The sequence below is a fragment of the Cetorhinus maximus genome, chromosome 8 (assembly GCF_964194155.1).
Source record: "Cetorhinus maximus chromosome 8, sCetMax3.hap1.1, whole genome shotgun sequence".
In the NCBI taxonomy this organism is placed as follows: Eukaryota; Metazoa; Chordata; class Chondrichthyes; order Lamniformes; family Cetorhinidae; genus Cetorhinus; species Cetorhinus maximus.
This window is the reverse complement of record NC_135886.1, coordinates 4,713,417-4,934,604: the sequence shown is the minus strand read 5'-3', so window position 1 is coordinate 4,934,604 and position 221,188 is coordinate 4,713,417. Positions and strand designations below refer to the sequence as shown.

Below are 221,188 nucleotides of genomic sequence, written 5' to 3'. Positions count from 1 at the left end.
CATACTGACCAGGGGGGTCTTGATGAATTTGTGCACATTCGTCATCCTTCATTTCAATTTCCATCTCAAACTACCTTGCCTCTAATCCCCTCTCTCCAGCATAAATGATGCAACTATGAAAAACTGTTTCCATTATAGGTTCCGATATAAATCCCTCTATCCATGTGCATAGCCATTCCCCCTCACCCCAATCTTGCCATCTCTCCTAGCCTCTGTACACCTAAGCTCTCAAACACAGTGTCATCTGACCACTTTCCTGTATCCCTCATCACCTACACCCCACTCGCTCCTTCGAGCACCACTTTCTTCTGAATCTGCCCCTCAGAAGAACTCTGCCGAAAGTCAGTTACAATCGTACCTTTAACTTATCAACTACAATGTTTCAGTCGTTATCATTCATTCACAGAATGTGGCCATTGCTGGCCAGCACTTATTTCCAATCCATCATTGCCCTTGAGAAGATGGTGGTGAACTGCCTTCTGTAATACAACAGAGTAACCTGCTAGTCCATTTCTGAGGACAGTTACAAGTCAACCATGTTGCTATGGGTCTGATGTCACATGTAGGCCAAACCAGTAAGGATGGCAGATTTCCTCCCCTTGTCATGAAGCTATTAATGTATATAATGTTATTGGAAATTATTTTTTTTAAATAGAGGGTTAGTCTGTGGGTACATCTTAATTGGATTACAGCCAGCTAGTCTGGATACTTTGATGTATACTAGTTTTTAGATATAAGAGAGGTAGAGCACATTTGCATTTTGTTGAACAGAGCATTCAAGAAGCGGAGTGAAATCAGGCATCTAGCTAGCAGAGACCAAGCAACGTTTATATTATGAATAAACTTGATACTATGAAAGGGGTTTTATTGTTAGAAGAGGTGGAGTTCAAAGGGGCTGGTGATAGAATAAGAATTCTCATTCTATGAGATGTGTGGGGTATAACCAGTAGCACTTTTGTGTGTGCAGGGCAGAGGCAATGTAACATCAAAGCCTGTAAGCCTACCACTGTGTCTGCAAAGGAACCCAGGTGAAAGGAACCTCATTTTGGATTTATACGGTGAAAATGCTTTGCCTGGTGTTTGGTTAAGTCTATGGGTTGCTGTTGCCTTAATGGAGAACAGTTTGGGAATTTGTTAAAAGTTATGAAAGAAGTAATTTGTAGCCATGCGTATATATTTAACCTGTGTAAATTAATAAATGTCTCATGTATTTTGATATAAAACCTCTCGAACTGATGGTCTGATTCCTGAATGTAAAGCTGCATCTCAAACAAACCACTTAAAACTATAGGTAATGACAGTTGTTTAAAGTTTCCATCTGGGACTTTTTTTTAAATAATTCAGCTTTACCAACTGCTGTGTCATAACAACCCTAAAAGATATTAGTGAACCAGGTGGGTTGAGGGGGAGGAAAAAAAACTATTCAGTCCAATAACTACTGAACTTTTTAAATCAGATTTGTTAAATTAGATAGATACATGGATGGGAGAGGTCTGGAGGGTTATGGACTAGGTGCAGGTCAATGGGACTAGCGGAATAATATTTCGGCACAGACTAGAAGGGCCGAATGGCCTGTTTTCTGTGCTGTAGTGTTCTATGGTTCTAAATAATTTGGAAGTCCTTTTGCATTAAAGAGAAAAAGGCTCTTTCTTGTAAGTAGCATTTATATACACTGTAAATGTTATAGCCAGAAACTTGCACAACACTACCATCTACTGGGCAAGTGAACAGTGACAACTCTTGTCAAAGTTCAATTTTAAGAAGGCGGATGGACTATTGTCATCTTAGAAAATGCAAATACCAAAAGGCAGGAATAACCAGGGCAGTAATAAAATCACAAATATAATCTACAAGTTTTCAACCAAAATGAATGGAGTTTTGCTGGAACTAATTTCCAAGAAACTGTTAAGCTGGAAGGCTGATCTGAAGAATGAAACATGTTACTGCCTCCCACAGTATACAATAAATGTTTCAGAAGGGTACAAGTTACCCTGAATTACAGCCAGTGGATGGTACTTGGCATCCACTTCGAGTGGAGTTTTTCTCCGTCCCATTAAACTCTCCTCCTGTGCTTCTTCCCTTGAAGAATTAGGTTAACCATACAAGTGTCAATAACAATTTGAGCAGATCACTTCCCCATGGACCGCACACAAAAGGATCTCATTCATTATATTTTTAAAAAGCATGAAAATGATACCAAAGACTAGATATGCAATATTTTAACCATTCATTTCAACTTTTATTAAAGTTTGCAAAAACCTTCGTACATTATGTTTCAGTGGTCCGCGGAATGTCAAATTCCTTCATTATTTCTTGTTCCCCCATTTGGCCACCTTATTATTGAATGGGCCCTTCATAAAACGGTCGGATTTGACGTACGCAGCAATCTTCTCCAAAGCCTGCAAATTTTTTTAAAAGACACAAACATTTGGACATTTGAGAACACAATCACGCCAGATTAAAAATGCAAAATTAAAAGCACAAAGAGTGAAAACGAGAAAGAGCCAAGTGGTCTGTTTCCTTATTTATTTTTTTTAAAAAAGACCCTCCTTGCACTCAACAGCATATAAAGGCAAGAATTCTGTTTCCAGAAAATTGGTGCAACCCTAAAATCTAATTCTATCTCCTTCCTCGAGTAAACCTGACCTCTGCTTAACATTTCGGCGGTTGCACAGCTAAGGCTAGGATAGGAACTCCGTAGGCTACGCAGTACATTTCATAAAATTCACCTTCCATTGTTACCCTGATTATCACAGATCAACAGTTCAATAAAATCCTCTCATTGTCACATTTTTTTTCTGCACTTAAAAACTGCAAGTTCAAAATTCAGAAAGCTACTGGAAAGAAATCTTTAACTGCAAAATAAAAGTTAGTGTATGTTAATTGTTTCAATTATAAAATCATTGCTGAAAAGGGACATGTTGCCAAAGCTTTTCCTCTTGAAGTATTGAATGTTTTAAAATCAGTTTTGTTAAATTGTACTTTTTACATTAGTTTGCCTGTTAAATTTGCTGATAGTTTGAATAAGATCCATGTAAATCTTTTTGTTTGCAGCCAAATGTCTTTTTTTTATATATATGTGGAGATGAGATGACCAGAACTGCTTATTAGTTTCATACAACCATGAAAAAAAGGACCACCTGGCACTCATCAGGACAAATGCCAGAATGCCAAATTTCAAACCATTACAACAGTTTTTACTACAGGAGAAAAGGGTGCTGATCGGTTGGCAAGTCAACTCTGCTTGGCCGTGGGATTACCATGGAGAAAGCAACAGGGAACTATAGGCTCCCCAAGCTCCTGGGTAATTCAATAAAGGTGCAATGCTTGAACATATTCCTTTTGTTGCAGAGAACAGGTCTCCATGTATTGTTATGATCCCAGCTGCTGTAAATACTGGACAAGTCAGATCCCAGAGTGAAACCTGGCTTGATAGATTCTAACTTATTTTTAAGAAACCGTGGAGGAAAGTTACTGAACAAATTCACAGGAGTCTGCTGATGAACTTTTAATACAAAGAATAAAATATTTATTAAAACAAGAAAACAACTATTTTATACCAGACAAAAAGGTTGGAAAGATCTCAATATAAACACAAGATAGCAATTCAAATTCCCACTATTCCTTTACTCCAATATCTTTACAGGCACAGTGAAGAGTTACCACTGGCTTGACATAAAAGCTTCTCACTTGGGATTGGTACAGTTGCAAACTGTTTTCTTACAGTGAATTCTTGAGCATTCACTCGGTTCTTCTCAACCAACTATTTTCTCTCCCCGAGATGCCCAAAAATTACACTATAAACTTGGCTTCTTCAATTGCAGAGCAAACAAATGGGTTCCCTGAACTCAGACTTCCAGTAGTGCCTCGGCTAAACTGATCACTTAACTAAGTCCCATATCTGATTATTCTGTTAACTACTGTCCCACTAGCCTCTCAGTTTTTCTTAGAGAGCTTAAAAGCCCTGTCTTCTATCTCCGACATACTCTGAACTCTCTCCTGTCTCTTTGGTGTCTGTCTCACTGGATCAGTATAGCTAGGCAACAGTAAAGCCTTTCTACTTTTCTTTTTTCAGAATCACTGAACTTTCAACCCCTTTTAACCCATCTCTTTCACTTAAGGGGCTGCAAGACCTCATTAAAAAAATATATACACAAACAAACCCAAAAGACCTGAAACCTTTTAGTCACATGTCTATCCAGACTCCCAGGCACCAAGGTTCATAAACAAAACCTAAGTGAAACTGAAACCATTTTTATCTTTCTTAACACACATATATAAATTCAACTTAAAATTATACATTGTTCATAACAGTATGAATGTATGTCGCTTCTAGCAAACGTAAATGAGCCAAGTTACGAGCTTGAGTGACTATCTTAAATTGGTTGTGTGTCACTATTAGCACACTCAGGATTGTTCAGCAAGTGCTGCCTAATCGCAGAATCTTGTCTAACAGTAGACGTTTCGTTTTGAGTTTTGTAAGCGCAGGCTGGTTGAGTACAATCTGTATTCTGCCTATAATGGACAACCGAAGGAATATGCTGTTTGATTCGATCAGCCAATTGCTGGGCTTATATACCTAGCATTATACCAGCACCAACATTGCCCAATTGTGTAATTATAGAATTACAGTACAAACAGGCCATCCAACCTAACTGGTCTATGCCAGTGTTTATGCTTCACACAAGGCTTCTCACACATGTTCTTATCTGACCCCATCAGCATATCATCCTAGTACTTGCTCCCTCAAGTGCTTACCTTTATTTTAAATTCATTCACGGGATGTGGGCGTCTCTGGCTGGGCCAGCATTTATTGCCTGTCCCTAGTTGCCCTTGAGAAGGTGGTGGTGAGCTGTCTTCCTGAACCGCTGCAGTCCATGCGGTGTAGGTACACCCACAGTGCTGTTAGGGAGGGAGTTCCAGGATTTTGACCAAGTGACAGTGACGAAACAGTGATTATAGTTCCAAGTCAGGATGGTGCCTGACTTGAGAGGAATTTGTGGGTGATGGTGTCCCCATGCATCTGCTGCCTTCGTCCTTCTAGGTGGCAGAGGTCATAGGTTTGGAAGATGCTTCCCTTTAACGGCATCCATGTTGTTATTTGCCTCAACAATCCCCTGTGGTAGCAAGTTCCACATTCTAACCACTCTTTGGGTGAAGAAGTTTCTCCCAATTTTATATTTAAGGCCCCTACATTTGGACTCCCCACAAGTCTACCCTATCAAACTACTTCATAACATTTTTTAAAAGACCTATATTAGGTCATCCCTCAAACTTCTTTTTCAGAAAAGGAGCCCCAGCCAGTTAAACCTTTCCTGATAAAAGTTTGAGTAAGATCCTGGTACTATTTGTTTTTTTTTGGCATCCATGTCCATTTTTTAATATACATGGAGATGAGATGACCAGAACTGTACATTGGTATTTCCTTTGAAAAAAGGACCACCTGGTCTGTTGACCCCTTCCTGTACTGGCGTGGGACAACTTCTGCATGCCATTCTCTCCCACAACAAATACTGAAACCTTCGTGTCTACCAGGTTCAGCTCGGTCGGACAGTCCCATCCAGTTGGATAATTCAATTCAGGTCACCTTGCTGGGCATTTGTCTTTAAGCTCTACTCAGTGAGTTTTAATTACATAACAATCAAGCCTTTCCCTAATAACTTGCTTTCAGTCACGCTTCTTACCTCAAAATGCGCAACAAAATCCTTCAGGTTTTGAAACTCATCCAAGCACTTGGGTTCAAACACACGATGCTCGTCAAAGAGTTCATACATTAGAAAATCTACAAAAGTGATCTGGTAGGAGAAGGTTAAAAAAAAAAATCAAGATAAAAGCAAAATACTGCGGATGCTGGAAATCTGAAACAAAATATCTGGAAAAACTCAGCAGGTCTGACAGCATCTGCAGAGAGGAATATAGTTAATGTTTCGAGTCCATATGACTCTTCATCAAAACGTTAACTGTATTTCTCTCCGCAAATGCTGTCAGACCTGCTGAGTTTTTCCAGCTATTTTTATTTTAAACAAACATGTTATTTTAAAAATTGTTCTCTCCAAAGCTTGGTTTGAGACTCTGAATTAATTCAGGTGGATAGAGAGAGAAGCTCATCCTTAGTTATCCAACATAAATTCGTAGCACCCTCAATTCATCAGTTATGCAGCTCTGCTGAATCCCATATAGTCTAAATTTGTTTCCTGATCCAAAGCTGCACCTTTTATTTGTTTTGTTTTATTTCATTCCCAGGATGTGGACAAGGCCAGCATTTGTTACCCATCCCTTATTGCGTCTGAGAGGATGTTGGTGAGCCACCTTCTGATACTGCTGCAGTCCATGTGGCAATGATACACTCACACAGTGATATTAGACGGGGGGGTGGGGGGGAGAAATTTCTTTAGAACATTCAAGCTTTGGAGTCTGCAGTTGTTTCAACATAAGGAGCGCTAGCAAACCAACATTTATCCATTGAGAGTAGGGAATAGCCCAACCTCTTGTTAGAGTTATATTCTACAACCACTGAAAAGATGTGTGCTTTGTTACAACAGAAATGTTAGAGCACCCACCACTTTCATTTAGGAATTAACACAACCACACACCATTTGTGTAAACTGATTTGTGGTGGATTACACTTTTACAATAGGATCAATTTAACACAGGCAAGTTTCAGTTTAAATCCAAACTGCAGCACACAAGCCCTTTTGGTGAATTATTATGCAGATTCCTCGGCAGGGTGGTAAAGAGAAAGAGGGTGAAGTCCAGTCAAGGGCCTGTAGGTCACAGGATCTGTTTTTGTCAAGTATCCAAGGGCCCAGAGGGTTATCTTAGGCTGCTAACTGATGTCCAGGTGGGACACAGGTTCCTCAAAGTGTTACAGAAGATCCAGATCCTTATACCAGTTAAATGACAGCATGCCCAGCTCAGAGTGGATATTCAAACAGCCAGAGAACATGCAGAGTTGTGCAACACTGCAGTAGAAGCAAACTCCTCACATAACAAGGGTGGTCACTGGCAATCTTTTTTTATTATCTACATTAGGAAATGCACTGAACGCAAATCAATTGTCCTCCCTCAATAGCTTTAGTGTAAGTGCAGGGAGGGAGGGCAGAAAACAAGCTCACAACCCACTCTCTATAGCATGTTACTGAAGCAAATGCTGTGTGCTGCCCAGTCAAACGGCATGTTAAGAAACAAATGTTGTTCCATTTTAGATGGTGAAGGACAGAACTGGAGCCTATACTTTACACACTTGCAAGCTTTTATTTAATGAAACGCACATTATAACTTACACTTGCAAACCCAACAACCACTGTTTCAGTCTGTTCCTATGCACAGGAACACAAGTGAATCCCCAGTTACTATCCACCACCTGAATACCATTGAACACTCAATTAATATACAATTTACAAAGTTCAGTTCAGCGATACGATGTTTTTAAAGAGTGCTGGACCATCCCTGCAGTAAGCAAGCGAGGAACACTGGGAATTACAGCAGAGTTGTGAAACCCAGACACAAAACTGACAAGGAGAGGGGGTGTGGGAAGTAAAAAAAGGCGAGATTTGAACAAGTCTGTGGGTAATGTTTTAACCAAGGTGCACTGAACCCTTGTGTATTTTTAAACCTGGGAGTAAATGCCACAAGATATTAATTGGATTTGATTCAACAACATGTTGCAAATGCAGTTGTGAGGTGAGAGTCTTTAAATGTACTGCACTGTAACCTCTCCAGTCCGGAATGCTTAGGACCAAGTCAATTTGGGGTTTTGGAATTTTCTGGATTATGGAATGATGTTAGAATGTCTAACCATAAGTGTGTAAAACACACTGTAGATGTAAATAATTAGCTGAAATATAAAACAGTGCTAACACATTATAAAGCAGTAATAAAAATGGCCTTACTCCTCCAAATACTGTACTTTGCATGTTTCTGCCCCCAAAGTACTGGAATAAAATTATGCCAATAACTTTACTTGATACCTTGGGAACTGCTCAAAATATTACTGATAACTGGTGTTTGCCAAACAATGGATGTCCAGACTGGAGAGGTTAGTGCGCTAAAATTACAGATAGACACTGCTACTTAGTCTTGGCCGGAAGTTTCCAGCCCCTCACGCCAGCGGCATCTTCCGGTCCGGTCCGGCCGATGTGAATGGGGATTTCAATGGCTCGCTGGTCCCTCCACAGGGGAGTCCACCACAACTTTGAGGGGGGGGCGGGGGCGGGGGCTGGAAAATTCCAGCCCTTGTTCCATTGAGGCTTCATCCTTTCTCTTCAACACACCCAGGAAAAATAAAATAAAATAAAATAAAAGCTGGTCCCAACATACTTAGTGCAGTGACCCCTTGGAAACAAACTCACCTTGTCACCTGCAAACCAAGGCTTTTTCCCCAGAAAATCAGAAAACTGCTTCAACAAGTTTGGCAGGCCTTTCAGATAGTCAGCCTTCAGATTTTCCTGCAGCAAAATCAGACAAAAAAAATGGTTACATCCTCAAATCCTGTGAGCCAGGTTATACTCTGAACACTTGAGTGTGCACTTGAACAAGATCTTTCAGGCATTGATAATCTTGGCAAATACTAAAAAGTTTTAGGAATCGCATCGTAGACAAGGTCAAGATACAAGAGTCTAAACCTAACAGTGAAATGCATTTCCCTGGAATCAGCAATATTCAAGCTTAATGACGGTGTTCCAGCATAAAAAGGTTGGAAAGTCCTTTTTGTTTAAAATTCTATTTTTGCAGAGTCACCCACCCCAAGATGCAGTTTCATAAAAATCATGCTAGACCAAATTACAACTCGCGAAGCAGTTAATTAATTACTGCAAATGAATCTGCAGCATCCCACAACTCAAATACTGCAGCATTTAACACACAGCAGAGAGTTTCTTTTCGTTAGCCAACACAGTTCAGCCAATCACCGAGGATACACTCACAAAGCAGGGCCAGATTCAGGGACAAACTTTAGTTTAAAGCCCATTGGGGAACTGAATGGATTGGAGTATATTGAATAAGGGAACACTAGAACAGGGACCATTAAAGTTCGTCAATCTGAGCAGCACAGCCCACTTGTAAGAAATTCTATTTCAGCAAGCTAATCAGCTACTCAAATCGTGGCTGCCTTGATCTCCCCCCATTCAATACGTGTCTCAGTTCCACCTCACCAAATTTTCTTCATTGTTAGAATTAATCCTTTGCTTTTTTTACTCCAGTCTGTGTTTTTTCAGAGTAAAGGTGAACAAAGTAATTTTCCAATGCCAACATTTTGCCGCATTCTTGGCCGAGTTAGATAGATTTTTCGTCGACGAGGGAGTCCAGGGTTATGGGGGGCAGACAGGAAAGTAGAGTTGAGGCCACAGTCAGATCAGCCACGATTTTACTGAATGGGAGAGCAGGATCGAGGGGCCCAATGGCCTACTCCTGCTCCTGTTTTTAGCGCATTCAATAGAGTTTGGACTTCGAAGTTTCCTCCCCAAATCAGAGTTAAGCCTGGTGCAGCTCTCTATTGATTCTGAACAGCTGGTTTACTCCACTCCTTTATAGTGTGCGGAATTGGTGAATCAAAAATGCCGGTTAACGGAGAGTTCCATTCACCAGTGGAATACAGCGCAAAATTTGTAGCATGAACTAATATTCAAGTACAGGATTCTCTTCAATTCTAAATATAAATAGTCGTTTGGGAGTATAGAACTTGAGGATTACTGAAAAAAAGAGAGACTTTTTTGTCAAAACTTTTCGTCTCACTCATCAGGACAATTCGCAAGGAAATGCCAATGTCAGGGAAACAACTAATTTATACTGTATGAGATAAACTGCTGAATGGTTGGCAAGTGGACTCTGATTGGTAGAGATGTTGCCAGGGAGAGTGCACTAGTTGATAGTGACTGACAGTTAACTGCCAAGCATTGTTTGCAATTTAAACCAGGCAGCTTGACTCTGATTGGTCAAGACATTGCCCTGGGGAATGATACAGCAAATGACTGTCACTTCTTTTGTTTAGCTGAAACAGGCGCAATGTGCGTACATGTTCTTTCTGTCTGCAAAGAACTGGGCCGTGTATTAATATATGTAGCTTCAGGTACAGGCAAATGCGCCACCTGCCAACCAATCAGCATTCCCTTCTCATACAGTATAAATATGTTGCTTCTCCTGACATTGCTATTTTCTTTCAAATTGTCCTGATGAGTGTAAGACAAAAAACTTTGGCAAAAAGTCATTTTTTCCAACAATACGTAAATATAAACAAAGAAGTGGGGGGTGGATTCTGTACTTTTACATGAATCTTAACCAGATTTATAATTATGAAGCTATGTAATAAAATAGCCTGATGTACACTTAATTTTGCTGTTATAAGCTAACTCAAAAGAGACAACTTCTATAAAATAGATGTTGCAATTCGACTATTACACACTGGTCATCGTGGAACTAGGTAAACGAGGGAGATGTGTTATACTGCAGTTTGAGATTCATTGAAATCTGAATATTCTCCTCTTAAATCTCCCTTTTAAATAAGCAAATGTGAACTGGAGTGGCTCTGAATCACTCCTGAATCTCTATTGCAATGGTCTCATCAAGTCAGTGAAAGGGCTGAACATTCTACAATGTAACCAATGTATTATTCTGCTACTAATGTGCGGCAGTGACCCTTTTAAGAATGTAAAAGTCCAACTTGTAAAACCAATGGGCAAGTTCATATGGAGCAACCAAGAGAGAGTCAATATTCTGGATCCAGTATCTGGTGTTGCTGTAGTCTTTCCCACAGTTTAAGAATGATAGGGAATTTCTATGCATCATACACCACATCTGAAGGGTTGACCACAAAGTGTGCAACTGCAAAGTTTTAAATGCTAGTGAGTCTCCTGTGGAATTCACTGTTAACTGAAAGAAATGATCAGCCTTTTAAATTGTGGTTCTGCAGCATTGGATGACCAGTTGATGGAAGATCACCACCTGAAGAATAAAGTTTCTCTCTCTCCACAGATGCTGCCAAACCTGCTGATCATACCCGCATTTTCTGCTTTTAAGTTGCATCACCACCTCTGCAGCAGGAGTTTGTGCACTGTTTGTGGTTAACAGCACCACCATGTGGCAGGACTGTTAATAGCCAGTGTTATCATGGCTGTATCGCCTATTCATTTCAAACACACAACAGCTTGTACTCATAGCGCTTTTTAAAAGCAGGAAAGGTTGCCATTAATAAATGTTATCAAACAAAATTCAACACCGAGCGACATCAGGAGATACGGGGGGGTGATGGTGTCGTGGTATTGTCGCTGGACTAGTGTTTCCAGAGACCCAGGGTAATGCTCTGGGGACCCGGGTTTGAATCCCACCAGGGCAGATGGTAAAATTTGAATTGAATAAAAATCTGGAATTAAAAGTCCAATGATGACCATGAAACCATTGTCGATTGTTGTAAAAACCCACCTGGCTCCTCTTTAGGGAAGGAAATCTGCTGTCCTTACCTGGTCTGGCCTACATGTGACTCCAGACCCACAGCAATGTGATTAACTCTTAAATGCTCTCTGAACAAGGGCAATTAGGGATGGGCAGGAAATGCTGCCCTAGCCAGTGACACCCACATCCCATGAATAAATAAAATAAATATATGAGGACAAGTGACCAAATGATTGGTTGAAGAGTAGGTTTTAAAAGAGAGGAAAGTGAAGAGGCTCAGGGAGGGGGGGGGATGTCTCCTGGGTGACCAAAAGGGGCGGGTTGTACACAGGACGCGTGCGGCTGATGCTCTCTCTGCCCCCCTCCATCCCGCAAGCATTTGGCAGCGCCGCACAACGAACTCTCCCACCGGTGGGCTGCTCCCACAGCCCAGACAGGAGACACCCCAGCGGCTCCCATGCCGGAACATTCCATCATCTATTCCCCGAGAGTTGGTCACCCTGATGACAGCAAACTACAACAACAACAACGTGTATTTATGCGACACCTTTAACAAAATGAAATGCCTCCAGGCACTTCACAGGAAGCATTAGAAAAACAAAATTTGACACCGAGCCACATTAGGGAAGGAGAGGGCAGACGACCAAAAGCTTGGTCAAACTGGTAGGTTTTAAGAAGAGTCGTAAAAGGACAAAAAAACAAAAAGAGTTGAGGGGTTTAGGGAGGGGCTTCCTGAGCCTCGGGCCTTGGCAGCTAAAGACACAATCCTCAAGTGATTAAAACTTGGGGATGGACACAACTCCAAAGTTAGAGCAAGGTAGGGCTGGAGGAGGTTAGAGACCGGGAGGGGCTAGGCCCTAGAGGGGGTTTGAAAACAAGGATGAGAATTTTAAAAACCAATTACTATCAACAGCATCCAATATCCATTCACACTAAAGGAGAAGTTGAAAACTTTAAATCAACTCGGATTTGAACTATTTTCCCGGTCTTTCGGAAAAGCCCTGGAGCGAAATCATTTCTTGTGTCTTAATGGCTTCATTGAAGTTTTTAATTGGAGGCCTCAGCCTCTCACAAAAGCCATGACTCAGGGAACAGTATAAAACGATGAATGGAAAAGCCAGAGTGGAGAGAAACTCTTTGACAACAGTGAAGCTGAGCGTACGGAGAAACACCTAACGATCCATTGTCATATCCAACTCTCAGAAATCACCTAAATCTCTACCTCAGTACCTGGTCACACAATGGACATTCAGCAGCTTTTGTGCTGAGATGGATATAGACATGGTCAACAGAAAGTACAGAGTTATTATTTTGGGAGCTAATGGGTCAGCATTTGCTGTCAAAATAAACGGTGAGGTTAAAGTGCCCAGTTATTTTTGTGTAAATGGTACAGCAACTTCAGGTCAGAAGCAGATGTGTAGTTAAATGCCAACGTCTGAAAGTTGATGCTAGAATCGTGTCACTTCACCATTAAGGCATATTGCTGTCTGCCTCACTACTGAATATCATGGAAGCTGCCATACTTTGGTCAGAAGAATAAAAAGGCGACTTATTATTTAAATGGAGAGAAACTTCAGAATGCTTCAGTGCAGAGGGATCTGGGTGTCCTCATGTATGAATCGCTGAAAGCTGGTATCCAGGTACAGCAGATAATAAGGAAGGCAAATGAAATTTTGGCATTCATTACTAAAGGAATAGAGTATAAAGATAGGGAAGTGTTGTTACAAGGCATTGGTGAGACCGCACCTGGAGTACTGTGCACAGTTTTGGTCCCCTTACTTGAGGAAGGATGTAGTTGCACTGGAGGCGGTTCAGAGGAGGTTCACTAGATTGATTCCAGAGATGCGGGGCTTGTCTTATGAGGAGAGATTGAGCAGTTTAGGCCAATACTCGCCTGTCGAGAGCAGGAGTATCAGGGGAATGGAAGCCTCACCCACTTTTGAGGCAGGTTGGTTTAAAAGTTCAGCCACATTTAGAAGCCAGGGAGAAGAGTAAGCGTGTAAGGTAAGTGGGTCGGGTTGCAGTGGTCAGTGTGTGTTGGAGGGGGCTGGACAGGTAGGGGTCAGTACTATAGTTACCCAGGAGTTAGAAGTTGTTTTAATTCTTCTAACTTTTCCTATCACTGTACGATTTAAATCGGAGTATCAGATGGTTCCCAGTGCAGGATAATTGCCCGTCGGAAGTTTGAACTTCTGGGCAATTGCTGGGCAATCCTTACCTGGGGACTTCCCAGCACATCTTTGGGGTAATTCCCACATACGACATCCCAGAGATCGGAAGTTATGGGCCACTGCTATTTAACACTGTAAAGACCTACAACAGTGTCACCTACAGGTGTAACTGGTACTGCAAAGGTTCAGCAGTGTCCCACTGTGGTTCTGCTACAAACCCAGAACTATTTCCCAGTGTTAACAAATCCCAGAGCTATCACCAAGTCCAGCTAAAAGTTAATCCCCCACTCCAGTACTGTGAATTACCAGATATCATAGCAATCGATCACACGGCAAGTGGTATTGATCCTGAGAACAGTGGAAATCCCAGCTTCTCATTTGAAAATGGAATATACAAATTCACAGAACCATACAGGTCATCATTCAACCCACATTGCGAATCCTTTCCAAGAGCTATCCAATTAATCCCACTCCCCTCCCCTTCCTGTATAGTCATGCAAATTTTAAATCTAAATTAGTAGCCCCTATAAAAGGGGAAATGTTCAGTGGCAGGAGCGGAAGTGAGAGTGATTTCCACTGGAGGATGGGATAGCCAGCCACATGCAATCTTGCACTGTTCAGCTCATTAAATATGCATCTGTGAGGAGCTTGACAAATATCTCGGCAGGTGCTGGCAAGAGGTCCCCCGAACCTGTCCTTACCTCATGGGGTCAAAGGTCCAGGCGCCATATTAAAAGGGCACCTGGAGAACCTGCACTCTCCCTTCCGCCATTGCCCGGTCACTACTCCACCCTTCCCCGCTAACCCTCCCTTGATCATCCTCCATGCAACCTGCACGCCCACCACCTGGACTTGAGCAGGAGCTGGTATTTACAGACGCTCCCCAAAGAGGACAATGCAGCGGCAACTCTCTGTTAAGCATGGAAAGAATTCAACCTTGCCAGGTGGACACCACTTATATGCAACTGTAACTGTGAATGTTCCAATTTCTCACTGGCAGGGAACTTAATATGGAGGGGGGAGCTTAATTCTGGTAAGGTGGCCTTTCACTAATTTTATTTTTTTATTCATTCATGGGATGTGGGCTTCGCTGGCTAGGCCAGCATTTATTGCCCATCCCTAATTGCCCTTGAGAAGGTGGTGGTGAGCTGCCTTCTTGAACCACTGCAGTCCCTGTGGTGTAGGTACACCCACAGCGCTGTTAAGAAGGGAATTCCAGGATTTTGACCCAGCAACAGTGAAGGAACGGCGGTATATTTCCAAGTCAGGATGGTGAGTGACTTGGAGGGGAACTTCTAGGTGTTGGTTTTCCCATCTGTCTGCTGACCTTGTCCTTCTAGATGGTAGTGGTTGTGGGTTTGGAAGGTGCTGTCGAAGGAGCCTTGGTGAATTCCTGCAGTGCATCTTGTAGATGGTACACACATTGCTGCTACTGTGTGTCGGTGGTGGAGGGAGTGAACATTTGTGGATGCGGTGCCAATCAAGCGGGGCTGCTTTGTCCTGGATGGTGTCAAGCTTCTTGAGTGTTGTGGGAGCTGCACTCATCCAGGCAAGTGGAGAGTATTTCATCACACTCCTGACTTGTGCCTTGTAGATGGTGGACAGGCTTTTGTGAGTCAGGAGGTGGGTTACTCATCGCACAATTCCAGGCCTCTGAACTGCTCTTGTAGCCACGGTATCTATATGGCTAGTCCAGTTCAGTTTCTGGTCAATGGTAACCCTTAGAATGTCGATAGTGGGGGATTCAGTGATGGTAATGCCATTGAACATCAAGGGGCGATGGTTGGATTCTCTCTTGTTGGAGATGGTCATTGCCTGACACTTGTGTGGCGTGAATGTTACTTGCCACTTGTCAGCTCAAGTCTGGATATTGTCCAGGTCTTGCTGCATTTGGACATGGACTGCTTCAGTGTCTGAGGAGTCGCGAATGGTGCTGAACATTGTGCAATCATCAGGGAACATCCCCACTTCTGACCTTATGATGGAAGGAAGGTCATTGATGAAGCAGCTGAAGATGGTCGAGCCGAAGACACTACCCTGAGGAACTCCTGCAGTGATGTCCTGGAGCTGAGATGACTGACCTCCAACAACCACAACCATCTTCCTTTGTGCTAGGTATGACTCCAACCAGTGGAGAGTTTTCCCCGATTCCCATTGATTCCAGTTTTGCTAGGGCTCCTAGATGCCCCACTCAGTCAAATGTTGTCTTGATGTCAAGGGCAGTCACTCTCACCTCACCTCAGGAGTTCAGCTCTTTTGTCCATGTTTGAACCAAGGCTGTAATGAGCTGAGAGGACCTGGCAAAACCCAAACTGAGCATTAGTGAGCAGGTTACTGCTAAGCAAGTGCCGCTTGATATCACTGTTGATGACCCCTTCCATTACTTTACTGATGATGGAGAGTAGACTGATGGGGCTGTAATTGGCCGGGTTGGATTTGTCCTGCTTTGTGTGTACAGGACATACCTGGGCAATTTTCCACACAGCCAGGTGGATGACAGTGTTGTAGCTGTACTGGAACAGCTTGGCTAGGGATGCAGCAAGTTCTGGAGCACAAGTCTTCAGTACAATTGCTGGAATATTGTCAGGGCCCATAGCCTTTGCAGTATCCAGTGCCTTCAGCTATTTCTTGATATCACATTGAGTGAATTGAATTGGCTGAAGACTGGCATCTGTGATACTGGGGACCTCCGAGGAGGCGGAGATGGATCATCCACTTGGCACTTCTGGCTGAAGATTGTCGCAAATGCTTCAACCTTATCTTTTGCACTGATGTGCTGGGCTCCTCCATCATTGAGGATGGGGATATTTGTGGATCCTCCTCCTCCAGTGAGTTGTTTAATTGTCCACCACCATTCATGGCTGGATGTGGCAGGACTGCAGAGCTTAGATCTGATCCATTGGATGTGGAATTGCTTAGCTCTGTCTATCACTTGCTGCTTATGCTATTTGGCACACAAGTAATCCTGTGTTATAGCTTCACCAGGTTGACACCTCATTTTTAGGTATGCCTGGTTCTGCTCCTGGCATGCCCTCCTGTACTTTTTATTGAACCAGGGTTGATCCCCTGGCTTGATGGCAATGGTAGAGTGGGGGATATGCCAGGCCATGAGGTTACAGATTGTGGTCGAGTACAATTCTCCTGCTGCTGATGGCCCACAGTGCCTCATGGTTGCCCAGTCTGGAGTTGCTAGATCTGTTCAAATCTATCCCATTTAGCACGGTGGTAGTGCCACACAACACGATAGAGGGTATCCTCAATATGAAGTTGGGAGTTCGTCTTCGCAATGACTGTGCAGTGGTCACTCCTACCGATACTGCCATGGACAGATGCATCTGCAGCAGGCAGGTTGGTGAGAATGAGGTCAAGTATGTTTTTCCCTCTTGTTGGTTCCCTCATCACCTGCCGCAGACTCAGTCTAGCAGTTATGTCCTTTAGGCCTCGGCCAATGCGGTCAGTAGTGGTGCTACAAAGCCATTCTTGGTGATGGACATTGAAGTCCCCCATCCAGAATACATTATGTGCCCTTGCCACCCTCAGCGCTTCCTCCAAGTGGTGTTCAACATGGAGGAGCACTGATTCATCAGCTGAGGGAGGGCGGGACATGGTAATCAACAGGAGGTTTCCTTGCCCATGTTTGACCTGATGCTATGAGACTTCATGGGGTCCAGAGTCAATGTTGAAGAGGGCAACTCCTTCCCGACTGTATACCACTGTGCCGCCACCTCTGCTGGGTCTGCCCTGTCGGTGGGACAGGACATACCAGGGATGGTGATGGTGGTGTCCGGGACATTATCCCTGAGGTATGATTCTGTGAGAATAACTATGTCAGGCTGTTGCTTGACTAATCTGCGAGACAGCTCTCCCAATTTTGGCACAAGCCCCCAGATGTTAGTAAGGAGGACTTGGCAGGGTCGACAGTGCTGAGATTGCCGTTGTCGTTTCCAGTAGGTCAATGCCGGGTGGTCCGTCCAGTTTCATTCCTTTTAATGAGCATGCATGACATGCTAATGCGCACAAACGGACTTTCTGACATGGTTCCCCGGGAAGCTTGTCCCACCCTTAAAGGTCCCAAGAACATAACTGTAAAGTGCGTCCCGCCGTCAAGAAACTGATTTTTGACCTCACCCCAAATTAAGATCCCCACGTCGGCCAAGCTCCCCACTGCTCGCAGGACCGGAAGGTTCCGCTTTATGGTTCTGAATATATCTCTCAATCGTACTTTCAAAATTAGGGGACGCCTGCAATAGTTGATCCCCTTGAGAATGTTAAGTGATTTTTAGACTGAGCAAAAGGTAAAGATGAAACTATTCTCTCCCCCGCTTGCCCGGCTGCATTAATTTCAAATCTCTCCACAAGGTGAAGTGAGGCGATCTGAGTTAATCTATGAACCAGAGACCACAGCCCCCTCTGCTGGCAGAAAATTACTGAGCAAAATGATTTTTGCTCAGTGACCTCTGGCATGTTAGAGGAGTAGCCGGCAACTGGCATAACTCCTATATTTAAGAAGGGGGACAAAACATGTCCAGGGAATTATAGACTACTCAGCTTAACATCAATGATAGGAAAAATAATGAAATCTTTCCTCAAGGAGAGAAAGGGAGAACATGTAGAAATAGGAAATATTATAATGAATATAGGTATAGATTTCATAAGGGGAAATCTTGCTTGACCAACCTCTCCGAATTACTTTTGAGGGGTAACAGAGAGAGTGGACAATGGTAATGCAGTAGATCTAATTTATCTGGATTTTCAAAAGGCCTCAATAAAAGGTGCCCCATAATCGACTAATGAATGAAAATGGTATGAGAATGTGGATTCGGGGACGAGTGGCAGAGGGAATTGTAGGCTGGCTTCAGGACAGAAAGCAGAGAGAGTGGGAGAAAAGGATAGTTATTCAGAGTGACAGAAAATGGGAAATGGTGTTCCACAAGGATCAGTGATAGGGCCACCGCTGTTCACAATTTACATTAGCGAGTTGGATTTGAAATGAAAAATGCAATTTCTAAATTTGTGGATGACACCAAATTGGTTGGGGGGGAGGGAAATAGTCAATACTGAGGAGGACATTAATAACCTTTCAGAATGGGCAAATAATTTGAAGTTTCACCTAGATACGTGTAAGGTAGTACACTTTGGTAGGAAGAATAGGGAGGTCACTTATTACTTGGAAGATATGAATCTAGGTGGGGTACGGGTATAAAAGGACCTTGGAGTACAAACACAGGAGTCATCAAACTTGCGCCACAGGTTAATAAAACCATAAAATAGCAAACCAAGCACTGGGTTTTATTTCTAGAGAGATAGAATTGAAAAGTCGGAAAGTTATGCTTAACCTGTATTGAACTCTGGGTCAGACCACACTGAGCGTGCAGTCCTGGTCGCCATATTATAGAAAGAGTATAAAGGGACTGGAGAGGGTGAAGAGAAGATTTACAAGGATGATGCCAGAAATGAGTAGATATCCATGTCACGAAAGGATTGACAAGGTGGGTCTCTTTTCTCTTGGAAGAAAAAGGCTGAGGGGTGATCGAATAGAGATTTTAAAATTCTGAAAGGCTTTGATAGAGTAGATACAAAGAGAGAATGTTTACTCTTCTGGGAAAAAACATAACTAGAGGCCAACAGTAAAAGATAGTCACCAAAAAATCCAATAGGGAGTTCAGTAGAAATTTCTTCATCCAAAAAGTGGTCAGAATGTGGAACTCTCTACCACTGGGAGCTGTCGAAGTGAATAGTAGAGATGTATTTAAAGGGGAAACTAGAGATGCTTTTGAGTGAGAAGGGAAGAAAGGTTTTGATGCTCGCTTTAGATGAGAAAAGATGGGAGGAGCTCAAGTGGAATATAAATAGCGGTATGGGCAGGTTCAGCCAAAATGGTCTGATTTTGTGCCGTATATCCATGTAATCAACGACTACATCAGCACAGCATAGTTTGAAATAAATGGATTCAACAGAACAGTTCATCCTCGATTCCCCACCTTGTACCGCTAAACCAAAAAATATTAAAATTTAGCAATCAAACGTAGCCAGTTACAAAACTCACAAAATCAGGGTTATAGGCAATCCGCACCAGGCCCATGCGGAAATCCATCGCCTGGTTCTCCAACATATCGACACGGACCTTCTCATCATCGGTCTCACCCGCTACAAGAATGAATTCAAACACAAATTTATCCAAGTCAAGGTAGAAAATCACAGGACACTGCAGCAGATATTCTGGTGCACAATCAAACACTTTTCAGAATACAGTAATTCCACACCCTGTGACTCCATCAACGTTGCTTTGCATTAACGTCACAAGGTAATAGGGAACCTTCAAAGTCACGACATTCATTCTGATTTCACTTGCGTCTGAGCATTGATAATCACCTGACTTCCAGGTGCTCCACAAATAGCAGGAATGAAATTTTGAGTGTGTCGGGGCAGGCAAAGGAAAGGAAAAACAATTCTTATTCCACAGAAGACAGCATTCTACACAAAATTAAAATTATGAAGAGAACAGACTCTGGAACAGTTCCTACAGATTGGAGGGTAGCTAATGTTTAAAAAGGGAGGTAGAGAGAAAAAACAGGGAATTATAGACCAGACAGCCTGAAGTCAGTAGTGGAGAAAATTCTAGAGTCCATCATAAAATATTTAATAGCTGAGCACATGGAAAACAGTGGCAGAATCGGACAGAGTCAGCATGGATTTATAAAAGGGAAATCATGCTTGACAAATCTACTGGAATTTTTCAAGGATGTAACTGGTAGAGTTGATGAGGGGGAGCCAGTGGATGTAGATTATTTGAACTTTCAGAAGGCTTTCGTCAAAGTCCCACATAAGAGATTGGCGTGTAAAATTAAAGTGTATGGGATTGGGGGTAGTGTATTGAGATGGATAGAAAACTGGTTGGCAGACAGGAAACAAAGAGTAGGAATAAACGGGTCTTTTTCCAAATGGCAGGAGGTGACTAGTGGGGTACCGCAGGGATCGGTGCTGAGACCCCAGCTATTCACAATATATATTAATGATTTAGATGAGGGAATTAAATGTGATACCTCCAAATTTGCAGATGACACAAAGCTGGGTGGGAGGGTGAGCTGTGAGGAGGATGCAAAGATGCTTCAGTGTGATTTGGACAAGCTGAGTGAGTGGGCAAATGCATGGCAGATGCAGTATAATGTGGATAAATGTGAGGTTATCCATTTTGGTAGCAAAAACAGGAAGGCAGATTATTATCTGAATGGCTATAAATTGAGAGAGGGGAATGTGCAACGAGACCTGGATGTCCTTGTACACCAGTCGCTGAAGGTAAGCATGCAGGTGCAGCAGGCGGTAAAGAAAGCAAATGGTATGTTGGCCTTCATAGCGAGAGGATTCAAGTACTGGAGCAGGGATGTCTTGCTGCAATTATACAGGGCCTTGGTGAGACCACACCTGGAATATAGTGTGCAATTTTGGTCTCCTTATCTGAGAAAGGATGTTCTTACTATTGAGGGAGTGCAGCGAAGGTTTACCAGCTGATTCCTGGGATGGCAGGACTGACATATGAGGAGAGATTGAGTCGGTTAGGATTATATTCGCTGGAGTTCAGAAGAATGAGGGGGGATCTCATAGAAACCTATAAAATTCTAACAGGACTAGACAGGGTAGATGCAGGAAGGATGTTCCCGATGGTGGGGGGTGTCCAGAACCAGGGGTCACAGTCGGAGGATACGGGGTAGACCATTTAGGACTGAGATGAGGAGAAATTTCTTCACCCAGAGAGTGGTGAGCCTGGGGAATTCACTACCACAGAAAGTAGTTGAGACCAAAACATTGTGTGTTTTCAAGAAGGAGTTAGATATAGCTCTTGGGGCGAAAGGGATCAAAGGATATGGGGAGAAAGCGGGAGCAGGCTATTGAGTTGGATGATCAGCCATGATCATAATGAATGGCGGAGCAGGCTCGAAGGGACAAATGGCCTACTCCTGCTCCTAGTTTCTATGTTTCTAGAACATTAGCGTTTTAACTAAGTTTGCTTCAACAACAGATTATTTGGGAAGAATGCCATTTTATTTCAAGTAGTATTATCCATTTGTCAAGATAGAATCTCAAGTGACTTGGCCTGGGGTGACTACAGTATTACCTTCTTGCTTAAACAAGTTTTAGAAGCACACCGAAGCAAACAGTCAAGATATAATCTCACCTAGTAGCAGCTGGGGAGGGGGAATATTATAAAATATTTGTATTCCTGTTACTGTAGTTCTCCACCATTGCTTCACTTGACAAATTAAAAATGGACTAAAAGAACAAAATTTACCTGTGAAAGTCACTACAGAATATTCCAGAAGGCAGAAAATCATCTGGCATTAATTTAAATTTACACAGTAATTCTTCTATATTTAGGAGATTACTGTATTTTATAAGTTATTTCAGCTAGGAATGCACAGTAGTGTACAGTACTTCAAATAGTACATTGTTTTTTCCAGGCAAGCGATGTCCGAAGGAACCTAACTCCAGCTTTAACATTGATTCCTATGGGAACCTATGATTCACCTAAAGTCGTTTCACTTAAAGTTACAATTTCAGAGAACCTAACTAGGATGTTAAGTGAGGAATTACTATAGTCTTTGCATTGGGAGGGTTGAGAGAGAATTATTCAAATGCTAATTCATGAATTTCTTGGTTCTATGCCAGTCATCCAAATGATATTTGTTCAGAATGCCAGACAAGCTTTTCTTTTAAAAAACAAAAATGTAATTATTAGCCATTGCACTCACACAGACACACTCAGGCCTGAGTAGAAGGGGGAAAGAGGCCCAACCAGGCTGAACCTGCTGGCTGCAGCACATGAGGCTACTGCACAAGTCTTCAAACATTTCACTTTCAAGTGACTGCCGGGAGAAACACTGCCTTAATAAGCACATTTCAGCTGGTGAAAACTGAATTTTGGCCAAAACGTTTCCTACCTCCAATACAGACAGAATGCATAAAAATGTTTGGAGGTTGGGGGTGGGTGGGGAAATTAGATCAAATTTTCTGGGTGACCGCTTTGTGGAACACCTTCGGTCTGTCCGCAAGCACGAGCCAGACCTCCCTGTCGCTTGCCATTTCAACACTCCACCCTGCTCTCATGCCCACACGCCCGTCCTTGGCCTGCTGCATTGTTCCAGTGAAGCTCAACGCAAACTGGAGGAACAGCACCTCATCTTCCGACTAGGCACTTTACAGCCTTCCAGACTGAATATTGAGTTCAACAATTTTAGATCATGAACTCTCTCCTCCATCCCCAACCCCTTTCCGATCCCCCTTTTTTCCAATACTTTATATAGATTTTTCTTTTCCCACCTATTTCCATTATTTTTAAATGTATTTCCATCTATTGTTTTATCTCTACCTTTTAGCCTATTTCGATCCCTTCCCCCCATCCCATCCCCACTAGGGCTATCTGTATCTTGCTCGTCCTGCTTTCTACCCTTAATGTCACCTAATAGCACATTTCTTAGCTAATATCACCACCGTCAACACCTCTTTGTCCTTTTGTCGATGACATCTTTTGGTTATCTCCACCTATCACTGGCCCACTATCCAGCTCTACTTGTCCCCCCCGCCTTAAACTAGCTTATATTTCTATTTTTCCTTAGTTCTGTTGAAGAGTCATACGGACTCGAAATGTTAACTGTGTTCCTCTCCGCAGACGCTGTCAGACCTGCTGAGTTTTTCCTGGTATTTTTATTTTAGATAAAATTTTGTTAGATTCTTTAAAAAAGTGCTCTGTGTGTAACATTTAAATGATTGTGCTGATTTCTTTATCTGTTAGCTATTTAAGAACATAAGAAATAGGAGCAGGAGAGGACCATGTGGTCCATTGAGCCTCGTCCACCATTCATAATGGGGAGGTGATGGCGTAGTGGTATTGTCACTGGACTAGTAATCCAGAGACCCAGGGTAATGTTCTGGGGACCCGGGTTCGAATCCTGCCAAGGCAGATGGCAGAATTTGAATTCAATAAAAATCTGGATCAAAAGTCTAAATGAATTAAAAGTCTAATGAAACGATTGTTGTAAAAACCCATCTGGTTCACTAATATCCTTTAGGTAAGGAAATCTGCTGTCTTTACCTGATCTGGCCTACATGTGACTCCATGGTTGACTCTTAAATTCCTTCTGAACAAGGGCAATTAGGGATGGGCAATAAATGCTGGCAGCAACTCCCGCATCCCATGAATAAATTTTTTTAAAATGTCATCTGGCTGATCCTGGGTTTCAACACCACTTTCCACCTGCTTCCCAAGTCCCTCAATTCCCTGAGGCACCAGAAACTTGTATCTTGCAGATTTAAATATATTCAATTTAAGTTAATTAGCTAACAGAAAAAAACCTAGGGAATTCAGCACCAGAGGCATAAAATAAGTATTGGATAGAATTTCACAATTTGACAGAATCAATTTCTTCCAATTTACATTTTTACATCATGATTCCAATATTGATTGCACAGAAACGAGCGTATAAACTCTAGTCAGTCAACCTATACTAATTGCTAATGAATTAATAAGAGTGAGATTTTTTTTTTAAACCTACATTCAAAATAAAAAGGAACTGTGCGAGTCAAATGGATTGGAAGCAAATAGTACAAGCCACATCTTGAAGGAGGAACATATGCCCGCATCCTGCAAGATTACTGGTACAAGAAATTAAGCTGAATCTTGACAAGTTGCTAAAGAAAGAGGCATATTTTTGTGACAGCTGGGCAGAAGAAACTTACCAAGCTTGTGTTTCCTCGCAATATAGCGCATTATGGCATTGCTCTGAGTAATTTTAACATCCCCATCAAGCAAATAAGGGAGCTGGAAAAAAAAAGGTTTCACATCATCATAGGTTAGAACAGTGGTGCAGTCAACTAGCCACAGGACAGAAAGGTCTAAGCTATTATAATCAGCATTTTATTTAGGGCGTACACTTGGGGATCTTTTGGCTGGTTTTGTTCGTTTAAAAAAAAATCTATACACTAATCCATATTACAGTGCCTCCAAAATCCAATTTGAATGAAGTATCAAACAACAATCGATTATTGTATTCATGAATGCTGTCACTGGAAAGCTGCCTGGAAAGTTCATTACCATTAGCAGATGCTATCCAGCAGATCCCACTCTGAATTAAAACATTATTCATAAAAAGGTTATCACCGAGCCATTTAAGACGTTTCTGAAAATTTGTTGACACCTTCCGCCGCTCACTGATTTGAAGTGCCAGTGAACAAGGTACAAGTAGCTGGTACGCTACTTTCAATGCATACAGCATTCACTGACATTTCAAATCCTTCGGCAGTGAGACAGGGTCAGTGCATTTTAAACGCAAAGGCTATCTGTAACCAATGATTCCTTGCAAGAAAGCGAGAGGATAGAAAAACCAGAAATTCTAAATCCATTAGCGTTATGAGAGCCTGAGAACTAAGTAACATCCATTCCAGGAAGATAGAAACACGTGATAAAGAAATAATAATGTACGATGTTCAAAAAAAAAACAAACTGCATTAACTTCTATTTTTTTTTTTAAAAACGATGGTTCAAGTAACGTTTATGCAAGAATGAGTGAAAAAGGGTGTTCTGTAGAGACCAACGACTCAACAGCTGGAACATTCATAAATAAAAAAGTTTTTAAAAATTACAATTCTCCCCAGTGGGGGGAAAACTTTTAAGATCTGGGATTTGTGTCAACACTTACATTTGGGAAATCCAGTCCAAGCTTCGGCTTTACATCAAACCAGCAGCTTTTGTCATAATTTGGAGCTTGAAAAAGTTAACACATTTAGAAAACGTAAGATTTTGTTAATGTATTGCACTATCGAAGTTACTCAATATATCAGCCGGGAGAATGTTCAACTTCCAAAACCCAGAGAAAAATACTTCAGCTATAATTCTGGAACCAATATCACAATTCATGTTTAAAGTGCATCAGAAAGCAAGAAATGGTATTCAAAAATATTCCCCAATCCCTCTTCTCCTCTCCCACATACTTGAAAAGAGGCAAGTTGGGCATGAATACTGGTAACATGTTGCACATTACTGTTACAGCAACATATTAACATTTTTATGGCATCAAAGGTCATTTTAAAATGTCATGACAATCAGATTCTATATCAATGTTGCAAAGTGACTCACAGTTCAGGAAGCCCACGCAAAACATTCCGAATGTGTTAGCCAACTAGCTAGTTCTGCTTTCTGAGGGCATTTGCACAACAAGGATTGAATCCTGAACCCGAAAATGGGTGCCACTAACTTCAAAAAAACAAAACAATCCTTTTTTATATTTGTTCATGGGATTATGGGCATCACTGGCAAGGCCAGCATATATTACCCATCCCTTACTGCCATTGAGAAGGTGGCGGTGAGCTGCTTTCCTGAACCATTGGATGCACTCACACATGGTACACATAAAGTCAGCATGCAGGTACAGCAAGCAATTAGGAAGGCAAATTCAATGTTGGTTTTTATTACAAGGAGACTCTAGGACTATAGAATAAGGAAAACTTTATACAATTGTATAAGGCTTTGGTAAGACCACACCTGGGGTACTGTGCTCAGTTATGGTCTCCATATCTAAGGAGGGATATATTTGCCTAGGAGGCAGTAAAGCGAAGGTTCACTAGATTGGTTCCTGGGATGAGTGTTGTCCTATGATAAGAGGCTGAGTAAATTGGGCCGATATTCTCTGGAGTTGAGAAAAATGGGAGGTGATCTCACTGATACATACAAGATTCTGAAGGGTCCAGACAAGACTTGGCACTGGTCTTCTGGAGGGGAATCTAGAATATGGGGGCAGTGTCAGGATAAGAGGTTGATCATTTAAGATGGAAATGGGGAGACATTTCTTCACTCAAAGGGTTGTGACTCTTTGGAATTTTCTACTCCAGAGCCTTGTGGCTACTCCATTGTTGAATATTTTAAGGCTGAGATAGACAGACTTTTGGTCTCTCATGGAATTGAGGGATATGGGGAGCAGGCAGGAAAGTGGAGTTGAGGCAAAAGATCAGCCATGGTTGTGTTGAATGGCAGAGCAGACTTGAGTGGCATTCCATTGAAGAATGAAATTGGATTAGAAATGTTAACTATTTCTCTCCCCACAGTTGCTGCCAGACCTGCTGAGTTTTTCCAGCACTTTCTGTTTTTATTTGAGTGGCTTATGGTCTACTCCTGCTCCAATATTATGTTCTTTGTAAGGCACGGATGTTCTTTGCCACTTATCAGCCAAAGCCTGAATGCTGTACCCTGACTGAGTGAGTTCAGTGATGGACAAGAGTGATCTCTCTTACACTGTATCAAAACCTGCAAGAACAGTCAGCATTTGCCAAATCTTACAAAGGACAGCCAAAGTACAAAAGCAATTCAAGTAGAACAGTTGGGACGTGGCAGAGACTGGCAGCTGAGGAGACCTTGAGCAATCGCACATCACAACACATCACATCCCATCTTAATTACCAGGGAGCAGACATTTCACATTATAACTGCACAGAACAGAGACACAATTACCTTCTCCGCATGAATAGAACTTCTCTTCATACTCTGTTCCAGTATATTCCAAAAGCAAGCGGATTGGCTGTGCCAACTACACAACAAAGACTCAAATCAGACAGTGTGCAAAACATTCATCTCATTTGTATATTCAAGTCAATCAACAACAAAAGAAAATGTGAGAGATCTACCATGCATTCTTAAAGACATTGCTGTCTAAAAGTATTTGTAATCTGTCAAGACATATTCTGCACACAACTGCTTTGAGCAAATCCAAACTTGTTCTTGTGACACATGTGAAGACAAGTGAAGAGGTTTTGAAATTGTTGCTGCAGCACTGGATACAGTTTCAAATCAAGTAGTTTCTTGCATCTGTATTTGTGACTGTGAAGATTTAAGCAGACTATATTTGTGGCGTCAAATGAACTTATTGCATTTCTGGAGCCTCTCCAGATCCATTTTAGCAATAGGCACACTGAGCTTTCAGGTGGGGGAAAAACCAATCTCTTTCACAGGGCAAAGTCTTTAAAAAAAAGTCTCAATTTACCAGTAACTTTCACACCTGGCCAGATATCAGGATCCTGAAACATATGGCAGAACCGCAGGTCAAGTGGGTGACAGAGAAAGGCATAATTCGGATAGGTGTCAGCAATTATGGCTTTACACAGGACAAACCTGTACATGTTACTGGGAGGGAGAGATCTACACATCTTAAAACAAAAAAATGGCATATTTTACAGTTGATTTGGAAAAAGCAAAAAAAAAATGAACGTTGTTGAACCAAAACCTACAGTTCCAGGTATTTATTTGGACTCAAGATGCCCCTAACCAGAATAAAAGCAAAACACCACAGATGCTGGAAACACGAAATAAAAACAAAAAAGTGCTGGAAATGCTCAGCAAGTCTGGCAGCATCTGTGGACAGAGTTAATGTTTTGAGTAAAATATGGCTTCTTCAGGAGTTATATCAGACTCGAAATGTCAACTGTTTCTCTCTCTCCACAGATGTTGTCGGACCTGCTTAATATTTCTAGCACTTCCTGTTTTATGCCTCTAAATCAGCATTGGCATAGTTTAAAGTATGAATGGAAACAATGGGTGTATCTTGATCCACAGGATAAAAGTCATGGAAGAGACAGTCCCTATGTAAAAATGGCTAGTCACTGAAGAATTGTCCCAGGGAGAGACAGACATATATATCCAGTAATTACAAATGGCAAAAAAAAAGCAGAATAATCCATCCTCTTAAGATTTCACAGCCATTATTACTAGGCCTGTAAAGTTTTGGACATTATTTTAGAAAGCGAATTTAAATAGCATATGCAGGGTCAAGATGGAACTTTGGTTCAGGACTTGGTGATCAAAAAGTTGCAAGTTTATATCCTGCTGAATCCTCGCTGTTGGCACCACACGAGATTTTTCCTACATAAATTGCAAACTAGGCTAATGCCTTGCAAACAATGTAGAAACATTGTAACACGAGGCACACAGAATACTGCATCTCCATCCAAAAAGTTACAAGTTTAAAATAAGAGCACCCAGTTCACTGCCAACAGAGATGGCAATGATAATATTCACAGCAAAACCTGGTTCTGCAAAGCAAAAAAAAAAATAAGCCACCAGCCTTCACAAAACAAAAACAGAAACATTAAAACAGCAAAAAAAAAAGCTGATAACCTTAAAAATGAAAATAAAATATCCCTACGGCTAACAATAAGCAGTGGAGATCCAAATACTTGGAAGCGAATCTAGAAGTGAAAGTGACTAGCGGGAAGCACGTGAAATGACAGTAAAGATCTGCAAGAGGAAAAGATGTTGAATAAATCGGAGCAAATAGGAACTTTAGCACGAACAGATTGGTTTTCTTCGTCCATAACTATCTTGCGAAGAACTCGGTCAATATCATCCTTTCGGAATATCGCTTTTTGCTGCATAACTTTCTAAAACCTGTTCCAATGAATCTCATATTCTCATAGTCCCTGCTCTATAGTCCCTGCATATTTGAGCCTAGGAATTGTAAAACTTCAATGCATTTTGCAGAATTCGTACCCAAAACAATAATTAAACGTTCTTTTCCGGACCTTATGTTGGCAGCAGCATTTTCCGGGTTTTTGTTGTACAGGGAGTGGGAATTCCCGAGCGGGGAGGGGGAATTCCCTTGTCAAACCGGCTCAGGTTTGCTGCTAAATTCCTAACGTCGCCACCGGATGAAAGTAGCGGAGAGTTCAGATGGACAGAGAGAGAGAGAGAGAGGAGAGGAGACAAAACCCACACAAAATTAAAAAAAGCGGATTGGAACCAGATTGGTGCAAATTCTGGAAAACCGTGCAATTCACTGCAGGAGAGGGGGGAAAAAAGAGAGGAAATCTTGAATCGATAATAAGACACAAAAGCCAAGTTTGGCGCGGCAAACTAACAGAAACTGCGCTTCCTTATTGTAAATCTGAACGAAGGCCCCAGCTCAAAGCTGTAGGCAACACTCCTGCTCACACAGAAAACACCAGCGCCCTCCCGGGAAGGGGTAATTGGGGAGCCCCCCTGCCCGGCTTGCTCTCTCCTTACCCCGCGGATGTCCCAGTAGCCCAGTGTCATCACCATGATTTGCAACCGCAGCTTCCCAAGCACCAGCACAATTGCAGCAAGACTCTGAAACTGAACCTCGCCCCTGCTCCCAGCCTTATATATATATCCGCCTCGCACTGCTGGGCCAGTTATATTTTGCCTGGAGTTTATCGATGGTTCTGGTTTCGTCGGTAGCTTGATTTGCATTATTTAGATTTTTTATTAAAAAAACGGGTTAAAAGAAAAAGGACAGTGTGTTTAAACAAAATTTGTCCTGTTCAATTGTGCATCCATTTCTTCTTTCATCCCCATACAAGACACTCCAAATCTGTAGAAGGGTCACATAGACTGGAAACGTTAACTCTTATTTCCCTGAGTTTTTCCAGTATTTTCTGTTTTTTTACTCCAAATCACAGTCTTCATTGCTCTTTCCTTCCACATTCCCACACTGAGCAACTATTTATCCTTTGGTAAATGCATTCTTTGCTCTGATTCCCTTTGTCAGTAACCATTTTCTGACAACATAGGAACAGAGGACCATTTAGCCCCTCAATCCTGCTCGGCTATTCAATAAGATCATGGCTGATGTCTCAACTGCACTTTCCTGTCTGCACCACCCCACCCCATGACTCCCTTCTCTATATAAAAAAAATTCTAGCTCAGCCTTCAATAGATTCAGTGACCCAGGCTCCAATGTTTCCTGGGGAAGAGAATTCCACAGACTAACAACCCAGTGAAAAAAAATCCTCATCTCAGTCTTAGATGGTGGACCTCTTATTCTTAAACTTTGACCCCTAGTTCTAGTCTCTCCCACAAGTGGAAACAGCCTCGCGGTACCTATCCCACTAAGTCCTCTCAGGATCTTATATATTTCAATAAGATCGCCTCTCGTTCTTCTAAACCCCAACAGGTACAGGCCCAACCTGTTCAACCTTTCTTCATAGGATAACCCCTTCATCCCAGGAATGAGTCAAGTGAAACTTCTCTGAACTGCCTCTAATGCAATTATATCTTTTTTTTTCAAATAAGGAGGCCAAAACTGTACACAGTATTCCAGATGTGGTCTCGCCAGTGCTCTGTATAGCTGCAGTAAAACTTCTGTAGTTTTATGTTCCATGCCCCTTGCAATAAACACCAACATTCCATTTACCTTCCTAATCACTTGCTGTACCTTCATACTAACTTTTTATGATTCGTGTATCAAGCCACTCAGATCCCTCTGCACCACCGAGTTCTACAATCCCTCTCCATTTAAATAATATACTACTTCTCTATTCTTCTTGCCAAAGTGGACAAGTTCACATTTTCCCACATTATACTCATCTGCCAAATTTTTGTCCACTCACTTAACCAGTCTATATGACAAGATGCTTCCCAGATACTTAAATTGTGATACCTGTTCCAGCTGTTGACAGTTACCTTGACTTCTATTTTTCCACCATTATTTCTTCCAACCTTCATATTGTTTGTCTTTTCTTTAACATTACTTTTCATTTCATAGAATGAATGAATTGGTGAAAGCCTATGATTAGTTACGAAATGTGGTTCTGGGTGAGTTGGGGAGGGAGGGGTCAGTTGGGGAGAACACAAGAGCAATTGAAGAAGTTCTCAGGATAGGGGAGGAAGAAAGATCGTGGGTGAATATCGTCAAGAAAAGACAACAAGGTTGGATTGGCCATATGCTAAGGCATGAGAACTTGCTCAAGGAGGTGACTGAAGGAAGCTTAGAGGGATGTAGACCAAGAGGAAGAAAGAGAATGATGATGTTGGACAACTTGAAATTAAAAGTGGGAGGTTCCTATGAACAACAGGAGAGGAAAGTGCAAAACCTTGTGATTTGCTGAAACGAGCAGAGGAGCTGCCCTTCAGCTATCACAACTACTAGTGTTTCCTATGCTCTTGGGTAAATTCTGCTGGCCTCTGTTTTTGTATGAGATTTGCGTTGCGTTTTATAACTTGCATTATACATACAAATTATATTTGTGTGGATTGGCACTTCGTCACGTGAAAACATCTCAAAGGGATTTACAATAAATTGTTTTTGGGTGCAGTGACTATTGCTGATATGGACAATGCTGATCCCGTTGGCAATAGTGGAGCCTGGCTTTTGGACAATCACTCCCTCCTTTACTCTGGCATTCAGCTCTTGCTTTGAGATCAGGATTAGGGCAGAGATGCAGAATGAGCTGTTATCCAACTCCCACAATTGCACCAACGACAATAACACCTGTCAGACTGAGCACAAACTTAAGAGACAAAATTTACGGGATGCCTCATAAATATGGATACACATAATTATGTCATGACTGACAGTGACACATTGAGAACATTTGCAGTACATTTTCAACTGAAGAAAATATTAACTTGTATGAGTATTTTTGAAATTTAAAACAATTAAAACAATTTTGTGATCCTATATTGATATTGCATTGAGGTTATTTGAGGGCTCCTGACTCTTACTTCCTCAGATCCCTATCCATTGAAATAACAAACGTTAAGTTATTCAGCTCAGTTCGTAGCACTGTTGCTTCTAAGCAAGAAGCTTGTGGGTTCAAGTTCCACTCCCTGGGACTTATGCACAAATCTAGGCTGTTACTTCAGTGCACTACTGAGGGAATGCTGCACTGTGAGAGGTGCTGCCTTTCAGGATATGATGTTAAACCAAGTCCCTGTTTGATCTCTCAGGTGGATCCAAAAGATCCCACAGCACTATTTTGAAGGGGAGCAGGGAAAATAGCCTGGTGAATATTTATTCCTCAATCAACAGATTATTTTCATCATCATATTTATGGCAGCATTTATGGCTGCCATATTTCCTACAATGACTAATTTTAAAAAGCACTTCATTAGTTGTAAAGCACTTTGGGATGTTCTGGGATTGTAAAAAGTGCTATAGAATTGCAACACTTTCAAATACAACACAGTGAATTGATAAGATGGGAATTGTGTTCAATTTTTACTGCGAGTTAAAATAGGTTGACTTTAAACTGTGTGTCATTATGATTGATACTTGTTAGGTTTGGCTGAAAGCAAAAGTCCCTTTAAGTTGAAAGCAAAATACTGCAGATGCTGGAAATCTGAAACAAAATCAAAAATTGCTGGAAAAACTCAACAGGTCTGACAACATCTGTGGAGAGAAAGACAGAGTTAACGTTGAAAGTGATAGTGGGGTTTGGATTGTTACTTTGTGCATATGTGTGTGTGTGAATTGGAGACAACTGGTCTGGAGGCTTTGAGTTATCAAAAAGAAGCTAGGTTTGAAATGCTAAATACGTAAACATGGCTGAAGTTTTAGAATGTGAGTTGTGAGGAAAATTTGCATTTTTAGATAAATTAGGTTGGTTTGAATTTCAAAGAGATGGTAGGATGTTACACCTAGCCAGAAGAAGCTAAGTCAAACAGTGTGTTTATTTTTCCCAAAGGTTACTGATAATATAAATCTTTCATTATACTAATTTTATGAGAAAAGTAAAGTTGCAGAAAACATATGGGAACAATGGAATTTGCATTAAAAAAGGGAAAACAGGTATAAAGGGGAGACGTCTGTGTAAGAGGAGAAGGAATTCTAATATCTATCGAGTGTGAAAAGCCTCCAGCCTCTGTGCATCAAGTTGCTGTCTACAGGAACCAAAGCTGAGAAAACTCACTTTGAATATCACTGCCCAGGGTATTGTGTTGCTTTGCCTGGGTCTGGTTAAATCTATTTGTTTTTACTATTGCCTTAACAGCGGTGTAACTTGAAGCCAGATTAATTAGGGGTTTTAGGAGTTAATATAGTAGTAATTTGCAGACCTATGTATGTGCTTGAACTTGAATTTTTTTCTTTGGTTAATAACTGGTTAATTTAGTTTTCTAAAAAACCTCTGAAGTCATGGTAGTCTTATTACTTTTGCATCTCGAAACAAAATACAAATTGCAAAACAGTTGTGACTAGGTGATCAAGTTTCCCTCATGGAGTTGAACCGCCTGGTATACATCATCTGCCACATCATAACAGAAATCACTGTCGATTGTCGTAAAAATCCATCTGGTTCGCTAATGTCCTTTAGGGAAGGAAATCTGCCATTCTTACCTGGTCTGGCCTACATGTTAGTCCAGAACTACAGCAATGTGGTTGACTCTTAACTGCCCCTCTGAACTGGCCCAGCAAGCCATCAGTTAAAGGACAATTAGGGATGGGCAACAAATGCTGGCCTTGCCAGGGACGCCCACATCCCATGAAAAGAATAAAAGAAGAAAATATTCAACAGGTGAAGTAAAGATACTGGCTATGTATTTCATAGTACACTGGGAGTGCAATGGTAACTGCAGTTCTCAGTAGTGGAGCACACATTGGAGTAGAACCTGTTTTCTAGACCATGGAAATTCTCAGTGACAACAATGGGTGCATCTTCTGTCCCCCACCCTTCAGTAATGTAGCTATCTAATTGGAGGGAAATGGCAGGTGCTGGTTTGGGGGACAATGTCGTAGTAGAAAACGGATAACATTGGAATCATGCGTTAACAAGTTAACCTTAATTAACACACAACCTTCTGTACTCAAAAGAATTTTTGCTGACTTAGGGAGAGGCATCCTTGAGCAGTTCAGTTTGGGCGAGATAAGATAGAAAGCGACTTGGGATAAATCCTCCCTTATGCTTTTAACAGATTTGTAAAACTGGAGACAGTAACAATTCTAAGAGTTAACTTCATTTATTCTTACTTCAAAACATTTATTAAACATTTCAGCTAGACTTGTATACATTTGTCCAAAATTATCTGTGCAGGGAACCTCTAGGGGTAATTTGTCAGAATGGTTTATCCAAGCTTATTCATATGCCTTAACTTGCTGGAAGGCAAAGTTCCTATTGAGTCAAATATTGTACCTTTTTTTTCCAGTCTTCTACTTTCTGTTCGATACAACACTATTAGATATTTTATGACGCCCAGTTATTTAAACGTATTGCCAGATAGGGATTAGGGACCTATATCTTTTCAAACTTCCTATCATTGCCTTTACTGAGCCATAGGTTTGTGCTACAAACCTTTATATGCTCTATAGCAACCTCTCGGCTTTTTAATATTACAGCAATCTCCTCTCTTACATTACCCCTGGTGTAATAGCAGGAATGGTAGCAGAGTTATGTTACTGGATTAATAAGATATAGAACGAATAAACTACGAGACAACCCAGTCCCCTACAAGCTCATAAGTAGTATGTAAATGATTGAAAATTCAATGAATTAAACCTGACAATACATGATTATGGACTTTAATACAAAATGCAGAGTGCAGTAAATATTTCATTTCTATTCTGCAAATTAAGGAGACCTGCATCTTACAAATGTATTGTAATTATTTGTATGCTAAAATGTTCATGTTTGTGCAATCCTATTATTTCATACTTTATTTTAATTTTAATAACTGTCTATAACTGTTATGAATTATGATTACTTGTTTTGTTTGTGTCAGCATCACAATTCGGCACCTGCCACCATGATGATTTTTCAGTAAACAAATTATTCACCTATCGAATGCTCCAGAGACATAAATTTAAATCCCATCATGGCAGCTGGGGAATTTAAATTCAATTAATTTTAAAAGCTTATATATTTTAATCCTGACAATCATTTTAGCTCAATATTACCCAACTAACTTGTGTATTTAATAGTCTTTATGTGCCTATCTTGCGTAAAAGCCATTTAAAAACATATCTACTTTTGTACAAGCAGGAGTCTCAGACTGCTATGACAGCTTATAATTAATCCACAATAAAAACTAAGGAAGGAATGAACAATTGAGTAGATTAGACTGAGTCTAAAATGTATAATTTTAATCATGTAAGTGCTAACACAATTAACCGAAAGTAAAGTTACTTCAAAAAACACTGAGGGAAGTTGTGATGAAACCTTATAAAACATTGATTCAGCCTCAACTGGAAAATTGATGTGAAGGATTTAAAGGGTGTGAACAAAAGATTTATGGGAATGGTTCCAGGGATGAGGAATAGATTGGACAATCTGGCATTGTTCGCCTTAGAGGAGAGGAGGTTCAGATGAGATTTAGTAGACATCATTAAGAGTCTAGTCAGAGAAGATAGAGAGAAATGGTTCCCATTGGGGGTGAGAACAGAGGACACTGATTTAAAGTGATTGACAAAAGAATCAAAAGGTGAAATGAAGAAAAACTTTTTAATGCAAAAAGCGGCTAGGATCTTGAATGCACTGCCTGAAAGAGTGGCAGAGGCAGATTTAATTGCGGCTTTGAAAAGGAAATTGGACAAGCACCTAAAGGGAAAAAAATCTGAAGGGCTACGCAATAGGGGGTGCGGGGATGGAGAGCTAATTGGCTAAATTGCTCTTGCAGAGAGTCGGCATGGACTTGACAGGCCGAATGGCCTCCCACTGTGGCCTCCCACTGTTCTGCAATCAATCAATGATTTCATTCTATGGATCTCAGCCCAGCTGGATGCTTGCAGCCTTGAGAATTATAGATAAGAATATAACCATAGCAACTGCTTCAGGTTCACCCCTTAAAATTGTCAAGAAGGCAGAAGTCTGTCAAGTCATACCAGATTGTTTGTTAGTGAGAATAAAGGTTAGGGCACCCTAAGGCAGAATTTTTAGCTCAGTGCATGGCCGTGCACCCAACCCACTCAAGTGTTAAATAAAACGCGTTGTCAGCCGAGCGTGCCGACGTCTATGTGCACTCTTGCAACATTTCGCTAGGCGGGCATGCGGTGGAGACGGAGGCATGCCCACCTTTAATTAAATGGCCAGTTAAGGCCCTTGAGGCACCAATTGTCTCCGACTTTACGTAGCCTGTGCGGTTTTTAGGCCATCACACGGGCAAGGCGGGCAGGCCACAGTTAGCAAAACCTCATTCACAGGTGGGATAAGAGGGGTCATTGGCCTTGTCAATGCGATTAGTGAGGAATGCAGGGTATCATTTGCTGCTGGTTGCTTCTGTGAACAGGACAGCTTCGTCTCACTTCAGAGCTGCATTCAGAGAATTGAGAGGCTTCAGTTCAGGACTCATTGTTTTCCAGGCTACCGGAGGATTCACACCACGTGGGCCCTTCCAGGTATCAGACAGCCTTCCCTTACCCTGGTAATGGGGATTGTGGTCTCCGCTGGAGGCACATCCTCTGAGGAGGAAGAGAGGGGCAGAAGGGGGAGGAGGCCAGGTGTCCCTATGCAGCTTCCAGGCGAGGGACCTGTGGGAGGAGAGGCGCAGGCACAAGGGGCGCAGGGCCAACAGGAAGTCCAAGGTATAAGGGGCCACAGAAGATGTCACCATCCTGCTGCCAGGGTTTACAGGCAGTGATGCAGCTACCTCAATATGTCTGAGGTGCAATGCCAAAGGAGGCTCCGTCTCCCAAGGGAGACAGTGACCTCCATTTGTCAGAGGATTGGCCCTGAGATCAGCTCCAACTGTGTGGGTGGACATCCCATGCCAGTGGCGCTGAAGGTCACAATGGCCCTCAACTTATATGCCTCCAGCTCTTTCCAGGGGTCAGTGGGGGGATCTGTGTGGAGTCTCCCAATCAGCTGTACACAGCTGTGCAAAGCTAGTGACAGAAGCTCTGTTCAGGCGTGCTTTGACTTTCATTCATTACTATATGGACAAGGCCAGCCAGGCACAGCGAGCCAGAGGTTTTGCAGTGATTGCTGGCTTCCCCTGCGTCCAGGGTGCTATAGACTGTACACATGTGGCCATCAAGGCGCCAGCGGGTGAGCCGAGTGCCTCCGTCAACAGGAAGGAATTCTATTCCATGAACGTGCATTTCCAGCATTTTCTGCTTTTATATTGAAACTCTCCTCTTCCTCTCTCAATGACAGGAATGATGTGATTGATTTGCAGAAGAGGGAATAAGCCAAGTATGGATGCATGAGGGTCCTTTCTGGAAATTGGCTTTTTACGCACTTACCTGAAGCTGGCACTGACCTGCTGGCTTTGCCTTTATCAACTTCCAAGTTGGAATGCCTCCCCAGCAACTCCACTTCCTGCTCCTTAGACTGGGTTAAGCTTCCTTATTTCTAGATGGACTGTGTCTCCTGGCCACATATACCAATTATTCCCGGAACAGGATTGGCATTAAAGGCAAGCACCTGAAGGATATCTCCAAGAGATCAGAAGACAGCTGATGTGTGTAGACCTGTGTTAAAAGGACCCTGTAACAGGAGAGGGTGGAGTTGTATGGAGATGTATGGAAGAAATGCATGTTGGGGGATTCTCCAAATGCAAGTTACAGGTAAAACATTGCACACGTTGATGTCATTACAGTTAAGAAGCCAGGCAATCATTGGAGAAAGTCCCAAGATGCCCAAGTGAAAAAAGGACCTTACCTGCCCTTATCAGAGCAGCAACAATTTCTTCCCCTCCCCAATGTATTTTTCCAATTTTACAGAGGAGCTGGATTTCTGATTTGCCAATATTATACAGATAAGATAACCCTATGAATCTCAGCAGGAATAGCAGCACATCACCCACTGATGCTTGCATGTTCTAAAAGTCTTCTCAAAGAGGTGCTTTCAAACAAACACTGTTGGCTCCATCCCAAATTCTGGGTCATAGAAATGTGCATAAAGTAGGCGGCTGTCCATTTTGCATCTATTTTAAAATTCTCATCCTTTATTTCAAATCTATTAATGGCTTCGCCCCTCCTCATCTCTGTAAGCTATCCATCCCTACAACCCTTAGATCTCTGTGCTCCTCCAATCCTGGCCTCCTGCTCATACCTGATTTTAATCGCTCTACCGTTCGTGGTCATGCCTTTAGATTCCTGATCTCCAGTCTCTGGAATTCCTTTCTTAAGTCTCCCTTTCGTCCTTTCTGAAAGGCAGCCTCTAGAACCTCTTTGACCAAGCTTTTGGTCATCAGTCCTAATATCAACTTTGGCTCAATGTCAAATTTTGTTTGATGATGCTACTGTGGAGCACCTTGAGACTCTTTACTATGTTTAAGGCACTGTATATATATGTAAGTTGTTGACAGTGGAATGTCAGATGAACATCTTGACTCAATATTAAGTGGAGCAGCTGTGCCAATAAAGGTATCCTCAAAACTGCCGAGACTTTTCCAGCTGACACATTGTATACCCATTAACCAATGTTTCTTTTTAAAAAAGGAACACAGGATATGAAAAAATTCCATTGGCTTTGATTTATTGAATAAACAGAACTTTGATGCGTTATTTCAATGCAAATTACATCCTTCTCATATTTTAGTTTGTCCAAGAGCAGGTATCATTTCTAACATTAACTTATGAGTATAAAATTGCAGGCAGAGCTTGAACTCAGGTAATATACGTACGTGTGTATACACACACGGAACAGCATAATGGATTTTTTTTTTACCCCAATGTAGTTTGGATGTAATCATCTTTGCCAGCTCCTAAAAATTAACTAAATTAAAATCATTAACTAACATTGTTACAAGTTCTGATGAAAGATCATCAACCAGAGACATTAACTGCCTCCTTATCCACAGATGCTGCCTGACCCGCTCAGTACTTAACAGCATTTTCACTTTTGTAATCATTATTCATTGGCGGATGCGAATTGTGATTAACGCTGAAACTATATGCGATAATAGGCCAGAGTCAAATGTTATTTTGGAAGTTTAAGATTGCCAATTCATTAGGGTTATGTAAATGTATGTCATCCATACATGGGAACAGGCTGCGTGTCAAACTCAATTTTATAATGTTCGCAAGAACATTTACTATAGGACACCAAGTATCAAAATATAAAGGATGGAAGTAATTTACATTGAACTAATTCCTCAGTGTCCTTTTCAAATGATGTGTCTAAACATGTTTTCCGTTGAATACACCATCAACCACCCAGCAAAGCAGCAGGAATTGCATTGAATCAGATTTAGTTTCCTGGTCACAAAAACTTTACTCCCATTATAATGTTCACACAGGAATAATGGAGTTAGAAAATCACCTTTAATTTGGCTCAATGTTGTAACAATGTTAGTTAATGCTTTTAATTTAGTTAATTTTTAGGAGCTGGCAAAGATGATTGCATCCAAACTACTTTGGGGTAAAAAAAAATCCATTATGCTGTTCCATAAGACCATAAGACATAGGAGCAGAAATTAGGCCATTCGGCCCATCAAGTCTGCTCTGCCATTCAATCATGGCTGATAAGTTTCTCAACCCCATTCTCCCGCCTTCTCCCCATAACCTTTGATCTCCTTACCAATCAAGAACCTATCTCTATCTCCATCTTAAATACACTCAATGACCTGGCCTCCACAGCCTTCTGTGACAATGAATTCCATAGATTCACCACTCTCTGGCTAAAGAAGTTTCTCATCTCTCTTCTAAAAGGTCTTCCCTTTACTCTGAGGCTGTGCCCTCGGGTCCTAGTCTCTCCTACTAATGGAAACATCTTCCCCACGTCCACTCTATCCAGGCCTTTCAGTATTCTGTAAGTTTCAATCAGATCCCCCCTCATCCTTCTAAACTCCATCGAGTATAGACCCAGAGTCCTTAAACGTTCCTCATTCCTGGGATCATTCTCGTGAACCTCCTCTGGACCCTCTCCAGGGCCAGCACATCCTTCCTGAGATACGGGCCCCAAAATTGCTCACAATATTCTAAATGTGGTCTGACCAGAGCCTTATAAAGCCTCAGCAGCACATCCCTGCTTTTATATTCTAGTCCTCTTGAAATAAATGCCAACATTGCATTTGCCTTCCTAACTACCGACTCAACCTGCAAGTTAACCTTAAGAGAATCCTGGACTAGGACTCCCAAGTCCCTTTGCACTTCAGATTTCTGAATTATCTCCCCATTTAGAAAATAGTCTATGCCTCTATTCTTCCTACCAAAGTGCATGACCTCACACTTCCCCACGTTGTATTCCATCTGCCACTTCTTTGCCCATTCTCCTAACCTGTCCAAATCCTTCTGCAGCCTCCCCGCCTCCTCAATACTACCTTTCCCTCCACCTATCTTTGTATCATCTGCAAACATAGCCAGGATGCCCTCAGTTCCTTCATCTAGATCATTAACGTATAAAGTGAAAAGTTGTGGTCCCAACACTGACCCCTGCGGAACTCCACTAGTCACCGGCCGCCATCCTGAGAAGGACCCCCTTATCCCCACTCTCTGCCTCCTGCCAGACAGCCAATCTTCTATCCATGCTAGTACCTTGCCTCTAACACCATGGGCTCTTATCTTACTGAGCAGCCTCCTGTCCGGCACCTTGTCAAAGGCCTTCTGGAAGTCCAAGTAGATAACATCCATTGGCTCTCCTTTGTCTAACCTACTCGTTACCCCCTCAAAGAATTCTAACGGATTTGTCAGATTTGTTCCGTGTGTGTATGTGTATACACGTATGTATATTGCCTGAGTTCAAGCTCTGCCTGCAATTTTATACTCATGAGTTAATGTTAGAAACAATACCTGCTGTTGGACAAACTAAAATTTAATTTTTCCACAGAACTTGGCAGTATTGAGCCAATTTAGAAAAGGTACTCGTGTGCAACTAATCCAACTTTACAAAAATATAAAAAAATACAAAACAGTTGTATCTAAAAAGGGCCATTCACAATTTTGCAATGACCCAGAGAGCCTCACAGCCAATGAAGTACTTTAAAATAAAAAGTATAGTCACTGTTGTAATGTAGGAAATGCAGTGGCCAGTTCACTGCTGGTGAATCACTCTTCTGCCATTTTAAATAGATCAAAAATAACAAGAGGTTTTGTGATAAATGCACCCAAGATCCAATGGATAGGTAACTCTCACTCTGTTGTATAATTATCCTTCACACTGCATAACGCCAGAACTTTTGAACAATTCTTTAATGCAATACTTCAGCATAATTACATTTTCAGCAGTCTCAATTAACAGAATTAACAAGCAGTCGCATTACAGTGCAAAACTGGCATTAACATACCCAAACAACAGATGGTATCCAGCAGATCAGACAAATTACTGAATCCTTATTTACCATATTATTACAGAGCAGCCAAATACTGTCAAAATAAATACAGGCCTGTATTTTTTTTTATTCATTCATGAATATGGGCATTTCTGGCAAAGTTGCCCATCCCTACTTGCCCCGAGAATATGGCAGTTGTGGTTTTTCTTGGTGACCTGCTGAGCCAATCCTGTTGGAATTACACATAGGCCAGATAAGGTTAAGAAAAGCAGGTTTTCTTCCCGAAAAAAACATTAGACAATTGGGTTTTTCCTTTACACAAGTTTTTGTTTAAACTGAATTCAATCAATCGGTTGTAGAATTTGAACTCAGTTCCTGGATTACAAATCCATAAACAACAGCACCACACTATTCAAATATCTTAAAGTCTTACATTTTCAGGCTAATGTTCTGACAGTCATTTGTTTAGGTCTGCTTCTATGCAAAATGGTTACCAAAATTCAACATTTCAATCGGAGGTCAACATAGTTTTTCCATTGTTTCATATGTACCTGGTTTAAAATCTGGTAATTCATACATTTGTTTTTGCAGACAGATCACAGTAACAACACATACAGCCATGCACACATGTTAAACTTTAGGTCCATAGCAGTGGATTTATGCCAATTTCATGTCACCATTTTCTGGCTGCAAGCATGAAATTCTAGTATGTAATGCACTGGTCAGTCGGAGGGGGGGAAACCTATGCTGGTTGCACATTTACAAGTTCATCACAATTTATACCATAATTATATTTTTGTGAACAGATTTCAAAGACCACCAAAACCTTTCCAGGTGCATTCCTACATTTTTTAGGCGAGTTTGGCTTGATGATATGGGAAATTGGAATTTTTAAAATTTGCCTTCCATTCACATTTGGTCTGAATAGTTTTTGCGTGTAAAATCAGCATTTTTGTCAAGCTAATGATCAACATCGAGGAACAAGAAAAAAAAGCAAAATACACAGTCGTCTTTGAACCAACCATAAAAAGCAGCAAAAAAAAGGCCAGAGCACACTGATGTATGTTAGTCTTGGCTAGAACAACTATCACACAGCATAATTCTTTCAGGTGTGAGTTAGCATTCTTTGTGCAGTGAAGTACAATGTGCTGTGCTATTTGTATGGAACAGTAAACAACAAAAATTAAAAATGAGGCCAGTACTTTGTAATAAAAAAAACCATAAGATACTTAACAACAAGTATTTAACCAGCATGAGCGTTGGTATTTAAACAAGTATTCAAGTCTCTTAACAGTATGATAGAATCTATGAGTAATTCTGAAGAAGTATTAAAAACTGCTGGCAATACCTGTGACCCAAAAATCACACCAACATTACAAATTACTTTTGGATAGAAATCCAACAAAAGCAGTTTTAACAATTGGGTAACAGGTAAAGTGCCACAAAAATATTACCTGAGTTGTACCATGAGTTGCGGCATGGAACACACAGTGCAGCAAAAACAAATAAAGGACTTCATCTCCCCTCTTAACTGCTCAAGGCTTCCATTACAGCCTATGACAATTCTCATAATACTCAGTATATAATGATTTACTGTAATACTCCCAATAGTGGAGAATGCAGTTGTGTGCAATTTAAGTAGCACTGCATACCAAGTACTTTCTATCTCAGAGACTTCACACAACTGCTGCCACTATCATAGCTTCAAAGAGGGAACAATGACTTACAAACTGCAAATAATTTGATTCAGAATTTCTTTCAGCGTTCCCTTGACAAAACACCTTCGTAGAAAGGCAAATCAGAAATAGAATGCTGGCACAAATATCCCAGCAACAGTGTAACCCTGTAGTGGTAATGTCATTGCTAAACTCACCTACTACAAGTAGTGCTCCACAAAAATTGCCATAATCTGCTGATGAGCCCCATTCTTGTGGGCAGTTACAAAGCCTTCTCACATTATCATAACCAACAGGAAATGTGGCAAGGAAGAACCAAGACTCAACTCAGCAAACCTGAGAATATAAGCTTTACAAAATAGTGGGAAACTAACTGCTTTCTTCTGTGCTAAAACCATTTCAAGTTTGACATTTATCACAGTCAGAAACAAAACCTTAAACCTGGTCCTTAGTGTACAAAACAGCATTTTGCTGGAACTGTAGTTCCACTCCATAAGCAAGTACCTCTCCTTGCTAAATGCAGGAAATGCACGGGTTAGGGCAGAATGTCAGTTTCACCTACTGCACAATATCATTCTCAGATGACTTCAATGCCGAGTAAAATCGGATGAGGTTTAGAATCACCATTACACCTGAACCCATGGATTTTCCGATGGGCGGGATGTCTTAAGATTGCCCGAGAGAGTCAGGAACCAGGAATCGTTTTAAAAATCAGACTCCGAATTCCAAATGAATCCAACCAATCGCAATTCAGAAAGGGATTTTAAATGCTATGGATTATTTAAGGAATACAAATATATGAGTAAACTACAGTGTGAATAGTACAAGCCAGGTGTGTTGTTCAAACACATGATTTATATTCTGATCTAGTGTTTTAATAATAGCATTTTCACATACCAGTTAGGAGGAGTAGGCCACTTGGCCCCTTGAGCCTGCTCCGCCATTCCATAAGATCATGGCTGATCTGATTTTAATCTCAACTTCACATTCTTGCCTACTCCCAATAACCTTTCACCCCCTTGTTTATCAATTTCATACCTAAGAGAAACACTATGCAAAAGCATCACTACTGCCTCTATGTAATTCACAGTGGAGTATAAATTATGGCTTATCTCCAGTGCAGCTAGTGATGCTTATAAAAACTGTAGCAGCCATCTCTGATACTAAGCTGGTCTTCAGGTAAACAGTAAAGGAATAAGATGTTTACAAAGCAATGAAAAACTGAAGACCAATGTCAAACACAACACAGCAGATGATAAAGACTTAACTAAAATTAGTATTTATAAAGTCTTGATAAAAATTCTAAACTCTTCAAGTTAACCTATCAAATTAATTATAGCAAAATTTTAAAAACTGACCATTGATTTCATCAAAAGCGACAGCTTCCCCTGCTCTGTCGACTATCACAATAATTACACACTTCTGCTATTATCTTTTTTAAACTAGGCATAATATATTTTATGAAAAAAAGTTATTTCTATTATCATTCTTTTTCAAGTCCTCAACATCTTGAAGTGCTTCACAACCAGCTTTCAAGTGGAGTCACTTATTTTGTAAGCAAATGTCACAGGCGATTGTGCACAGTGAAATGCTATAAGATGTTTTTCGTGAGTTTGAAATGTTGGCCCGTGTACAAGGAGAATTTCCTGCTCCCCTTTGAATGTTTGCATGGGCTTTTATGCTCACCTAAACAGGTGGGTGCCCTTGGTTTCATGTCTCATCCAGAAGGTGGCACTTCCAATAATGCAGCACTTCAGCAATACTGCATTAAATGGTCAGCCTAAATAATGTGCCTAACTCGTGGAATGGGATTTTCTGACTCAGAAGAGTGCTACTAACTGAGTCAGGCTGAACTTATAATAATAGTAACATTTATCATAGAGTTCTGGGACTTTTGAGCCTTGAATTTCAACAAGGGATGCAATAACTGATTGAGGTTGAAAAGTGTGTTGATAGACAGTAGATTTACTCCTTAACTTTAGATCAACTGATATGAACAAACATAGCTGGCAAACCTTAAAGGTTGTTTAAGAACATCCCATTGCCCAAATCCTGTCAAACAGGTCTTCTTTCCATGTTAACCAGTCTCCACCAGCATGCTGATGCTTCTCATCTCAAATAGGAGCGACATAAGTAACTTAAATAAAATTTTAACATCTAGAGAAATACAATCACATATTATGTATAACTCAGTTTGCGGCAAAAATTTAATTTTGAACATGTAAAATTCTCTTGGCAAACTTACAGGGCTTCAGTCTGTACACACTAATTTTTCAACGCAAGTCTATTAATTTAGTTTGTTTGAAACAAATAAATTGTCTTGAAGCATTAATTATATTTATAGTGCCTGGATGACTACCTCTACATTTTGATTAAATAACAGCAGTTAGAAGGTACTCTGATTGCATATATTTAAATGCAGCAAAACAGAGGTGCCAAAAACTGATGTGGTCTGTGTTAATTATGGTCAATACTTTAATTTATTTGTAAATTCACGGTACAGCAGACACTCCTTGTCCGTAAACCCGTTGTCACAAATTTTGGTCACGCATTGTCGACGACATTTCCGTTTCAATTTTGCTATGTCAAATATATTTGTAAACTCTGGTCACAAGGCGGTTCTGTGGAGAGACTTCTGCAGTCTCTATCCCTGTCCTCTGTATATTATAGAAACACAATCAACTGGCTACAGGGAACACCACGGGTAGTTAACTAGCTTGGATGTTTTTTTAAATGAACAAAACTAACATTAAGATATCTACCAATTTACCCAAACTTTTGAAAAGTCTGGATTAAAGGATTTGCTGATATGGGACATCCAATTATGATGAATTTCACAAACAGCATGGAACAATGCACACTGAAGATAAATTAACTCTCCAAATTATCCGTGGCATTGCACAGAACTGTGAAACACAAAAGTGTAAAGCTGCATTAAGTTAAATAAAATAATTTTCCACTCTCTTCTCTCACCATTCCTCGCAAATTACTCCTGTTCTCCAGTGCTCATCTCCCTTTTTCTTTCTGAAAGCATTGGCTCTCTTATCGAGGTACAGTTCCACCAGGTAGCGGGTGTTCTCTGTTACCAGGTTAAGTGGTCATTATTTATGCTTCAACGTTGGGTGTTTGGAGCAATTTGACTGTGGCAGATGACTGGAGAAATGGAGAGGGCGCTGGAGGAAAATCAGTCACTCTTCAGATTAATCCTCTCCTCACTCAAGAGCCACACAAATAGGCTGCCAGTAGGGGTCACTGTGTAACCATCGGGAAAAAGAGCTCGCTTTCTGAATTCAGGGATGCTGCAGCTATAATGCTTATTGTTGCTCCATCTCTGCACACTTGGGATTGAATTTGGAACATTTCTAGTCTGTTTTGCTCATAAAGGACTTTCTCAGCCATAGGAAGATTTTTTAAAAGTTCTTTCACATGGGATGTCAGCATCTCTGGCTAGGCCAACATTTGTTACCCAATAATGAAATGGAACTTATGATATTGCGCAATTTTTTCCACCCTCGTTTTTTTTTCTGAACCAGTAAAGTCAACTTTCCTCAAAGCAATATATTGGCTGTACATACCTGACAATCTCATTATGTGGGATTGTCAGACAAATAGGTCAATGTACAAAATAACAGTTTTAATTTACTCCCTATTCTAGAGGAGTCTTTGTGCTCTATAATATAGGCCTGACTTCCTTCAGAGCTGAATTTGTTGTGTTTGGACTCTGGATGCCAAGTACTGACTGGAACAACCAAAGTATTAGTCTTTTGGCACAGCTGCTTATATCTGCCTGTAGCAGGAACCTACAATTACACCAAAGAATGAGACAAGGAGTTACATTTCTCAGATTATACACATCAAACTGTTCAACTAATAAAGTCTTGACCAAACATGATCGGATCCAAATCAGAGTACATTGACTGGAATATCTAGAAAAACTAGAGATAGAAATAGAAACTAAATGCTGGAAATCTGATATGTAAACAAAAAAAAAAGTTCCAATAGAGTTACAGTCAAAATAATAGCCATTTCAAATGTTAACCATTTTGTCATGCATTAATCTGGTTTTAATCTAGAAAAGATAACTTGAATAACCTGTTCTTAAAAACATGATGAGTGCTACATTTAAAGCATATTATACTATATTAGTAATACAGTGAATCAGCTCTTCTCGCCATTTTTAATTCTTCCATTTTATTGCAAAACTAGCAGATCTCTTGATGAACACTCACCATTTTCTAACTAGAGGAGTCTTCTCAAGAAAGTACAATGGGGAACTGTGACATTTGAAAGATGTATATTATCATCTTTAATATAGTAATAGATATGATTGCATATAAAGGATTTAAATAATCAGCTAATCAGCTACAATGGGAACTTCCAGCAGTAAAAATTATTTTAGGGCCTGCATGAGATGACCTGTAGTACGATAGGCAACACTTTTTTTTTAAAGAGCTTGTAAATAATATAAAATGTATAGAACTAAAATTCTAGTCAGTTGAGCAGTGATTGGTATTTACCCTTAAAAATGAACAGCACTGGCTGAACAAGTTCCAGCTTAAAAGGACATCATAACTTCCCCATCTGTTTTTCAAATGTGTGTAATTTGGGTTGAGAAAGTATCATTACATTGGTCTCCAAAACATGCAAACATTGAACCATGGATGCATCCAGGCTTTTACAAGAAATCACTCCTAGTATTTAAAAATCAGGATTAAAATTAGGTTTGGGCTTGTGATTTGTTACTTACCAGCAAGGCTATCGGAGGCAATGCTGAGATGAGGTATACCCACGCAAGAAGTCAGTGAGAATTAAGAAGGAAAATAAAATCTCTTGTTAATTTAACTTGTCCTTCCCTCTTAAAAGGTTGGTTATAGGGCACTTTAGCAGAAACTGCAGCAGGCTATCTGAGATTCAACAATTGGGAATGATGTGGGGCACCTGAAGAGGGTAGTTAAGCTATTTCATTTTTTTTAAAAATGCATCAATTTGGACACAGGACAAATTAATCTTAAAATGTTTAGACAATATTCAAAGGCTCTGTATAAATCCAATCAGTGTAGAGCAACTGCTGACTTAGTTCAAATGCACAAAATATGTTTACGAATAACAGGATGTTATAGCGCAGACAGGTCAGTGGAGCCATCAAGTCCTTGCCGATGCTTTTCCTCACCCCATATGAGTCACCTAATCTATTCCCACCATTATTCTACTAAACTACAGCATGGTTAATGTCTGTTGTACTGAAGTACAAGTTACTTTGTGATAAATGCTGGGGGAGCTCTGCAACAATCCGTGAAGACTCTTGTTTCTGACCTTTAATGACTTACAAAGATCCAGACTCATTAATCATGAACCAGTACTATAACATCACTGTCAGATAACTGATTGGGTTATTGATTGTACTCTGAATAATGCTGGACCCACATTGTATACTGTGCTTAATGTTGCAATAATCTCTTGATGGTTGTCCTTTAGTAATACTCAGAAATTCCACACGTCCCCAAACATAGATCTGACTATTTTGCTTTCAAGTAATAAGTTGCATTATATATGCACTGATGTGAAACTTCTTATTCCCACTATTTTACAACTAGCAAGTGCAGTTAGTTAACATTACAAGGCTGCAACAGACAAGAACTTTAGACAATAATGTAAATCACATCACTGAAGCTCAGCTTGGTTATAAAATTCCATTATCCCACGCCAAAATAGTCTCAGTATCCTAACATTATTTACTATTTTTTTTACAATAAATTACATTTGTAAAAGCTGGTTTTATACCAACAAAACACAGTTCATAGGTGTGAAACATTCCTCATGTGATAGCATTCAGACAAACATGCAAACACTGAGGCAATTATTTCATTGTCTTTTAGGCAGTTTGAGGATATCTATTAAGGGTACCTGTAATAGAGGCAATAGAAGATTTATGTGATTGGCATAAGGATGTAAATAATATTGAAGGATTCTGATGTCCTGTACCACAAGAGCAAAGCAAAGCATCCATCCAATAAGACTTCAGGTAGGTATCTTGCCTTCAACAGTAACAATTGTCTTTCTGGCCCTAATGATTTGTTGCATGCTGGGTTTCACCTTCAGTTTAGTCATAAGACTGAATTTTACTAGCACACAAAATGCAGCCTTGTGAAAGAATGGAACTGTACGTTTTATGAGGTATGCACTACATAGTATATATGCCATTTGCACCAAACCTACATGTAGCCAAAGCAAATGTTAAACAAGCTTCATTGAAACAGCTAGATTTTAATGCAAATGGCAATTACAGAAAGGTTAATCCACTGCTTTTTTCCACTTAGAAAAGCAAGATATTCCTCCTGAAAAGTTTCTGGCTCTGGACTTTAAACAATTAGTCCTTCAGTACCAGTGAGTTGAACAGCAAACATGAACATGGGGTGTCCATGCACAATTGCTATCTGAGCTTCATTTTCACAAGTAGCTGAAAAAAAATTACCATCCAAAAAAAGGCCACAAGCAACTTTTACAAAGGTGTTCTTTTGGCATCAGGGGTTTAGCTTTTCACTGTCAAATGCAACACGGTCATGATATGTATTCTGAGGTACTGTAGGTAGATATGGGGGTCATTAAGCATAATGTGCACATCAGCATTTAACAGCAAATTACAGAGGCATGATGGCAGTATTTTACCATGTAGCAATAAGACACTGATTCTCAGCCACTGTTCCTCATGCTTCAGTCAATAATCATCAATTGTATGTGCGGCAAAGATGTTAAGCTAACCTAGTGTAAATAAACCTACATCTTCTGGAATGAAGTTGATTGCATCTACCTTTGCAAGGCTACCAGGAAGCAGAACACTCAGCTCAAATGCTGAGCAAATGTACAAACAGCAGTTTGATCAAAGAAGCTTCATCAGCAATACTAGGCAACTTTCCAGCAGATTTAAAACAGCCTACAGATTGCTCGACTTAATATACAAATGAATTAATAAATATATAAAATTGGGCTCAACATTTTTTTTGTGTAAGGTGCATTATTTAACACAAATACCACAAATCACCTAATTCTGTCAACACTATCACATGCAATATATTTAGGGCAATTGGTTTAGAACTCTATGGGTTTAGAGAACTTGGAATACATTAAGGTAATGGATGTATGAGGCCACAGGCTGACCAGCTCCATGTTAATGTGGTCCTGGACTAGTTACTGTTACCCACGCCTGATTTACAAATCAAATTTAGATTTATTTTATTGGTGGGCCATGAGGGGAAGGCTTCAAGATGAGGTCAAATTCCAAGTACAACTTAAAGAACGTTTCAAGTCCTCAGGATGTCCCAAATGCTTTATAACTTGGAGATTGCTTCTGAAGTTTAATCATTGTTATTTTGTAGGCAAATGAAATAGCCAAATTGCTTTTTGTGGAATCTTGCCATGCTCAATGAAATAAATTACCAGTTAATCTGTTTTTGGTGAAGTTGGGTGATGGTTAAATGTTGATCAAGATATGGGGAGAACTACCCTGCTCTTCTTATATGTCGATCTGTTAATGAACAGAAATTAAAATCAGTTTAATGTCTCATTTGAAAAACGGCACCTCTGACAGTGCAGCATTCCTTCAGCCCTGCAGCGGAGGGCCATTCTAAATAATATGCTCTTAAGCCCTGGAGTGGGATTTGAACCCACAATCTTCTGTCTTAAGCCCAAGAGCACTAACACTTAACCAAGCCTGAAATTACCATCAGGTTGCTGACAGGAAGGAAAAAAAGGATTGCTCAGAGTGCTCATGTGGACCCCTATTCAACAGCAAACATATATAATGCGGATGTTCACTGAACTTCTATCAGATAATCAAACCTATTCAATTTCTAAACATCCTAGTCACATCATGCCTATGGAAGTAACATGCTAACTGGCCATGTCTTTTTTTTTTAAATGCAATAATGGAAAAATTGAAACAGCGCCTGAATTTTAATGGTCACTAACATGGGTGGCTACAAAGGCATGTTTTACTGTACAACCATAGCACCTCTTGGAATGCAGGGAGGTAGAACTTTTGAGGAGAAGCCAAATGAAGGACATGGTCACAGTCATGTGATAAGTAATATGGCGTATGTGCTACTTCCTCACCCTGGACAACTCTGATATTCAGGCTAAAAGATCATCAAAAGGAACAGGCAACTAGATTTAAATAACTGACACATTATTGTAAAACAAGTACAATGAAAGGTAAAATCTTGTGTGTGCACTAAAGGGTAAGGTTTTCAATTTGTTTCCATTTCAGATGCTCCTAGTAATAATAATGTGTATTAATGATATAGTGAGGGTAAACACTGCCAGACATTCTAGCATTCTACAGGTGTCCAGTTTACAATGGTTTTAACAGCTCTGGCCTCCCATGCGAAGGCCTTCATTCACTTAATGTAAAAGTGGCTTATCGTGATTCAGATACTGGCGTCATGTTGATGGAATTATTCTCCAACTGTTCCGCAGTGATCAATGCCTGTGTAATCAAGTTCAGCTCTTCACACAGCGTTTCATAACGGTAGCCAACCCGAATATCCGGAACATTAGTGCGACGGATATCATTGCCCTCAACACTCTCCTTTTGATAGTTTGGTCCCAACCAGTAACCTTTCACCTGAAATGTGAAAAAAGCAGGCGTTGTTTAAAAAAGGAATTATGTAAAAACAGCATTCAAAAGAAATGAAAACAACCAATTTACACAATTTGAATCTTTAATAAAACTGCTTCACTATTTTGCAGACTGGAATTAAGGTCACAGGCTTTGTCCCTTGTTTGGGCAGGATTATTTGATCTCAGATGGAATGGTGGTAGGATCGTTTTGATTGACATGTATCTTGGTTGGGTGGGAAGAAAAATCACAAAAAAAAACCACAAGATTTTCACCCAGGAAAACTATCCAGTGCTGGTTGCACACTGTCAATGTTGGGTCAGTGTTCAACTCTGACAATCGCTAAAGTCAAATAGCTTGCCAACACTCATCGGATGGAATTAAGGCCCCCCTTCCCCACCCTGCTACCAACGAGGCAAATACCAAGTGGGGGCCGCTTAACGGCCTCATCCTATCACTGCCGGTATTCAACCAGTGGCGGGCAGGATTCTCGCCATCCGGGGAGGCTGTCCAGTAAACCCCCATCAGGTTTGCCTCCAGCCTTCTACGATGGGGGAATCCCTCTTTCACGGACATTATGTGTCTGATTGCGGGACCCAGCAACAGGAAGGGGGCGCCCCTCAGGATATCACTCCCCTGCTCTTGTTGACAAACACCACCCCATGCCACTCTTCCAAGCTAGGCACCCCCCCAACCCCGCCCACACTCACCTCCGTCTGGGGATCCATGGCTGATCCCACCTCAGGCCCGAGTGTAATACCGGCAGTGGTCACCATTCTATGGAGCAGGAGTGGGATTTCTGCCCTACTGGGCCCTTAACCTGGATAGCATCGGGCCTCCATTCGATTATGTGCCTGATTGCCTCATAATTGCCCTGGGCCTCTTGGAGAGAAGAAGCATGGGGTTCTCACCGGTTCTACAACTGGTGGAGAAGACCCCTGTTGCACTCATTAAATTCCGCCCATCGTCTGGGTTCACACAAGCAGCAGGGTCATTTGTGTTGAGCTACTGTAGCCATGTGGGACTGTATCCAGGTTGAGCCAGTTCTCACATGAGTTGACGGCCTAGGCTCATCCTGTGGGCTGAGATTGGTATGTTCCCAAAAGTGGGACAGTGATGGTCCTAAGCACTGTAATGAGCTGCAAACCTCCTTCTAAACTGCCTCCCACGAGAAAAAACACCCTCTGACTATCCAAACAACATTTCCTATTCTCTACCAATCATATTTTGGATACTTTTTGCATTGGCATAAGTATTTCAAGTGGGGAAAGAAAAGAATTCTTTAAACAGGCAACACCACTTGGCCCCATGTTAGCCTACTCAGCCCAAAATTTGACCTATCAAGTGCACATTGCTGTTACAACTGTGATTATTTTTTAGGCAGTTAGAACAAAATAAAAGCTGCAAATTTGAATGTTCATATCGATCAAACACCGCATTCGAACTAACCATGTAAACCAAGCCTTTGGGCAAATTCAGAGCTGGTTATTAGGATATGGTCTTGTCAAAGCTGAAATTTCAGTTACAAATACGTCAGCAAAAATAGTCGATGAGACCTAAACTGTCACAAGTGTTCCATATTTAAAATACTTTAAAAATAAGATCTGAAGCCATAAAAGCAACAAACTTCATCATTCTAAACTTTTGGTTCCTCTAACGTTGAATCTTGCAGTCAAATATTTTGAAAACCCTGCAATGTTTCCCAATAATTATCAAGTTCTTCACAAACCAAACACCCACTGTTTGGCCATAAATTTCAACAAGTCTGAGGCTTGCGGAACAAAAACTGTTGCAACCAGTTTTAGAATAGTGAGAAAGAATGCAACTGCTTTACAGGAACAGAGTTTTCATGGTACAGAGCTTTTGAGTTTAGGTATTAATAGTCACTCAGGCTCAATTCTAACGTCTGCAACTTCAGTCAGATCCACGTCAACTTTAAGGGACAACCATTTTCAGAAAATGGTTATCTGGGAAGGAAGGAGTCAGGAAAAAAGGTTTTGCTCTATGGAAATATCTAACTAAAACCAGGCACTCAAAAAACCTAATTTTGTGTTTCATAAAAACCTAGGGCAGGATATTGAGGTCGGGGCCCGCTCGCTGATGTGTAAAATGACGCCGGGCGGAACTCCCAACCTCACCCTGCGTCATTTCGATTTTCAGGTCAGCGGGGGCGCAGCCGAATCAGCTGTGTGCCCGCCGACCTGTCAACGGCCTATTGAGTCCATTTAAAAACTAATTGAAGTAGTTAAAGGGCCTGCCCGTCCAACCTTAAGGTTGGCGAGTAGACCTGGAACCCTGGCGGGTTTCAGAAATAGCATAAAACCTCATCCACGGACGGGATGAGGTTTCATGTAGGTTTTTAAAAATTTAATAAAAGTTTAATTAAAAGTGATGGACATGTTCCAACTCATAGAACCATAGAAAAGTTACAGCACAGAAGGAGGCCATTCAGCCCATCTTGTCCATGCCAGCCTGAGGACACCCAGGTGCTCTTTCTAATCACACCTTCCTGCACCCGGCCCATAGCCCTGCAGCTTACAGCACTTAAGGTGCAGATCCAGGTACTTTTTAAAAGAGTTTAAAGTTTCTGCCTCTACCACCAACTTGGGCAGCGAATTCCAGACACCCACTACCCTCTGCGTAAAAAAGTTCTTCCTCATGTCCCCCCTACACTTTCTGCCACTTATCTTGAACCTATGTCCCCTGGTTCTAGAATTCTCCACCAAGGCAAACAACTTTATCCTGTCCACTCTATCTATTCCCCTCATAATTTTGTACACCTCAATCAAGTCACCTCTCAGCCTTCTTTGTTCTAAGGAAAATAACCCCAACCTACTCAATCTCTCCTCGTAGCTACACTTTTCTAACCCTGGCAACATGTGACAGTGTCACATGAGGGGACAGGTCAGGGAGATTTTATTTTTCTATATTTCACATTTTTGAATCTGGCTCCGATCTCCCTGAGGCAGCACTTAGCCTCGGGAAGATGAGTGCTGTCGTGCGCATGCATGAAAGAGCACACTCTCGGCTCAGGGAATCTCCCCCGTCCGCATAGGGAGCACATAGCGCTTCCTGGCGGACGTCACGCTGAGCAGGTCTTAATTGGCCTGCCCACTTAAAATGGCGGCCGATCAGGGGCACCGATTGGAGGCACGCCCGCACACGCCCGCACACGCCCGCTCCTTAACTTCCCCCCCCAGCGGGGGGAAAATTCTTCCCCTAAAGCTCTATTCCTCCCTCCTGTCGCCACATGGCTGAGTCTGCTGAGCTAGAGACACTGATTGAGGCTCTCAAATGTTTTTACCAGCAGGACCAAAGGAAACATCAGAATTCAAGCCATGATCCTTGCCTCCGATCCCTGTATCCTTTCACTCCTCCAACCCACCCCTTCCCCTTTTCAGGTCCATGCCACGGCAAACAGTGACGGCTCCTAAATGTGCATCATTCTGTCATGGTGACATCAGCTACAATGACCCATTGGGGTGTCACAATGTAACTTACATCATTCACTTTGTATTTTTGGTGAAACTTTTTTTTTGAACAAACACTGTTATTCTTTTATGCACCAATATCATTTCCACCCTTTCCCCTAAAGGTGCAATACCTGACCCTTTACCTCCTCCTTCCTCATCATCCAAGGCCCCAAACACTCCTTTCAGGTGAAGCAGTACTTCAGTTGCACCTCCTTCAATTTGTTCTGCTGTATTCGCTGCTCCCAATGCGGTCTCCTCTATACTGGGGAGGCCATACGCAGACTGGGTGACCGCTTTGCGCAACACCTTCACTCAGTTCACAAGCATAACCCAGTCCTTCCTGTCGCTTGCTATTTCAACACACCACCCTGCTCTCATGCCCACATGTCCGTCCTTGGACTGCTGCAATGCTCTAGTGAAGCCCAACGCAAACTGGAGGAACAGCACCTCATCTTCCAGTTAGGCACTTTACAACCTTCTGGACTTAACATTGTGTTCAACAACTTCAGACCATGAATCCCCTCCTCCATTCCTACCCCCTTTTTAATCCTATTTTTACATTTTTTTTTATTTGTTCATTTATTTTTTATCCTTCCTCCTACACCCCGCCCTCCCACAGGACCATCTGTCATTTGTTTTGATGTTTTGCTTTCAGGGTGCTGACCCTTGTCCTGATATTAACAAATTCTTCTACTTTACCTTTATGCCACTAGCAGCACCTTCTTTAGTCTTTAACACTACCATTAACACTCTGAACCCTTCAGCTCAAAACACTTTGGTCTAATAATATTTCTGTACATTATAATCCTCAGTCACTTAACATGGCCATTATGGCCAGGAATAATCAACATCAGCATTGAGGTTGACTCTTTCCTTTTGCCCTGCTTATTTTTTCCTCTACATCAGATTTTTATTTTAAAATTAATTGCATTCAAGGTTTTTCAAAATGCATATCTTGACTTTCCAACTTAATGCATTCTTTCTCTCCTTAAAGGAAACATACATGGTGTAAGTGAACAAGACTTTGTGAATTCAACAGTTTCTTGCAGGAAGCCATTATCAATTGGAATTTCTGTGAAGCACTGAATTACTTCCTGAGGAAATTACGAAGTGAATCCAGAAGACATCTGGCATTTAAAACAGAGAGGTAAATAAACTGAAGATTGGAACATCAGTTAACATAACCATGTTATCATAGAAGGTAAATCAGTGGTATTTTAAAATGATTTTTAATTCCCAATGATTAGGCTGTACTGAATGGTGCACTAAAGGAACAATTTCATTAGAGTCACTTTGTGGGTGGATTACCAGATGCAAAAAGATCAGTTAAAACAAACGTATTGCAAAGTAAGCAGTTCCGATATGGAAGCAAATACATTATAATTTGCCTATTTTCACTGCACAATATAGTAGGAGTGTCCAAGATAATGGTGTGCTGCCTATATGCGGAATAGCTCTTTAGAATGTGAAGACATACATGTTGTATTTAAAATTTAAAACAACCCAAGTTAGATTGCAGGGTGAAGTGGTGCATTTTCTCTCTATTGTGACTCCCCATATAAGCCTCATCCCACCTGCCTATTTGAATGACAACTAGCATTGACTGGCCAAGGTCAGAGGGACAGATGGTCTAGAAGTCCTCAAACTCAGCATTACAACAACAAGCACATTGTGAAAGTACTTCTCTGTAGTTCAGTTGGGTCACTGTTTCCCCCCGCCCCTCCTCCTCCCCCCATCTCTAATTTCTCTCCTGTCCCACTTCGAGTGGGAAGTAACTAGTGTCTGAATCTGCAAATATTTAACATCGTCTGGGACAAGAGGAATATTACAGTCCCAAACCTCTTGTGGGATGGCAGGAGCACTTGAGGGAACTGGAGGACCTTTGTTTAATTCAATGGTCTTGTTCATGAAACAAGTGACTGACTGCTGAGCTCCAGTTCTTGGGTTAGCAATCACTGTTTCCAGCATCTAATTGCTGAATGGGGTTCAGTGACTTGTAAAACATTGTGGTATCTTATATACAGGAAAAGCTAGAAATGTAGAGCACTTCCACCAGCATTGGAACAAAAAGGCAGGTCCCTGTCAATTATATTTATACACAAAGACTAACATTGTGTTTTTATTTCAGAATTCAAGCATTTGGAAGTTATTAACAAAGATCTGGGCATATTTCTTGTTAACCCAAATTCCCTTACTTGGAAACAGGTGTTCTCACCTTAATAACAAGAAGGTCTCCAGGTGAAAGCAGCATTAGGTTAGTCTATTGCTCTTTCAACAATTCCAACAATACTTGGCCAAACTCCAGAACTATACCATTCAGTTCTGCAATTAATTGCAGAGACTGACTTTTCCCAGAACAATAAACTAAAAATGTGATTAGTCATTAATATTCGCATTCCCTCATCTGTTCCTTAGGGTCTCCACACAATTCCATCCCTGACAGGTCAGGAAGTTATCATCTATCAAGTCTCAGTCTGCAGCCAGCCACTAGGGTACCTTAGCCATTCTTCTCTCCACAATTCTCTGTCCAACAAGGCATCACAGCACCAACAACCAGTGCCACCTATGGACTGCATCCCAATCTTCCTGATGTGACTAAAGCAGACAGGAGAACTTGCATTTATATAGTGCCTTTCACAAGCTCACAACATCCCATGGAACTTTACAACCAATGTAGGAAACATGGCAGCCAATTTGTACAAAATTTCCCACACAAAGCCACGTGATAATGATTAGATAATCTGATTTAGTGATGTTGGCTGAGGGATAAATATTGGCTAGGACACTGGGGAAGAACTCCCCTTCTCCTCTTTAAAACAGTGCCATGTGATCTTTTATGCCTCCCACCTCAATACTGCATTGATGTGTTAGCCTAGATTTTGTGCTCAAGTCTGTGAGGTGGAATTTGAACCTACAAGCTTCTGCCTCAGAGGTGAGAGTGCTACCCACTGAGCCATGTCTGCCACCTGATTCAGCAGAGCTAAATTACTTCCACAAAATCCTAACAAATTTGAATCCAGCATACTATGCCAGTTACCTTGTGAGAGAAGCCGCTCATTAATACACTGTTCCGTGCCAGCTCGCACATATCACAGGAGCTCAGCTTCCACACTTGGGCAGCAATGCTGTACTCTTCCATCAGTGGCTCCTGGGGAAAACATGAAAAGATTAAGATCAGAAGTAGTTCAGCAAATTTCAAATCTACAAACAGATCAAAAATCGCCAAAAAGGCACGATGTGTCAGCCTTCTGTACATGTATTTCTAAAACTGACTCCTGTATTACAATGGCAGGACTGAAGACCAATTACAGAAGGGGCAAATCCTTTTAAGTTGTTCTACTCACACCACATCAGGGCAGCTTGCAGACCGGTTCCAGGCACAATTAATGTGCATATTACAAAATGTTGAATTTCAGGATTTACATCAAGACTGACATACATGTACATTACTGAGGAATAGATTTGGGTCACTTACAATGGGTCAATTCAGAGTGGATGTAGATATTAAATGAACCTTAAACCAAATACAAGCAAAGCAATTTTCTAAAACTGAATTTAAACTGACTTGGTTTAATTCCAAATATTTACAATGGAAGTTGGATGAAACTAAACTGAAGCTTCTCAGTGACAATAGTCCATGGTGTAAGCGGGGCTTAATAACTGTAATTTCTAAACTAAAAACACTCAACAGTTCCAGACCCATGCAACTCACAGGAGCTTAGATCTTCTGATAACAAGCTGATGGAAACAAAATGACAGGTCAGTCAAAACTCATTTGGTTGGAGTAAATGCATGACCTATTTTCCCAGATCTCAGGCTTTTAAAAATAGACACACTTCCATAGCTTTAAATGGCTTTGTGATCTGTCTCATGCTTTTAATTACAACTTTTAACCCTGACATTTCTTTAATGCTAATGACCATGATCATTTGGTTCTAGTCAAACTTTGTTCTAGTTAATTTGTGGGGAGGCAGTGGCATAGTGGTAATGTCATTAGACTAATAATGCTCTGGGGACGCGGGTTCAAATCGCACCATGGCAGCTAGTGGAATTTAAATTCAATTGATAAATCTGGGATTAAAAGCTAGTATCAGTAATGGTGACCATGAAACCATTGCCAATTGTTGCAAAAAACATCTGGTTTACTAATGCTCTTTAGGGAAGGAAATGTGGTTATGCCCTGTCCCACGGGCAGGACAGACCCGCCAGAAGTGGTGGCACAGTGGTATACAGTCAGGAGAGAGTTGGTCTGGGGCTCCTTAATATTGATTCCAGACCCAATGAAATCTCATGACATCAGGTCAAAAATGGACAAGGAAACCTCCTGTTGATTACCGCCCCTGCACCGACCCCTCAGCTGATGAATCAGTACTCCTCCATGTTCAACACTAATTGGAGGAAGCACTGAGGGTGGCAAGGGGACAGAATTTATTCTGGGTGGGGGACTTCAATCTCCATCACCAAGAGTGGCTCGGTAGCACCACTACTTACCGAGCTGGCTGAGTCCTAAAGGACATGGCTGTTAGACTGGGTCCGCAGCAGGTGGTAAAGTGAACCAACAAGGGAAAAACTGACTTGGCCTCATTCTCACAAATCTACCTGCCACAGATATAGTCCATAACAGTATCGGTAAGAATAACCACCGGAAAGTACTTGTGGAAATGAAGTCCTGCCTTCACATTCAGGATACACTCCATCACGCTGCGTGGCATTACCACTGTGCTAAATGGGATAGACTTCGAACAGATCTAGCAACTCCAAACTGGGCATCCATGATGCACTGTGGGCCACCAGCAGCAGAATTGTATTCAACCACAATCTGTAACCTCATGGCACGGCATTTCCCCCACACTACCATTAACCTGGGGAAATCAACCCTGGTTCAATGAAGAGTGCAGGAGAGTATGCCAGGAGCAGAACCAGGCATATCTGAAAATGAAGTGACAACTTGGTGAAGCTACAACACAGGAAGACTTGCATGCCTAACAGTGGAAGCAACATGCAATAGACAGGGCTAAACTATCTCGCAACCAACAATCAGTCTGCATTCCTGTCACATCCAGTCGTGAATTGAGGTGGACGATAAAACATCTCACCAGAGGAGGCGGCTCCACAAATATCCCCACATCCTCAATGATGAGGAAGCCCAGCACATCAGTGCGAAAGACAAAACTGAAGCATTTGCAACCATCTTCAGCCAGAAGCGTCGAGTGGATCATTCATTTTGGCTTCCTCTGGAGGCCCCCAGCATCACACATGCCAGTCTTTAGCGAATTGGATTCACTCCATGTGATATCAAGAAATGGCTAAAGGCATTGGATACTGCAAAGGCTATGGGCCCTGACAACATTCCGGCAAAAGCACTGAAGACTTGTGCTCCAGAACCTGCTGCGCCCCTAGCCAAGGCGTTCCAGTGCAGCTACAACACTGGTATCTACCTAGCAATGTGGAAAATTGTCCAGCTATGTCCTGTACACAAAAAGCAGGAGAAATTCAACCCGGCCAATTACCGCCCCATCAGTCTACTCTCCATCATCAGCAAAGTAATAGAAAGCATCATTGACAGTGGTATCAAGGGCAATTAGTCAGCAATAACCTGCTCACTGATGCTCAGTTTGGGTTCTGCCAGGGCCACTCAGCTCCTGACCTCATTACAGCCTTGGTACAAACGTTGTCAAAAGAGCTGAACTCAAAAGGTGAGGTGAGAGTGGCTACCCTTGACACCAAGGCAGCATCTGACTGAGCATGACATCAAGGGACCCTAACAAAACTGAAGTCAATGCGAATCGGGGGAAAATTCTTCACTAGTTGGAGTCATACCCAGCACAAAGGAAGATGGCTGTGGTTGTTGGAGACCAATCATCTCACTTCCAGGACACCACTGCAAGAGCTCCTCAGGGTAGTGTCTTAGGCCCAACCATCTTCAGCTGCTTCATCAATAACCTTCCCTCCATCACAAGGTCAGAAGTGGGGATATTCGCTGACTGCACAATGTTCAGCACCATTCGCAACTCCTGAGATACGGAAGCAGTCTTTGTCCATATGCAGCAAGACCTGGACAACGTTCAGGCTTGGGCTGATAAGTAGCAAGTAACATTCATGCAATACAAGTACCAGGCAATGACCATCTGCAACAAGAGAGGATTTAACATCGCCCCATGACATTCAAGGCATTACCATCACTGAACCCCCACCATGAACAACCTGTTGACCAGAAACTGAACTGGACCAGCCATATAAATATTGTGGCCACAAAAGCAGGTCAGAGGCTGGAAATTCTGCGGTGAGTAACTCACCTCTTTAATCCCCAAAGCCTGTCCATCGTCTACAAGGCTCAAGTTTGGAGTGTGATGGAATACTTTCCACTTGCCTAGATAGGTGCAGCTCCAACAATACTCAAGAAGCTTGGCACCATCCAAGACAAAGAAGCCCACTTGAGTGGCACCCCATTCACCACTTTCAACATTCACTCCCTCCACCGCCAATACACAGTGGCAGCAGTGTGTACCATGTAAAAGATGCACTGCAGCAACTCACCAAGGCTTCCTCAACAGCACCTTCCAAACCCGTGACCTCTACCAGCAAGAAGGACAAGGGCAGCAGATGCATGAGAACACTGCCGCCTTCAAGCTCCCCTCCAAGCCACACACCATCCCGCCTCGGAACTATATCGCCATTCCTTCACTGTCGCTGGGTCAAAATCCTGGAATTTCCTTCCTAATAGCACTGTGGGTGTACCTTCATCACATGGCCTGTAACAGTTTAAGGCGGCGGCTCACCATCACCTTCTCAAGGGCAATTAGGGGATGGGCAATAAATACTGCTCTTGCCAGGATTGCCCACATCCCATACAAGAATTTTAATAAAAGCTAAGGACCAGTTGCTGACTATTGCGCATAAAGAATTTTGTAGTTTCTATTTCCAATTGGTTGCCTTACCTTGGTAAAGTGAAATTGCAGAGGATCATCAGTAGAGAGAGACACCATCAGACCTCGGGAGAGATACTCTGGCAGTGGGTTTCTATGATAACTCAGAAAGAGACTATTGTTGCTCAGAGGGGACATCGCAATTCCAATCTGATCCAGGTAGTAGAGATACTGCAGCACTGGAGCCTACAAATTAGACACAGCAATTAACGTTTCAGAATACACCAACATTTTGAGATCATATTCAACTTTACATTTTCTAAATGAGCACATTTCTTGAAGAATGCCAGCAAAGGAGAATTAAACTCTTCCACTCCGATTATCCTATGTGCACATCAAGCACTTCTCAAGCACAGGGAAGTAACAGAGTAAAAGTCTCCTAACTGTACCTCAATGGTAAAATCACTAATTGTTCCATTCCCCAACCATCCATTTGTAAGGTCTCACTGAAGGGGAATGCCAATCAATGGCAAACTGCAGTCAGTTTTGTGCTGTGGACCTAAGCTAATTAGCAAAAGTACCCTTTATAGCCAGCTGAGACACAGTGTTCATCCCTTATGTCTCAATTCAAATCTATATCCTGCAGAAGCTACAATATCTTAAACAACTGTCACCATTTCCTTTCGTCCAATATGTTTCAAATCAGAAGAGTGGCAATTTTGTGATTTTGCATATTGCAGCACAGAATGAAAACAGAGTTAAAATTATGCTGTATATATTAATAATGAACAAGTTCAACACATTTTAGGAAATTCATCTATCCCTTATTTTGTAGGACATTTAAAATAAATAACTAAGGCATCAGATAAAGGATTGCTTATAGTGCATTGTGCAAGATCAGCTCATGTTTTACTTTGCTAAGTACTGAAACACCATTGTTGCATCAGAAGGGAGGAGGTGGTGAGAGGAGTGCCAGAGGAAATAAACCCAAGGAAAGTAAGCTATTTAATGCAACTTCTGGACAATATGATTTTGGAAGTTTTTTTCCAAAATTTCAATACATTGACCAGAAATTGGACAGATGTGTTTTTTTTTCTAGTTCATCCAATTCTCTCCCCAGTCCTCCTCTCCTGGGGGTGTTGATTGTGTTGTGCTAAAATGGTCAATTTTAAAAGCCAAGAACCCTGATAACAACTGAGCTCAGACAGAACGTCATCAGTCTTTCCAAAAGAGGACATCATATGAGCTTCATCTTATCCTTATCCAGGCACTGGGATTAACAGGCCTTAGCCTACTTTTGCCCTCCCTAATTCAGAGGCACTATACAAATCTGTAACACACAGAGAGGCCAGGGACTTGATGCACAGATAAGAACAGCAACAGAAGCATATTTTCAAGTCTTGAACAGTTGCATAACATTAGCATGCTCCAACACATTGCTTTACATAACTTTTGCATCTGGTGAGTTCCTGATCACATGTATACGATATGAGAAGATGCTAGGCATATCACCACATCAAAGTGCATAAGAGGATTCAGCTGTTGATCTATGTTTGTAACTTCTATGATACGTCCGTTAGCTGCACTTAGAAAAGGTATCTTATGTAAAACCAAGCTTTGTAGTTCAAATGTGATGTCTTTTCAAAAGACCTTACAGATAAATCTCAGGTGGTGCTTTTGTTCCTACCTTTCGGAGCAGAAGACCATGGGAAATATTCTGAGAAAGCATGAATCCAGATATGAGATGGTGGATAGGACCAGCCTCTCCACAATGTGGCCGTAAAACAAATGTATTGAATCCCCTCTTCCTGGAAAAGGAAATTACAACAATTATCACAGCTCTGTTCTAATATACTTCCAAAATTCACACATTGAACATATCCCTCATTATTGGCCTTGAAGAGAGTGAGTGCATCATAGATTTACCAGAATGGTGCCTGGACTTCAAGGGTTAAACTACAAAGAACAATTACACAAACAAGGGAATTCAGAAAATTAAGCGATGGCTTGATTGAAGTTTTCAAAGGTTTTAAAGGTATAATACCCCTGGTAATGGTATTAAGGATGCCAGATAGGGTGGAGAGAGAACTATTTCTGGTGGCTGGAGAGTTTATGACTGGGGAAGCACAGTATAAAAGTTAGAGTTAGGCTTTTTGGAAGTAAAATTAGGAAACACTTCCACACACAAGGGGTGGTACAAGTTTGGAACTCTTTCCGCATGAGCAATTAATGCTAGATCAATAGTTAATTTTTCAACTGAGATTGATAAGATTTTTGTTTATCAAAGGTACTAAGGGATATGGAGCAAGGCAGGTAAATGGAATTAGGTCGTAAAACAGCCATGATCTAACTCGAATGGCAAAACAAGTTCAAGGGGCCACATGGCCTACAAGTTCCAAACTTGTACCACCCCTTGTGTGTGGAAGTGTTTCCTAATTTTACTTCCAAAAAGCCTAACTCTAACTTTTATACTGTTCCTAATGTTCCTGGGTGATTCATATGGAGCAAAAACAGCAGCATTGAGTTGTCGGGCTGAAATGGCTCTTTTCTATGACATAAAACTCGATGCAAATCCCCAAACAATGCTGCTGCCCTATTTTTGCCAATTTGCACTGAACACAGCTCTAGCCCAAACTAACACTACTGGAATAGGTGACCGATAACTAAGGAACAATATAACTTTACCAATAAATTTGAGATGCACAATATGAATCTCTACCTCTAAGTGCTTGTAAGATTTGCTTTTTCAAAAAAGATGGCTATCGATTCACTAAGTGGCTATATTTCAAATAATGAAACCAGAGCTGAAAATCAGATCTGCTTTGCTGCATTTGCTTTTATTTTTGTTGACCATAGTGAAGTCAAATTTTGATTTAAGTGAAATTCTACCAAAAGCACAAGTTAAAAAGGAAAATCAAGGGTAATATATGTCTGAAAAGACTTCCCTTTCCATCTACACAAATATCAAAGCATGTTGGTTCATTCTTCAGGGGAAAAAAAATGTACATTTTATGAAAGGTAGATAATTGCGAGAAAATTTCATGGGTCAGTTGGTAGTGAGTGAAGTGAGTTTTTAAGATTATTTTAGAGCTGCAGAGTCAACATGCAAAAGGAGGAAAGATCCTGATCGGGATTCAATGTAACGAGAGTCTGTCAGAGCCAGAAGAGTTACATCCATCACCGAGTTTATTTCTTCTGAGAAACATATTATAAATTGTATGGAGTACTTTAAAGATGATTCCCTTTATCTTTAAGTATCTCAAGAATGTTAAGCTACAAAAGTAATTTGGAATCAAGCCCATACTTGCGGAGATGATTCAAGACCGTCATGTTAGCATACATGTAGTAAAGGTAATAGGCATATGGTGGGTTATCGTCTTCTGTCCAATTCACGGGTAATTGGCAATCTGCATTAAAGATGTGGTGCTCTGGTTTGGACTCATCATCAACACTATCAAAGCCCACAACCTGTAAAAGCAAGACAATCCCATTCATTATGTACATTCTTCCAAGTCATTCTCCTTAAAAGCTAGTAAAGATGATGGCAGCACAGGGAATTCTCCAGCACACTGCAAGACAGCTTTACATCTGTCAATTTATCACTTAATTTTGCTGATCGTGGGCATAGCCACAGGGGAGTGCACCAAGGTAATCTCAGCGCTCCACGATGAGGGGAATTTAGAAATTGTAGTGAGAGCTGCCCTTGGCCACATTGAAACTGTGAATACAGCAGCAGTGGAAGACTTTGAACTCTGTCCATCTGAAAAGGAATAACATACAAGGGCAGAGAAACTAAAAATCCAATATTATAAATTAGGTTTTTTAAAAAAAATCCATTATAACATCTACAGATGAAGGCACACACGGTCCATCCCAAAAATGTTCAACTCATATTCTGCTAAAGGCACAGAATTGCATGTTAATTTCCCCATTGATAGTTAAAGGGGAACAAACTATCCTCAAAGCTGAATCTTCCTTGAACTTTGCTCTCTAATATTTAGCAGCTGTTTATATAACATGAACTAAACATTAGCAGAGCAGCCTGATCAAAGTGACTGACAGCATGCAACACAGATTCAAGTAGCTCATAAGAGAAGTGAGAATTATTTATCAACATTATCAGGACCTGTGGTATGTCTCTCTCTTGTAACAGAATCCTGTATACTTAATTTTTACTAAGCAAATAGAATCAAAATATAAAAAAGGCAGAATTTTGGAACTGTAAAATGTAAAACAATGATAATAATGTTTTGTCTCACAACTCAAACTGAAGCGACAACTTTTTTTTTGGAGAGGATGTCACAGCTTTGTGCTAAGTAGCAAACATAATGCCAATGAGTGAAATCCAGGTTCTGTATTACAATTCTCTGCCTCAGGCATTGTCAAGTAGCACAAGCTGTGGCTTCCATTCTGGAGCCAAGAGCCATTCGCACTATGTCACCCTCCTCCCACTTACATATTCAATATACTCACGTGCTGAAGGAACAGGTGAAGTTCTGGGTGATCGCGGGGATTAATTGTCGCTTCAAAGATGGGAATAAAAATGTTCTCCAACATGTCTTGGAAGTTGCTCAGCTGTTTCTTTGTGCGGAAGACATCACTGAAAGCAATTCAATATGAAGTTGAATAACTCATTCCTATACAAAAACAGAATTACCTGGAAAAACTCAGCAGGTCTGGCAGCATCGGCGGAGAAGAAATCAGTTAACGTTTCGAGCCTTCATGGCCCTTCGGCAGAACAGAAGGTACCACGGCTTTTGAACAGTTCTGCCGAAGGGCCATGAAGGCTCGAAACGTAAACTGATTTCTTCTCCGCCGATGCTGCCAGACCTGCTGAGTTTTTCCAGATAATTCTGTTTTTGTTTTGGATTTCCAGCATCCGCAGTAGCTTTTAGCTTTTTGTTTTTAACTCATTCCTATAGTGATTCTACAGCATCCATTATCTCAACAAATCCTGAAAGGTTTACTTAAGAGTTTTGCATAATCAAATGCTTATTAATGGTTCTAAACTATATTATTAAAAAGTCCCTTGTGCTGAAACATGTACAGCAATTTTTAAAACTGGATGATATCCAAGATCATGTAATAAATAGTTTACACATTATTAGTTTTGAAAACCACAACAGGAATTTGAAATAATAGATCGATTTGCTCTTCAGGGTTCATCTGGTTTGCTTTGCATTAAAGCATGCAGACTGTATTAAATCATTAAACTAATAAGTCCAAACAAAAACAGTGTACACAACTGAGGACAGAGCTGAATATCAGGTATGTCACATAATGCTATTAAAATGTTTTGCGCCACCGCCCATGTCCAATTTCACCCCTATCAGGTTTGGGCATTGCCTTTACTGAAGGGCCTGAATTTTTCCCTCATCGGGCACGTGCGATCAACGGGCCAGGGAGCAGTTGGGAAAGGGGCCTCCGACCACGATTTCACGCTGACTGGCTAATTTATGGCCAGCCAGCGTGAAACGTGCGCCGAGAAGCTCAGCGCTGCCAGGGTGGGGACGGGAAGAGGGCGGACAAAGACCTCACCGCAGGCATGGATGAGCATTGTGCTACATGGACATTTTTTCCAGCTTTTCTATGCTTTATTTTATTATTTGCAGATCTGCAGCTCCTTGAGGCAGCTGCCAGTTCAGAGAAGGCTGGCAGCTGCCTCAAGGAGCTGCAGATCTGCAAATAATAAAATAAAGCTTAGAAAAGCTGGAAAAAATGTCCATGTAGCACAATCAAGCACCAGAAAGCATACCTCATAAAAATGCTGTCCCCAGATACTTATTTTTATTTTATTTCCAAACAGAGATTTCATCCCACCCTTGGATGGAGTTTCATAAAAAACGTAAAGGCCACCTGGCCCACTGGCCCATCTGCCAAACGTAAGGTTAGACAGGCCATGCAAAATCATGTTCAATTGTGCCGTTAAGGGGCTTAATAGTCAGTGGGTGTGATTACAACTGCTGCGCGCGCCCACTGAGTGAAACATCGCACGATTTTATGTCCGATCGGGTAGGGTGCGTGCCCACGGGACGTAAAATTCTGCCCAAGATAAAAGATAGTCTGGAGTTTAAGTAATTGCGGCTTTACAGCACATGATAATACTTACAAAAGCCGTGGTACCTGCACCAGCCAGCACACATTGTTGGAGTAGACTCTGTGTTTCACTGCCCACTTTGCCAGTCGATCCCATTCATCCCGGGAACGACCATATATAGACAAGCGCAGCTCCGCATTCTGGTACTTACTTTCTTCAAGATCTTCCATCACTTCCTATGAGATACAAGAAAAGAATTGGCGACTGTCTTGTGACAATTATAAATATTTTTCAAAGCAGATGGCTTTCATCCCTTTCCTTTTTCTAGAGTATCTAGTATAACCCACCAACCCAGACAATCCACACACAGGCTGCACTGATACTAGTATAAGATGTCATCTTACTGGGTGGCTGCTCTCCCTTAACTTTTCCCTCCCTCCTGTGTCTGACCTCTACCCGAGGCTGTTCTACAGTGGCACAGCTGAAATCAAGGTCAAGCATAGAAGATTATCAAGAAACCTACTCCATGGCACAGCAATTTAGGTGTTATGATGCACTGTACTACTATTGTTGCAGTTTTACCTTTACATCCCTTTCATACAATACGACATAAGGTGTCAAATAGATGAGAAACAGTACACTCCATATCTCAATTGTTTTAAATTCTGATGAAAGGTCATCAACCTGAAAACATTAACTTTGTCTGTTTCTCACTTTACAGATGTTGCCTGACTTTGAGCATTTCCAGCATTTTCTAGTTTTATTTCAAATGTCCAGTTTTTAAAAAAAAAATTTTCCTTTGAATGTGAGTATTGTAGGCAAGGCCAGCTTTTATTGTCCATCCCTAATTGCAGTTCATGCGGTGTAGGTACTCCAACTGCGTTGTTAGGGAGGGATTTTCAGGCACATGACATAGTGCTTCGGCAATCAATAAAATTTCAATTGCACATTTATTGGTTTGTGGTGTTTGAATCAGAGGGCCTTGAAGTTCAGAAAGGGCTGATTTTAATGGTGTTGCCCCACTAGGGGATCCATCCAAAATCAGAGTACCAAGATCTGTTAAACTCAACAACTTAAATTGCATGACATTTAACATGGGCATGGATTTAATCTTCATATGTGGGTCAAAGACTAAATGGTATATAGCTATATGGCCCACAAAGACAAAAGCTTGAACACATTTGCATGACTCAATAAACAAGAGGTTAATCTGACATTGAGCACCCAGGTCTCTTCCAATGCCATTAGATGGCACAGGTGAACTGTTTGTAATGCTCTACCTTCTCTATTTCTTTTGAGAAAGAAATGTCTCACTTCCATGTGGAATTATACTCTCTGATTCCCCAAGCAAGGGCAGTAACTGACTCAAAGAACCAATATTTTGGCCAAGTACATTTATTTTTCTTGTGGGGAGCCCTTTTTCAAAATGGTGCATCATTTTGTGCAAACATGAAGTAGGAGTGGATACAAGTTGAGCATACTTTGTCACTCTTCATTTAGCATGTAAAATTGAAAACACATTTTTTGGAAATTGTCTAAAGAATAATATGCAAGGAATATTAGTGGGTAAACAAGTTATCCTGTCCATCTTCATTTTTTGCTTAAACTACACATTTGTCATTTCACATCATTGACATTTCGGTTAAGCATACACATTGAGATTCGACACCTCCCTGTTCAAAGAGAATATGGAAATAGTTTCCTCGAGATCACTATGGCATTTCAGGTCATTTATGACATTATAGCCGTGTTTTTAATTTCAACAGAAAATATAAGTGGTGGAGCCAAACACATTACACCACACGAGGCAAGGCAATGGTTTGCCATGTGACTATACATGCATTAACTTCCTGATCTCAACCTCTGTCACAAGAAGCACCTCAATGAGAAAAGTTACTCTGTACAGCTGGGGAGAGAGAAAACCAATGGGTTGTCCACATCCATCATAGATAGTGTGCAACATACCTAGATCAAAGGGATGCGGTTAATACTTATATTTAACAAAGGGAAAAAGTATTAAACTAAACATGGAAAAGAAAACATAATCTGCAAAACTTCCACAATCTTTAAAGTCTCTGCAACTCTAACCTTTATAATGTGACCAAAATATTTGCCTTCAATGTAATTATCGGTCTTGATGAAAATCTCACGAAGAATCGATTCACCAATTGGGTTGTACTTAGCATTGAATTTATCAAACCGATGAAAGGTATTTCGATCCTAGAACAGAAAATCAACATTTAGGAAGTCAAAACTCTGACCTTTTAGCAAGGGCACGATATAGATATCAATCACCCGCCCTCCTCCTCATCTGCCTATACAGTTTCCAACTCAACTGCGTGAACTACAAGTCAAATTTGTTCACACTGCACCCCATGGAAGGAAAGAATACAGATAATTAGCAATGGGGTAATCATCACTGATTGTTTCCTGTGGGCAGTTCAGAAGTGCCAAGGAGATTGGCTTGATTTGTCAGCTAAGGAAGTGTGCAGCCTGGCCAAAAACCACAAGCAGATAGCCAAAGAGTTCAGAAGCAAAGAAATTGTCTAAATTTAAGTCTGTGGTGTGGCCCAGTGGAACTTCACCACGAGACAAAAGAACTGACTTTGTCTCTCGGGTTTAATTTCATGGTTTTTTGTGTATGTTCAAGAGATTGCAAAAGATGTTGGGAGAAATTTTAATTCACTCAAACCCATCAACTTGTAGAGTTAAAATTGGGCCCATTATCTCACCAGACTAGAAATACAGTTTATTAGTAATATTGGCTGCTGCACAAAGCAGGATGAGCACCAGTAACATACATAAGAGATGTTTTAACTGTGCTTCACCTAAAGCAGTTAAAAATGGAAAATGGTTAGAACACAAAAAGGTGCAAAGGACACTCGCTGCTGAACCGGAGTTCTTGGATGACACAGAGTATGCGGAAAAACGGTGCTTCACTACATTTGCAAATTTAGGAGGACAGTTGGCAATCCTGAGAGGCAAGTTATTTTTGTCCAAATCAGCAAAGGCTAACCAAGAAATGGAAAACAGAGAATATAGGATATGAAAGTAAACTAGCAAGAAATATAAAAACATTGTAAGAGCTTCTACAAGTTTATAAAAGGAAGAGGTCAGTGAAAGCAAAGATAGGCCCTTTGGAAGCAGAAACAGAAGAAATTACAACGGGGAAATTATAATAAGGAAACGGCAGAGATGTTAAACGAATAATTTGTCCCAATTTTCACAACAGATGACAAAAAAAAACCATACTGGAAACAGTGGGGAACCCCAAGGCCAGAATTTTCAAGTCGGCATGCATGGGTGGGCCCAGCACGCCGATGCATAAAATGACGCATGGTGACGTCGGCCGTGCATACCGATGTCACTGCGTGTCATTCAGATCTTCCGTTCGGCAGGCACACACTAGGCAGCTGCGTGCCCGCTGAAGGTCAAAGGACTGTTGAGACTGAAAAACTAATTAAAGAAATTGTCAACGCTGCCCTTCCAACCTTAAGGTTGGCGGGCAGGCGAAGAGCCCAAGCAGCCTTCGCGTTTTTCAGGAAACCTCATCCATGGGTGGGACGAGGTTTCCTGAAGGTTTTATTAAATGAATAAATATTTTTGGCACCATTCATAAACATGTGCCAGCTCATGTGACACTGTCACATGAAGGGACATGTCTAAATAATTTTTACCTTCCTTTATTTAAATATTTCAATATGAACTTAATCTCCCTGAGGCAGCTCCATGCCCACCCTCAACCGGCCCGCCCGACAGGCAGAAAATTCTGCCCCAAGGGTCTAAAGCCATTAATATTAGTAAAAAGTACAAGGGAAATGCATACAACTATAAGCTGGCAAATTCCCTAGGATATTGTCCATCAGGTCCATGGTTTTAAAAGCTGCAACTGCAGAAATTATGAACACATTCATTTTGATTTTCCATAATTCCTTAGATTATAGAACAGTCCCCACAGGTTAAAATGTAGCAAATGCAGCCATATTATTCAAGAAAATGGGGAGATCAAAAAAAGGAACTTTAGACCAGTTAGTCTAACATTGGTAGAAGCAGGAATGCTAGAATCTGTGATTAGGGACGACAACATGGTAACTTAGAAAATCAGAATTATGATTAGGCAGAGTTAACATGGTTCTAAGAAAGGGAAATTGTGTTTGGCATATCAGAATTTTTTTTTTTTTTTGAGGGTGTACCTAGCAGGGTAGGTAAGGGCAGAACCAGTGGCTGTAATATATTTGTATTTTCAAAAGGTATTGAATAAGGTGTCACACAAGAGATTGTTTCACAAGATCAGGGTTCATGATTAGGGGAGTGTGTTAGCAAGGATCGAGGATTCATTAATGGACAGAAAATAAAGTAAGAATAAACAGCCACAAGGATTGGCACTCAGGCCTCAGCTATTTATAAATGGCTGTGTTTGCTGCCAACGTCGTGCATGCACAGTTTTACTCCTTGACATCAATGTGAGCGATGGAGTAGATAGCAGCCAGGAGCAGAGATGCTTATCAAACAGTCATTAAAGACAATAATTTAAAAAGCCACACCTTCTCCGAGTCGGTGGGGCAAAATGGAGCTGGGGATCAGGATGGGAGGGAAGAGAGGCTCCTGATCCACCCGGTGACGGCCACAATTCTGATTACAACCTTCATAACCCACATTTGTAGCTCCGGGATTTCTTCCTAGTGACAGGCCTGGGTTAAAGGGAAGGGGCACTGGAGCAGGAATTCAGAAACTACGGGGAGGCCACGTCCCGACTACCCTCCCACAGTGGGACTGCAAACGTGGGATATGGACGTTGTAATCCAGAATTGCGGCCATCACTGGGTGGATCAGAAGCCTCCGTTCCCTCCCATCCCTATCCCCGGAAACTGCAGGGAAGCTGCGCCCCGGCTGCCTGCCTGCCACAGGGCTCAGAAGCTGGGTGAACAGCTTCAGGACTAAATAAGATCCAAACAGCACTGTCTCTCTTGCAAATTGCATCATCACTTTCTGTACACGCGCAGCCGAGTGTGCATGCACGGGCAAGTGTGCATGTGCAGACGGGTATTGTGTAGCCATCTTGCATTGGCAGCAGACACAATGTTACAAAATAGGTTAATGATTTGGATATGGTACACTTGATCCTTTCATCAATGTTTGCTGAGAGATGGAAAGTAAGCTGTGAGAAGGAAAAAGAGGCTGCACAGGTCAACCGGATGAGTAAGAAGATTGCAGATAGAGGGCTGAATTTTTTGCCCGTCAGGCGGGCGGGCCCGGCCCAATCTCCGGCGGGCGGCGAGCCAATCCCCGCCGGAAAAGCAGGCCGCGCCGCCAATTAAGGCCCGCCCAGCGTGACGTCTGCCAGAAAGCGCTAAGCACTTCCTGTGCGGATGGAGGGGGGGATTCCCCAAATGCGAGAGTGCGCTCTTTCGCACATGCGCACGAAAGAACGCACATCTCCCTGAGGCAAAGTGCTGCCTCAGGGAGATCGCTGAAAGGTTTTCAAACTTTAAAAATAGAAAAATAAAAAAATCATTAACATGTCCCCCTCATATGACAATGTCACACGAGATGGGACATGTTAATAAAATGCACAAAAACTTTAATAAACTTTTTAAAAACCAACATGAAATCTCATCCTGCTGGTGGATGAGGTTTCATGTTTTTTCAGAAGCCCGCCGGGGCTCCTGGCCTGCCCACTAACCTTAAGGTTGGACGGGGAGGTCCTTTAATTGTTTTAGTTATCCTGTCAATGGCCTCAATTGGCCATTGACAGGTTGGCGGGTGGACAGCTGATCGCGCTGTGCCCCCACCTTCCTGAATATTTAAATGGGGCGGGATGACGTCGGGGATTACCCCCAACGTCATCCCGCATCATTTCCGTGTCGGTGAGTGGGCCCCGCCCCCTTCTTGCCGATGGAAAAATTCAGCCTAGAGTATAATATGGAGAAAGTGAAATTGTCCACTTTGGTAAAAAGAATTAAAAAACAGATTATTTTTAAAAGAGAGACTCATAAATGTTGGTATTCAGAAGGATTTGGGGTCCTTGTTCATGAATCACAAAGTTTAATGCAGGTATAGCAAGCAAGTAGGAAAACAAATGATATGTTACTCCAACATCCTTGCAATAAGGGTAAGTCTTGCAGGTTATAGGGCTTTGGTAAGAACACACACCTTGGAGTATTGTGCACAGTTCTGGGTCTCCTTACCTAAAGGAGGATACACATGCCTTAAAGGAGAAGCAGCAAAGCTTTATTAGACTGATTCCTGGCTCAAGAGTATTGTCCTCTGAGAAAGGATCAAGCAGAATGGACCTATATTCTCTGAGTTTAGAAAAATGTGAACTGATTTAATTGAAATGTATAAAATTCTGAGAGGGCTTGACAGGATAGATGCTGAGAGGGTGTTTTTCTGGCTGGAGAACCGACAACTAGGGGTCCTAGTCTCATGATAGGGAGGCGACCATTTAGGTCTGAAATGAGGAGAAATTTCTTCACTTAGAGGGTTGTAAATCTTTAGAAGTCTCTACCCCAAAGGACTGTGACTGTTCAGTCATTGAGTATATTCAAGACTGAGACTGAAGATTTTTGGACATTATGATAATCACGGGATATGGTGATAGGACAGGAAATTGAAGTTGAGGCAGTATATTAGCCATGATCTTATTTAATGGTTCAGCAGGTTTGTGGGGTCAGAAAGCTTACTCACACTCTTATTGTCAGCTGGTAATACTCATTTACTTATCTGTGAAATAGCTCGATTAAAAAACATTTCATACAACAATATTTGTATGAGTTAACTTTAGTTTTTAAACACATTACCCCAAATTCCCAGATTTTTAAAATGATCTCCACTAGTTTTCATCAATTTTAATTAACAATTGGTCGACTTATCAACTTGGAAGTTGTTGGGAAATCTCACTTCCTGTTATTCTTACCCAGTACATCAAAATATCAAGTCACAGAAATAATAATAATGTTATTTTTAGTTACATCTTCTCTGCTGCACCATGTGGTGTTCTGGCACCAAGGGTTTTTATTTAACCCTTGGAATCCATATTCAGTCATCTCCCTATTTCTCTTCCAGGGGCAGAACTTTCTGCTCGTCGGGCGGGCGTGCCCAACCCAAACAAGTGTAAAATGACGCGTGATGGTATCGGGTGAGCGTCCCGACATCATTATGCACTCGCACGACATTTCGGTCGGCAGCGCGCCCTCCAACAATTAAACGGCCTATTAAGGCGATTAAAGTAATAATTAAGTTCAATTTTTTGCTGGCAGGCGAAAAGATCAAGTGGCCTTTCGATTTTTTAGGAAACCTCATCCACAAAAAAAAAAATCCCCTCATGTGACAGTCACAGCAGGGATGTGTTATGAATGAACTTTAAACATTTTAATTTAATTTTTATTTGTTGTTGGAAACCTCATCCACAGGCGGGATGAGGTTTCCCACAACAAATAAAAATTAAGTAAAACTGTTTAAAGTTCATTCATAACATATCCCTGCTGTGACTGTCACTTGAGGGGACATTTTTTAAACATTTTTAAAAGCTTTCCTTTTTATTTTCAAAAATCTTCATCTCTGAGGCAGCTGTGTGCCTCAGGGAGCTTTTCCTGCACGCACCTACGTACACGTGCAAACTTCTGCACTCACCTTCCCCCCACCACACAGGCAGCGCTGAAGCACGCGTGTTAACCTGCGTGGGCCTTAATTGACCTGCCAGCGTGAAATCGCGGTCGTGACCCAATCACGGGTGGCCGTCGGCTACCCGACCTCTCCCACTCACGCCCGCTGAGCCCACCCGATGAGGGCAAAATCCTGGCCCAGGTTTTTCTAAGCGTCTCTGTCTGCTTAAGATAGGAACGTAGGAAATAGGAGCAGTAGGCCATTCGGCCCATCGAACCTGCTCTGCTATTCAAACAGATCATGGCTGATAGTCTACTGCTACACCATTTTTCCTTACTATCCCCATATCCCTTGATGCCATGAGTCTCCAGAAATCTATTGATTTCTGTCTTGAATATGCTCAACGATTGAGCTTCCACAGCCCTCAGGGTAGGGAATTCCAAAGATTCACCCCCCTCTGAGTGAAGAAATCCCTCATTTCAGTCTTAAATGGCCTGCCGCTTATTCTGAAACTGTGACCCCTGGTTCTAGGCTCACCAGCCAGGGGAAACATCCTATCCACATTTACCATCTCGCCTTGTAAGAATTTTGTAAGTTTCAATGAGATCACCTCTAATTCTTCAAAACTCTGGAGAATACAGGCCCGGTCTCCTCAACCTTTCCTCATAATTCAATCCCGCTATCCCAGGATTACCCAAATGAACCTCTGTTGCACTCACTCTATGGCAAGTATATCCTTCCTGAAGTAAGGAGACCAAAACTGTATACAGTACTCCAGGTGCAGTCTCACCAAGGCTCCATACAATTGCAGCAAAACTTCCTTACTCCTAAAATATCAACAAGGATGAGATTTTTTGAATCTCAGCTGCACCCATACATGAAATATAATATTCACCATTATTTTCTTCCCATCACCAGTATTTAATATCCAGAAATAAAGATGGAGAAGTTACCAGGCATTGTGATTTATTAACTTCAGTCCCAACCTCAGTTACCAGTGGGATACAGCATCTTACCAATTGATGTCAGAGTCATGTCCATCCTGTTAACAAGAAAATCTACATATATTACTTAAGCAAAACCTTTATCCCAAATTTATTATTTCAACCTTTATACCCTTCAATGGAACTCTTAAGTAGCATTTATTCCCATCATACTTTGTCATAGGAGGAAATTCCATCAATTTAAAAAGGCGCATAAAATGGCTTCACCTAATATAAGGAGCAACGATAATAGCTCATAGCATTAGCTGTTGCTCACTGTTCACCATAACAAAGGAGGCAGAGTCTGACTGACAGCAGCTTTTACAATGTCAACAATCAGCAGACACTCCAGCAGAACCACTGATCATTCATGCACAAAATAAATGGCAAGTCAGCGTGAGGTATTCATAGAGCTCAATATTTTAGCACTAATTACTTTACAAACAGGGAAGGGAGGCATATCAAAATCATAAGGGCCTGAAGCACATCTATGCCACTGTACAGATAAACATTTTTTTGCCTATACTGAAGAACATTTTCATCTCAATGTCTTCACTGTTTTATTAGATGCCTCTTCTATGATTCCCTTGTGCATTTCTTCATGGTTTGTTAATTCCTTCTCATTTGGTCCCTTGTGTTCCCCTGCGCAATCACTGCTCTCCAAATGTATTAATATCCCTGTTCCAATGCATTTCTCTTTGCAGCAGATATACATGAGAGCATTATGGATTATGTTGCCTTTAGAAATCCCCTGAGTGCCTCTTAAAACTCTTCAGCTATAATTGGAATGACAATCTTGTGGGAACTTGTAACAGAGTTTGACATTATAATGATGGGACCATAGCCCTGGAGGGCAAAATTAGATAATCACGAGTTTTTAAAAAAAGGCAAATTCACACGATAGAGGAGATACTGGGGTTGCTATTAAGTTGGGGGTCAGTTAGCTCAGTTGGCTGGACAGCTGGTTTGTGGTGCAGAGTTACGCCAGCAGTGTGGGTTCAATTCCCGTACCGGCTGAGGTCCACCATGATGGCCCTACCTTTTCAACCTTGCCCCTCACCTGAGGTTAAACTCACCATCAGTCGCCTTTCTCTCTCTAATGAGAGAGCAACCTATGGTCCTCTTGGACTACGGTGACTTTCTTCTTCATTCTATTAAGTTCAGTTGGAAATATCCTTCAAGAAATGTCATATGTCTGACATATTGTATAATACATATATTTTACAGGGCTGAGCTTTTAGTACGGTAGTACCTGACATCAGTGTTCCAACAAACTGTGTCACTGAGCAAAGATTGATTTTTTTTCCTGCCCATGTGCCTCCACTTGGAGAGTCTCCAACCTCAGCTGTGTTAACAGAGACAAATGGAAACAGGGCACTGTCCCTGAAAATCCATCATTAAAAGGCCACTACTATCTCTGTGTAGCTCCTAGCAAGCTCCTGAGTGAGAGAATGTCACAAAATACTTCCAAACCACCTCAGCTGAACGATGCAACAAAACGGTAGCTCAATTTTATTTTGACTATTAGTGCATTTCTAAGGAATAAAAGAAGCACCGAAAATGTGGAATAGCTCATGCATCATGCGCTTTTGGAAATGTACATCAGTTACCCAACTTGAATAGCATCTGCACTAACATCCACTTTGTTCAATCTGAAAATATTGGAAATGGCTAAGAATGCTAGAATAATTAATGGTCAATAAAAATACTGCTCCTACAATAATTAATGAATTACAAATAAGATTTATTTCCTAATATGAAATGTGACTTTTGCAGCAGATTCAGCAAATTGCAAGTTACCTCTCCTTATCCCACAACTGCCTTTTAAGCATCACTTTAAACCTTTAATTTAAAACTCTGTAAACCAGGATCTTTGCAAAATGAGTACATGTCCTCTGCAATGTTAGACAGTCCAGGCAAACTAGAGAGCAAATCTCTTAGCCAGCTAAAGTTATCACGTGCTCAAAAGGTTTAGTCATTTTTAAGAGATTAAAATTACTGATGAGTGAATATGAACAGCCAAGGTTCATGGTAGTCAAGGTTGAAAAGGTTAAAAGACACTGTGTTTAAACAGGGTTAACTAAATAGATGATTTGAAGCCTGGTAGTAGAAGGGAGAAAAAAAACATAATTCTGAGGTTCTGGGAGGAGAGTTGGAGACAGACAGAGATGGCTCACAATTTCAAAATATTGTTAATTTGGGAAGGAAGTGGTTGAGGGATGGCATGTTTGGAGTTCATAAAATGAATTAACTTCATTGACTAGTTTATCAATATTAATACGGTCAAAGGAAAGATAGATTGCAACAGAGGCTGAAGGTTAGGTATCAAAGAAAGATTTTTTTCTTGAATCATGTCTACTGGTACAAGCGAGAACTGCCAGGACATTTGAGAACATGCTTAGATAGCCATGAACATAGCTTGATAGATCATGAGCTTTTATGAAAAAATGCACAATGCCAAACTGTACCAAAGGTTTTACAGATATCTAATGCAATGAGAAATTATTCACCAAAGAATTCAAGGGTAGAGTTCCAGAGATAAGTAAATAACCAGCAGGATTACCAGCACTGCATCCATCTTAAAATCTATACTATGGAGGAAACAACAATCCAAAGCATGCACCACGTCTCCATATTCATCTATCAACTCAAAATATTTCAGCAGGTTATTTTATGTTTCCTTTTTCTTGCTCTCCAGCTTCAGCCATTAGAGACAGCACCACAGCTGGCTTCTATTTGATACCAATTATCTTCAGCCCAAAAGAGCATGGTACACAAACATTTGATGGCACAATAGATTCAAAACTGACAAACAACAATTAACCTTCTCTTTTCTTCCATTACCTGCTACCTTTCCTTATAAACTCAATCACTGTGTGCCGTTTTTCAATTACATCATTCATTTACTCTACCTCATTAAGTACTGCATGCTTACTAACCTCCAATATCTATGAGCACATTTCCAGTGAAAGGAGGCAAACCAAAGTGAACCCCTCTCTGATACAGTATAACCTGCAGCCCTTGTCTTACATGGTTCACGCTACTTTGTGGCAAATCATAGATGCTCCAAAACCTAAACTTACTTAGCCCATGAGCCACAACTCAATCAGCAATGAAGCAGAGTGGGATGAAGAATACAGGAAAAAAATTGGACAAAGTAATAAAAAAACGTGGTCAAGGGACTGCAAATGAAATTAATTCAAAAATGATTATAGCAGTGGGATAGGAAGCAGGAGGAAAGGGAGATGTAAATAGGACAAAGCTTTTTATTCACATCCCATAGATCATATTTATGTAGAAGAGTTAAACGTATAGCAATTACTCACTCTCTGAATAACCAGAACACTCAGCTCACAGATAAAGCATGATTCATCACAGCTTAAGGTGAACATTTAAGCTACCATTTCTACAGATAGGACACTTGGTGTATCCCTGTTGAAAAAAATGTACAAAATATTTGAAAATTCCAAACTACACCTTGTTTTTAAACCAGAAGTGAGTGAATACCCAAGTTCTTATCAGGAATGTTTTACTCATTGAGGTAACTGAACAAACAGGTAATGAAAAAGAAGATAGCGGATATTGATTTATAATATCAGATCATTTCAATTAGAAAAAGATCAACATATATTTGACAGTAAAACTGGAATTTTCATCTTTAAGCTTACAGCAATGAAATTTTGAACACTAAAATTTTGAAGGAGAAGGGAAGTGTAAGAATCAATACTATGAATGTCAAGTACTTACCCTTAGATGTGACACAGGTTTTTTTTTGTGAATACTAATCCCATTAATCCATTAATATAGCTTTTCCACCAAGTCTTGCATTCATCACAAATAGAATGAATACACTAGGTTTTGTAAGCCAAAGGGATCCCATTACTAGAGGTCACTGACAAATAACCTCAGTCTGATTAGTCTTTTCTCAGATCCATCATGGATGCTCTTTATTCCCCCCCAACCTCCCACAGTTCCAGCTGGAATTTTTTCACCTTGGAGGAGTCAATCGTCAGATAAATTTAAAATAAGATGGTTAATATAAAAAAACCAGGAACACATCTAGGGATATGTACTTACTATTCAAAATACTGAGGCTCGAGTCCCTTCTTGTTTCACAAAGAATCCAAATCCTGCCAGAATTTAAAGAAAAGTATGCCATTTACAATCTACATGGGGAATTAGCTTTAAACTACTCACAAGAATTAAAGTTTATCTTAAAGGCTTAGTGGGTAAAATGGATGATATGAAGGTACAAAGGCCTGAAAGACCCAGCTTCACTCCCTGGTCTGAGAGAAGCTGGTTAATTTCAAACGAGAAATTTGTTGCACATTCATTAGTTTCATTACCCCCGAGTTATGGAAGCTAAAATAAAAGACACAACTTTCACTTTAAATGGCTAGCTAGCAAACCCCTGCCACAAAACATACAGGTGTGAATGTCACCTGCAGTTAGGATCAGGCTTAGCCGCGATGCACTCACTATTTAAGCTCATAAATCAAAGGAGACCATTTGTCATGATGTGAGTGATTGGAGAACTGTGCTCAGTTTTAGTTCCCTCAGAACGTGGCTGATGTGGTGACCTTGGAAAAGGTTAAGAGGAAAGCAACAAGATTCCCAGCTTAAAGAGCCTTAATTATTCAGACAGGCATAAAGAGCTGGGTCTATTCACTTAACAGCATCACAAACTTAAGAGATGGCCTAATAGAGGAGTACAAGATAAAAAAAGGATTGCAGTGTATGCCTATGATAAAGTTATTTCAGTTTGACAGGTTGGAAAGGACCAAGGACATGCATTTAAACGATACCAACGTAGAAGGAGGATAGATGCTGGGTTCCCATAGAGGGAGCTGTCCCAGTTTTTGCCTGAGACAGAGGTTCCATCACATAGAAGGTCCAAAGCGCTTACATGATGGCAGGAAGAAAGCTTTGCTGGGGCAGCAAGTGTCTAGTCATGATGGTCCAGGCATCATATGCGAGACAGGCTTGATGGAGCAGCTGGTCCTATCCTGTCCATTATTCACATATGTTTATGAGTCATTCCGCCACTTGGAATGGTACTGTAATGTCTTTGTGCAACCATTCACCAGCAAGTGTCAGTATCTCCAGGAAAAAACATGACAAACACTCTACAAAAACCCTTTGTTTTCAGTAAAATTATTTAATTTTGGAGCAAAATCGTAGTCTGAGAAAGGATCTCTGCCCTTTGCTTTGTGTTACTGATGGAAATTGAAAGATAAAAGAAAGAACATTAACCAAATTACTTATCTCGTGTTCAGACAAAAGAGTTACATCATGCTCCAGGAAAACGCATTTTACTTAACTGCAACACACAGGAAGCTGCTCAGCTCAACTTCAATACCCCAAGCGCTTTATCTTTAGTACAAGCTTAAGCAGGCTACAAAGAAAACAAATTACTGGCACAGCCGCAGCAATTCAACATAAAACTAATTTTTCTGTACCAGGAGAACTGCAAATACTTTGTCTGTTGCTCTTTGTTTTTCCCTCCTCCCTTTTTTTCAATCCAAGTGGGGAATCACAGGGTGAATGCAAGTTTCTATCAAGCCATGGTACATGTTGGTTTACCAATTAAAACACAAAAGAAAAAACTGACTGATCTGGACATAACTGTGAACTAAGGCAAAAGTAGGACTTAGTATTGTTTAAATCCCATTTAAATGTATTACAGAAATGTTGGGACAACTAACTAGAAGCAATGGGTTCTTTGTGACTGATGGGTTAAGGTGCGTCTTACAAAGTACATTCCATGCATACCGCGTGCACATCTAGTGTGTCCACACTGAGATCGTACGCTGTGAGGTTCATGTTCTCAAAGACATCCTTCAGGGTCTGTCCTTTTCCATTTTCCACGTGAATAATTTCATCTGGGTACTTCTTCATTGAACGCTTAATAAAACGAAGCAGGTGTTTCTGGTTCATGCAGGATGATGCATGAATGTGGGTATCAACCTGTTAGATAAGGGAACGGATTACCAACATATAAAACAACAGAAATCCTCATTATTTACAAATTATTTATCTAGCCACTCAGAGGCAGGCTTTTGAATGACAGAGTAAATGGGAGTCTAGCAAATGTTAATTTTAACTACAATAGCTGAAAGTGTTTAGTTAATAAAAGCACACTGATGTTTTTACTGGTAAGTTGAGAATATTGTGATTTTCTATTTCACTAGTTGTCTGGGAATAAGTAGATTGTATTTAAGTACTGTTACCTTCCACAATTTTCTAGAAAGATGTTCAAATTATATTAAACAGTAAATCAGATTGAATATAAAGAAATCCATGCATATATAGACAGGCTAAAGTTTGAAGAGATTTTTCCCCTCTTCCCCACAGATTTTATGGGCAGAATTTTCCGCTTGGCGGGCGGGGGTGATCGGGAATTCTACCACCGCCTGCGATTGGCACCAGACCGCGATTTCACGCTGACGGGCCAACTAAGGCCCATCCAGCATGAAACCCAAGTGGCAGCGCCCAGCGCTCCCCAGCGGTGGGGAGGGGGGGGAGGAGGGAGGGCAGTGGGGAGCAGGGCGAGCGGGCCAAGCGTGAACTTGACACATGCACGCGAGTGAGCACTTCATAATCTCCCTGAGGCACAGAGCTGCCTCATGGAGATGAAGCGATTAAAAGAAGAAAATAAAAATGTAATAAAACATGTTCCCTCATGTGGCTCTGTCACATGAGCAGGGACATGTTTTTAATTCAATTTAAAACTTTTATTTTATTTTTATTTGCTTTTGAAAACCTCATCCCGCCCGTGGATGAGGTTTCCAGAAAAATGCAGCGTCTGCTTTGGACTTTTTGCCTGCCCGCCAGCCATTAGGTTGGACGGGCAGCGGAAAATTTAGCTTAATTGATTATTTAATGGCCTTAACAGGCCTTTTAATTGTTGGCGGGTGCGCTGCTGACTCCAGCGCATGCCCACCGACCGAACTACTGTGCAACTGCGTGTTGATGTCGGCACGCTCAGCCAATGTCAACACACATCATTTCACACTCGAGCGGGTCGAGCGGCGAAAATTTCTACCCTACATTCACACATCAGGAACCATGCAAGTCGTCTCCTGAAATGAACCGGATGTACTTTGTGAGTGACGGTTGCATTGAATTACTGGATCAGGTACAAAGAAAACAGAGACATAAGGAAACTATCTTGTAATCTTACACTCAGTTTTGCAATCCATATGACTTGGCTCAGGTTTTCTTTCTTAAAAAAAAATGGCCGCGACATTATAAAATTTAGAAAGCAACTGAGTTTTCATTGCTCTGAAATTTTATGTTCTCCCTCCCCCAAGCAGTTCATTATCTTAAATTGGTGCACCACAAACATTAGGGTTTTTTTCTATAATGTAGGAACAACAATTTGATTGTTCCTTCATTTAGAACTCTGATACACCTCCCAAGACCCAGTCATCATTCAGCTGGCATTCCTTCAAGGACAGAGGCATTTTGTTGGCCAACAAAGCCAAAACTGTAAAATTAAAAAGGTCGAGAGGTGAGGAAGTAGTGGGAAGGGAAAGCAGGCAATTCAGAAAAAAAACAGCTACTTAAAAATATTTGGGTGGCACTGTGGATTAGCATAAAGTACTGTTGCCCCTGAGTTTAAAACCAGCGCACACAGTTGCAATCAAAAGTTTCTGTCAACTCACTTAGATGTTGGCGTAGTGATAATTTCAATGGACTAACAATCCAGAGGTCCAGGTTAATGTTCTGCAGATACAGGTTCAAATCCCACCATGGTAGCTGGTGGAATTTAAATTCAATTAATTAATTAATCTGGAATTGAAAGCTAGTCTCAGTGATGGTGACCATGAAACTATCATCGATTTTGTAAAAACTCATCGGTTCACCAATGCCCTTTAGGGAAGGAAATCTGCCGTCCTTACCTGCTCTGACCTACATGTGATTTCAGACCCACAGCAACTTGCCCTCTGGGCAATTACAGATGGGCAACAAATACTGGCCTTGGCAGTGATGCCCACATCCCATGAAAGAATAAAGAAAAAAAATCACTAAGCAATCTATATGAAATGAGGCAAGACAGAGCTTCAATTCCATTTTCAACGAGTGTGGGCTTACAGTACAAAATTAACTCTAATTACGCATCAGTTGGAAGTTTTCTTTAAGGAAGGAAATCTGCTGTCTTACCAGGTCTGGCCAATATGTGACTCAAGACCACAGCAATGTGGATAACTCTTAACTGCCCCCTGAAATGGCCTAGCCTGTCATTCAGTTCTATTCAAGACGTTGGGCCACCATCATCTTAAGGGCAATAAAGGTGACACCCATGTGAATGAATTATAACAAAGACCTACTTCTCTACCCTTCACCATCACCACCACCCCCAATCCTTTTAATTTTTGGTACTCAGTTTTATTCTGCCTTTTTCAGGTCACCATTTTGGGGTATGTTGGTCAACAAATGCCTCTGGCCATGGAGGAAAACACAATGTCAGCTGATTGGTGACTGAAATCTTGGTGGATGTATCCAAACTCTGAATGTAAAAGCAATAAAACTGTTTTTCCTACATTGCAGAAAAGAAAACTAATCTTTGAAAGTGTACCAATTTAAGATTATAGTTCCTGGGATAGGAGGAACATTGCAAAATTTCAGAATAATAAAACCTCAGTTGCATTTCATTTCTTTGCATCATACCTGTTTCGTGCACCCAGTGGATGCCTATAATGCAATGTGTTCCATTCCCCAAACATTCTTACGTGTGTTAAGTACAAAAGAACAGAGTGCTATATATTGACCCTATTCCCACAAAAATTCTTCAATGCTACACAAAACATGTTTTGAGATTGGATAGGACAGCTTAATGATGGTGCATTTAACTCTAGAGTATTCTTCCACATCAGTATGGAGTTCATGCTCATTAAGTAGTGCTGAGATAAATGAGTTTATTTCCGTTAAATTCAGTTATTTCTCTTAATAGTCTACTCCTGATAATTCATTCACCTTTAGCAATTAAGAAGTTACTTAAAAATTTTAATAAATTATCATATAGCAACCTGGAAATTAGCAGTAACCAAAGGGAGGGTTTTTAGTACACTGCTTACAGCAAATGGCAAGCATTGGTAGTTTATCATGACAATTAGGCTTTGCTCAAATGTCACATCCAGTTTATTCCAAAGAAATTCTTGTCGTGGTAGTAAAAGATACCAAGAGGGGAGTAGGGTATTGAGAGTGAGTGTAAAAGTTAAAAGTAAGTTCTCAGTTTCCCTACTTTGCGAATATTGTAGAAGTCTCGATGTGGTACTTTCTTCTGAGCAGCCAGCTCCTTCATTTCATTCAGTAAAACATGCATCTGGAACTTAGAACTCAGATACTGCAGCCGTCGATAGCAGAAGGATTTTCTGTTGGGGCAAAAGGAAAATAATTCTGCTAACTACTCATTCACTTCTATAATCTACAAGAATAAAATCAGTTCTGTTAAAGCAATGTATCTGAAATATTTGGTTTCCATTTTAAGTCTTTCATAAAAAATAAAATTGTAACTCGCATTGTAGGGGTAAAGTCTCTTGACTACACAGAAAAGAAAATTGCAATAACCATAATTTTGTCAGTAAAGCAACACAAAATTAATTTTATGTTCTTCATAGATTTTACATTTTTTAAATAATTTATTGGGTTTTTTGAAAAAAAGCTATGAGCAAAGAATAGGGAAGTGGGAATAACTGGATAACTCTACCACAGAGCCGGTATGGGGACGATGGGTCAAATGGCCTCCTTCTATACCGTATCATTCTTTGACTATCTATACCCAAGTAAATTGCAGAGATCAATTTAGTATTTGGTTCTTTCTTCATTGCGCAACATACAAATTTGGTATCTGTGAAAACAGAGTCTGTGCTGCCAGGAAAGAGAAACAACCTGTGTTTATATCACACCCTTAATGTAGTTATAATGTCCCAATGCACTTCACAGCAGCTTTATCGAACAAAATTTGATACTCATTCACATAAGGAGACTGGGAGAAGACGACAGATTTTAAGGAGCAACTTAAAGGTGGAAAGAGGTTATTCCAGAGATTAGGGCTGCAGCAGCCGAAGGCAGAGAAAAATTAAAAGCAGGGAAGCAGAAATGGCCACAGCCATGGGATGAGCAGCAAATGAGCTGATGCACGGGTACAGTTGGGCAATGTTACAGAGATGGAGATTGGGGGCCTTAGTGATGGCACAGATGTGTGGTCAGAAGCTCATCAAGGTCAAACAGAACAGCATGGTTGCAACAGTCTGGTTCAGACAATTGCCAAGGAGAGGAATGCAGCAATGGTTAGCAAAAAAAGTTTGTCGCGGAAGTCCAAAGACAATGGCTTCAGTCTTCCCAATAATTAACTGAAGGATATTTCTGTTCATCCATCACTGAATACTGGAGAAGCAGCTTGACAATTTATAGATAGTCACGGGGCTGGGTCGACAGAGACAGTGAGGTACAGATGGGTGAAAGTGAGGGGGGCGGTCAACAGGGGCAGTGGTGAGGTAGAATGGGTGTTGTCAGAGTACAGATCAATGAATACCAAAGCATTAAAATTCATTTGCACTTACACTGGTCCATTAATTATTAAGGCCATTAAAACATTCATATCCGCAGTGAACTCCTGGAGATCTGGGCAAGGCAGGTCCAGTTCTGTCGACCTAAATAAACCAGATTTAAGATCACACTCCAGGCTTTTTCATTTACAAATAATTTTTTCATATGCATTTTTAAAAGTTAGGACACTATTATGCAATTCCAAGCAGCTGGTTTAAGAGGAATGCTAGTAGATGCCTGTATTACAAACTTTAGCCCTCTTAACCATTGTGGTTTAGTAATCTCAAGAGATGGGGGCGGGATGCCGGGACTCAAGGCCCACAAACTTCCCACCAACATGACCAACAAAGATAAAGTTTGTCCCTTGGCGCTTAGATTTGTATTTCTCCAATCACTATTCCACCATAACTGAGAGGACAGAGCTAAAGGCTGCTATTGATGCGATTCTACTATCAACCGATAGGGGGAGTAATTTCATGATGTTACATAGGACCCCTGTGAATAATCTGCTCTTCCTTGGGATGAAATAAATGACCAGCTTTGTGTAAATGAAGGGAGGAGGAAATCTGCCCCATCAGGGAATCAACTGAAAGGGATCATACTTGGAACCATCTTAGGCATCTCCAAAATGAGAAGGTTGTATACTATGGCTAGATCGCAAATTACCCTCCAGTCCACAAGCATATTCATACTTTCACTGAAACTGGCTAATATCGATATAGCTGTACCTGCACATGGAATGATAAAATGTAAGATACGGATTTTATGCCAATCATTTTCCAAGTGTTTGGTTACCAATTTCAGCTAAAGCACAGGTCTACAGGTGGTGAGAGAAAGGCCTCTTTTAATCCATTTCTTACAGCTTGGTTACAAAGCAGTAGATAGGAAAGCAGACTGCTAGAATACCAAATCAGTCATGGAAATATGCTGTTTCGGGATGATATGATGCATCACTTAATTCCAATTCTTGATGCCTTATTAATGAGGGATGTTGAGAAACTTAAAAGCCAGCAATTATTCCAAACATCTCATGTGCTGCACACCTGTTTATTGCCCTTTATTAGGCCTGCAGTCCAAATAAGTAATGGAGCTTTCACACTTTGTAAGGCTTAGCGATAACACACCCTCCACTTAACAGCTATCAGAAGATAACAACACATTCATCTTCACTTTGTCTCTCCCACCAAGCAAACAGCACTTCATTTCTATTTGATGGAGGACTGAAGCACAAGGACAGCTCGCCGATTTTTAAAATTCATTCCAGGAATGTGGGTGTCGCTGGCAAGGCCAGCATTTGTTGCCCATCCATGTTAGCCCTTGAGAAGGGAGCTGTAATCCTCCTACTTGAACCAATGTAATGTAACAGTTTGATGCAACTGAGAGGCTTGTTACAGCACTTCAGGGCAAAAGAATCATCCAATAGCAAAACACTATCATACTGGAAATCTGAAATAAAAACAGAAAATGTTGGAAATACTCAGCAGGTCGGGCAGCATCTGTGGAGACAGAAACAGGGATAACTACAGATCGATAACCTTTCACCATGAAAGTTTCTGATGGAATGTTAGGAACCTGAAATATTAATTGTTTTTCACTTAAGAGGTGCTGCCTGGCCTGCTGAATATTTCTAGCATTTTCCGTATTTATCAAGAGAGGAACTGGGGTCACATATAGGGCAGGTTAAGTAAGGATAGCGGATTTAATGAACCTATTGGGTTTTTCCACAATCAGACTGTTTCAGTCTAGCAATATTACCATGACACTGCCATACCCTACCATCATGAAGGGATGCAAACTCCAAATTAAAAACTTGAAAGTGTCACAATCCAAGGAAACATGAAAAAAAGCACTCTAAAAGCATCCCACCATCTTGAAGCTATTTTAAATACAATGTTCCTGTTTCTGGTTATGGATCTGAAATATAGGCACTGAAATTTCTGATCGTGGTGATGGTGTGTTACAGTTCACTTGGACTCAGAGTTGCTAGACAACATGTGCTTTTACATGCATGTTGTATTCTGGAGCTATGGACAGTGATGGTAGAGGTGTCAACATTCTTTCAATCACATGGCTGACCAGGAATCTCACCTGCTCTTACTGCCTGCCATTGGTGTTGGAAGGGCTTGTAGCTTGATACTCAACCTGTTTGGCTGCATTATGAATGCACCTTCCTTAGTCATCAAGCCCTGGGTTGGGACTTGAACCCGGAGCTTTTAGTTTAGTGGCACAAGGCCTCCCTGGATGTCAGTAAGGGCACATTAATACTTGGAATTGACCAAACAGCTGAAAATTATCCCAGCCATTCAGTATTTACAAGGATTGAAATAACAACAATAGTGCCCTTAATGTAATGAGAAGTCCCCAGGTGCTTTCACAGAAGCATCTTAGAACAAAGTATGACATTGAACCACATAAGTCAGATGACCAAAAGCTTGGGGCTTAGGCAACTGAAGGCACGGCCGCCAGTGGTGCAGCAATTAAAACCTAGGAATTCACACGAGGCCAGAACTAGAGGAGCACAGGTATCTTGGAAGGTTGTGCGGCTGGAGGAGATTACAGAGGCAGGGAGGGGCAGAGTTGAAAACAAGGGTGGGAATTTTTAAATCAAGATGTTGCTTGACCAGGAGCCAATGCAGGTCAGTGAGTAAAGAGGTGAATGGGGAATGGGACTTGCTGCGAGTTAAGAAAAAGGCAGCCGAGTTTTGGATTACCTCAAGTCTACAGAGGGTAGAAAGTGGGAGACCAGCCAGGAGTGCATTGGAATAATAGGGTATAGAGGTAATGAAAGCATGAATGAGGGGTTCAGTCGCAGATGAGCTGAGAAAGGGGTGAATTTGGGTGATATTACATAGGTGGAAATAGGCAGCATTAGAGGTGGCACAAATAGGAAATCAGAAGCTCATCTCAGGATCAAGTGTGACACCAAGGGTTGTGAACAGACTGGCTTAATCTCAGACAGTTGTCCATGAGAGGGATGGAGTTGGTAACTAGGGAACAGAACTTGGAGCGGAAACTGAAAACAATGGTTTCAGCATTCCCAACATTTAACTGGTGGAAATTTCTACTCATTCAGTACTAGATATCGATAACCAGTCTGATAATTTATACCAGGAACTGATCTATACATATATACAGTTTTTTAAAGGTTGTACGAGATTTGCACGCTTTTTAAAAGATTTTAAGAGTTTTAATTACTTGTCCATAATATTTGATTTAGAGTACACATGGGTGACTCCATCAATCATTTTGCAGCCAAACCCAGTATCCTCAGGCATTATATCTGGGTCACAGTTTTTGTATGGATGCTCCTCAGCAAATGGTGAATGGGTAGATGCATCTGTAAAATAAATCAATAAATAGTAAAAGTCTCAAAATAATTTCTAACTGGCATGTTATACAATACATCACTCAGGGTAATATCTGAACACCCTGAGCACATAAGTGTTGTGCACATGCAGTACAGCAACATAAACACTGATGAGGGGGAGATTTTGTCGGTATGCAAATTTAGCAACTATAATTGTGGTTACGAAGAAAGGATTTATAAGGAAGGGATCGAAAATGGGTTAAAAAGAGGGGGATAAAAAAGGAGGATAAAACAATGAAAAAAACGAATGAAAATAAAATTAAGTGGATAAAATATAAAAATGAAGTTTGAAAAAAGGGATGTAGATAGAGGAGAGAGTTCATGGTCTGAAGTTGTTGAACTCAATGTTAAGTCCGGAAGGCTGTGAAGTGCCTAATCAGAAGATATGGTGCTGTTCCTCCACTTTGCGTTAGGCTTCACTGGAACATTGCTGAGGGCCAAGGATAGACATGTTGGCATGAGAGCAGGATGGTGTGTTGAAATGGCAAGCAACAGGAAGGTCTGGGTCATGTTTGCGGACAGACATTTCCAGCATCTGCAGTATTCTGCTTTTATAATTTCAATACAATTTACAGAATGAGTTTTCCACTATCCACAGTGAACAGTAAAATCAAAAAGCGAAACAACCAACATATTAAGGGAATCTCCATTTATCAACACCTCTCCTAATCGTTAGCAGTTGCATCTAGAATCCCGTCACTGAGATAATTGTACTTTAATGAGGTGTCATTAGGAGGAGCTGTTTGTGATAAACACAAAATGGTACAAGTGGTGGGGCTGTATAGAAAACCCTTGTGTTTAATCCCTGATAAACAAAAAGGTTCCTTCTTCATAAACATAATCCAATCTTCAGTAAATCTCACAACAGTGATATCCCAGGCTGAATTTAATGCCCCTCCCCCCACCCCAAGTCCAGTTCTAAGGGGATGGGGGTGGGGACGGAGGTGTTTGATTGGGCGGAGGGGTGTGGGGTGGGCAAACTACAGCTTCCCCCTGATTAAAGTCCAGGGTGGGAAGGTTCGGGAACTGCCTTCCTGCTTGGATGACAATTGAGGCCCGTAAGTGGATATTAATACCTATTTGAAGGGCCTATCCAGCTCCTGCACATATTCAACCTTTGGCAGGCAAGGGGCTTCCACAAAGGGAAATCCACAACTAAAGCCTCATGGGCTTGATTGCAGCCTACAGAAGGAGGGAAGGGGTCCCTCATTCAAAGGCACACTGCCTGATAGAGGGACCCAGCAGTGGGGAGGGGGGTGCCCACTGAGAGCCATCCCCACCCTTTCCTCCAAATTCCCACACGCACTTCTTGCTGGTCAGCCTTCTCCATAACCCTCATCCCTCCCTCACTTACCTTTCCCCAGAGTTCCCACGATAAATCCTGGTGAAGACCCAAGTGTATTACTGGCAGAAGCTCTACTGGGGGAAGTGTAAATATCCGCCATAGAACCGGTAGGTCCTGGCAGCAAGGCTCATGCTGCCAATTAGGGACTTAATTTATTCAGGGCTCCCTGAAATCGGGTCAGCAAAGGTACCTCCAGCTTTGGTGACAGACATCAGGGCCCCCGCCATCCTCATTAAATGCAAAGAAACTATGGGTGGAATTTAATCAGCAATAGCAAGCAATGTGGCATAAATGTTATAGAATAAAGAATGTTACTTGTATGTGGATTATAATTGGTTTGAAACTTATGTTGTTACATTAATTTGTTGAATCTAGAGGAACATTCTGCATATTAACTGAAATTTGGAGAAGTCCCCTTTACAAGTTTTCTCTACCTACTGCAGAGATTAAAGGGGTGAAATTGATATACAGGAGCAGTGCAAAACAGGTTCGTAGTGAATCAGCAGCCGATATTTCACCATGCCCGATCTTTATTTCATTCATGTTCACAGAACAATAGTTCAAATTTTCTAAGTTAATGGAAAATGAAAACTGGCATGGTGAAAAATTGACAGTCGGTTTGCTAAAAAAAAACCCATTTCGTGGAGCTGGCATAGACAATTTTCACCCCTAAAACTTGTCCTTTCACAGCCTGTCAAGTAATATCACAACTTATGATTCAATGGGTAACATTCACAAAAAGATACCCAGCTTGAACCAACAGCATATGCTGTTTCCCTTCATATTTTCAAAAAGAAGTTCCTGTCTGTTAATCAGACTATTTTTATTTGAAAGCCAACAAAAATTGCCATCTGCCACCTAAAGTTTCCAATATAACTGCCTGCTGCTAACAATGTTATGTCTGGTCTCACCGGGTGAAATGGGGGCTTCCAGCATTTCATCATGCAAGTTTCCTTGACACTGCCTGTCTCCCAGCTGCTCCAGAAATCTCTTAGTTGTCTTACAGAAGCTCTGCAAGGACAGAGCCATGTACTTCTCGCGAACAAACAGGCTTTTGACGACACACTTAGCAGCATCCAGAAGGTCGGTGAAAGGGACCTACAATGAATAACAACGTATTTAGAAACCATAGAATGATTTACTTGTGGGTGATGTTCCCATTAGAAATTAATAATGGCTTAGACTCTAGTAAGAAGAAACTTAAGTAGTACTTAAAAATTAGTGAATCATCAGAGCTTCTTTGACTTCTCAAATTCATATTCCTAAAAGGTTAGAGGGATATCTTAACACAATGCAGAATCTCATTATTTTGCTTATCTTGCTTAAATGATTAACAGTACTGATGATCAGGGGAATATATTTATTATATCTGATATGCTTCAAGTATTTTCTCTATTTTACCTTTCCTTCTCTCACTCTGTACCAGTTATAATCTCCTGAAGAAAACAGGAAGAAACCCTGCTCCTACTTTCCAGCAATCTCACCATGACATTGAAACCTGCCTCCATGAGCCATAGGCACACCACAATTCTTTCTAATATTCTATCTCCTCGTGAGAGAACTGCTCCATGGTGAAATACTATTATCTAGGGTAGAATGTTGGTGCTCCAATGTGCAAGTTCTAGTAGCTTGTTAAGTATAAGATAGGATGTATTTATAATTCATCATACTAATGAATTTACTCTTTCCACTTCATTAAGGGCAGGCCCAGGAGCGGCTGCACAAAGGACCACCACCCACGATCGGAACCCGACCACAATTTCACGCTGGTTGGCTGTTACATGAGATGTGCGCTGATAACCTCAGCGCTGTCAGGGTGTGGGGCAGGAGGGTGAGTACAGAAGTCAGCGCATGCGCACGGGTGCGCTCAGTGAAAGCTCCCTGAAGGCACAGCGCTGCCTCAGGGAGCTGAAGATTTTTCACATTAAAAGTAAAGTTTTCAAAACAAAAGGAAAACATGTACCCTCATGTGACTCTGACACATGAGCAGGGACATGTTGAAAATGAATTCTAAAAATTTTTATTTTATTTTTAATTAACATCGGAAACCTCATCCCACCTGTGGAATGACCTCATAATGAAGGCGCCCCTAGGTAGCAGCAACCATAATATGATTGAATTATACATTCAGTTTGAGGGAGAGAGGAGTGGGTCCAAGGCTATGGGCAGAATTTTCTGCCTGTCGGGCGGGCCCGACCCAATCTCCAGCGGGGTGGGGAGCTGATCCCCGCCGGAGAAGCGGGCCCCGCCACCATTTTACGTGGACGGGCCAATTAAGGCCCACCCAGGGTGACGTCCGGCAGGAAGCGCTATGTGCTCCCTCTGTGGGCGAGGGGATTCCCCAAAAGCGAGATTGCGCTCTTTCGCACATGCGCACAGAAGAGCACACATCTCTGAGGCCAAGTGCTGCCTCAGGGGGGTCGCTTCCACGTTGAAAAATATTAAAAGTAGAAAAAAAAATTCCCTAACATGTCCCCCTCATGTGACAATGTCACATGGGTTGGGACATATTCATAATTTACATAATAACTTTCTAAAAATTTTTGAAACCTTGCATTAAACCTCATCGCACCGCTGGATGAGGTTTCATGTTTTCTCTAGTTGCCGCCGGGGCTCCTGGCCGACTCACCAACCTTAAGGTTGGACATGCAGGTCCTTTAATTGTTTAAATGATCATGTCAATGGCCTGGGGGGGTTCCGCCCAACATCATCCCGCGTCATTTTACGCATCGGTGAGCGGGCCACGCCCCCTGCTCGCCGACGGCAAAATTCTGCCCTATGTTTTTCAAATTAAATAAGAGCAATTATGAGAAATGTAGAGGCAAAGATTTAAGGGGATATTTCAGAATACACAGAATCCACATCTCCAGCATCAATGCTCAAGTTACCATGTACATTTCAGATAGGCTGTACCCTTTCCTTAGTTACCTCCTGCTCTTGTGTACTGATAAAAGATCTTTGGATTTTCTTTGATTTTATTTGTCAATATTTTTTTCATATCGTCTCTTTGATCGGCGCAGGCTTGGAGGGCCGAAGGGCCTGTTCCTGTGCTGTACTTTTCTTTGTTCTTTGCTTTCCTAATTTCCTTTTTTACTTCACCCCTATACTTTCTATACTCCTCTAGGCTTTCTACAGCATTAAGCTTTTTGTGACTGTTATAAGCTTTCTTTTTCTGCTTTATTTTACCCTGTATGCTTCTGGATATCCAGGGGGCTCCAGATTTGGCAGTACCACCTTTTTTCTTGTGGGGACATGCCTACACTGCACCCGTAGAATTTTGCTTTTGAATGCATTCCACTGGTTTGACATGGTTTTCCCGTCTAGTAGCTGTATCCAGTCCACTTGCACCAGTTCACCTCTTAGCTTTGTAAAATTTGTCTTTCCCCAATTTAGAGCTTTTACTCTTGTTCTATCTTTGTTCTTTCCATAATGATGCTAAATCTAGCTGCATTATGTTCCCCCCACTGCTACATCATCCACTTGTCCAGCTTCATTTCCTGAGACTAAATCTAGAATTGTGATCCCTCTCGATGGGCCTGTTACGTGCTGGCTGAAAAAATTCTCTTAAATACAGTTCAAGAATTTTGTGCCCTCTGTGCCCTTCACACTGTTGATATCCCAATTGATAATAGGGTTGTTGAAGTCTCCAACTATTATTGCCCTATTGTTTTTGCACTGAGAAATTTGCCTACATATTTGCTCTTCTAACTCCTTTCCACTATTTGGAGGGTGACAACCCACCCTGTCCTCTGCAGATAATGTATGGCGACGGGAGTGCATTAGGCAACAAGGGAAAAACACCTCAATTATAACAAAGGTGTTGAAATTTTAAAAACTCTTCTTCACTGGCTTGTGACTAATCAAAAAAAAACCATCATGTAGCATGTGACAAATACTTTTCACAATAAACATTTCAACATGCTGGATGGACAATCAAGTGTATCTATTCCAGAAGCTATGCTCATCCATCCATCTCCCAACTACTATATATCAGACTTTAAAGTTCTGCCATACCCCACATTTCTCTTCTCCAGATATGCGAACTCGCTGGAATTCCTGAACAAGCTCATTCTCCTGCTCTTCAGGATACTTCTCTGTTGTGGCATCAATTTGGTCCTTGTAGTATCTAAGGAAAATGTCCAAAAGGCAGGTCATGAAACATTGCAAATATATTGAGTGTCTGACTGGAACACTTGAGTTCACTGCAAAGTTACACCTTGAAGTATTTGCATTTGTTAGCAAAGATTCTTTGCAAGAAGTCATCAAACTAATGCAAATTAGGGGACAACATTATGCAAGAGCTAGGAATTCACAATCTCTGGAATTTGAAGTGTGAAAGTAAGTACAATACCATGCTAAAAATGTATCAATACCTATACAAATTCCAATCTGAATACCAGCTTAGTAAAAGCTTATAATGGGCTCAATGCAACATGTTTTTGCTTGCAAAGAGCTGCTAATTGCTTGTGCAGTTTTAAATTGCAGTGTTAAAAGTTAACTTACAGAATTTCACAATAAATATTTCATCAATTTCATATTCCCAAGGACTTTATGTAAAAAAAACTTTCAAACTACCACTTCAGATTGTGTGAATATTGGTTTGCCTGGCTGAAATATCTTCACATCAGGAATCAACTGCTGTGTGGTTTCCCAAATGGCAAGTGGTGCACAGAATTACTACAGCTCATATTTACTAAACCCAAATGGTCTATATCGGTGATTATATTCCATAAGTTTCTTCCCACGATAATTACCTCTTCCTGCCCTGTCCCATATGCCTCTTATTCCCTCTGCTCTCACGCATGCATCAAGCCAGCCCCTAAAATCAATGCTATCTGCCTCAACCATTCCACATGACAGTGAGTTCCATGTTCTTACTACTCTCTACATAAAGGAATTCCTTCTAAGTTCTTTGTTTTATAGTATCAATTAGTGACTATCTTATACTCATGCTCCCTTATTATGGACTGTACCACAAATGGAAACAGTTTCTCCAAGGCTACCGTTTCAAACTCCTTCATAATTTTAAAGACCTCTATAAAAAACTTATCCTCTTAGTATTTCAGAAAAGAGCGGCAGCCTGCTCAATCTTTCCCAAGCTTCACTGTGTTTATTTTTACTGATTAAAGTTTCACTTTTTCATTCAGCCAGGATCTAATTAGGAGGCAGGATGGACTAGAGGGGCTCAGTGTCCAACTCCTTTCCTATTCTAAACAAGCTTCACAGAATGGGTAGACCTCCCAGTTATGAACTACTCATTAATCAGTACCTCCGAAAAACCAGCACAGCTGTTCAGATCTGATAAAAGCAAAAAACTGCGGATGCTGGAAATCCGAAACAAAAACAAAAATACCAAGAAAAACTCAGCAGGTCTGACAGCATCTGCGGAGAGAAATACAGTTAACGTTTTGAGTCCGTATGACTCTTCACCAGACTCTTTTGGTGAAGAGTCATACGTACTCGAAACATTAATTGTATTCCTCTCCGCAGATGCTGTCAGACCTGCTGAGTTTTTCCAGGTATTTTTGTTTTTGTTTAGATCTGATTGCAGCACAGATCTGTGGCTAGCTGCTACCTGAGCTCATCTTCAAGTCTAAAAAATTTCTTTACATTGACAGCCTAGAAGAATGCAATGCTACCCATCAGTTCCCAATCTGCTTTCAGTCTCACCCTTTCTTATACAATAACTAGTTTTGTCTCTTGTGGACCATTACTGTTACAATGCAGAACTGAACAAAATTTTGACTAAACTCCCAGTTGACATAATACTTCAATCATAGGCCACAGACAAATATTTGCTATAATTGGTTCCATAAGTCATAGTAAAACTGAAGGCCACGTCAAGATTCAAAACATAGTATTCAAAAATACTTTGAAATTCAGAAGAAAATTGAGCAAAGCAAAAAAAAAAATCCAAGACAGGATCTCAATGTTATTAATAACACAATCATTTGAAAGAAATGTTTTAGTTGTATCTGGGTTCTGCAATCTGTCACTGAAGACCTTTGTTAAATGAGAAACAGATCCTGTATTGGGTCAGTGCTATAAAGACAGTGTTCAATGATGGGTCTGGTTGTTCACATTAGTGCATAAATAATTCACTTATTGAAACCTGTGAAAGGGCAAAAAAGAAACAGAAAGCAGAGTTCATCCATGACAGTTCTGTAGATACACGACTGGTACCATGTGGAAGAAGCACTCCTTCAGGGAGTGCGGGAAGACTCACTGTAGATCTGTAGCGCTGTCAATTTTCATGAAGTCCTGTTTGGCTCTGAGTAAAATTTCTGGTTCTAGTCTGAGGACGGCAGGCAGAAGCAAGGCAAAGATACAAGGAAAGAAAGGGGAAATGGAGAAGAGAGAAAACAAGCCAGTTAATCCAGATATTAGCAAACATATTTTCTAACTGCAGTTCATAAACTGTGCCGAATTACAAAGTATTTTAATAATTTAAAGTAGTTTTCGACTCAGCCCCTGCCCCCCACAAACTTTTTAAAGTTTGCACACTGAATATTCTTGAGTATTTGCACAACTGTTCTAATCATTTTAGTTGTTTGTGCAGACCGCAATACAGATTAAAATGGTCGATGATACATGGGGAAGCTTTTTAATCAAAGACAAAAAAAAGATTTTTCTTCAGATTATCAATTCTTAAACAGTTTGATCAAGTCTTAAACTCTGGCAGCCATACAAACAAACAAGTGATGAAAATACGATTTTAAACAAGTGGGTTTTTCAATTCCATATCATTACCATTACTGTGAAAGCACTACCGTTACTGTGAAAACACTGGGAAGCCTTGCAACAGGAATGCATAGCAACAAGGAGTTCAACATGGATACAACTGGCATGAGTCAAGAAAACCCTGGTTCTAAATATAAATCTAAGCATTAAGTTCTGTTAAAATAGGAACTTATATAGCTTAGACTTCAATGCACACACACTGTTAAAATGTGGCCAGTCAATGACATGCTTACTTCTAACACCAATAGTATTACTGGCCACATGCATTAAGCCTAAAAAGCAAGACGAAAACAATATCTAAGTTACAAATAATAGGGTCATGAATGATGGTTCCACAAAGGCTGTGTTATGATTAATGGTCAAGAGGCTTTAGGGTAAATTTTCAATGACACAAAGATAAATGCTTTTTCTGAACCTTTTCTAAGCAGGGCTTTATTTCAATCCTTCTCCAGCAAATTTCCTAACTCTTTTCTCTAATATCAAAACAGCTGCTCACTATTCTTTCTCCATGCCAACATCATCTATACAGCTTTGTGGCACAGCAATACAAGAACAACATTTGGCATTGTCAGTTTTGTCCCTCGAGAGACATAGCATCATGGTTTTCCTTCTGCAGTCAACCTAGCTCCCCTACTGTGAGCTGACAGAATCATCCAGCTGAGAGACATGTTTGAACAACAGGCAGTCTGGAGACTTGAACCCATAACTCTGCCAGGAAGGCTCTAACTTAGCAATACGGGGCCACCTGAAGATGGTCATGTAAAGAAAAAGGGGTTTCCACACAGTGCTGAGGATTGGGCTCCACTCATAATGGCGGTTTATTAGAAAAGACAGCCTGAAAGATGAATACAAAAACGAAGGGAAAGCATGTAGATATGGTATAGATATGGAGAAGAACCTTACGCCTCCAATCACAGTTATCTTATTCTTTGCCCAAGGCATGTTTTCAACACATAAGGCGATTAAATCTTTTCGCCGATTTGGGTTTTCATTTTGTTACACTTGTTGTAGCCAACGTTTACCACTTCGCTGAGTGCACACTTGGTAAGCAAACAGGGAGCAAGTAGGTTCAGTAACATTCAAAATAATGAAGTTATTTTCAACACACATCAGCTTGTGCAATAAATGTCTAAAGGGAAAATATGATTTTTGCTTTCAGTGCTCTCAGCTGGGTCATATTCCCAGTCAAACCTCCGTACTGTTTCTCACACTGAGTTTTTCAACTAGTATTCCCTCGCTAACAAGTGCATCAGTCCTATTATAATCAGTCAGTGCATTTCATCAGAAAAGTCTAAGGGATTATACAAGTAAACCGTCTTGCTATTTGTCGATGTGATGAGATAGGACTTGGTCAGCTTTTTCTTTTCCATTTAGCATTAGTGTGTGGCTGATGATGTGTATTTCACAGTCAAAATGAATAGCCATTACTAAATGAAAACTTCAAAAAGTATTCCACAATCATCTTTGAAAGGCTTGATTTTTATTCAGAGGGTATATGTGAGAATGATCCAAGTCAGTTAGTGAAGCCAAAACCAAGACACAGAGCTTTTCTTTATTGAGTTTATTCATTTGTTCAGTCTCACAGCTATCCTCCCACACAACCCAGTGACCCAGCTATCCCCTATTTATACTCTTTTTAAGAAACAAAATCAACTAATTAAACTAAGAATCAATAAGAGCGAGACAGCCCCTGGTGAGGCACAGCAGCTAAAACAAAATGTAAAAGGGAACTTTCGAAATCAAATCAATCCCCTATTTATATGTACTCAAAGATAATTAATACCAATCACCTGTTTCTCTTAACCTTAACAATATAATTTACATTGAAAAACCTTAACATTGTAATTTAAAAGGCATGTGGAGATCAAACGAAAAATCAAAGTCATTAAAAAGATCCATAAATAAAGGGAAAACGAAAAACAGAATTAATTAGTAGGGCTGTGCCAATTAACTCCAATTGGCTAGCTAGTATAAAGTATAATTATTAACTAATAGGTGTCAAGCAAACTGGTATTAGATGTTATACATATTTCATTCAATTCCTTCATCTCCCAATCCATGTAAGACTTAAGCTGTTATAGAACAACTTGTCAGGAAGAGATATTAATGTATATAATGTTATTGGAATTTTTTTTAAAAATAGAGGTTTAGTCTGTGAGTGTGATAATTGGATTAAAGCCAGCTAGTCTGAGTGTTTTGATATATAGTAGTTTTGAGATATAAACAGAGGTAGAGGGTACATTTGCATTTTGTTGAATAGAGCATTCAAGAGTGGAAGTGAAATCTTGCACCTAGCTAGGAGACACCAAACAATGTTTATATTACTAATAAAATTGGTACTATGAAAGGGGTTTTATTGTTAGAAGAGGTGGAGTTCAAAGGGCCTGGTGATACAATGAGAATTTGCATTCAAAAAGGAGGCTAGGTATAACCTGAGAGGAATTTGTGTGCGCGGGTCAGAGGCATGTAAGATCTAAGCCTACAACTATCTGCAAAGGAACCAAATTGAAAAGGAACTTCATTTCGAATTTATAAGGTAAAAATGCTTTGCCTGGTGTCTACTTAAAGTCTATGGGTTATTCTTGCCTTAGTGGAGATTAATTTGGGAATTTGTTAAAAGTTATGATAGTAGTAATTTGGAGACATGTGTATGTGTTTAATTTGTTGTAAATTAATAAATGTCTCATTTAGTTTGATATAAAACCTCTCGCGAACTGGTGGTCTTATTCCTGAATTTAGAGCTGCAACTCAAAACATATCAATTGAAAATATAGGTTATGACAGTTGTTTAAAGTTTCCTTTGGGATTTTAAATAACTCAGCCTTTACAAACTGCTGTGTCATAACAAACTAAAGACAGGCACAGTACACCATTCCTTCCACTCTGCCCCTATGTGTTTTAATCCCAATCTCTGAACTGTTGCAACATGTACATTTTTCACATGCATGTCCCTAATTATCTTTGAGTTAGTTTGCACAGACAGCAAGACAAATAACTACAAGGTTCTTGCTGTTTATGTTATCCAGTAGAGCAAGCTAATAAAAAAAAGTACGAAACTCGAGTTTAGCAAATCAGCTTACCTCACATCCTGGCTAATTTGGCGTTCCAACCGTTGCCGTCTCTCCTCCAGCTGTTCGATGGGACTCTCTTCTGGAAATTCATAAGGAGCAGTCCTCATGTCACTCTCTGTCAGAGATCGGGTGAACAGTTCCTAAGTAAATAAATATAGAGCAAGGAAGAATTTAAAATAATTCTCTGGTGCTCTACGAGATGCACATGAAACTAGGAGGATAATAATTACTCATGCAGAATATGAATAATTTTAAGAAGGGTGTGGATATGGGCTCACATTGCACACATCAAAAAGGTCATAAAATCGATTTACTGCAGTATTGACTTTGTTGAAATTGGAGCCAACAAACTTAAGTTTAGGGAAAATGCTTTATTCATTTTGAAGCATCAACATTTTTTAGGCATTGATAAACGTAACTATAAGCGTCAAAGCTTGCCCCTGGAGACCAGCATTGAGAAGAACAGGAGAGCTACCAAACTGTGCTAAAGTTTCTCATGATGCTTCATATAACATGTCTGATACACATTGACCTTCGTGCAACAGAAGTTTTTTCTTGAATCGGTTTTTCCTTACACAGGTCTCTGCTTCCAATGGCTCAGAATTTGTTGAAGTGAAATATCTTGTACCATGCACAGTTTGGTAGCTGTTTCTCCTCAACCTTTAAATAAAGGCGGCAATGTTGGAAGTGCGAACCGATAACTATATAGTTGCAAGGTTCCCCCTGCCCATTTTAATGCCACAGTACATGGCTATATTTTCAGTAGCTTAGGCTGTACACTTTGGGATTCTCCCCTTAAACCCCTCTGTCTCTACAACTTCTACTGTCTCTTAGGAAGTGACTGGCAAGGACACAAAGAGATTTAATCATAAAGATGAGTATTTTATATTTGAGACAGTGAAGAACCAGATGGCAATTTCACTGAACCAGGACAGGGGTGATGGGATAGGATACAGAGTTTTGGATGAGCTGAAATTGGTAGTTCTTTGTGATAGAGAGGCAAAAGGATCGGAAACTGAGTTCAGGTTTGTACAGGATGCTGAGGCTGCAAGATAGTGGCTGGGGAGGTGGATGACATGTGTGGCAGTGGTGCAGAGATTGTGGCAGGATCCAAAGATGACAGCTTTCGTTTTTCCAATGTCTACCTTGAGGTAGTTTTAGCTATTAAGATTAACTATCGGGCAAGTAATGCAAAGGTAGAAGGATCAAGAAAGGTGCTGGAGAGGTAGAGCTGGATGTCACCAGTGTCCAACGCCACATTGAGGTTAAAGAGGACACATTGGGGTACTGCACGTCAATAACAGCTACAAAAGGACTTGTGACGGACAAGGGAAATGTTGGTGCTGCAGGCTAGGCAGAAGCCTGGATGAAGGGAATCAAAATGAGGGAGTGAGGTAAAATACGAAGGTGACAAATTCAAAGACTTGAGATGGCGATGAGATGGAGATGTTACTGGGAGAAGGTAGAGGGACCAAAGGAAAGATTCTTTTGGGGAGAGGAATGATGGCAGTCTTTAAGTTGAAAGAACACAGTACAAAGAGAGGAAGCCATTACATATGTCATAAAGCATTAGGCTGAAAGAGAGGAAAAAGAAAGCAGGACCTAGCAGCACTCCACTTAAGTACAGAAGATAGCACTGCATTTATACAATTACTGAACTGTTCCTGCAGGACTGTCTAAATCTCCGTAAACCCATTAGAGACATTGACAGAAGTGGGGTTTTTCAGATGAAATATTAAATGGTGGTCTGGTCTCTTCATTCAGCAAGATCCCTGGTATGATTCAAGGGTAGCAAAGTCTTCTTATGTCCTACGACCATCATTCCCCCTTCAAAATCATGACCAAAAACATAAAAATTGTTAATTTTTCTAATTTGCTGTTCACAGATTAGCTCCTGCATTGGTCGAAGTGACAACAGTGATTCTACATCAAAAACTAATTAATTAAATGCAAACACAACCAGTAAAATACACCTTTTCCAACAAGACAGCCATCTGTTTTGATTCCAGTCGCAAATACAGCTACAACAAATTAGAAACATACTGGCAAGTAATGGCCAGTCTGGTAGATGGTAGTGGGATAAGGCTACTTGAATCAGGGCCAAAAATCGTTTTAAGGATATTTGAAAAAAATACTTCAGTTATAAAATGAGAATGACAAACATAAACTTGTGTTTATAAAGCACTGTTAATATAGTGAGACATTCATGGGCCCTTTGCAGGAGTGTTATCAAACAAAGCTTGATTGAAAGCAATGCAAGGACAAATTAGGGCAGATGGCCAAAAGCTTGGTCAAGCAGGCAGGTTTTCAGGAGACAGAGGGGCAGAAAGGTTTAGAAAAGGGATTCTAGACTTAGGAGCCTTAGCACCTGAAGGCATGGATGCCAATGGTGGCGCAATTAAAATCAGAGATGCACTAAAGGCCAGAATTGGAGGAATGCACTAATCTTGGAGGGATGGAGGCAATTACAAAGACAGGAAGGGCTGGTACCATAGAGGATTTGATAACTAGAATGAGAATTTTAAAATTGAGGCATTGCTTAACTGGGTGTCAATGTAGGGCAGCAGGCACAGGGGAAATAGTAGGGCAGAGCAGAAATCTGATTGGAGGATTCGCACATGGAGGTTCAGAAAAGAAGGGCACAAAACACAAATAATAAATAGGACAGAGTACTCAAACATTAAAATATATTTAAAAATCAGACCTAGCTTTTGCTATTCATAAAATAAAATTCAATGTTAATTAGCTTCTAAATGCCAGAGCATTAGTCCTGAAAACATAAATGAACAAGTGAAGAGGGCACTCAGTAGAGTACATACATCCACCATCCTCTGTCAACTTACCGTTATTACAATTACAGCTCCTCCTTGTAGCTTTTCAACCAGGCCTGCCTGGTTGATGCTCTATAACTACAAAGCTGAAAAAATAAATCTTATTGATAGCTTCCATTGCATGGAGGTGGTTTCAGGCCAGTCCACCTCAAACAACTTGCTCTGAAAACTCTGTGCACATTTTGACAAATTCTCCACAGTAGCTGAGACAATCCACAACATTCTAAAAAAAAGTCAATTTGCCCTATCTCACAATGTTAACAGATCCTTTTTTAAAATTTCCAGGATCAAGATCCGCATCTTCGCCAAAAGCTAATGAGTTTCTCCTTGGTCCATACCTTGCCTACCAAGTTTTGTTGAAATTTGTTCATTAGTTTTTGAAATATATTGTTTACGGACAAACAGATTAACAGAGGTGAAAATATTACCTCTGCCCACCTTCAAGGGCGGAGGCAAAAAGCAGCCTCCAACAAAATCAGAGAAGTTTAGGTTGCTGAAAGGTATCACTCACCTCTGCGATCTCCTTATACTTTCCATCCATGGATGTAGGGAGATGAATAGGAAAAGATTTGAGAGACAGTGGGGTTCCAGGAAGTGACTGAGAACAATGAATTTGCTTCAGAGTCCCTGTCTTGTTGTGCACATCTGTGTAAGAAAATAGAGATTTTGATCAAAGGTTAACAGCAGTGTCTCCCCTCCAAAGAAGGAATTAAAAGGATGTAATTAAAATAATGAATAAAATACATCTTTTCATTTATTCATCACATTCAAATTACCTGGGTAACCACTTCCTTTACCAGATGATTTTAAAATAGCCTCCAATAGTAAAATTTCACATCAGTAGATGACAAGCAATTACCATATATAGGTCCCTTTGGACAAAGTGGTGCATCTTTAAACATTGCCTGTCTTTTGGTTGCACTCTATCTTCTGAATCATAGCTTTGCGGGTTCAAATCCCACTGGACTTGTGCACAAGAAAAATCAACGCTGACACTCCAGTGCAGTACTGAGAGAGGTATGTACTTTCAGAGGTACCTTCTTTTGGATGAAATGATAAACAGAGGCCCTATCTGCCCTCTCAGATGGCATTATTTTGAAAAAGAGCAGGCAAATCATCCCTGGTGTCTTAGCCAATGTTTATCCCTCAGTCAACATCACAAAAACAGATGACTTGATAATTATCACATTGGTGTTTGTGGGAGCTTGCTGTGTGCAAATTGATTGTTGCATTTCATACAATGGTGTCTACAGTTCATTGCCTGTAATGCACTTTGAGTCGTCCGATGGTCATGAAAGGCACAATGTAATTACAAGTCTCTCTTTTTAACTTTAAGAGTGAAAAATATTCACGTATTATCAAGTATTCAAAATGAAATGAAACATTTTTCATCAAACGTGAGCCCAATGATTGACAGAGATAAATTAATAAGACCAAAGTTCTACTGAAGTGATATCAGTAAGTCTAAATGATAAGGGCGTCTTATCTTGCCCTGGAATGCTATCTAACTATTCCTTGCCTCACATGCGCCTGAATCTGAAGTGTCCTACTGTTTTCAGAATTTGGGAGCAGAAAGGGAAATACAGCAGTAGCTAGTAAATAAACATATTCAGGACATTAAATACGATCAGTTGATGAACTATATGAAGAAAAGGACCCAACCAGTATGACAGTAATAGCACCAAAATTGGCCTCATTGCCTCTGTGAAAAATGAAACACAGAAAAGGCAACTGATATGTATTCTGCTGGTATGCACATATCTGTGGAAATGAACACTAGCGACCCTGACTTCCTGATCCGTACTCCATCATCCAAACCATTCCAACATTCATTGTCTGGGCTTATCCTTGTTAAAGGACTGCTGGCTGCTATCCATGGAACTATATCCAGCACAAATGAGCACTCTCAAGAGTAGAGAAGAGGAATTGGGAGGCATGCGACTTTATTTTTAAAAAACATGGCCTACATCTAATTCCTCAATGGGGGCAATAAAATATCATTGGTAAATATTTTCCAAATGGATTTTACTTCACTGCCGATGTTAATCAACCTCCTGCACAGGAGCAGGGACAGAAGCTCGGGAGTAAAACTGTGATACAGTATAAAAACAAAAAGCTAAAAGCTATTACGGATGCTGGAAATGATAATTCTTCCACATTTTACATTAATTCATAACCTTGATTAACCAACAGCATTACAAGTGGAATTGGCGATCAGCTCACCAGCCTATCAATTCTTGCCATTACACATAACCTGCCTTTTTGAGGACTTAATCCCACTTGTGGGTTGCAATTGCTGTCAGCAATATTTGCAACTAATTAGGTTAAATGTATTCTTATGAAACTGCATGCTACTTTAAGACATTCATTAACCAAATGGGTTAATAAATGCATTAAAAGAGATTACAAAGGAATTCATGCTGATATGATCATCACAAATATCAAAGAGTAGCATGAACTCTTTAGATTCACAAGGACTCAAGGAATTCCCAGAGGGTGCAAATTTTATTTACTTGATGTGATAAACACTAAACAAGCAACTTAATCATCTAAAAATGTCTGCTTGTTTTTATATTAGACTTAGCAGAAATCTTCAGCTGCTGTTTGGAGTACACAAAAGCTATAAAATAGTGACTGAAAACTTTACAGCAAGTAGATAGTTTTTCTGCTGTTGAGCATTATTTGTGTTGCAAATTGTCAAGTCTTTCTTTAGTTAAATAATCCTATGAAAAGATAAAGGTTACAAAGCATGCTAACATTTTGAAAGTGTGTAATCTTCCCCCATATATAGCCTTCTGCCCATTGCATTTTATGCACCGATGGGGTATCATATATAGACTCATCACTCATGGTGAATATAAACTGGTTGCAGCAGCTTGGGTTGCAGCCAGGCAGATTCCAGACTAGAATTTTAACCATCTTCCTAAAGAATAGCATTCTGTCCAGATAAGTCTAACACAATAAGAACTCGCCATTCTGAACCATTAAGGTGGAGAAGGTAGATCAGAATTACACCTTGAAAAGGCTTGATGTAGATTTGTCTATTATTTTAAGATGAATAGGACAATTGCCAAAAACCCTGGGGACACAAGTTCCAGCAGCTTCAGCTAAACTTGCACAAGGAAAAACCATTCTTCAATTTCAGAGATGATCAGATAGCTGTATGGTCACAAAAATCCACTGGAGGCTGGAGTCAGGGCAAGGACTAGAGAAAACAGCATAGCCACTGGTCACGACTTTGTCGTGCAAGTGCACTCACAGCATCCCATGTCACTTCAGTTTCAACTGGTGGATAGATTACAGAATACTTTTATTTTGTGGAGGTACTTGAGGCGGAATAGAAACTCTCAAAAGGGAAGGAGATAAATACTTAAAAGGGGAAACATTTGCATGGGCGTGGGGTAAAGGCAGGGGAGGGGTGGGTCTAATTGGATAGCTCTTTCAAAGAACTGGCACAGGCAAGAAGGGCTGAATGGCTTCTTTCTGTGCCATATGATAATGGGTATTTGATGTATTTGAAGACTTATCACCATGTTCAACATTCTCTTAAGCCAAGCTATTGAAAAATTTCCACCCATATAATTCCTGTTTGCCCAGTAGTTTATTCACTCACCAGCATTTTGTCCTCCAACATAATTTATTTTCCGCAGTTAAATGAAAAAATTATTCCCATCAACACTGCAGCCAACTTTTTGAATTGCATTTACATGGGGCTGCAACCGAGAGAAAAAGGTGCTGTGAGGATAGGAAGGCTGCATGCCAACAATAAATACACCAATGTTCTTCTGCTTTCTCTCTCTACAGACCATCTGCCATTATCCTGCTGCAGTGGCACAATTCAGCAGCTGCAATCATTTATTATTGATCTGGCTAGCTATATTTAGCAAGAGAATTCTTGCAAGTCTTCAACAAAGCTACGTGTTTGAGATCTTGCTGCCAACAAAACAAAGTGTCAAGGCACCTGAAGCTGAGTTCAGTTACAGCCTTGAGTAAATATTAAATACTTTATCTTGGAAGTTACAACTAGTACTTACCAGACAAAGTTAATGGACAATTAATGTGCAAAAGCAGCAATTTCATGAAACTCACAGGGAGACGGGGGACGAGCTGTTGCTTTTGGACGGCACAAGTTTTCAGTAGCTTGTAACTCGCAATTCATGGGATATCCCTACCTCACAACAAGTTGCTGGATGATTTCCATCTTAATTATATTGAGAGCCATTAAACTTGCCGTTATACTGACACCAAAATATGGACCATTAATTGGATAAGATTGTTCATAAAAGCTTGTGTCATAAATAGCATTGAAAACATTTTAGATTTGTTAGCAGCTGAGGTACTTGCTAAAAGAAAACCAGGTTAACTGGCACAGTTTTGTGGGAGATGTCTCTTGCAATACATTGTTGATTGTAAAAATGCTGATGAGAAGTCACTGGTCACAATGAAGCACCTGCACCAAGCAAAGGAACCAAAGGCACAGGCTGACACCAGTTCATGCTTTGATAGGCAGGCTAACTCTGTAATCTATGGTCTCGGTACAGAAAGGCTTCTCATAGTTCAAGCAATATTTCACTGGCATTCAAAGCACTTCTTAGACTGCACCCAACATCATCACCACAAATCATCACCAAGGAGATTTTCAAATGGTTTCATCTGTGAGGTGTACAAATGACTCAACTTCAAGTCTGCCAAATTCCCCATTTTGCAAAAGTGCTTAAAAGGGGGAGAGGAAAAAGGTAGAGTGACATTGCCAAACTAGTGTCTGGTGCTATTGTGGCCATCAGGAAAGCAGCTCTGGCGAAGGCTTGGGCTAGGCCCATTCTCTTGCCTGTACAAAGTGTGCCCACCCAGGAAGGAGACAAAAGTGATTGGTACTTTTACAATGGACTCAAAGTATAGCATATGAAAAACATAAAACAATTTTAAAGGTTATCAAGTAACATAAAACAAAAAAATCAAATCACTCAGAGCCGACAAAATTCATCCCTCTCATCTCAGATGTGCTTACAGTATTTATTAATTTTGGCTAGTACAGCAACCAGATGTTTACTATAATTATAGGAAAATTGAAAAAATAGAATACATTGAATGAAATCATAAACTAAATTAAAATGCAATGGGGGTGATGCAGAAAACAGTAAAAAGGCAGCAGTTGTGTTCACGATCTCAATGTATATTTAAACCCAGAACAAAGGGAAATGAGTGGAAGCTACTTTAAGCACAAGCTGTTAATACACCATAGGTGTCAACTGACAACCCTGTTGGTTTCCTTGTCATTTTCTACATCAAAATGCCTCTTATCAAATTGCGATTTCCAAAGTTTGATTTATAACATTTGTTCCTATTAAATAATGGCTCATTATTAATAAAATCTTGGTTTTCTGCGTTAAAATGTAGTTTTAAGATTTTCACTATTAACAGGTTGCAGTCAACCAAAAGGTGCACCATCAAGGAGGTGGGACTGTCGTTAGTTTGCAGGGTGTGGACTGTGTGAATAAAAAAAGCACAGCAAAACATAATAGATTCAATCTTCACAGGGTAGCTTGGATCTCTTCATTACAAAATGAAATTGAGAGTTCTCAAACTTTACATTAAGAGCTCAATCAATTCACCTATATAAGTCTACAACATATCCCTCGAAAACACTGCACCTCTGAATTGTCCCAAGCACAATTCTGCCCCCAGGCCCAGACACAATTCTGTGCAGTCCATGGCAGGACTCTATGTTTCAAGCTGTGACCGAAGCTGCACACTTTCCCTCTACCCTCCCATTCCATACTCTCCGGGTACATTCTAGCCTGAGTTCAACTCTGTTAGTCTGTCTTGGCAGGGTGGGGGGAGAGGGGGGAGAAACAGGTGGAGAGACAATCTACCACAAAATTTTCCCTGCCTCAATGTGATGCCAAATCAGAAACCCTGCTGTGAGTGCTGGCAACAGATTCCATCCAAGTGCTGCCTAAACCATAGACTCACCTCCTTCCTTGACACCAGCCACAGGCTTTCTTCCTCTAGTGCCCCAAAGCATCAGTCCTTTGGATATCAGATACTAACTCAAAATTCCAGATACCATCTCAAATGGCTCTGGACTACTGCTCTTACTCATACAGTCCATACAACTTTCACCACTGGTGGCACTGACAAGATCTACTCTCTCTACCCATGTCTAAGCAAGTCTAAGAGAGTCTGCTGCCTTTCTACTGCGACACCCTGGCACACTAACTCCACTTGGTATACATATCCTAGCCTTTACTGAAATTAAGATATAAAATTACAGTACAGTATGACAGTCATATAGGAGGAGGAAGAAGAGAGGTTGGTTACAAAAAAAATGAGAAAGAAAGCAGAAGAAAGACAGCATGAGTGAAAGAGAGATAGAAAGAGAGTGAAAGAACATGCACACATGAAGGTTTTTAAACTTGTTTGCGGCATATGATACACATAAATATTTTTACATTTATAATATGTTGGCAAGACTGAAAATGTGCATCAATAATTTACTGAAAATTCTAAGTAAAAAGAGCTTTGTCATTGTTAGCAACAAGACAGACTTTCGGCACTATCTTACAAGTGTCATCACTACACGTCACACCTGTCTGGAACTTTCTGTAGAAATTAACTATCGAATGGAAATCAGCTTTAATTTGGGTCAATATATTTCATGTTTCAACATTTATCACTTCTACCCTATAAACAACATCTCGTCTGACTCAGTGCGCAATGTTAGAAAAGATAAACCTGCAAAAGGTAAAAGATGGTAAGAATCGTACACAACTTGATATAGACATCTGAATTGTGTCGTGCAAGGCACAGAGGTTTCCTCTTTGATGCTCGCAGAGTCAATCCCTGACCATAGGCCGACAAAAGTTTCCAGTCTTATTAAAAATAAATGTCCAAAATGCAAGATACTCAGGACAGCTGTGATGCAGATAGTAATTCAATAGCATATACAATGTTGTTGAAACAAGACTGAAGGATTTTCTCGAAGCTTTCAAGGTCAATTTTACAAGATAACTTTTATACTCTCAAAATGGTTTCCTCAATAGGTTAATAAATAAGATAAATCGATTCATTAGCATGGTATTGAAAATACAACATTCAACGCACTCCCTGAAAGAGTGGCATAAGCGGATACTAAGTTAACTTTCAAAAAAAGAACTGAATGTAAACTTGAGGGAAAAGTTTGCTGAGATATGGGGAAAGAGCAGAGAAAGATGCAGGACTAATTGGATTAAGTCTGTCAAAGAGCCAGCACAGGCACAACAGGACGGATGCTCTTCTTGTGTGGTATCCAGAAGTTATGTATCTGCGGGAAGCAAATATTCCCTTTATCAAATTACCACACTAGAATGAGTATGAGTACTTTTGAAACTGATTCTCAAAGTGGTCAGTTCCTCGTACCTTTTGCTTCCTCAAGACAGCCCAGGCGGCACAGTTATGGCTCTCTGTGTCGAGGTTGACAACTTCAGGAACTGAAATAATTGACGAATTGAGAGTTTGAATAATCTGCAATGAATTATGTTGACAAATGGGTGTTGCAGTTAATGTAACCTCCTGCCTAAATTCAAATTGGTTACTCTTCCAAGCTGAACAATAGTAGGGTTGTTTCTTAAATCACTAACAAGCTTCCTCCTATTTATCAAGCATCACAATCAATTTGGGATCATCTCTTTGCGCATTCTTCATTTCTATTAACTCTTTCTCATGCAGAGACTGCCAGATCTCCACTGCATCTGGAAACAATGCCACTCCAAGGCTCAATAGATACAGACTACAGACAAATCAGCTTCTTTCCAAGTGGGAATGTTCTGTCAATCCAGTCAATTTATATGGATTACCAAACTACAGTGTCAGTCAGTACAGATGACGTTTCAAAACAAAGGTATGCAGTAAATACTGTAACCAATACAGTCCAGCAACTTGATCACTTTCCATAGAAATAGGTTACGTTGCCCTGCTAGTCTGGATGACAGATTACCATGAAGATTGGAAAGGAAAGCAAGCAACTATTCAATATTACTCTCCATATATTTCAGAATCTCCCAATACCACATAAAAAAGTACAATATTCAGCAGTACCATATCTATTCATGATTACATTATCTGTTTTACATAAGCGATATCTTCCAACTTTTGATCTTCTGATAAGATTGAGTTTAAAAATTAGAAGAATTGTATTCCAAGTCTGAAAGCAGATTTAGTTAGTAAGATACCTGATCCATTTGATCAAACAAACATTTTCCACATCATGGAAAGCTGCTCCCGTTACAAAACGAGCAGTTTTGAAATATTACTCTAATCTCACCAACAATCTGCTCAGTTTGACAGGATCACAATTTCATCATTTACTTAGCACTTAGCCAATAACTTATAGCTAATAGTTCCATGCAGCAAATCACTGTTCGGCATTGCAGAGATTTAACAGCTAATTTAAAATATAAACTACAATCTCAAAAGTGAATATTCCAAACCCACAACAATGATTCTAAACTTTCAGTGTTTGATCACTAATCTCAGGGATGAAATTAACAAATCATAAAAATACCAGGGCAGGAAAGATATAAGGCTGGAAGGAAGGGGCATGCCATGCAACTGAAAAATTTAAAGTGGCATTGGTAAAATAATAAAAACAATACAGGTTTTCAAATAATGCCTAGGGTGGGAAAAAATACTTCATCAGAAAATGTTAATGCCTCCAGATATCCAAATTAAATTGAGAGCCAACTGTTATGTCTCACTTTTGCCTGTATTTTAAATTGTTAACCTGCTTATATTGTTGTCTCTGCACCTAAAAATGCTCATTTAGCAGCTAATGTGAGTCACAACAAATTAGCAATGTTCCATATGGGGATGGCTTGGCTGCAAGTAAATTATTTTTCTCAAAACAGGTTTACTTATAGGAAGTAAATGTCGATGTGTAAAAAATAAATTTAAAGGCTTAGGGACATTTGCATTCCTAATACACAGTAGCTTTCATACCCAACCATGAAAATTTATCATGTGGACATTAGTAATTTGAAAAGCCATCTATTGTTTAATAAATTATTTAAGCAAGTTGAAATGTTAAAAATGTAATGATCAGTTTGGAACTATAGGCATTCTAAGTGACTGGTGGAAAATTGTACTTTTACTCAAGTCAAAGTTTCGCACAGTTAAATGGGGCACCAAAAAAAAATTGTTATAATCGTAGAAAAATAGCAGTGTAGTTGTAACAAATGTTGGAGAGGAAAAGAAAACCTCTGTCTTCGCATCACAATCTCAAAAACAGTTACAAACATCAAGTTTGTTGTACATTTTACTGCATGCATGGTATAGGCTTTGAGTATACTACATTATCTAACAGATGACTTAACATGACCCAAAGTATATATCAAATATTTGATAGTAAAGTGAAAACATGTAATAGTAATAGAATATCTAGTTTTCTGATTGTATCATATTTGGCTGAATTTCAATGGAACAAATTCCGTCAAATGGTGTCACAAACCCAATTATGTAAACTCTCCAACCTTTTTTTATCTTCCACTTATTCCACTGGTTTCTTCCTCTCCTAAAAAAGCAGCAAGTCAAGAGGTACTTTTCCTAATGTAACAGCACTCCTCACCCAAGTACCCATTCATTACATGTGGCCCCAGTGAATGTTGGCACATCAGTCATTCAAATTGTAGGGCAGCAGGAGAGAAGGGGGTGGGAAAAGAGGAAAAGCAGAGATATCACGAATGAGGAAGACCATTAGGGCCATAGCAGTTCACTCATCCAGAATCACCCTATAATGTCCCTAATTGCAGTCTCTAAAATGTTTCCAAAATGCATTGCATTTTTGTAGTCACCATTCTACCAAGAAGTCCATTTCAAGTGATGATCACTCTCTACGTGAAGAACTACTTCCCACTATCAGTACTAAAGTTACTTTTTAGCTTGAACCTATGTCCTCATTTCCTAATTTCACAACTTAAAAGTGCTATTTCACATTTTGCTTTTATACTGCTCTACGATTACCTCGCAAATATCTCATCTCCTTCCAAGGCTCAAAAGTCTATTATTTTCTCTTAACTCAAACCGCCTGACATCAGGGGTCAACCTTCTGTCTCCTCTCTACGTTGCTTGCAGCCTGAAAACCATGACTAGATTTGTCAGTGATTCAAAACATTTAAAAATGGGAAAGCAGACAACGGCTTTTTTTTTTATTTGCTATATTCTAGCATAATTTCGAGGCCCTTAGTTTTAAAAGTTCTTTACTCCACCTTCTTTGTTGATCTAGCTGTACCTCCTTTTAGGTCTCCACCAATGAATCAGGAATGGACCACCGTGAAAAATAAATGAGCAGTGATGACTCTCTGCATCAAGGTTGACAAACAGGAACTTAAGTATTTGCGGAATTGTGGGTTCAAACAATCTGCAAATAAAACGTGTCTCACAGCAGCAAGAACAGTGCTCAAAACGTTGTCTGATTCAGGCCTCTCGATAGTTGGAGGACTCTCTCTGGCTTATGTTCTACCATTATGTAGTTCAACATTCTACTGGTTTTGTTCGTTGCTGATCTGCATTTGTTGGACGTGCTGTTTAGCAGAGTCTAACAAGATTTGGGTCTCTTTCTGCTTCATTCTTAGCTACTTCCAACACTATTCATAGGAGTAAATGAATGGCTTTGTTTTCCATCCTAAGTGGGATGTTACTTGTCTTGTATTAATTTTTTTCTGCTATTAATCTGCCTTGATAATATTTATTTTGTTTACTCCCTCCAGAGTTTCTGAGCCACTTCTTCAGATTGCACTGCCCCTTTAGTCTGGCATCAGCAGTGAAACTGATGCCCATCACATGCAAATCTTCTGAAGACCATGGTAGTTATTATGCCCATATGACTAGATTGGTCTGTGATTCAAAACATTTAAAAATGGCCCAGTGCACAGAAAGCAGACAGCTGCTTTTTTTTTACTCAACAAGAGCAAAACCATAACAAAGATGCTTTAAATAACACCCATCAGACTGCTGAGCACGGACACGTCCACCGCTATTTATTTTAATGCCCTGAATCTAATCACCCTGTACTCAGAGTAATCCCCAGGATATATACCACTTCTATTTTCTCCATATATCAGTTACAGCCCATGAGTTTGTAAGATATCATCATTAGATTAAAAATATCGACCAGTGTTTGTAGGCTAGAAAAATAAAGATCAGCATAGATCAAAACAGGTTAATTTCCATTTCATGAACTAAAGAAAGGACAACAGTAATCTCAAATTTATAACCAATGTTAGAAAAGTATGAGTTTGAGACTGAAAATGCATCAGAATTCGCACAAAGAGGTAGGCATTGCTGTCAGATCTGCTGAGCCTTTCCAGCATTTTCTGTTTTTATTTAACACACAAACGACAAGCTGTTTTATCTTTCATCTGTCACTTAAGCTGAACAGTACATTCACACAATGGCAGAAACATCACTAAAGTGAATTTTAAAATGATAGTTGCTGTAATATGCAGCAAAGAAAACAATTCCTTCGAAGGTTTCCACACTTACATTACACAGAGCTGGCAGCCAGGTGCTCAAAAGGGGAAGTATCTCATCCCAATAGGTAGCACACTTTCACCAAAAGCAAAATCCTTCAAGCCAATCTTTTCAAGAACCAAGCAATGTGAGAGCTTCCCACAAATAACCTTTAATTGAATGGAAAATGACAAGAAAGATTGACAAGAGTTTCACAATGCTGTAAAAGATGTGTCCCTAAACACAACATGGTGCAAGGGAGAAAAAAATTTATACATCTTCATTTCGTTTGAATACGTGTCAACGTTCCAAGTTGAATTCCCAAGTGGAATTTCACTTTACATAAACCAAGAATAGAAAATGCAGCCACAACCAATTAAAATCACTGTGTGCTGTTGTTACCAAACACACCCCGATCCTTTGTGGTTGAAGTGATTTCAAGATGTATTTTTAAACATTTACACAAAATACCATCCATCAGTTAACATTTTGTACCATTTCCCAGTAATCTAAAGAAATCAGCAAGCTACACAATTTCGAGTTTGAATCTGAATCCCATGTTTTTCTATTTTGCTCCTATCTATCCATTACACTCTACTTTTTATAAATTATGATTCAATTGCACATCGTACAGCACAGAAAGTGAAAACCAAGTGCATGTGAAGTGGGATTAGAGGGCTGTGGATATTTGGAGCAGGGCACGTCAGCATAATGAAGTTTGCATTTTAAAGATTTAAATTCTGTGCCTGTATCTTTATCTATCAGTTGGTTTAATATGTTATTAGCTGATAGCCCATGGTCTTGATTCCCTGCATCAATATCAAGTATAATCTTCAGATGAAGCAGAGGGTTATAAGGTGGGAGATGATTTGCACATAAAATGCAGAAATAATTCAGTCTCCATTTTAAAGTCCTTATTTTTATATAAAGCTTCAATTTGATTATATTTATAGCTAAACAACATAGCTTCAATCAATTTGAAGACAGCATACTTGATTGGAGCATAATAGTTTCTCTCCAGCAGAAAAGTGAGGGACTATACATCAGCCACTGCTATAATTATAAAATGGCAGTAGGTAGTTTCCATTGTAAATGTGGGCACAGGGATTTATAATTGAGAAAAAAATATAACAGTGTGGATGGGAAGATAACAGATGTAAGATTTTCAAATCTATTAACAAATATGTTCACTTTCAAACAGAAAAAAAGTATTTAGAATGCACTGAGGTGTTTCTGTTCTTGTGTCTTATTAAGATCACCTTTCATTCTATGCTTCAAATGTTTTGTCCTGGTACAACGCACAAGCAGACATAGCCTAAGTTTACAGAAGTTTCTTCAATAATAGGGTCTGTGGAAAAGCTGTCAAATTAGTTCAGTAATTAGAGTCTGTGTAACAGTTTAAAATCACCCACTGAAAACCATGAATGTGAGCAGAATTCTCTCTATTTGAATGTGCTGTCAACACATCAAAAGGGACCAACTTGTCCACGAAAATACAGATTATATAAATGCAGAAGGCAAAGATGGGTTACTTACTTAAGCATAACACACTCGATCCTCAGCTAACCAAGGACAGGGCCCAGAGAAAATGGAGGCCAGTGAATTGTGCAGCTTCTCAGCCACTGCCTTCCTTGGCAGCAAATGCAGCAGAGACTGCCATGTAAGAATGGAGCTCTGTGCCACACCAGGCAATACTTAACACAGAGTTGGTCACCATGGCAAAAAAACAATCATCTTGCGAGAGACGGAAGGCTGCCTTCACCACCCAATTCAGTGAATGACTATCAACCTAATAAGTAAAACATCCCGTAAAGGTTGGTAGTTGATAGGAATCAACAAGTTATGCAACTTCTCCTTTGTGTATCCTTCACAGCACCCCAAAATGCTCCAGCCTCAGAGAGCTTGTGGAGGGGCTGAGATATTGAGGATATTCATGGATGGGATATTCACGGATGAGACAGACAAGACAGAGGAGTCAGGGAAGGTTACGGGGAACAGGTAGGAAAGTAGAGCTGAGACTGTGATCTTATTGAATGGTGGAGCAGGTTGAAGGGGCCATATGGCTTATTCCTGCGCCGATTTCTTATATTATTATGCTTCCAACCAAGCCAATAGCAAAACTTAACATACCAAATATTAAATTTCACTGTTCCCACATTCTCTCACTTTAAGCTTATCTGAGAACTGTGCACCATTTTAATTATGAGGCAAGGCAAGCAAAAGAATGCCTAGTCCACTGCACACTGGCATTGTGCAATCAGCCACAAAGAGGTACAGAAGAGCAGCCAGGGCAGACTAACCATTTGATATCCATCTCAGCAGAGAAGCATTTTGTACACATCCTATGTGTGCCTTCATTTTTCTGTCACTCCCCCAACCAACCAAATGAAGAAATTGAACAAAAGCTTTTATTTTACTACTCTGCTTTACGCCACTTCTATTAAAAACTAAGGACCTGCTAAGGATTAACAATTTGCTAATTAAATCTACCAACTCAACATTAGCAATTTGCATCACAGGTAGAGCACAATGCAGAAAATATACTGTCAAATCCAGAGGGAAAATGGGGAGCTTAGTTGCTAGGTGCAAGAAAATAAAGGATAGAATCTACTAAGTTTGGTATAAGCAAGTCACTCACATTTGGTCCGCCTCATAATTTAGGATCTGCACAGATCATTTTCACCTCCCTCCTGCTGTAGTGTTACACCCTATTCAATTAGGAACCTGTTGTTTTCCCCTCTGAAAATGCAATTGAATCAGCTGTCACTGTGCTAGGTGACAGTCAATTTAATTTGTTAACTCAGATATCTGAAGAAATCACTACCAAGATGGCAAAGTGGATAACTACATTGTTTGCTGAGCACTTTAAGCACTGAACTATACAAACTTAAAAAAAGTATACCTAGGCTGCACCAAGTTAGCTTGTCTTAACAGTTGCTACAATTGACCTTAACAGTACTGCAACTTGCAAGTTGGGGAAGAAAGAGTGTCACCCTACTTCTGAGGGCTATAGAGCAATCCTGCTGGAAAGTGTGTAAGGTGAAGACAGAATCAGGCTCAATTGATTAATCCAATGTTTCTTGATCAAAATCACAAAATATTTGGGTTAATATACCAAAACTGTCAATCCAACGGAACCACATCCCAGCAAGACTCAGCACCTTCAAAGGTTACCAAATATGTAACTGCTGCACACAAAGACCATCCTTCCTATCAACTCCTTTCATGATTTACAAACATTGTGATTACCTTTTCCTCCCCACACCCATAAAATTAGATTTTCCTTCACAGCCACTACTACATGATATAACCGTAATTTCAACATTTAATCTACAGTCAGATTTTTAATATTGTAATGATGGCAAAACACTGACACTTTTAGCAACTTCTGGCACCTGCCCATGTGTAGTTAAATATGACAATCCAGAAGTTGCTGTCAATGTTTTCTTGCTCCTGTTCCTCCACAGGGTTCCTTTGAAGTTCCCACAGATGGGTAACTTCTAAAATCATTTGCACCGGCCTGAACTTCACTTTTATTAATTGCATTTAACACACTTTTGAAACCGTTACATCTTGTTAAATGAGGTGTAACTTCGTTTTCAACAAGTACTAAATTCATAATCACTGCTGAAGAATCTCTCTGGCCCTGAAGCCTAATTTTGGGATGGGTGATAAATGCCAGCCTAGCCAACGACACCCGCATCTCATAAACAAATAAAAAAACAATTTTTTGTATTTGTGGAACGTCAAATTTCTTTCTCCATCATGATAAAAAAAATCCACAGGTTTTCAAATTATAAGTTTAAGAAGTTTATGATATTTCAGCTTCTACTTAAATCCATTGTGCATGACCTAACCATATATTTCACTATCCTTTGCTTTTTATCCATTTTACAGATAGTCAGTGGTTTTGACTGCCTGGTTTGCTGTCTGCGAGAATTCTTCAATGTCATTGGCTGCTTCCCCAGCTTAATGACAAGCACTGTTGTTGAATACCAGAATCAAACTTGTGCCAGGAAAAGGGAAATCCATGCCACAGAGACTGCTAGATCTTTTTGGGCAGCTTGCTTTGATGTCAGGAGTGTTGTTGTTTCACTGCTGATCATAAAAATCGGACCTAGGTTTGCATTCAAATATCTATAATATTTAAATGTACACTTAATCATCTTTGCTATTTTAGCACCAGAATGCATCACATCTCTTCATTTAACAAGTTAAAACATTTCCTTACATCTTTCTGTTCAGGACACATTTGTTTGTCCATATTTTTTTCAAACGTTCCAGTCTGAAGGAATCCGACACGGCTGCCTGCCACTCTGGATAGTGCCATGGGAGAACTACTACTCCTAGCAAACCTGGAGTTCTGGCGCAAGCGCAAAGAGCAGCAGGTGATCGGCCGCGCATGCTCGGTTGCCAGATTCCCTTTAACAGCTTACTCAGATAAGGCTGAAAACATGACCATGGGGTTGAATTTTTGGCCGCAAAAAATGACCCTACGTGACAGGGTTAGTCTGACACTGAAGATGCAGCAGAAGGTCGCTAACTCCATGCAGCTAGGATTCAGAGGTCTGTGGGGAGTTGAGGCTCAGGGAAGCCCAGGAGCAGTCGATAGCTCGGTGCTGTTTTGGAACTGGGGCTCAGCGGAGCTCAGGTCATTTGATAGCTCCATGCTGTTTGGGGTGTTGGGGCTCAGAGAAGCCAAGGAATAGTAGTCTGCTAGAGAGCTGGGAGGTGGACTGCAGTTGTTGGTAGCAGTCTGGCTGAGGAGCTGGGTCTGTGTTTAGACATTGGAGTGCAGCTTGGCCAATACATGGGATGCAGTCTCAGAAGTAGATCAGCTTAGCTGAAAAGGAAGATCATGAAGGCTGGATCTGGGAGCAGATCTGAGAGATCTGGAATAGTTTGCCTTTTGGTGAGGATTGTACCCATGGATCGTGGGTACAGTAGAGCTACTGTCGGCTGGGGATCAGACTAGGTCTTTGAAGGACAAGAGCTGAAACTCCTTGTGGGGAAGTCAGAATTTGAAGGATTTTTGTGGCACAGTAATCACTGATATGTGGGTGGATTGTTGACAAAGTTTGTGAATTCTGTATTGGTCATGTCTATCATTTAACATGCAGTTTGTGTTTGACCACAGTTTGCCTGTAAATTCATATTTACCTCATACTCTAACATCCAGGATTAATATAAGATAGATAGCGTTGACTGTTTGCTTTGCTGACTTCTGTATAGTAAAGATTTTTCTGTTTGTTAAAGAACATGGGACTTGTAACTTTATTCTTAGTAAATACCTGAGAATTCACTAAGATAAAAGCAAAAAACTGTGGATGCTGGAAATCCAAAACAAAAATAAAAATACCTGGAAAAACTCAGCAGGTCTGGCAGCATCTGCGGAGTAAATACCTGAGAATTCACATTTTATCTACTTTACAACAAAAGTTACTGGTCCCTAACCAGATTGCAACAAAATTGCGGGTCTCATCTGGGATAGTAACACCAGTTACAGTACTAGTTAAAAATAAGAGATGGATTTTCCTTGTCAGCATTTAGGTAAAGAGTTTGACAAGAGTTTAAACTAACTCGGAAGGGGGATGAGATCCTGAGAGGAGGTTCAGCAGGGGGAGATGCACAGCCAAACTTAGAAGAGAGAGCAAGTGAGTCTGGAAGGCATAGAAATTATAGGTCAGTTAAGGCACAAGGGAGTTTGGCATGGTTGGATGGTATTTATTTTAATGCAAGGAGCCTGACGAATAAGGCAGATGAGCTGAGGGAATGGAAGTATGATGTCATTGCTGTCACAGAGACATGGTTGAGAGAGGGGCAGGATTGGCAGCTCAATATTCCAGGATATAGGGTCTTCAGGCGAGACAGGGAAGGAGGTAAAAGAGGAGGAGGTATTGCAATATTGATCAAGGAAACAATTACAGCAGTAAGGAGGGATGACATCATAGAAGGCTCCTCAAACAAAGCCATATGAATCCTACTTAAAAACAAAAAAGGAAAATCACACCGCTGGGAGTGTACTATAGGCCCCCAAACAGTCAGGGAGAAATAGAAGAGCAGATATGTAGGCAAGTTTCAGAGAAGTGTAAAAATAATAGGGTAGTAATAGCGGGGGATTTCAACTTCCCCAACATTAACTGGGTTAGTCATAGTGTGATAGATTTAGAGGGAGTGGAATTCTTAAAATGCATCCAGGAGAGCTTTTTAAGCCAGTACGTAGAAAGTCCTACAAGAGAGGGGATGGCCCTGGACTTAATTTTAGTGAATAAAGCCGGCCAAGTGGTAGAGGTATCAGTGGGGGAGCATTTTGTAGATAGTGATCATAACTCCATTAGATTCAAGGTTGTTGTGGAAAAGGGTAAGGATGGGCCAGTTCTAAATTGGGGGAAGGCCGATTTTAACATGATCAGATATGATTTGGCCAGAGTGGACTGGGAGCAGCTACTTTTAGGTAAATCTGCGTCAGAGCAGTGGGATTCATTCAAGAAGGTAATAGGGAGAGTACAGGGCCAACATATTCCAGTAAAGATAAAGGGTGGGACCAACAAATCCAGAGAGCCCTAGATGTCGAGAGATATACAGGATTGGATAAAGAGAAAAAGGGATTATGCTAAATACCGAGGGCTCAAAACAGCAGAAGCCCTAGAGCAGTATAGAATGTATAAGGAGGAACTTAAAAAGGAAATTAAAAGAGCAAAAAGGGGGCATGAAAAAACATTGCCAGGTAAAATAAAGGAAAATCCAAAGTTATTTTACAAATACATTAAGAGTAAGAGGATAACTGGGGAAAGAGTAGGGCCCATTAAGGGCCATAGTGGTAATTTGTGTGTGGAGCCAGAAGACGTAGGTAGGGTTCTAAATGAATATTTTGTGTCAGCGTTCACAAGTGAGATGGATGACATGGGTATGGAAATCAGGCAGAAGGACTGTGATATAATTAAAGAAATTAGCTTAGAAAGGGGGGAGGCTCTAAGTGGTCTGGCAGGCTTAAAAGTAGATAAATCTCCAGGCCCAGATGAAATGTATCCCAGGCTGTTGAGTGAGGCAAGGGAGGAGATAGCAGGGGCGCTGGCAATAATTTTCAATACCTCTCTGGCCACAGGAGAGGTGCCAGAGGACTGGAGGACAGCCAAAGAAGGGAAGAAGGGATAAACCAGGGAACTACAGGCCAGTCAGTCTAACCTCAGTGGTGGGGAAACTATTGGAAGCAATTCTGAGGGAAAGAATTAATCTATACTTGGAGAGGCAGGGATTAATCAATGACAGTCAGCGTGGTTTTGTTAAGGGGAGGTCATGTCTGACCAATTTGACTGAATTTTCAAAGAGGTGACGAAGTGTGTAGATGAGAGCAATGCATTTGACGTAGTCTACTTGAGCTTCAGCAAGGCTTTTGATAAGGTCCCGCATGGGAGGCTAATAACGAAGTTAAGAGCCCATGGGATCCAAGGCAATTTGGCTAATTGGATCCAGAATTGGCTGAGTGGCAGGAAGCTGAGGGTGATGGTTGAGAGGTGTTTCTGTTACTGGATGCCTGCATCCAATGGGGTTCCATAGGGATCGGTGTTGGGTCCCTTGCTGTTTGTGGTATATATAAACGATTTAGACTTGAACGTAGGAGGGTTGATCAGTAAGTTCACGGATGACACAAAACTTGGTGGGGTGGTAAATTGTGAGGGGGATAGCCTTAGATTATAGGAGGATATAGACGGGCTGGTCAGATGGGATGATCAGTGGCAAATGGAATTTAATCCGAAGAAGTTTGAGGTGATGCACTTGGGCAGGACAACAAGGCACGGGAATACACGGTGAATGGTAGGACCCTGGGAAGTACTGAGGATCAGAGGGACCTCGGTGTGCATGTCTACCAGTCCCTTAAGGTAGCAGGACAGGTAGATAAGGTGGTTAAGAAGGCATATGGGATACTTGCCTTTATTAGCCAAGTCATAGAATATAAGAGCAGGGAGGCTATGCTGGAACTGCATAAAACGCTGGTTAGGCCACAGCTAGAGTATTGCGTGCAGTTCTAGAATTCGCATTATAGGAAGGATGTAATTTCACTAGGGAGAATGCAGAGGAGATTTACTAGGATGTTGCTTAGGCTGGAGAGTTTTAGTTGTGAGGAGAGATTGGATAGACTATGGTTATTTTCCCTGGAGTAGAGGATATTGCGGGGGGACATGATTGAGGTGTATAAAATTATGAGGGGCATAGATAGGGTAGACAGGAAGGAGGTATTCCCCTTGATGGAGGGATCAATAACCAGGTGTCATAGATTTAAGGTAATGGAGTTAATGGGAAAGGTTACCGTTGACAGAGAAGGCATAAATGGATTCACAAAACAAGAGATGTGGCTTTATGCTGCAAATGCAATCCAGCTCTTGGAATTTTATGCTGCTAAATCTGGCTTCTTATTACAATGATAAATTTGTGGAACCAAAACAAACCTGTATCTACAAGTCTGTCGGCAGGATAAGGAAGCAACTTCAGCAGCGTAAATACTGAGACCTATCTGAAAAGTCCATATGAATATAACAGTAATTATAACAGAATTACACTACTATAGAAAGCAGCTAGGATTGGGTTTCCAGTTAGGGAAGGAATTAATGAATATGATCAGCAGGCACATAGGTGAAGGTAATCTATGAAAAAGGACATGTTTGAGTCCTTTCCTGGTCATAAACATTATGTTCTTATCCTAATAAACCCATGAATTAATAGCATTAACAGATATTCCAGAACTAAAGTGTTTAATACTCTGCTGGCTGCAGCTGCATAATTGAAGCACCATTGATAATTATTACTACATTTCCCATTGTCCTGCCAATAATTACCCTATAATACATGACCCTTGAACACAAATTTTCAAAAATCAAACTGATAAAAGGTTACACACCCAATTATTTAATCCATTCATTTACAGATGCTGAACTGTCTGTGCACCTTCAACAGGTGTTTTACTTTCCAATTTCTAACACTGACAGCTTTTCTTCATCTCCCTTGGGTACTGAATGTTAATATACAGATTAGCTGGGGATGTATTGCAGACCGATATTCTTGAGATTTATCACAGTCCCATCATTATGTTTTGTAATAAGCCCTGTAATTTATACCAACTTTTATTTCTATATTAGAGTTTGTACCTGTGACATGTTGTGTCACTTGGGCTCATAACTGCTGTGGCAAGTGCGACAACTATAACATGCACAAAATCAGCGTGCAACATTCAGGAATCACTTCTGAAAAGGGGATATGGGGAAGGAAGTTGCAGAAATGTGCTGGTCCTCGCTATGTGCAACATTTGCTAACCCAATCAAAGCATTAAAATAAGCTGCGTCTGCAATCATTATTGTGTAACATACACCTTTAGAAACCACCTCAGACGAATCAGCAGAAGCTACCGTTGGTCAAATGTGTTTAAAATCACACAGAGATTTAAAATTTGTTAATATAGCACAAATAAAGATCCATAAACATTTCCATTATCACAGTATTGCTTAATCCCAAATCAGTAACCGCATTTCTAAACTCCAACTCAAAATCAAGGTCCAAAGTAAATGCTTCAACTGACAAAGGGACTCAAAAATTTTAAGTATGCTTGTTGATTTTTACTCTGAAGGTTTTACTGTAGATACACCTTTAAATATATCACCCAAATTTATGGGCGATATATCTTTCTGTATACCTCTCAACAAATCCTAAACTGAAAGAGAAAAATGGAGGAGGGAAAAAGTCAGCTCACTCCAATTATGGATTCATGACAATGAAGGGTTTGTCCTGATGACCAAAAACCATAAGCCAGGCATGCAGGCATGACTGCAAATCTCCTGTCAAACTGGAACTGGCTGTCTTAATTCCAGCCACGTGTTCTCACCAACAGCACAAAAAAGTTAATTCGATGCAACTTCAGGAGCATCAGAACAAGTGATCTACTGTGACTGAATGAATCCAATCCTGCTCATCAAGTCAAAAAAGTATGGAGAAATAAGTGTGCATAATTTAAGACAATATTAAGATTAACTTTTTATGTAAAAAGGAAAGAAAGCACCTATAATTTTTTTCTCCAGATTATTCTCGGATGGAGGGGATTAATACTCACTCAACATGCTTATAATAATCCACTTCCAAACATCTGTAACATTTTAGGAAAGAGACAGACGAATCAGAGCACTGTGAAATGGATGGTCCCTTCTGCACATTCCATGCTTTAGGGACTATATAATCTTCCAGACTGAGCTTCTCAGTTCAACAGTTTCAGATCATAACTGCTATCCCATTTTATTAGACAGGAGATGCTGGGAGTGGTTCTGTTGTCGCCATTTACAGCTTCTCTGGACTCACTTTCTGTTTCTTTACTAGTCCCATACCTCCCCTTAGGGAGATGTTCCTTTTTTTTGTTCCTTCCTCTCCTCCCACTGCAACCCCCACCCCCGCCCGCTTCTTTACCTCTCTCTCTGTAGTTGTTAAAAAAACTACCTCTCTAAATTCTTCCAGTTCTGACAAAAGGTTATTGATCTGAAATGTTAACTGCTTCTCTCCCCATGAATGCTGCTTGGCTGTTTGGGTGTTTCCAGCAGATTCATTTGCTATTTTTTTCCTCCTACTGAATGGTGCAAAAAATAGTTTAGATTGAACATGCTTACTATATACTTTGGAAGAATTAATGTACACACTTGTACTTCAAATTCATTACAATGGCTTGTCTACCACATAGTAACATGGTACATGTGTTTATACAAGAACCACCATATATTCAAATGTTTTAATTTAACGAAAATGCAGGAAACTAACAAAAGATTGCAAATTCACATTGGAAAGGTGCACATTTTTGTACTAACTTTTGTATCACATAATTGCTAATTTGAGAATCCTCCACAAATATCAGAATGTTCCCATTTAACCACCAGTTACTGAAACTTTAGCCAACATAGGTATTGGGTAAATTAGGTAAAAGTGTCGGCAGTCAATTATTTTCACAAAAACAAGTTTGATGCAGCATTTTGAATAGGTTACACCAGCTGACTGCAGAGGGAATGACAGATTCTGCCCTCAGATGCCAGTTTAGAAGCTGTATCTTTGCAAAATGGACTGCCTTTCAGAACTGAGGCACAAATTAAACGGAGAGACTGCAGAACCAAAGATTCTTCTTCAGGCAAGTGGACAACTACAGTAAATGCAACCTTCAAAATAAATCGTGCAATCGCTCCTAAGATCATTGTATAATCTGGCTAAAATGCTGGCAATAGGAAACACCGGTGAATCCAGTTACTTACCTCTATGGTTAATAAATCGCACCACAGGGAAAGGAAGTAGCAGTTCAACTGGAAGAGTATCCTGGTCCCTTTGAGGGGCACAATAAAATTACAATAAAATAGCGTGCCACCTCAGCATGCTGGTATTAATTACCAGCCACTGCAACATAAACCCGGAGATTCATCAATTATTAATTCTAATTAATTTCAGCCACAACAGAAAATTGTAACTTTAAAAAGAACTGCGTCGTGCAATATCCTACTTACCAGGCAATTGAAAGCAGAGGAAGAGAGATGGGGGAGGGGGATTTGCAAGGCGATGCTGTGCTAGATTTTCAACTGACTGGCTCCGACTACCCGGCTTGCGTTGTAATTAATAGCAAATACAGAGACAAAACGGGGCCGCAGAGGTGCATGGGGATGTCTGCAGCAGCCAGAGGGAGAGGTCGCGCTTCCTTCCCTCACTGACCGATCGCGTTTTGTCCGCAGCAAAGCTCATTGAATCGCCTGCAAGCCTCAGCGCCGAAACGTCTTTAAATAGCCCGTTGACAGCAGCAGCCACAACCACTGCCACCGCCAGCTGGGGGAGAGGAGGGGAGGGGTTCACGAATGCAAATCCCTCTCAAGGCAAGCACGAAGCACAAAATAGGTCCTGGATCGGAACAGATCAGGACAAGTTAGTAAAGTTAGTTACTTGATAGAGCACCTTCGGCGATCAACCAACCGAATTGGGTGGTCAGAAATGTCTCTTGCTTCTCACCCCGGCTTCTCAAGCTAAGACTATGTTTTTTCGCCTTCATGGCTGTTTCTGACAGCAGTGCTGATTACATAGTTGAGTGGCAGCAGATCAAAAACAGTCAGGGACAAACACCGAGCCACCTGGTGATATGCTCCCCAGCCCACTGCACAAGTACTTTTCTGTACATTCTCCATCCACTGTTCTCCTCAATCTCCCAACTGCACCATCTTACAATTCTTCACCCATGCCATTTCCAAATGCAACACAGCGTTTTTGTGTCTATAGTGCACCAACTGCAACAAAAGCCAGAATTCATTGTGTCAGTGGCACACTTAAAACATAAATGAGGTGAGCATCCAGGGCCCAATTCTGCATGAATGCCAACACTGCAGGTCAGAAACTTGGAAAACATGTGGCTCACCAACAAATGCCCAGCAGGTACAGCAGTGCGCAAAAGCTTGTGCACCACCATGATGTGAAAGTAACTAGTGCTTATGAGGACTTCATTCAACCTTTTATTTCTGCTATAACCTATGATATTGTAAACGCCAGGGAAGATGTAACATTACTATTTTTTGATTTGCCTCAAAGTTCCTACCATTCATACTTGCTAGTGTTCGCCACCATAGCACTTAGCCCTTCACCTTGGCTTCCTAACAATAATCTATATTTTTCACTGGTTATTTTAAAGCTGCAGTACCCATCAGTTGTTCTGTTGTGATATGTTAAGTTGCATAAAGATTTATGCGGAAGGAAGGGGAATGAACCATCTGTTTTTACTTAATTTTACATTCTTCACAGAGGCATGTGCAACAATGGAGTTGACCAATTTTTACTCAAACAGTGGCCATAAAGAATTAATTGTATTTTAAAACAGAAGGTTTTTTTTTGACAAATGCATAAACATAACCTTTTCTGCTTCCTGACTCGTGGTGACTCGTTGGTGGACCATGGGTGGCAGTGGCCCTCTGATACCTCAAAGTGGTTATTCCTTAGGAATAAGCCTCAACCATGAATGCTGGCAGACAATCAATGTTGGAGGGTAGCTCCGAAATGGATTTCTGATGAGGTGGGAATCCTGGTCATTTTCTCCATTCGCCGAACTAGAATTCTGAGATCAGTTGATTCAGGACCAGGAAGCTGTAACTTTCCTGTCTGTATGCTTTAACTACTCATGGGCTTAACCCATCTGGAAGTATGATGGCTTTTAAATGGCTAGGTGGAATAAGGAGCTCTAGTTTTTCAAGCAGGTATCTTTAGCTTCCACCCACATTCAAGCTCAACATAATTAGGGAGTTAAAGAAAATGGACCTATGGAACTCTACAAATTTTGTTTTCAGCCCATCATTCACACAAACATTAAGTTTTGTTTTTGACCGTTTCTTTTCACAGTTGTATGAAGTGTCTGATTAATTTTCCCGTGAAAACATTCCAGATAGTAGCTGCCTGTCTGCACAGAAATAAGAGTTAATACTCCAAATGCTGCACAAGTTGCAAATTGTACCCTGTTTCTGGTAGTGGGATAGATAGAACAGTCTTGGTATTCTGAACAATTGAGCTTCCACTGGCCCTTAAAAATTTTTTTTTGAAAGGATGCAGTCCACCCAATCCTTGGTTGCCACCAATACATCCTAATCCTGATAACATTGTATTAGTATATTAAATTAACTAATAGGAAACTAATGTCAATTATCACTCTTGAAAATACTGTGTAGACAAATATGCAATTGCACTGTGTGTAAAATTGTACATTTTTAAAAAATGAAATCTTTACCTAGTTATTTGACAAAAGTAGTAGGCTTATGCAATGTCTGAATGTGGTGGTGCAAAATCCCACAATGTTGTAACACTAAAAACAACACGTTGCTGTTTGGATGTTCTGGCAAAGTACCTCTTAATTTTAGTACTGCAATGTTAGTGTGAAAATTATTTTATTGTAGTGGGAAGATATTTCAGATCAGGGAATAAGGGCAGCTGAGAAAAGCCAAAAATAAATCATTGATGTTTTCTGGGAACTTCAGAACCATCAAACACCCAACTTATCTGGCCCTGGGAACTAGATTTTTACTTATCAATATTGATGTTTCATTAAAACTGTTCTCTGCAAAATACTAACACAGAAGTTCATGGTTATGACTGGTTAGAGCTTGGTAATATAGATTGTTAGATCAGAAACTTTGTCCTCAAGGAGAATCTATCAAAATGCAAATCAGAATCATGTCTCAAGGTTAGTATTCCACATAACAAGTTGCAAAATAGTAATGATAGCTTTATATATGTGTAGAAATTATCTTCCAGTAGTTAAAACTAGGAGAATAACAATGGGGAGATGGTGGTATAGTGGTAATGTCACAGGGACTAGTAATCCAGAGACCCAGGCTAATGCTCTGACGACAAAGGTTCAAACCCCGCCATGACAGCTGGTGGAATTTAAATTAAATTAATTAATAACTGGAATTGAAAGCGATTGCTGTAAAACCTCAAAAACTGGTTCACTGATGCCCCTTTAGGGAAGGAAATCAGCCATCCTCACCTGGTCTGGCCTACATGTGACTCCAAATCCACAAGTGATTGACTCTGAAATGCCCTCTGAAATAGGCTAGCAAACCACTCAGTGGGAGTGGGGGTGGGGGTAAAGAAAGGAAACTATCTGCAGAAGACAAACAGAATTTGGGAAAGAACTCAAATCTGTCAAGTTTCCACCCCATTTGTTCAACATCCAAAATCTGATCAACGAGACATGTCTTCCAAACCCCCAACATGTCTCTCATTATGGTACAGCAGGTGGTAAATGCTGAGCTGTTAAAATCCCAGAGGGAACCTTGAAACATGTGCCACAACTATTGTACAATTTGTATTTATTTTGAGATGTGTGCCTTGAATTCAGTAGAATAAGACCACTGAGTCTTATAGGCTTCTTACAAAACTAAATTAAACCTTTATTAATAAAAAAATGATTTTAAGTACAAACATAGGTTTACAAATTACTACTATGATAACCCCTAGCTCCCCCAGTTAATCTAACTCCCAGTTATACCTCCGTTAAGGCAATAGTAAAACACATAGATTTTAAAAGATCCAGGCAATGTAACACAATACCCTGAACAGTGGAATTCAAAGTGAGTTTTCTTCACTTTCAGTTCCTGTAGACAGCAACTTGAGGCTTAGAGGCTTTTCATACCTGTTAGAATGCCTTCTCTTACACATTACCTCATCTCCTTTATACAGGTTTCTCCTTTTTTAATGTAAATCCCATTGTCCCAATATGTCTTTTCGACTCTACTTTTCTAATAATAAAAATCTTTCAAAGTACCAATTTTATCAGTAAGCTTTGAGAAAAAATAAACACGCTGTCTGAAGAAGAGTCATAAGGACTTGAAGCGTTAACTCTTTTTTTTCTCTCTCCACAGATGCTGTTAGACCTGCTGAGTTTTCCCAGCATTTTCTGTTTTTGTTGCACTGTTTGGCTTCTTCTGGCTAAGTGTAACATTTCACCACCTCTTTTGAAATTCAAATTACTCTGGTTTATCTAAAATGCAAATTTTCCCTTTACACTCCACATTCTAAAACTTCAGCCACGTTTACCTACTTAGTATTTCAAATCTAGCTTATCTTCTGATACATTAAAGCCTTCAGACCAGCTGCTTTTAATACACACACACCCCCAACTATTCTTCCTTACAATAAATTCCAATAACATTATAGGTTCCTGACACTCTGCAGCAGTGTGAAAAATATTTTATTATAGTGGAAAAATATTTCAGAGCAGGGAATAAGGGCAGTTGATAAAAGCCCAAAATAAACCTCTGGTACATTTTTGAGGAACTCTGCCCAGATCAGCCATCCTAGTGCTTGCTGAGAGGCCTTCTGAAGCCCCCAAAAGAGGGCGAGGAGCAAAGGTAGAGATCGATTACCTTCTGAATTCTGGAATTTCCTCCCTAAACATCTCTCTTCTCCTTTAAAATGCTTCGTATCCCTCAATTAACATCACAAAAAAAACTAGCCATTGTTATATTGCTGTTTATGGATGTTTGCTGTGTGCAAATTGGCATCCAAGTTTCCTACATTACATCAGTGACTACACTTCTAAAGTACTTCACTGGCTGTAAAGCACTTTGAGACATCTGGTGGTTGTGAAAGGTGTTCTATACATGAAAGTCTTTTTTTAGTGCACTGAAATACAAGTCTAGATTGTGTCAAGACCTAAACTGGGGCTTTTATCCGTATGATTGTCAGAGGCAAGAATTCTACCAGTGAGTCAAGCTGACATTTTAGATGAATCATCTATGAAATGAAACTGGTCTACATATTATGGCAGTGTACATAGAATGATTCTTTCCTGCTTCCATTGTTGCCCAGAATTTGGATGACACCAATGAACCACAGAGAGAAAATGGGATAAGTAAATAATTCTGTGCTAAATAAAAACAATGATATAATTGCACCTAATCTTGGTGCCTGGTCATGCATAAGGAAGCACCAGGGATGATTGAGTGGTTAGTGTTCAAATTTAAAATGTGACATCAGTGATACAGTATGTGATGCAGCAGAAAGAAAAAATGACTAAATGCACCAAATGCTGGTCAACGGAAAAACAAGACAGTAAATTTGACTAAACATCTGACAATCAAAAGTGGAGAAGAAGAATCACACACTTCTTCCAAAGGTCTTGTAGCGCACTGGATAGTGTCCCTGACTCGGAGTCAGAAGCTCCAGGTTCCAGTTTCACTCCAGGACTTGGTGGCCAAAGAAGGTGCATTCATAATACATCCATACAGGTTGAGTATCAACTTGTAAATCCTTCCAACATACGCCAACAGCAGGTAGCAACAGCAGGAGAGATTCTTGGTCAGCCATGTGATGAAAAGAAATTGGAGCCTCTACATCACTATCCATAGCTACAGGCTACAACGTGCATGTAAAAGTATATGTTGCCACAGCAACTCAGACTCCTTGAGGGGCCATGTGGCTCAGTTGGCTGGACGATGGGTGTGAATCAGATTGGTGCCTAGAGCATAGGGTTCAATCCCTGTTCTGGCTGGGATAGATTCGGGACCTGCCCCCTTGCCCTAAGAGGTCGTGGCACTGTGGGTTGCCTATCATCAGGTACAGAACTCAAGAAGATGATTTCTCCCAGATGTACATTTCTAGAGTTGTTGTTTCAGAAACCAGAGCAGAAACATTTTGAAGTGATTAAACAAATCCAACTTATATAGTCATTTATCCTCTTATCAATAACATTCTCCAAGAATGCACACTAGGATATTTAAGAGTGTAAACTTGACCCCATCACCTACAGTTCACCCCAAATTTTAGTCACCAATCAATCCAACACAGTATTTCCACATTAGTCTCTGCTAACTAGGACACTGGAAGTGCAACTTCAATTTACAGCTTGTTACGATCCCCACAGAGACCATAAGATATCTGAATTTCCAGTGACCAACTGGAAAGATCACCCAGCAAGATTTCAAGTTTTAAGATTTTTACTGAAACAAACAATAAACTAAAAGCAACATTGATTAAACAGTAGACAATTTAAACTCTAAGCTACAGAAAAGTTTCCCCATTTAACTTTTAAAACATCCAAAAATCCCCCTCCATGGTTATACTTTACCCTGTCCTTTAAGTGGACACTTCATTCTCCAGGAACCAATCCAAAGCTATGCTCTGCTCCCAACGGCTTGGTTCCTTTCTCCTTTTCCAGCCAAATAGCTTATAATCTCCAAAATGACTTTCAAAGTGAGGGTTACTTCTGGAGATTCCTCCCTCTAGCCAAAGCTAGGCAAATCTTTAATTTAAATCCTTATTACCTTGGTCTCTTCAATCAGAGCATGAGCTCCCACCCACATTCTGCATGGTGAACAACAGAGACTGGCTGCCTCTACCTCTCTGCTCTCTCTCAGATTCTTGCCGACCAATCTATCTTAAGAAACACGTAAGTCGATACAACAATGGTTTGCAATGGACACTTCCACTCTCAAAGCCCATCTCCAGAGCAACATGAACCACATGGCTCTTGTATCCAAGTAGAAATGCTAATTAGCAATCCTCTAGATCCCCAAAGCCATTCTATCTTGGAATTAAAGACAGTTTAAACTATAACCATTTACAAAACCTGACATTCCTATCACCTCCCTGAGAGACTTGGAGACTAATAGCCTATTCATCGTCAGCACAATTACTCTGGTTATTGTTTACAGATGTGAACATCTTGCACCTTCTTCCCAGTAAGGCAACCTGGGCCCCCCTTTAATTTTTAACAACCAAGCCACCCAGCCTTGTATTTTTTTCTGTACTTTAAACCTTTATTAAAGAGATGTGGCTATGCCAGGACACTTTATTCATTCTCTTCACTGCGTAATCTGGCGTTGGGATTAGTGATCTTGTTTGCAAGCTGGGCTGCCCTCTCTACAATTGTCTTGCAGTTTTTGGAGGAGACATTGTGAGCTATCTCAGCACAGTAAAGTCTTGTTGCTCATCATTAGGACTTCCAGCTCCTTGACAGTGTGGATCAGGAACGGGCAGAATTCAGAATAAGTTAAATGACCCCCTTCATTCCTCCATTTTACCCTAAATTAAAGAGACAGCCCCAAAACATAACAATCTTACAAACTTCATACTTGTAACAAGTTAATTATAGAAACCAGTTAATCTTGTGTGGCATTGCTCACAGAGTTATTTAAAATTAATTTCCTGAACTCATCAATTGTGTTAATTCTCTGAATTATTTTTCCCATTATATGTATGTGTTGGGCTACTTTAACCTGTTTGATGCACAATATATTCTAAGTACTAACACAAAAATCAACTGTTTTTTTCTAAACAACTATACAAGAAAGTTACATTCCTAACACCCTAGTTAGCAGAGATGAATGTGAAATGATGACTGATTGCACTTGCATTAATTATTATACATGGCATCCATCACTGTGGCCAGATGGCTGGCAAGTGACCTGTCACCAGATCTCTGCCAATGAATACAAATCATTGGAGCAGCAGTATGACATTGGCTCATATCTACAACTGGCCATTCCACTATGAGAAGGCACCTTACACTCCTGTTGGAATGCTCTCTCTCAGCTTCTTCGGATTCGTACAGCCAGTGATGCCTAGCAATAAATTTTTTGTCCATAAGCACACACCATGCAGGGACTGGAGCAGAAAACAACTTGTAAAAGAAACTAGACTATGCTTTGGAATGCTATGAAATGGTTTGCGACATCTGTAAAATACAATTACATATTTCTGATGTGATTGGATGCAATTAATGAAATTGCAATATCCCCTCAATTTGTGCAAATAACAAACAAGGTTTACCTGGAACTGTACAGTATTTTATATTGTTTGGATGCTTCCTAAAAGTTATATTTTAAGCATATGGGTCAGGCACACCTAATGAACAAAAACAAATTCAAGAACTTAAATGAAGGGTTCTGATGAAGGGTCATATGGATTCGAAACATCAACTGTATGCCTTTCCGCAGATGCTGTCAGACCTGCTGAGTTTTTCCAGGTATTATTGTTTTTGTTCAAGAAATTAAATGATGTCCTGCAATTGTGCAATGTTTCCAGCACATGTGATTCAGAAATAAACTGACACGCTTTCCAGCTGTACATAGGGTCGAGACTGCAAACTCTGTTGAACTGGCAGCTGGTTATAATTTTATGGCCAATTGAAAATCAATGCGTTACAAGACCTTTAGTAATCTCAGGTTGACATCATACAGTTTTTAATGATCCTTGCATGACCAACTCCGCAAAGTGTTTGCTTTATTTTAGTTAAGAGTAGTGGTTTTCAATCTATTCCATGTTAGGACTCCCAACAAAAACTGACGAGAGCTTTACAAGACCTTTACAAATTGTTACAAACTCAAGGACCTCATGTTCTAATTTTTGAAAGCTCATATCAGGTACTCAAAGGAAATCAGTACCATCAAAACTTTCGATCTTTTGGTACTAGTGGCCACTTGTGAGGTCACTCAGTGAATCACTGTTTAATAGGGCAAGAGTGATTTGGTAGAATAGAATCCATGAATACATAATACAATGGATAGTAATTATGGAGCTGAATGGATTGAATGAATCCATTACTAGTATTCATTGGTAGGTGTTGCTAGTGCTAAGAGTATGCACAGAAAAGAAACAAGGGCAGGCTAGGTTTCAAAGAATAAAGTAAGGAAAAAGAAAAAGGATAGGAAGTAGACAGGATGAACAGTGAAGCTATTGTTGGAAATAAAATGTTTGGAAGAGATGCAGTTGGAAGTAAAGATATTAGTTGGTTTGGAATAGTGTGGAAAATAACAAAAGCATAACAGCACAATAATTAGCTAGTGGCTGGAATTGACAATGTCACAGGTTATGTAGGGGAAATGAAAATAAGTAAATGAGTCAGTCTTGTAAATCTCTTATGCAAGAATAGAACTCTTTCCGCTGCAGTTATCTGTATCCCATCACCAGTAATGCACAACTGATGCTTAATCTTTTCTTCAGTAATGAGTTTGGCATTTATGGTCATACACTTCAAACTGTTTTATCTGGTTACCAAGCAGCAGCCTGCCAGTACAGCATCATGGAATTGTACCACACTCTGAACAGCTTTCATCCTACCCAGCCAGTTTTTAAGCTATTGAATAGCCATGAGAAGATTAAAAGAAATGTTTCCGGTGAACCTTTCATACAAAGAAACAATCTTTAGATTACAGATATTCAACTTGTAGACAAACAATTTTCAGCACATGCTGCAGTGGCACACTGTCCTGTACAATATCAATATACAGGATCCTTCTATTCGATTCCCAAATGGCAAAGTTACACAACTTCAGTGGACAAAATGGGCAAGTTGTAGAATTTAGAGCTACAAAACAAAGTTGGGAAGACAAGCTAAGTTTGTACCACTGTCAGCAAAAATAAAATGTACATTTCCACTGTGTCAAAAAGTAGAATTTGTTCCATGTGCCCAAGGTGAGGAATGTCAAAGTTGGACCACTTACCACTTTTTGTATAGCAGCACAGGCAGCTGCAGATCAAACCTCCTTATTCTACCCCAACGTAATGCCTAAATGCAGACTTGAGAGGAGAACCACACTGCCCCCCACCCCCCACCCAGAATTCTATGGTGATATTCTTTTTCTAAAACCAGCCATCTTTGTGGTCCAGGTGACACTGCAATTTAATGCTAATTAGGTGCAGTTTTGTTCTGCCTGCAACAAATTAAGACTTCCAAAATTTGTTTTAATAGGGTCTTTATTTACCTATACTTAAGCAGTAAAGATAACATCTTCATTTCATTCATCGGCACTGGACTTGAACCCAGATTCCAGAGCAAAATACATGTAAACATATGAAATAGGAGAAGTAGGCCATTCAGCCCCACAAGCCTGCTCTGCCATTCAATAAGGTCATGGCTGGCCTGTTTGTGTTTCAAATTCGAGATTCCCATCTACCCCCAATAACTTCTGATTCTCTTGCCTAACAAGAATCTATCTACCTCTGCCTTAAAAATATTCAATGACCCTGCTTCTATCGCCTTCTGAGGCAGAAAGTCCCAGAATTGCACATTCTTCATAAAAAAATTCTCCTCATCTCTGTCCTAAAAGGGCAACCCCTAATTTTAAAAGTGCCCCCTAGTTCTGGACTCACTCACAAGAGGAAACATCCTTTTCATGTCTACCTTGTGGAGACCGTTCAGGATCTTATAGACTTCATTCATGTCACTCCCCCACTCTTCTAAACTCCAGTGGAAACAAGCCCGGTTTGTCCAACCTTTCCTCATAAGACAGCCTGCGCATTCCAGATGTCAATTTAGTAAACCTCCTCTTTCTCCAACACATTTGCATCTTTCCTTAAATAAGGAGATCAAAACTGTACACAGTATTCGAGATGTGGTGTCACCAATCGACAAAGTGCTGCTAAACCAACTCTAAGATTTGTAATCACAGCCAATTTAAAACCCTAAAATGTCAGGATTCAAAAAATTGGAATTGAGGAAGTCACAATACAATTGCAATGAAGTTCTCCAAATAAACCAGAACAATTGGGAGTTATGGAATATTATCTTGTGATGTGCTTACTGCTGCATGTGACCTGCTTGCACAATGCCAACAGCTAATACAGGTGATTACAAACCTTCTAAAGTACACTAAAAAAATGGGGAGAAAAAAAACGTGAGAATAATTGTAAATATTAACCAGATTACTGATGAACATAATGGCAGCTGATTGCTTGCTGCATGTGTACAATTGAAGTGGCAGACCCATATGTGGTAACATATAGATAGTATTTATAAGATTCCTTCGCCTCCGTCGCATCTGTTCTGATGATACTACCTTCAAAAACAGTTCCTCTGACATGTCCTCCTTCTTCCTTAACCGAGGTTTTCCACCCACGGTCGTTGACAGGGCCCTCAACCGTGTCCGGCCCATCTCCCACGCATCCGCCCTCACGCCTTCTCCTTCCTCCCAGAAACATGATAGGGTCCCCCTTGTCCTCACTTATCACCCCACCAGCCTCGCATTCAAAGGATCATCCTCCGCCATTTCCACCAACTCCAGCATGATGCCACCACCAAACACATCTTCCCTTCACCCCCCCGGCAGCATTCCGTAGGGATCGTTCCCTCCGGGACACCCTGGTCCACTCCTCCATCACCCCCTACTCCTCAACCCCCACCTATGGCACCTCCCCATGCCCACGCAGAAGATGCAACACCTGCCCCTTCACTTCCTCTCTCCTCACCATCCAAGGGCCCAAACACTCCTTTCAAGTGAAGCAGCATTTCACTTGCATTTCCTCTAACTTAGTCTACTGCATTCGTTGCTCCCAATGCGGTCTCCTCTACATTGGAGAGACCAAACGCAAACTGGGCGACTGCTTTGCAGAACACCTGCGGTCTGTCCGCAAGAAAGACCCAAACCTCCCTGTCGCTTGCCATTTTAACACTCCACCCTGCTCTCTTGCCCACATGTCTGTCCTTGGCTTGCTGCATTGCTCCAGTGAAGCCCAACGCAAACTGGAGGAACAGCACCTCATCTTCCGACTAGGCACTTTACAGCCTTCCGGGCTGAATATTGAATTCAACAACTTTAGATCTTAAACACCCTCCCCCATCCCCACCCCCATTTCCATTTCTTCCCCCTCCCTTTTGTTTTTTTCCAATAATTTATATAGATTTTTCTTTTCCCACCTATTTCCATTATTTTTAAATCTATAACTATAATACCCTGTCAGTCTTTCCACCCCACCCCCACTAGAGCAGCACTTTGAGTGTCCTGCCATCCATTCTTAATTAGCACATTCTCTTAGATAATATCACCACCTTTAACACCTCCCTGTTCCTTTGTCTGTAACATCTTTTGATTATCTGCTCCTATCACTGCTTGCTTGTCCCTACAACCACCCCGCCCCCCCAACTTCTCTCCCTCCCCCACCCCCCCCAACCTTAAACCAGCTTATATTTCATCTCTCTCCTAACTTCACTCAGTTCTGCTGAAGGGTCATGAGGACTCGAAACGTCAACTCTTTTCTTCTCCGCCGATGCTGCCAGACCTGCTGAGTTTTTCCAGGTAATTCTGTTTTTGTTTTATAAGATTGATGATTGTTACAGCAATGGCATAGCTTTTGCTTCAAGCATAGAAAAAAAATAGGATAAAGGTGTATTGATATAACCATTTAAGCAGTCTACTCTAATACCTTCAGAACCCAGCAGTTGCTTCATGAAACATTAATGATATTATCCTGTTCTCTGTCCTTGCAGTTTTGAAGAAAGCGCCTATGTCATGGAGATATTAATGCGTATAATGTTATTGGAAATTATTTTTAAATTGGATTTATAGTAGGGTCTGTGTGTGTGTGTGGCTTAATTGGATTAAAGCCACCTAGTCTGGGTGCTTTGATGTATAGTACTTTGAGATGTTAATTAGATAAACGTAAAGCTAGAAGGTAAAGAGTATATTTGCATTTGTTGAATAAACCATTCTAAAGGGAGTAAAATCTTGCAACTAGCTAGGAGACACCAAGCACTGTGTTTATATAACTAATAAAATTGATGATATGAAAGGGGTTTTATTGTTAGAGGAGGTGGAGTTCAAAGACCTAGTGATACAATGAGAATTTACATTCAAAGAGAAAGCTAGGTATAAACAGAAAGGAGTTTTGTATGTAAAAGCAAAATACTGCGGATGCTGGAAATCTGAAACACAAAAATTGCTGGAAAAACTCAGCAGGTCTGACAGCATCTGTGGAGAGAAAGACAGAGTTAACGTTCCGAGTGCATATGACTCTTTAATTGTTGCCTTGATGAAGATTTACCGTGCAGTAATTAATTTGGGGATTTGTTTAAAAGTTATTATGGTAGTAATTTGTAGACGTGTGTATGTGCTTAATTTCTTGTTAAATTTATAAATGTTTAACTTAGTTTATATAAAAATCCTCTTGAGGCTTGGTGGTTTTATTTCTGAATTCAGGGCTGCATCTCAAACATACCAATTGAAAATATAGGTTCTGACAGTTGTTCCAGTTTCCCTCTGAGATTTAAACAACTCAGCCTTTACCAACTGCTGTGACATAACAGCCTACATCTGATGGTTGGACTCCTTGGTGCAAAGACTCCTCTGTGTGACTCTCAGAGAACCGTCATTCACTACCAGCAGTACCAATGCCAACCAGCTCAACAAACACAGAAGCAATGACATTGACCGCCAGCTCCAACAGCTGCAACATAGGTAACTGTTGATGGTCCGCTGCCATTGCTATGCCCAACACAGGCTTAACGTTTATGATTGCGAATCTTTTTGTCAAACTTGGGGATCTGCAGTGATTATCTAATTAGCTTCTGTTCATAATATCATCTTCTGCTGAAGTCAATGGTACATATTTAGCTGCTGGAACAATTTGTATAAAATTATCTTCATGTCTTCGTTTTGTAAGCCCAGGTCCAGCTTTTTCAGATTTCTGTTTTATGGACCTGATAAATGAACAGCTACAACGTGTTTTGATGCATTTGAGAACAAAGTATGTTGACTTTTGAAATGTAAGAGTTGTTTAATAATTACCAATGTAATGATGATGTATCTTTTTTGACAGGTAATGGTGTACAGGTGGTACTTTGTTTACTGGGGAAATGTTAGAAGAGGAATAGAAAGATGGAAAAATGCACTTGTCAGTTTCTCAATCTTAAACCAGTTATTTCCAGAAGTGTAAATGATGCCTGCAGAAGCTGCAGCCAAGTTAAATGAAGCTGACAAGAGGCATTGTACCATTATTACGTTTAAAAGGTACATCATATTGCAAATGAAAATATATTTTTGATCAGACATAACTTGTTTTATATAGCCCCTATCAGACTTCAATGTTGATGAAATACTCTTGAAGTGTATTCACTGCCCTAATGTCAGGAAACTTGACAATCAATCCACACACAGCAAGCTCCCACAAACAGCTTTAAGGTGGAATGGTGATCTGTTCAAGAGCAGCTCCTCTATTCATTTCTCCACACCTCATGGACCAGCACTTTCCTCTACAGTTGCTCATAAGAACTTCCCAATTTTCAACTTCAATGAGCAATCAGCAATACAACTAGGGAAAGGTTGGTTTCCCATACGTTTCCTTAAACACATGAGGAAAACAAAGTCCTCTTCCCAGAGGATCCGCTGCCTCTAAGCAGCCATTGTCCCACCTGGTTCTAGCTCTTTCGTCATCACTGCTGAAATTCACTGATTCTGTCATTGGCCATGGCTCGTAACCCTGAGCATGGAAACTTTACCCAGGCTGGGGAGGTGGGGGGGGGGGGGGGGGGGTGGGGAAGAGAGAAGAGGAGGAGGGAGCAACTCGCAGAAGAGAGGCGACAACCAACCTTTGAGGTCTCAAATGACCCTACTAACCAAAGCGATAAGAAAGCTGACCTAATCATATTTTTAGTGATCTTGGTTGAGGGATAAATATTGAGCAGGACACCAGGCTGTAAGAAATAGTTCTTTAATAACATTATAAAATTAGCAGGCATACTATTGTGAAACCCTAGCAGAAGATCATATACTTTCTTTATCTCTCCAGAAAAAAAACACGTTCTTCACAACCAGGGACAGAGGTAAACAAAGGCAATAGCCAAGGAGGATAGTTCTCTCAGAGGTTCTATATTGAGGTTTCCTAGTACAGTCTTTCATGTTGACATTTGTAAGTTGATAGGATGGGGTGTTGTACCATCTTATGTATACAGTACAAGTGTCTGGTAGGAGTTGCAAATGGCATCCAGCATGAGACAAACTGAAAGATCACCTCAGCCAAAGTGATGGACAGGTGGTCAGGAGGGAGAAAGTGTTCCCTTGGGTACCCATCCTTTGGTCATTGACCAGAAGAACTCGAACAACTGATTGACATAGGGTAAACAACCAGTCCCTAGAAATAAAATATATAACAACGCTGAGGGGTTGAGGGGGCAGTCCTCATTAGGTAACCGCCTTCTTCAGACAGAGGAAGGCTGGGTGAAGAGTTTCCTAATACTTTGGCCAGAGAGCAGAAGGCTACTGCCACAAGCTACAGAGGTGAACACTCACTCTTTGTACCATCCATCAATTCCTCCTCAGAACTGCTCTCACCTATCATGGGTCATATGCTTTTTCTGTCCATTTAGCTTATGCATCATATCTAAACTGTTGCTTCTTAATAAACTACTTAATAAATTACTTTAAAATCACCTATGACTTCTACCCTCTTTTTGGATAACCTGAGACTCCCAGAACTAAATCTTATAGGCCTGCAAACTGTACCACATGATCTTTTAAATTTTCGAGGGATCAGACAGGGCCACGGATTAACATCTTATCCAAAAGACAGCACTTCCTATGTACTGCACTGCATTCATTTGACTGGGCCTGAACCCACAATCTTGTGACTCAGAAGAGAGTCTGCCACTACTGAACAAAGGCTGATGCCTTACAAAAAAAGGGGAGGAAGGTGAAGAGATAGGGAGGGAACTCCACAGCGCAGGGCATAGGGGACTAACAGGATGATTTCTAGTGGTGGTGCTGTATTGTCTATTCTATGGTGAAGGAAGGTGGGGGGGGGGGGGCTGTTTAAGGTGGGGTATAATTACAGCCTGATACATTTTAAAATATGTTCACACAGATACAATATTTTTAATAATTAGAAATGTTCATATATAATTTATGTCAAAATACTGAACTGAATCCACAAAGGTGGAACAGAAATAAGTCTGAAATACTGCAATATTCTAGGCAAAAGCAAATCAAATATCATCCAGAGAAGGCAACAGCTGGTGTTCTGCATAAGCAAATAAAAAAATATTTTCAGCGTATTGTTGGATTCAATGCAGACTAATAGATTTTATATATATGGAGTAGCTGGCAAGTACAGAGATATTATTACACACAAAGTGTTAATTAGTAGGCTTCTGCTGAAACAGGCAGCCATTTTGCAGTCTGTTAGCATTACACAAGGTTGATAATGATTCACTAAATTGACAAATTAACGCTTCATAATTCAGCACGGTACTCCTTAATTTGCACACAGTGTCAACTGTGTTCAAAACTGACTACATTTTTCCAAGTGTCTGTATATTACAAAATAGAAATTTGGCCACCCAATGTTATAATATCTTAAACACAAACAGTTGGAAAATGTAGAGCAAAGATTTGGAAAGAAAGTAGAGCAAAGATAATTTCATTACCCAATAGAAGTTCCAGCAAGATTACAACTCCTATCCTTTCCCATAAATACCTTAAATTCCCGTCACTTTAAAAAGGAAAATCAGCACCTAAGTGTTGAGACATGGCAAGGAAAGAGTTAAATTGAAAATATGCAGAAAGGACAGTTGAACTATATGATTATATGTGCAAAACGTCTTTTAGATGAGACATTAAACTGAGGCTTTATTTACCCTCCTAAGTGGGCGCAAAAGATGCCATGGCCACAATTTTGAAGAAAAGCAGTGAGTTCTACAGCAAAATCTATCTACAGAATAATCACCTCTGGATTTCAGAGCACCTTTATAGGTCATGGTTTCCAGATAAAGGTTTAACTGTGAATCATTAATAGACCATTGGTTTTCAAAAGGGAGAGTCTGCAAGATATCTTCTTAACACCACCTCAAATAGCATCATGTTGTTTATTTGTTTCAACTTGCGAATCAGCAAATAGGAGAAAATGATTTCCCATCTGCATTCCCAAATTTGGTGGTGCCACTAGGGAAGCAGTGAAGAAGCAGCAACTGATTCTTGGTAATGATTTGTTTTGTGCAATATAGCCTCAGAGCTACCCCTTCCAGTTGAGGAATGGTACATGGTTTTGTAACATTAAGCAACAAGATCTTGGCTATATCTTGAGTGTTGAATGGAACCAAGCTATTTTCTCAGCAAGGGAGCAAAATGAAGGAAAGCAAGGGACTCCTTATGGACTCCTGGCACTTCCGAGTAGCTTGCTCTACAGTCATTGAGACAGAAGACTGGGAGAAAGTCACCTGCATGCATCTCCATCGAGGAATGGAAACCTTGAGAAATAAGACATTTTATTCAAGGCTGAAGGTCAATGTTGCCCACTTACTTCAATCCTTATAAAATATTCTCAACATTCAAAATCATACAATCACTTTCTTTTTGTGTTGTCTTTATCTCTGGGAAAACAGCATTGACCTGAGACTCCAGAATGTCCTATCAGCAAAAATCTAAACCAATTTAAACTCATCATGCCGGAACTAACAACCTGTTTGCAGAACATAACATCCTGCATCACAAGTTGTGTGGAACACATGTGTGAACCAGATGAAATAACTTTCAACTAATGTCATGACAGGTCCTTCCAGCAATCATGCTGCATCTATTACCAATCAACATTGCTTACAATGAATGTCAGTTATTCACTTTTGCTTTTCTACAGGATCATAAATCTTAATGCTTACATTTTTATATTACATTATGTTGAAGATTTCAAAGTGCTTCACAAAATGAATTACTTTTGAAGTGTGGACATAAGTGTAATTTTAAACTAAAAACCACCCATGAATTAATAAGTTAAATACGGCAAAAGATAATCTATATCAAGTTAAAAGTGTTATTGACCAAGTTGGGAGGAGTGCACAGTTAATTCTAGCCCCGCTCTCCACAAGTTGTAATAATACTTAAAATGTTTAATTCACCCACGAAACTGGCCAATTGTTTACCTATGATACTGTTATTCCCAACATAAAAAAACTCTAACCAGGCTTCTTTCAGTAAACACAAAAAAATTTTTTTTTATTATAAAACAAACTACTTTTTAAGAACAAGTTAATGAACTGGTTCATATACAAAGATAAAAGCAAAAATTCTGTTGAAGGGTCATGAGGACTCGAAACGTCAACTGTGCTCTCCTCCGCCGATGCTGCCAGACCTGCTGAGTTTTTCCAGGTATTTCTGTTTCTGTTTTTGTTTTGGTTCATATACAAGTTGTAGTTGAGAAGCGTAACGATTTTCCATTTTTAAAAAAAACATAGATATCCGAACCCCCATACACAACCACAAAAACAGGACAAAACAAACACAGTCTCCTCTAGAGGCTGGAGTATGGGAACATTTCTTTTAAAAAGGATAAAATCTGAAGATCTCTCGATGCTGTTGATCTAACAGGATTCTGGTCACGATAGGTCTGGAAGTTCTTTCAGGCGGATATGTTGGTTATTCTGTCCTTGATGGCTTTTACTTATCACAACTTTGTGAACTCTCAAAAAAACAGATCAGTTATCCTGTTGAGACGTTTCTGAGGAAAGTTTAAAACAAAGGTAGGGCAGAGAGAGGGGGAAAAAAGAGCCTTTTCCTTGCAGCCTGCTCCTAAAGCGCCCACACACGTTCTCCAACAGTTTTTTTAAAAAGACTAAGATGTTCAAAGAACACTTTACTTAGGCCAGGTGTTTTCAACCAATCAGCCAGAGTCTTTAGCAGTTCTTTGTTAACTTAGATATACAAAGTATCTCTTCCCTCTCCAGGTGTTACCCACCAGACATTTATGTTGACCCATGGTTTCTTGAAGAATGACATAGTCACAGCTCCGAACTAACATTGCAAACTTTTAAAAATAACTCCGGAGGAAGAATGTCCCAAAATTTAATGTCCTTCAAATTTTCCAAAAATGGGTTTCTCACAAAAGTCAATTGGATTCATCAAAAAGCAATAAATTAGGGAGTAACAATTGCTCTACGATTCTATACATTCCTTAATTCCTACAATAGTTACCATTTTTTGGTGGATTTTAGTGCTCTAGTTAACAGCTAAATGAGCTCATACTTTTGAGCACCTGGTGAGCATCAGTATCAAGCAGTTCTACATGTGGCCGACCATGAGTTGTTCTTCCACATAGGCAGCCCATCAGAATTGAGGATGATTTGCTTCCACTCCAGTCAATGGGTTCTGAGATGGCTGATAAGTCTAATACAGGATCTGGAGACTCTGACTCGTGGGGAAGGTGGTGCTTGAAGGATCAGGCAGAGGAGATGCTTGGAGGTTCATGTGCTCTCTCAGGCACTTCAACTTGACTTCCACACACTCCCGATGAAGTCTCTTAGACGTGTTTGGTGCCTTCTCGAATAAACCTCCATTTTGGTCAGTCACGAGTCAGGGACTCTCGAGGTGGCGGGAACGTTTGGTCTCTTCAGGGATGCATTGAGGACAGCTCTAAGTGTTTCCATTGTCCTCCTGGGAGTCTTCTGCCATGACATAGTTCCAAGTGGAACAGCTGCTTCGGGTGTCTGGGGTCAGGCATATGAATGACATGCCCCGCCTTGTGGAGCTGGTTTTGAGTGATTAGCGTCCCATTGCTCGACATGTTGGCTTGGGAGAGGAGGCTGCTGTTGGACTGCCTTTCTTGCCATTGGGTTGGAAGGATTTTGTGAAAGCACTGCTGGTAGGACTTCTCCAGTGCTTTGAGGTTGCTGCTGTATGTTACCATAGTCTTTGAAGCACGAAGGAGCGCAGAGATTGACCGCAGTCTCAGGTTTAAGATTCTGGTCCTCAAATATTCTTTTTCTCAGTCAGCCGAAACTGAGCTGTCACACTGGAAGCGATGAAGAAGTTACACAGTAAAAGTACCACTCAGTTCAACTTCAGAAAAGCAGCTGCAAATACCAAATATTACCACTTTTCCTGCCAGGACCAGCTTGTCAGATTTCCAATTCATAGTCAATTTAAGTGCTGATTTCCTCGACATACAATCTCAACTCTAGGTTGAGATTACTCCAAGCTCATTTCAAGTAGGACTCATTCAGTAGTCAGAATGATAAGGCTTTCACCGTATTACTCTGGGCTGAGTTCACATCCACTGCATTACCTTATTTCCCCACCATCCTCTGATTTTTTTTCTCCTCCTCATTTCACAGAATCACACAGTGCAGAAGAGGCCCTTTGGCCCATCGAGTCTGCACCGACACGTGAAAAACACCTAACCTACCTACCTAATCCCATTTATCAGCACTTGGCCCATAACCTTGAATGTTATGACGTGCCAAGTGCTCATCCAGGTACTTTTTAAAGGATGTGAGGCAACCCGTCTCCACCACCCTCCCAGGCAATGCATTCCAGACCGTCACCACCCTCTGGGTAAAAAAGTTTTTCCTCACATCCCCCCTAAACCTCCTGCCCCTCACCTTGAACTTATGTCCTCACGTGACTGACCCTTCAACGAAGGGGAACAGCTGCTCCCTATCCACCCTGTCCATGCCCCTCAATCTTGTACACGTCGATCAGGTCGCCCCTCAGTCTTCTCTGCTCCAATGAAAACAACCCAAGTCTATCCAACCTCTCTTCATAACTTCAATCAAATCCTTCCTATAATGTGACGACCAGAACTACACACAGTACACCAGCTGTGGCCTCACCAAGGTTCTATACAACTCCAACATGACCTCCCTACTTTTGTAATCTATGCCTTGATTGATAAAGGCAAGTGTCCCATATACCTTTTTCACCACCCCACTAACATGCCCCTCCGCGTTCAGAGATCTATGGACACACACGCCAAGGTCCCTTTGTTCCTCAGAACTTCCAAGTGTCATTGAATACTTTCTTGTCAAATTACTCCTTCCAAAGTGTATCACCTCACATTTTTCAGGGTTAAATTCCATCTGCCACTTATCTGCCCATTTGACCATCCCGTTTATATCTTCCTGTAGCCCAAGACACTCAGCCCACTGTTAACCACCCGGCCAATCTTTGTGTCATTCGCAAACTTACCAATCCTACCTTCCACATTGTCATCTATGTCGTTTATATAAATGAAAAATAATAGGGGACACAGCACAGATCCCTGTGGTACGCCACTGGACACTGGCTTCCAGTCACTAAAGCACCCTTCTGTCATCACCCTCTGTCTCCTACAACTAAGCCAATTTTGAATCCAACTTATCAAATTACCCTGTATCCCATGTGCATTTGCCTTTTTTATAAGTCTCCCATGTGGGACCTTGTCAAAGGCTTTGCTGAAATCCATATAAACTATATCAACTGCACTACCCTCATCTACACACCTGGTCACCTCCTCAAAAAATTCAATCAAATTTGTTAGGCATGACCTCCCTCAGACAAAGCCATGCTGACTATCCCTGATCAAACCCTGCCTCTCCAAGTGGAGATAGATTCTCTCCTTCAGAATTTTCTCTAATAGTTTCCCTACCACTGACGTGAGACTCACTGGCTTGTAGTTCCCTGGCTTATCTCTACAACCCTTCTTAAATAGCGGAACCACATTAGCTGTTCTCCAGTGCTTTGACACCTCTCCTGTGGCCAGAGAGGAATTAAAAATTTGGGTCAGAGCCCCTGCGATCTCCTCCCTTGCCTCCCTCAGCAGTCTGGGACACAAATCATCCAGACCTGGAGACTTGTCCACTTTTAAGCCTGCCAACACCTCCAATACCTTGTCACTCCCTACATCAAGTTGCTTAAGAACCTCGCAGTTTCTCTCCGAGTTCGATACTTTCACCCTCATTCCCTTGGGTGAAGACGGATGTGAAGTATTCATTCAACACTCTAGCGATGTCATCTGGCTCCACCCATAGATTGCCCCCTTGGTCCCTTATGGGCCCTACTCTTTCCCTGGTTATCCTCTTCCCATTGATATACTTATAGAATATCTTTGGATTTTCCCTACTTTTACCAGCCAGAGCTTTCTCATATCTCCTCTTTGCTCTTCTAATTGCTTTCTTAAGCTCCATCCTGCACTTTCTGTACCCCACTAATGCCTCCGCTGATTTGCTTCCCTTGTACCTGCTAAAAGCCTCTCTTTTCCTTCTCATCGTAACCTGAATGTCTCTGGTCATCCATGGTTCTCTGGGCTTGTTACTCCTTCTTATCAACCTAGAGGGAACATGTTGAGCCTGTAACCTCCCCATTTCCTTTCTGAACACCCCCTACTGCTCCTCTGTAGATTTCCCCACAAGTAGCTGTTCCCAGTCTACCTTGGCCAGATCCTGCCTTATTTTACTAAAATCCACTCTCCCCCAGTCCAAAACATTTTTTTGTAAATTGTCTATTTCTTTGCCCATAACAAACTTAAACTGTACCATGTTGTGGTCGCTATCACTAAAATGCTCCCCCACCACCACCTCAGCCACCTGTCCGGGTTCATTCCGCAGAATTAGGTCCAGCACTGCGCCGTCACTTGTTGGACCCTCTACATATTGACCTAAAAAGTTCTCCTGTACACATTTCAAGAAATCCACTCCATCCTAGCCCTTAACACTATGTCTATCCCAATTAATGTTGGGAAAGTTGAAATCATCTAATATAATTACCCTATTGTTATTGTTTTTACACACCTCCAAAAATTGTGCACATATTTGCTCCTCAATTTCCCGCTGACTACCTGGGGGTCTATAATAAACACCTAACAATGTGGCTGCCCCTTTTTTATTCCTAAGCTCTACCCACAAAGCTTCATTCGATGCCTCCTCCAAGATATCATCTCTCCTTACTGCAGTAACTGACTCCTTAACTAATAATGCAATGCCTCCTCCTCTTTTACCCCCTCCCCTGTCTCGCCTGAAGATTCTATATCCTGGGATGTTGAGCTGCCAAATCCTGCCCCTCCCTCAACCACGTCTCAGTGATGGCTACTATATCACAATTCCCCATGTCAATCCACACCCTTAACTCATCCGTTTTCCCTGTAATACTCCTGGCATTAAAGTAGAGGCCATTCAGCCTTGCCTTACTCCCTTGAAGCTTATTGCAGCTGTATTCCCTCTGACTTGATTGTTTTACTGTATTATGATGCGTCCCTATTCTGCTAACATTCTGTGTCCCCTCACCACTGCCGAATTAGTTTAAACTCCTCCCAACAGCACTAGCAAACCCGCCCGCAAGGATGTTAGTCCCACTCTGGTTCAGCTGTAGGCCGTCCCGCTTCTACAGGTCCCACCTTCCCCAGAAATGGTCCCAATGATCCAGGAATCTAAAACCCTCCCTCCTGCACCAACTTTTAAGCCACATATTCATCTGTGCTATTCTCCTATCCCTGAGCTCGCTAGCACGTGGCACTGGGAGTAATCCAGAGATTACAACCCGAGAGGTCTTGCTTTTTAGTCTACTGCCTAACTCCAAATTCTTGATGCAAGACCTCATCTCTCTTTCTACCTATGTCATTGGTACCAACATGTACCATGACCTCTGCCTTATCACCCTCCCCCTTCAGGATGCCCTGTTTGCCAATATTCGCATCTTTCTTGTAAGTGCATTTTGGTTTCCGAGGTAAAAGACACCTACCAGTACAAGTTACTTGAAGAGACCTTAGTGTCGTCAACCTGTTCAACTGCCGGGGAGAGTGGAGAGAGAGAACACAATCAAACTTGACCCTGTCCTTAACTAAAATGCTCGTGTACACTTCCAGTAGTGGTTATTGAGCAAATGTTAAAAAGTGAGTACTTTGGGTGATGCTATCCTCCTTAACTAAAGAGTTTTGTGACTAACTGTAGCATCGTAGCAGATGCCCTGGTTGAGATCAGCTGATTTTCACAGGCGTGGACCAAACTTTGAAGCGTCCTGTACGGTTCAGCTATTCTCTGAATAAGCTCACTGAAAAACTGAAGTAATATATTTTTGCAAATGAACCACAGAAGAAATTTCAAGTCACCGTGACACACATAGCTAGATATGGCTTACCACTTGCAAAATCTGAATTCAAATCAGTTTAATAGGCTCTCATATGAACAAACCATTAAAAATGATGGACAGGTCTATCAAGACAGACGCTGTCTACACACTCTTGGTTATGTATCTGCAAATGGGACATTATTAATTTTATCACATTTCCTTTTTGCTTTTTGTTCTGTGTTCCCAGTAAGTGCAGCTATAGTTTCTGTCCCAATTCAGTGATTCACCTGCAAGCTGGGCAGTAAAAGCAACTCCCCCGACCCCCTCCACAGTATGTATATCTAAATAAAACTATCTCCAGCTATTCTTAAACTCAACAGGTTTAATAAGATTGACTGATCTCAGTTTGAAGCAAACCGAGTTGCAGAATTCCGCAAACTGGTTTTCTCTAGACTTACTTCAGTAGTTTCAGTTCAAAATCACTATTTTTAAAATGCACAAGCTCATTCCAGAATAATTTAAAAGAAAGGGAAAAAAATCCTGTAACCCAAAATATGACACAAACTACCTGTGATCATCACATCAGAAAATCAGCTGGTCACCATTTCAAAGCAACTTTTGATGCTATCAGCATTACCACTAGATCTTCAAACAATATTTTTGCAATTATTACCCACTAGATTCATCCTTAACCAGGATTTTTCGGCCTAATGAGAACTCAAAACTATATTTCTCAATATTAAAAAGAGCAACCCTATTTTGTGAATAGTGATGAAAATTATATTGAAATATGTCACCTTAAAAATGACAAGATTCACCAAAAAAGGTTCAAATACTGTTTGATAATAATGCCCTCAAACTGGGAAATATTTTGTGAATAAACTTTTTAGCGACATTCGCAAAAAAAACATCAATTTATGAAGAAAAGTAATACCGAGGGGAAAAAACCTTCACAAAAATAGAATGAAATTGTGTTCAGACATTATCTTCCTCATCAGCATTTTTCAATGAATGTCTTCTCCAGGAGATTGCACTAGCCGTCATGTTCAGACTATGTTGAATCCTAAGAGGCTGTGCTGCTTTTGTATTTACCAGATGGATACCATTAAGGCATTATGCCAAGAAGAACAGCAAAAGATAAAATTCACATCTAGTATAAAAATACTTCTGACCTTTCAATCAGGGTCAAAGAAGAAGTTTTAAGGTGGACAAATGTTGAAAATTCTAGAAGATGATGAGTCCACACTGTAGCTTTTCCTTTTTCAGATGCCTACAGACCTGTTGTGTTTTTCCACCATTTTCTGTTTTTGTTTCCATCTTAGAGCATTTGTAATTTATCACCTTTGACAAACCTGGAAGTTATCCCATGTCCCAATCAAGTTCTTTCAAAGTCAACAGAACGCCATACTATGCTCTGCTTGCCATTTTAACACTCCACCCTGTTCTCTTGCCCACATGTCTGTCCTTGGCTTGCTGCATTGTTCCAGTGAAGCCCAACGCAAACTGGAGGAACAGCACCTCATCTTCCGACTAGGCACTTTACAGCCTTCTGGGCTGAATATTGAATTCAACAACTTTAGATCTTAAACTGCCCCCCCCCACCCCCCCCCACCCCCCTCCCCACCCCGTTTCTCCCCCCTCCCTTTTTTTTCCAATAATTTATATAGATTCTTCTTTTCCCACCTATTTCCATTATTTTAAAATCTACAACTAAAACTTTGTTAGTCTTTCCACCCCACCCCCACTAGAGCTGTACCTTGAGTGCCCTGTCTTCCATTCTTAATTAGCACCTTTCTTAGACAATATCACCACCTTCAACACCTCTTTGATCCCTTTGTCTGTAACATCTTTTGATTATCTGCTCCTATCACTGCTTGCTTATCTCCACAATCACCACACCCTCAACTTCTCTCTCTCCCCCCGCCCCCCCACCTTAAACCAGCTTATATTTCATCTTTCTCCTAACTATGCTTCAGTTCTGCCGAAGGGTCATGAAGACTCGAAACGTTGACTGATTTCTTCTCCACCGATGCTGCCAGACCTGCTGAGTTTTTCCAGGTAATTCTGTTTTTGTTTTGGATTTCCAGCATCCGCAGTAGCTTTTCGCTTTTTGTTTTTATGCTCTTCAATCATTGCTCTTACTTACTCAAACGGTTTGGAATAGAAATGTGATAGTAATAAGGGACTCTATAATTAGGAGGAATATCCTCTGCAGTGAAGAACAAGAATTCAGAAGGGCATGTTGCCTAACTGTTGCCAGGATTACCTTACAGCGGCTGGAGAGGAACTTGGAAAGGGAGGGGTTAAATCAACCTGTCAAGGTCCATGTTGGAACAAACGAAATAGATAGAAATTGGGAGAAGGTCCTGCTGAAAGATCATCAGGAGTTAGGCTCTAAATTAAAAAGTAGGTCCTCGAGGATAATAATCGCTGAATTATTGCCCAAGCCATGTGCAAACTGGCATAAGAGCAGACAAATAGGAGAATTAACAAGTGGCAAAAGGGCTAGTGTGGGAAAGAGGGGTTCCTTTTCATGGGAAACTGGCACCAATTTTGGAACAGGAAGGAGCTGAAGTGATGGGATAGGTTCCACCTGAACCAGGATGGGATCAGTGTCCTGGTGGAAAGGGTAAATAGGGGAAAAGGCTTTAAGCTAGTAACCAGGTGGAGGGAGGGATCTATGAGAAACGTAAGCAGTCGAAATGTAAACAGAACAAAGCAGGAAAACATAGCAAGAATAAAGTAAGGGAGGATATTTTTGGAACAGATTATGCGTCTAAAAAGACTGTTAACATAATGTGAGAGGAAAATCTTATTAAAAGTGAGTTAAAATTTCTGTACAGCAATGCACACAATATCCATAGTAGTACAGGGGAGCTGGAGGTAGTCATGCTTTGGAGGAAAGAGACACAGTAGGGATTGCTGAAACACGGCTACAGAAAAATCAGACCTAAGAATTAAACATTGTAGGGTAGAACATATTTAGAAAATATACAGGGAGGTGGGGTAGCTGTACTTATTCAGGATAACATAATGGCAGTAGAAAAAAAGGGACACAACTATCAGTGAGACAAAAATAGAATCCATATGGATAAATGTAAAAGGTAATACAGGATCAATCACTCTAATAGGTGTAGTCTACAGGTCATCTAATAGTGGAAGGGTAGTGGAGGAAAAAGGTGCAGACTTATGCAGGAATTGAGTAAAAAACATAGAATAATAATCATGGGGATTTCAACTACCCTGATATTAATTGGACAGAAGAGGGAGGTAAAGGGAATAGAGTTCCTACAATGTGTACAGGACTAATTTCTAACCCAATATGAAAAAGTCCAATATGGGAAGATTTGCTATTGGATCTACTAATGAGGAATGAACCAGAGCAGGTAAGAGAAGTGAAAGTAGGGGAACATCTGGGCAATAGTGACCATAACATAATATGCTTTAAGATTATGCTAGAGAAGGACATAAGTATGATGAAAACCAAGTGGGACTCTGTGGATTAATAAAGACATAAGGGGGCATTTAAGGATAGGAAATAGGCATGCATTAAGGAGACAGCAGGGGAGTGCAGGACAAGAGAAAGTACTAAGCGATTAGGAGAGATGTCATAAAAATAATTAGGAAGACAGAGGAACAATGAAACTAAATTATCAAGGAACATAAAACAAAACAGTAAAATATTCTACTGGTACATCAATAAAAACAGGAAGGCTGCGATGAGAATAGGATCATTACAGGATAAATAGGATAATAACACAAGTAATAATAGAGAGATGGCAGAAATATTAAACAATTATTTTGCTTCAGTATTTACCAGAGAAATAGAACAGGTAGACATGACAGTGAATGATGAGATAAGTGTATTTGAAATAAAGGGAATGTATTAAATGACCTAAATAGGATAAAGCCTCTGGTCCAATGGATTGCATGAACCCACTTTAAAGGAATTTAGGGAAGAGATAGCAGAGGCATTATAACTCATATTTAATAATTTGTTAGAATAAGCTATAGCGTTAGAGGACTGGCAGATTGCTAATGTAATTCCTTTATTTAAAAAGGGAGACAGAACATGTCCAGGGAATTATAGACCACTCAGCTTAACATCAGTACTGGGTAGGAAAAAGAATGAAATCTTTACTAAAGGAGAGAATAGAAGAACATCTAGAAATTAGAATAGTCAGCATGAATTTTAAAAAGGAAAATCTTGCTTCACCAATCTTACTGATTTTTTTGAGGAGGTAACAGAGACAGTAGGTAATGAAACAGTAAATGTAATTTATTTGGGTTTTCAAAAGGTCTTCAATAAGGTATCCTATAAATGGAGTCAGGGACAAGTGGTAGAATAAATTGCTAACTGGTTTCAAGACAGAAAGCAGAGAATGGGGGATAAAAAGATGGGGGCATAGAGTCAATATTGAGGTGGACTGCAACAAATTAGAGGACATTAATAAACTTTAAGAATGGACAAATAATTTTCAAATAAAGTTCAGTACATATAAATGTGAGATAATACATTTTGGTAAGAGGAATAGGGAGGTCACCTATTACTTGGAAGGTGCAAATCTGAGTGGAGTAGAAGGACAAAAGGATCTCAAAGTGCTAATAAACCAACATTAAAAGTCATGCCACTGGTTAGCAAGGCCATAAAAAGAGCAAACCGAGCATTGGGCTTTCTTTCTAGAGGGATAGAATTGAAAAATTGGGAAGTTATGCTAAACTTCTATCGAACCTTGGTTAGACCTCACTTAAAAAAAAGAGTACTGCATGCAATTCTGGTCGCCATATTATAAAAAGGACATAAATATACTGGATAGAAGATTTACAAGGATGAAAGCAGAAATGTATAGGTATTCAGATCAGGAAAGGATTGAAAGACTGGTCTCTTCTTTTGAAAAATAGGCTGACTGGTGACCTAATAGAAGTCTTTAAAATTATGAAAGGTTTTGATAGAGTGGATACAGAGAGAGTGTTTTCTCTTGTGGGGAAGAGCATAATAAGAGGCCACAGGGAGTCATTGAAGTCAATAGTATTGCTGAATTTAAAGGAGAAATTAGACAAGCATTTGAGAGAGATTGGAATAGATGATTACAATGGTAGATTTAGATGAGGAAAGATGAAAGGAGGCTTGAGTGGATCGTAAACACTGGCATGTACCGATCGGGCCAAATGGTCCTTTTACATGCCACATATCCTATGTCATTTCAATCTAATAGAACATTTGAAACAATTTGCAGCATCTCATTCGCTTACACTCCTTTGCAGAATGTCATTTCTTAATAGCTAATCAATTTATGGATGCAGCATTGAAAGCATATTTTACAGGAAGGTCACTGAAAACAAACTACCATAAAACAAACCATTTTATTACACATAATGACAATGATGAACCTGAACAGCTGTCTGTCCAGGGAATAATGATTACAGACACGGAGTTGCTTCATGGGGAAGCAATGATGCTGCATATGAAAACCAGACCATGACAACGATAACTTGGAAACCAGAATATTTACAAAGAAAGATGTAAATTTATTTAGCACCTATCACTTCAGTGCTTTACTGTCCATTAAGTATTTTTGTTACAATATAGGAAACACAGCAGCCAGCTTGCATAGAGCAAGCTCCCACAAACAGGAATGATAATGGCCAGATATAATCTGTTAGTGATATTGGTTCTGGGACAAATATTGGCCAGGAAACTGGAGCAAGCTCCCTTGCTCATCTTTGAAATGGCGCCATGGGATCTTGTAAATCCATCTGAAAGGACTGGCAGGGCCTCGTTTTAAGAGTTCATCTGAAAGGGAGCACCTGCAGCAGAGCAGCACTACACTCCCTCATAAGCATAACTGACTCTCCAGTGCAGTAAGTTTCCGAAGTGAGACTTAAATCCACAACCTTCCTGAGACAGCAGGCGAGATCACTAACATTTAGCCACAGCTGGCAATTCATTTCCAATCCTATAGAAAACAGCACAAATGCCATACACCAGGAAAGCCAGAGGAGAAACAATTCACAAGTATTTCACTGTTTCTTGCAAGACTATTGAATGTTATCCTACTGAAGTAAATAGAGTCCATTGTTTTTCCAGATGGGAGTGAGAACTGATTGTTATGACCAGCAGGATATTAATAAATCTCACATATTATTGTCTAACTTGCAGCCATAACCTCTGCAATAAAGATCAAAAGCAATAAAAAAACAAAAACAGAATTAACTGGAAAAACTCAGCAGGTCTGGCAGCATCGGTGGAGAAGAAAAGAGTTGACGTTTCGAGTCCACATGACCCTTCAACAGAACTGAGTATAGTTAGGAGAGGGGAGAAATATAAGCTGGTTTAAGGTGGGGGGCGGGGGGAGAGAAGTTGAGGGTGGGGTGGTTGTAGGGACAAGCAAGCAGTGATAGGAGCAAATAATCAAAAGATGTCACAGACAAAAGGATCAAAGAGGTGTTGAAGGTGGTGATATTATCTAAGAAAATGTGCTAATTAAGAATGGATGGCAGGACACTCAAGGTACAGCTCTAGTGGGGGTAGGGTGGAAAGACTGACAAGGTATTAGTTGTAGATTTTAAAATAATGGAAATAGGTGGGAAAAGAAAAATCTATATAAATTATTGGAAAAAAACAAAAGGGAGGGGGAAGAAACGGGGTGGGGATGGGGGGAGGGGGAGTTTAAGATCTAAAGTTGTTGAATTCAATATTCAGCCCAGAAGGCTGTAAAGTGCCTAGTCGGAAGATGAGGTGCTGTTCCTCCAGTTTGCGTTGGGCTTCACTGGAACAATGCAGCAAGCCAAGGACAGACATGTGGGCAAGAGAGCAGGGTGGAGTGTTAAAATGGCAAGCGACAGGGAGGTTTGGGTCTTTCTTGCGGACAGACCGCAGGTGTTCTGCAAAGCGGTCGCCCAGTTTGCGTTTGGTCTCTCCAATGTAGAGACCACCGCATTGGGAGCAACGAATGCAGTAGACTAAGTTAGGGAAAATGCAAGTGAAATGCTGCTTCACTTGAAAGGAGTGTTTGGGCCCTTGGACGGTGAGGAGAGAGGAAGTGAAGGGGCAGGTGTTGCATCTTCTGCGTGGGCATGGGGAGGTGCCATAGGTGGGGGTTGAGGAGTAGGGGGTGATGGAGGAGTGGACCAGGGTGTCCCGGAGGGAACAATCCCTACGGAATGCCGCCGGGGGGGGTGAAGGGAAGATGTGTTTGGTGGTGGCATCATGCTGGAGTTGGCGGAAATGGCGGAGGATGATCCTTTGAATGCGGAGGCTGGTGGGGTGATAAGTGAGGACAAGGGGGACCCTATCATGTTTCTGGGAGGGAGGAGAAGGCGTGAGGGCGGATGCACAAAAGCAATAAACCTTGAAGTGCAGAAGCTGTATGTGAAAGATAAACAACCCAGTAGTGATGTAAAAAAAACTGTTGGAAATCTGAAATTAACACAAAATGTTAAAACTGGAGGTTCATCAGCAAAAGAAAAGGTTTTCAAAACCTGAAATATTAACCCATTTAGTCAAATCACAAAAACACACATGGAATAACATCAAGCTGACCCTTAGAGCCAAGCTGATGGTTTATAAAGTCTGTGCTCTCACACCTTGTGGGGTGGCTATGAAACATAGATGACTAACAGGTATCAAGGAAAGGTCAACAAATTCCATCTTCATTCTTATGGACAAAATCACGAAAGCAGTCTTCTGAAAAACAGAACTCCCAAGTTTGTTGGCACTCATCAAACAAAGGCAGCTACATTGGCTCGAGCAGGTCCGCAGGATGGAAGGTAGTCCCATACCCAAGGACTTTCTGGCGACACCTCCTGTGGGCTGACGTGCACCATCACAATGGCCAGTGGTTACAGCAGCTTGGAAACAACCCACAACAACAGTCTGTCCACAAGAAAGACCCAAACCTCCCTGTCGCTTGCCATTTTAACACTCCACCCTGCTCTCTTGCCCACATGTCTGTCCTTGGCTTGCTGCATTGTTCCAGTGAAGCCCAACGCAAACTGGAGGAACAGCACCTCATCTTCCGACTAGGCACTTTACAGCCTTCCGGGCTGAATATTGAATTCAACAACTTTAGATCTTAAACTGCCCCCCTCCCCCCAACCCCGTTTCTTCCCCCTCCCTTTTGTTTTTTTCAATAATTTATATAGATTTTTCTTTTCCCACCTATTTCCATTATTTTAAAATCTACAACTAATACCTTGTCAGTCTTTCCACCCCACCCCCTCTAGAGCTGTACCTTGAGTGTCCTGCCATCCATTCTTAATTAGCACATTTTCTTAGATAATATCACCACCTTCAACACCTCTTTGATCCTTTTGTCTGTGACATCTTTTGATTATCTGCTCCTATCACTGCTTGCTTATCCCCACAACTACCCCACCCTCAACTTCTCTCCCCCCGCTGCCCCCCCCCCCCCCCCCCACCTTAAACCAGCTTATATTTCACCCCTCTCCTAACTAAACTCAGTTCTGCTGACGGGTCATGAGGACTTGAAACATCGACTCTTTTCTTCTCCACTGATGCTGCCAGACCTGCTGAGTTTTTCCAGGTAATTCTGTTTTTGTTTTCCACAACAACACTTTATGTGCAGCACTTGTGACAGGGCCTGCCTCTCAAAGGCGAAACATGGAAAATAGGAGAAGTAGGACATTTGGCCCTTTCAGCCTGCTCCGCCATTCAATATGACCTTGGCTGATCCTCTATCCCAACACCATACTCCCACTCTCTTGATGCCTTTAGAATCCAGAAATCTATTTCCTCCTTAAGTTTACTCAGTGACTTGGCCTCCACAGTCTTCTGTGGTAGAGAATTCCATAGGTTCACCACCCTGAGTGAAGAGGTTTCTCCTCATCTCAGTCCTAAATGGCCTACCACGTATCAAGAGACTGTGACGTCTTGTTCTAGACCCCACCCCAGCCAGAGGAAATATCATGCCTGCATCCAGCTTGTCCATCCGCGTCAGAATTTTACATGTTTCAATGGGGTGCCATCTCATTCTTCTAAACTCCAGTGAATACAAGCCTAGTCGGCCCAAGCTCTCCTCATACGACAATCCTGTCGTCCCAGGAATCAGTCTGGTGAACCTTCGCTGTACTCCCTCTATGGCAAGTACATCCTTTCTTAGGTAAGGAGACCAAAACTGCTCACAATACTCCAGGTGTGGTCTCACAAGGCCCTGTACAGCTGTAGTAAGATATCCTTGCTCCTGTACTCAGGTTTTCTCACAATGAAGGCTAACATATCATTTGCCTTCTTAACTGCTTGCTGCACCTGCGTGCTTGCTTTCGGTGATTGGTGTACAAGGACACCCAGGTCCCTTTGTACATCAACATTTCCCAATCTATCACAATTTAAATACTCCTCTGCCATTCTGTTTTTCCTACATAAGTGAACAACTTCGCACTTATACTGCACCTGTCATGTATTTGCGCATTCACTCAACCTGTCTAAATCGCCTTGAAGCCTCTTAACGCCCTCATCACTCACATTCCCACCAAGTTTTGTGTTGTCAGTAAACTTGAAAATATAGCATTTGGTTCCCTCATCCAAATCATTAATATACATGTGAATAGCTGGGGCCCAAGCACTGATCCCTGCAGTACCCCACTAGTCACCGCCTGCCACTCCAAAAAAGGCCCATTTATTCCTACTCTGTTTCCTGTCTGCTAACCAATGCTCAATCCACGCCAATATATTACCCCCAATCCCATGAGCTTGAATTTTACAAACTAACCTCTTTATCAAAAGGTTTCTGAAAATCCAAATACAGCACAGCCATTGGTTCTTCCTTATCTATTCTGCTTGTTACATCCTTAAAAATCTCCAGTAAGTTTGTCAAACATGATTTCAATTTCATAAATCCATGTTGACTTTGTCTAATCCCATTGATATTTTCTAAGTGTCCTAACTCACATCCTTCATAATAGACTCTAGCATTTTCCCTACTGCTGATGTTAGGCTAACTGGTCTGTAATTCATTTGTTTTCTCCCTCCCTCCTTTTTTAAATAGTAGGGTTACATTTGCCACCCTCCAATCTGCTAGGACTAGAATCTACAGAATTTCGGAAGATGACAACCAATGCATCCACTATTTCCATGGCCACCTCCTTTAGTACCCTGGGGTGTAGATTATTGGGCCTTTGGGGGCTTATCAGCTTTCAGACCCATTAATTTCTCCAGTGCTGTTGTTTTAGTAATACTAATTTCCTTCAATTCCTCCTTCTCACTCGACCCTTGGTTCCCTAGCATTTGTGTCTTCCTCCATGAAGACAGAGCTGAAGTAGTTGTTTAATTGCTCTGCCATTTCCTTATTCTCCATTATAAATTCTCCTATTTCGACTGCAAGACACCTACATTTGTCTTCACTAATCTTTTTCTTTTTACATATTTATTAAAGCTTTTACAGTCCACTTATATGTTCGTTGCAAGTCCACTCTCGTACTCTATTTCTCCCATCTTAATCAAAATCTTGGTCCTTCTTTGCCGAATTCTAAACTGCTCCCAATCCTCAGGCTTACTACTTTTTCTAGCAATTTTATACGATTCCTCTTTGGATCTAATACTGTCTGTAATTTCCTTTGTTAGGCATGGTTGGCCTGTTGTGTTTTTACACCAGAAAGGAATGTATAATTGTTGCAATGCATACATTCGTTCCTTAAATATTAGCCATTGCCTATCCATCGTCATGTCTTTTAATGAAGTTCCCCAATCTATCTTAGCCAACTCACGCCTCATACCTTCGTAGTTTCCTTTCTTTAGATTTAGGACCCTATTTTCAGATCACTTCACTTTCCATCCTAATGAGCAATTCTATCATGTTATGGTCACTGTCCCCTAAAGGACCCCGCACAACAAGGCTATTAATTACCTGGAAAAACTCAGAACAACAGAACTGTCGAAGGGTCGTGAGGACTCGAAACGTCGACTCTTTTCTTCTCCACCGATGCTGCCAGACCTGCTGAGTTTTTCCAGGTAATTCTGTTTTTGTTTTGGATTTCCAGCATCCGCAGTAGTTTTTTGTTTTAAGGCTATTAATTAACCCCTTCTCATTGCCCAATACCAAATCTAGGATAGCCTGTTCCCTAGCCAGTTCCTCGACATACTGGTCTAAAAAAACGTCTCATACACACTCCAAGAATTCATCTGTCATACTACTATTGCTAATTTGGTTTGCCCAGTCTATATGTATATTAAAGTCACCCATGATTACTGTAGCGCCCTTGTTACATGCATCTCTAATGTCCTATTTAATGCTGTCCCCTACCTCTTCACTACTGTTTGGAGGCCTATAGACAACTCCCACTAATGTTTTCTGCCCCTTGTTGGTTCTTAGTTCCAACGAGACTGATTCTACATCTAGATTTTCTGAGCCAATATCCTCTCTCACTGTCACACTGATTTCAACCTTAACCAACAGCGCCACACCACCTCCTTTTCGCCTGTCAGTCCTAAATATCAAGCACTCTTGGACATTCAGTTCCCAACCATGTCTCCGTAATTGCAAGCATATCATATCCGTTTACATCCATTTGCATTGTTAATTTATCTACCTTATTGCAAATGTGCCATGCATTCAGATACAATGCCTTTAGCCTTGTCTTTTTTAACATTTTTACAAATCTTTTTTGTACTATGGCCCTATTTGCTGCTAACCCACTTCCTCTGCCTTCCACTTTTCTGTCTTTAATTCCTATCTTTGTTTGCCTCTCATGTCTCCCCGCTTGGGTTCCCATCCCCCTGCCAGTCTAGTTTAAACCCTCCCCCACAGTACTAGCAAATACCCCTGTGAGGATATTGGTCCTGATCCTGCTGGGGTGCAACCCCAAAATCTGTCCCAATGCCTCAGGAATCTAAATCCCTCCCTCCTACATCATCTCTCCAGCCACGCATTCATCTGGTCTATTCTCCTATTCCTGATCTTGCTAGCACATGGCACTGGGAGTAATCCTGAGATTACTACCTTTGAGCTCCTGTTTGTTAATTTATTTCCTAGCTTCCTATATTCTGCTTTCAGGACCTCATTCTTCTTGTTACTTATGTTGTTGGTACCAATATGGACCACGAGCTCTGGCTGTTCACCCTCCCCCTTCAGAATATCTTACAGCTGCTAAGTGACATCCTTGACCCTGGCACCAGGGAGGCAACATACCATCCTGGTGTCACGTCTGTGACCGCAGAAACATCTATCTGTTCCCCTTATGATAGAATCCCCTATCACTATTGCTCTCCCACTCTTTTTTCCTTCCCTGTGCAGCTGAGCCACTCGGGACGCCATGGACTTGGCTCTTGCTGCATTCCCCCGAGAAACTATCTCCTTCAGCAGTATCCAAAATGGAAAATGGACTGATCCCTTCAGTCATCAGCAAGGATATGCCACATGAAGACACCCCATTTGTTTGCTGTGTGTCCATCATCTTTCATAGATGGAAGGATGCCGACAATCTTAACTTGTTCAACTGCTAACAGACCAGTGTGTAACATCTGAATTTTGTGTTTAAATAAACACATTAACCTTTGAGAAGAAGTTTTCTGTTAAAAGTTGTACTGGGCCTCTTACATTGTGGTGGTAAAGCTGTTTGCTTTTATTCCAAGTGAAATATTCCACCTTTCCTGCATTTTTAAGTTAATGGGGGTGTGGAGATGGAGAAACTACTGCATGGATGAGAGTGAACTGCTGAAAATTAAGCTCAGAGCGAGTTTATGTTGCAAAAGCCAAAACATGGAACAAGGGACACATTCAGCCATTATAAGTCTCTAACATCTTTTCTCCTGAACTGTGACTTCTAGCGACAACACAAGTATAATACCAGGGTGAGCATATTCTTAGTGAAATGGAAATCTACAACCTAAACATTTTCAGTCTTCATTAAGCAAACTGGTGTACCTTGTTACTCTTCTGGGCATTCAATGTTCAGGATTTAAACATTCCTGTCTTGATATGGAGTGCTTTTTAGTCTTACAGTTCTTAAGAGTCATGAACAACAGAATAGCATGTTAAAAGTACATTAAAGGTCACCTTGTATTTTATGTGCCTATTTCAAAATTCCATATTCATTTGCAGTGTAAGTGTTAGCCTTTTAAACCAGGAGAGCATAGTTCAGATTCCAATCTTCTAACAAAAAAAAATCACAACACTATTTTCTCAAAATAGCACCGATAGACAATTTCATTGTCAGCCATGGCTCAGTTGATAGCCCTCTTGCCTCTGAGTCATAAGGTTCTTCGTTCAAGTTCCCCTTAAGGGCTTGAGCAACAAAAATCAAGGCTGACACTCAATGCAGTACTGAGGAAATGCTGTAGTGTCAGAGGTGACGTCTTTCGGATGAGATGTTAAACCATCATCAGCCATTTAATACCTGGAAGAGACATATGACGAAAACAAGCTCGCTCTGACCCCAGAGGTGATCAAGAATTAATTCCAAGAGACAATAAATCTGGAATTGTAAAGCTAGTCTTAGTAATGGTGACCATGAAACCATTGTCAATTGTCATAAAAACCCATCTGGTTGACTCGTGTGCTTTAGGGAAAGAAATCTGCTGTCCTTACCTGATCTGGCCTACACGTGACTCCAGACCCACAGCAATGTGGTTGACTCTTAACTGCCCCCCGAAATGGTGTGGCAAGCCACTTGGCTCAAGGGCAATTAAGGATGGAAACAAATGCTGGCCTTGCCAGCGACGCCCACATCCCATGAAAGAATTTTTTTTTTTTAAATCGCACACAGTGCACACAGTACCATTAGCCACTTTCAGGGATTTTCCCAGCTTTCTTTTGAATATTTGCAGCATTACATGAGCTAGCAGCTTGTTCCAAAGGTCAATGACCCTCTACAAAGAGAAAATCCTTTTGACATCTACCTTGTTCTATGCTTACTAAGCAAAGAGGCCTCATTTTATGCACAGAAGGCAATGTACCAAAGCTTTGCTACCTGCTTTCTGTAGGTAGCTATCATGTATCCAAACAACATTCAAACCACTAGGGCAATCACCCCAATACTTCTGAGACCACTCTCTACAAAAGACAAGAAAACCCTGATTCTGTCAAACCAGACAAACCTGATATATTATTCACCTGATGACCAAAAGTATGTGGTGCTCAACATCAGCTTAAGTAAAGCAAGAACCTCAATGCATTGTGTAAAATAAATGATTTCACAAAGTAGGAACATTCTTTTCCTTCAAAGATCTGGTTACCTGCATCAAGTCTCCAAAGGATCCTGTATATAATTGAAAAAAGGAAAGAGTTGCAAGGGTATGGGGATACAGCTGGCAGTCATGGTGGGCTGACTGGCTACCTTCTGCACTATTTGATCCTTTTCCCACCTTTGGACAGTTAGTTGGATTCCCTTCTTCCAATTATTAAGTACATAAAATTTGTAGGGTTTCATATTCTGTTCATCATACTATAATACTTCAGCAGAAACGCATTTTTGGCCACACAGAACCTTTTAAATTAAAATCGACGCCTTGATCTCTGCTATGTGGTATTCTATCAAAATATTTTACAATACTATACACAAGATCTCTGTTCACCTGAACAATGAAATAATTGTAAACAACTTTCTTGTGCAGTCTATTAAAAATAATTCAGTTGCTGATATTTCAAATCAGTCATATCTTTGGACCCTGCATTGTTAAATCTTTTTACCCTTTGCCCTGGCTTGTATAATATTGAAAATGTTATTGGAGAACCTCACATTAAAAGAAAAGCAAAACCAAAAGCTGGAAATCAGAAATAAGATAACAGAAAATTCTGGAAATACTCAGCAGGTCTGGAAGCATCTGTGGAGAAAGAAACAGAGTTAATGCTTCAAGTCAAAGGCCTTTCTTCAGATACCACTTTGATAAGAACAGAATGAAAAGGGACTACAGAATGCTGGGGTACAGAGGGATCTGGGTACCCTCGGACGTGAGTCACAAAAATGTGAGCATGCAGCACAAGTAATTTGGAAGGTAAATGGAATGATGCCCTTTATTGCTAAGAGGATGGAGTATAAAGGGAAGTCTTGCTTCAGTTGTACAGGTGAGACCACACCTAGTGTCCAGTATTGGTCTCCTTATTTAAGGAGCAATATGCTTGCATTGGAGGCAATTCAGAGAAGGTTCACTGGATTGATTCCTGGGATGTAGGGATTGTCATAAGAGAAAAGGTTGAGCCTATACTCATTGGAGCTTAGAAGAATGAGAAGTGACCTTATTGAAGCGTGCAAGATTCTGAGGGGGCTTGACAGGGTAGATGCTGAGATGAAGTTTCCCCTCGTGCAAGAGGTCAGAATTGGAGCAGCACAGGAGGGCTGGAGGAAGTTAGTGATTTAAAGTATTTTAAAATTCATGTTTATCATTATATTGGACATTTAGGTCTCCAATTTTCCTCTGATTATTGGAACTTAATCAACTAAAATGGCTGTCGTTTTTATTATTTATTTGTTCACAAGATGTGGGGATTGCTGGCTAGGCCAGCATTGATTGCCCATCGCTAATTGCCCTCGAGAAAAAGGTGGTGAGCCGTTTTCTTAACTGCTACAGTCCATGTGGCATCGGTGCATACACAGTGCCATCAGCAAGGGATTTGCAGGATTTTCACCCAGCAGCAGTGAAGGAACAGTGATATAACTCCAAGTCAGGATGGAGTGTGGCTTGGAAGGAAACTTGCAAGTGATGGTATTCCCTTGCATCTGCAGCCCTTGTCTCTCTAGGTGGTAGACTTCATAGTGGTTTGATACAACTGAGTGACTTGTTGGGCCATTTCAGAGGACATTTAAGAATCAACCACATTTAGGCCAGACTAGGTGAGGACTGCAGATTTCCTTCCCCAAAGGACATTAGTGAACCAGGTGGGTTTTTACGACAATTGTTTCATGGTCACCATTATTGAGACTAGCTTTCAATTCCAGGTTTATTAATTGAATTTAAATTCCACCAGCTGCCGTGTTATAATGTGAATTTATACCCCCAGGGCATTAGCCTGGGCCTCTGGATTACTAGTCCAGTGACATTACCACTACGCCACCGCCTCCCCTATATAATATATTCATGTTATAATATACAATAACCAATATTTTGATCTGTTTATAGATATGCTTGGAAAATTAAATTGCTGACACTTAAGAGTTGCATACATATTGACGTTGTATTAGATTATTTAAATAATCATACATATTCACCATTGGCCTGATGCGTTGTTTTACCATGGACTACTTAGATGCGGTCGTGCTGCCAGGGCAATTATAACCTTATTTTTTTCCTTCCTTCCTGGACTGGTGCATGTTGTGGTGCAATTACAGCATGCTGAAACCTTAGCCAAGTAATCATTCCAAACGTGCCCCCGGATTAATGTCAGTAGGCTGTTCATTTATTTGGCCTTCACAGCTGAGCCCAATTCTTCCCACAAAAACACATTTTCCATCAAAGGTTACTGTATAGTGATCAAGGTCAGGAACCCTGGGTAAATACTTCACTCTTAACCCAGATATAGAGGGTGATTTTAGTACTTTTAACACTAGCCTGTTAACTCGGCACAGATTTTAGGATTGAATTCAAAACGTTTCTCATCTGAATTATTAAATATCGTGCTACTTAATACATTGAACCCATTGAGTAATACTTTTATAGCGATTCATTTCCGATGAGAGAAAATTGAGTTGTTAGGACAAACAGAAAAGCTACTTAGAACCAAATTATTGGCTGTTGTGAGAAATCATAATGGTGATAAGTCTGGAAGGTCTTGGAATTTTGTGCAAAGCCGTAAGCCATCTTGTATGGCAGCTGATTAAAAATGGCACAGCAGAAACCTGCAGGCTGCTTATAAACACATTTGCTAATGTCATTTGTAGTACTGTAGGGAATAAAAACTGGCTTGATTGCAATTTGCATATATCAGAACATTGGCAAGAGTCTTCTTACCAGAATGATACATTTGGATCCCTGTATCCTTAGCAATATTTAAGTATTCTTGAGAATAAATTAAGCTAAAATGAGAGATATCATGACAGATCGCAACTCACAAATTGCGAGGCGCTGCCATTAATTTTCACATGTCACTTTTACAAAGCTTTTTAGTCTAAGGAAGCAGTTTGCATCTATAGAATGGAAAATTGGGTTCACAATGCTTCTTTTGTGTGAACAAAAACTACAGCTGACATAAACAAAGTTATCTTTTTGCATCAAATGTTATCTCAAATAGGCAGCATTAGTTGCACATTCATTGCAACTTGTAGCTGCCTGTAGCGAGAAGAATTGTTGCAGATCATTCTAGAAACTGTTATACAAAGTGATTAAGGCAAAAAAATAGTGTGATGAGTAGTCAATTCTCTGCATAGTTGACCATGTAAAAAAACTTAACATAATAGAAGCAGGAATAGGCATCCGATTGTGGCCTCAACTCCACTTTCCTGCCTGCCCCTCTAACCCTTGTTGATCAACAAACTGTCTAATTCAGCCTTGAATATATTCAATGACTCAACCTCCGCAGCCCTCTGGGGTCAGAATTCTAAAGAATAAAAATCTTTGAGAAAAGAAATTGCTCCTCATCTCTGTATTAAATGGGAAGCCCCTTTATCTTGAAACTGTGCCCTCTAGCTCTAAATTCTCTCACAAGGGGGAACATCCTCTCAGAATCTACCCTGTCAAGCCTTCTCAGAATCTTATATGTCTCAACAGGATCAGTTCCCATTCTTCTAAACTCCAATGACTACAGGTCCAACCGACTCAACTTTTCCTCATACGGTAACCTCTTCATCCTAGGAATCAACCTAGTGAACCTTCTCTGAACTCCCTCCAATTTTAACTGCTTCACTATTGGTGGCAGTGCTTTCAGCTGCTTAGGCTCTAAGCTCTGGAATTCCCTTCCTAAACCTCCCTGCCTTTCTCTCTTTCTCCTCTCTCCAAGGCATAACTTAGAGCCTACCTCTTTGACCAAACTTTTGGTCATCTGCCCTAGGGCTGACAAGTGGCAAGTAACATTTGCGCCACACAAGTGTCAGGCAATAACCATCCCAACAAGAGAGAGTCCAACCATCCCCCCTTGATGTTCAATGGCATTACCATCACTGAATCCCCCACTATCAACATCCTGGGATTTCCATTGACTGGAAACTGAACTGGACTAGCCATGCAAATACTGTGGCTACAAGAGCAGGTCTAGGCTAGGAATCGTGCAACGAGTAACTCGCCTCCTGACTCCCCAATGTCTGTCCCACCATCTACAACGTGCAAGTTAGGAATGTGTTGGAATACTCGACACTTGCCTGGATGATTGCAGCTCCCACAACACTCAAGAAGCTTGACACTGTCCAAGACAAAGCAGCGAGCTTGATTGGCACCACATCCACAAACATTCACTCCCTCCACCACCGACGCACAGTAGGAGTGTGTACCATCTACAAGATGCACTGCAGGAATTCACCAAGGCTCCTTCGACAGCACCTTCCAAACCTACGACCACTACCATCTAGAAGAACAAGGGCAGCGGATAGTTGGGAACACCAACACCTGGAGCTTCCCCTCCAAGCCACTCACCATCCTGACTTGGAAATATATCGCCGTTCCTTCACTGTCGCTGGGTCAAAATCCTGGAACTCCCTCCCTAACAGTACTGTGGGTGTACCTACACCACATGGACTGCAGCAGTTCAAGAAGGCAGCTCACCACCACCTTCTCAAAGGCAACTAGGGATGGGCAATACATGCTGGTCCAGCCAGCGAAGCCCACATCCGGTGAATGATTTTTTAAAAATTGGTCTATGTGGCGTAGTGTCAATTTTGTTTGATAATGCTCCTGTTGAAGCACCTTGGGACATTTTACTATTTAAAATGCTATATAAATGCAAATTATTGTTTAAATAAATGTGAACTGGCAACCAGGAATGCATTACACAATGCAAAATCATACAGAATGACCTGAAACGTTAACTGTTTTTCTCTCTACCTGACCTGAGTGTTCCAGAACTTTTGTTATTTCAGATTTTCAGCATATGGAGTATTTTGTTTTGTCATCCAATCTATTGATGGACATCCTATTCATACAACTCTCATTGCCATAATTTTTTTGAAAATCTCCACTTTGTCTTTAATATTTTTCATTAATACAGTGTTCACAAGAAGTAATTTTACGTTCAGCCTTATTCGATCTGTAGATTTAAAAAATCTATTTGTATCTATGGATCATTATTTTTATTAGGTGGCTTGATTAGTGGTGCAACCTTAATTGAGACTGTCGTCTTTAATCCATTTTACTGATCGTCTATTCTATAATATTCACATTGTGAGTGGAATTTTGAAATTCAATGTGCGGAGACGACAATGTTTAAAAGCCTGTCCATTGCTCGACCCCGGCTAAAAACATATCACGGTATTGGGGGGAAAAAAAAGGGTAAACAGGTTTGATGTTCAACTCAACCGACAGCCAAAATTACTGACCTTCCCTGCACCGCCCATTTAATTGCAATAAACTCGCAATCACACAAACAAACACATTAATACAAATAGGAGCACTGCATCCTTAATCGTTGAGCCAATGTCTACATTTTGCGCCTGTGAACAGGCACCACCACCACCACCAGTGGATTGAGGGGCCTGGCAACAAACAGGCTTCCCATTATCTCTATGGACATAAAAATGAATCATGTTGAACTAGGCAGCCCAAAAAAAAAAGTACTTTTAAAAAGGGGAAAGAGAAGTTAGTCAATTCGGGGGAATTTGATGAAGCAGCGATGCAGTTAAGGCAACAAGAAAACGACGACCGCTGATTTTTAAAAAATATATATATTATATTTTCTTTTGCCCTCCCTCCCGAGGGACTCACCTGTGGGCTCAGCGTTTTGGAGGCTGCTCCTGCCGTGGAGTCTGGGTCGCAGCTTCTTGGCTCTGATGGGGATGGGGTCGGACATGTTGTCTCTACCTGGGGAGCCGGATGACTGAGAGGAAGCGCGGCGGCGGTGGCGGCAGCAGCAGCGCGGGGAGGAGGAGGAGGAAGAAGAAGGAGAAGAGGACGAGGACGCCGCTCTTTGACGCGAATGAATCGACCGGACCAGAATGGGGCAGCTTCCCCTCAGATTTCCGCTGCTGGCGCTCGGAGCCGCGCGAGGCGGAGGGGGGGGGGGCTAACGGTCGGTCGCGCGGCGCGGCGCGCTCGAGGCCTAGGCTCGGCCTCTGGAGGGGAGGCCACCGGGCGGCTGCCCCTAGCAACGGGGCCCAGGCCTGCCCGTAGAAACAGCTCATCTCCCAACAAACAGGAATCACTAAATTACTGATCTATAAACACCGGAGGACCAAATAATTTATTTTTTTTAAAAACCTAAACAATATAGGTAGTCGGGGAGAGTCAACCCGCAATGAAAGGCTGACTCTATTCTCCTGACTCTTGTTTGCTGCTGTAATTCTTGAAATACCATATTAAAAATAAACCATCACTCAGTAAACATGTCGTTAGCACCCTAGCACTGCCTGTCATCAGGTTTGGGAACGATAAAAACACTCCTGCTTTGGCAAACATTCCCCTTACCCAAAAATACTTGTCTGTATTGTGTTACCAATAAGTGTGAAGGGAACACAGTTGGCCCTGAACTGTCCAGAAGAATTGTCCTTACCTTTCAAATTATTTAATTGGCTGTTTAATCTACCAGCCAAATAAATGAGTTGATAGAGCTATTAATAATGATAACTATCATTATTATTTGAGAGACTTCTAGAGAGTGACAGCTATGTCCCCATCAAAAAGGTCAATAATTCTTTTGATGTGACTATAGAATAGATGGGGGCGAAATAGGTTGGTAACTCCTCAAAATAGTTCACTGACCGGCTCAAAAGCTCTCTGGGCATGACAATCCCAAGTGTTCATAAAGCTCTAACAATTGTCAAAATAAACAAAAATTGCTCAAATTAATAAAAATGCTAATAAAAAACTGTCCTGATGATAAATTCTCCAACACAAAGTTGCAACGTTGGCATTTTCATTGAGATTATAGAAAGAGGTGCGCATCAATAAAGATCTAATAGTACATATACATGGTTGAGTTAGAGACATAAGTGCCAATCCATCCCAGTGCTGAACACTCAATTTTTATGATAAGATTGAATTTATATGATGTATTTCACATCCTCAAGGTATCCCAAAGTGCTTCATGATCAATAAACTTCTTTTTGAGTACTGTTGCTGTTGTTTTGGGTAAAAATATAGTAGCCATTTTGTGCACAGCAAGATCCTTCACATTAACAAATGAAACAAATTACTACAGAATTTGTTTTGTTCATGTTAGTTGAGAAATAAAATATAATAGCATTACCTGGTTTTGTCTCAAAACAAAGAATGAAGGGCAATAATGTGAAACTTCTGACAGTTAAGAGAACTAATTCTCCAGCACGTTTGACTATTTGTCAGTACTTAGATAAGCTTTGCTCTCAAAAATGTTCACCTTAGGATTTCAAAACTTTAAATATCCAACATTATGACTCAATGCCTATACAATAACCCCAAGAGCATTCATCTGTACAAAAAAGAAAATAACAGCATTGAGAGAAAAATAATTATGTTTGCCATTTTGTGTTGTCAGAACTCAAATTATCTTAATGCAAAATGTTAACTTTTTTCTCTCTTCAGCTACTTGCCGCATAATTCGACTGTTTTCTGTTCTTATCTTAGATTTTCAGCACATAATTTTTGTTTTATCTGTACCTTTCAATATTACTGATTCATAAATGCACTTTTTTTTTTACAAATATTACTTTAAAAATGTGCTTCTGGTATCCAATGAAGTTTTGTATTCAAAACAATTTCATTTCCATGAATTATGATATTGATTAAAAGCTTTTGTTTTATTTCTAAAATAGTTCACCTTGAAATAGCAGGCTTATGGTAATTTACTAATAGCATATACTTCAGTGTTAGCACTAGGATTTCACTGCAGCATAAAATGCTGATCAAATTAAATATTCCAGTGGTCACATTCTGGCTATAATCATGAGGATTTCAGAAAATCACCATGGAAGGCGAGTGTAATTTGTATACAATGTTCACTTGATGTATGCAAACTGTTCAGAGGTATGACAAGTGTAGAACATTTCCTTCCAAATTTTTGTGGTGCTGGAAATGTCTTTGAGTTGTGTAATGCTCAAGATCAAATATTCACAGCACATCAGGTCTGTTACGTGATTTGAGACAAATTATGAGAAGCACACAAGCAGTATATTTGGTTAAATGTGATTCTCCTGTTTACATTGCTGTAAAAAATGACAGGCTGTTCCATGTCTAAGTTTCCTATATATCTGATCAAACAAAAAGGCTTTGTGTTGCACTTGGAAGCTATGACATGATATTGGCTTGTCACTATAGCCCTACCCATCACCATTCTGCAAACAGTGCTTGCCACTAATGAGGTCACACATCATCAGTGATGTGTCTTGTTAAACTGTCCCATGTGTGTTACTATAAGTGTGCTCCATTTAGAATAATGGACCAGGTGAAAGAATCATTGGGTGAAAGCTTAAAAAGTGTTGAGTCACATTACCAATAAACCTTATATCACAAAAGGTTGCAGAAAATACAGTTCAACTATGATTTTCCCCAAGATGTCGCCCTTGATCAGAATTGAAAGTACAATTGTTCAAACAATATTTGCAGGAAAGGCAAGCCTGGAAGTTTGCAAATGCACTGCTGCACTGATTGATTCATAGGTTTAAGAACATAATAAACTGGAGCAGGAGTAGGCCATTTGGCCCCTCAAGCCAGCCCCGCCATTCAATAAGATCATGGCTGATCTGCCCCAGGCCTCAACTGCTCTTTCATGCTAGCTCCTCATAACCCTCAACTCCCCGATATTTCAAAAATCTATCTACCTCCTCTTTAAATACTTTCAGTGATCTAGCCTCCACAATTCTCTGAGGTAGAGAATTCCAGACATTCAGTACCCTCAGAAGAAATTCCTTCACATCTTAGTTTTAAATGAGTGTCCCCTTATTCTGTAACTCTGTCCCCTAGTTCGCAATTCCCCCACTGGTGGAAACATCTTCTCAACATCTACCCTTTCAAGCCTCCTCAGAATCTTGTACGTTTCAATAAGATCACCCGTCATTCTTCTAAACTCTAATGAATAAAGGCCTGACCTGTTTAACCGTTCTTGGTAAGTCAACCCCTTCATCCCAGGAATCAACCTAATTAATCTCTTTTGAACTGCCTCCAATGCCAGTATATCCCTTCTTAAATACGGGGACCAAAACTGTACACAGGTGCGGCCTCACCAACACCCTGTGCATTTGTAACAAGACTTCCCTATTTTTAAACTCCAACTCCCTAGCAATACAGGCCAAAATTCCATTTGCCTTCTTAATTACTTGCTGCACCTGCATGCTAACTTTTTGTGTTTCATGCACAAGAACACCCAGATCCTTCTGTGCTGCACTTTTTTGGAGTCTCTCTCCATTTAAATAATAGGCTGGCTTTTGATTTTTCCTACCAAAGTCATGACTTCACTCTTTGCTACATCAAACTCCACCTACCAAGTTTTTACCCACTCGCTCAACCTGTCTATATCCCCTTGCAGATTCCTTATGTCCTCATCACAACAACCCTCCCACCTATTTTCGTGTCGTCAGCAAATTTGGATACATTACACTCTGCCCCCTCCTCCAAGTCATTAATATTAATAGTAAATAATTGAAGCCCTAAATCTGATCCTTGTGGCACTCTACCAGTTACATCTTTCCAACCTAATAAAGACCCATTAATCCCGACTCTCTGTCTTTTGTGTGTTAACCAATCCTCAATCCATGCTAATATATTACCCCTAATACTGTGAGCTCCTATCTTATGCAATAATCTTTCATGTGGCACCTTATCGAATGCCTTCTGGAAATCCAAATACATTACATCTACCAGTTCCCTTTTATCAACTCTGTTATATCCTCAAAGAACTCTAGCAAATTTGTGAAGCATAATTTCCCTTTCACAAAACAATGCTGACTCTGTTTGATTGTATTAAGCTTTTCTAAATGTCCTGCTATTTCTTCCTTAATAATGGACTCTAGCATTTTCCCAACAACAGATGTTAGGCTGACTGGCATATAGTTTCCTGCTTTTGTCTCCCTCCCTTCTTGAACAGGTTTGTGCCAAGACTCCTCACATAAGGCCTGTAATTGAAATTGGTGAACTTGGGCTGTTTTATTAGATCACCATAGGTTATGAGGAGATCCAACAGAAGTTTTCAAAATTACAGGAAATTTTGATAAATTGAGAAGAACCAGATCACCAAAAGCTTGAAGGGAGACATTAGGACTTTTAAAAACGCAGAGGGTTGTTGGGTAGAGTAGTGGAAGCAGAATCCATAATAGCTTTTAAGAGAGAAGTTGATAAATATTTGAAAATTAAATTTAAAAAAGATCTTGAGGAAGGGCAAGGTTTTGGGACTCATTGAACAGTTCTTTTAGAAAGCTAGAAGATACAATGCACTATCATGGCCTTCTACTGTGCTACAAAATGCTACTATTTTGAGCCAGCAAAAGGAATCAAGCTATTTCCATTTTGTAATGTCTGCTTGGCTCAGCCATTACCTCCAAATTGGAAGACTCTAGCTGCAAGTCCCATTCCCGGACTTGACACCATTGCAGTTTTGAGGGTGTGATGTATTTTCAGTGATGCCATCCTTTGGAAGATATTAAACCGAGACTCCATCTGTTGGTACAGGTCGAGTTATTGGAGAAGATTATGGCGTTGTGATGTCCTGGATGGTATTCCTTCTTCAAGCAGCACCATCCAAACCCAGCCAGTTTATAAATTGGTATCTTACTGGGTAACAAATTGGCTGCCATATTTACTTATACAAGAACAGTCACTGCACTCAAGAAGTATTTCGTTGTATGTGGAGTGCTTCAAGATACTTCTTAGACAGGATGGGATGTGTTAATACAATTCTTTTTCTTTTGCACGATTCTCGTGTAATTCTGCCATTTTAAGATTCGGAAACCAGCCCAGTAAATGGTACATGAAGTGGAGGAGGCAGAGAAAAATAACCCATCTTGTACAAAGACTATAATTTGGAACTGTTAAAATGTCTATCTCACACACACAAAAACCTACACACACTTCTCTTTCCCTCTGAGGTAAATATAGAGCATTATATTGACATTGTTTCTATGGCAATAGATTGAGCCAATCTGAGCAATTATCATAATCTTGCCATGTCCTATTGTGCAACGAGTTAGCTTTTTGATGATTCACCTGCTTCAACTAATAGCAATAACATTTTCTTTAAAAATATATTTTCCCATCCTCACTATTTTTGCCAACTCTACAAACTGGAAGATATAAGTTGGCATTCGTCTTCCCACCAACCACCACCCCAACATACAAAATATTTTGTTTCATGTACTTTTTTTTGGACAGGGTCACAAATTTGTAATGACTGGAGATGTACTGTTCCCTTCAAGCCTATGTAATATTGCCGAATAGATGACAAAACTTTAGTAATAACACTCCATGCTAAAGAGCTGGATTAGATTAGAATTTTTGTGTATACATCAGGTGAAGTTCAACATCTACACAATTAAGCGCATTGTTTCCAAACTATTTTATCCAAAAACAATTTCTGAATTGTAGCATCACACATAGTTTTATTACTTTGCATTTCCCCAGAGATCCAACGATGAATAACACTATTTACCATACTTGTACATTATATAAATAACATTGAAACAATTACTGGACTCAAAATAGAAACGCAAAGGCCTCTAATTAACTGAATTACTAGTCACAGACTGCTTTTACAACTCAAGAGTTCACTGTTCGTGAGTTCACCACTCAAAAGTGTAAAGTGCTGCAAACGAGTTTCTCTATCGAGAAATGACAGCTACTTGCTCCTACAGAAGTCACACATTTTGGTTTAAGAGTGTATGTAACTTGTTATGAATCTGGTCACTTTTAAAAATAAACTTCTCCACTTGTCTGAATGAATCTGCAATCTGTCTCATTCAGTCATCATTAATTTGTCCCCAACATATCTACAGTGCTGACAGCCCAGCAACAATTCTGAGCTGTCCACTCAAATATTATCAATTTATAATGTTAACAACGGAATTAAGTGGTGCCCACTTGTAATTACTTGGCAAATAATAATAAACATTGCAATTTCTCAATCCACCTACCATTTTATTGAAGGACAGTAGCCACAAAATTACTACCTGCCTATTGCGAAAAATTGCAGCATTAATCTTCCTTTGTTAGTCCCTTAAGGAGCACCGAATGCTTCTCACAGGTCAATGCATAATAATGTTTCCAGTTATTGACAGTCACAACTGCACTTATATTCCAGATCACTTCCACTGAAAACATTTCTGCATTTCAAACATGTGCAATTGCTCCAAAGTTGAAAACGTAACTTTAAAGCAACTACACCTATGCAGTTGGTGGAAAGTCACATTTGTGACGCTACCAGTCCAACTAGGATCTTTCACAATGCTGCGTTGCTGGAATTTATAAGTGAGTGACCTTGACCAAACCTAAAATTCTGGAAGATGAACCAGATAGAAAGAAAAAGGCTTGTATTTACATAGCTCCTTTCACAACCTCAGGATATCCCAAAGCACTTAACAATTAAGTATTTCTCAAGTGTAATCACATGCAATGTAGGAAACAGTAGCCAATTTGCTCACAGCAAAGGCCAAAAATAGCACCAAGATAAGTAACTAGGTGAGTGATAAATATTGGCTAGGACAAATTGGGAGAACTCCAATACCGTATGATATTTTACATCTACTTGAGAGGGTAAATGGGGCTTCTGTTACTAAAATGGCACCTCTAATAATGCAGCTCCCCCTTCAGTCCTGCACTACATACTGAAGCATACCAGAAAAAACATAATTCAAAGAAAGTTTTTCAATGGCACTGATATTATCTTATTTTGCTTTTATATACTCTTCCCTCCAGGAGGAAACCTTCTGCAATAAATAGGATTTAACCAACAGTTCATCATTGACCCAAAAGTAGAAGTCCTTGACTTATAAACTTAAAAAGGACAATTATGAGGGCATGAAAGCAGAGCTAGCTAAAATGAACTGGCAAATTAGGTTAAGGGATAGGTCATTAGAGGTGCACTGGCAGAAATTTAAGGGGATATTTCAGAACACACAGAATAGATACATTCCAACAAGAAAAGAAAAACTCCAAGGGAGGACCCACCATCCGTGGTTAACTAAAAAAATTCAAGAGAGTATTCAGCTCGAAGAAAAAGCGTATAAGAGTGCAGAGATGGGTGGCAGGTCAGAAGATTGGACAGAATATAAACAGTAGCAAAGAATGTCTAAAAGATTAATAAGGAGGGAAAATTAGAGTATGAGAGAAAGCTAGCTAGAAATATAAAGACAGATAAAAAAGAATTTTGGGTCTTGGTCCTATAGAAAGTGAGTCTGGGGAATTAGTAATGGAAAATAAGGAGATGGCAGATGAACAGGTATTTTGCATCGGTCTTCACTATAGAGGATACAAGCAACATCCCAGAAATAGCTGTAAATCAAGAAATGGAAGGGAGGGAGGAATTCAAGAAAATTACAATCACCAGGGAAGTGGCACTGAACAAATTGCTGGAGCTGCGGGCTGACAAGTCCGGGGTCCTGATGGACTTCCTCCTAAGGTCTTAAAAGAAGTGGCTAGTGAGATAGTTGATGCATTGGTTTTAATTTTCCAAAACTCCTAGATTTGGGGAAGGTTCCATTAAATTGGAAAAGAGAAAATGTAACTCCTTTATTAAAAAGGGATTGAGACAGAAAGAAGGAAACTACGAGCCAGTTAGCTTAACATTTTGTCATAGGCAAAATGTTAGAAGCTATTATTAAAGACCTTATAGCAGGGCACTTAGAAAAATTCAAGGTAATCAGGCAGAGTCAACATGGTTTTGAGAGAGGGAAATCACGTTTAACCAATTTATTGGAGTTCTTCAAAGAAGTAACGTGCTGTGGATAAAGGGGAACCAGTGGATGTACTGTACTTAGATTTCCAGAAGGCATTTGATAAGGTGCCACATCAAAGGTTATTGTGGAAAATAAAAAATCATAGTATAGTAGGTAACATTTTGGCATGGATAGAAGATTGGCTAGCTAACAGGAAACAGAGTAGGCATAAGTGGGTCATTTTCTAGTTAGCAAGATGTAACGAGTGGTGTGCCACAGTGGTGAGTGCTGGGGCCTCAACTTACAATGTATATAAATGACCTGGATAAAGGCACTGAAGGTATATTACTAAATTTGTTGTGACACAAAGGCAGTTAGGAAAGTGATTTGTGAAGAGGACATAAGAAGGCTACAAAGGGATATAGAAAGTTTAAGTGAGTGGGCAAAGATCTCTCAATGAAGTATAATGTGGGAAAATGAGAAATTGTCCATTTTGGCATGAAAAATAAAAAAAGCATATTATCTGAGTGGTGAGTGATTGCAGAGCTCTGAGATGCAGAGGGATCTGGGTGTCCTAGTGCATACATCAGAAAAGATTAGTACGCAGGTACAGCAAGTAATTAGGAAAGCTAATAGAATGTTATCGTTTATTGTGAGGGGAATTTAATACAAAAGCAGGGAGGTTATGCTTCAGTTGTACAGGGCATTGGTGAGTCCCACCTCTGGAGTACTGTGTACAGTATTGATCACCTTATTTAAGGAAGGATGCAAATGTGTTAGAATCAGTTCAGAGAAGGTTTACTAGCCAATACCTGGAATGGCTGAGTTGTCTTAAGAGGAAAGGTTGGACAGGCTAGGCTTGGACCCACTGGAGTTTAGAAGAGAAAAAGGCGACTTGACTGAAGCATATAAGATTCTGAGGGGTCTTGACAGGGTGGATATGGAAAGGATGTTTCCTATTGTGAAAGAATCTAGAACTAGGGGTCACCATTTAAAAATAAGGGGTCACCCATTTAAGATAGAGATGTGGAGAAATTTTTTCTCTCAGGAGGGCTGAGTGCCTTTGGAATTCACTCCCTCAAAAGGTGGTGGAAGTAGAGTCTTTGAAAATTTTAAGGCCGAGCTAGATAGATTCTTGATAAGGCAGTGAAAGGTTATCGGGTAGACGGGAATGTGGAGGTGAGAGTCAGATCAGCCATAATTTACTGAATGGCAGAACAGGCTTGAGGGGTTGAGTGGCCTACTCCTGTTCCTAGTTCGTATGTTTGTATGTACTTTGACATCTCTCAAAGACAGTGGACAGCATTCAGGTATAAAATGCACAGATCATCACCCTGAAACATTAACTTTGTTTCTAACTGATCTCGAGTGGGGTAGCAGAGTAGTTACCCAGAGAAAGTTAGAAGGATTAAAACTACTTCTATCTCATGGATAACAGTACTACTGACACTCACCCCTAACCCCCAGTAGACACCCCCTCCGCCCCCACCGACTACCACCCCCCTACCACCCAAACCATCCTACCCACTTACCTTGCAAACTTAACTTTTTTCCTGTCAAAGTGCCTGGGCCCTTTAAGCTTACCGGTTTACAGCGGCTAGTGTCGTAAACAGGGGGCAAGGTGGCAATCAGACGGTGACTGCCACTCCACAGAAGTTCTGGGCCAATACCTCCCACATCAGTTTGAGATGACAGCCGAGGAGGCAGATGGTGTCAAAGCTCATAGAATGAATTGGGAAGCAAAAAGAAAGGACAACTTCAGTTTTTCCGACATTAAATTCTGCTTCAGGTACCCAGTTGGGGACTGTAGCAAGTATTTTCAATTAGTGAGTAGAGATGTGGAAGTTGACCCCATTTGTTCGGCGCAATAACACAGAGAAAGCAGATAAATTGTGAAGAGGAGGGGAACTAAATGGGTATACATATGAACATACACATGAACGCACAAATTAGGAACAGGAGTAGGCCACTCGCCCCTCGAGCATGCTCCGCCATTCAATAAGATCACAGGTGTGTGCAAGTTGAAGCTGATATACTGCCTATAGTGTGGCAGGTATGAGCAGAACCAAGTGACAGCAGTGCCAGTGAGCTAAATTGCAAAGGGGAGACATTAAAATGAAGATTGAGTGATCAATAGCAGCAGGGGGGTCAAGTCAGATGAGTATGCACAAACAGATTGTGATTTGTGACTGACTTACGCAATCATAAGCACTGAAGCACTTTCAGGTGCAGTGGAATTTGGATTGGAGGGTCTTGCATTGTGGAGAGTGGAGAGTTGTAGCGTAGTTGCATGACAGCAATCACAGGATTTTGGAAAGAGAAGGTAAATCAGAGATAAGGTTTTTTTTGGAGAAAATGGAGGGACTAAGATTGGACATCTTGAGGTTGGGTGCATGAACGAGATGGGGTTGTTGAAGTACAGCTCGGAGGCCAGGAGATAACAGTGGGTGGTTGGCTTCATGAATAGATGTGCTAAAGGGAAGATGAGGGAAAAATGGCAGGAGGACGAGCTATGAAATAGGTGAGGGACAGCAATCTGTCAGATGAGGCATATTCAAGTTTGCAGATAGCCCTAATGCTAAACACAAAGAAGCCCATGAGCTTTTCACACTTGCAATCCCTAGCCTATGCTCAACACCTTGTGGTTCATTGGGTAGCACTCTCACCTTCCAGTCAGAAGGTTGCGGGTTCAAATCCCATTCCTAGAAACTCTAGCACAAAAATTTAGGCTAATACAGTGCAGTGCTGAGGGAGTGTTTTACTGTCTGAGGTGCCATCCACACTTTAAGGTTAAAAGATCCAATTGCACTATTTCAAAGATCTTAGGAGTTATCCCCAGTATCCCAGCCAATATTTATCCCCCCAATGAACATCACCAAAAAAAGAGTATCTGGTCATTATCATAAAAACAAAAAACTGCGGATGCTGGAAATCCAAAACAAAAACAGAAATACCTGGAAAAACTCAGCAGGTCTGGCAGCATCGGTGGAGAAGAATTTCTGTTTTTGTTCTGGTCATTATCACATTGCTGTTTGTGGGAGAGTGCTGTGCATAAATTATATGCTGTGTATCCTACATTACAACAGCAACAGATTTTCTTAAGTGGCTGTAGAGCACTTTGGGGTGTCCCAAGATTGTGAAAAGCACAATGCAAATACAAGTGTTCTCATTCTCCACGCAACAGCATAACGACACTGTGAGCTCAGCATATGTGGGCATAAATATACATTCCAATGCACCATGTTGTGCTAAAACAACTGAAAACTAGAGAAACTTTTATGCTCAGATATTTACATCACATAAGCAAGACACTGCATTATTCTGGGAGCTACGTGCCCCACAACAGATGCTGATTTATTTATTTTCCATTAATTATGTGAAGCTTGGTGTTCATTCTGTGGAATTGCACTTAGCGCCTTCAAGATAAAGGAGAAAATTGTATTCAATATGTATGACTGTGTTCTTTTTTTGTGGCCCTACTGGGATCTTGCATTTGTAAAATCAGCCATGCAAAGTCCTGTACACACCTACTTGAGAATTTGACAATACCCCTCTGTCTATTGAGAATCATGGAATGTTATAGCACAGAAAAAGGCCATTCAGTCCATTTAGACTGTATCTGTGTTATCTAGATAAAGTCATGGAGATGAAGGCCCTGGAATTATTTGAGAATCGATTAGATATTGTAATAGGGGAAAGGGCAGGTCTTTCTGCTTGGATGAACAAATAGCTCTCCTCAGGTGGAATTATCTTGTGATGGGCAATTTAATCTAATTTTTCACTGCAAGACGCATCAAAATCTGATCCAACTCTCCTGCTCACTCTCCGTGTCCTTGAAATTCCATTTTCCTTCCTTTTTAAAAAAGGTGAGCTATTTATTCATTAGTTCCAGATATTTTATCACAGAATTGTTATGGCACAAAAGGAGGCCATTTGGCCCGTTGTGTTGCGCCAGTCTCTCTGCTTCTTCCTTGGCACCAATTCCAAATAAATGGGCATTTGCACCCTAGTTAGTCAAAAGAGCAATAAGTCTACTTATATGACTGCTGCATTTTCCAGACGTCATCAGCAACCCTGCACACAATCTTTGCACCTCACATACGTACGTAAGGATATGTATTATAACTTAATATATCTTAAAAATTAGCAATGACACCATCTAGTGGCCAGTGTACAGGGCACTTTCCTCCTTGTTTGACCAGAGTGAATGAATTCCACACCACAATTTACATAATTTCATGCTTCACCTATATGGTACATAAATAATTATCATTAATTCAATATCAGGAGAGCTGAGGATATTTTGTCTTATCTTCTGTGAGTAATTGATACTTGCTTTTATTATTTCATGAGTTGTGGGTGTCACTGGCTAGGCCAGCATTTGGTGCCCATTCCCAATTGCCTTTGAGAAGGTGGTGGTGGTGGTGAGCCACCTCTTTGAACCACCGCGATTGTGGTGTGGTTACACCCACAGTGCTGTTAGGGAGGGAGTTTCCAGATTTCAAGGAGGGGGTCGGTGGGGGGGGGGGGGGGGGGAGGCCAAGGAGTGGCTGTGGGGAGGGGGCGGGAGGGAAAGAAAGAGGCAGCTGAGCAGTGGTGGAGCAGGCCGAGGAGTTTGGGGTGGGGGGTGGAGAAGGCCGGGTGGTGGTGGTGGGGGGGTGGGAGAGAGAAGGCTGAGGAGTGGTGGGGTTGGGGGGGGGAGAGAAGGCCCAGGAATAGTTTGGGGGGAGGGAGAAGAGAAGGACGAGGGGTGGTGGGGGGGGGAAAGAGAAGGCCCAGGTGTGGTGGGTAGGTTGGGGGGGGGGGGGGGGGAGAAGAGAAAGATAAGGAGTGAAGGGAGGGGGAGAAAGAGCTAAGGAGTGGGGGGAGGGTGGGGGGGTGAGAAGAGGCTGAGGAGTGGCGGTGGGGGGGGGGGGATGAGAAGAGGCTGAGGACTGAGGGGGGTGAGAAGAGGCTGAGGACTGAGGGGGGGTGAGAAGAGGCTGAGGACTGAGGGGGTGAGAAGAGGCTGAGGACTGAGGGGGGGGTGGGGTGAGAAGAGGCTGAGGAGTGGGGGGGTGGTGAGAAGAGACCGGGGAGAAGGGGGGATTAGAAGAAGCTGAGGACTGAGGGGGGGGTGAGAAGAGGCTGAGGACAGGGGGGGCGGGGGTGAGAAGAGGCTGAGGACAGGGGGGGGTGAGAAGAGGCTGAGGACTGAGGGGGGGTGAGAAGAGGCTGAGGAGGAATGGTTGGGGAAAATGTGAGGGGCTGAGGAGCGTGGGGGAAAGCGTGTGCATATGTTTGTGTGTGAGGGAATGATGGGTTTTGGTTGCAATGGTTCACAGAGACTCTCAGACAACCTGCTCATACTCAGATAAAAACAAAAAGCTAAAAGCTACTGCGGATGCTGGAAATCCAAAACAAAATAAAAACAGAATTACCTGGAAAAACTCAGCAAGTCTGGCAGCATCGGTGGAGAAGAAATCAGTCAACGTTTCGAGCCCTCATGGCCCTTCAGCAGAACTGAAGCATAGTACTCAGGATGTGAACACATTGGAGAGAGTGCAGGAGAGGTTTACGAGAATGGTTTCAGGGATGAGAAACTTCAGCTATGAGGTAAGATTGGAGAAGTTGGGTCTGTTTTCCTTGGAGAGGAGAAGGCTAAAAGGAGACTTGATGAAAGTTTTCAAAATCATAAGGGACGTGGACAGAGTAGATAGGGAGAAACTGTTCCCACTCAAACAGATCGAGAACCAGGGGACACAGTTTTAAAGTGTTCTGCAAAAGAAGCAAATTCAAGGTGAGAAGAAATGTTTTCACACAGCGAGTAGTTAGGGCTTGGCTGCTCATACTCAGGATGTGAACACATTGGAGAGAGTGCAGGAGAGGTTTACGAGAATGGTTTCAGGGATGAGAAACTTCAGCTATGAGGTAAGATTGGAGAAGTTGGGTCTGTTTTCCTTGGAGAGGAGAAGGCTAAAAGGAGACTTGATGAAAGTTTTCAAAATCATAAGGGACGTGGACAGAGTAGATAGGGAGAAACTGTTCCCACTCAAACAGATCGAGAACCAGGGGACACAGTTTTAAAGTGTTCTGCAAAAGAAGCAAATTCAAGGTGAGAAGAAATGTTTTCACACAGCGAGTAGTTAGGGCTTGGAATGCACAGCCTGGAAGTGTGGTGGAGGTAGGTTCAATTTAGGCATTCAAAAGGGCATTGTTCCTATTTAGGTAATCATCCAATACGCACGGTTACGGAGATTGGCACTAAGTTAAAATGGTCAGACAGCCAGTGCAGACACAATGGACCAAATGGCCTCCTTCTACACCATAACAATTCTGAGATTCTGTGATTCATTATTTATAACCTCTTTCAGAATGAATGTGCTTTTGGATTTGGATCAAAGGTGACTGGCGCTCAGAACTCAGCCAGTGCTTTCAGGGAAAAATCATTTAAAAACGTCATTACTGAGATCAAAGATCCCATAAAGCCCATTGTGTTGATTTAAGGACTTTTGAGCAGCGCTGATTTTGATCCAGGCCTGACCAAACATTCTGAAACAGCCATTAAATGAGTCTGAGTCCCACAACTCTTTCTCCGGTACATCGATGATTACTTCGGTGCTGCTTCATGCTCTCGTCGGGACCTGGAAAAATTTATTAATTTTGCTTCCAATCTCCACCCCTCCATCATTTTCACATGGTCCATCTCTGACACTTCCCTTCCCTTCCTTGACCTCTCTGTCTCAATTTCTGGTGATAGACTGTCCACCAATATTCATTACAAGCCTACCGACTCCCACAGCTACCTTGACTCAGTTCCTCACACCCAGCTTCCTGTAAGGACTCCATCCCATTCTCTCAGTTCCTTCGTCTTCGTCGCATCTGTTCTGATGATGCCACTTTCAAAAACAGTTCCTCTAACATGTCTTTCTTCTTCCTTAACTGAGGTTTTCCATCCATGGTGGTTGACAGGGCCCTCAACCGTGTCTGGCCCATCTCCCGCACATCCGCCCTCACACCTTCCTCTCCCTCCCAGAACCATGATAGGGTCCCCCTTGTCCTCACTTATCACCTCACCAGCCTCCGCATTCAAAGGATCATCCTCCTCCATTTCTGCCAACTCCAGCATGATTTTCCCTTCATCCCCCCCAGCGGCATTCCACAGGGATCGTTCCCTCCAGGACACCCTGGTCCACTCCTCCATCACCCCTTACACCTCAACCCCCTCCCATGGCACCTTCCCATGCAACCGCAGAAGGTGCAACACCTGCCCCTTTACTTCCCTCCTCCTCACCATCCAAGGGCCCAAACACTCCTTTCAAGTGAAGCAGCATTTCACTTGCACTTCCCTCAATTTAGTCTACTGCATTCGCTGCTCCCAATGCGGTTTCCTCTACATTGGAGAGACCAAACGCGGACTGGGTGACCGCTTTGTGGAACACCTTTGGTCTGTCCGCAAGCATGAGCCAGACCTCCCTGTCGCTTGCCATTTCAACGCTCCACCCTGCTCTCATGCCCACATGTTCATCCTTGGCCTGCTGCAATGTTCCAGTGAAGCTCAACGCAAACTGGAGGAACAGCACCTCATCTTCCGACTAGGCACTTTACAGCCTTCCGGACTGAATATTGAGTTCAACAACTTTAGATCATGAACTCTCTCCTCCATCCCCAACCCCTTTCCAATCCCCCCTTTTTCCAATAATTTATATAGATTTTTCTTTTCCCACCTATTTCCATTATTTTAAAATGTATTTCCATCCATTGTTTTATCTCCACCTTTTTGCCTATTTCGATCCCTTCCCCCCACCCCACCCCACCCCCACTAGGTCTATCTGTCACTTGCTCGTCCTGCTTTCTACCCTTAATGTCACCTATTAGCACATTTCTTAGATAATATCACCACTTTCAACACCTCTTTGTCCCTTTGTCTGTGACATCTTTTGGCTATCTCCACCTATCACTGGCCCTTTATCCAGCTCTACCTGTCCCACCCCCCTTAAACCAGCTTATATTTCACCTCTTTTCTATTTTTCCTTAGTTCTGATGAAGAGTCATACGGACTCGAAACGTTAACTGTGTTCCTCTCCGCAGATGCTGCCAGACCTGTGAGTTTTTCCAGGTATTTTGGCTTTTGTTTCAGATTTCCAGCATCTGCAGTTTTTTTGCTTTTATTTAAATGAGTCTGAGTACTCCCTGATGAAATCCTCCGTTTTAAAAACAGTCTGAGGATTGCTGTTTTATATGTTTTCCTCACCCAGTGAAACAGCAGTGTTCCCCCGTATCCAAGATCCACTTCTAAATCAGTGCTGTTTACTGAAAGTTTACAAAAGGGTCGAAGCTCCAACTTTGCAAAAAAAAGTCAGCACATAACCGAATGCAGGTGTATCAACACCTGCTTTACATGGGTTTAGGAGTTTCACTCACCTGTAGCCATTGTGAGAACTTCGCTGAACTGCAGCCAGTTGACGGGGGGGGGAAAAAAAACTCCAAGGATTTACCCTCAATTATTTTGCAGCCTCTGTAAACACAACGTTAAAAGGCAATGCTAAGACTTCGCACTCAATGCAGAATTTTTAAAAATGTAGGACATTGAAAAGAAATAACAAAACACCAGGGTGACCCGTTCAACAACTTCTGCAATCTGTACAGTGCTCAGAGAGACAGACTGACGGAAACACAATTCGCTTCTTTCTCTTCCGTTTCCTTCGAAAAGAATCCTTCTGACGCACCCAGGAATATATCAATAAAACATCAACTCGTGATATACAAAAAAAATCCCAGTCCACGCCCCCAGACAACCGACCAACTCAGAGATTGTAATTGTGACCCGAGATCCTTAGGAGAAAAGTTAACAGGAACGTTGTTAAAGGGTTGTAAACATTCTTCACTGCTGACTCAGCAGGTGGAGTGGCCCCTGTCAGCTGTGTCCTTACTGGAAATGTCATACGGACTCGAAACGTTAACTGTGTTCCTCTCTGCAGATGCTGTCAGACCTGCTGAGTTCTTCCAGGTATTTTTGTTTTTGTTTTGCCACATTCAGTGTTGCACTGCATGTGTTGAGTAACACTGTATCAGCCAATCAGTCCACCGGGCGCATGAGAGCAGCAAGAAATACATTCACCCAAGCAATTGGGTTATTTCTAATTCATGGGAGCCAGAAGACATAACGTGGTGGCAGTGAGCTGTGTATAAAAATTCAAACATGCTAAACAAATTTAACGCTGGATTAGATTGAAAAATCATTCTGAATTAGTGCCAGAAAGAGAGAACGACTAGGTGAAATGTGGGAAACAATGTAGGAATAGACACACAACCCACGATGAATTGGGAGGCTAATGATGTAGTAGAGGCATTTGAGAAGTGACTTGTGGTAACTTTGTCATGGTTTCTACAAGGTACCTGGATCTGCACCTGAAGTGCTGTAATCTGCAAGGCTACAGACAAGGTGCTGAAAAGTGAGGTTAATGAGCGGTTAGTTTCATTTTTTCTCTCTTTTTTGGGCCAACACAGAAATGATGGGCTGAATAGCCTCTTTCTGTGCTGTAACTTTTCTATGGTTTCTAAGGTTAAACAAAAATGCAGACTGCCATTCAGTAGCTTTCTAAAAGGTGCTAGTGAAGAGAAAAGGGTCAGCTGCACAGGGGCAGAATTACAATGAAACACACCATGGCCCCAAACTGGTCGTGGGGGGTGGGGGGGTGGGGTTGCAAAATAATGAGTGAGTGCTCAAGCAGAAAGTTGTTGCAACTATGCAATAAAGGCTGGTACTGGGTCTACTGAGACTCTCCCGAGAATATCAGCACCATATGCATCGGCACTGGATATGGGGTCTTCAAAGCCCTGAGTGTCACACAGCTCCCACTGTGTAAAACAGTCCTGAGTGTGTTACGCTGCCCTGTATTAGAATGATCAGTTCTTGCAATAGTCTCACATTGACTCCATTTCAATGAGAAATAGTAACCCTTGCAAAAGCTCCTTTCAAAGCCCAGAACTAGAAACTGCAGGAGGATTTTATTCTTGTGAACAAAACTGCGAAAACAAAACAGCTCAAATCCCCAAGCCTAACTTCAATAAATAACACACAGCAATTTCTATTTTTAAAACAATGAATATCTCTGAGGAACAGTCTGCAAATAATGATACCTTCAAAATTCTTGGCAGGATTTTGTTTTAAACAATGGTCTGAATCGTTGGATTGCTGCATTTTGCCTTTTGCAAGCTGGGCTGACTCATTCTCCCCGCCAACTCTGCACTTACTCACTCCTTAACACCACTTTGGATAGAGGAGAGTTAGCTTTGCTGCCAGCGCCCCCAGCACGGAGCTGCTCTCACACACACACACACAATGCCCCCAACGTGGATTTGCCTCACAAGCAGGTCCCCAGTGCAGAACAAGAGAGCCAGAGTGTTTCCAGTGTGGAGAGAACAACAAATTCCTTGTTCCAGAAGGTGGAGCAACAAGCAGCTTGTTTGACTCGTGTAACATCAGCGGCAGCAATATCAGGCAAAGCTGGGTAATCCCTCTGGTGGTGTGGCCCCAGCTCAGAGTGGCCCCAGCTCAGAGTGGTCCTGTTTACTGTTGCAGCTTTTAACAGGCAAATCATGATCAGATGCTCCTGACTGTGAGACATATGCAACATGACTTGATTATCAATTTACTCAGAGAAGGACCCTTTCCCCCAGCGACTGGAAAAGGGAGGCACCGGGGATTAAAGACAGTCAGCTTATCATATATTCTTTGAAAATCTCATTGCTGGTATTTGCCATGAGAGAGTGTGTGGTGTGTTCAGAATTGTATAATCAGCGAGGATTCGAATACTGTGCTTCTGAAACTGAGGTTATATGATAGTGTGCAGAAGTAGTTACGTGACCGTGAAAAAGCCGATGAAATGATTAATGCCCTGTAGTATTGGATTGTGTCTGGGGGTGGGAGTCCTGTTGGTGGTGGGGGTAGGTGCCAAAAATGAAACTGAGCACAGGGCCCCACTAACTGTAAATCCGCTACTGCAGCTACATCCTTTTGTGGGCAGGAGAGAAAAAGAGTTAAATGTGTTTAGTAGCTGGGTGCTGAGTGAAGATGACAGCAGAAACTGAAAATTTTTAACAAATTCAGCACACCTCTCCAGCCAAAGTCAAATCTTCAGATTTCTGAAATGAATTTAAATGCCCGAGGCAAGAGTCAGGTGAGCCTGTTGACAATTTCACAACAAGATTGAAAAATGCAGCCAGAAAATGTAAATTTAAGGACACATGAAAGGCTGCTAGATCAGCTCATTTTAAGATCTGCACACTTTGATGTAGAAAAAGAATTGATTGGTAAGAGTTTCTCCAGAAGATACATGACGGCCACATAGGAATGGAGAAGCATCAGCTCAGAGCTGTGTGCTGAATAGTCATCTACCATCTACAAAGACATCAAAAGGTTGATGTCTACATGCAACATATGCCAGAAGTACAGAAATACACAGCAGAAAGTGGAGATGATAGCTACTGAAGTACTACCCAGACCATGGCACACTGTGGGAGCTGATTTATTCACACATAATGAAGAATGGTATCGCATAGTTGTAGACTATTACTCAAAGTTCCCTTTTATCTGAAAAGTGAAAGATTTGAGAGCTACAACAACCATCTCAGCAGCACGAGTTCTATTCACTGAACAAGGGATTCCTGAAAGAATAATAAGTGATAAAGGAACCTAATTCACCTTGAGAAAATTTAAGGGATTGGCTGAACAGTACGGGTTGAACATTGCCCAAGGGAACATGGCTTAATAGAAAGACACATCCAGACAGTCAAGAGAACCCTCACGAAATGCAGAGAGAAAACGGAAGACCCAACCTTGCCTTATTGGCACCCTGATCTACATCTCAAGGCTGACACGAAATCACCTGCAGAGCGATCCAAGGTAAGAAAAAATAAGACAACTCTGCCAAGTAAGATACTCCCTCCAAGTGACAAGGAGAAAGTAAGGCAACAGCTCACTGATGCAGGAGTAGAAGGAGGTCAACACTTCACCAAGCATGCCAAATCCCTGCCTGAGTTGTTGAAAGGACAAACTGTACAAGTACAGGATCCAATTACGAAAACATGGAACCCAACAAAAGTTATTGTTGAACCGAGACTCCACATCATATAGATTGAAACTGGTAGGCAAATAAGAAGGAACAGAGTCCATCTTCGACCTGCACCCAAACTGGAAAAGCAGAAATGATCATCAACAACACCAACAACATCACTAACCAGCGAGACAATATCAACAGCATCACCAGCAAGTGACACAACGTTAGTAACGTCAAGCATGCCTCTGACAACATCAGGACTAACACACAACATTGCCTGTGCAGCGTGCCATCTCACCAATGGAGACACAACATCCTACACCTAAGAGATACTGTGAATAATATTTTGAGGGGAAAAAAAAGCAGTTATAACAGACTCTTAAAGTGTTCAGTTAATTTATAAAAGTCAATTGTAAATCTGGTTTATGTTATGATCCTGGTAGAGGTCAGTAACTTAAAAAACAAAAATCCAAAATTCCATTTATTTACTGAAAGAATGAAGCCACAAGATTCCACAGTTTTAAAACAAATTAATTTTACCTCACAAGAGTTAATCAAAGCAACATGACTAACTATACACTTTCCAAAGTAATTACTTTAAAATCAAAGCACAATAAACCACAATCACTTATATTTAAAAACTGGAATCCTCAACTGAACCTTTCCTTTTTCACTTTGACTCCCCTGGGAGTCTTTGGCTACTTATCCAGCTCTTGAAAATTTTCCACATTTTTGGGACCCATTTCCAGGACTGCCTTGTATGGTTTGGGATTTCTTCAGTTCAAGCTTAAATCTCACTCACAATTCCTGCGCAGTGGTTTAAAAATCAGAAATGTGCCTGGTTCCCGAAAGCCCTCTGTCCTGGTCCATAGTTGCTTTGCAGCTCCAGGCAAATCCGTTCTTTGCCTTCTGAACCCAGGGGCTTACAAACAGCAACTTGGCTTCTCCCCAGATCTCCAAACCAGAACCCACTGGAAAAATCCCACAGAAAACCGCTCAGAATTTCAACCAAGGTCCAACCTGATTCATTATCTCTATGGTAACAGAACTGTTGGAATGTGAATGTGGGATGCTGGCACACGAATGTCATATTCCCACACAAATGGGCAGGATTTTCGGGTTGGTGGGCGGGTGCAGGTCAACGAGCCTAGGCTCAGCAGGGGTACAGACCACCAACCGAGATCGGCACCCGACCGCGATTTCACACTGGCTGGCCAATTAATGGCCAGCCAGCATGAAGCGTGCACTGAAATGCTCAGCGCTGCCAGGGTGGGAATGGGAGGAGGGTGGGCGCTGATAAGCGCGGGCATGGACGAGCGCTGAATGAAAGCTCCCTCAAGGCAGAGAGCTGCCTCAGGGAGCTGAAGACTTGAAAACCAATAAGTAAAGTTTGTAAAATCAGGAAAAAAATGTCCACACATTACAATCAGTCACCTGAACATATACATGATAAAAATGCTGTCCATAGGTTTTTTTTATTTATTTAGTAACGGAAACCTCATCCCGCCCTTGGATGAGGTTTCATGAAAAATGCAAAGTCCGCCTGGCCGATTCGCCCACCCTCCAACCATAAGGTTGGAGGGACCACAAAAAAATGGGAGACAATTACATCTTTAATGACATTATTAGGCCTCTTAATTGTCGGCGCTTCCGATTTTTGCACGTGCCCCCTGACCGAAATATCACGCAAGCATGGGATGACGTCGGGACGCTCGCCCGACCTCAGCCTGCGCAATTTTTCATCCAATCGGGTTGGGCGGGCACCCGCACACCGACCTAACAATTCTGCCCATTAGGTGTAAATGTGCCCAGTGACTTTTCCTCTGGTTTCAACAATGAGCTGCTGTCACTCAACTCCCAAGCAGCCAACTGCAGAATAGCACTGACTGTGGTCCACCAATAGTCTTCTGTTTCTACCTGAATTTTGGGACCGTTTCATCCTTCCCCAGCACCCAATTCCTTGTGCACCCCAAACCCAAAGTAACAGCACATAGCCTCTTGCGAGAGATACCCTCATAATCGTAGAACATCCTACCTGTGTCTATGTATCTGCTAATCAGAATATCCAAACCACATATGTTCCATATGCCAGGCTAACCAAAGTACAAAAAAAGGTCATTTCTATTTTTCTATTAACATACAGATGGAAATTTATTTTAAATTATGTATTACATTATTTACTTGTTTTAATTGATTGACTATTGACATCCAGAGTCATGGGGTGAAGTTTAATGCCCTCCCCCTGTGATGAGTTTGGTTGTGGGGAGCATTTAATCAGGTGGGAGAATGGCAGGTGGTGACTCTGCCACCTTGCCACCTCTACGCCGATTAAGTCCATGATGGGAAGGCCTGTGGACAACCTTCCAGCCCTGTCGCCAATTGAGGCCCTTAAGTGGGCAATTAATGCCCACTTAAAGGCTTCATTCCACCACCACTGGTATTAACCCAGCAGCAAGCATGGGGACTCACCATGTGGAGAGCACAGCAAGTAACCCCATGTGGGGTTGCTTGCATGTTTTCGGGGGTGGGATCCCTTGTCCAAAGACACTCAGTGCCTGATTGAGGGAGTCAGCATCAGGAAGTGGAGAGGATGGAGGGTGGGGTGGAGGGGGGTGGAGGGGGACTGTTGAGTGCTATCTCCCCATCCTTGCTGCCAAGCCCCCTACACCCCTCCCTATAATCCCCAGCCCATGAACTCATTCCAGCCAACATACACCTGTGGCCTGGGACCCAGTGACAATACTCAGCCTTGGATGGCTGGTGGCACTGTGGTTCAATATAGCTGCCAGCGTCTGGTTAACCGGTAGCTCTCAGCAGACAGTACTTCTGAAAAATGACCATTTACCATGACTCACTGCTTTCTGTCCTTAAGCCAATTTATTTTCATCTCAGCTGACAGTGATCCTCCTTTAGTTTTTTAACCAACTTTTGTTCTTATGCATCTCTGCGATTTCCCTGCAGATGTTGTCCTTTCTCTCTCTCACTATTTGGAGATCTATAGAATACCTCCAATAGCATGATCATACCTTTCTTGCTTCTCAACTCTAATCAAATTCTATCCTTTCCCACTTCAACAGCATCTTCTCTTTCCCTAATCAGCACTACTACCTCACCTACCTTTTTTCATATGAATATACAAAACAGGAGCAGGAATAAGCAATTTGGTCCCTTGAGCCTGCTCTGCCATTCAATAAGATCATTCCCTACCTTTTCTGAGGGAGGTCCTGTGGCAGCCTCCCTGCCTCTGGGCCAGAAGCTCCAGGTTGAAGTCCTGCTTCAGGACTTGATAGCCATGGAAGTAACAAAAGCAGTGCCTTTGCAAGATCCTCCAAATCCAGTGTCAAGAAAGGCGGTCCAATAGCAGCGTTCCCTTCCAAGCCAACTTGCCCAGCATCGAGGCACTAATCACTCAAAACCAGATCCTCAGGGCGGGACATGTAGTTTGCATGCCTGACATCCAGACTTTCAAAGCAACAGCTGTCCTCAGAACTTGATCACAGCAGGAGACTTCCAAGAGAACAGCAGAAACACTTGGAGATGTTCTCAAAGCATCCCTGAGGAAGTCAAACATCCTCACCAACTCATGGGAGTCCCTGGCTTGTCATTGAACAAAAAGGAGAAGGCTCATCTGGGAAGGCACCAAACACATCAAGAGACTTCATCAGGAACATGCGGAGGCAAAGTCAAAGTGTCATAGGGTGCACACAAACCTCCAAACAACACATCTACCTAACCCTTCACACACCACCTGCCCCACATGTGGCAGAGTCTGCAGATCACGTGTGGGACTTAACGGCCATCTCAAAACCCATCGAACCAGAGTGGAACAAGTCATCCTCGATCCTGATGGACTTCCTAAGGAGGAGGAGAAGAACAGTCCTTACCATTGATCTCATGCTCTGGGCTGCATTCCTTTCGGGTGTTGTCACTCCCAGTAGTCTCCAATGCCGAGTATCAGTTCAAGACTGACACACACACTGAAGATTCTTGCACTTCCTGTCTCTTCCTACTCTTTCAGATGACCATCCATCTACTATCATGAACTGCCTGTGGGGTGATTATCTCCTGAAACGTACATTCTAGGAAACACTCACCCTCCCACAGTGACTTCAGCTTCCCATCAAGCTCAGAAATCCTCAGCTTCAGCTCAAGCAGCTGGAGATGCTTCCAACACACATGGTCTCCCCGAGGCACGTGAAGTTTCTGGAAGTTTCCACATGGCGCAAGAATTGCAAGTAACAGGCCTCAGCTGCCCATCCATGATTTAAATAACCTCTATTCTCTCTTTTAGAATCTAGTTAGAATCTTGTTTAAACTATTAATTTTAATTCATGTCTCTAGACTTGCTCAATGCTAATTGTCTTATTATTAATTCACTTGTTATTATACTTACCCTGCTCATGCTGATGACACTTTGCCATTTTTACCTTACTCCCCAACATGCCCGCTCACTCCACCCTGCTGCTCTGTCCCTGAACTCGTTCAGTAGTAAACATTCATTTTACACGTGAGAAATTGCATAAATGAAAACACTTGCCTGGATTGGTGCACCTCCAACAACAGTCAAGAAGCTCGACACCATCCAGGACAAAGCACCCCATTCACCACTTCCAACATCCACTCCCTTCACCGCCGACACACAATGGCAGCAGTGTGTACCATCTATAAGATGCACTGCCAGGAACTCACCAAGGCTCCTTCGACAGTACCTTCCAAACCTGTGACCTCTACCAACAAGAATGACAAGGGCAGCAGTGCATGGGAACACCAGCGCCTGCAAGTTCCCCTCCAAGCTGCACGCCATCCTGACTTGGAAATATATCGCCGTTCCTTCACTGTTGCTGGGTCAAAATCCTGGAACTCCCTCCTTAACAGCACTGTGGGTGTACCTACCACACATGGACTGCAGTGGTTCAAGAAGGTGGCTCACCACCACCTTCTCAAGGGCAATTAGGGATGAGTAATAAAAAAAATGTTGGCCTAGCCAACGATGTGCTAGTCCCGGGAAAGGATAAAGAAAAAACTTCAGGAAAGTTTGAAATTCTTAACATTGAAGCAAATTGAAGGCAGGTGAGAAAACTGGGTTTTGTCACTTTCATCATTCTGTGGAATGCAGTACAACATCAACAACAGCTGCCCTTTTGGACTAAGCTGTGATTAGAATGTGGAATTTGCACTATGCAAGACCAGGTATATGCCTAAAGCATTGTGCATTTCTGTTCTCAAATAGTTTGCAGTCGCCAGGATGAAAAGCCACTGAAGACAAGAGAAGACAAACTGGAATGATATTTCTACACAAAGTATCCCTAATTGCCCTCGAGAACGTGGTCGTGAGCTGCTTTCTTGAACCGCTGCTGTCCAGGTGCAGTAGGTACACACAAAGTGCTGTTAGGGAGGGGGTTCCAGGACTTTGACCCATCGACAGTAAAGGAACGGCGATATATTTCCAAGTCAGGATGGCAAGTGACTTAGAGGTGACTTCCAGGTGGTGGCGTTCCCATGTATCTGCTGCCCTTGTCCTTCTAGATGGTAGTGGTTGTGGGTTTGGAAAGTGCTGCCTTAGGAGCCTTCAGGAGTTAATGCAGTGCATCTTGTAGATGATACACACTGCTGCTACTGTGCGTCGGTGGTGGAGGGAGTGAATATTTATGGATGGGGTGCCAATCAATTGGGTTGCTTTGTCCTGGATGGTGTCAAACTTGTTGAGTTTAATGGAGCTGCACTCATCCAGGCAAGTGGAGAGTAACCCATCACACCCCTGACTTCTGCCTTGTAGATTGTGGACAGGTTTTGGCAAATCAGGAGGTGAGTTACTCACTGCAGGATTCCTAGCCTCTGACTTGTTCTTGTAGCCACAGTATTTATATAGCTGGTGCAGTTCAGTTTCTGATCAATGTTAATCCCCAGGATATTGTTAGTGGGGGATTCAGTGATGGTAATGCCATTGAATGTCAAGGGGCGATGGTTAGATTCTCTCTTGATGGAGATTATCTTTGCCTGGTATTTGAGTGATGTGAATATTACTTGCTGCTTGTCAGCCCAATCCTGAATATTGTCCAGGTCTTTCTGCATTTGGGCATGGACTACTTCAGTATCTGAGGAGTTGCGAATGGTGCTGAACATTGCGTAATCATCAGCAAACATCCCCACTTCTGATCTTATAATAGAAGGAAGGTCATTGATGGAGCAGCTGAAGATAGTTGGACCGAGGAACTGCAGTGATGTCCTGGAACTGAGACGATTGATCTCCAACAGCCAAAACCATCTTTCTTTGTGCTAGCTATGACTCCAACAGGCGGTGGGTTTTCCCTCTGAATCCCATTGACTCCAGTTTTGCTAGGGCTGCCTGATGCCACAATTAGTCAAATGCTGTCTTGATGTCCAGGGCAGTCACTCTCACCTCACCTCTGGAGTTCAGCTGTTTTGCCCATGTTTGATCCAAGGTTGTAATGAGGTCAGGAGCTGAATGACCCTGATGGAACTCAAAATGAGCATCAGTAAGCAGCTAATTGCTAAGCAAGTGCCACTTGATTGCACTGTTGATGAACCTTTCCATCACTTTACTGATGATCAAGAGTAGCCTGATGGGCTGGTAATTGGCCGGGATGGATTTGTCCTGTTTTTATGTGTAAAGACATATTTGGGCAATTTTCCACATAGCCGGGTAAATGCCAATGTTGTAGCTGTGCTGGAATAGCTTGGCTCGGGATGCAGTAAGTTCTAGAGCCCAAGCCTTCAGTACTGTTGCTGGAATATTGTCAGGGCCTATAGCCTTTGCATTATCCAGTACCTTCAGCCGTTTCTTAATATCATGTGGAGTAAATTGAATAGGTTCAAGATTGGCATCTGTGATGCTGGGGACCTCTGGAGGAGGCCAAGATGGACCTCAGCACTTCTGGCTGAAGATTGTTGCAAATGCTTCAGTCTCATCTTTTGCCCTGATGTGCTGGGCTCCCCTATCATTGAGGATGGACATATTTGTGGAGCTTCATCCTCCAGTGAGTTATTTAATTGTCCACCTCCATTTACAACTGGATGTGGCAGGACTGCAGGGTTTGGATCTGATCCATTGATTGTGGAATCGCTCAGCTCTTGATGCCACAGTTGGTCAAATGCTGTCTTGATGTTGACGGCAATCACTCTCACCTCACCTCTGGAGTTCAGCTGTTTTGCCCATGTTTGACCCAAGGCTGTAATGAGGTCAGGAGCTGAATGACCTTGTCCCTGGGATTGGGAATAATGTATACAGCTTGGGGATGGGGCAGCCCAGGTCACCACTCTGCCACAGTGGCGCAAAACAGCAGATCCTGAGGAATCTCTTGTCCATCATATTCATACGCCATATTTTGAATGCATCACCTGCCAAAAACTGGCTCACAAGTAAATTTAGGGCTTCAAATTTTGGCACCCATTGTTCTTCAGCACCATCTTCTGCTGATTTACTGTTTAAGTCAGAGGCGCATATATACTGGAATGTTATTCCTAGTTTTAAAACATTTATGCAGAAATTCTGTACATCTGCTCTCCACAAAAAATACAGAGAACAAGCAGCTTGTATCTAGTAGGAATTTGTCATTAATATTCAGACCCAGATATAAACCACTTGGCTCTGGCAGAACACATTCCGTGGGGCAACTCATTTGCGAATCATGATAAAGGCTCATAAACTATGAAGTAGATACTTAATGTCAAGTCGATAAGAGGATAAGGGTTGAAGCTAAGGAAAGGCATTTTCAATTTTTATGTATCCTTCATTCACTCTCTCCATTTCAAATCAAGTATGTGGAGAATCAACAATGATCTCAATTATGAAACAGCATTCACAGAGAATGTTCACCCCATAAAGTTGTGGAGCCTGAGTAGGTCTATTAGTTGTTATAATGCTAATGGTACAAGAGGAGGCTTTAAATTATTCAGCAACTTCTCAAACAAAAAAATGCATTGTGCTTTCAAAACAGAAAGACATCATGCTAAACACAGGATCGAAATGGGATTGAAAACACGAGTTGCCCGTTCAAAATTGCAAAGGTCTTTTAATCACATTACAACATAAGACTCATGCTTGGGCTGCAGATATTATCTATCATCTTTCTTGCTTTATCTCGTAGGATCACTATGAGTGCATTGGAATTGCACAAGGCATTTTTCAGGCTGCTGGTAGCAGAAGACTTACGTACAGGTATTAGTTAGAAATAGCACACAGTAAAGACGTATCAAGGCAAGAAGAAAAACCTGAAACAAAATGAAGAAATGTTGCAATTGCACAGCGGGTTGATCAGTATCTGAAAGGGAAAGGTATCAGAGACTTCAGTGAACTGGAAACAATGCAACCATGCTTCCCGTGTCATATAGGGTGATTACACCATTAGCATAACAAATTTATATTTTTTTTTAGAATGATCAATACATCTATTACCAATAGAAGAAGCCAAAAATTGTACTCAAGTACTAACTTCCCTGCTATTATCCAGCAAACCTACAGTTTATAGCAGACAGATGCACAGGTTAACATAAACGGCCACAATTCACAGGCCAGGGAGGAAGGGCTGCATTTAGGTTTATTTTTGCCTACATAACAATGGTTACACTTCAAACTAAATCATTAAATGAGAAATGGTTTTTCCACACCCCGAGGACCTGATAAGCTGTCTAAACCAGGGCTGGGGAACCATTTCCTTAACATGGGCCATTCACACATAGACAAAATCAGTCGCAGGCCACACACACACACAATCAAATTAATTTAATTAGAGAAAATACAGAAACGTTCAACTCACCCGCTGTTTTAATGCGATGGCCGAGTTTGCTTTTCCTTAATGATCGTTGTTATGTCAGCTAACACTGATGATGTTGCTACTTAGAACTGGTTTTCCAAATTCAGGTCTGTTCCTCTGGCGTGCAGATGGTTCTTTGCGATAGAAAGCTTTGGAAAAAAACTGCTCATAGCAGTACGTAGTTACAAACAGGCGATACAACTTTCAGCACGTAACTCCTCAAATTTGGAAATTCATCAGCACCAACATGGACTCCAGCAGAGGTAGGTTATTGAATTTAGCCTTAAGTTTACTGTTGCTTTGCAATTCTATAACTTCATGTTGACGGTTTTCAGGCACATCAACTGCTTCAATATTGAATGGTGTGGCAAAATTGTTTAATTCCAGTTCCTTCATTTTTAGGTCTTGAAATCACTCATAAAATTTCTCAAGTAAGTTTGCACGCTCCCTGGCATACTCCACTGTTGTTGCAGGTTTTTGTTTCTGAAGGGTAGGAAAATGCACGTGCTGCCCTCTTCCAGTTGCATTTGGGACGGCTTTAATTTGGCCTCTAATAATTTCATATTTGAAAGAAGGGGAGTAAGAAGCTGGTTAGGCCCCTTGCGATTTGACATTGAGCTCAGACGGGTACGGCGTAATGAAGACCATGAAAGCCAAGTCACACAATCACTTGTTGTCACTCAGGTTGGTCACAGGTTTTCCCTTCATCTCCATGAAAAGTTTTACTTTGTTCCTCAGTTCATTAAACCTCATCAGCATACTCCCCTTGGCTGAGTCTCCACAATTCGCAATAGTAAACTAAAAATCGCCGTACTCTGATTCAATGTCTTTCAAGAACTCCTTAAACTGGCGATTGATTAATCCTCTACTTTTAATGAAGTTAATGCTTGATATTACTGTCAACATCATGTTCCTCAGTCGCATGAACTGCGCGTACAGATTCTCCTGATGAATGATGCAGTGATGTACAGTCAAGTTACTTGGATCAAGGTTGAGGAGGTTCATTTCTTTCTGGATTAGAGGTACTGTTCCCTTTTGAGATCCAACTAGAACTGGAGCATCATCAGTAGTAAGACCACTTAATTTTTCAAATGAAAACTGAAGCCCATGCGCTGCCGATGTAACCTCCTCAAACGTATCTTCACCTATGGTGGCGTCATGCGTTGCTATTAAAGCAAGCAAGTCCTCTCGAATCTCAAAACCTGCTGTGATTCCACACACAAAAATCACCAGTTGGTCTGTACTTGTTATGTCTGTTGTCTTGTTAATAGCCAGAGAGTAAAACTCAAAATCAGTCTCAGAATCTTTCAGAGACTTTTCAAGGTCATGAGCCATATCATTAATGCGATCTGGCATGGTCCTGCAAGATAAGCTTGCACTCTCAAATAATTTAAGTTTCTCAGGAGCCAGCCAATCTGCAGTCGCAATGATGTACTCATTTATAGACTCTCCTTCTAAAAGCAAAGAAACATAGAAAATAGGAGGAGTAGGACGTTCGGCCCTTTGAGCCTGCCCTGCCATTCAATATGATCATGACTGACCCTCTATGTCAACGCCATACACCTGCTCTCTCCCCATATCCCTCTTGAATGAGGCCTGAACTGTTTTGCAATAAATTCACTCACCACATAGCTGGCTTGCGTAACACTGTCCACCTCCTGTCCCAGTCTTATGAAGATTGCTTGCAATGCGTTCAAATTCTTTTCAAGTGCATTCATTTTGGCCGCTCGCACTTGTCCTCGAAATTCTTCCTATTTGATGTGCTTCGAGCCATAGTGTCTTTCTATGTTGACTTTGTTTCATAACAGAAATCACTTCTGCACGAATCAGCCATTTGGGCTTGCATTTCACCTTCCCAAAAAAAATCGCTTGTCCATGTTTCATGAAAAATACGACAATCCATATCCTCTTCTTTTGTTTGCAGTAGCCATTTTTTTTACAAGTAAACACACAGGGTTGGAATTATGTGCGAACAACTGTGTCATGCCCACAAGATTTGAAAAATAGAATGGTTGCCATGCCAATGCAAACATGCAACCAACCATTCCACCATCAACAAATTTGAATATTATATTGTTAAATATTATTATAATAAGCCAGAGGATCAACCCTGGTTCAATGAAGATTGCAGGAGAGGATGCCAGGAGCAGCACCAGGCATATCTAAAAATGAGGCGTCAACCTGCTGAAGCTACAACACAGGACTACGTGCATGCCAAACAGCATAAGCAGCAAGTGATAGACAGAGCTAAGCGATCCCACAACCAATGGATTAGATCTAAGCTCTGCAGTCCTGCCACATCCAGTCGTGAATCGTGGTGGACAATAAACAACTGACTGGGGGAGGAGGCTCCACAAATATCCCCATCCTCAATGATGGGGGAGCCCAGCACAGCAGTGCAAAAGATAAGGCATTTGCCACAATCTTCAGCCAGAAGTGCCGAGTGGATGATCCATCTCGGCCTCCTCTGGAGGTCCCCAACATCACATATGCCAGTGTTCAGCCAATTCAGTTTACTCCACGTGATATCAAGAAACGGCTGAAGGCACTGGATACTGCAAAGGCTATTGGCCCTGACAATATTCCAGCAATAGTACTGAAGACTTGTGCTCCATTACTTACTGTACCCCTAGCCAAGCTGTTCCCATATAGCTACAACATTGGCATTTACCTGGCAATGTGGAAAATTGCCCAGGTATATCCTGTACACAAAAAGCAGGACAAATCCAACACAGCCAATTACCGCCCCATCAGTCTACTCTGTATCAGTAAAGTGATGGAAGGAGTCATCAACAGTGATATCAAGCGGCACTTGCTTAGCAATAACCTGCTGATGCTCAGTTTGGTTTCCTCAAGGGTCAGTCAGCTTCTGGCCCCATTACAGCCTTGGATCAAACATGGACAAAAGAGCTGAACTCCAGAGGGGAGGTGAGAGTGACTGCCCTTGACATCAAAACAGCATTTGACCAACTGTGGCATCAAGGAGCCCTAGCAAAACTGGAGTTAATGAGATTCAGGGGGAAAACTCCCCGCTGGTTGGAGTCACACCTAGCACAAAGGAAGATAGTTGTGGTTGTTGGAGGTCAATCAACTCAGTTCCAGGACATCACTGCAGGAGGTCCTCAGGGTAGTGTCCTAGGCCCAACCATCTTTAGCTGATTCATCAATGACCTTCCTTCCAACATAAGATTAGAAGTGGGGATGTTCACTGATGATTGCACAATGTTTAGCACCAATTGCGACTCCCCAGATACTGAAGCAGTCCATGTCCAAATGCAGAAAGACCTGGACAATATCCAGGCTTGACCTGACAAGTGGCAAGTAACATTTGCGCCACACAAGTGCCAGGCAATGACCAACTCCAACAAGAGAGAATCTAACCATCGCCCCTTGACATTCAATGGCATTACCATCACTGAATTCCTCACTGTCAGCATCCTGGGATTTGTGATTGACCAGAAACTGAACTAAACTAGCCATATAAATACTTTGGCTACAAGAGGACATCAGAGGCTAGGAATCGTGCAATGAGTAACTCACTTCCTGACTCCCCAAATCCTGTCCACCATTTACCAGGCACAAGTCAGGAGTGTGATGGAATACTCTCCACTTGCTTGGATGAGTGCAGCTCCAACAACACTCAAGAAGCTTGACACCATCCAGGATAAAGCAGCTCACCTGACTGGCCCCCATCCACAAACATTCACTCCCTCCATCACCGATGCACAGTGGCAGCAGTATGCACCATCTACAAGATGTACTGCAGGAACTCACCAAGCCTCCTTGGACAACACCTTCCAAACCCATGACCGCTACCATCCCGAAGGAAAAGGGCAGCAGACACATGGGAACACCAGCATCTGCAAGTTCCCTCCAAGCCACTCACCAACCTGACTTGGAAATATATCGCTGTTCCTTCACTGTTGCCGGATCAAAATCCTGGAACTTGCTTCCTAAAAGCACTGTGGGTGTACCTACAACATATTAACTGAAGCAATTCAAGAAGGCAGCTCACCAGCACCTCCTCAAGGGCAATTAGGGATGGACAATAAATGATGGCCTAGCCTGCAACGCCCACATCTCATGAATGAATAAAAAAAGTTAGCTGAAGCTTTCTTCCAAAGGAAATGTATAACATGATGATAGATGCTATTTTGAAGGCTCTACTGTCATGAGTTTATTGTTTTAGAAATCTTGCTTTGGGCTGGATGAAACTGACCAATGGACTGAATCCAGCCCATGGGCTGTAGCTTCCTCACCCCTGGTTTAAACATTTCCACCTGTATACCTGGTTGGTCTGGAATGGTTGTCTGGTTAAATTTACATTATCTTTCTGAGAGACAGGTTCAAGTTACAAAGGGCTAGTTCTAGCCCACTTTCTTGCACGATGGCAAAAAGCCTGGAGATGCTAAACAAAGGGTGTTTAAGAATTTTGATTTTCCCCCTCTGGAGGAAATGAATGAGCCATTAAAATGTTATCCATGTCAGGGGTGGGGGCAGGTCATTAGCACATTTCAGAGATATTGGAATGTTTGTTGCAAGAGTGGCTTCTATTCATTGCACCCACAAGAGGGTTAGCTAAACTGACAATGTAAGTGCCATAAACTCCTACACCAAGAGAAAGGGGAGAACTTTTCATTGAAGGCGATGCCTTTGATTGGCAACATTTTAGTAGATCCTCAATGCAGAGAGCTGAAGAGGAGATCAGAGATCAAAATCTTGCCTTCCTTTGAGAAAAATGCTGGTTAGTTTGAGAACCTGGGTTAGCTTGGGTGAGGGATGTTGGTTTAATTTCCTAAAGTTAGTTCTAGCCACTGGAGAGATTACTGACTTGTAAAGTGAATTAGGTCCATATGAAAGGGTGAAAATATGTAATTTTATTAGTTTTTGAATATTACAAGGTGTAATAGAAAATTCATTGCATCTTACTGAAAACTGGATTTTATTCATTCACATATTTCAAATAAACTAATTCACTGGATTAAAGTTAACATTTCCTGGAAAATGCTCATCAATCCACAATTTGAAAACTAGGATGATCCTAGTTGCAGCAGGTGCTAGATCACAATAACCTGTATACACAATGAGGGTTCTTTCTTTTATCATCTGCAGGCTACTCTATTGTTTAAAACAAAAATAAAAATACCTGGAAAAACTCAGCAGGTCTGACAGCATCTGCGGAGAGGAACACAGTGAGCGTCAACTCACAGACACTTCCTCCCACCTCCCCCTGGACCATGACCCCACCACAGAACATCAAACCATTGTTTCCAGGACTGTTACTGACCTCATCTCCTCTGGAGATCTTCCTTCCACAGCTTCCAACCTCATAGTCTCCCAATCTTGGACGGCCCGCTTCTACCTCCTACCCAAAATCCACAAACAGGACTGTCCTGGGCAGACCGATCGTGTCAGCCTGTTCCTGCCCCACGGAACTCATTTCTTGCTACCTTGACTCCATTCTTTCTCCCCTTGTCCAGTCCCTTCCCACCTACATCCGTGATTCCTCTGACACCCTACATCATATCAACAATTTCCAGTTCCCTGGCCCCAACAGCCTCCTCTTCACCATGGACATCCAATCCCTCTACACATCCATCCCCCACCGGGATGGTCTGATGGCTCTCCTCGAACAGAGGCCCGAACAATCCCCAACCACCGCTACTCTCCTCCGTCTGGCTGAACTTGTTCTCACACTGAACAATTTCTCCTTAAACTCCTCTCACTTCCTCCAAATAAAAGGTGTGGCTATAGGTACCTGAATGGGCCCCAGTTATGCCTGTCTCTTTATGGGGTATGTGGAACATTCCTTCTTCCAGTCCTACTCCGGCCCCCTCCCACAACTCTTTCTCCAGTACATCGATGATTACTTCGGTGCTGCTTCATGCTCTCGTCTGGATCTGGAAAAATTTATTAATTTTGCTTCCAATTTCCACCCCTCCATCATTTTCCCATGGTCCATCTCTGACACTTCCCTTCCCTTCCTTGACCTCTCTGTCTCAATTTCTGGTGATAGACTGTCCACCAATATTCATTACAAGCCTACCGACTCCCACAGCTACCTCGACTACAGCTCCTCACACCCTGCTTCCTATAAGGACTCCATCCCATTCTCTCAGTTTCTTCACCTCCATCGCATCTGTTCTGATGATGCCACTTTCAAAAACAGTTCCTCTGACATGTCTTCCTTCTTCCTTAACTGAGGTTTTCCACCCACGGTGGTTGACAGGACCCTCAACCGTGTCCGGCCCATCTCCCGTGCATCTGCCCTCACATGTTCCTCTCCCTCCCAGAACCATGATAGGGTCCCCCTTGTCCTCACTTATCACCTCCCCAGCCTCTGCATTCAAAGGATCATCCTCCGCCATTTCCGCCAACTACAGCATGATGCCACCACCAAACACATCTTCCCTTCACCCCCCCGGCGGCATTCCGCAGGGATCGTTCCCTCCGGGACACCCTGGCCCAATCCTCCATCACCCCCTACACCTCAACCCCCTCCCATGGCACCTTCCTATGCTTCTGCAGAAGGTGCAACACCTGCCCCTTTACTTCCCCTCTCCTCACCGTCCAAGGGCCCAAACACTCCTTTCAAGTGAAGCAGCATTTCACTTGCACTTCCCTCAATTTAGTCTACTGCCTTCGTTGCTCCCAATGCGGTTTCCTCTACATTGGAGAGACCAAACGCAGACTGTGTGACCGCTTTGCGGAACACCTTCGGTCTGTCCGCAAGCATGCCCCAGACCTCCCTGTCACTTGCCATTTCAACACTCCACCCTGCTCTCACGCCCACATGTCCGTCCTTGGCCTGCTGCATTGTTCCAGTGAAGCTCAATGCAAACTGGAGGAACAGCACCTCACCTTCCAACTAGGCACTTCCGATCCCCCTTTTTCCAATAATTTATATAGATTTTTCTTTTCCCACCTATTTCCATTATTTTTAAATGTATTTCCATCCATTGTTTTATCTCTACCTTTTAGCCTATTTTGATCCCTTTCCCCCACCCCACCCCCACTAGGGTTATCTGTACCTTGCTCGTCCTTAATGTCACCTATTAGCACATTCCTTAGATAATATCACCACCTTCAACACCTCTTTGTCCTTTTGTCTATGACATCTTTTGGTTATCTCCACCTATCACTGGCCCTCTATCCAGCTCTACTTGTCCCACCCCCCCTTAAACTAGCTTATATTTCACCTCTTTTCTATTTTTCCTTAGTTCTGTTGAAGAGTCATATGGATTCAAAACATTAACTGTGTTCCTCTCTGCAGATGCTGTCAGACCTGCTGAGTTTTTCCAGGTATTTTTATTTTTGTTTTGGATTTCCAGCATCTGCAGTTTTTTGCTTTTATCTTTGTTTTTTGCTTTTACTCTATTGTTTAGCCAGACGTTGGAGAAATATTTTTGCAAGTTTATATGGGCAACGGATCCAGTTATTGATGTGACCAGTGATGGCAGACCCAACAGAATATCTAATTCAGAGCCAAAATTTGCACCAGTGATATATAAAGGCCCCATCTTCCTTTATTAATTAATAAAGGTTCATTCATTTACAGTGACTGCATCGAATGTGATTATACAACATTACTAGGTTGTAGCATTACTTTAGCGATAAACATTCCACCATTACACCGTCTTTCCCCATAAAACCTGCCACTCTGTGTACTTGACTCATTGTAAGGGCAGCCAAAGCCAGTTTAATGAAGATTATCTAAACTTGGCTCAAAAACTTAACTATTTCTGGAACAAGGAAGTCTTGTTGTCTGATTTCAGACATGAATTCATCGTATACGATTGATTATTTTGGGTTTTTTGGCTATATAACTCAGGATTGCCAATTTTTCGAGGATTACACTCCTGTGATGTGTCTTGGGACATTTTACTACAATAAAGGCTGTATAGGTACGAGTAATTATAATTCTTGATTGTCATTCTGGAACAAGGCTATGCCCTGGAGAAGGGCAAGGAGAAATCTAGAACACAAATACTTAACCGAGGAGGGCTAATCTTGGTGAATTGAGGAGAGATCTGGTTCAGGTAATTTGGAGTCAAAGACTGGCAGGCAGAAATGCAAGGGAGCAATTGGCAAACTTTGAAAAGGTGATGATTCTGGTGCAGCCTAGACACATTCCCACAGGTGGAAAGGGAGGGCAATAAAAGCCATAGCTCCCAGGATGACAAGAGAGTTAAGGACAAAGCAGAAAAATGGGGTGTGATACAAGGGAGAACCAGGCTGAATATAAAATGTGCAGAAGACAAGTAAAAAGGGGAATGAAAGGGGGAAATAGAAGGGGCAAAGAGAAAGTATGGAATAGATTGGAGGCCAACATAGGGGATATACAGGCATATTAACAATTAAAAGATTGTCAGAGAGTGGTGTGGCCAATAAGACCAAAATGGAGATTTATTGGTGGAGGTAGAAGCATGGCTGGGTACTGAAGCTACACTTGTTCCCCATAGAGCAGATAAGTCGTAAAGTTGATTTGATAGAAGTATTTATTTATTGAAAGTAGTGTTTATTTATTCTATATAAACTATTGACGATTTTGAAGAGAAACTTTCCAATAGTTGAAGGATCGCTAACCAGAGGGCCCAGATTTAACGTGATCAGGAAAAGAACCACAGACTGCCTGATAGAGTATAGTGAACACAGAGGGTGGTGAATACAGATTCAAAAGTGGCCTTCTAAAGTGAATTGAATAAATATTAGGAGATAAAAAATTGCAGGAAAATGGGGAAAAAAATAGAAGTGGAATAACTGGATCACTCTTCAAAAGAGCCAGCACAGACTCAATGGGCCAAATAGACTCCCTTTGTGCTGTAATTATTCTACCTATTATATTAAATTGAATCCAGCTGCTATTGCACTGTTGTAGTCCCAGAGTGTTATTTGTGATGGTTAGTCCAATAACCACATTGCAATAAAACAACTTGTGAGATATGCTTTTGTGTTGCTACTTATTTCTTAATCTATGATAAAACCAAAAGCTAAATGGCCTACAAAAATAATAATTTACATTGGTTTTATTTTACGTTAAATATAAATGATATAAACCAAGGAAGTGTTAAAATGAAGACAGGAAGTCACTGTACTCATTTGTCAAAAGATTCCTAAAGTGCCTGATGGATTACATCACCAACTGGGGGAGCTGGTATACCCCTCCCAGTTTAGTTGGTAGTTGACAACTTACGACAGGTTTTCTGGGACCTTGTTGTAAACAAATTGACTTACTCTTACCCTATGTTACAACATTACTGAATTTACTGTGAAGTGCTTTGGGCATGAAAACATAGTGGTTATGTTACTGGACTGGGAATGCAAGGAAAGCCAGTTCAAATGTCATCATTCCAGACTGAAAATCTGAATTCAGTTTAAAAAGAAATCTGGAAGTAAAAAAAACTGACATCAGTAAAAGTGACCATAAAGCTGTCGATTTTCATACAGAAACAATGCCATTCAGAGAGATAAACCTATCATCCTTACTCTAAGCTATGTGGCTCTAGTATCATACCACCGAGTTGACTCTTAACTGTCCTCTGAAGTGGCCTATCTAGACACCGAGGGATGGACAACAATGGCTAGCCCTGCATACCCACTTCCCGGTAACGAATTACCAAAGCAAAATCTTCTTCATTTACCCCTCACAACTGGTGCAATAATTGCCCGATAGATAACGTGACCTCAAACCAAGTTATGTCAGGATACTTTAAAGGTACTAAATTCCCATTTTAATGTGGGTTATTTAACCAAAACCCCATCTGCCTGTTCGGGTGGATTTAAAAGATCCCATGGCAATGTTTTGAAGAGCAGGGGAGTTATCCTCGGTGTCCCTAGCCCATATTTATCCTTCAATTAACATCACGAAAGCAGATTATTTGGCTGCAGGGGTTCCTACATCACAACAGTGACTACACATCAAAAGTGCTTCGTTGGCTGTAAAGCGTTTTGAGACATTCCGTGGCTGTGAGAAGTGCTAGATAAATACAAGGCTTTCTTTTTTCTTTATTTACTCTGAAGTGTCCTAGCAAGCTGCTCAGTGGTTTAAGGACAGCCAGGAATGGGAAATAAATGCCAATCTTGCCAACAATTACATCCCGAGAATGAATATTTTTAAAAAAAAGCTTAATGAACATTATCAGATATTTAAAATTTTTTAGTATGAAAAAACCTACTTTGAATTATCAGGAAATGGCCATTGAACCAATGGAGTCAAAGTACCATTGCACTGTGAAATCACAATAGCTATTTCAGTTTTCCAGAGTGCTTTTTAAGCGCACTCACACTTTGATCTGAGAGACAATTCCAAAGGTAAGTGGCAAAGTGTAAAATCTTGATAATCTAACATTTGTGCAAAAGCAGTTGCCAAACATCCCAGGCATCTCATCACCCTCAGTGTTAAAATGTTGATTAAATTGGATATACTGATCTATTTAAATAAAAACATACACATAAACAAATTGTAATAACGTGACTTCCCTTCATTCCAAACAAAAGCAAACATCACGATGCAAGTATATTTAACGGGAAGAAGCTTGCAATGACTGCAGATGGGCCTCCTTCCGACATACACGCTCAAATGTTCTGTAACAAAGTCAGTGGCTAGGAAAATGGTTTTAAAAGAAAAGTCGCTTCAGTCTAAGTGAACTCCTGTTATACGAAGACCCCCAGCAACTCCTTCTGGCAATGCTGGTTTTGATGGCCAACCAGAGAACAAAATACATTTCTGACATTCATTACCTTCACTGTGAGAAAATTTAACAGCAAGGAAAAGACTATACTAGCACTATTCACATGATTTATCAGACATTTTTACAACATTTACAGTATATCATTGATTCGTTTAATGCTGCATGGTTAAAATAACTTGCTTATTCATTAAACATTATACAAACTCTTTAATAATAAAATTTGGATTAAATCCATATATCCAGGGACTATCTGTACAATTAAATGCATCTTCCCCATGTTAAAGGACATTGGGTGTAATGAGCCAAAAAAGGGATTCAGATTCAATATGAGAGCCATTTCAGTGCTATGATAGTAGCAGAATCCCGATTAGGGGAATTCAAACATGGGAGTGTCTGGAAAGATGGGCACTGATTTAGGAGGCAACATGTTCAAGGGTTTTGGTGAGGAAAGAGATTGGAGATGGGGCAGTAGTTTGCAAGGATGGAGGGGGTCAAGAGAGGTGATGACAGTTTTTAAGGGGAGGGGGACAGTACCTGACTAGAGAGAACCATTAGCAATATCGGCTAACATGCGGCCAGGAAGGGAAGTTGGGCAGTCAGCATTTTAATGGGAATAAGGTTAAGGGAGCAGGAGGTGGATCTCATGGACAAGATGAGCTTGGAGAGAGCACAGGGATGGATAAGAGAGAAACTAGAGAAAGATGGGAGTTCAGGATTGGAGTAGATGATACTAAGCCAAACGCATGAAAATAAAAAACCCTTTCAGTGGCACGGCGGGTAAATGCTCAACCCAGTATGATACTGAGAGACATAGACTATAAATGCCCCAGGGTTCATCCCTGCTTTTTGCTGAGTTAGCAGATCTCATACAGGGGAGACCTAGGGGAACTGCATTTGGCTTCAGAGTTCCTGGGCTAAGGAGGAAATAAATCAATCAGCTTACACTCCTGATCATCATCCAGTGACACGTTGAGAAAATTACACAGATTTAAGCTGACTGGCAAAATAACCAGAAGCGATAGGAGGAAAAACTTCTTTATGCAGCAAGAATGCACTGCCCGAGAGGATGATGAATGTAGATTCAATAGAACCTTCAAAAGGGAATTTGAAAAACACCCGAAGAAGAATTGCAGGTATACAGAAAAAGTATCAGGGAGTGGGACTAATTGGATTGCCCGTTGAAAGAGCCAGTGCAGATGCAATGGGCCAAATAGCCTCCTGTACTGTACTCTATGACTATACTGTATTCTATGGAGTACGCTACAAAAGTAAACTTAATTTATCAGCTTGCAAATTACAAAACCTTTCACTTTATACCAACCCGAGCACCTGCCTGCATTGAGAATCTGCAATATCAATCTGTGTAGTGGCCTTAGCAGCCACTAACCAGTATTGCCCAACACTGAACCATAATGCTGGGTAAGATTGTCTCCATTTACTAGGTTTGTAATGAAACTGCAGATGTGTTTTCAATGTCAGCACTAATAACATGAAGAGGAAGCGTCCCTCCAATATGGACTTCACCGAAATCTATGTTAGCAGCTTTAATTTGTAATCATATTGCAAAATGGGGTCGTGACTGATGGGATCATATCAAAATACGCAAGAGTGACTTGAGGTAGGGTTTCCAATGAGTTAAGTTTTCAATTGTTTAAATTAAGATTTTTATGACTTTGCTAAAGATGAACTAATCACTATCCTGCCTCAAACCTGCTTGTGACTTCACCTCAAGGCTTCTGTCATTCCAAATTTTCTTTGGGTTGGAGCACTTTTATTAAAGTTCATATGGAATTCTTCCTATAACTTTCCCAACTGAATGTTCCATTTCCCGTCATGAAGGCAACAAGCTACAAGACTGTTCCACAGGCAGTGGCTGCCCTCGGTATCTTATGTGGGTGACCACTGTTTGTGTGCAAATAGCCACAGTGATGATTGACAGATTATTTACTATGGTGGCACCCATCCAAGCAACTGCTGCTGAATAGAGTTCACACATTGTTGATAAATTCCAAGTATAATTCTCTCTGACACAAATAGACATGACATGACCTGCAATTTCAAGTCATACCCACGATGTAATTTTCCTTCACACAGGAACAATGCAGTCTAATACACTCCATGCCCTTTTCTACAGTTTACACATTTCCACATAAGACTATCTCACAAAACCTTTAATAAATCAGTTCTGCAATTGCATCCTTAGTGAGTTCCACTTATGCTGAACAACACATCACTAAAAAGCCCAAGTAAAGATCCATAGTTCAGAACAGCACCAAACGTGAAAGCAGGAGATAGGACAACATAAATCAGGAACTTTCAGGTCTTTGAGTATAGAAGATTAAGGTGGAATCTAACTGAAATGTTTAGGATTAAAGGATTTGATAGGTTTAATAGAAATCAAAGATAAAGGGTCATAACTTTAAAATTAGAGTTAAGCTGTTCAGAGGCGATGTCAGGAAGGACTTCACACAAAGTGTAGCAGAAATCTGGAATTCTTCCCCAAAAACCTGTTAAGGCTAGATCAATTGAAATTTTCAAAACTCAGATTGATTGATATTTTCTTAGCCAAGGGCACTAAGGAATGTGGAACCAAGGCCGGTAATTAGAGTCGACGTACAGATCAGCTATTACGTAATTGAATTGTGGAACAGGCTCGAGGGGCTGAATGAACTTCTCCTATGTTCACATACGCTCTAAGGCTGTAGGAAAAATGAAAGACTGAGGAGTGAGGAGTTCCACAATTTGAAATGGAGTAAAGAACTGCAGAAGAAATGGTGCAATGTCAAAGTAAAGGAAATAATACCCACATTGTATGGATTCAGGGAAGAGAATGAGCCTGTAAGAAATGTAAGCACAATTATTTTTCAGAATTTGGTGCTTTTGAGAAGTTTTTCTCAGGTTGGTGTTGAGATGCAGTTTTTTTTTGAGGGATGTGACTGGGAATTTGAGAGTGAAATAAATGCTTTTTGGCACAGTAGCTGCAAAAGTTTTATTTATTGAAATAATTTACCTTTTCTACCAAAGGTTAAGGCCAGGTGGCAAAATTCATAAATGAAAAGTAAATTGAAAATATAATGGAGGTCTTATGGCGCAATGGGTAGCATCGCTGCCTCTGAACCAGAAGCTCTAAGGTTCGAGTCTCACCCCAGGACTTGATGGTCAAAGAAGGTGCGGTTCATAACGCAGCCAAACAGGTTGAGTACTAACTTGCAAACCTTTCCAACATATGCCAATGGTGGGTGGTAAGAGCAGAGATTCCTGGTCAGCCATGCGATGGCAAGAAAATTGGAGCCTCTACCATCTAGCTATCCATAACTCCAGACTACAACATGCATGTAAAAGTGCACATTGCCACAACAGCTTGGACTCCCCGAGTGAACTGTAACACCAACAAATAGAAAACGCACCTTAGAAAGACGTCTTCTTTCTAAAATAATGAATTTATGGATAATCTTCCATCCAGGGGTTATAATAGCAAAACCGTTACATTGCTCAAAATGTAACCAGGTGCTAAAAAGAGAAAATGAAGGTACTATTGAGAAGAACTTTAATGGGCCAAATGAGTTTTCCTCAGCATTGGGTACAACACTGGAGTTGGAAAGCTGAGAACAGGACTGGATTAGCCAGCTGTTACATCACATCTGGCATCAGGCTGTTCGCTCCGTCAGGAATGGGAATGTGGAACCTCTACCACAGTTTCCAAATGGACACAAATCCATGACGAAAATCAATGGGGCTCACAGGAGGGCTGGCAGAAGATGGCAACACCCCTGCAGGATGGGCATTTTTAAAGAGGTGCACCTTAATTGTATGTAGCAGTAGCAGGAAGCCTCACTCTGCCGCCTTTTAGAGTTCATTCTCAGAATATTGATTATGCTGGCAAGGCCACATTTATTGCTCAATCCTAGCTGACCGAGATTGACATTTTAAAAAAATATCCAATACAGGCTATGCTACTTTAAAGGCCATTAAAAATCAACCACATATTGTGCAACCAGTGTCATGTGTAGGCTGGAATATTCATTGCTTTCAGGCTCTCGCCACAAATTAACAGATACATTGAACACAATTTCACAACTTATTATCCTTGTAAGCCTCTTCAATAGTGTCAATTGACGCTGGGATTTCAACTCTAACTTATGGGTTGCTAGCAGTAATCACTCACACATGCGGTATCTTAAAGCCTGCAAGTGGCCGGTGGGGTACCTCCACAAATGCTGCACTGTTGTGCAAAACTTGAAGGGGACATTGGTTGCTAGCCCAGTTCTATAATCAATAAACTGTCATAGCTATTATGGAATCTTACAGCACAGGAGGGTGCCATTCAGATCATCATGTCTGTGCACTCTCTTTGCAAGAGTTATCCAAATTATTCTCTTACTCTGACCACAAATTTTTCCTTTTCAGGTACTTGCTCAATTCCCTTTTGAAAGCTACTAATGGATCTGCACCCATCCTTTCAGGAATTCTAGATCGTAAACAACTTATTGGATTAAAAAATTCTCCTCACACTCCCCCCCCCTCTGCTTTTTTTACCAATTGTTAATATATTTGTTCATGCAGTTCTTTGTACTGATTCCTCTGCACTGATATCTCTTATACCTGACAAAAGCACAACAAACATCCCAAAGACCCAGCTAGAGTCTATATTACAATGATAAATGTGAACCAACCAACCTTTCTGTATTATAGAGTAAGGGTGAGTAAAGCATACATTAGAAATGTAATTCATTCTATCACTTAGAGAAATAACTTTTCAAACTAAGAGCTGTTAAAACCCACTCCCACTCGCGTCCAAAGATTACAGACACACATTAATACATTTTGATATCTTTTGTACATTCCATTTACAAGTCCAATGGCCCTGGTGTGCTTTCCTATAAAGGAGAAGGACAGCTGAGTGTTAACTGGCTGTTCTGGGTATTCTGCCATTTCTTAGTCCTCGGTGCACCTTCACATGCTTGGATAAATGATCACTGCGGGCAAATTTCTTCTCACAGATGTGACACTGGTATGGCTTCACTCCTGAGTGGGAGCGTTTGTGCCTGGACAACTCATCTGAACGAGAAAACCTGGAGGATTACAAAAAGAGAAATTACCAAAGGGGGAAAACTCCACCGCACCCAGCACGAGGGTGCATTCTAGAAGAAAGTTCGCACACACGTCTTGGAAAAAAGAAACATTCAGCAGCTCTACAGTGTACTGTTATTGAATCGTATGCAACTGGAGGAATCATTTACCAGTAAATGGGAGACCATTCTAACCTTGCAGCTCCATGAAATGAGACACGGCAGAATGATTTCCAAGTTCTACTCAAAAGAAATGGACTGTGATTGCTGTGCGTCTGGAGATTCTGTTACAAAGTGGCTTTTGTCTTTCTGAAACGTCTAGTTATTGGGACAACAGAACCAACAAACGTTTGAAACATATAAATGCATGTTGCTGCTAATATTAACCTTGGAATAGAACAGGCCTTTCAACCGCGCCTCTGCACTCGACTGCCAATTACTGTGACATAAAACTATCTGACTTTTATATATACATATGTAGCACAACCTATTAGAGCGTGGAGATGAATGTATTTGTTAACGTGCCAGATGACATGCTTTTCCCTGGCTTTGTACTTGCTGTCAGATGGTTAAATCTCTAAAGTCTTACAGTTCTAATGTAAGGTTATCCATTTGAAATGTTAACTGCTCTCTCTCTCCACAGATCCATCCTGGCCTACAGTATGATCCCAGCATTTTCTGTTTTGATCAGAACACTTTTTGAACCATTCCTGCAGTGTACGTGGGTGGGGAAAGCCTGTATTAACTGCGCTACATAATCACACTACATCTATCATGTGGAGAGAATAGGAAGGCTGCTGAAAAGCCTGATAAATGCTTACCTTAATAGTACACGCTTTTAACATTATTTTTGACAGTTTTGTCTTTTGTTTTTAGTGGGAGGTGCTGGGTAGCAATCAGGAGTCATAACCAATGTCCCCGCCCCCACCATTACCCCTATTGCTACAAAAAACCCAAATTGCCAAGGCCAGCCACAGGACCTCTACACTCACTCCTACTGAATTGAGTCAAGTGACTACAAATGAGCAGAGGTCATGGCAATGTGCTTGGCAGGCCTTTATTTCATGAAAGAACTAATCACTCTCAGGAACATCTCAAGCAGCAACTTGCAATTACACAAGATAGTAAAATGTCCCCAAGCCCTTCACAGAAGTGCTAGACAAAATTTGACACCAAGCCAAAGGAGGAGAAATTAGGACAGGTCAAAGCAGTAGGTTTTGAGGAGACAGGGGTGGAGAGATTTAGGGAGGGACTTCCAGAGCTCATGGCCTGGACAGCAGAAAGCACAGCCACCAGCGGTGTGGGTGAAGGAAGTGGACATTGCATCAGAGGTCAGAGTTGGAGGAGTGCAGAGTTCTTGCAAGGTCATATGGTCGGAGCTTCAGCAGCAGATGGGCTGAGGCAGAGGGACAGACAGGTGACATTATGGACGCCCAGAAGGACAAAACAGTTAGGACCAGTACTCTTATTTCCCAGTTTTTACTGTGTTTTCCTTCTAGGGGTGGAAGTAGGTGGTCTTTGAGACGGAGAAAACATGGTGATGAAGCTCCATTCAGCTTAAAATAGGATACTGAGATTACAAATTGGAATTAAAATGGCTATGGATGAAATTGAAAAACCTAGGGAGCCTTAGGAGACTAAATGCTCAATATGTCCAACCAATACAGAGTAGCAGTCAACAATAAAAAGTTAGAATTGTTTTGCCAAAATAGTTGAGTATATCAGAGGAAGTCATAATCAGATTTTGGCTCAGATCACACGTTAAGCAATGTCCCTAAGGACACCAGTGAGACATTCAGAAAGCCTCAAGTTATAAAGAAAGATGGGAGAAACTTGATTTTTCAACCTGAAAGTTAATAGTATACGATTGTAAACGGTTCAGAGAAGGGAAATCCAGAAAACTACTTTAGGTTAAATTGTGAGATTCGGATGAAAAGTCACAGGTTGTAACTAGTAAAATACAAATTTAAGATTGATATTAGGATGTTCTTCATATAAAATGATTAATACATGGGATAAATTTTTTGTTCGAGTGCAAGTGCAAACCCTGGAATCATTCAAGAACCTGTTATACACCCAATACTACCCAGTCCAGCCAGCAGGGGAGAAAATCTGTCCTTTTTAATATCAAAGTTTCAGATGATAAGTAGCAGCAATTACAGGGTACTCTTGTGATCCAGAGATGGATGTTTATTTTAAGGCTCTAGCTCACAAAACTGAGTTAAAACAGGGATGTTAAGCAGAACATCCAATGGCGCACGAAGCAGATTACACTTCTGAAGCATCACAGAACCAGTAGGGGTTGGGTAATTTGCAAGAACAAACTAAAACAGGTGACAATTTTACAGATCGCATTAGGCTATTTTTATAACTTTGAAGCAGTGATGTGTTATTCTGCTGTTCTGGTTACTATTTACAATAATATATTTTTAAATCAATGCTATTATCTAGCATTATAATTTGGGCAGCAGGAAGTCACGCAGTAAATTTGCCACAGGTGGAACGGCACATGACAGATCATGTGAGAGAGGACAACTTCCCCCATCACTAATTGATCAAACTCTGCCTTTTGTTGGAACCCATTGCGAACTGGAAGTGGCAGCATGTTGGGAAATTCAGATTGTTGTCTCAGCTTCCAATCATGAAGGCCGACTAGGTGACAAGCAAACTATACGTCAGGAATCAAAATTACTTGGGTGTGCCCAACCGCTTCGAGATTTTATCATTTCATGTTTCTAACCCCTCTGCCTCCTTTACAAGGGATTTACCTTCTTGATTTAATTTTGTAGAATTCTCTTTCTCCCATTGACACACATCAATCCTTAAATTGCCATTAATCATGCTCTGTAGCCAGCCACAATTTCCAAGAATTGTTTCTCTGGGGAATTTCCTGCTTTGCAACTCTGTTGGTCTGTTTACAGGTACTTTTACATTTCATATGCAGTCCTAAGAGAATGGTGCTCAAGTTTTCTTTGAATTCATTCTTGGGATGTGGGCATTACTGGCAAGGTCAGCACTTACTGCCTATCCCTAGTTGCCCTGATATAACTGAGTGGCTTGGAGTGGCGCAGAGGGCAGTTAAGACAGCCACATTGGCGTAGGACGAGAATCACAAATAAGCCAGGCCAGATAAGAATGGCATCTTTGCTTCACTCAAGGACATTATGTGAACCAGTTTGATTTATGTGACAATCCCGCAGCTTAACAGTTATTCTCACTGATTACACTTTATTTACAGATTTTTGATTCTTGATTCAAATTTCCAAACTGGCAATATGGGATTCTTATATTCTCTGGATTATTAGTCCAAACCTCTAAATTAAATAGTCCAGTAACATAACCGCTCACGATCTGCCTGTTCCTTGTTTATGTTTAATGGTGCTACCACTCCTTAAATACAAAAAAGAGACTTAGCACGAGAAAGTTGAGATCAGTTCGTTGGATCTATGAAAACCTGTGTCTTCAATGCAGCAGAGGTTCTAGAGTTCCACAGCTTTAAAATGAAAGTGTCTTTAACTCTCACTCCTGCTGTCACCAGCATTCTCGATGCAAGAGTGCTTTATATTGCGGGATTACTTCCTGTCATAGTTCTACAATGTGATTTGCAGTGATGGAAAATCCACCCTGTTGGGGACTGCAAAACAGGAGCAATTTTGACACCAATTTCCTGGCCTTGGGCAATTCCTCAATGCAGGGTGAAGCCTGTACAAATGAACAATGGGAAAGCTGCTTTCTGGTCTGTACAGGTGGGCTGCCATGACCAGAGAAAAGTGACAAATGGAGGTGAGCATGTGGTTCCAATGTCTTATCCTTCGTTCCCCAATTCAACCATCTTTTCAGCTGGTATGTAATGTCACAAGAGGAACTAGTGCCACCACATTTTTTAAAAAAAATAATCATAACTGGGTCAGAAGTCAAGCCGTGCCAACATTGTTTTTTTTTATTCATTCTCAGGATGTGAGCTTCGCTGGCTGGGCCAGCATTTATTGCCCATCCCTAGTTGCCCTTGAGAAGGTGGTGGTGAGCTGCCTTCTTGAACCGCTGCAGTCCCTGTGGTGTAGGTACACCCACAGTGCTGTTAGGAAGGGAGTTCCAGGATTTTGACCCAGCGACAGTGAAGGAACGGCGATATATTTCCAAGTCAGGGTGGTGAGTGACTTGGAGGGAAACTTCAAGGTGGTGGTGTTCCCATCTATCTGCTGCCCTGTGCTTCTAGATGGTAGTGGTTGTGGGTTTGGAAGGTGCTGTCGAAGGATTTCAATTAAATGCAGCCTCGGATGGCCTGGCTGAGGTCACAAGCTCAACATGTCAAAAAACTTCAGGCCATTGGCAAAACTTAAACATCTTTAAAAAAAAATCCAGACTAACATCAGCTCAATAAAAATAAAGCCATAAAATCAACTCCTAAGACTACACACAACTAGATAGACAGAATTAATACACGATTAAAAGAATTGAGTACAGGTGATTGCTCAGGATATTGTAATATTTCCGGTCCACGAAAACACAACGCCAAGATGAAAAGACCACCAGGCGTTTTTCTTCCAGGGATGGAAATTTCTTCAACCCCATCTGAACATGCTGCTAAGAAACAATTTCTGAAAGGATGTCAGGCACTTTGCCAGGAGTTCTATCCTAATTCTTTGGGGGTTTCATTGCTGCTGAATTCAGCAGCATTTGTATCTGATTAATGGGCCAAATAATTCATCTATTTGTACTCGTCCTGTGGCTAAAGGTAAATAATTGATGGAAAGTTGCAAGACAAAAATTTTTTTTACTAAGTTTAAAAAGATTCAGACCTTCAAAAAGTAGCACAACAGTAATATCTGCAACACATCATGGCAGGCTTTGAGTTTCATTTTAATCCATCGAATCAATGATTATCCTGTGCTTGAGGAGGAAACTCAACAGGGGCAGGCTTTTGAACAACTTTCAATCAACAACAGCTCAATGTAACCTTTGCCTTTAAGTCCTAAGTTTGCAATCACCAAATCAATGCTTTGATGTGCCAACACCGATCCACCCCAATCATCAGAATGCCTTTCCCCACCTCCATCACGTTCAGGACCCCATTGATGACCATCAGATCCTACCCCACCGTGATTGGTTCCCAGCCCCCACCCGCATTGGACACCACCATTCCCATGTCCACCATTAGACTGTACCCTACCCTGCCTTCCCACTGAGATCAGAATGCACCCCCCTACCCCACCCCCCCAGAAAGGCAATACCAATTCCTCCCGGTTGGGGTGACCCCGACCGTTGGACCACACAATCCCACCCTGCAATCAGGGCACTCCACTGATCACCCTCAAAACCACCCCTCCCCTGCTCCAATGATCCACACCCTCCTCCTAACCACCATCCAGATGGCTCCCTCCCCCACTACACCTACCTGCTCTCCTCAACTGCGGCCTTGTGCGGCAAAGCTTCCTCACCCATCAGATTTCTAGCCTTAAGTCAGGGGAACCCGACAGAATAAAATTTAAAAGCAGCTCTGCTGTTAAAAACTCTTGAGGCTGGGAAACGTGTTCTTCCAGGTTTCCCAACAGCATAAGAGCTGCCAC

At 41.1% G+C, this 221,188-nt stretch overlaps 3 protein-coding genes across 8 annotated transcripts in view; all 3 read right to left on the bottom strand.

The window, feature by feature from the left end:
* Positions 1-2,212: 2,212 nt before the first annotated feature.
* On the bottom strand, positions 2,213-29,746 carry LOC144683388 (glutathione S-transferase Mu 1-like). The gene is made up of 8 exons (XM_078546347.1): positions 29,596-29,746; positions 27,052-27,127; positions 25,247-25,311; positions 24,288-24,369; positions 19,603-19,703; positions 8,352-8,447; positions 5,685-5,795; positions 2,213-2,399 (listed from the first exon to the last, which is right to left on the bottom strand). The coding sequence occupies exons 1-8, from the start codon at positions 29,629-29,631 to the stop codon at positions 2,307-2,309; spliced, it is 660 nt and encodes a 219-aa protein (XP_078402473.1). The 5' UTR covers positions 29,632-29,746; the 3' UTR covers positions 2,213-2,306.
* Positions 29,747-41,377: 11,631 nt separating this feature from the next.
* On the bottom strand, positions 41,378-187,711 carry LOC144683392 (AMP deaminase 2-like). 6 transcript variants are annotated; one of them, XM_078546356.1, is made up of 19 exons: positions 128,069-128,128; positions 127,396-127,463; positions 105,150-105,283; positions 101,817-101,947; positions 98,222-98,290; positions 96,010-96,121; positions 92,907-93,093; positions 90,479-90,620; positions 87,298-87,387; positions 85,977-86,106; positions 82,502-82,696; positions 70,230-70,361; positions 68,214-68,377; positions 66,578-66,704; positions 65,409-65,572; positions 63,792-63,912; positions 62,177-62,350; positions 58,276-58,386; positions 41,378-51,771 (listed from the first exon to the last, which is right to left on the bottom strand). In XM_078546356.1, exons 3-19 carry the CDS (start codon positions 105,177-105,179, stop codon positions 51,565-51,567), a joined length of 2,286 nt encoding a protein of 761 aa, XP_078402482.1. In that variant the 5' UTR covers positions 105,180-105,283; positions 127,396-127,463; positions 128,069-128,128; the 3' UTR covers positions 41,378-51,564. The 6 variants fall into 6 exon arrangements, with proteins under 6 accessions (XP_078402482.1, XP_078402481.1, XP_078402480.1 ...); XM_078546355.1 differs by lacking the exon at positions 128,069-128,128 and adding an exon at positions 127,642-127,903; XM_078546354.1 differs by lacking the exons at positions 127,396-127,463; positions 128,069-128,128 and adding an exon at positions 187,450-187,711.
* A 25,821-nt stretch (positions 187,712-213,532) lies between these two features.
* LOC144683387 (Krueppel-like factor 15) overlaps positions 213,533-221,188 on the bottom strand; it is a 25,442-nt gene continuing 17,786 nt past the window's right edge. The window contains exon 3 of the mRNA XM_078546346.1: positions 213,533-215,624. Within this exon, the coding sequence (XP_078402472.1) occupies positions 215,456-215,624 (169 nt within the window). The 3' untranslated portion in view covers positions 213,533-215,455. The remainder of the gene's footprint in view (positions 215,625-221,188) is intronic.

Coding starts and splice junctions, on each gene's coding strand:
- LOC144683388 (XM_078546347.1), bottom strand. CDS start 29,631: ATGGTGATGACACTGGGCTACTGGGACATCCGCGGG. Junction 27,128..29,595: donor GCTACTGGGACATCCGCGGG/GTAAGGAGAGAG, acceptor TTTGTTGTGTAG/TTGGCACAGCCAATCCGCTT. Junction 5,796..8,351: donor CTTGGTTTGCAGGTGACAAG/GTGAGTTTGTTT, acceptor TTCTCCTACCAG/ATCACTTTTGTAGATTTTCT.
- LOC144683392 (XM_078546352.1), bottom strand. CDS start 171,062: ATGTCCGACCCCATCCCCATCAGAGCCAAGAAGCTGCGACCCAGACTC. Junction 65,573..66,577: donor TTCACCTGTTCCTTCAGCAC/GTGAGTATATTG, acceptor TTGCTTTTACAG/GTTGTGGGCTTTGATAGTGT. Junction 62,351..63,791: donor ATGGTCTTCTGCTCCGAAAG/GTAGGAACAAAA, acceptor TCTAATTTGTAG/GCTCCAGTGCTGCAGTATCT.